The 288,358-nt window shown below is 48.5% G+C and overlaps 1 protein-coding gene, 2 long non-coding RNA genes and 4 pseudogenes across 6 annotated transcripts in view; 2 read left to right on the top strand and 5 right to left on the bottom strand.

Moving 5' to 3' along the window:
* Nucleotides 1–10,104: 10,104 nt before the first annotated feature.
* Nucleotides 10,105–11,733, top strand: LOC149345462 (uncharacterized; annotated as a pseudogene).
* A 16,841-nt stretch (nucleotides 11,734–28,574) lies between these two features.
* LOC149345461 (uncharacterized) lies at nucleotides 28,575–30,029 on the bottom strand (annotated as a pseudogene).
* Nucleotides 30,030–62,524: 32,495 nt separating this feature from the next.
* Nucleotides 62,525–204,860, bottom strand: LOC149345458 (BOS complex subunit NOMO3-like). Of its 2 annotated transcripts, XM_089546656.1 has the most exons (13): nucleotides 204,645–204,860; nucleotides 189,834–190,062; nucleotides 162,443–162,640; nucleotides 161,822–162,196; nucleotides 137,661–138,610; nucleotides 126,567–127,005; nucleotides 122,964–123,274; nucleotides 102,995–103,241; nucleotides 75,014–75,124; nucleotides 66,160–73,442; nucleotides 65,766–65,834; nucleotides 65,187–65,251; nucleotides 62,525–62,660 (listed from the first exon to the last, which is right to left on the bottom strand). In XM_089546656.1, exons 1-10 carry the CDS (start codon nucleotides 204,770–204,772, stop codon nucleotides 73,044–73,046), a joined length of 3,387 nt encoding a protein of 1,128 aa, XP_089402782.1. In that variant the 5' UTR covers nucleotides 204,773–204,860; the 3' UTR covers nucleotides 62,525–62,660; nucleotides 65,187–65,251; nucleotides 65,766–65,834; nucleotides 66,160–73,043. The 2 variants fall into 2 exon arrangements, with proteins under 2 accessions (XP_089402782.1, XP_089402783.1); XM_089546657.1 differs by lacking the exons at nucleotides 65,187–65,251; nucleotides 65,766–65,834.
* On the top strand, nucleotides 79,973–80,532 carry LOC149345460 (uncharacterized; annotated as a pseudogene).
* LOC149345459 (uncharacterized) lies at nucleotides 151,832–152,977 on the bottom strand (annotated as a pseudogene).
* A 14,931-nt stretch (nucleotides 204,861–219,791) lies between the features above and the next one.
* Nucleotides 219,792–228,694, bottom strand: LOC149345457 (uncharacterized). 3 transcript variants are annotated; one of them, XR_016283307.1, is made up of 4 exons: nucleotides 228,102–228,664; nucleotides 225,998–226,324; nucleotides 224,080–224,165; nucleotides 219,792–224,003 (listed from the first exon to the last, which is right to left on the bottom strand). It is a non-coding gene; the product is annotated as an uncharacterized LOC149345457 (long non-coding RNA). The 3 variants fall into 3 exon arrangements; XR_016283306.1 differs by lacking the exon at nucleotides 224,080–224,165 and having other exon boundaries at nucleotides 220,068–224,003; nucleotides 228,102–228,659; XR_016283305.1 differs by having other exon boundaries at nucleotides 219,792–226,324; nucleotides 228,102–228,694.
* Nucleotides 228,695–283,783: 55,089 nt separating this feature from the next.
* The window catches only part of LOC149345456 (uncharacterized), an 11,193-nt gene continuing 6,618 nt past the window's right edge, over nucleotides 283,784–288,358 (bottom strand). Inside the window, exon 3 of the long non-coding RNA XR_016282857.1 lies at nucleotides 283,784–283,844. This is a non-coding gene — a long non-coding RNA (uncharacterized LOC149345456). The remainder of the gene's footprint in view (nucleotides 283,845–288,358) is intronic.

The raw sequence follows: 288,358 nt of genomic DNA, 5'->3' as shown, positions 1-288,358 counted from the left end.
GCTGTATAAAAGGGACAGCCAACCTCGCGTCAGTGATGGCCTTCCAAACCTCTCCGACACGTTCCTTCATCAACGTCATCAGCAACATTATGCCTGGTTGTGCCCTAAGCTACACTGATTCCAGACGTAATCAAGCTAGTGGATTCAACACACGAGGCATCATGGGAGGTGAAGCGTCCTTTCAGGGCACCGACGAAGACAGCGACAATGTCCAGGCTGTATAAAAGGGACAGCCAACCGCGCGTCAGTGATGGCCTTCCAAACCTCTCCGACACGTTCCTTCATCAACGTCATCAGCAACATTATGCCTGCATGTGCCCTAAGCTACACTGATTCCACACGTAATCAAGCTAGCGGATTCAACACACGAGGCATCATGGGAGGTGAAGTGTGCTTTCAGGGCACCGACGAAGACAGCGACAATGTCCGGGCTGTGTAAAAGGGACAGCCAACCGCGCGTCAGTGATGGCCTTCCAAACCTCTCCGACACGTTCCTTCATCAACGTCATCAGCAACATTATGCCGGCATGTGCCCTAAGCTGCACTGATTCCACACGCGGATTCAACACCCGAGGCATCATGGGAGGTGAAGTGTCATTTCGGGGCACCAACGAAGACAGCGACAATGTCCGGGCTGTATAAAAGGGACAGCCAACCTCGCGTCAGTGATGGCCTTCCAAACCTCTCCGACACGTTCCATCATCAACGTCATCAGCAACATTATGCCTGGTTGTGCCCTAAGCTACACTGATTCCAGACGTAATCAAGCTAGTGGATTCAACACACGAGGCATCATGGGAGGTGAAGCGTCCTTTCAGGGCACCGACGAAGACAGCGACAATGTCCAGGCTGTATAAAAGGGACAGCCAACCGCGCGTCAGTGATGGCCTTCCAAACCTCTCCGACACGTTCCTTCATCAACGTCATCAGCAACATTATGCCTGCATGTGCCCTAAGCTACACTGATTCCACACGTAATCAAGCTAGCGGATTCAACACACGAGGCATCATGGGAGGTGAAGTGTGCTTTCAGGGCACCGACGAAGACAGCGACAATGTCCGGGCTGTGTAAAAGGGACAGCCAACCGCGCGTCAGTGATGGCCTTCCAAACCTCTCCGACACGTTCCTTCATCAACGTCATCAGCAACATTATGCCGGCTTGTGCCCTAAGCTGCACTGATTCCACACGCGGATTCAACACCCGAGGCATCATGGGAGGTGAAGTGTCATTTCGGGGCACCAACGAAGAAAGCGACAATGTCCGGGCTGTATAAAAGGGACATCTTGAGGAAAAACACAGCGCACTCCTAAGACACGGACAAAGAAGGCAAGGCGATACAGCGCTGACTTCAACTGATTATTTTATTGTGGAGCAACATATATATATACGTTCGAAAAGTGGGCGGGAAGACATGAGTAACATCTGCTGTGTTTGCACGCGCCCGAAAGATAACAAACTGCAATTGAAAATAACATGAGGGCAAGGGTGACCCTTGGAGGCAACAAGAAATGAAAACTAGACAAGATAAAGAGACAAGTGAACGGGCGATTAAACGAATCACGATTAAAAGGATGACACTTAAAAGGATGACGCAAGCAGGCAGTACAAGAGACAAAAAACACTAGGAAATGACAAGTGAACAAAAGTGAGCCTTTATCCTGATGGGATAAAGGCCCTTCTAGGAGGTTTTCAACCGTCCCTTCATCATGGAACAAGAATCGTGAAGATACTTCGGTCCGAGTGGCAGCGACAAGCACGGTTTTACCGCGAAGCGCTGTACCTGCACCTTCACCGCCTTGACAGCTCTCCAAGAACGAAGATGAAGTGGCGTGAGCTCTCTGCACTTGCTGACAGAACTGCAGAAGCCCTATGGCAGTACGAGCTTTGCTGTCTACGTGCCATCACACCGAAACAACCCTCCGGCGTCAACACCAAGGTGCATACGCTCGGGAATGTGGTGCTGCCGGACAAAGTGACTCGCGTTCTGAGCCTAGGCCCGAAATACGCCGTCGAGCCCAAGAAGTCGCCTCCAGAACTACTTAGCATGGTGAGGCAAGTGGCAAATCGTGCTCCAGACTGAATTTTCTAGCTGCCTTCTGAAGGCGTCCAGGTTTTGTCGCGCTACAGTTTCCAGGACAAAACTGGACCCGTCAATTACGTTTCTAAGACGACATCAACTTTCACTTTTAGTTGCAGATAAGGAGGATGGTTTTCTTGTCCTATCCAAAGATCTGTTTGCTAAGAAAGCTGCTGAAGTTCTAACATCTGTGTTCATGCGGCGTGATAAGGTTTCCCTTTCTAGGGTGAAATCAAAGGCTAAGCAGGTTTGCAAGCGCCTAAATCTTGACAGACTAGTTGCAAACATAGATGCTGCAGATAAGAAGAGCCTAGACGTATTTTTCTCAGCAGACACACAAAGTTGACTGCCCACTGAGGGTAATCGTTACTGAAAAGGGAACGTGGCAGAAATCCCTGGGGTCATTTCTTCAAATTAAGCTCAAGGTTTTGACAATCAATGATCCTTTCTTTTTGAAGGATTCGAGGCAAGTTTTTGAATTTCTGAAAGCGGGCAGTGGCGCTCTCATGCCTTTTTCGGTTCACATTAAGGACCTCTACTACTCACTTCCACATGACAAGCTTCTTTTGTGCGTTGAAAGTTGTATTGACTCATTCGGATCCGTCACTTTTCAGAATTCTTGTGGCATGTCTGTGGGCGGCTTCTTAGAATTGTTGACCGTTTATCTTAGCTCCACTTTCATTACCTGGGGTGAATGTAACTTTATTCAAAAGAGCGGAGTATGCATCGGCTCATGCATTGATCCAATCTTAGGCGATATCTACCTCGCCCACCATGACCGACTGATAAAGGAGCAGCTCTGTTCGTCAGCAGCCGTGAAGGTTTTCAGGTTCGTGGACGGTTACCTAATCCTTTTGGCCAGTAATGAACGTACTTTTCTTAGCTCAGTTTCAGAAGTGCTCCAAGTGTTTGAACGGTACCTCTCGCCCCTCGTTTTGACCCATGAGGTACCCGTGAATGGGTCTTTACGCTTTCTGGACTTGAGACTATCGACGGCACAAAATCACCTGTGTTGGTTGTATGAGCCAAGAGGGGGCAAGTCCTTGTTGCCTTACAGTTCAGCTCACTCCAAGATCGTTAAGAGGGGCATTGTGAACCTCTGTTTCAAAAATGCCTTAATGAAGTCCCGTGTCCACTCGATGGACCATAGTCTGAAAGAGCAGAATCGGAGGCTGAAAAAAGCTGGCTACCCCGAGCACCTGCTGATCTCAGTAGCCGGCTCCCTCTTGAAGAAACTCAAAGGAAGCCAAGTGAGTGCTGCCCCAGACCACCAACACAAAGTCGCTGTGGTGCCGTACCAGCATGGTCTTTCTCACAGGCTCAAAAGACTTGGACAAAAAGCAGGTGTCCGAGTAGTGTTCTCGGCGCCCGACAAGCTATCCAAGCTTTGTCGCAGAGTAAATGCCCCGGCTGTGAGAGAGCCAGCCTGCCTTGTTAGGCACCGTGCACCCTTCGTTCTTTGCGAGGTTGGTGTAGTTTACAAGATAGCCTTGAGCTGCGGCAAGGCCTACGTGGGGCAAACCGGACGTTGCCTCAATGAGCGTCTTATGGAGCACTCAAATAATGTTTCTAACACCGTCAAGAAAAACCTGGGTGTTCACTGTTTAAAGTGTCCCTTCGGTTCCTGCGAGCCTTTCCTTCATGACTGCTCGGTCATCGCGAGAAACGCGCATCAATCCACACGCGAAATTATAGAAGCCGCCCACATTCTAAAGCTAGGTGAAGATTGTGTTAGCACACCCTCGATAGCGCTAACGAAACGTGAGTTAGATTATTTGAGCCAGGCATAGAGCAATTTTAATGTGTAGGATTCAGAAATTCGTCTTTTAGCCTTTTTTACCTTTTGGACGAGCTTGTTTTCTGTCTTCTGCTTTTAACGTCCCTTTTGGTTCTTTTATTGGTTTTAAAAATTTTTTAATGGTCTTTTTGGCCTTTTAGTGCATTTTGTTCACTTGTCATCTCCTAGTGTTTTTTGTCTCTTGTACTACCTGCTTGCGTCATCCTTTTAAGTGTCATCCTTTTAAGCGTGATTCGTTTAATCGCCCCTTCACTTGTCTCTTTATCTTGTCTAGTTTTCATTTCTTGTTGCCTGCAAGGGTCACCCTTGCCCTCATGTTATTTTCAATTGCAGTTTGTTATCTTTCGGTCGCGTGCAAACACAGCAGATGTTACTCATGTCTTTCCGCCCACTTTTCGAACGTATATATATGTTGCTCCACAATAAAATAATCAGTTGAAGTCAGCGCTGTATCGTCTTGCCTTCTTTGTCCGTGTCTTAGGAGTGCGCTGTGTTTTTCCTCAAGATGAACTACCAACTAGCCCGCTCTTCCACCCTTGTAAAAGGGACAGCCAACCGCGCGTCAGCGGTGGCCTTCCAAACCTCTCCGACACGTTCCTTCATCAACTTCATCAGCAACATTATGCCGGCATGTGCCCTAAGCTACACTGATTCCACACGTAATCAAGCTAGCGGATACAACACACGAGACATCATGGGAGGTGAAGCGTCCTTTCAGGGCACCGACGAAGACAGTGACAATGTCCGGGCTGTGTAAAAGGGACAGCCAACCGCGCGTCAGTGATGGCCTTCCAAACCTCTCCGACACGTTCCTTCATCAACGTCATCAGCAACATTATGCCTGCATGTACCCTAAGCTACACTGATTCCACATGTAGTCAAGCTAGCGGATTCAACCCACGAGGCATCATGGGAGGTGAAGTGTGCTTTCAGGGCACCGACGAAGACTGCGACAATGTCCGGGCTGTGTAAAAGGGACAGCCAACCGCGCGTCAGTGATGGCCTTCCAAACCTCTCCGACACGTTCCTTCATCAACGTCATCAGCAACATTATGCCGGCATGTGCCCTAAGCTACACTGATTCCACATGTAATCAAGCTAGCGGATTCAACACACGAGGCATCATGGGAGGTGAAGTGTGCTTTCAGGGCACCGACGAAGACAGCGACAATGTCCGGGCTGTGTAAAAGGGACAGCCAACCGCGCGTCAGTGATGGCCTTCCAAACCTCTCCGACACGTTCCTTCATCAACGTCATCAGCAACATTATGCCGGCATGTGCCCTAAGCTACACTGATTCCACACGTAATCAAGCTAGCGGATTCAACACACGAGGCATCACGGGAGGTGAAGCGTCCTTTCAGGGCACCGATGAAGACAGCGACAATGTCCGGGCTGTGTAAAATGGACAGCCAACCGCGCGTCAGTGATGGCCTTCCAAACCTCTCCGACACGTTCCTTCATCAACGTCATCAGCAACATTATGCCGGCATGTGCCCTAAGCTACACTGATTCCACACGTAATCAAGCTAGCGGATTCAACACACGAGGCATCATGGGAGGTGAAGTGTGCTTTCAGGGCACCGACGAAGACAGCGACAATGTCCGGGCTGTGTAAAAGGGACAGCCAACCGCGCGTCAGTGATGGCCTTCCAAACCTCTCCGACACGTTCCTTCATCAACGTCATCAGCAACATTATGCCGGCATGTGCCCTAAGCTACACTGATTCCACACGTAATCAAGCTAGCGGATTCAACACACGAGGCATCATGGGAGGTGAAGCGTCTTTTCAGGGCACCGACGAAGACAGCGAAGACAGCCACAGAGTGGGCGTGGGACAGCAGCGATGATGGTGCTAAAGCCCTTCTACTTGCTTGCGCAGTTGCTCGTGATCGACTGCAACTTCCCTGCTTTTTGCCTGGATTTGCCTGGAGGAGAACCCTCGCTGCCAAATGCTGCCCGTTTCCACGGATTCTTCTCAGCCGGTCATTGTCCTGCCACTTTGAACTTCGCGCCGTTGGACCATGAAAGCGCGCTGCCACCGCGCTGCGACAAGCAAGACGCACCGCCACCGTCATCAACCAGCGTGCCGTGTATAAACAGTCAACCGATGCATCTCGCTTCTGCGAGCGCGGCTTCAGCCGCTTCTCTGTTTATTCAGCAGCGTCCGCTCCGGCGGACGCAGTTGTTGCTGCGACGCGCGTCTTTTCTTTCCTTTTTTTTATTTCCTCTGATATTTTAACTCTCCTCTATCTGCACGTGGCAGCGGTGGTAGCTTGGCTCGAGTCAGTAGGCAGGCCCGTGCAATTTCCTTTTCATCCTTCTCTCAGTCACAACAACAACATCCGCTCGTCAGTGGGCGTGGGACAGCAGCGATGATGGTGCTAAAGCCCTTCTACTTGCTTGCGCAGTTGCTCGTGATCGACGGCAACTTCCCTGCTTTTTGCCTGGATTTGCCTGCAGGAGAACCCTCGCTGCCAAAAGCTGCCCGTTTCCACGGATTCTTCTCAGCCGGTCAGGGGTTTTGCGACGCAATCGAGGAGAGCGGACGCGTGTCACATGCGCTCCGCAGTTTTTGGGCAATTTGGCCCGGTCAACTCAACGGAACTGCCAAATATTTGGTGGGAGATGACGCAGGAAGAGAAGCGGACCACGAGGACACCTTTTTCGAACCGGTGGGCCAAATATTTCAGGATTTATCCGGCATCGAAGATTTCCCACGTGGACGAGAGAGCTAGGCCTAACGCTAGGCATAGCGACTAGGCTTCATGGGCGGCAAGCTCCGCGGACTCCCCAACCTCGGCGGACGACGGAGGCAGCGGAACGATGGCCCAGACTCAAGACACCCATGCCATACATGAATTTTTGGCAAACCGAACGTTAGAAACCCAAGAAAGAATGGAAGAGGACCAACGAGACGTCACCGGAGGGGGAACCCACGCACAGCGCCCGATGGTGAACACCCAAACCCCGGGATGCAGCACCCTGACGACAGCAACAGCACAGGAGAGTCGTAGGAACGACTCGGTGATGGACTGGAAAGTAGCCTTGTCACGGCGGTAGGAGAAGACACTACGCAAGAGCCAGAAAGCGACTGCAGGCCACGTGGCGGGGGATGTGAGCCCCTCAAGCGGAGGGAAGAACACAGGCAGCAAGCAAAACACAACCAAACAAGGAGAGGCGGAGAGAGCACCGAGGAGGAGGCTCCCTCCCCTACCGAAGGAAGATTTAAAGGTGATCCTGAGGCCGAAGGGACTAGCAGTGAGAGAGCTGCAAACAGATCAAGTGGCGCGAGCTGTGGTAGCAGCCACCGGACACGGATGCAAGGCGGAAGACCTTATCATCCGACTGCGCAACGGTTCAAACATCATAATTGTTAGCACGGACAAGGAAGAGGCAGCTCGACAAATCAGAAGCGTAGCGCAACTTAACTTCGGAGGAAAAAGCTATCAAGTCACAGCACACGTGGCGGCGTCAGAGGGAACGCTACGAGGGGTCATCCACGGGGTAGACCCGGGAACCCCAGCCGAAGAGCTAGAAGCAAACCTGGGGACAAGAACGCAGGGAATGAAGATTTTGGCGGTAAGAATGCTGGGGAGATCCAGCACGGCAGTCATCACCTTCGACGGCCCAATCCTTCCCATGCAAGTCCTGCTCTACGGAGGGGAGATGTGGTGCCATCCGTACAGACCAACAACTGCTACCAGCAAGGGCATAGAGCGGACGTGTGCCCAAACCCGGAGAGCAAGGCGTGCAGACAATGCGGCCAAGCAAACCCGGAGACGCAACACCAATGCGAGCCAAAATGCCTAGTGTGCAAGGGATCCCCACATGACGGGCGCAAGACACAGCGACTGAAATCGATCGGAGAGCTACGAGCCTGGGGTCCGCAGCAGCGCGGCCGCAGCCAAGGCGCACGACGACGCTGGTTCCGGAACGAGGACCAGGAGCTGACTACCGAAGCGAGTCCAGGGGACGCAGCCGCAGCCAGGACCGGAGCCGGGGACGGAGCGAGACGAGCCAAACCACGGCCAGCCAACAGCAGACGCAGCAAAAGAAAAGCAGCGGAGTCAAGGTGAGCTGGGGAGGCGGCTCTTTCCCAAAATACTTTTTGCTCCGCACGAGGGGAACAATACAACAGATACACAAGCAGAAATCGAAAGTGGAAAACAATAACATAAGGAAGGAGCAAACGCGGAGAGAAAACAGACAGCTAAGAAAACAAATTAGCGATCTAATTGCAGAACTACAGGAGATACGGAGGACGGGATTCTCGCCGGTGAGAACACCGACACCCCCGCAACAAATAATAGAGAACCCCCAACACATGGAGGAGATAAACACAACAGGGGATGACTTAAAAACCCACATGCTACAAATGCGGCAACAAATACAGCAACAAATGCAGAAGTTAAACCAGAAAATAGCCCTGCAAGATCAGAGCTTCCGCAACTACGTCAAAAATCGAACACAGAACGGTAAACGACGCCAGGGACCGCCTATACAACGAGCGCAGGTTCGGCACACAAACCCAAGGGAACAATAGTAGCTGCAACACAGCAACATGGCAGGAGGACAACAACTAGAGATTTGGCAATGGAACTGTAGGGGCTACAGGCGTAAGCAGGGGCTCTTGCAGCAATTCATTAGCACTAGGGGAACCCCACCAGACTTAATATTATTACAAGAAACAAATTGTATCCCGACCCTAAGAGGCTACAAATGCCACGAAAACGGGAAAACAGCGACACTCATTAGCGACAGGATAACGACAATAAATCACGGGGAAATAGCAGATACGCAGTTGGAACACGTGATAACCGAGATAATTCCCAAAAGGAAAAGGAAAGCAAAAAGCACCATCGTAATAAACATATACAGCCCATCCAAAACAAGGGGTGACTTTATTAAGCTTTTCGCGGAGGCAAAAAAGCTTGCAGGGCAGAATACCCTGATTATAGCGGGAGACTTTAACGCGAAAAGCCCACAATGGGGCAGCAAAAGAGAAGACATAAAAGGGCGAACATATGCGCAGCAGCAGAAAACACAGGCTGCGAGCTACTCACGGATGAGAGCCAGCCCACAAGGCAAGGCAATAGCGTAAGCGTAGACACGTGTCCCGACCTAACCTTCGTCAGAGGAACAAAACAAGCAGAATGGGAAAACACGCAAGAAAACCTAGGCAGCGACCACTATATAATCAGAGTGGCCATAGAAGCTGAAAGCATCAGGAGGAAAATCGGCAAAGCAAAATTCACAGACTGGGATGCCTTCCGTACCCACTGCAGAAGAATTAAAGGCGACATCACATCTTTAGAAGAATGGAGTCAGCAACTCAAACAAATTAGAGACATACACACCAAAGAAGTGATCCGCACGGAACAGGCACCAGAGGTAGACAGAAGACTCCTCGGCCTATGGGAGGCAAGAAGAAGCCTAACCAAACGCTGGAAAAAACAGAAGCTGAACAGGAAACTGAAAAAGAAAATAGCAGAAATCACCGAGCGAGCGGAAGAATATGCAACACAACTGGCTAGACAAGGGTGGCAGCAGTTTAGTACAACACTGAACGACACCATAGGGACAGCCAGGACGTGGTAAATCCCGAGAAAACTCATGGACCCATCAAAGAGCAAAGCGGAAAGCAGCAAGTCGATACAAAGACGAATTCATCAATACGAGGGGACAGAGGAACAGCTAATCCAGGCAGTAAAAGAGAAATGCTACGGAAAGGAACACGTGGAGGCCTACCGGCGAGAATACCAAGGGAAAGAAAAACCTGTAGATGGACAGACCGATAACGAAGGAAGAGGTCATCGAAGCCATAAGGGCAACAACAAATAACACGGCGGCGGGGGCGGACAAGATCCCGAACGCGTTGATAAGAAACCTCAGCGACGAAGCGATAGAGCAGCTTACGAAATATCTGAACAAACACTGGGAAGAAGGGACGGTTCCGGAAGAATAGAAGCATGCGGAGGTCGTCATGATACCCAAACCAGGCAAGAAACTGCAGGTAGAAAATCTCAGACCAATCTCGCTAACATCGTGCCTAGGCAAGCTGTTCGAGAGGATAATCACCAAAAGAATACAAAGACACCTAGAAGACGGAGGATGGTACCCCAGCACCATGTTCAGCTTCCTATCGACACAAGACGTGTTACTACAACTGAAGGAAGAAGTCCTAGAAACAATGCCAAGCAAAGGGGAAAACGTAGTCTTGGCTGTCGACATCAAAGGGGCTTTCGACAACGTATCCCACGCGGCAATCATGGAAGGCATCAACACCACCGACTGCGGAGAGAAAACGCACAACTACGTGAGAAGCTTCCTCACGAACAGAACGGCAACGGTGGGCTTGGGAGACCTGCGAAGCGAAGTCTTCCAAACACCATGCAAATGAACCCCGCAAGGCTCGGTGATATCACCAGTGCTCTTCAATATAGCAATGATCATCCTAGCCAGAGAACTTAGCCAAATACAAGGGATTAGACACGCAATGTATGCGGACGACATAACCATATGGACCAACGACGGCTCGCTGGGAAGTAAGCAGGAGGCGCTACAAGCGGCAGCCACCTGCATCGAAGAATACACGAAGAAAAGGGGACTAAAATGCTCTACGGAGAAGTCCGAACTCCTCAGAGTAGGAAGGCACTCCACGGAAGCCAGCCTCGAGGTGAAACTGGAAAGGCAGAATATACCGGAACGAAGAATGATAAGAATACTCGGCATGTGGCTACAAAGCAGCAGGAAATGCAGCCACACACTCAGCCTGCTAAGCAAAGCGGCGGAGCAAGTAGGCCGAATGATAAGCAGAGTAGCCAGCAAAAGACACGGCATAAAGGAGGAAGACACAATCAGACTGGTGAACAGCCTGATAGCCAGCCGGGTGACATACTCACTACCATACCACGCAACAACCAAAGCCGAAAGGGAGCAAGCAGAAACAATCCTCCGCAAAGCATACAAGACAGCACTACATCTACCAAGGAACACGCCCAACGAGAAACTAATGCAGTCGGGGCTCAGCAACACATTCGAGGAGCTGAGTGAATGCCAAGTTAAAGCGCAAGTCCGAAGACTCAGCGACACAAAAACCGGAAGAGCACTTCTGACGAGGTTGGGTCCGGAGACGGAGAACCACCAGAGTAACAGGGCAGACATACCAGATACATTAAGAAGTAACATAAGCATACAACCCATACCCCGCAACATGGACCCAAATCTCCATGCCAGTAGAAGGAAAGCTAGGGCAGAGCACTACGAGAAAACGATAGGACATCGAGACAGCACGGTATATACCGATGCCTCCCCGTACTACGGCGAACATAGAAACAGGATGGCGGCAGTAGTCGTCAACCACCAGGGAGAACACATAACGAGCCTAACAGCCAGGGCATCAAACGTAACAGAGGCGGAGGAGATAGCGATAGCCCTAGCAGTGAAGGAAGGGGATAGGAGGGGAAGATCTCTGAATATCCTAACAGACTCACAGGAAGCGTGCCGAAACTACACAAAGGGTAGGATAGGCAAAACGGCGCTCAGGATCCTCAACGAGGGTACCCCCTCGTTGAGGAGAGAAAAGCACAATATAATTTGGATACCGGGCCACGCGGGGGTCTGGGGCAACGAAAGGGCGGACGAACTAGCTCGAGGATTTACCATTCGAGCAGGGGAGTCACAAGACCCGGAGGAGCTCTGGACCGACCGAGGGGCTGGGTATTCTGAAACACTAAGTCTATACAGGGGTCTGAGATACAAATATCCCCCACCACACAAAGAGCTAAGCAAGGAAGAAGCCGCAAAATGGCGGAAATTACAAACAGGCTCCTTCCCAAATTTATACATACTAAGCAAGATGTTGGTCAAGTTTGAGTGAATGCCAATGAGTAATTACTGCCTTATTATAAGCAAGATGTTCCAAACGTAATACCGCGTCACATGCCCTTGGTGCGAAGCGAGGCCAACACTATACCACATAACATGGGAATGCAATAGAAACATATCGTTTCACAAACAAGACACACCAAGTGCGGAGCAATGGGAGAGCCGGCTCACCAGCTGCGAGCTAGAGGCCCAAAGGGCACTCATAGCATACGCAAGCGAGGTGGCCAGACTCAGTGGAGCCCCGGACTAGGGGCCCACCCAAGGCTAAGGAGGCGACCTCAAGACCTGAAGACGACCTCCACTGCAAGCGAAACTTAAGAAATCAAAAATTCAGCGGGCACTTTGACTCTCTAAAGTGCGTAGAGGCGAAAGCGTTTTCCGCACCACTTTCAGTGCTTCTGTGGCACTGGTGGCGTCACATGTAATTGAGTACTAATTACTAAGTGATGACAAATCACTAATTAATGGTTAATTACTGTTTAATGCCTGAATACTAATTAACTGCTAATTAAGCTTAAGCTTAAGCTTCGCCTTTAGGAGTGGAACGCGACAGCGTGTTGTAGCGCTGCCAGGGAGTCCACGGAACGCCACCACCCGTTCGGCGCGATGCCTTGCCATTTCAACGCAACGGTTTTTGAGGAAAGGAAATGGCGCAGTAAATCTCTGTCATTTCGGTGGACACCTGAACCGCACCGTAGAGGAACGGAGGAAGTGGGAGTGAAAGAAGAAAGACGAAGATGGCCCGTAATGAAGAAAATGAAAATTGTATTTGAGGAAAGAAAATTACGAAGTAACTGTCTCACATATCTCGGTGGACACCCGTCAAAATTCAGGGGGGGGGGGGTGTACTTTTTTGACCTAAAGTGTGGTCACTGATGTGTGGTGAAGATGTTAAGCTTCGCCTCTAAGAGTGGAACGCGAAAGCGTCTTGCAACGCTGCCAGGGAGAACGCCATCGCCCATTCGGTTCTACGCCTCGCTCGTCGGTAAATTGGATTTTGAGGAAAGGAAATGTATTTCTCTATCATATCTCGGTGGACACCTAAACCTCGCCGGAAGGGAAGGGAGGAGGATGGCAGTGAGCGAAGACACCGTATTCACTAGACGTGCCTTTGTTCATTCCAAACCATCGAGGTGGCATGGTGGAGTGGATAGCATGCTCGTCTCGCACTCCGAAGACCGGAGTTCGATTCCCGAGCTCGACCAATTTCTTACTAGGTTTTATTTATTTATATGGCCTGACTAGAGAAGTTAATTAGGATAATTGGATAATTAAGCAATTAACTAAGCTCAGTCCCACTTGCTTGGAGCATCACTATATGGTCCCTTCAATTGGTTGCATGGTTACTAGCCAAATTACAATTGGCCCCGTTTGAATTTGGCGCACTGTGACGTCACGACCGTTTCGACCAACTGAAAAGCGTGACATTCTCTGTCGACAACTGCTGCTTACAACGATGAGACATTAAAGGCTTTCGCCTTAATAAAGTTTCTACTCACTCACTCAGCCGGTCATTGTCCTACCACTTTGAACTTCGCGCCGTTGGACCATGAAAGCGCGCTGCCACCGCGCTGCGACAAGCAAGACGCACCGCCACCGTCATCAACCAGCGTGCCGTGTATAAATAGTCAACCGCTGCATCTGTTCTCGCCAGGAAAAGTGAGTGGGAGTATCTGTTCTCGCTTCGGCGAGCGCGGCTTCGGTCGCTTCTTTTTTGAGCAGCGTCCGCTCCGGCGGACGCGGTTGTTGCTGCGACGCGCGTCTTTTCTTTCCTTTTTGTCTTTCCTCTGATCTTTGACTCTCCTCTATCTGCACGTGGCAGCGGTGGTGGCTTGGCTCGAGCCAGTAGCAGGCCCGTGCAATTTCCTCTTCATCCTTCTCTCAGTCACAACAACAACAACAACATTCTCGCCAGGCGGCTTCGGCCGCGAGGAGTATCTGTTCTCGCTTCGGCGAGCGCGGCTTCGGCCGCTTCTTTTTGAGCAGCGTCCGCTCCGGCGGACGCAGTTGTTGCTGCGACGCGCGTCTTTTCTTTCCTTTTTCTCTTTCCTTTGATCTTTTAACTCTCCTCTATCTGCACGTGGCAGCGGTGGTGGCTTGGCTCGAGCCAGTAGCAGGCCCGTGCAATTTCCTCTTCATCCTTCTCTCAGTCACAACAACAACATCTGTTCTCGCTTCGGCGAGCGCGGCTTCGGCTGCTTATCTGTTTTTTGAGCCGCGTCCGCTCCAGCGGACGCAGTTGTTGCTGCGACGCGCGTCTTTTCTTTCCTTTTTCTCTTTCCTCTGATCTCTTTACTCTCCTCTGTCTGCACGATGGCAGCGGTGGTGGCTCGGGTGGAGCCAGTAGCAGGCCCGTGCAATTTCCTTTTCATCCTTCCCTCAGTCACAACAACTCGTCAGGGGTTGTTGTGACTGAGAGAAGGATGAAAAGGAAATTGCACGGACCTGCTACTGGCTCTAGCCAAGCCACCACCGCTGCCAACGTGCAGATAGAGGAGAGGTAAGAGATCAGAGGAAAGAGAAAAAGGCAGGAAAAGACGCGCGTCGCAGCAACAACTGCGTCCGCCGGAGCGGACGCTGCTGAAAAAATCAGATAAGCGGCCGAAGCCGCGCTCGCCGAAGCGAGGTCAGAAGTGAGCAGACGCGCTTTTGTATGCTCTTTCAATCGCCCGCGCTTCGCCTGTCCGAACCATCTCGCCGCAGCAGCGACCCTCCTCGCCCATCTAGGGGAGGGCGCGCTCCTTAACAACATTCCTATCATGGAGGAAGGAAAAAGAGAGGCGAGGCCCTTTCCACACAACACCATGGGAGAAAAGTGTGGAGGAAATCACGTGGTTTTTTCGCGATCGGGAGGCCATCTAGTCCGGGCAGTTTAGCAACGGCGTCGTAGTTGCTGCTTTTGAAACCGGGTGGTAGCAGACGGTCGCGGCGTAGCATTTGCGGTGCGGCGTAGGCGTACTTTTCTCAACTGCTCGAGTTTGTTTTTGATCGTGCTCACAGGCTGACGTTGGCGCCGTTCACTCATATCTCAGGTGGAATTCGCAAAACTCTCGTTGTTGCGTGCATTGATTTCAACGTGCTCGGCGACCACGCGATCGCACGGGCATTTCGTCTACTGCGTCACTGCTCGGAGCCGTCGGGAGACTACCGCTGGAGCACTCATAGAGAAACATACTTACGTAAGTATGTTTCTCTATGGAGCACTCGCGCTGTTCTTTCACCAGTGATTCAATACGGCGTGCGCTAGAGAGGTCGTCGGCGTATTGTGCGGACGTTTCACGTCCTGTGCGTGCAGTGTGCGTGTACCATTCGCGCTCCCGTTTCCATCGGCAGTGAATCCTCGTTGCTATTAGGCGTGTTCTTGCAACGCTCCAGTGAGCGTCACTGGTGTTAGTTTAACTGTCATTTTCGTTTTTCGCAATTGCGCTTGTGTGAGCGGCGGGGGCCATGACATGGGCGGAGGGCGATATTTTAAAGGAAGCGTGCAGCTGCGCTCACTTTGCAGAAACTTTATTACCCGCCCGTTTCAAGCGTGTAACGTTTGAAGCGTCTAGCGAGCTCTAGCTTCTGGGACGTACCGGGCTCAAGTGTATTCTTTCATATCGTGGCCAAGTCTGTGTTTCTGGTCGCGCGCTATGCTTAGACCGGTTTATCTGATGTCATAGTCAAGAAGTGCGAAAAAGGCGAAGCTCTAACTGAATTAAGAGGCCTTTTCTCACGTGTTTATTGTGCCCATGTCCTGTGATTGTGTTTTTTGGGGTAAAAATACTTAGTGAAATGAGGACCCACATGTGCGCTGAATTTCATTGATGTCTGTGGTTACGTTGAAGAAAAATAATTTGATGCATTTGATCATTACGTACAATAGATCAACATTCATTTTATGTGTTGTCATCACGAGTAAAGTGTGCTACTACGCAGTTGCATTAGAAGCTAGTATTTCATCAAGTAGCGAAAAGCGGTGCGTACAGCTGCAGCTCTGCACATTAAACATGAAACACGGCATTGAAATGATGCACAACACCGTGAAACTTATACTGCAGCCACTGGGTACTCCTAAACTTCTAGAAGTCTGAAAAGCTACGGTAATATATATTATGCACAATACTAGATCTGTGGATATGTGAAACATGCTATGTTGCCATGCTACAAAGGATGGATTTATGGAGAGGGGCAGTCACATTTTAAACATTTATTTCTTGGACTTTTTTCATTGAGAAAAAGATGTTCAGAATGGTTATCCTGTGTAAAATTTCAGATAAACCCTCCCCTGCTGTCTACTATATGCACTTTGGCCCTCTCTGTTTCTGTCACCTGCGTGAGTGGCTCTTGGAGTTGTGAATCAAGTCATTGCTGGCACGGCCACCAATACAACACGTTATGATATTACATTTTGCGTTCAGGGTCAAGAACTCAAACTTTTTAGTATACTTGCCCATCCTCACTGCTGTATACGAGAAAGCATTCCTTGCATCACCAGCCGCACGAAAACATGCTATGAAGATAAGTATAGTGTTTATGGCCAAAAACAAAGTACTGCAGAATTTTCCTACCCTCACTGCTGCAGCACAAGGCAACGTTGACATAGCCAGCTTCCCAAACGTATGCAATGGAAGCAGATGGCAACATTCAGCAGCAAGAGCTGCATTAAAAGGCAGGTTGAACACTAAGGTGGGGTGTGACCATGCATGGCAGCATTGTTCACGACTCAGTCGAAAGCAGACAAGTGCACACTCATTCAGCATAAAACTGAGAGGTTTGTGCTATCCTCCAGAGAGCGCGATTAAAGTGCGGCCAGTAGCGGCACACTTTTATGCGAGCATAGCATGCAAACAACCCAATATCAATAACCTTGCTCAGGGAACTCATGCATGAACCTCTAAACTCATTCTAGCAAAGAAGGATTTTTTTTACAACCTCATGAGCACATTTGACAGCTGTCCACTCAAAAATCATTATGCTCTCAAATAAAAAGTGTTGCAGAGTACCATTCAAATAAAAGTCTCGTGCAAGCAAGCTGTACATGAAAGGCTTCCAGGCTAGCCATATACTAAAACATTTCAGGAAGCTTAAGTTTAAAGGGAGTATTTACACTGCATTAAGGTGGATTAGTTTGTTCGGAAGCTTCATGAAATACACTGTGAGATCCAAGACACAGCATTAAAAAGAGAAAGAAAAAGAAAGGAAGAAGAAAAAAGAAAGTGCTTTCAGGCAATCGGTATGGGGAATCTCTTAATTTTAGAGCGTTCCCCAAAGCTCTTATAAAATTTGACAAAATATTTTTGCAGAAATGACTCAAAAAACCTGAGCTACTGGTGACTATTGCATGCCATACTCAGTAAAGAATGCAGGGGCTCGTTCGGTTGAATGCGAAATTTACCGTTGGTTTTATGTGCGACTATTGTTGCGTATACCTTTATGCACTCGCTGTAGTTTCTACCGGCATCTTGCTTACACCTGCGATTAATTCGATCCCGACTTTACGTATTCATTGATCACACGCGCCCTTAGGTTATTCTAAACTCAAGGTAGACACGTGCGCCGAAGCAGATGAGTAAAATTCTTTCACAATACAGCCACTGCCAGTGGCGTAGGCAGAAGTATTTTTCGGGGAGTGTTATACGTCGCTGGTGAAAAGAAAGAGACCCTGCGCTTAAACAATACCTTAGAGATTTTTCTTCTTTAATAAAGGCGAAGGGTTAGTTTTGTTCACTGCAATATCTATATAAAGATACGTATGCACACAGGATCCCGAGAACTTCATTCATAAAAAACATTTATTTTCTCACAAAAAACAACTCGTACGGAAAAACGTGGCTATTTACAATATTTTCTCATCATATACAACAACACAAAAGCTTCTGCTCTACAACAAAGTCATCAACTGCAAACAAATGGCATTTGTCAAAACTTCTACCCCGTACATGCAAACCTGCGGGGGCCTGTGCCCATGCGGTAGCACGCTCCTTCGTTGGCTTTGAAACGCGCGCGCAATCGGCGCAGCGGCGAAACGTCAGCATAACGTCAGCCCGGACAAGATGGCGCCGAGCTTGTTTCCGGCTTCACAAAACGTCACGTGACGGCCTCTCCTCTAATTTTCCTTCCTCCATGGTTCCTAGACAGTTTCAGTTTCGCAGCTCCGCTCGGAAGGTGGCTAAAGTGGCGGTCACGGGAACTAGTGGCGCTGCAGTCGAGCTTTTCTACATCGTCTGCTGTCGCGGGAGTTTCGCTCGCTGCAGCTACGACTGGCTAGACAGATTTTCAAGCTGGTTTTTCGTGTGATAGTGCTGTTAGTGTTGTTAAAACGTGTTTGTGGTGAAATATGTGCACTTGGTGACTTCAAGCGAGAGGTACACATGCCATCCTGCTTTGCGCCCGGCTGCACAAGTGGCAACAGAAACGATGCCACCGGTCATCATTTTTTCCAACCGCCTCGCGATGCAAGCGAATTTAAAAGGTGGGAGCAGATGTTGCATGGCAAGGACAGACGGCTCTCTCACACGTCTAAGATATGTGAGCGTCATTTTGAGCATGACGATATTATCAAGGAGTACAAGCACGTTGTGAATAGGCAAGAGGTCCGAATTCCCCGCGGGAACTGGGCGCTAGTGCGCGGTGCCGTCCCTCGACTCTTTCCCGGCCTGCCAGACCGATTCTCAAAGCCAAAAATTGTGAAATTCAGACGGAAGTCACCAAAAACCCGTGCTGTCATGCAGACTGATAAGTGTGAAGATTCTTGCAGCGACAGTACGTCCTCTTCAGGCGATCCTTGCGTAGAGGCAGTCAGCCCGAATGAGCTGATGCCTCTTTCCCGCTCAGCGGAAACCAGTACTACGTCGACTGCACTGACGATTGGTGACCTGGTGACTGCGACTCTACCATATATTGAGTGGCAACATGATTCTATAGAGGACGAAATAACTGGGAAGGTGTGTGCAGTTCTCTACTGCAGAAAGCTATAGCGGCAAGCCGTCTAGTCATTCCCAAGGCGTGGAAGATGGTAGCTGCTTCGTGAACGGCTACAACAAGCTGCACAAGCAGCTTTTAAAAACTGTAGCTTCTGTCACTGACCTTGAGAACATTCTGCTGGAAACAGATGGCTTAAATATCTGTGCAGGAGTAAATACAAACCTTCATGAAAAGCCGACGAAGTCGGAAGCTGTTCATCACAAACACTGTTATGTTTTTTTTCGAAACAGCTAGTCTGTGCGCGTTGCTTGCGTTTTCGAAGACAGTTTCGAGCGAGGAAGAAAACGTCAGCACCTAAGAAGGGCCAGAAGCTGCAGAACTTGAAGAGGAAAGCTTTTCGAACAACTGCCGCGCGGGAGAAAAAACAGAGCGATGTTGTGGCACTGAAAGCAGCGCTCTCAAAGCTTACAGATCAAGGAATTGAAACAACACTGGTTGATCTCCCACCTTTGCAGCGCCTGCGTTCATGACATCCTTAAAGCAGCTGAAATCGATCATACAGTTCAGCTAGAGTTCAGCATAAGCTCTTTTTCGAGTGAAAGTGATGACTTGGGCGAGCATGGATACGAAAGAGCTGGACCAGAAGAAATGGTTGTTTATTATTTAGCGGGATATGTGCATAAGAAGATAGCTAAGGCAGTGCATTGTAAGGATTGCCAGGTCACGCTGACGACTGCTCCTGGACACGCCAGCCCAAGTGATGTTGTTCAGAGGCACTTGACTGACCTGAGGTCGTTCAAGCCAGCTGGATGCCTTCGCGAGCCGTCGCTAAGGCTGTACGCAGTCATAAATTAAATATGAGAGAGAGAGCATTGTTCACAAAGCCCTTGAGAAACGCATTGTATTTGGCGACCTGTCCTGGGTGGTACTAGACAAGCATGAAGAGTCCTCTGTGCCTGCAGTCGGTTGTCATGCTCACTGCCAGGAAGTCTTAGTGTTCCCGGAGACTGTGATAGGGCCCGATTGATTAGATTGGGCGATACTGATAAAGCGAGCCTGTTACTTAAGCCGCCATGTTTTATTCTTCTCATAGTGACCAACAGAGTGCTAACATTCGGTTAGATGCCGATTACAAACACTACAGAAGCCACTCCTAAAGTGATCAAGTTTTACGTCATCATGAGGATGCACTTTTTTCCAGGAAAATGAACTCTGAAATGCTGGTAACTGCTCAAGTGCAGTCAGCGAGAAAGAGAGCAAAACTGCTTTAAGCACCCTTAATGGAACGCTTTTTACAAAGCAAGACGTTTTTTTTCTCTTTCCATGGAAGCGTTTGACATTTAAAATAATTTTCTCCTCAAGAGATCGATAAATTGTTTTTAAAGATGGCGCAGTTTAACGAACGATGTGCCGTAAAAGAGCTGTACAATGAAACATTTAAACAAGTTTGTCTTACCTTATTCAGATCACGTTCAATTATTCGAACCTAATGAACACAAGAAACGGTAGATTATTTCGTTGCACAGGTTGGTGTGAAGTGCTATAACCGCCAGAGAGAACATAATATATACAATGACACACACGAGAAGGTTGGGACTATAGACACCTAAAAGGCGAAGCGCGCCGATCGTGCGTGCCTCCTTCAGATACTGTTCGCCCCAACCCCATAGGTTGTACCCTTCTGCCCTCCAAGCGGAACAGCTTTTCGACACGTACCAACAGCAGTTATGCCATATTCTTGTTTGGTCACGCCGGAAAAAAATAATTAACCTGCAGGTATGGGCGCGGCGCCAACCGTCTCTACGAGGGTGTAGCAGACGACGCGCGAGATGCGTAGAAAAGCGCGACTGCAGCGCCGTTAGTTCCAGCGACGTCCACTATAGGCACGCCATCAAGCGGCGAGTATAGGGAGCTGCGAAACTGAAACTGTCTAAGAACGTTGCTCCTTAAGGCTCCCAAAGCATCGCCGGGTGGCGCTGCTGCGCCTGATGGGCAGCGCCATCTATGGGAGAAAAGTAAAAACTGGGGCGCTGCTCGCTGCTCGCGCTGCTTTCACCACGCTTCTTTGCACGCGCGCTTTCTTGCACGCGCGCTTTCTTGCACGTGCGCGCGCCAGCGCTGTCGCGATGTGTCGCCTGCATGAGCCACAATACGATCGTTCAGACTGACGCGCAGTACTGCAATGCAAACTTAATTAAAGGAGGGAAACTGATTAGTCGCGTCTACTGTGTGGAGCAGACGATCGACGATGAGGAGGCCCATTTGACTGTACAATGCGTTTCTCGAGTGAGTATTAACGTCGTACTGTATGACATGTAACTAGAGGTAAGTCCCCTGTATAATTATGTGCTCGAAATATGCGAAGTACTATCAGCTCTGCGAAATAAAGCGAGACACTTGTTGATCGTAGTTGTCAGTTGTTGCATGCGATGCGCAGGGCGATCCACTTACGTGCGAGTCGAAAGGACATGCGTCCAGGCAACAGTTCGTCAACATTCTACTCCACCTTGGGGGAACCCCCTAAACATTTGACCACCATTGTTCACACTTGCAAGTGCGACCTGCGGGTCGCCTTCTCGCTTGAAACGAAAACTCTCCGGAATAACATTGCTTGCGCGCTTTCGAGAATTTCGTCTGCTTTGACCGCGTCTCCTGCACTCGCGCTCGGTGCGATTCGCAATGCACTACGGCGACCAGGAGGATGTCGTGACGATATTGATGTGCACCGCAGTCGTATAAGCGTCATGATGACAGCGACAGCGGCGCTCTTCTCAGGGCCGGCCTGCCGCCGCCGTCAGAAAAATACGCTAATATTGTTTGTTCGCGTTCATACCAAACCCTGGAGTAGAGCAACGTCAAAAATGAATCATTTTTGAGGATCGTTGGCCAATACCGAGCTGCTGGTAGAAGTGATAACTGCGATACAAGCATATTTCTTTTCCAAAGCCGCTTTGCTGATGCCCAGTGCTGCTCGCTTGTTGTCACCTGGCTCCGCAGTTAAAGGCATCACGGAAATCGATCACGTCTTTTTTTTTGTTATGTGACGGTGAACATAGTAAAACGGTGACGCGAGTAGCACCTTTATTACAGCGCTGGCCAGTTCCGAAGTGCCCTCAGCTGCAGCATCGATGCGAAATAGTTAGGCTTAGCGACGACTACGGCAGCGAGGGAGCAGCGCAGCTCGTCGCCCGGCGTGGCCGCGGGCGACGTCGTTGCCGAAAGCTCGATTGTCCGTGGACGGTGTCATTGCCAAAAGCTCGACTGTCCCGCCGATTAGTTCAGCGGCTTGCGACTCGCAGTCGCAAGGCTGGACAATCGAGCAGCGAGCGACTTGCCTGCGCGTCGTCTGCCACTTTTTTCGTGGATGGTAGGGACAGACTCACTGGCTCTCCGAAGAGCGCGGCCGCATACTCGCGTGTTCGCGGTAAGAGTGGATCACCGTGTATATACGCTTTGGTTTTTACATTACGGCCTTCGTACTACCTCCTTTTTGCTTCGCCGAGACCGCGTCTGTCAGCGCGAAGATTGCGCCTCGCGCGACTCTCCCGTCGCGCGTGCACACAAAGCTAGCAGGGCGTCTGCTACGGCGCCGCCCCGAGTTTCCGCTGCTCGCCGCTGCGGCGCTGGCGTCGCGCTCCCAAACTTGAGCTTGGGTTCCCTATTCCCTGCGCTCCCTGTGCTGCTCGCGGAAGTCCCGCCCTCCCGGAAAATTTCTCCTCGCGGCTGCTCGACAGTCGCCCCCCAGCCTCCAGAGAAGCTGGTCGCGCCGGCGGCCGGGCTCTCGCCCGCTGCCCGCAACGTGCTCGCGCTGCCAAGGACGCCACGCGCGGCACCCCCCGTCGCAGCTCCAGTGTGGGTGTCGACCCCAAGACCTTCCTGCGGCACCTGGAGAACAGCGCTAACTTCCTGCTTGCTGCGCATCGCCAGAAGCAGCGGCTATTGGTAGCGGCCTCCTCCCTCAAGGTGCCCAAGGGGCCCAGGCCCCGCAGCCCCTCCCCACCAACCAAGGAGGCTGCCTTTTCACCAGCGGTCACCCGCCAGCGCTCGAGGGCAGCCGACTTCCTGAAGGATGCCAGGCCTGCTGCCCAGCCACCCCACAAGAAAGGCAAGGGAGGAAAGGGTGCCCGCCCCCCTCCACTAAAGGGGACAGTGGCACCCAGCCACACACCATCCCCGGAGCCCGCACAGCAAGCTATGAAGGCTCAGGAGGAGCCCACCACTGCCCTGCCCCCCCCCTCCCCTCCTCGTCGGGGCTCTTGGTAGAGCCTCCTGCAACAGCCTCCTCCTCCCAGGCCTCCAACCCGCCAGCAGTCATGAAGGAGGTTCCTGTCAACGTGGGGCAAGACACCACCTGCCCGCCAGTGGGGGATTCCCCACCAACGCCTTCCCTGGCCACCACCCTCACAGGGCAACAAGACCCCCACCCTGCCACTCACCAGGGAGACCAAGAGGGGCCGTGGAGTCTACAGCAGACAAAGAAAAAACGCCGTGGACCACGCCGCCTGCAGCTACAGCCCGAGCATCGTGCTAACATCACGGGCACGGTGCTCTTCCGGCCCCGGGCATCCAAGGGTGCCTTTGCGGGCCAATGCCGCTTCGCCATAGCACAGGAGGCATGTGCGCACTCTGGGGTCGTCTCAGTGCGTGTAAATGAGCGACGCAACATTGTCGCCGTGGACGCGGGCTCCACAGAGTGCCTGGCCGAGCTCCTTCAAAAGTCCTCCGTGGCAGGCATCGAGGTCCGGGCCCGCAGGGCGGCAGACAAAAACACGTCCTTCGGCTTCGTCCATGGGGTGCCTGCGGACATACCAGACGAGGAGCTGCCCTGGAGGCCCCAACACCCATCCTGGCAGTCCACCGGGGACAGGGCACGACCCTCCACATCCGGTTTGACGCTCCGGTCCCGCCTCCCCACGTGGCCCTCTACAAGTTGCGGTTACCTGTCCGCCCCGCACGACCACGGCCCATCCAGTGTGGCCGATGCGGCCGCCTGGACCACGTGACGGCCAGCTGCCGGGAGACGCCAAGATGCAGGTGGTGTGGCAAACCACACTCCACGGATCGATGCAGCGCTACGGAGCCCCGCTGCACCAACTGTGGTGGCCAACACCCTGCCAACTACCCCTCCTGTCCCCGCTGGCAGGAGGAAAGGCAGGTCGCCGTGGCCGTGGCGGCCTCTCGAGAGCCTGTCTCACGGAGGGCTATTCGAGCACAGATCCGGGCCGATCCAGAACAACGGACCTATGCCCAGGCCCTCACCTCCAGGCCACCAGGGGCGGCCCCTTCCATTCCCGCCCCAGCAGAGCCCGCTGCCTGCCCATCCCCTCCTCCCCAGAGCAGTCCATCCGCACTGAGCAGCCAACTGGAGGAGCTCACTAAGACCCTGGCAGCCACTCTCCAGGCACTCACGAGGCTGCTCCCGGCAGTCCCCCTGCAACCACCCAGCTTGGCTCAGGGGCCGCAGCAACCGCAGAACCACCATGACCAGGATGACCCCCAGGCCACGGGTCCTCCAATGGAACTGCCGAGCGCTCCGCCCCCGCCTCGCTGAGCTCAATGACCGTCTCCTGCTGGAGGAGTATGATGTCCTGGCGCTCCAGGAGGTCTACCTGCCAAGGGACAAGCTCCATCTACCAGGCTTCATGGGCTATGGCAGCAAAACATCCTGCCTACCTGCACGGCTGACCCATGCCTGGTGGAGGACCACCCCCCGGGACTAAAGTCACTGGAACTGTGTGACTTTACTCGGGACCATCCCGGGCAGCCATCTTCGTCCGCCGGACCTTGGCCCAGGCAGATATTCTGGTGAGTGATGCGGTAGTGGCCCCCATGGAGCTCGTCTGTGTGAGGGTGAGGCTGGGTCGAGTTGACACAGCTGTGGCAAGTGTATATGTGCGTCCCAAGACCCCTTGGGATGCCGAATCCTTGCCGCAGCTGGTCGGTCTCTTTGGCGGCGACTGCTTGCTCTGCGGGGACTTCAACGCGGCACACCCGCGGTGGGGATCCCGCAGGGCGGACCGCCGCGGCCGTGACCTAGTTGCGGCTCTCCGTGGCACAGGGCTCCATGTTCTGAACACTGGGGTCCCCACGTTTGTCCGTAGAGGGGTCGTCCGAACGTGCATAGATCTCTCAATTGGGTCTACGCGCTGTGTTTATGGATGGCATCCCTCTCCGGACACGTGGGGTTCGGACCACTACCCCATCACTCTGGCGCCAAAGCCGGGGAAGAGAGTGGACGGACGGCAAGTTCAGGGACCTCCTCCGCAACTTCCAAGAGCAGGACGACATCCTGGCGCACGTGGCGCGTTGTGCTGAGGCAGCCACCATCTGCTGCGAGGTGCCGCCCAACCAGCCTGTCCCAGACCTTCACCTCCTCCAGCTGAGGGCTCAACGTCGGCAGGCGGAGCGCAGGGCCCTCCGTACGGACAGGCCCGAGCACTGGACGGCACACAACCGCCTGGGTGCGACCTGCCGTCGGACCCACAACCGGCGCCGCAGAGAATCCTGCGAGGGGATATGCGCCTCCTTGGTGGCTGCGAGGGGCAGTGCCAGAGCCTGGCGCCTCTTCCGGGCACTCCTGGAGCCTGTGGTACAACGCGCGCCCTACCTGGCCATCGCAGTGGCAGGGGGGCTCACCTACCAGTGGCTGGCTGACAAGCTGGCAGAGGCCCTCCTCCCACGGGAGCCCCCTCCATCCGGGCTCTACCCCAGGCGGACCAGGGACCAGGGTGCAGGTGGACGCCAGGCAGCGGACATCGAGGCACTCTGCTCCACCCCTCTCACGAGGGCGGAGTTCGCCACCGCTCTGCAGCACACGAAGCGCCGCAGTGCCCCTGGTCCTGACGGCATCACGTACCAGATGCTGCGGAATCTGGACGATGCCATGCAGGCCAGACTCCTCCAGACCTTCAACGAGGTCTGGACAACGGGATGCCTACCGGAGGCCTGGCGCATGGCACTTGTGGTCCCGGTGCTCAAGGCCGGTAAGCCGCCAACGGACCTGAAATCCTACCGGCCTGTCTCCCTGACCTCAGCCCCGGGGAAGCTCCTGGAGTCCGTGGCCTTGGCAAGGCTGGAGTAGATCGCCGGGGCCACGGGCTACCTGCCCGAGCAGCAGTCGGGGTTCCGAAGACATCGCTGCACGGCAGATGCCATTGCCGACGTCACCTCCAGCCTCGAGGAGGCACGTCACTCCCGCCAGGTGGTCTGCCTTGCACTCCTGGAGGTGCAGGGCGCGTTCGACAACGTCACGCACGAGGCAATCCTCGAGGCTGTCGACTGCCTTGGTGTGTCCGGCAACCTCCGGGAGTACGTCCGAGGATTCTTCAGCAACCGCTCCAGCTGCATCCGGGTGGGAGGAGCCACCAGCGCACCCCAGCCGCTCACGAGAGGAGTTCCCCAGGGCATCGTGCTGAGCCCCATGCTCTTCAACCTGGTGATGGCGGAGCTTCCCCGCTGCCTTCCGGAGGGTCTGCGCCTCCCTGTCCGCATCGCCATCTACGCGGACGACCTTGCAGGGAAGACAGCCCTGAGCACTGCGGGACGGGAGCTACCGTGGCGGCACTCCTGCCGATACCTGGGCCTGCTCATTGACCGCCACCTCACGTGGCAGCCTGCGGTCAAGGCATTCACGAGGCAGGCATCCCGGGTCCGTGGCGCCATCCGGAGGCTCCTGGCGGGCGGGAGAGGCATCACCCCACGCATGGGCCTTCAGTTCCACCAGGCCATGGCAGGGGCGCAATTCCTTTACGCCCTCCCCCTCATCCAGCTCACCACCAGGCAGCAGCTGACCATCGAACGCTGCCAGAGGGCCGCCATCCGCCTGTGCCTTGGCCTCCCACGGGGTTCCCAGGTCCCTGCAACGCTGACAGAGGCCGGGGTATGGCCCATGGAGCTTCAGGCTCAGAGGGCAGCACTCCGCCACGTGGGGCGGCTCCACTTTGCCCCAGACGGACGTCCCCTCCTGGAACGCCTCCTCAGCTGCCCCCACTCACGCATGGGGAAGACCGCCATTGCCTTTGAACAACTGGTGGGGGGGGGGGGGCAGCCAGAGCACCTACCTACCCCTCCACGGCCTGACCAGGGACATCAGTTCCGGGTCCTCCTGCCAGCACGAGGGGCCAGGCCAACACCACCTAGACTCTTTTTAAGGCCTCTCCACGTTTGCGTGACGTCACCGCACTGCGACGGCCCAGTAGATTCGGCTTCCGCGCTCGCACGCATTTCGCGCTTTTCAGAGTGCTGATTATGTCTCTCGAAAAGAAAATTACTTTTTTTTAAATCGTGTTTTGCTTGCCCGCAACCTAACGGTACGTTTTTTTGTTCTTGTTTATTTCAAAGTATAAGCAGTTACATTTTGGCAGACTGATTTCATATCAAAGCGCGCCTTTCGCATGTGTGAAGATACGTTCGTAATATTTTTTTTTATTTATAATGAACAATGCAGAGGACTTTCAGAAGTCGTACTTTATTTTCAGATGAGAAACACGATCAGTAGCAGTAGGAGGTAAGGAAACTGTTGCAGCACTGAATCATAAAATGCAATAAGTGAAGATAACAGCAGAAAAGCTGTAAACAGAAAGCAAACACAAGAAAAGATGGAGAATATACATTAATACAACGCAAAAACTGGTTCAGAAAGTTAATAAAAACTAACAAACACAGTCACAAGCACACACGGTAGTCAATTCTTCAATGTCTTCAATTTTCTTTCTTTTTCTTTTGCTACCTTTTCAACTAAAAGTTGATCATTTTTTCTTTTGCAAAGGTTATTTAGAAGCGTGTTTGCAGCTGCACTTAGGACATAGTGCATTACCAACTGCGGAGTGTGCCCATTCTCACACACATCAAAGTCAATGCCGTCGTTTATCACATCATGTGTGAGTGCCAAGAGAGCCTCTTTTTGATTTGGTAGTGCAAGAAATTGTGTCGCATGCTGTTCGCTTCTCAGTTTGTCAAGAACTATCTCAGCAGTAAGAACAGCATTTACTATGGCAGGCTGTGGAAACTTGAGACCACCACGAGTCATGGCCTGGACTAATTCCCCACCTTCTACTTCAATGTCATCTTCTAGCATTAAATTTTCTTTGCAAGCCATGCATGACAGCTTTTTGAACGCAGCGTGGGCACAATAGCCAGCAACGTAAGTGGTTGCTGGGAGATTTGGCGCCTTCTTCGCATAATCGTTGTCCGTTACCTCAATGTCAAACACTTCAAGTATTGCATCGTTTACTGCCACCACATCTGTTGCAGCCTCAAACTCCGGGAACTCTAGAATGTTCTGCAGACGAAGCTTTCGCTCCGACTCGTAGACTTGTCTTATAGAAATGTGGTATTGCGCACCGGAGAGTTGGCGGTACTTGCCGAACCTCTCTTCCAAACAATCAGTCTGAAACTTTCCTAAAAGTACATACTTAAAGTTCATTTCCTCTAGGCAATACCTGGTTACCTTTACTAAGGTGTCTGTCGTGAGTCGGAGCGCACTGTGAGTCTCTCTCGTAAGTATGCCTGCGTCAAATTTGAGAGACTGCCACAGATCTAGCCACTCTACTATACTTAACAGAAACTGGACCTGTGGACTTGACACTGATGTAATCGGTGACTGCAGCTCATCACGAAGTCGAATTCCCTTGTTGCATGTCTTTACATTTACAATGTTCCACCACTTTGTTATTGTTTCAAGGAACTCTGCAGTGCCAGACACATGATCGAGATCAAGTCTGGGCCCACATGCTCGCAGAGCTGCTGCCGTAGACGGGCTGAAAATCCTTAGTGCGAGCTTGACATTCTGTCGCTCCATATTCGATGGGTTCAGAGATTTAGATGAAAGCGTTGGTGCTGATTTAATCAGCTGACCCTGTTCTTTAGAGTGAAGTTCTCGAAGTGTTTTAAATGAAGCTGTAAGTATAGGTGGGTTTATGCTAGGTCCTGTGGGGCTAGGAAAGAACATGCATGTTCCAGCATTTCGCTGATTAATCCAGTTATTCCTGACGCATTTTATTAAGTGTACAGGGTCAATCAGAAAAAACAGAGGACGTTTGGAGTCTGCAGGGTGTGGATACACACTCTTAAGTTTGCAGGGGGCCCCAAAAAGTGATATTGTTTTCCGGTTGATTGAGTTATTGTCAGTTATGACTGCGATTATACGCAACCCAACATGCTCTAGCTGAGTAATGATGCTATGCAGAATAGTGTGAAGCTGCTGTGCGTTCATGCGCTCTACTGGCAGTATGTGCACAACATTCTTCTGACGCGAAAGCAACCTTTGCATCATAAAAACATGGGCTGTTTTTGCTGCATTAGGGCTATTGGAAGCTGCACCAACAACTGCTCCTCCCTTATAATCAAAATAAGGCTGCAGGTGGATTTCGTCCATCATGAGTACTACAATTTTTTCATGCTCCTTCATTGCTGCGACAAGCTTCTTTGCATAAGATAGGAAAGAAGTGCTTTGCTGCTCAGCTGCCGGGCTTACGTTGTAGGAGTTACATATACGACGTATTGTAGACTGATGGGGTAGTCTAAGGTTTCCGGAACTACGAAGGAACCTATAAGCATGCGGAGAAACTGTAAATAAAATGCTTGAGAATACCAGCAACTCTGCAGAATACCGGGATGACCTGCTATGCTTGACAAGAAGAAGAGAAACTTGCTCTTTAAAAAAACGAACTGCATTGAGTTGTTCAACATCTGCCACTTCACAATTTGAGGCATCTTCAAGCAGGGAAAGTGACAACTTAAGCAAACCATCAATTTTTTCTTCATGCTTAGACAACAACTTTCCGTGAAACGACTCTACAGCATCCAGCAGATCTGTCAAGCCACGGATATCATGTACTTTGTGAGGGATAGTATCTGTGCCATCAATCGTAGTCAGCTGCACATTTCGGTAATGAACTTTCACCATGAGGTCCTCTAAGACCGTGACTGACGACAAAACACAAGGGACGTCATCAACAGCAAGATTGAGAAAAACGACGCAGGCAGGTCGAGAAATAACATTCCAAAATTCAGAAAGCTTGATTTGAGGAAGGCACTCCAGTAGAACTTGGAAAGTGTCAATCTTGTTCTTTGCTTCTTCCTCCTCGTGTGTCTGCAGTGACATGGCGATGGCATCTCGTAAAGAAGCTTCTTCAAGACGCATCCTCTTTTCAGCGGGTGCTTCTCGGGACGTAGTGGCGGGCGCGGAAAGGTACGCTGGACAGTTCGGGAATACACTGGGAATGGCGTCGGAGCTGAGACGAGCGATCTTCAGTTTTGCCTCGACGACATTGCCCGTTTTTGAGTCCACGTACTTAGTAGTAGTCCGAATGTCTGACTCTTTAAAGTGCCGCTCGCAGACCTGCAAAGCCCAGCGCAGATAAGGTCAGCATATTTAAGATGATTAATTCCATGGGTGCAATAGCAATTAGCGCAGTGAAATATTTCATCTTTAGAATATTTCCAACTCGCCTAGCCACTAGGCCATGTTGTAGCGCATTATGTACACACAGCTACGTCGCGGAATAAATATCACGATTTTTTGACTTACCACTGAGCGCTTTCCGGGTTCGAAATCAGCACGTGGAATGGCTTTCAACCATCGCCTCCTTCTGTCAGCATCAGCTGGGAAAGTGAAGACGCGCACAGGCTTTTCTCCATCGTAATTCCCGCGGCAGCCGGGAACACAACAGTGTCCTGGCATTTTAACAAATGGCCCAGGAACTGTCACACGCACACACCACTTTCACAGACGTTTCCCAGGATTGCACTTCGAGTATTCACAGCTGGCAAGGAAGCTTCAGCAAACGACAAAGAAAGAAATAACAGCGGAGGAACAGCATGTAACACACGTGCAGCACATGTTCAAGCACGACGGTAATGATGTTTACAGCAATCGCGATGTCTCCTTTCAAATGATTGCTTTCAAGAATTTACAAGAAAAACTGCATAAAGTAAGCTTTTAAAAATTAGACAGTTTCTAGAAATGCGAACGAAGATTTTTACATCGAACGAAATATTTTTCATGTCTTCTAACAGTCAAATTCTTTATCTTCAATTTTTTATACGCAAATACGCCTCGGAGTACTCTGCTCTTGAACGGTTTGAAACAGCGCGGGAGGAGAACGGCGGCAGCGGCCGCCAGGAGGTGCTGCCGCAGCGGTCAGTCGTGGCTGCTCCCGCCGTCGTAGTGCGGTGACGTCACGCGTCGGAGGAGGAATCGTGGAGAGGCCTTAAAAAAAGTCTAGGTGGTGTTGGCCAGGCCCAAGCGCCAGACACCTGCGGTCGGCCTCCGTCAGGAGGCAGCGGAAACCATGGAGGAGGACCTGGCTGGCTGCACGCAGTTGTTCACGGACGGCTCCGTCCTGAAGGGGGCCTGCCCATCTTGTGGGGACGCCTTCGTCCCCTGCGTTCACTTTCCCGCACTGCACCCCACTGTTGTTAGCTGCCCCCGAAAAGCACTACCTTTAGTTTGGTTACTCTAGCTAACAGGGGAGGGCGCTCGCGTCGCAGCGACAGCAGCGCCACGGATGGCGTGTTTGGTCGCTCGCGCGCAGGGGAAGGCTAGCTCTCTTCTCTCTGGGATCGGGAAGCGAGCAGACGTTTCGCTCGCAGCTTCGCTCTTCGTCGACGGGCGCCTCTCGGTCGGAACTTACTCCCGCCGAGCCCGTCCCGCTCGACCTCGGAGTTCCCTTTGCCCTACCGTGGGCGGACGTTCGCTCGTAGCCGTGCTGGTGAGTCGGACATCCTAGATTCCTCAGTGTATTTTGTTGCTAGCTGGCGTTATTGTTGCTATAGCAATAAATGCCTTGTTTGTGTCAGCCAGTGTGTCGTTCCTTTGTTCCCGTAGAGCACGGCCCGCCGTGGTCGGCGTGCGCTCAGTAGCGTACGCGACCACGGGGTGGGGTCAGCGCGGTTTTGAACTGAGTCAGCCGCGCTTAAACGGGGAATACGTATTTATCCCCCCCATTTAAACCCCACATCTGGCGCCCAACGTGGGGCCTGCTCTTGGAACATTGGACGACAGTCTGTTCGGTTCGAGGAACGCTCTTTGTCCGGACTTGACAAGTGCTAGGCCTAGAGTGAATTTTGATCGCTAGGACCTGCGGCATGCTTTCTTGAGTGCGAGGTGTATTGCGCTGCAGCATGTTTGAACTTTTCGACATGCTCAGCATGTTTTTTTTTGTGAAGTTTTCTTCCTGGAGTTTCTTCAAGAACCACTTGGTCCGCATCGAGGGAGCGCGAGGCCTAGCGCCCGCGGAGTTGCCGAGCCCGAAGCGAGTGAGTACGGAAGCCGCGTGGGTGGCCCGAGTTTTCTGTATATATTTTCTCGCTGTCTCTTTTTCGACTCTGGGAGTCGCGGCTCTGGGAGCCGGGTGGCCTGGAGCCACGGGTGCCGTTACGAGCTCGCTGGTATTGCAGCTCGGCACCGGGCGTTCCGACACCGTCCGATACGGTGGGCGCCGATCACTCAGCAGCTGCTTCTTGCAGTGAGCGGGGAGGACCACCCCACAACGCTGATGTCTCCTCGCGGCTGCGCGCACGAAACCCGTTTCGGGTCTTTCTTTTGTTGGGGGTCGTCGACCTTCACTGTGGCAGTGAGGCCTAAGGCTATTCATAGCTGCCTGCACCTTGTCAAAAGTGACACGGTCGACCACCGGACCGTGGTGTTGAGAGGGGGCGCACATTGCTGGCCGCCCGTTTTTTTTGAAACCTCGCATGAACCGAGCATTCTCGTTCAACTCAAGAAAGGGCTTTGTTCACTCGAACTTTGCGTTGCACAGCCGCCCGACACGTTTTGCTAGCGAGTTGAGCATTGAGCCACCAGGCCTTTGTGTACGCCGTTTCCCCTCCCGTGACCTACGTTAAAGGCATGCGGAGTGTGTTTTGGCAATCTTTCAGATCCAGCGGAGCCACTGCGGCTTGCTGTCCTGTGCACATCGTCTCGCTGCCGCCTGCTGCGACGGAGCGGCCTGTATCCTGTTCGCCGCATCCATCCGGGGCAGCTGTGGCGAGACCAGACAGCAGCCACCTCTGGCTGCTGTTGCCCTGGCGACTACTGCGGAATCTTGGACTGCAGTGGTCAACCGGCCCTCCTCTTCGCGGGCCTGCGGGCGCATAGTCCGCGGGCCATGCGAGTCGTCCCAGCGGAGACCTTCACGCCGCCTTCGGAATACCGCGGAAGACTGCGTGCACTCTGTCGGCGTGACCTCCGCTGCACGACCTGCCTCAAGTGCATGAAGACCAGGAGACTCCTCCATAGCATGTAACTTGCAGGCGCGTGGGTCTATTTAAGGTTGGGGGGATGTGGGGACGCCTTCGTCCCCTGCGTTCACTTTCCCGCACTGCACCCCACTGTTGTTAGCTGCCCCCGAAAAGCACTCCCTTTAGTTTGGTTACTCTAGCTAACAGGGGAGGGCGCTCGCGTCGCAGCGACAGCAGCGCCACGGATGGCGTGTTTGGTCGCTCGCGCGCAGGGGAAGGCTAGCTCTCTTCTCTCTGGGATCGGGAAGCGAGCAGACGTTTCGCTCGCAGCTTCGCTCTTCGTCGACGGGCGCCTCTCGGTCGGAACTTACTCCCGCCGAGCCCATCCCGCTCGACCTCGGAGTTCCCTTTGCCCTACAGTGGGCGGACGTTCGCTCGTAGCCGTGCTGGTGAGTCGGACATCCTAGATTCCTCAGTGTATTTTGTTGCTAGCTGGCGTTATTGTTGCTATAGCAATAAATGCCTTGTTTGTGTCAGCCAGTGTGTCGTTCCTTTGTTCCCGCAGAGCACGGCCCGCCGTGGTCGGCGTGCGCTCAGTAGCGTACGCGACCACGGGGTGGGGTCAGCGCGGTTTTGAACTGAGTCAGCCGCGCTTAAGCGGGGAGAACGGATTTATCTCCCCAATTTTAAACCCCACAATCTGCAGCGGCTGCCTGCATCTCCCCTGCCCTGGGCGAGACAAGGCAGGCGAGACTCCCCTTCGTGGCCAGCTCCACCACAGCCGAGCTGGCAGCCCTGCACCCGGCGGCGGACATCCTGGATGCACGGCCTGCTGTACAGTCTGTGGCCATCTTGTCCGACTCCAGGGTGGCCCTCCAGCTCCTGCAGGAGCCCCGGTGCCGACTCCCCATCGTCTGCAAGCTGGCGGCGCGGCTTAACACCATCTGCTCCCGCGGCTGCTCCATCTCCCTGGCCTAGGTCCCCAGCCATGTAGGAGTTCAGGGCAACGAGGCTGCCGATGCCCTGGCCAAGACAGCCCACGAGGTCTCCACGCCCTGGTGCACCTCAGTCGTCCCCCTGGACGCTGCCCGCTCCATCACGGAGCGGCTACTCCTCCTGGAACACCCCGACACCAGGGTTGCCCAAGGGACACCCCCCCCCCGCTCCTGCCGGACAAGGGGCTTGCAAGACGGGAGAGGTCCCTCCTGCTCCGTGTGGGCTGCGCCTGGACCGGGGCAAGGCTCTTCCGCAAGGGCCTGGCTACCTGTGCAGACTGCCCCCGCTGTGGTCACCTGGAGGAGACAATAGAACACCTCATGTGCGGTTGTCCTGCCCTGGCCGCACAACAGGCTATGCTCTCAGCTGGCTACCGGGCACTGGGTCTCCCGGCTGACACGGCAAGTGCCCTGCTCTTCCCGTCCGGACCCAACACCAGCAAGGCCCTTCGGTCCCTCCTTGCCTTCCTGGAGGACACGGGCTTGGACAGCTATTGCTAGTCCTCGGCCGCTGATGACAGCGATGGCGCCTCTAAAGACGCTCCTCTTTCCCTCCCCTTTACTTCCTTCTTATCCCCTCTACCTATCCTCCTCCACGCCGGCAGTGGTGGTGGCGATAACTCGCCAGTCACAGGCCCGTGCTAGTTTCCTCTCCTCTTCCTTCATGCACTTACTACTACTACTACTCGACAGTGGGCGTGGGACAGCAGCGATGATGGTGCTAAAGCCCTTCTACTTGCTTGCGCAGGTCAGTTGCCCACTTTCACTATATTCTAAGAGTTTACTGCTTGTCCCATGCCCACACACTTTGGGGTGGACCGTTGCCGATTGTATTCATGTTGTGAAGTTGCTTTTGTTGTCAGGTGATGTAGAGTCGAACCCTGGTCCTAACAAGCAAGGCCTGGGTAATGAGGATATATTAGTTACAATTAATGACCTCAAAAAATCTATGGAATCGCGCCTTGGGGAAGTAATGGCATCTTTGAGCGAGGTAAAGGCCAGACAAAAACAGCTAGAGGCCAGTCAAAAACAGCTAGAGGCCAGTCAAAAACAGCTAGAGGCCGGTCAAAAACAGCTAGAGGCTAGTCAAAAGCAGCTTGAAGACACGGTGTCAGACGCATTACATCGACTGGCAGCTCTCGAAGCAAAGGGAAGCGATTCTACAGCTCTTCTGGATGGGGCTGACGTGAAACACTTCGTAACTAAAGCTGTTCTTGATGAAAGCTATCTTCTGCGGACACGCCTTGATGAATTTGAAGATCAGTCTCGAAGAGATAATCTTATATTTTATGGTGTCGATGATGCAGCAGATGAAACATGGGCGGAATCTGAGCAGAAGATACGGAGACGCCTTCTGAGCTCATTTTCCCTGGAACTAACCGATGAAGGCATTGCAATAGCACCACTAATTCCTTTGACGTGTGGCAAAGTATATGTGGGACAAACGGGACAGTGTTCTCATTCCCCTTGCCCACAAGCTACAAACCATCCCTCACCTTCGGCATACACTCTATGCCGATGATATCACGCTATGGACCACCCATGGCAGTGATGGAGACATAGAGAACACCCTACAGTCCGCGGCTATCCTCACCCAAACGCATGCGCGGAGTATCGGACTCTCCTGCTCACCGGAGAAGTCGGAGCTCCTCATAATCCGCCCCACAACACGAAACTGTCCCACAGCCCCCATCACCGTGACACTGGAAAACCGGCCCATCCCGGAGGTAAACACTCTCCGGGTACTTGGCCTCCACATCCAGAACAATGGGAAAAACACACTCACCATACGGAAACTCAAGCAGACAACTGTGTCGATATCACACCTAATCCGCCGCGTTTCTGCACACCACCGGGCCATGAAGGAGCATGACCTATGTCGTCTCATTCATGCCTTCGTCCTCAGCCGCTTTATCTTCACGCTCCCCTACCTGAAACTCCAGGCTAGGGAAATCTCCACCCTGGATGCCATGATTCGAACAGCATTTAAGACAGCATTACACCTACCCCAAAATACCTCAACCGAAAAACTCTTTCAACTAGGCCTGCACAATACGATAGGGGAGCTTATTGAGGCCCACCGACAGACACAATACATACGTCTCGCGAGAACCACCACCGGGAGACACATCCTACACACCCTCGGTATACGCCTACCAGCTACCGATCCCACACAGCTCCAGGTACCCCGCCTCATTCACCGCGATTTATTTATTAAACCTCCCCCCAAAAACATGCATCCCACCTACCACGAACCCCGCCGCAGAGCTCGCGCACGGGCACTCCACAAATACTATGGCACGGAACCGTATGCCGTTTGGGTGGATGCCGCATGCACGGGCGAGGACGCGGTTGTCGCCATCACGAACCCCTCCCTCCAACCCATTGCCACACTTCACATAACCCCTACTGCCACTTCGGAGGAGGCCGAAGAGGCCGCCATTGCCCTGGCCATCACCCGCACGGAGGCGCGATATATACTGTCAGATTCCAAAACTGCCATACTAAATTTTGCTCGCGGGAGAGTTCACGTCCCTGCATTTCGCATACTGGACTCCCTCGCCGCGCACCCGCCCCGCCATGTGGAGCTGATATGGGTGCCTGCCCACTCCAGGAATCCCGGAAACGAGGCCGCCAACGCTTTAGCCCGAGCTTCTCTCAACCGGGCACCGGCGGCCTCCGACCTGGGGTTCTCGCGGGAGCGCATGCACTCATTCAGTGAAATGACGCAGGCCTACAAAGCCGAGCGTCGGCTCTACCCCCCACCTCATCCTTCCCTCGACAATTACCATCAGACACTTTGGAGGCGGCTCCAAACACGCACTTTGCCCTCCCCTTATATACGCTCGCGATATCACCCAGTCCACACGAACCCTTCCTGTACCCTCTGCCACCACCCCAAAGCCACCCTCGACCATATTCTTTTCCTCTGCCCGGCGGATCCTCCCCCGCGGGGCCTGGAGCACCTTACCTCATGGGAGGCTCGGGAGACCCTACTGCGCTCCGAGGACCCGGCCAAGCAAGCCATCGCCACCGGCCGGGCTGCCAGCGTCATGAGCCTCCGGGACATGAACGTTTGAGTGCAGTGGGGCCGTGCGGGGGCCCAAGGACCGACGTGTCCAAAACTCCCTTGTTATAAATAAAGTTTTCATCATCATCATCATCATCAATGAGCGTGCTCAACAGCACAATGTGACCCTAAAAAGCAAGACGGGAAGCAACCTAGCTTTACATTGTAGCAGATGTAAAGATTGTTGTCCGAAATTTCACGAGACCAGGTTTCTAGCCAGGGCAAAAGAAAAAATTGAAAGAGAAGTAGTTGAGGCTTTTTATATACATCAAAGAAAAGACAACTGCGTTAGCACGCCTTCTGTTCTCCTCACCAGAAACGAACTAGCTTTTTTGGACGGTTTTGTTTAGATGCCCTTTGCAAAGTCCGCTTGCTTACTTCAATCGCTTTTATGATTGTTGATATCTTAGCGTTGGTTCTTATCCTTATTCATAATCTGTCAACCTGTGCTGTCATTCACACTCGCATGTGTTATCGACCCTGCTTTTTGTAAGAGCGACCTCCCTATGACTTGTTGTACTGTTATCACTCGTCCACCGCCGCATTTGTTTATTAGTTCACGCACCCTCATGCAGCTCAGCGGCTATAAAAGAGCGCCTGGTTTCCTTTTCTGTTATTAAAGTTGGAAGTTGCGCCTCTTTCCTATTCCGTGTTTCCTTCCTGTTTCGTCCTTTTTTGGCGTACGACATTCTTTCAAGACGATGTACCAACTCACCCGTCAAAAAGTTCTACTAAGGCATTGCAAAGGGCACATCGCCTTGGAGCTTTCGTTCAAAAGAAATGCCGACCGATCGTCGTGAAGTTCGCGTCGTTCAAAGTTAAAGATAGCATTTGGGCTCAGAGAACAAAACTGAAGAATACAGGCGTGTCTATACAGGAGGACTTTTGCAGTGCACCTAGGCTTTCGCGGAAAAAGCTCATGGACTATGGTAAAGCAAGTGGCCATAAATACAACCTGCGTTACAACAGGCTGTACGTAAACGAAAGATGCTACGTATATTCTGCCGACACGGATGCCGTAGCGCCTAGCGGGCGTGCCTCTGAAAATGACGCAACAGCCCCGCATGCATCTCCTCCGCCTGCATCAGATACGCCTGCATCAACTTCTACCTCAGGTTCGCCATAGGAAAACGCAGCCGTGCAGGCATTACCGATTCCAGATTACTCGATTCTTTTAACTAACATTAGCAGCATTTTAAATAAACGAGACTCATTGTCAGCTCTAGCCGACATGTGTTTTGCCGATGTGATTGTCCTGACCGAAACGTGGCTGTCTGAAAAAGTTGATTCTCGGGAACTGTTCACTTGTGAAAAAAATTATAAGATTTATAGATTTGATCGCTGCGAGCGTGTTGGTGGTGGTGTTTTGATTGCCGTATCAGATGAAATTGCTTCCTATAGCGTTCCCGTGAATTCTTCACTGTAATTTCTCTGCACTTGCTTACGTTTGAACCACAAGGACGTTTTATTCTGTGTATGCTATCGACCACCTAGCTCACAGCCTTGCTTCTGCGATGACCTACATGACGCCATTAATTCGGTCCTTTCTAAGTTTCCGAGGTCTCCTCTTTATATTTTCGGTGATTTCAACCTCCCCGCAATTTCATGGAACAGCCCCTCTTTTCATCTCTTACGTCCTTTCTCAGAATGTTCTGCATTCATTGAATTGTGTTCCACGTTCAACCTTGATCAAATCGTTAAAGAACCAACCCGTGTTACTCAGACATCTGCCAACATACTTGATCTTGTGCTAACCACTTCTCCTGAAACTATATCTTCAATCAGCTTTCTTCCGGGCTTAAGTGACCATAGTGCAATCCACCTAACTATGCCTTCACGCTCGGCTCGCTCTCCAAAAAGATACAAGCTACTTAGGAACTACAACAAGGCGGACTTCCAAGCTATTAATGCAGAGCTCGAGCGCTTTTCCGACACCTTCTTCCCGCAGTTCTGGAGTCGTTCCACTCAAGAAAACTGGCACATATTTAAAACGAAGGTGAACGATCTCATAAATGAATATATTCCCACTCGACGCGTTTCCTGCTCCAAACAAGCACCTTGGTTCAGCGTATCGCTAAAGCGCCTCCTAAATAAAAAAAGCGCATTTTCCGGCAGCTGAAAAAATCAATAACTGCTGATAAGTGGCGCCTATATCGTGCTGTCGCGTCACAGTACAAGCAGGCGCTGCAGAGCGCTAAGCATGTTTTTATCATGACACACTGCCTCATTTGCTCGTTTCCAACCCACAAAAATTTTGCAACGTCGTTAATATGCGCAAAACAAAAGAGGTCCGACTTCGCTCCATAAATAATATCCCGGTTCTCCCTCACAAGTGCTGCATTGCTTTGAACAATACATTTTTCTTATCCTTTAGTAATTCTGTTGTGTCCACCTTCCCCGATATTACGGTTTCAGAATCTGTTCAGATGGAGCCTATAACTATCAATGATGAAGGTGTTGCCAGGCTTATTCAGAAAGGAAAGCTTGCTTCAGCTGCAGGGGTCGACGGTATTAGTTATAAGTTCTTGAAGAGTACGTGTTTATATTCATCCATGATGTTGTCCGAAATTTTTACGCAGTCTATCGGCAGCGCATCACTGCCTGACGACTGGAGGATCGCCAAGGTGGTTCCAGTCCACAAGTCTGGTGACGTTCATAATCCTAATAACTACAGGCCTATTTCCTTAACATCTATTCCATGCAAACTCCTTGAACATATTATCTATTCACACCTTGTTGACTATCTGGAAGCTAATTCGTTTTTTTACATATTCACAGCATGGTTTTCGTAAGCATCATTCATGTGAAACTCAATTAATTGCATTCACTAATGACTTGATTTTCGCTCTGGACCACTCTTCTCTCATTGATTGTATATATATCGACTTTGCAAAGGCTTTTGACACCGTGTCACATCAACTGTTACTTTACAAGTTAAGTAAATTAAATATTGATAATGGTATATTAAAGTGGATTGAGTGTTTTTTAAGTAATCGAAGTCAGTATTGTAACGTGCGTTGGTCTTGCGTGGCCTTGCGTTGGCCTTGCGTGCGTTGTAATTGCGTGGCCTTGTGTCTCTTCGCTCTTGTGATTAAAGCAACAAGTACGTTACAGTCTGGTGGAGTGTGCCGGGTACCCGTGATCCATGCAAGAGACCCCTCCAGGCAGCCGTCGCGCCAGCCCTGTACCGCTTGACACCCCGGTACATCGCTTCAGTCGGAGTATCCAGGGACTGCCTTCGGAGTAGGACTATAGTAGAGAGCGGCGCCATGGAGACAGCCGCTCCTCCTCCTCTGCAAACTGCTGCTGCCGCGCCATCCCAGTACACATTGCAGACTCCGCGGATTCCCAAGACGTTCCGTGGGGAACTTTTTGAGGATGTGGAGGACTGGCTCCTTCATTTTGAGCGCGTAGCTTCGTTTAACCAATGGGACGCGACGCAGCCAAACTCCGGAACGTTTACTTCAGCCTCGAGGATGGTGCTCGCATCTGGTTTGAAAACCGAGAGGACGTTTTAATTTCGTGGCATGAGTTCCGTCCTCGGGTGCTGGAGGCCTACACAAGCGTGGATCGTCGTGAACGAGCTGAGCGTGCACTACAATCTCGCATCCAGCTGCCGAACGAAAGTGTCCAGATGTACGTCGAGGACATGACGCGCCTCTTCAGAAGAGCTGACCCGGCCATGCCGGAAGAAAAGAAACTCCGGCATTTGATGCGTGGCGTCAAAGAGCAGCTTTTCGCAGGCCTCGTGCGCAGCCCACCATCGACCGTTGCTGCATTCCTTACAGAGGCCACAACGATGGAAAAGGTGCTGCAACAACGTTCTGCGACCTACGACCGGCCCGTGCATGCTGTTGCTCTCACCGCATCGCTTGCCACCCTGACGATCTGCGCGAACTGATTCGCACCATCGTGCGTGAAGAGGTCCTGAAATTTTCCAGCCCTTCGCAGCCAGCGCTCGGTTCGATTTCTGCTCTTGTTCGCGAGGAGGTGCAACAGGCGTTCAGGGCTCCTGCTGTCGAAACACCTCCTCTACCAGGAGACTGCCACCGCCCCACCTTCCTGAAATTGGGAGGCGCCCGTTTGCGGTTTCGCCACCACCGTTTCCGGTAACGCCTCCTGAGCCGCGGTCCTCAGTGCCACCAGTGCAGTATTTCGACGATCGCCGAGCGCCCCTGCGGAAGGCCGATATCTGGCGCACACCTGATAACCGGCCACTCTGCTTCACTGCGGAGAACCAGGACATCTCTACCGTCATTACTCTTATCGCCGCCTCGGTCTGCAGGGCTTTCGAGCCGATTCGCCCAGACCCCGGTTTGGCCAACGGCCCCCTGCCATTGAAGACTTCCTAGCGGAACAGCGAATTTCAGCCCGCGCGCCGCATCAGCCGCGCTCATCGTCGCCGAGGCGCCCTTCCCCGAACCCCCACTGCTCCTAGCGAGCAGCGCAGGGTCGCTCGCCCAGCCCTCGCCGGGAAAACTGAGACCAGCGACCTTCGGGGGCGAGGTCAATGGGAGTCGCTGCGCTGAAGACCTCCCGTCGCCGCCGCTACGCTCCTACCGTGAACAGATGGCACCGACATCCGACCTAGACAGCCCCGTTTCTTTGGACATACCTGTTCTTCTCGACGGTCACAGAGTCAGTGCATTAGTGGACACCGGGGCCGACTATTCAGTTATGAGTGATAAATTGGCGACTCTTCTGAAAAAAGTGCTTACTCCATGTTCTGTGGTGCATCTTCGTACAGCCGGTGGTCATCTCGTTACCCCAAAGGGCATTTGCACGGCTCGCGTTCAGATTCACGGATCAACGTTCGTCATCAGTTGTGTAGTTCTGTGCAATTGCTCCCGCGATCTCATTATCGGCATTGACTTTCTGCGGGAGTATGGTGCTGCTATCGACCTCCGCCAACGAATCATCACCTTTTCGACCAGTCAAGCCATCAGGCCTCGCCGACTCTTGCCACCGCAGTGCCGCCCTTCGTGTTTCTGCTGACAGTGTCACGTTGCCGCCACGGAGCAGTGTTTTGGTTGAAGTCACCTGCAACGACTTCCATGACGCAGAAGCAGTCGCCGAGGCTAACTGTTCACTCCTGCTTACTCAAGGCATCTGTGCCGCTCGCAGTCTACTGACGCTTCGTCGTGGCCGGTCTACGGCCCTGGTCACAAATTTTTCTAATGAATACCGACACCTTTTTGCAGGAACTGCTACTGCTTCTGCCGAACCTGTTATCGATACTCCTGTTTGTTTTGCGTCCGCGGCAGCCGGCACTGACGAGCCCTCCCTTGAAAACGTCGACATAAACTGCCACCTGCCTCGGGAACAACGACTGGCTTTGGAGCAGCTGCTGCAGGAATACAAGCCGTGCTTCGCTTCTTCCTCGAAGGTTCGTCAAACACCCATCACGCAGCACCGCATCATCACCTATGACGACGCTCGCCCTATACGACAGCAGCCTTACCGTGTTTCTGCTAAAGCATTTCCTGAAACCCAGGTTCAGGAAATGCTTGATGATGGCGCTGTTCAACCTTCCCAAAGCCCGTGGTCTTCGCCTGTCGTCCTCGTGAGGAAGAAGGACGGCACTCTCCGGTTTTGTGTCGACTATCGCAAACTGAACAGTGTGACCAAAAAGGACGTCTACCCGTTGCCGCGCATTGACGATTCGCTGGATAGATTACGGCGCGCTAAGTACTTCTCATCTATTGACTTGAAGAGCGGCTATTGGCAAATTGAAGTCGATGAACGGGACGGCGAAAAAACCGCTTTTGTGACTCCAGATGGCCTCTATGAATTCAAAGTGCTTCCTTTCGGTTTTTGCTCCGCCCCGGCTATATTTCAAAGGATGATGGACATCGTCCTCACAGGCCTCAAGCGGCAAAGCTGTCTTGTCTACTTGGACGACGTCGTCGTTTTTTCGGAAACGTTTGATCAACATCTCCAGCGCCTGCGGGCTGTCCTCGACGCTCTCCGCTCGACAGACCTTACCCTGAAGCCCCAGAAGTGTCATTTCGGTTACGTAGAGTTCAAGTTCCTGGGTCACATTGGGAGCGCTGAGGGAGTGCGGCCGGACCCCGAAAAACATGCCGCCGTCGCGCGCTTTCTCGTTCCAACCGTCAAGAAAGCTGTCCAGCGCTTCCTGGGTCTCTGTGCGTACTATCGGCGCTTTATTGCGGACTTTTCCACGATTGCCGAGCCGTTGACGCGTCTCACCAGGAATACCACCTCCTTTGTCTGGACCACTGAGCAACAGACCACTTTCTCTACGCTCCGCCAGCGCCTTCAAAGTTTCAAACACATCCCGTTCTTGCGCACTTCGACGAAGATGCCGATACCGAGGTCCTCACCGACGCCAGTAACATCGGTCTTGGCGCTGTCCTTGTTCAACACCAAGAGGGCCTTGAGAGGGTTCCCACGAAACACAAAAAGTGCTTGTAGAAATCTATAAGTCATCTACACCAAGATGTTTTGACATCTTATAGAAGCATAGCCAAGATTTTATATAGCCGTCCTTAAGTCTTGAAGACCTCCTGTAGCCTAGGCTAATGCAACGCTATCTGTCGGCTACAAGAGGTTTTTGTTGACATCTTGTAGACTTCTAGCTGATACCTTGTTTAGCTGTAAAGAAGTGTTTTAGCTCTTCTGTAGCTGTGGTATCCGATGCTAGTAGTTGGCTAATAGAGGTCTTACCTAGCTGTATATAGATGTATTTTAGGTGTTTTGTATCGGGGCTAATGTAATGCTGTTCAATGAAAGGCACCTTACGAAGAGCCCGTCCTTGACGCCTCACAAGCAATAAGAACTAAAGAAAGTACAAACATCTTCCATGCTTGGGAGACAAAAAGTGCATTGAGGGTGTGCGAAAACTTGTTGCTTTGCTGTCTCTTGCCCCTCTTGTCTGACATTTGGCTTGTCTGCATACTAAAAGTATATTTTCTTCAGCAGAAGTCTAGGTACCAGGTAATTAATTCATGGATTATGCAGCAGTTTCTTTTGCAAGAAAGTTTTGCATATCAAGAGTGCAAAAGAAACTGCTGCATCATTTCATGTATTGATTGCCTGGTAGCTAGACTTCTGCTAAATGCAGACACTCCTTTAATCTGTAGACAAGTGGCCAAATGCGAGGGAAGGACAAGAGAGCACAGCAACAAGTTTTCTCATACACCCTCAATACACATTTTTTCTCCCAAGCGTGCAAGAGATCTGTACCTTCTCTTAAACTGAGCTCTTATTGCTCGTGAAACATCAAGATGAGCTCTTCGTAAAGCACCTATAACTTTGGCTGCTGCGTAAATATAAGTAAATTGTGCAAATCTTAGTCTTGCAATGCTTACTGCAAGATGAAAGCTTTGGGCAGGCAAACTGTAAATTAAATTCATTCATAGCAGAACTACAAGTAAAATTCAGACTAAAGAAAAAAAAGAGCCAATGTAGTTGGTTGTGAATGCAGGATCTGTCCTGAGCGCAAAAAAAAGAGCAAGAAATGGCTTCAATCCAAGAATCAAACATTTTATTGCCTCAGTAATACATACCTGTTTCTTAGGATTAAAAAAAATTTACACGTTGAATCAAAACACATGACAAATACCTCAAGAGAACAAAAAGTGCCACATGGCAGGAACAGTTGACAGCTGTCTGCCATATACATGGTAGGCACCAGGCTGTCTCCCATGATGACTCCAACACAGATGTTTGCAGTCGCACTCCACAGCGGGCATCAAAAGGCCATGGTTACTGGGTGAACAGAAAAATTAATGTCAATTTTCAGCACTCAATATTTTTTTCTCACTTAAGTGCACGTAAGCAGACGAAAAATACACAAGACAGCCAGCAACTAATAACTGTATATCATTCACAAGGGTAGAAACTTGGGCGAGTCGGTAACGGTGATCCATGGTATGAGAGGTAGCGCAAAATGGGACAGAGAAAGACGCACACAACACAGGCGCTAACTTCCGACTGACAGAGACCAAGCGACCAAGACGAACGTAAACCGTGAGGGCAAACAGGTGCATGAGCCCGGAAAAAAATGAAAATCAGGTGAACGAGGAACTACGGACACGTACACCTCAGCGATTGTTTAAGAAGGCCAGTTCTCTTTTGGACAGGGAGATAGATGATTTGCTGACACATTTATCTTCCAAAGCAGCGATACATGCTACTTCAAATAATTTCATATGTTCACTAATTCCGGCGTCTGGCCACGATCGAGCACTTATCCAAAAATGGCACAGAACCCCACTCCTTACAGTGCAAAACCAGATTACTGCCAGTAAAAGTTTTCAAGTTGTTTTTGTGTTCACGAAGCCTCTCATTCAAGCAACCACCAGATTGACCAACATACCGCTTGCCACAAGAGAGTGGGATGTCATAAACAATGCCTTCAGTACATTACACAAATTTTTTCCTGTGATTAATGGTGCCCTGCAGCTTTTGCGGATGTTTACCAGCGGGCAAAGTTTTTTTGGATAGCGCATTTAGTTTTTCAGGGGCTGAAAAAAGCACGCGAACATTCGCTTTCGTCCCAATTTTCTTGAGATTGTGGGACAGGCAATGAATGTAGGGAATGATTGCAATCCTGCCTTTCTTTCTTTCTGAAGGCACAGACGGCAGTTGATCTTCATGGCGCTTCTTCAGTATGCCTTCAGGGACAAAAACACAGATATCAGCTGGGTAGCCTGCTTCACTGAACCTTGCGAGTTGTTCGTGAAAGCTCTGGCTGATGAGGTGGGGGCATGACTATTCCAGTTCATTTTTCAAACATAAATTAATATTAAGGGAGTAATTACTCATTGACGTCCACCCGAGCGCAGCCACACGGCTACAAAGGAAAGCTACACAGCTTTCTCAGAAACTTCATAGTTAAAGAAAAATTCGTCCTGGTCCGGGGTAAGCAGACCCCTAAGCATTTAGTCAATAAATTAATAATGCCTCATTTTACGAGTTTACAATGTTCAGAAGTGTAAGGGTGTGCAGGCTGAAGGTAGGTTATTTCAGTTGTTACTGAAATAACCTATCTTCAGCCTGCACTCCCCTACACTGCTGCACATTCTAAACTCGTAAAACGTCATTATTTTGTTTCAAAAATGCCCTGCAAAAGTCATGCCCCCACCTCATCAGCCAGAGCTGCCACGAACAACTCTCAAGGTTCAATGAAGCAGGCTACCTAGCAGATATCTGTGTTTTTGTCCTTGAAGACGTATTGAAGAAGCACCAGGAAGATCAACTACTATCTGTACCTTCAGAAAGAAAGAAAGGCAGAATTGTTGTCATTCCCTACATTCATTGCCAGACCTAAAATCTCAAGAAAATTGGGACAAAGCGAATGTTTTTCAGCCCCTAAAAAAATAGGCCTGCTATCCAAAAAAACTTTGCCCGCCGATAAACGTCCCCAAAAGCTGTAGTGCACCATTAATCACAGGAAAAAAATCGTGAAATGGACTGAAGGCATTGTTTGACATCCCACTCTCCTGTGGCAAGCGGTATGTTGGTCAATCTGGTCGTTGCTTGAATGAGAGGCTTCGTGAACACAAAATCAACTTGAAAACTTTTGATGGCAGTAATCTGGTTTTGCACTGTAAGGAGTGTGGTTGTGTCCAATTTTCGGATAAGGGCTCGATCGTGGCCAGACACTGGGATAAATTAACACGTGAAATTCTCTCTGTCCCTTGTCCCATTTTGCACTACTTCTCATACCATGAAACGCTGTATACTGTGTTCCATTTATGATTCTTATGCGTGCTGCTGTAAGTAGAGTGAAAGAATAAAATAACTGAAATTTTGCTTTAGTTTTGAAACTTGGATGAGATCAGTCGAAATGCCCTCGCTTTATAAACCAGTTATTTCTGACAGGCTTACATATTTGACTTCTCTTAGTTGAGCCATTATAATGACACTGCTATTTTCCCGTCAGTATTCCAGTTATTACTGTCTAAAAAACTCGAACAATGTAAAGTTAAGTTTTCAGTGTTCATAATCTGCTGGCATGCATACCTGTGCTCATGCAGGAATTCACTCAGACAGGTCCACATAGGCACAGTTTTCAATCTGGCCCGGGGGGGGGGAGGCAATTACCACCTTCTCTCTTTTCCATTCCTTCCTTGAAATTAACTAAAGCCCTTGCTCATTTGGCAAACTGTAGCAGGTCTAACAAAACCAAAAGGTCAGGTCAAGCAAACAACAGAATTCGTGAAATAAATTTTTGCTAACTGCCGGCACCTGTACAAGAAAGCATGAAGTGAAGGGGGAAAACACTGTCAGCTGTGAAAAGTGCTTACCGAAACTTCAGAAGCTGAGCAGGCCAGGAGGTTCTCTGGAAACCACTGTTGAACAACTTCTACCTAAAAAGAAATGTACAGGGTGAATTCATCGGCAACACCAGCTGTGCACACTGCAATGGCTTACGAAAAAATTCAAGGAGGCCTGCCTGCCAAGGGGCTACTTCCTTACATTGTCAAACAGCCAGCACACTTGCAGAGCAGTACCACCGAGTAGGTTACCTCAGTGTCGTAGCTATCAATCACAGTGAAGCAAACGCTTGACAGGTCCAACAAGTCTATGCAGTAATGTATCTGGATTTTCACTGTTCCCTAAACTCCATTATTTTTTCTCTAAGTTCGCAACCAACTGCAGACCTAAGGCAATATACAACAATTCCATAATCTTTAGCAACAAGGCATATACAAGTGCAAACAGCAAATGAAATAGCTCAGGGTAGCCCTGCTCAAATAAACAGAAATCAGGTAATCATATAGTTAACTGACAAAGTATTATTCCATATTTTCATGAAAACCTGGAACAAAACAAGCCATCGACAATATAGTATGCATGCAGTCACTGAATTTCATGAAACTAGGGGTGTGCGAATATCAAATTTTTCGAATACGAATCGAATACGAATACTTAGTTCCGAATATCGAATCGAATATCGAATAATAAAGTACAGACGCATTTAATCACTACAAAACATTTATTTGGGAACCCAATAACATCGCAGTTCAACTATTGATGATTAAATCAACACAAAAGGTGTGTGTGGCTGCACAAAAAGTATCAAAGTCTCGAACATTATTCTTAGAAGAGTGGAAATATCAGAGAAGATGGCTAGTACACAGCATTGATTAAGGCTAGCTTGCCATCAGCACATAAGCGCGTTGCTGGGATGACGTAAAAGGTTGTCGTGAAGGAAAACCAGCTGCACCACATGGTCAGACAGAAGTAGTTCCCTTCTAACTGAAACGACTCCTCCAGCCACAGAAAATGCCCTCTCACTTGGCACTGACCTGGCACGTATTGCGAGGTACTTCGTGCAGAGCTCTGACTATACCAGCTTCGCAGTATAGCCACAAAAAAGCTCACCAGCACAGTCAGCTGCGGCATGGCCCTTGGAAGAAGAAAGAATTTTCCTTCCGTGTAGGCGCCGCCATGTTGGTATATATCTGTCGATAGTGCTTGCGGACCGAAATGCACGCCGGTGCTAACAATGAATATTCGGCTAGATACGAATATTCGCGTCGGGTCGAATATTCGAAACTACACGAATACTTGGATTTCGAATCGAATTCGAATACTAAAAATATAGTATTCGAAATATATTCGAAAATTTCGAATATTCGCACACCCCTACATGAAACCAATACAATTTCCGCCACATGATTACTTGTAAATTGCAGGTTTAACGCCCAGAAGCGATAAATGGGCAACGAGGGTCGCCGTAGTGGAGGGCTCCAGATTAATTTGGGGTTCTCTAACGTGCGCTTACTTAAGATAGCACACAGGCGACTTTGTACTTTGACTTTAACGGCGTGCTGCCGCCGCGGTCGGCGTCAGATAGCTCGCGAACGGCAAACGAACGCACAGCCACACAGCACCACGACGGGTTTCATGATCACTTCATGATAATGGGCACTGCACATTCTATTCCGCCATTATAATCATAACCAACGCCTTCTTAACCCGAGTGTCACTGGTAGTAATCAAATTAAGTCGAATACGAACATTCGCAAGGACAGAACAGAGTGGTTTGCAACAATAAAATTCCTACCGGGATGCAATCGAGCACACTTCAATGTGTACAAAAAAATTCGCGCCTTTCCTACCCGTGTTTAAACAAAGGGTGGTCGCTTTGAAGCTGTCGCAAATGATGACACTTGATTTTTCTATGGTTCCAATTTATGGACGACTTTCGTAAGAAAGCAGCTCATAGAGGAGATGATGCAAGAGCAACATGGCGGTACCCACTGAACGAGAACTCAAACGCTTGGAAACGCCCTGTTTTCGAACATCGAACGTTACACTTTGGTATGAAAACACTGGCTGAGAGAGCTTTGCGATTTTCAAACCAAAGGAGGGACGCAAGACTGTCTACGAACGCTGGGACGCACAGCCGACGATTGAATGAGGCGCATTGGCAACTTAGCCGCTGCAGGGGTGACGCTTTCAACACACGAGAGAAATGGAAGATGACTTACTTTTGCTGAAAACGAGGTGCACCTTTCAGCGCAGTCCTGGTAGTAAACGACATCGCGGGAAAACTGCAAACAGCAGTGTGAAGCGCCCACAAGCACGAGACAAAGGAGGCAGAAAAACGGTGCGAGCGTCCACTTCGCGCGCGTAGCAAGGAACCGCTAGCGACCGCAACGCCAAATGGCCAGACGAAGTACTACCGTCCTACATTCCAAAAATACAAAAAAAAAACAAAGCAACACATAAAAATAATTACAAATTGCATCTCATACTTTTATACGACGCTAAGCATTTACAACTTGCAAAAAGGTTTATTTTTGCTTGAAACAATTCAATTTACGTAGACTGTAGACTGTATCGCGAGCGAGCGGAGCGCTACCAAGCAGCCAGCTGAGGCGTTCAGGACGCGAAGGCAGGCGAAGGCGCGCGCCGCTCTCGAGACCGGCCGTGGCGAGGGAAGAATGCGCGCGAGCCGCGAGTACCGCGAGCAGACTGCTCCAACATGGCGAAGACAGCATGGAAGAAATGGAAGAAAGCGGCGATAGCGGCGATGGCGCGACGGCAACATTCCTTGTTCGTGGCCAGCCGAGGCCGAACGAAGAGGCGTTCGCAACAGGAAACAAATTTCACGTAACTTTCACGTAACTTTCACGTAATTCACGTAACTTTAGTGCACCTTTACAAGTGGTGGGCTAGTTGTACTCGATGTGGACCGTGATAAACGTGATTTCGGGCTGCATATGGCAAAATGCGCTGTCAGAGTTTGAGCACAAAGCGCGGACTTTGCACCGGTGCGCTTGCTCTTAAAAAGGTGCAAATATCTGTGTAGGGCACTGAAACCTAACAGTTTATGTGCCACACTTGCATGTTTCATTCATGGTTTGGAATAAAACGTGAAGCTTAAAAACGCTTGCCATGATCTATATCATGTTTAATCAATGGTGGCAGCTTTCTGCCAATCCCCTGAACTTATTGGCCCGTCTTCGTAACATAGTCTTAAGTTAGACGTTTCAGAAAACGTGGACGTCTTAAACGGACGTCTTAAAGAAGTTTCCAAAAGACATCTTGCCGTCGACGTATATCAGACGTTTCATTCTAGCGCAAGACATGTTAAGCCATTTCGAGATGTTTCAGGACGTTTCTAAGACGTTCTGTGTTTCGTGGGTTATCGCCTATGCTAGCCGTACTCTCTCCCGCGCCTAGAGCAATTACTCCACGTCTGAAAAAGAATGTCTTGCGGTCGTGTGGGCCACCATGAAGTTTCGTCCTTATCTATACGGCCGCCCATTCAAAGTCGTAACCGATCAATCACCACTGTCTATGCTGGCTGGCAAATTTGCGAGACCCATCTGGACGCCTGGCACACTGGAGCTTACGGCTCCAGGAATTTGAAATCACCATTGTCTACAAGTCCGACCGCAGACACGAAGACGCCGACACACTGTCGCGTGCACCACTTGATCCTGGCGACGCAGCGCCCGATGACGACAGCGGCTTCCTTGGTACGCTCACCGCCCGGCAGAGGGCGGACTCGGAACTTCGCCCTCTCATTGACGCCCTTGAAGGTAGCGATACGGCTATACCTCGCCACTTCTCTCGACGTCTTGGCTCCTGTTTGCGGCAACGCCTCTTGTACAAGAAGAACTCGAGAGGCAACGATAGACCTTACCTTCTGGTCATTCCAGCCGATCTCCGAGCTGACGTTCTTTTCGCCTGCCACGATGAGCCCACATCTGGCCACTTGGGCTTTTCACGTACGCTCGCCAGAGTGCGTGTACTACTGGCCTGGACTTCCTGCTGATGTCAAACGCTACGTTAAAAGCTGCCGAGAATGCCAGCGCCGGAAAACGCCACCACTTAAGCCGGCGGGTTTTCTCAAGCCCGTTACAGCCCCTCGCGCTCCGTTCGACCAGATCGGCATGGACCTCCTCGGCCCTTTGTCGCAGGCCGGCAATAAGTGGATCATAGTTGCTACCGACTATTTGACTCGCTACGCCGAGACCAAGGCGATCCCTCGTGGCACAGCTTCCGAAGTCGCGGAGTTTTTATGCACAGCATCGTCTTGCGACACGGCGCCCCATCGCACGTCGTTACAGACAGAGGGACGGCGTTTACAGCGCAGCTAATCGACCACATCTTTCGGCTGATCTGCACAACGCACCGCAAGACCACGGCCTACAACCCGCAGACCGAACGATTGAACAGGATCCTTTCGGACATGTTGTCCATGTACGTAGATGTCCAACACAAAACTTGGGATGAGGTCCTGCCGAATGTCACCTTCGCCTATAACACCGCCCTGCAGGAAACTACGCGCTTTACACCGTTCCGCCTTGTGTACGGACGTGAAGTTCAGAGCATGCTTGATGCCATGCTCCCGTGCCCAGAGGATGATCAACTTGACCCAGACGCTGAACAATTTGCCCAACGTGCTGAAGAAGCCCGTCAGCTGGCCCGCGTGCACATCGGGCAACAGCAGAGCACCGATGCGTGCCGTTACAACCTTCGCCACCGACAGGTTGACTACAAACTCGGCGACCAAGTCTGGGTATGGACTCCTGTCCGTCGCCAAGGCTTGTGCGAGAAACTGCTCTGCCGCTATTTTGGCCCTTACAGAGTGATCCGGCGTGTGAGTGACGTAAACTATGAAGTGGTTCCGGACGGTGTTGCGCAACCCCGACGCCGACAGCCCAGCTCTCACATTGTGCACATTGTACGGCTTAAACCGTACTATACTCGGTGATGCAGACGTGTTTATGTCTTGGAGCGCTTCAGTTGCGGAACTTTGCTCGTTTTTTGTTTATTTTTTTTGTTACGTCGACAGAGCTCTTCTTTTTCATAAGGGGGGAATAATGCCGCCTAGCATTCCCAGTAAAAAAAACACCATTGGAACCAATTGGACATTCCAGTTGAAACTAAATGGACATTCCCAGTGCTTCCAATTGCATTTCCCAATTGGAACCAATTGGTTCCAGTTGTGTTTTTAGCCCCCGACCAATTGGATCCAACTGGACTAGGCAACTGGACCCATTAGGCCAGGCAGTTATTTGACTCAGAAAATATTCACAAAATATGTTACGTTCATTGAGAAAGGTAGCTAAATGTTTGAATAATATGCTCTAGGATCATGGATGAATATTTCTACAACTTAAAACAATGTAATGTGCAAAAGGAAAACTGATTTATGAGGACTGCGGGGAGACACTCTGCCTAGTGCCAATCAACATTTTTCTACGGAATTGAAATTAGCATGCTTTTATAGAAATCAAAGCCAACAGACACACATACTTCACACACAAGTAACACTGCACATTCAGGCATTATATAGTAGCATACATTAGCTCAATATGTACATCCAGAGAACACACTTCTGCTCCAACTTATATGCCCCACTTATGAGGCACTCATGCTGGGGCCGGTGGCGCTTGCCCACTGAGCGCAGATATTTAATTTAATTTCAGCTCCAGTGGTGGTGCAAGTGATGAGTACAATTTATTAGGCTAAGCTGCTGATAGCTCTTATTGTAAGTACCATATTAGTTCTACCTTTTTCGTCAAACATGCAAACATTCATTGGATAAATTGGGTGCAGTTCGGCGGACCAATTGGATGCAATGGGTAAGACCAATTGGGCTCACCAATTGGAAACCCAAATGGTCCAATTGGATAGTCCATTTGGACCACCCAATTGGACACCATTCCAATTGGAACCAATTGGAAACTGAACTCGTCCAATTGGAACCAATTGGAACCCATTGGATATCCAATTGGTTCCAATAGTTTTTTTGACTGGGTTGCCAGGTGGCGCATAGCTGCTGACGACGACGAAGTAGGGCTCGCGCCGTGTGGAATCTGTCGCTTTCGCTGCCCCAGCTTGCGTGGCCTTGTGTCTCTTCGCTCTTGTGATTAAAGCCCCCTTCGTCAACAAGTACGTTACAGTATGTAAATGCTAACGATCATGACTCCCCCACTTCCCCCGTAACCTCTGGCGTTCTAGGACCTCTTCTTTTCCTTATCTATATTAATGATCTTCCTTCCTCAGTTACTTCCAAAGTAAGACTTTTCGCTGATGACTATGTTTTATACAGAGAAGTTACTAACCAAGATGATGCATGCGCTCTTCAAAATGATCTGAACATAATTGGAACTTGGTGTAATAACTGGCTTATGAAACTAAACGTTAACAAATGTAAATTAATGAGAACTACGCGCACGACTATTCACAACATTCCGTGCTCATACTCTCTCGACGACACCCCACTGACCCAAGTTAACAAGCAACCTTGTTAACAAGTTAACAAACAACCTTGGAGTTCAAATAACAGATGATCTGTCCTGGAAGGCTCACATTGAATATATTACTGACGAGGCCAACCGCATAATAATAATAATAATAATAATAATAAATACTTTATTCACACCGAAGAAACAATACAAGACGCGGACGCGCCAAAGCCTCAATTGGGCTTGTAGGGCGCCGTCCGGCAGCAGCAACAACCTGTGTTACCAAATCAATTCTTTGTTTTGTGTACATTAAAACATATGCACTAGAGCTATTCAAGCTCGGCAATAGCATCACGTAACTGTCTGCGAGTGTTCAAGTTGAAAACATTATCAGGCATCTCATTGAATATACATGGGATATAATATGACCTCATAGACATACCAAAATGAGTTCGCACTGCAGGGACAATATATCGAGAAACTTTTCTTAATGGGATTGGTTTAACGTTGTGGAACCGAAATTGAGAGTTCCAGAAATATCTGAGTACAGTGACTTGTTTGAACACAATGTCAAAGGAAGGCAGACCTGAAGAAAGGAATACACTTTGCTGTTTATGGGGTATTGAATAGATGACACTCTTAGCCATATTCTTGAGAATACGGTTTATCCTATTTTCCCATGTTGCAGAACAGTTGAAGAAACAGCACATGCCATATCTCAGCAGAGAATACCCCAAAGACTGTGCAATTAAACGTCTTATGGCAAATGGCAGGTAGGCCCTTAGAGCATAGAGCAAGCATGCGACGCCTCTGAGCTTCTTACTGAGGTGTGCCATGTGCGTGTTCCAGGATAAATCACTGTCAAAGTAAATGCCAAGGTATTTCACGGACGGAACACATGTAATGGGGTAGCAAGAACATACAGTGCAACTGGAGCTGTGCAAAAAAACCGCAGCGTTTTTCGGGATTGGCTTGTGTGCATTTCTAAAGCACACTAGATGAGTTTTTTGGGGGTTTATATCAATCAGGTTACATTGAAACCAATCATATAGATTAGTAGCGTCCTGTTGAAGTTGACGGAGTGCGCAAGAAAAATCTGTATTAGATGAGATGAGGAGGGTGTCATCTGCATATTGATAAATCTGTGATGAAGTTATAATGCTGGGGAGGTCATTAACATAGAGATTAAATAAGAGGGGTGATAAGATGGATCCCTGGGGAACACCACTATATAAGTCTATAATTCTGCTTTGCACAGGTCCAAGTTCCACCATTTGAGATCGCTGAGACACATAATTTCTTAGTAACATTTGAAAAGGACCACGAAAACCATAGCAAAACAACTTTTCACAGAGAATATCATGGTGAACAGTATTAAATGCCTTCCTGACATCAAGAAAGAGACCAAATGCCACTTTATTTTGATCAAAACTAGAATGAACGGAATCAGACATCTTTTCTAATAACGTTTGGGTACCAGAACCAGCAACAAATCCGTATTGATGTGGGCTAAGCACGTTATGCCTCAGCAAAAATGCTGACATTGTACATAAGACGTGTTTTTCTAAAATTTGTGATATACACGACACGATAGATATTGGGCGATAATTCGAGATATCATTTCTTTTGCCACCCTTGTAAAGTGGTATAACACGCGCTTGTTTAAGAGAGCAAGGTAAGAAGCCACTTTCAATCATATCATTTAGCATAAAAAGAAGGACACACTTCAAGCTTTGGAAGTTTCTGGAAAGGTCGCTGATAAATATTCCATCAATTCCAGCCGATTTGTTATGCCGTAGACTGGAGATTATGCTGAAAAGATCTGGCTCTGTTATGTGTGGAAGAAATGCTGAGTCAATCACAGAAGAAGGAAGTAACGGCGAACGTGATGTGGCACGGGCAATGCGCTGTTCTTTAGAAAAAAAGTTATTAAAATCATTTGCCAAAGAGGATGTCAAGTGACCAAAACTATGCTCTATTGCGTCCTTGACCGGTCTACGCTGACGCCCACGCAGTTCGTTCACGATAGCCCAAGTTTTGGCCACGTCATGGTGGCAATTGCGAAACTGGCTAGCATAGTAACGCCTTTTAGAGGACCGAAGAAGAGCGGTTACTTTGTTCCTAGCAGCACGAAATTCATTTCGTAAATTTGCATTTTTTGGTGAAGCGCGACATTTTGACCACAGCGCTTCTTTGCATCTAATGGCTGCGAGAATGTGAGCTGTAAGCCAGAAGCAATTATTATTTCGTTTTTTGACAATGATACTTTTTTTGCAGGATTCTTTTAAATTTTTAAGAACCAAAACAAAGTTATCGTAGGCGGTATGTTTGTTATTTCGTGATATAAATGAGTTCCAGTCGAAGGATGACACCTTACTGTCAAATAGTTTTCGATCTAGTATAGTCATAACACACCTGCTATCATTAGGTTTCTGTGCAGAATCGACCTTAGCAAAGTGGCATAGTGTAAAGTAATGATCCGCTAATTTCTTTCGAATGACAGCTGCCATAACATAAAACAAGTCCGACGCGCATACGTTAACGTGGTCTATGCAAGTTTTACACAAGGTGTGTTGCTGGGCGAGTTGGTTGGGACTCATCTTGAGAAAAAACAGCGCTTGCAGACAAAGGACCAGAACAAGAAGGACACACAACTGCGCTGACTAACAACTTTTATTTCTGAAGGGGGCCGATCCGCGCCTTTTATAAAGGCGCCCCCCTTCCGAAATAAAAGGTGTTAGTCAGCGCAGTTGTGTGTCCTTCTTGTTCTGGTCCTTTGTCTGCAAGCGCTGTTTTTTCTCAAAAAGTTTTACACAAACTGTTGTTTACGATCTCTTCTCTAGTAGGATCTGAAAGTAGTGTTTCTATACCATGATCCGCAAGGGCATTTAGGTAGCTTTGTGCAAATGCTCTCTCAGGCTTTAACAGATCAATATTCAAGTCACCCATTATGCATAGGTTACCTTGGCTAAACCTTTGCTTACAAACGTCATGCAATGCTGTGATAAAATTAGCCACGTTTCCAGACGGTGGTCGGTATATAATAAGGAGATGACTGGAAATGTTGCTGTACGAAATTTGAAATCCCATTGCCTCTGCAGCGTTGATGGAGATGTTGATATTGGAAACCGATAATGAATGCTCGGCTTCATCCGTCGTAACTTTTCCCTTGCCCCTATTCCTGTGAAACTACTGATCTACAAAACACTCGTCCATTCAAAAATTGAGTACGCTGCTCCAGTGTGGGACCCATGCACTAACTCTCTCATTGGGTTGCTTGAATCCTTCCAAAATCGCTCTGCCAAATGTCAAATTACTCCCGCCATGCCAGTGTTTCAGAAATGAAAAGAACGCTTAATCTTCCGGATCTTGCCATACGGCGCCGCATTTCGCGCCTCTGCACATTTCATAAAATATATTACGGCAACGAAACCTTAAAGCAGTCCCTGTTTACTCCTCCGGTGCACATATCGTCCCGCTGAGATCATCACCTAAAGGTGCACATTCCACAGTGTAGGACTGTCCAATATCTTAATTCCTTCGTCCCCAGAACAGCCTCGGACTGGAATCACCTGCCCTCCACCGTCGTCGTCATCAAGGATACTGTTAATGCTTATGAATTGTAACTGTTTATTTGTTTCTTTGTATTTATTTTTTTGCCTACTCCTCTCTGTAACGCCTGACCGGCCTTGAGAGTAATAAAATGAAAAATGAAATGAAATGAAAATGTCCGGGCTGTGCAAAAGGGACAGCCAACCGCGCGTCAGTGATGGCCTTCCAAACCCGATCCGACACGTTCCTTCATCAACGTCATCAGCAACATTATGCCGGCATGTGCCCTAAGCTGCACTGATTCCACACGTAATCAAGCTAGCGGATTCAACACCCGAGGCATCATGGGGGGTGAAGCGTCCTTTCGGGGCACCGACGAAGACAGCGACAATGTCCGGGCTGTGTAAAAGGGACAGCCAACCGCGCGTCAGTGATAGCATTCCAAACCCGATCCGACACGTTCCTTCATCAACGTCATCAGCAACATTATGCCTGCATGTGCCCTAAGCTGCACTGATTCCACACGTAATCAAGCTAGTGGATTCAACACCCGAGGCATCATGGGAGGTGAAGCGTCCCTTCGGGGCACCGACGAAGACAGCGACAATGTCCGGGCTGTATAAAAGGGAGAGCCAACCGCGCGGCCACTTCAATGGACTTGGTGGCACCAGCCGAGGCGCAATACTGAAACAAGTTAAAAATAAAGAGGCACCGACCAAAAAGGTGTAGTCAAAATGACAGACGTTTCGGCTTCCACACGGAAGCCTTGTTCACTGAAGGAAAAAATTTCCAACATAGAGCTTAAGTACGCTGCACTAATCGCCGCAGGCATCTAGCGTACGCGGGCGGCAGATTACCGATGTTACGAGTCAGCGTGTGATCTGTTGTCTGTATAAACAAGGACTCCAGATATTGGCATGACGTCCAGTTTTTCTCACGACCGATAACTGCGGCCTCTTTCCAAACGATACTGTGCTTCGCGCTTTCGGCATGGTCAGCAAGTGCGTTGGAAGCCACCTTCTTGTTTCTGACGTCATTCTTGTGATCTTTCAGCCGTCTCTCGAAGTTTCCGCTTTCCCCTATGTAGGAATAATCGCAGTCTGAGCAGGGGATTTTATAAATTACGCCGGGAAATCTTTCCTTCTTCATCTTGTCTTTTACGGCCACCACCTTATGACGAAGCTTACACGCAGGAACGTGGGCTATATGCACATCATATGTGCGAAAAGTGCGAGCCAATGACTCACTCACGCCTGGCACGTAAGGGATGGCAGCTCGTGCACGGCAAGCAATGCGAGCGGGCTGAGATGGCCTGGCTGTTTGGCGTATAACAGCATCCACAAAGTGGTTTGGGTAGCCACATTCGTTGAGCTCGTGGCGTACTTGGCATAGGTCAGAGGCTTTATCCTGAGGCTCCGAGCTTATTTTTTCCGCGCGTCGGACGAGGGTAGAAACGACGGATCGCTTGTGGAAAGTAGGGTGGACGGAGTTAAAAGGAAGATACCGGCCTGTGTGCGTGTCTTTTCTGTGCACCTTGAATGACATTCGGTCATTGCATCGCTGAATCATAACATCCAGAAAAGGAAGACGTCCAGAAATCTCCTCCTCGACCGTGAACTGAATGGAATCTTCCATGCTGTTCAAATGGTTCGTGAAAGCAGCGAAGGCATCCTTTTTGATTATGAAAAAGCAGTCGTCAACGTAACGAAAAAAGACCTTCGGGCGTGGCTGGAACGAAGCCAGAGCTCGGCCTTCCAATGCTTCCATTGTAAGGTTTGCTGTTGTGACCGAGATTGATGCTCCCATGGCAGTGCCGTGAACTTGTTTGTAGACAGTACCCCGAAAGACAAAGTATGTGTTTTCGAGGCAGAACGTACTGCAGCAGCCTCAACAGGTCCGGTAGCTCGATAGGTGTTCTGGCACTCAGCCCGTCGTCGTTCTGAAGAACTGATCGGCACACATCCAAAGCCAGATGCACGGGAACGCTCGTGAACAGTGATATGAGGTCAAACGACACCATGACCTCGTCGCTGTCGATCGTGACCTCACGTACCTTTTCAATAAAATCGAAAGAGTTCCGTACGGAAATCGGACCGTTGCCGACGAGTGGCGAAAAAACCTTGTGCAAGGAGCCTGAAAGCCGGTACAAGGGAGAGCGGGTAAAATCCACTATTGGCCCAATTGGAACGTTCTGCTTGTAGATCTTAGGGAGACCATACAATGCAGGTGCCGACCCGTTGTGACAAAGGAGTCTGAAGTACAAGGACTTGTGCTGAGGTGGAACAAACCGAAAGACGTCAGCCAAAAGCCTTTGTAGCTCTCGCTCTACCTTAAGTGTGGGGTCCCGATTGAGCCGCACGTACGTGCCTTCATCCTTCAGAAGCGTCGTCACTTTTTCTACGTACGTAGTCGCAGTTGTTAAGGATGACAGTGGCGTTGCCCTTGTCAGCAGGGAGGATTACAATATCCGCGTTGCTCCGGAGGCTCTTGACTGCATCACGCTGCTCAGGAAGGAGTGGGGTGGGAAGCCGACGTGGCAGCTTGGCGAGTATGCTGATCGCACGGGTGCGAGCCTCCTCTCCGCGACTGTTTTCCACAAGAGCTACAGCCTGTTCAACAGCACAAATGATTTTTCTTGTGTCAGGTGCCGCTCTCGTGTTGAAGTTCAAACCGAGCTCCAGCACGGCGAGCTCTGCTCGGGTAGGCCTATACGAAGACAGATTGTGGACGGTGGAAGTAGGTCTGTTGGTCGCACTCCTTTTATCGCACCCGAGCAGAGCTCGCCGTGCTGGAGCTCGGTTTGAACTTCAACACGAGAGCGGCACCTGACAAGAAAAATCATTTGTGCTGTTGAACAGTAGGTCTTGTGGAAAACAGTCGCCGAGAGGAGGCTCGCACCCGTGCGATCAGCATACTCGCCAAGCTGCCACGTCGGCTTCCCATCCCGCTCCTTCCTGAGGAGCGTGATGCAGTCAAGAGCCTCCGGAGCAACGCGGATATTGTAATCCTTCCTGCTGACAAGGGCAACGCCACTGTCATCCTTAACAACTGCGACTACGTACGTAGAAAAAGTGACGACGCTTCTGAAGGATGAAGGCACGTAGTACGTGCGGCTCAAGCAGGACCCCACACTTAAGGTAGAGCGAGAGCTACAGAGGCTTTTGGCTCATGATGTAAAAAATAGCGCACAGGGAACACAAGGGACCGAAAGTAAACGACGCAGACGCAGGCTTTTGGCTGACGTCTTTCGGTTTGTTCCACTTCAGCACAAGTCCTTGTACTTCAGACTGCTTTGTCACAACGGGTCTGCACCTGCATTGTATGGTCTCCCAAAGATCCACAAGCTGAACGTTCCAATTCGGCCAATAGTGGATTTTACCCGCTTTCCGTTGTACCGGCTTTCAGGCTACTTGCACAAGGTTTTTTCGCCACTCGTCGGCAACGGTCCGATTTCCGTACGGAACTCTTTCGATTTTATTGAAAAGGTACGTGAGGTCACGGTCGACAGCGACGAGGTCATGGTGTCGTTTGACGTCATATCACTGTTCACGAGCGTTCCCGTGCATCTGGCTTTGGATGTGTGCCGATCAGTTCTTCAGAACGACGACGGGCTGAGTGCCAGAACACCTATCGAGCTACCGGACCTGTTGAGGCTGCTGCAGTACCCCAAGCAATCACCGATATCCTTCGGACGGCCGACAGAGGTCTGTTTCGGATGTTCTGTACGTCCGCTGAACATCCGCAAACAGCCGGTAGACGTCCGTCGGCCGTCCGAAAGGTGGCCAAAGGTATACGATTCGCCCGCCGACGGACGTCCAGTTGAGTACGTCCATAGGCAGATCTTTCTCGAATATTCGCATATATGGTGCATGTGCGAACCACTGCGAACTACACGTGCTTCCTATGGTCCGCCTTTAGCGCGTTGTCACTCTTTATATAGGCACAGTGAACCTAGCTATGCCTTAAAAATTAACAAGATGCGAAAATACTCCGTCCCGCAACTTTGAAGAGGAGTGGGAATTAGCCGCGCGAGTTGAAGGCTCCCGCAGCTGTGTGATGTAGGCTCCCGAAAGTGTGAGAACAGCACACACTTGTTGAAGCCATCGCCTCGCGCTTACTGCTCCCACTGTCCTGTGAACGAATGTTATATGAGCATGCTGCATTGTCCTAGAAGCAAGTTCCAAGAAGTGTACTGGATACATACCTTCGTAGGCAATCACATGTGCACTAAGCCTTCTTTAAACCAAGGTCGACGCAGTACGGGATTCCGGTGTTCCAGAAGACCTTCAGGCGCTCCTCGTATCTTTCGAATTGCCTAAGTTACATACTACTTTCGTCCACAGACCGAACAAAGCCACACATTATAATAACAGAGCTATAAAGCTCTGCGCGACAACACTACGCGACATAACAACAGCGCTACGGAGCCGTACTGATGGATTGGATTGGACTGACCGCGAACTGACATCTATGATGATGGTGATAGCAGAATGCACGGGATTTTGATTCTTACGAATGGTTTCAATGGCAAGTTTAGCTGTCTCACAACTCCACTAATTTGGAGAAGTTTTACAAATATAAAACTAGTCATTGAGTTCTTGCAAAATTCTGCAACACCCCCTTCTCCTCTTAGATATTTAGCTCGTTGGCGGCTCTTGCACTGCAGGTAGGAGTGGAATCGCACCAATTTACAAACATCTTCGCGTCAAACTCTCCAACAGATGCAAATAAAACAGTATACATACACGAAAGACGCGAATTTTCTGTGAAATAAAAAACGTCCATACTCATGGCCTGGGAAAATACTCGCCCTTACATCCTTCGGACGTACACCTCGTCTCTCATGCGGATATACAAAAGTGGACACTGTCCGTACGTCCGACGGATGTACGAATACGGATATCCGAAATCGGATTGTGTTCGTACGTCCGATCTCGGCAAAGGACGTTCGGATCTAGCTCGTACGTCCGACGGATATCTGTGGTTGCTTGGGCCCAATCAACCAGTGTACATTCAGTGGACGTCCGAGGTATGTCCTTTACTGGATATACGGATATCCGTGGGAGATCCGCCGACGTCCAACGGCTCTCGCACGGACCTCCGACGGAGGTACAAATATAATTATTTAGACTGCCGACAGATATCCATCTCGGATATCCGCCGGCGGATCTTTTGAGGATATTTGCAGGTAATGCATTCTTCACCATTATGAGGCAAGCCAGAACTACAACCACCAATCAGTGCACCTCCCAGGGCCACTGGGCTTATTAAAAGCCCGCAGAGTGTCTGAAATCGGACATACACCTTGCTGTATGTAATCTGCATGAATCTGTAAAGCAATCGACCAAAATGGCAAAGCATATCAGTCGGGATGATTTTATTATGACATAAATGCCGTCTTCAGTCTTCATGAGGAATTCATCAAGCCGGCCATACACAGCAGCAGGAAGGATACTGTACAGACCATGATGAACTTGTAGACAAGCCGGGGACGTATTCTGCAGAAAACAGTAAACATTAAGTTCAGAATATGTCATTAAAGCAAGCGAATTTGACAGACACCATTCAGTTGTATGCAGTAAGTCCACCGTGCCAAGTAAATTAGTCATCTGCCGCTCCGAAAGCATGTTTACATCTTGAACAACTAGTAAGTTGTAAGCAACAGAGGTGAGAATATTTCTCGCAATACAAAATATTTTGCTTTTCCAAAAAAACTGCAAAAACAAATGCCCGACTGCAAAGCTTTGTACCAGTTCATGAAAAATGCGTGTACATTGCAAGCTTGAAGGAATTGGTGAGCGCTATAAAAACACGGAAAAGGGATAAACACGCAGGACAACTGTTTAATCTCAGAAGAAACATGACTAAATACACACATTTGACTTCATATCATACACAGAAGAGGGAGGAACACACGCGCTGACAAGAATGAAGGAAAAACAGGTAAAAACTATGCGAGCTTACAACAGCCGAAGATTACTATTCTTGAGGTAGGTTAATTCTGTTCCCCCTAACATCACTGAAGGGGAGCTGACGCATTGCTTATCTGGAGCAACGTGCATTGCAAAATTTTCGATAATTTCTCGTTCCCGTCAGTTTCTAGCCCTACCTATTACTTTGGTGTTTTTTAGCAAGGGTATGCATTTACAGTGTGCGAAATGAGGTGCCAGATTACCGGACTTTGCAAGTTGTTCACTTGATCTTTCGTGTTCCCGGAGCCTCTTGTTAAGGCACCTTCCCGTTTGCCCTGCGTAAGTTTGTTGGCAGCTGAGGGGAATGCTGTAAATGACGTTTTCGTCACACTTTACATAGGTGTTTTCGTGTTTGGTGTTGCACCCAGGTTTCTTTTTGTGGTCTTCATTCTCGTTGACCTTTTTACACATTCCAATGAGCTTATTGGGAGCTGAAGAAACCACCTGGACTCCGTACTTGTTAGCTGTCCTCCTTATTCTGTGGGAGATATTGTGAACATACGGCATCACGGCAGGGCGTCCCTCGTAGCTCGTTTTCTTAGTTTTGTGGGACCCAGTAACTTCTCTTAGTAAGCTTTCAGCAGTACAGCAAAGTAACTGCTACGGGTAACCGCTCTCCTTCAATCGGGAGACCTGTTGGTCTACGCTGTGAATTATCAGTCATTCCAGAATTGTAAAGCGAGCTGTAGCTACGTCTTGCCTGAAACCAGCTATAAGAAAATCTTGCCCCCACTCGATAATTCAGAGCGTAGACCAAGAGGTCTCCCAATTGAAAGAGAGCGGTTATCCGGAGCAGTTACTTTGCGGCATTGCTGAAAGCTTACTAAGAGAAATTACTGGGTCCCACAAAACTAAGAAAATGAGCTACGAGGGACGCCCTGCCGTGATGCCGTAGGTTCACAATATCTCCCACAGAATAAGGACAGCTAACAAGTACGGAGTCCAGGTGGTTTCTTCAGCTCCCAATAAGCTCATTGGAATGTGTAAAAAGGTCAACGAGAATGAAGACCACAAAAAGAAACCTGGGTGCAACACCAAACACGAAAACACCTATGTAAAGTGTGACGAAAACGTCATTTACAGCATTCCCCTCAGCTGCCAACAAACTTACGCAGGGCAAACGGGAAGATGCCTTAACAAGAGGCTCCGGGAACACGAAAGATCAAGTGAACAACTTGCAAAGTCCGGGAATCTGGCACCTCATTTCGCACACTGTAAATGCATACCTTTGCTAAAAAACACCAAAGTAATAGGTAGGGCTAGAAACAGACGGGAACAAGAAATTATCGAAGCTTTTGCAATGCACATTGCTCCAGATAAGCAATGCGTCAGCTCCCCTTCAGTGATGTTAGGGGAACAGAATTAACCTCCCTCAAGAACAGTAATCTTTGGCTGTTGTAAGCGCGCGTAGTTTTTACCTGTTTTTCCTTCATTCTTGTCGTCAAATGTGTGTATATAGTCATGTTTCTTCTGAGATTAAACAGTAGTTAGAAAGCGCTTCGTCCTGTGCGTTTGTCCCTTTTCAGTGTTTCTATAGCGCTCACCAATTCCTTCAAGTATGTATTTCCAACTCGCCCCAGTAGTAGCTCTTTTGTCTTTTACATTGCAAGACACCACAGCTACTCCCACAGGCAGTCACTTCCACACTGATGGTCAAAAAAATTCAAGTGCAAGAGTAGGGATCCTTACCACATCGTTGCAAGCTAGCTAATGACTTAGGTTGGGCACAAGGTACACTCATAGAGAAAAGTTTGCTGGATGTCGATTTTCCGAAAATATTTATTTTTGCATTGCCTCGCCAGGCAGTCAGCTGAAATTTGTTCAATACGATCGAGTATCCATGTCCCCTCCTGATTCTAGGCTTTTGATTAAATTGCTCTGGCTAACAGCACAGAGAAAATGTTTCACAAAGAACTCTCATACCACAAATTTTTATCCATTATTGTACAAGTACACTGCAGTATAGCTAGATACCGTTCGCTGCACAGAGCAAACAGAAGGAAAGTATCCATTATGTGACAGGGTGAAACTTGCACTGTAGTTCAAACTTACCTGAAGGTTGCTGCTGTAAGCTGCAGGTACTATATAGCTGCTAGCTTAGGTCAGTCACATCCACACTGTATGGACAAGAAAATAAAGTATGAGAGAGCACCTTATACTGCACGTTGTCAACGATGCAGCAAAACACAATCTCTGTCGAAACTACAATGCCCACAGGGTTCACTGATGAATCACGCATCAGGGCACTGACAGCATATTTGATGATCCACAGCTGCACAGGAGTAAGGAAGAGAGGTCTGGTCACAATCCAGGAACATGTGGCTCTAGGCGTGTCATATATGGTCCTGCTATCTGGCTCAGCATTGAGCCCTGTGGGCATAACATGTTTGGCAAAGTTATACCAAAGCACTGCAAGAGCTCGTTGCACTCAGTGATTGGGAAGTAAGTGAAAAATGTGACTGAAGCTCGCAAATTTAACACAACAGTTAAGCTTTCCTAAACAATGCTACTGCACAGTGCAAAGTACTGTGTAGTGAGTGGATGGTTGGAGACTTCCATTTGGCAAGCCTAATAAATAAATTAATAAGCTGTGGAAGTATGCGCAACTTTTATATGACATTTTCAACCTACCTGTGCTTTCCACGGCTTGGCATAATTAATGTAGGCACCAATACACTCGGTAGCCGGGCCACATCCACACTGCAAAGGCAACAGAAAAGTAAGAAAAACTAAGTCGCGAAGCACTGAAAAACTAACACCGTCCTGGCACTATGCTTTTCGTGCATTCTGTTTTATCGTAATTATGAACCTACGCGCAATTGCCTTAAGATTCACACCATGCAACTACACACCGTCTCCACCTTTTTTCACAAACACGAGAAACACGTTTGCGGCAGCTAATGCATAGTGCTTGCAACTTCCACTCCGTGGCAAACAAGTAGCGCAATAGAGTACAACTGCGTTAATGCGGTTTAGTCATCCCACAGCAACACCCTGAAAGTAATTTTCGAGCACAGTTACTTACCTCGCAAGTGTTAACACCATGGCCGCTTCTTTCATCCAAAGCAACAAAGCATGTCTCGGCAAGGGGTCAGGCGACACCGGAGCTTTTTCACGAGAGCCTCAGAATCAAACGAACGTCTTTTCGAGCGCGTAGATGACACAACACATTTGTAGCACAGCCAAGCAACCACAGAGCGAACAAACCGCACATTGCAGCAAAAGTAAAGGTCGAAAGGAGCCCCACGCGACGAAAACCAACGAGACCATCGCGCCACAAATATTGGCTTGGCTGATAGATTGGATTGGGTTGACTTTTAGGCTTACCGCTCTGCCGCGGCCCCTGGTAGGAGTTTATTAGGGTTTGTTTTCATGGAAGGCAGCATGCATGGCTACTAGCCTCGGTTACCTCGAAGGAGTGCTGCAGGATAAAAGGGCGTTAATTATGAGCACTGGCGACAGAAAGCCAAGCGATTCGTTTAATTCTGGTTCTTTAACATCAACACCATAGTTGAGTGATCTTAATCAATCTGAATATTAAACTAGTTGGTGGTAGAAATGTGATTGTGTGAATTTTGGCATTGGCAAAATAGAATTTGTTTTAAAATGTTCGTCTGAGGGAAAACAAATTATATATGTCATGTAAGCTCACATCCCAAGAGGGATGTTTACGGATACTCCTCGGACATCCGCCGGCGGATGTCCGCCAGCCATCCAAAAACGAACGTCCCTCGTACATACACAGAATCTCCGATGCGTATATCCGAATATGGACATACGTAGGCATGCCCTATGGACATCCCAGCCTGGCACTGGAGATTCGGACCTTACTCGGATATACCACGGATATCCGTGGTTGACTGGGTGCTGACAGGAGGGTCACTGCCTGCCTTTTGAGCTGCTTTTGACCAGCCTCGGTGCACTGTGGCATAAACAGCACCAGTAGTAACCATAACCAGCTTGCAGTTTGCAATGGGTCCCAGCGAACTGCCGATGCGTGGCCACAGTTGAACTGGGTTATGGAGTAATTCCCAATTGGGACCAACTAGCAGTGGGTCCCAACTGGGCAGCTGGGACCCATTGTCAGCTGGTCCCAGCTGGGAATTATTCCATAGCACAGTTTAACTGGTCCCAGCTGGAACCAGCTAGGACCAGTTGTAATTTTTTCATCAGAAACAAGAAGGTGGCTTCCAACGCACTTGCTGACCATGCCGAAAGCGCGAAGCACAGTATCGCTTGGGAAGAGGCCGCAGTTATCGGCCGTGAGAAAAACTGGACGTCATGCCAATATCTAGAGTCCTTGTTTATACAGACAACAGATCACACGCTGACTCGTAACATCGGTAATCTGCCGCCCGCGTACGCTAGATGCCTGCGGCGATTAGTGCAGCGTACTTAAGCTCTATGTTGGAAATTTTTTCCTTCAGTGAACAAGGCTTCCGTGTGGAAGCCGAAACGTCTGCCATTTTGACTACACCTTTTTGGTCGGTGCCTCTTTGTTTTTAACATGTATTCACCTGACCAGACGAGATTTCGTCAAACCTTGGATTACATAATGCTGAAACAAATGCTCGTCTTTATACAGGTTGGTGATAAATGGTCTTTTATAAATGCTTAAAAACTAGCTCTCCTGGGCTAGTGGTGCTGCCGAGTCCCGAGTGACTTTGCCGCTGTTGCTGTGATTTATTGTGTACGGTGCGTTTGCCATTAGAATTGAGTGGAGATGTCAAAGAAAATCCAGGGCCTAAGATTGACGATGTTCTGAAGGTGGTCACTCAAATTCAGGCCTCCCAAGCTTACGCGATGTGGAAACGAGGTTGACAGCTATCGAAGGAGCACTCGCATTACTTAAAGCTTACCAGGAGAAGGTAGATAATTGCGAAGTAGCAATTACTGCTGTACAGGAAGAAATGTTGCACATGACCCGAAAGCTGGATGATCTGGAAAATCGGAGCCATAGAAATAACCTTGTTATCTTTGGTGTAAAGGAAGACGATGAAAATGGCACATCTTTGGCGGGACATGTCACGAAGGAAATTTTTAAGGACAAGCTTGGGGTAGAGGTAAATTCACTCGAACGCATTCATCGCATTGGAAAAAAGGCCTCAGACAGAGAACGACCTGTAATACTCTGCTTGTATTATTTCTCTGAAAAAGCTGCCATCCTTCATAACTGTTCCAAATTGGAACCTGATACCATATCTACTTCTGAAGACTTTTCGCCAGCAGTTCAAGAAGTGAGGAAAAAATTGTGGCAGTCATTGAAGGTTGAGTGAGGAACAGGTCAAAAGGTGAGCCTCCGGTTTGATGAACTTAAAATTGCTGTACACATATGTGGAATGAAGGCTCTTCTTACGCGCGCACCCGACGCTGGCGGTGGGAACAGCACTGACCGGAAATCACCAGTTCCCTGGCCTTATTATGCCTTAACGCATGCAACACTGTAAAGAAATTGGAAGAAATTCTGCTCCTATATTCTCCTGACATCGTCGTCATTACAGAAACCTGGCTTCTTCCCCATATTCATGACTCTGAAGTAGTTCCAACGTCTTATAGCCTTTTTTAACAAAACTTCAGTTTGGGCTAGATGGTGCATAGCTTATTTGAAATGAATTTAAGCGCACAAGAACATGCACACAAGATGAGGAAACACACAGGACAGGCGCTAACTTCATCAGATTTATTCGCAGGTAAGAGAAATATATACATAAAAGGAGACATGCGCAGTAAAGAAACACACCATCAGTTCAAGATACCTGTACTCTCCCTGCAAAATATTAACAGACGTATCACTCACACAGTCATGCCCCCTCTTCCGGGCGTGAAAGGCCGTCGTATCACCACCTCTGCCAAGTATCTCCTTCAGCCGTGGCTCGCACGCTCTGCAGTTCGCACAATGGTCTGCCAAATGTGTCCCTCCACCCCTTAACGCCCGCAAATGTTCCCCATAACAATACGATGCACATGCTATTGCTTTCAACGCCCATTTCCAATCTGTATTCATACGTTCTCCTTGTCCAGGTGACTGAGTGATGGCTGACGTAGTTATAACTGAGCCCGGTATACTGAACCTGCTCTTGACACGAAAAAAAAACTTCTGGTCCCGATGATATCTCCAACGCGTTTCTAAACCGATATGCTGCGCAACTAGCTCCATTCTTACACAAAATTTTTACCACCTCGCTTCAAACAGCTGCATTAACTTCCGACTGGCTCATTGCAAAAGTAATTCCGGTTCACAAAGGTGGCAATAGACTGCACATAGACACCTACCAGCCAATCTCTCTTAGCAGTTGCTGCTGCAATTAAAGGAACGCATCATTAACAGATCATCAGTTACTTAGAAAGCAATAACTTCATCTCCCTTAGACAGCATGGCTTCAGAAAGGGTCTTTCCATGGTGACACAGCTCTTGGAAATTTCCCATGACTTAGCGGAGATAATCAATTGTGGACTTGAAGGAGACGCAATATTCGTAGATTTTTCCAAAGCATTTGATTGTGTGCCTCATCCTCAATTGGTTCAAAACTTAAACTTATTGGCATTGAGTCTCGCACAGTTGCATGGATATCATCTAATCCTTCACTGCACTCCCAATATGCAACAGTAAGCAATGCTAACTCGGAGAGTCTTGACGTGTCTTCTGGTGTGCCACAGGGGTCTGTGTTGGGTTCATTCCTTTTTCTGGTGTGTAGTAGTACATCAATGACATCCCATCATGTGTTGAACCTAATGTAACAGTAAGAGACTGTGTTGTCTACACAACTCCCTGGACGACCGAATTAGACTCATTAAACAACATTGCAAATTAGTGTAAAAAATGGGGAATGTCAGCAAAAGAACATCCATCAGCTTTACCCACAAAAAGATACTGGACACATTCACTAATAATATAAAGGGCACAGCTATAACAAGATCACGTACTGCAAAATACTTGGGTGCGACATTCTTGAGCACGCTCAACTGGGAGACCCACATTGCAAAGATGTGTGCAAAGGCTTCAAGGCAGCTCAATTTTTTGCATCGGAAACTGGCTACAGCATCATCTGCTGTCAAGCTAAAAGCATATAAAACTCTCGTTCAGCCGATACCAGACAGAATACAATGCATTGCACTCCGCTTCATACTTGCCGTACGACAGCGTCACAGCTCTATGCAAGCATCCCGACTCTCGTATCAGGAAGTTTCTTCTTCTTCACTATCGCATAGACATAGATAAAACAAAGTACATCAAGCAGCCCTTCCAGCATTCAGAATGAACTGCAAGGCGTGTTGCAATTCAAGAGTGGAACAGTCTGCCAGAGGATGTGTTGTGCATGTTGATTGCACAGAACTGTTTGGAAACAAAATTGGCCAACTTTTCTGTGGACAGATCTGCCCATGAATGCACAGTGCTCTGTGGCTAAGAACTTCGTACGCGTCAAGCCTAGTGCCACTAGGATCAAAAGCAAGGCTTCAGCGCTGTGCAAAGATCTAGATTTGTGTAAGCTTGCAAGCTCGGTTATCAACTGCAAAAAGAAAGCGCTGTCAGTTTTCTTCACGGCAAAAACACACAAGGACTCTGTGCCGTTTAGGACTATTGTAAGCGAGAAGGGTTCTTGGCAGATGTTAATTAGCCAGTTTCTGCAAAAACATCTTGGTGCTTTACAGATTGTTGACCCTTTTTCGACAAAAAACTCCGGTGAATTAGTAGGTTTCTTGGATTCCACTGCTAATCTTGGCTACGCCTTTTCCATTGATGTGGGATGTGAAGATTTATTTTACTCAGTGCCTCATAATGAATTGTTCGCGGCTGTCAAAGAATGCATTGAGTGTTCTGGTGAAATAGGGTTCCAAAACTCAGCTGGGGTTTCTGTAGATAGCTTCATGTCCCTGTTGGAATTTTATTTGCAAGTCACCTTTATCTCTTTTAAAGACAGTTTTTACATTCAAAGACAAGGCATTTGTATTGGATCCTGTGTCGCCCCGATCCTCTGCGAAATATTTTTAGCTGCTATTGACCGTTCCTTGAATGTAGAGCTTACTAACCACGGTGTTCTTAAGTGTTTTAGATATGTTGACGATTTTTTAATTGTTTTTTCAAAACAAAAAACGCTGACCTACACTGATTCAGTTAGCAGTGTTTTAACTCTTTTTGGACAACATGGCAAAGGCTTGGTTTTCACGCACGAACTCCCAACCAACGGTTCATTGCAGTTTTTAGACATAAAAATGCAGGTTGGCTCGCATCATGTCTGTTGGAAATATGCTCCTCGAGCACAGAAAGCACTACTTCCATTTGATTCTGCACATTCAAAGATTGTGAAAAGAGCAATTGCAAACTCGTGCCTAGAATCAGCCTTAACCAAATCATGCGAGCATGAAATGCATTCCAGCTTCCATAATCAGATCACCAGGCTGCTTTCAGCCGGATTCCCCTGCTCGCTCATCACAGCGGTAGCCGAGAACCTTCTCCAGAAGACAAAGAAAGGCAAGCATAGATGTGACCTTGAGCGCTTGCGGAGTGCGAAGCCGACTGTGCTTCCTTACATGCACAAAGTCGCCCACAATTTAAAAAAAGTGGCAAACAGGCATGGTGTTCCGGTGGTTTTTTCCGCTCCAAAAAAGCTTGCTGGGTTATGCCCCAGGATCGCCGAGGAAGGAGCCCCACGGAGCGCATGTACAATAAAACATGCAGAACAATATGTCAAATGTGCCACGGGCGTGGTGTATCAAATCCCGCTCAAGTGTGGACGCGTGTATGTCGGCCAAACTGGACGCTGCATAAATGAGCGCGCAGGGGAGCATGCTCTTTCTGTAAGAAAAAGAGACGGGGCGAACTTGCCTGCCCATTGCATTTCATGCTCTGGTTGTGAGCCGATGCTCAATTACATCAAGATTCTGGGCAAGAGCAAAAGCAAAATAGCCCGCGAACTTTTAGAAGCTTTCCACATCAGGGAAAAAGGCGGAGATTGTATTAGCGATACCTCGGTCACCTTATATGATAGGGAAAGGAATTTTATCCGTAGCTTTCGCTGACCTATGCAGGCCTGACTTGATATCCCCTTCCCCCCTGTCCTTTCTTTCCCTCTCGCTATTCTGTTTTGCACGTGTGTATGCTGCATATATATTCTGTTGCGAAAGCAATAAATCTAGTTGATAGTTTGCGCTCTTTCTGTCTTCTGCCTCTTCCTGTGTACGTTTGTTCGTGTGCGCAACGCCATCCCAAGAATGCTCTGTGGCAGAGCTGCTTTTAGTGGCTTTACTTTAGCTGTTAACCAGGATGTCCACACTGTTTGCAATGGCTCGTCCTTGCCTGCATTATCAACTTTGCTGCATTTTGTGCTTTTTTGCTTGGTTTTTCTTTCTTGCTCCACAATTGTCAAATTGTGCTATGCTTTTCACTGTTTCTTGGACCATTGTGTTTTTTTTGTTTGTCTGGTGACTCACTCCTGTATTATGAGCCTGTAGAGGCTTACAGTATTTCTAAATAAATAATTTTCACTACAACTGCACATTTGATGGGCTGTTGAAGTTTACACGCAAACTGATTTAATCCAGGGTTTGATCGAATCCCGTCTGGTCAGGTAGTGGCATAGTAGAATGTAAACTTGGGTCACTGACCACGTCACGTCGAAAAGGGGGTTAGTTGACGTTTCGGAACTGCTATGGGTTCCTTGTTCACGCTGAATCTTCATTCCTTGTGCACACGGAACCCGTAGCGGTTGTGAAACGTCAACTAACCCCCTTTTTGATGAGGTCAGTGACCCAAGTTGACATTCTACTATGTAAACTAATGGGATCTGGCATTGGACATTTTTGTCACGGCTACATTTGCTGTTTTGTACGATCCATCCTCTGTGTGATACCTGAGGACCCATTTTGTTACTAGAGTGCCTCGGACATGGCCCCTGAGGCCCTTTATTGCTCTCAGGTGCGGCGGGCCTTGGCCCTCCTGCGGGCTGCCTCTGCCCCCCCTCCCCCTGCCCTGAGGAGGGTGCGCAGGGTGGTGGCGGCCTCGGTGGCCAGCCCCAGCAGGCGGGACGCGTGGTACCCCCCCAGCAGCAGGGCCGTGGCCAGGGGCAGGGCCCACAGGGAGGGCCGGGCCTCCTGGTCGGCCGGCGCCTGCAGCAGGGGGGGCCCCGCGTGGCGCACAGTCACGTGCCGGTGCGTGGCATTGGCCCGGAAGCAGCAGCTGCCCCCCCCGTCCAGCTGCAGGCAGTAGGCACGGCCGTCGCGCGTCATCGCAGGCAGCACAAAGAAGCCCCCAGGACCGGGGGAGACCGTGTGCAGCACCTGCTCGGGGGCCTCCTCGGACACCAGGCGAACCTGGGGGAAGGAAGGAGGGACCACAGTGGGCACGACAGAGCAGCCACTGAGCAGCAAAGAAACCTTCTTTCTTTCTCACCACTGAGAGGCAGATGACATTTCTCACACAGCACAGCTCCATCTGCCAAGCTGCGTTAGGGAGAAACAAGAGTACGTACGTACTTATCCTGCCTCTGTGGTTCAAATTTATACACTTCTGCGGCGGTTTAATTTCGATGGAGGCGAAATTCCGGAGGCCCATGTGCTGTGTAATGTCAGTGCACGTTAAAGAAGCCCAGGTGGTCGAAACTTCCGGAGCCCTCCACTGCAGCGTCTCTCATAGCCTGTGTCACTGTGGGACATTCAGCCCCATGAACCAAACCAACAGGAATGTACGCAAAGCATCAGAGGTGCGTGCAATTTAAAAAAAAAAGGTGGTCATAAAGCAGCAATCTCTTCCCGTTATTCGATGTGAGGAGGGGGCTTTCCTGGACTTGCCAGTGTCATAAAAATGAGCAACTTGTCTTTGAATACCTTCCTCCACTCATCCCAATTTTTGCTCTTAGCAGTCCCGCCAGGAATCGCACAGCTCTGTTCCTGGCCCATTCCGGCTGATGATGAAAGTGTCTCTTTCAGAGAAAGGCCATCAATGCAGGCCACTGGGCCCACCACCAGGGTGAATGAACGAGACTCCTCTCGCCATGGGGGAGCATACGGTGCCAGGAAAAATTTCTGCGAGTCAGGACTGTTTATTTCTCCCTGATAGCGAGCTACTGTTTTGCACATTTTGATGACATGTGGTCACAGGAAAAGTGGTCGCATTATTGCCATGGTGGTTTCCCTCAGTGCCAGAGGGATGCAACAGAGCTCCAATCTTGATTCGAAAGATGGAATTGTTTAAATCGGTAATGCATGCTGCTGTGTGTGCATGAAGCATTTCAGAGGCAAGATTCTGTCTGCCACTAAACTCCTCGGAGGGCTACTGAAGCGGTTTTAGAATTTGATGAGGTTAAGGTTGCCGAATATGTAAAACGTGCACGTAAAGCCTGCGAAATCATTTTGCTCTAGCATTTAAAATAGTGGCGTAATCGCCGAATAAAGTCACCGTCGGCGTTCAGGCTTCTCTGAAGTGCACAGCGACGGGCAGAGGCCCTGATAATGACGTCGCGTATGACGGCCCTATGTTTCCAGCGAGGAAACGGTTTTTCCATGGAAGAAAACCGATGCCATCGAAGGTGAAGCTCACGATGCATTGTTTGGTGCCACCTGATGACACACAGCAGCATGCAGGCGTAAGCAGCGGACATCTGAAATTTCGGCAACAATGACGTCACTGCCGAGTTTCCCCACACTCCTCCAACATAGTGCGAAGGAGCCTAAACATCGTCGCGGTTTTTATTCAATGATTATGACATCATTTTAAACGCTAGTGCAAAAATACTTTTCATGCTTCATCTAGAAGCTTGATAGATTCGAATTCTTGAATAACCTCGAATTCTCAAAAAACCATTTCAGCTTCCCTTTAATAAGCAGGAACTGGCTAGAACACACCCTACCTAACTACCAGCACTGACTGCCTTCCCCACACCCACCTTGAGGCCAGGCAGGTGCTGGGCCTCCGTGATCACCTGGCCCATGACGTCCAACTGGTTGAAGTGGCGGAACACAATGACACGCACATCGGTCAGGTCAGAGTCGGTCACCTGCAACCACCAGGGAGCACTGTTTTCACACCAGCACCACTCTGCCGCAATGTGTTGGCAGGTACTCACATAATGCTGTGGCGACTCCTGTATCAACACGGGTTTACCTGGCTAATCCGTATTCCTCTCAACCTGCTGCTGATGCATGACAGCGAATACCTACCATTTCAAACCTGACGCTTATCATTGACGCAGCATGTCGTCAAAAGTATAAAGCGGACTCGCACATACTGAAGTGGATCGCAATATACTTGGGTACACTGATAACTCGACATAAAAAAATGGCAATAGAAATGCTAACCTGTTACCTGTAAGCACATTCAGTGATGTGCCACAGTGGACCGCCGGGTCAGTCTTTGCATTGAAGCTGCACTGGACGGTGCTTTGGACAGCCTATCATAAGATGTCTAATCCAGTACACTATAAACAGGACAGTATTTCCTGTTGTCCTTAAGGGCATGGTGCGACAGTGTTGATGGGTCATTCCTACTGGCGCAGTGCTTAAGCCCTGGCAGGTGGCTGTTTCAGACACAGCCACCAGGTTGCTCTTCCCAATCATTAATTTAGCTGCCGCATGCCATGGTGGGCAGTTTACTCACAATCTGGTAGGAGCGGAGCAATATATCAATGCCGCTTGATATACTACGAGCCAAGCCCACTTATAACAATATTCAAGTGCCATGGAAATACCATTGTTACAGTCAGATCCCGTTACAACGAACACCACATTAACGAACATTTCAGATTAACCAACTTTTAAGAAATCCCACGCCGACTGCTTATAGTTTCAAATGTAAAAATATTTCACTACTATGAACTTCAGAATAACGAACATTTCAGAATAACGATCGTTATTTAATTTCCATGTCATCTTAACAACACCTCAGTACTATGAACTCATATCCCAAAATGCGAGGATTCTTAGATTTCAGTGTATCTGTCACGGCAGCCGGAGCTCCAAGCTAGCAGACGACGCAGCGCGAAGAGCAGGCGCCTTGCAACTTGCTTCCCGCAAAAACCTGAGATGGCGCGGGAGCAGAAACATGCGGGCGGAGACTTTTTTTTTTCCTTCTCCGTTGCGGTATGCATCACGTTTTTCTTGCTTGTTTTTTCAGTTGTTCGCGTGCTGTCACCCGTGTCAGGCCTGTCCATCTTGTTTTTCTTCTGGTTTTTATTGTGTTCGAAGTGCGTGCCGGCGATCGCGTTGCCATGAGCTCAACAACTCCAACCACACGGAAGAAGCGAAAGCAGTTTTCTTTGAGTGAGAAAGTAGGCATTCTTCGCGAGATAGAAGACGGGAAGAAGCAATCCGTCGTGGCTAAAGAACGTGGAGTGGCGCGGTCGACGATCGCCACGATTCTAAGATAAAGAGAAAATCTTTAGGCACCAGCAAGAATCTCAGCTTACCCCATCAAGGAAGCGACTGCGGCTTGGCGATTTCCAGAATATTGACGCAGCAGTGCTGACTTGGTTTAAAGACGTGAGAGCACAGAATGTGCCCGTGTCAGGCCCAATGCTGCAGGAGAAGGCGCGGCAGTTCGCTGCAATTCTTGAGGTTACCGGCTTCGAAGCGTCTTCGGGCTGGCTCCACCGTTTTCGCCAACGAAACGGCGTAACCTGGCAGTCTGTGTCTGGCGAGGAGAAGGCAGCAGATGAAGCAGCAGCAGCCACGTGGAGGGAGGAAAGCTTCCACGAAATGGTCAAGTCTTATGCAGCAGCTAATGTTTTTAATGCAGACGAGACTGCCTGCTTTTATCAGCTGCTCCCGGACAAGACAATGCATTTTAAAGGAGAACAGTGCAGAGGCGGCAAAAAGTCGAAGCTTCGCGTCACCATGCCGTATTGCTGCAATGCAGATGGCACTGAAAAGTTGAAGCCTCTGGTGATCGGGAGGTTTTCAAAGCCGCGCTGCATGAAAAATGCAGTGTCGCTGCCGTGCCATTATAGGGCGAATCAGCGTGCCTGGATGACCCGCGAGCTCTTTTCCGAGTGGCTGCTGACGGTAAACGAGAAGATGAGGAAGGAGGGGAGGCACATTTTGATGATTGTCGACAATTGCTCGGCGCACATTGTCAACATACGGCTCACGAATGTGCGTCTCGAGTATCTGCCGCCGAACTGCACGTCAGTACTTCAGCCACTGGACCAACGAATAATAAGGAGCATGAAGTCGCACTTCCGGAAGCGCCTTGTTCAGCGGCTGCTCATCAACCTGCGCCTGCAGCGCTCGACAGCCATCAACGTCCTATAGGCTGCGGAAATGCTGACAGGTGCATGGTGGAGCGTCACGTCCACCACCATCCAAAACTGCTGGAAGAAGGCCGGCCTGACGTTCACAGATGGCCAACCACAAACCGATGAACCGGCAGCGGAGGACAGTTCGAGCGAGCTTTGGAGCGAGGTGGCCGAGCAGCTAGCCGTTGATCCTTCAGTCACATTTGACGACTATGTCCAGTGTGACGAGGCGACGTGGACCTCAGCGGAGCTTACCACTGGTGACATACTGCAGAGCGTCCAGGGCACGGCGACTCAAGATGAGGAATGCAGCGACGACATGGACGATGACGTTACGGCAGCACCCGAAGACCGCGACGAGTCCGTGTCGGCCACAGATGCGTTGGACTGCTTGCGAAAACTCCGCATATTTATAGCCAAAAGCGGCACAGCGACCGAAGGCGTGCATAAGAATGCGGACGGTCTGGAATCGTTCGTTCTGCAGAGTCTCTGCTGCACCCGTCAGAAGACGATCACGGACTATTTCAAATAAATGTGCCTTGTCCGACGATCACGTGTGCATTGTGTGAGAAACGAGTTCAAGGAGGTACCGTTTCAAAGGTAGGACGTTAGCGTTACTGTAATGCTATTGTTATGGCTAATTTTTGGGCTTTCACTATAACGACCTTTCAGAATAACGAACGTTTTTCCGCGGTCCCCTGAAGTTCGTTGTAACGGGGTTTGACTGTATAACCAATAATTGTTATAACACGGTTGTGTATGAAAAAAAGTAAAGATGACAAACTTGAGAGCATTTATTGACAGTAAATACTCGGAGGGCTTTGATTCTTCTAATGCCTGTAAAAGCTCATTAATTCGAACCTCAGGGGACCGGAAAAATGTTCACCGGTGGCCAAAGCACCGCCATCACTGCACCGGCGGGAGCTTCACACGCCACAGGAATCAAGCCAGCCTTCCAGAAGTGATTCTTGCGGGAAATTCAAGAAGCATGCAGAACCAAGGGCGCGGCGACGGCTGAGAAGAAAAAAAACCACGCTGGCTGCACGTGCACGCACTGACTGGGAGTACGCATGGCACACGTAGCCAATGCAGCGACGCAGCAGCTCCCCTGACGCAATGGCTCCTGCCCCTGGGACACGTGAAATTTGTGAAGCAGGGACCGTGGGGGAGTTAGTGAAGAACAGGGGAAAATGGGGCAATGTACACACTGCTGGTGCCAGCCTTAGCTCACAGTGTAAAAACAAAGAAAAACGTGTCTGCACATTTTTTTCTGCGAGCGGCACACCTCTCAGAAACGTTAATACAGTGAAAGCTCGTTAATTCACAACTCGTTAATTCGAAATTTTGGATAATTCGAAATAGTTGTCGTGGTCCGGTCATCAGTGCATACAAGTCTGTGCGCTTAACAGCTCGTTAATTCATTCGAAAATTGGCGCCGCCACCGATAATTCGAACTGTGCGCCGCCAAGCGTCGCTGTTGGAAACCATCGTTGGAAGCTTTCACGGCAGAACGATAGATGGCACAACCATCGGGACGCCGCTACTGTGCTGGAACAAGTACCAGCCAGTCTTTTGTGCAGCAGCTCCTTCGAGAAACGGTGTAGTTGCAACTCTTCAGCCCTCGTTTTGCACGCTGCTTGCAGTGAGTTTGTGTCCGCGAGATGTGTTTGCGTGGGAAGTACTGCGCCAAGACGGTGAAGGAGAAAGTTGCGATTTTACGTGAAGTGGACGAATGGAAGGCCAGCAAAGTGGAAATCGCGAAGAAGCACGTGATTCCGCCAAGCACGTTGTCGACGTACGTCCGGAATCGAAAGGCTATCGAGGATGCCTACGAAGCCGAAGATTTTGCCACCAGCAGGAAAAGGCTCCAATTAGCCAAGTGTCCAGAAATTGAGACTGCTGTGGGCGAAAGAAATGAGAAGCGCGGATGTACCACTGAGCGGCCCAATTATTATGGCGAAGGCGGCCGATTTCGCCCTGCGCATGAATGTGCACGATTTTGTCGCCTCCGAAGGGTGGTTTCACCGCTTTAGGGACAGGCATAATCTTGTCTTCCGGGTGTTGTCCGGAGAAGCAAGAGAAGTGGACGCGGAAACGTGTGCGAAGCGGTGCCCTGCAGCAGTGAGCTTAGAGAGCTACTCGGCACAAGATATATTTAATGCTGATGAGACGGCTTTATTTTATAAGCTTCAGCCTGACAGAACTATAACATTTAAAGGGGACAGTTGAGCTGGCGGCAAGCGCAGCAAAGAGCGTATTACTGTTTTGGTCGCCGCCACTATGACCGGGACGGAGAAGGTCCCACTTTTTATAATCGGGAAGGCACATAAGCCTCGATGTTTGAAGAACATCCGAACACTGCCGACTGAATACGCCGCCAACAGCAAGGCGTGGATGATGGGCGATTTGTTCAAGAAATGGCTGCACAGGTTCGACCGGAGGATGGAGCTAGCCAAACGACAAGTTCTCCTCATCGTGGACAACTGCTCGGCACATAAAGTCGATGCCGAGCTGAAAGCCACCAGACTAGTCCTTCTGCCCGCCAGCACGACTGCGGCCTTACAGCCGATGGACCAGGCCGTCATTGGAAACATTGAATGTTTCTACAGGCGCCACATGCTCGAGTGCACAGAGAGCGACAAGAGCAGCACCATCACACTGCTCACAGCAATGTGCGTGCATGGGGGGAGCAGGTCCACAATTGCAAACTGCTTCCACCACTGTGGCTTTGCTGCCAAAGATATGCAAGACAGTGGCGATGACGGAAGTCCTCTGCCTGCGGCTGTGCGTGCTGTACTTGAGGAAGTCAGTTTTGCCGATTACGTCGAGGTAGACAGCGGTGCAGCGGTGTCCAAAGTGATGATGACATTGTCGCTGAAGTTGTTGGGGAGCAGTCTGTCCCAGAAGAGGCAGAAGACGTTATGGGAGCGCTGAATGTCGCGCGCCTCTCCTTCAGCTTTCAAGAGGGGGAAGAAGACTCCCTGCGTAGCATTCGCGCGCTGGAAGACCAAGCGACTGCTGTGGCTCTCAGAGAAAAGAAGCAGAAGAAGATGACAGATTTTTTTGGTAAATAAATGTTTTCCATGCCCTCCGGGCTTCAATCGCGTCCAGTTTTGCTCACTTTCATTAGTTCGAATTCTGGTTAATTCGAACTGGCCTGGTGGCCCCGTGGAATTCGAATTAACGAGCTTTTACTGCAATGGACTGCTCCGCCAAGGCTCCCTACCATGCTCCCTACTTTCTTCTCTGAATGGGCGTTTTGCTCAGGGGAACGCACCCCTCATTTCTGTCATTGCAACACTCAAGCATCCTCGGCGCGCCCCATGGCAGCGTTTCTGAGTGTGTGGTCACGGGTTCTTTTACTTTCGTAGCCTCGCTGTGCTGGCTCAGTCTGTTGGTTGGCCCCACACGCGCGCGCTTTTGTGTTGTAAGCATGGTTTTGCTGGTGTGGTTGTAGCATTTCCATGTTTTTTTTTTCTATTATGGTTGACATTCAGTTACCAGATTTAATTGTTATAACCAATATTGTGCCTTGACAGCATTCCTATAAGCAGTTTATTCTGCCATAGAACACATAGTAAAGCTGATGGTGTTGAGACTGACCATTGTTTTTTTTTATTTATTTATTTTATTTATAGATACTGCGATCTTGTACAGATCATAGCAGGGTGGGACAAAACAAATACAAGCATATCAACACACACAAATTCATAACATTTACAGGCACTTTTCAAACAGAAGTAAAGAATTTTGATTAACAGTCTCGCTATTAAGTTTGTTCCAATCAGTAATTGTCCTCGGAAAAAAAGAATATTTAAAGCAGCTATTTCGCGCGTTCAAAGGGGTTACTGTTAGTGCATGCCTTTGTCTGGTGTTATAACCTGAGGAGTAAGAAAAATAATTAGAGGTATCAACTCTATAATGTCCTTTTATAAGCTGAAAAAAAAACTTTAATCGACAAACACGATTGCGCTCAGCGACGGGGGGTAACCCACTTCGCCTCACGAGCTCACTTACAGATGCACGGCCATATGAGTTAAAAACAAATCTAGCTACTTTATGCTGTATTCGCTCTAATTTCTGAATGTTTGTTAACGTGAAAGGGTCCCAAATGATTACGGCATATTCTAGTAATGGATGGATGAGGGAATTGTACGCCAATAGACGAACACTAGGTGGGGATGACTTTAGGGAGCGCCTCCGCATTGAGTTGGTTTTTGAGGAAAGGAAATGACGCAGTAATTGTAAGGGAGGAGGAGTGAAAGAAGAAAGAGCAGTGGAGGGCTTTAAATAATTTCGACCACCTGGGGTTCTTTAACGTGCACTGACCTCGCACAGTACACGGGCGCCTCCTGCGCTTCACCTCCATCGAAACGCGGCCGCTGCGGTCGGTTTCGAACCCGGGTACTCCGGCTCGGTAGACGAGCGCCTTACCACTGAGCCACCGCGGCGGGTGCATTGAGTTTGCTACTACAGCGTCAATGTGTTTTGACCACGAAAGGCTGTAATCCATAGGCCCAAATATTTATACTCTGTCACTTATCGAATGCTTTGCGGAAATCCATGAATATTGCGTCTGTTTGTTTTCCCTGGTTAATCGACTGAGCAAAGTCATGCACAGTTTCAACTAACTGTGTACTTGTGGAAAACCCACGCCTGAAACCATGCTGAAAATCGGTAAGTACTTTGTGCTGTTCCAAGAAACCTAATATATGTTTATGAATTATATGTTCTAAAATTTTACATGATGTGGAAGTTAGAGATATGGGTCGGTAATTCTCGATGTGTGCTTTTTTTCCGGTTTTGTGCAGAGGTTTAATCGCGGCTGTCCTCCAGTCATCCGGTAAAGATCCGTCATGTAAAGATCTTGAATATTACTGTCAAGTACTTTGCGCACCACTCCCCATAGCGCTTCAAAAAAGTGTTTGGTATGTTATCGGGACCTGCTGATTTTTTGACATCAAGGTTCAAAAGCAAGTTACAAACACCAGTCTCTGAAATCACAACATCAGATATGGCAGGGAGTGCTGCAGAAAAGTTGGGCAGGCATCCATTACCCTCTGTGAATACTGACTGAAAAAATTTGTTGAACGCAGAACAAACAACAGCCTCATCACGCACACATTTGCCGTCTACTATGAATTCGTTCGTGGAAGAAGATTTGGGCGTGATTTGGCGCCAGAATCTCTCGGGAGACGTTTTAATGAACGAGGGCGTTCCGTAATATTTTTCTTTGTCGCAAATTATTTTCTGCTTAAGTTCCTGTGAAATTGCTTCCACAATTGGTTTTAATGATGAATTCCTGCTTGATTTCTTTTTTAACCTTTTAAGCCTTCGCTGCAAGAGTAACGTCTCCCGAGAAATCCAAGGATTTAATATCCTTGGATTTCTCCAATATATTGTCATATCCAATATATTGGATATAACATAACATATGAATAGCTCTATGCGTTGTTTTCCATTTTGGTGCCTGAATGTATTTATACGCGCAGCGTGCCAAATAAATGTCAGTTGCTAGTTCAGCGCTGTGTCGTCCCTTTCCTCCGCTCTCTTCTTTGGCCTTGGGCTTTGCGCTGTTTCAGTCACATCACATGTACAACCAACTCGCCCATCGGCTCGTGCTTTCAGTTCAGGAGGCTGGGGAATTCCCACCGGCAGCCGCTGGAGGGGCCGCGTAAGTGGAGGACTGACATTTCAGCGTGCAGAATGAGACAAGGGCAGAGGGATTCAAATTTTCACTGCAAACTACTCAGCTTCCACAAACCACATCAAAAAAACTTCTGCTGCACGATATTTGTGATGCTGCGTCCTTTAGCATCCTAGGCATATTGCATCTTTCTTGACACCCCCTTTCACAGCCCCTTTAACGTTACACCATTCATTTTTCTTTCCATAGCTCGCTGTGTTGTCCTTAACTTAAGCTGGACCCTCTTTGTTAGCCTCCACGTTTTTGCCCCATAGGTGAGTACTGGTAAGACACAGCTGTTGTATACTTTTTTTTTCTCTTGAGGGATATTGAGAACCTGCCATATGTGATCCACCCCATTCTTATTATTCTAGTTATTTCCCTCTCATTATCGGGATCAGCTGTCACTACCTGCCCTAAGTAGACATATTCTCTTACTACTTCCAGCACCTCGCCACCAATTGCTAACTGCTGTTCCCTTGCTAGGCTGTTGAACATTACTTTGGTTTTCTGCGTGCTAATTTTTAGCCCCACCGTTCTGCTCTGCCTGTCTAACTCATTGATCATGCTTTGCAGTTCATGTCCTGAGTGGCTTAGCGAGGCAATGTTACTTAAGTATTCTCCATTAACTCTTGTCCCCAACTGTTCCCATTTCAGGCCCCGGAATACCTCCTGTAAACAGATGGTGAATAGCATTGGAAAAAATCATGTCTCCCTACCTGACACCTTTCCTTATTGGAATTTTATTGCTGACTTTATGGAGGACTATGGTAGCTGTGCATTCGTCATAAATATCGTCCAATATTTTCACATAACACTCTTCTACACCCTGATTCTGCAATGCCTGCATGACAGCTGAGGTTTCCCCTGAGTCAAATGCTTTCTCGTAATCAATGAAGGCTATATATAGGGGTTGTTTATATTCTGCGCATTTCTATATCACCTGATTGATAGTGTGAATATGCTCTATTGTCGAGTACCCTTTACAAAAGCCTGCCTGATCATTTGGTTGATTGAACTGTAAGGTTGTCCTGATACTATTTCCGATTACCTTAATAAATGAGTACCTTGAAGGCAATGGACAATAAGCTGATCGGCTGCAATTCTTCAAGTCCTTGACATCCCCTTTTTTATGAATTGAGATAATGTTAGCTCGAGGTCACAAGGCATTGCCTGTACAGGGTGGCTAGCTTTTCTTGCACAATCTCTCCTCTCTGTCCTTCAACAAATCTGCTGTTGTCTGATCCTCACCAGCTGCTTTCCCCCTCCTTTGCATAGCTCCCATGGCTTTCTGTACTTCCTCCTTCGTTACTGGAGGGATGTCCCATTGCTGCGCTCGACTGCCTCTCTCAGTAACGTTCTGATTACATTCGTTACTGTATAGATTTGCGTAAAACTCTTCGGCTACTTTAACTATCTTATCCATATTGCTAATGATATTGCCCTCTTTGTCTCCTAGAGCATACATCTGGTTTTTACCTAAGCCTAGTCTTGTCTTCACTGTTTCTAGGTTACCTCCGTCCCTTAGAGCATGCTCGATTTTTTTCCATGTTCAACTTCCTTAAGTCGGCTACCTTGCGCTTATTTCTGAACTTTGATAGCTCTGCTAGTTCTATTCTGTCTGTGGAGTTAGATGTTCTCATGCTTTGGAGCTTCTTAATCAAATCTTTAGTCTCCTGAGATAGCTTGCCAGTATCCTGTCGAACCCTCCTACTGCCTACGTCTATGGCACACTCTGTAACGATAGCTATGAGATGATCATTCATTGTTTCAACATTACGGTCGTCTTTTTCAGTTAAAGCGGAAAATCTGTTCTGCAGCAAAATCCTGCATTCCTCTACTTTCCCCTTTAATGCTAACTTGTTAATAGCCTTCTGTTTCACTAGTTTCCTCTGTTCCCTCTTCAAATATAAGCTAATACGAGACCTTACTATTCCGTGGTTGTTACAAGTCATCTTTTCGAGGACCTCTACATCCCCTACGAGAGTAGGGTGAGTGTATAGTATGAAGTCTATTTCATTTTCTAGTGTCACCATTGGGGCTCTTCCACGTCCACTTCCTGTTCTTTTATTTCCAGAAAGAGGTATTCATGATCCATAAATTATTTCTCTCTGCGAACTCTACTGAAAACTCTCCCCTGCTATTCCTAGAACCTATGCCACAGTCGCCTACCGACTGGTCTTTCAGCCTGCTTTTTGCCTACCTTCGCATTGAAGTCGCCCATCAGCACAATGTACTGTGACTTTACTTTGGTCATTGCTGACTCCACGTCCTCATAGAAGCTTTCTACGATCTGGTCTTCATAGTTAGATGCCTGCACCACCTTCAGCTTGTACCGCTTATTAGGGCTAATTACGATAGCTGCCACCCTCTCGTTAATACTGTAAAACTCCTCTATGTTGCCAGCTATACCCTGATCCCACACCTGGTTCTCGTCTGTCTGCTAATCCACGATAGCACAGTGTGTGCCCGCCCTTTAGTACGCCTCATCTGTCCTCCTAACCTCACTAAGGCCTGTGACATCCCATGTAATAGCTGCTAGTTCCTCCAACAGCACTGCTAGGCTAGCCTCACTGGATCAGGTTCTATCACCATCACCATCAGCCTGGCTAGGCCCACTGCAGGGCAAAGGCCTCTCCCATGTCTCCCCAGTTAACCCTGTCCTTTGCCAGTTGTGGCCTCCCTATCCATGCAAACTTCTCAATCTCATCTGCCCACTTAACTTTCTGCCGCCCCCTGCTATGTTTGCCTTCCCTTGGAATCCACTCCGTTACTCTAAAGGACCAGCGGTTATCTTGTCTTGGGGCAAGTTATCATAAAGTGAGCTAACATCGGTGAGGCGGTAACAAGGGTTGGAACTGGGCTTGATCAACAAGCCCAGAGAGGGCGAAATAGGCACTGAAGGCCTTTTGTCGCGCAGATCGAACCCACGGTGCTGCAGATCCAGAGCTGTCGAGGTCGACACCTGGCACACATATTGATGAGGCTGTAGTGAGGAGTTGGCTTTTCAAGGACAGCTGTATAGATCTTAGAAAAAGGTGGCGTCTACCCCATCAGTTTGCGATCGACATCAAGTCTGTCTTTTCAACTGACGACACCAGGCCAATCTTGGTCTTGGACCCTGAGTGGTCTTGTCCAGAGCTGTCTGAAGTCCTACTTCTTGGCGGCTGAAGTACTTATGCACTGACCAGACCGCTGCATCGTCCGCATACATCAAGTAAAAGATATCCGGAATGGTGACCAGCTGCCATGCCCAAGGGAGAAGAGGCCAGCATTGAGGTACATCCTCTTTACAGTGAAGTGGCCAACACGTTCTTTACCGATGTGTATGGTGATGGAGCGGTCTTCCAAGAACGAGCTCAAAAAGTTGTGCACTCCGGGTGGGAGATGAAGCCAACATAGAATGGCCTATATTGTCGAGTGGCGGTGAACGTCCATGGCTAGAAGTGTGCGGATTCTGTGAGATCTGCCTCCTAGTCTTGAAAGGTGGTCTAACCCGTCCTCAATGCCCAAGTGAGGGTGAAAGCCAGTCTGAGCCGGGTGATATCGATACCATTCCAGCTACCACGAGCCGTGCAGCTAGCATCCGTGCTAGTAGCTTACATAGTGTGGACGTAATTCAAGAACTTGGGCGAGTTGGTGACTGTGCAAAACGGGACAAGGGACCGAGAAAGACGTGGACGTAAGGGCTATGGGGCGAAGGTTTCTTAACTTGCTAGGATGCTTTAGGGATTGGCACCACCTCAGTAGGCCTCAAGTAACTAATTTATTGCCGGGCCTTGGATATTTTTGAAAACCTCATATTTCAGTCCATCTGGCCCAAGGGCAGTTTCGTTTGGTCAATGGCTGCAAGAGCCACTTGTGCCTGCCATCAAGGATGCAAGAGTGTATACGGGTGGGGTTAGCCAGAAATACCGTTCTGACTACCCTCTGTCCCAAAGCAGGACATGAGGAACTTGCGGGGTCTTGTCGATTTCCACGAGATGAAAGGTGCGCCAGATCAGTGTGACAATGAGCCAGGAGACCAGTCTTGCTGTTGGCCAGAGTCTTGGAGCTGTGTGACGAAGATGGGCCTCGGATGATCGCCAGTTACACCTGATGGTGGTCGAATAATGTCCAACTCAACTGAGTGGCACTCTGAAGCACTGTACATGCAGTCGTCTTGAAAAAGTCTGTGAATCTAGATCTAAACCGATGGGCAGTGAAGAGGAAGAACCCCACTGGTGCCTGGGGAATTGAGAAGGTCTGCTCCATTAACTGTGTCCATTTCCTTGCATGCTAGAGTCCGATGCAGGGCATTAAAATCACTGCCAGTCAAAATAAGATGTCCCGGGTATGTGCAACGAAGGTCCACCCTAGCTGTAGCGACGCATGTAGCACGCCAGTGGGGGAAGGCACACAACTTGTTGCCACTTGTTAGGCACAAGTGTAACTTCAGTCTGGGGGTGGCTGCATACACGGTGGCCTTTCCAGGTAGGCAGTACTGCAATGGCTGTCTGGGATAATTGGGCCGACAGAGAGGGGGGCACTTGTCTCTCAGGAAGTTTACACTCGATGATGGCTTCCTTGTCCAGGAAGCCTTGGTAGCTCCATTCAGTGTTGAATTCACAGTTGGGTGAGCAGCTGCTGCAGTGGTTGTGCAACAAGGTGGTGCAGCCCTGCGGAAGTGGCTTTGTACACGGGTCACAGGAGATGGGTGAGCAGAGTGGCCACTGGATGATTGGGGAGAGATGGTGCAGAACCATTCATCCAATTCGGCTCATTTTCGGGGTGGTTTAGCAGGACGTCCCGCTTCAATGCTTAAAGGTGCACTGAAGAGGAATTTGAACTTGTCTTTCTGCAGCGGGAACTCGATCTACACGTTCCGAGCTTTCTTAGGAACCTCGATTTATTGCCCTGTGTGGCCAATTTCCCTAATTAAATCGAATTTATTTATTTATTTATTTATTTCATAATACTGCAGGCCACTGCTTGGCCCAAGCAGGAGTGAACTTACATTGTTACATAAAAAAAGAATAAAATTATTCAACATTAGCAGCACACGGATACCAAAAGAATAAAACTAAAAGAATAAACTTATACAATGTTAGCAGCGCACGGAAACCAAAAGAATAAAACCAAAAGAATAAACTTATACAATATTAGCAGCACACGGATACAAAACATACATATAATCAGCATTAGCAGGTAAGTAGACGATTTAACGCATTAGAAAAATTTTGCAAGGAAAAAACAGATTCCGGTAACGAATTCCAATCTTGCACTGTTGTAGGGAAAAAACTGTATTTAAAACTGTTAGTTTTGGCGAAAAGGGGAGTAAGTGAATGCTCATGAACGTTCCAAGTCCTTCTCACTAGAGGACGCTTAATGCACTCCGGAAGGTTGTTTATTTTTACCTGTTAAACTATTAAACAAGAATACCAATCTATTAATCTTTCGGCGGATTTCTAGTGTAGGAATGTTATTAGACATCATTAACTGCGAGGGAGAGTCTTCCCTTTTGTATTTTCCGTATATAAACCTAACCACTTTCCTGTTGACTTTTTCAAGGACCATTATGTCCTTTTTTGTGCATGGGTCCCACACGACTGAAGCATGCTGCCACGTATCATTGTAGTGTTTGTTCGTTCACGCTCTAGGCTGCAGGAAAGGGCTGTTATCATTTTTGTTCGTGACGCGAGAAGCGACCAGTCTAATCTCGATTGATCGCAGCCATGAAAGGCTGCATCTAGGTTTTTCCAGATTACTGTAGATGATCTTGTCCTGCTATCTGGAAGTTTCCTTGCCGGCTTTAAATTGAGCGATGCCGCGAGCGGAGGACATTCGTAGTTCGACGATTGACGAGCACGCTTGTTGCTTACGCCGCCGCCGAGTGATTCAGTTATTTTGCGGGCGCAAGTCAGCCCAAATAAAGAGCTTCGTTTGCAAGTATCTCTGGTGTCTTCCTGACCGCTGGACTGCCATCACTACAACGTGACAATATTCAAGTAAAGACCGCACACAAGTTTCGTAAGCAAATTTTTTCATGTGTGGTCGGGCAGTTTTTAGCTTTCTTCGCAAAACCCATAGCTTTCGCAATGTGGCTGTAGAAATATTAGTAATGTGTGACGACCATTTTAACTTACTGTCGAGTGTTACACCTAAATATTTATATTTCTCAACTTCCAAAATCCTATTACCGCGAATAAGGTAAGGCAGCAAACTAGGAGACTGTTTTCTAGTGATATGTAAGACAACAGTTTTCTCACTATTAAGTTCCATAGCCCATTTAAGACACCATTCTTCAATGGCAAAAACTGCTTTTTGTACAGAGCTGTGGTCATGTTCGGATGAAATTTGTTTATACACAACACAGTCGTCTGCGAATAACTTAACAGAAACATCTTCACGTACAACCGCAACTAAATCATTGACATATATTAAAAACAACAATGGCCCGAGCACACTTCCCTGGGGAACTCCTGAATGAACACTAACAACAATTGAAGCGGTCTTATTAATTTCCACATATTGTTTTCTGTCTGTAAGGTAGGCTTGAATCCACTGAATGATAAAAAAAGGCACACCCATACATTCCATCTTATAGAGAAGTTTGCCATGTGGCACCTTATCAAAGGCCTTGCTGAAATCAAAAAAAAAAAAGATTAACACGGCTTTCTTTTTGAATTCTCCCGCGTACGGTGGGCGGTGTCGACCAACTCGTGGAGCGCCATTCACCCAGTCCCGTGGAGGCTTGCTGCTCTGCCATCGGCGGAGTAATACGCAGTAGACCATAGTAGCAAATAGTCCGCGCGTATTTTTATTTCTGCGGGCTTATTTTGCGGCTATATTATCTGCGAATGAAACTATTTATTCATGGAAACCTAAAAAACAAAATAAAGCAAAAGCAAAGCCTCCACGGAGCTGGCTGAAAGGCACTTCACGCGTTGGTCGACTCTGCCCACTGTTCGCGGAGAATTAAAAATATAAAGGTGGGAGCCGGACGTTAATTCGATTTAATTAGGGAAATCGGCCACAGAAGGCCATCAGTCGCAGTTTCTAAGAATGCTTGGAACGTGCAGATCGACTTCCCGCGGCAAAAAGACAAGTTCAGAATCCTCGTCAGTGCACCTTTAGGGCCTTTATCAGGTGGTGTCATCCTTGCAGTTCGATGTAGGCCATTGGACGACTTCGGTGTCAGGCGAGCGCCCTCAGAGGAGCCCTTTCTCTGTGCTTCAGCCCCTTCTCTGCGCTTCAGCCCCTGGACATAGCTGGGAACCTGCCCAGTGGTGTCTGCAGGCCTCACATTCGGGCCTCCCCAATGCGACACCAGAAGCTCTCGTGTCCCAGCCAGAAGCAGCGACAGCAGCCAACCACTGAAGAGGCGGTGAATGAGATGCTAGTCCTGCTGTGCGACATCCCACGATCATGTGCTTGTGTGTTGAACAACCAAATGAAGAAACCTGGGTCTGGTTCCACACGGCACAACACCCAAGGCCTGAACCACAAAAACTTGCATGTTGCAGAGGCAGGTAGGGTCTCAGCTGACATCAGGTGACACATATTCATGCTGTTGGTGGGGCGGTGAATTGCTAAGCCTTGAAATCTATTCGTTCCAAGGCCAAGGGTCAGCTGAAGAAGACTGTGTGATAAAGGTGACACATCGAAGCATTCACATGGCTTAACCATCACCTTGCCCGCCGTGGTGGCTCAGTGGTTACGGTGCTCGGCTGCTGACCCGAAAGACGCGGGTTCGATCCCGGCCGCGGCGGCTGAATTTCGATGAGGGCGGAATTCTAGAGGCCCGTGTACTGTGCGATGTCAGTGCACGTTAAAGAACCCTAGGTGGTGGAAATTATCCGGAGCCCTGCACTACGGCGTCCCTCATAGCCTGAGTCGCTTTGGGACTTTAAACCCCAATAAACCAAACCAAACCTAACCACCACCTTGCATAGAAGCAATAACTGGCCCCTCTTCTGAGTGGTTCCTTGGAAGGATACTTCACACTGCCCAGTCATTTTTGATCAGAGATGTACTGTCAAACCTACTTAAAACAATACCGATTCTAACAATTAGTCGGATATAACAGTGGTCAGTCGTGGCACCATCAGCTTTACCATGTGTTATGTGGTAAAATAGCAATGCTCTCATAGCACATTATCAGTTATAAAAAATAAATCTGGAGTGTCAACCATTAAAGAAACAATAACATGGAAATGCTAAACCACACTTACAACATAGAAGTGTCGCGCGAAAGAACCCTTGACACAGACGCAGGCCGGAGACACGACGGATAAGTTTCCCATGCAGAGAAGGTAGGGAGGGAGGGAGCAGTCCATTACCGAGAACCGCGTTTTTCTCTATTCTTGCATTCTGCACTACGGCTGGCTCCTTGCTGAGCCTCTTGTCTGCAAGCTCACTTCCTGTAAGAACGGCTTGATGACATGGAGGCACTCCCGCCGGTGCAGGGATAATGGCTTTGTACAAGGGACGGAAATGCTTTCGGAGGACCACCCATAACCAAGTGGTGTGTGTGCACTGTTTCTGGATGTCAGCAAGGCTTCTGACAGTGTGTGCCACAGTGTGGCATTGTGCAAACTGTCCAGGTTCGGCTTCCGTGGAGGGTCTCTTTCGCTTTTGGAAAATTCTTCACTCCAGAGAACGCAATATGTCTTGATTGGGTGGGCAAAGAGAGCTTCTTTGTTGGCGTTCCTCAACATTCCATAATTATTACCCTGTTATTTAACGTCTTTTAAAACTTTGTGTCTGTAGGCCATCAGTAGGCTGACGATACTGTCCTCGTATCCCAGTCGCCGAACTACTAGCAGCCGAGTGCCATAACCACTGAGCCACTGCGGTGGGAATAAAGTATGATTATTATTATTATTGCGGTGTGTCGAGTTGAAGAATTCTTGCATGCAGTCATGACAAATGAAGACCTCACCGACGAGGCGATCATGGCAGCTGTCACTGGCGTGGACGACGACAACAACAAACAGGAACCCCTGCAAGTTGAGGTATAAAAGTAAAAGCTCACAATCCGACGTATGTTAATTTGGGAATTCGGGTCCATGTTGCCCCTCGCTCCCCGGATCCACCCTTCTCTCTCTCGTGGCCTATCGCGGAGGGGAGGCTATGTGTCATCACGTGGGCCACCCACACGGGAGACAGAAGAGAGTTGAGAGCGAGACGCCGGACACGACGCCACGGCGGCCCAGGTGACCCCAACGGTTCTCCTGTGCCTGCTTGCGAGGGAGGCCGTCCGAATTTGGAACATTCCAATAGAAGGGGCTGCCTGCGGGCTATTCCTTGGTGGTGTTGCTCTTTGCAGCCACAGCTGTGGTCGAGCTAGCAGAGTGCTTGTGGCCCTGAGTACAGGGTCCAAACCGCACTAGAAACCCCACATTTTGGCGCCCAACATGGGGCCCCCTGGAGTTCCAGGTGGGGTGCTAGTTCACGAAGAACATGACCAGCCTGTGCTACAGCTGCTGGACCTAATGATGTTGGCCGATGCATGCGGCGAAGCTCAGGAGATCTCGAGCGTCGTTTCCCTGGCCACATCTAAACTGACCGTGGATGCAGTTGTGCAAGGTCTGTTGGGTGCAATACATGAAGCCGCAGGCGCGGCTGGCGTCCGAAATATTGCGCCGGGAGTCCCTGGTGAATACTCCGAGTTGGAGCAGCCAGATGGGTGTGGCTACAGGAGTTCCGTTCTGCTGAATGTGTCCCCAAGCGCTCCTGCAGATGCGGATCGCACAACTGGTTACGCGACGGGAACTCCCGGCCAGCAAGGAAAGTCCAAGCCAGGTGGCAATGGCTTCCAAATGTTCCGCTACATCACAGGCACGTCCGCAGATGCAGTTCACCAACCGAGTTTCCACCCAGGAGATCCTGGACTGCTCGTTGAGCCATTGCCAGTTGGCACCGGTTACTCACTCCTTTCAACTCCTGCGCACGCATTCAGGCCAGGTGGTCTAACTGCGTCAATGCCCGCAGATGCGGCAAGCGCTCGCCGCCAATTGGCAGAGGGTGCTCCGGGAGGTCCCGAGCACCACTACAAGCCACCGCCACTTGGTGAAGGCTACCCTTTCTCCGCCTTAGACAAAAGCCGGCCAGTTAGCCCCACTCTATCAGCACCTGCAGACGTGGCACACGCACCCAGTGCTGAAGGGCACGCAGTGTGATACACGGCGGAGCGAGAGAGCACCGTAAACATCCTCGCAAACGCAACAGATGTTGCAATTGGCGCGCTCGCCCAGCCCTCGGATTGCTACAGCGACAAGCAAAGCGCAAATGACTTTCTGCTGGCCCTGGGACAAGCTAGCGAGTGACCTGAGCGAGATTCTGAGACGAGTTCTCCCCGTTGCACTTGTTGATCAAGTTGCCCGGTGGTACCAGTTGGTTGGCCACACAGTGGGCAACATGACTGATTTTCGACACTTGTTCAGGGAGGAGTTCCCTCCATACGATTACAAGCTGCACATGCAACGAGAGCTCGAGCTGCGGACACAGGCCCTGGATGAATCGCTTGTCGAGTTCGTACGAGCGATGCAAGAGCTGCATGAATATGCAGACCCAGGAGCTCCGAGTCCAGAGCGAGTGGAATGTGTCATCCGACAGAGCCATCTGACATTTTCCCTCTATTTGAAGGGCTGCAGATGCAGCGATTTGAACGAACTTGCCACTGAAGCGCGCCGAGTCCAGGCTCAAACTTCAGCGGCCCGTAAATAACGGCCCCCACCGCCGGCTCAGGAGTGCCTAGAGCCCAGGTGTGCCTGGAGCGGCGTTGCAGAGGTAAGATCATTCCCATGGCAGGTCAGTTCACGAGCGAGCGGATGCCGTTCAAAATATCGGATCATGCTCTGGATCCCTACAGGTACGGGCTGTGGAGTGCTGATACACCACCCCCCGGAGATCTACGGGGTGCCGCCACAAAAGCCCGCATCTGCTCAGATGGCCGAGATGCCTCTGAGACCCCCCCAAGCGTCGCATCGAGAAGCATGGAGATCTGTGCGCTGCTTTAATCGTGGCCAGAGTGCTCACATAGCCAGAAACTGCCCCTCGGGATCGGGAAACAAGGCAGGCCGCCAGTAACAGCACCGGCGGAGGCTACCAATGCTCGGAAGCCCATCCCCATCAAGTCCGCATCCAAAGTTGGTGAACCAACTAACATGCCTGCTCTGTTTATGGACCTTGCAGTTGCGGGGAGAACCTTGAAGGCGTTGCTGGACACGGGGGCAAGCATCTCGCTAATAGGAGACGAGGTCGTTTCCCAGCTCCGGTGGAGGTCTGTTCGGTTGCGACAGCGAAGGACGCCACTCCAGCTAGCTAGCAGAGAGGTGCAGTCCTGTGGTGACATTTGCCTCGCAGTGCGCTGGGATCAGCGTGTATGCAGAATGCGCTTCACTCACCTGCCTGGTCTCAAAGTGCCAGTTATTTTAGGCCGAGAGTTCTTGGTGAAGACTGGACTGGTTGAAGACATCGCCCGTGGCGGTTATCGGGAGAGCCAGTGCGCCCCACTCAGGCCCTTTGTCGACCTGCAACGAGATCGTCTTCAGAGCGCACGGCCGACCCTCCCACGAGTGCCGCCCACACCGCCAACTGCCGGGATCGGCAACAGTGGCCCACCTCTATGCTCCCTCTCCAAGGTCGGAGCAGAGAAAGCATGCTGAACCGACAGATGTCGGCGAACTAAGAGATTGTGGGTTTCCCCCATCAAATGCCGAGATCGGCAGCGGCGGCCTGCCAGCACGGTTATCCTCCGGGGTTGGAGGAGAGAATGCACACATTACTGGCAGATGCTGGTGTACTGACACAGCTCGAATGTGACCGCCTCATCTTTGTTGGATGACTGACTAGATATTCACAGACCATCCAGGATGCACTAGTTTGGTGCTGCACCGCATAGACTCGGGTGATGTGCTGCCCTGGAACCCAAGGTCCGTCAGTGTTGCCAGACAGCAAGCTAGCGACGAGGCGCTCCAGGAGTTGCTCGTCTCATATGCCACTCTTCCAGTGGTTCTTGTGCCGAAGACAGATCGCAGCACGTGGTGCTCGTGCGTTGACTATCACAATGCGGTCACAAAGAAAGATGCGCACCCCTTCCAAAGAATAGACGAGATCGTCTCAAATCTCAGAGTTCTTCTCGATTCTTGATGCGAGCAAGGGGTACCTGCAGGTTGAAATGGGACCAGGTGATGAGTGGAAAACGGCCTTCACATGTCACAGCGGTCTGTTTCACTTGACGAGAATGCCTTTCGGTTTGTCCAGAGCTCCGAGCCCATTCCAAAGGCTGATGGACCGTGTACTCGGAGACGCCAGATGGCATCATGCTCAGGTGAGCTTGCTTGGCTATCGAGTAGAACGGGGACCGGAGTCTCCTGGTCCAGAAAAGCTTTGGGCGATCCTGGAGTTTCCTGCGCCTAAAGATCGTTATCTGGGCATGGTGGGATACTATCGTCATTTCATTCCCAATTGTGTGCGACTGCAAGCGCCCTTGGCAGGGTCGCTAGGAAAGTCTTCTCCATGGGGAGAGGAGCAGGAAAAGAGACAACATCACCGAGGCGGCAGCTCTGAAGCTGCCCGACCTGAACAGCCCATTCGTTATCCAGACCTGTGATATCGGAGTGGGAGCAGTATTCCTTCAGATGGGGGAGGGGGGATCAACTGCGACCTGTGGCATTTGCGAGCTGCGCACTGACACCGGCAGAACGCGACAGAAAAGGAATGCCTGGCCTACGCACTCCGAAGGTTTGAGATGTACGTAGAGGGAACAAAGTTCACAGTCGAGACCGACCACATGGCCTTAAACTGGCTGAAACGCCTCCGTGAGCCCAGCTTGCGCGGTGGGCCCTGACACTGCAACACTCCCAGTTAGAAGTGCGTTATCGCAAAGGTACTACAAATGTAGTCGCAGATGCACAGTCACGCCCAACCAGCGGGCCAGGACGAGGAGGAGGGGGCAGAGTGTCCCCCTCTGCGGAAGGAGCTCGCTGCGGGGAGTGCCCCGTCTTCGGAGCCCCGAGAGCACGTGCACCTCGTTGGATCAGGGATCCCCCTCGAGGTTGCGTTCAGCAGAGAAGAGCTTCTCAAGGCTCGGCGGGAAGGCTCATTTTGTAAGGAGCTTCTTCTCAACTCTTCTCAACTTCTTCGATTTCTTCTCAACTCTTGATACAGCAGGACAAATTGATGCCATTTTTCTGGATTTTGAAAAAGTGTTCGACCGAGTATTCCACTGTAAACTTTTACTTAAACTTAAGCACATCTTACAAAATCAACAAATTCTACAATGGCTTGATTCATACTTATCCCACCGGCAGCAGTACGTGCAGATCTCTGGTTCAAGTTCGTCGATCACTCCAGTGCTTTCAGGCGTGCCGCAGGGCTCTGTCCTCGGGCCACTTCTTTTTATTATATATTTAAATGACCTCAAGTCCGATTCTCCTGTCCAGGCTCATTTTTTTGCAGACGACTGCGTAATTTACCACACAATTCTCTCCGAAAGCGATCAGATAATTATAGATAACTATTTAGGTGCTGTTAATAATTGGTGTAACAACTGGAAAATGCCGTTAAATGTTAGCAAGTGCAAACAAATGACCATAACCAGGAAAAAAGTTCCACTGCTGTTCTCTTACAAAATTAACAGCGTCCCTCTTGAACGGGTAGATGAATTCAAGTACCTTGGCGTAACGATCAGTTCGAATCTAAGCTGGAGCCCGCACATTAATAATATAACCTCAGTGGCATCTAAAAGACTATGGCTAATAAGATACCAGCTAAAACATGCTTCCACTAAAACAAAGCTTGTGGCGTATACTTCCCTAGTGCGTCCACTACTCGAATATGCTGACGTAGTATGGGACGTAGTACCCGCATACGAAAACGGATGCCAAAAGCTTAGAGCGTGTCCAAAGAAGAGCGCTACGCTTCATTTTCAACGCCTATGGAAGACATGCACCGATATCTGATCTTCTTAGCCGTTCCGGTTTGCCCACCTTGGAATCTTGTCGCAAAATGCATCGCTTGAAAATGTTATTCGACATCGTCAACAATCACACTAGAATAGACTTTCACACTTATATGCAATATAACAGAACACGACAAACTCGGCACAAACACGATAAATCAATTGTAGTTCCCAAATGCAGAACCACTGCATACAAGCTGTCGTTCTTTCCAAGAACGATAGCTGATTGGAATGCATTACCTCGTGAGGTGGTCACCTTATCGTCAGCCAAAACATTTTTATCTGCAATCAACCCCAACCGGTCAAGTTAGGGTATTTGGTTCGACTCTGGAGTGTTGCCCTTGTCGTGTGTTGTTTTGTATTTTAATGTAAAGTGTTTGTCACTCGTCTGTTATTTGTGTTGTTCGGCAGAAATTTTGTTGCCTACCTGCAGGCCTTTTTTTTTTTGTTGTTTGCTGTTGACAAAGCACTGTGTAATTGTATCCCCACTCCTGCCTTGGCCACCAAAAGGTGGCTGGCAGTATTGAATAAATAAAAATAAATAAAAACAGTCTTAGTGAAGAGACGGGCCCTCCGACGAGTCAGGCCAAACTGCGCTGTGAAGCCACTCGTAGTGTGATTGGCGCTAACTCTAGTGTCACTGGTATTGTGGCGAGTGAACTTCCTGCTGGACCATGATGGAACGTGCCAGGCAAAGAAGCCTCGGATGCGTGTTTCAAATCCATTATTCCACGCAAACTGTGGCGGCACTATCACGATGCAGACGGGAGCACTCCAAAGACATGTCAGAAGCTTTGTCAGTTCGCTGCCTGGCCGGGAATAAAGGTTGATGTGTGTAGGTACGTACAAACGTCTGCCAAGAGAGAGAGGTGGAACGGCACCTGGTTTACTCCAACCCAGCACACTTGGACACCATCTCCTTCGCTCTGCGCACCCGAGCAGCTGGCTTTTCTCATGTTTGGCAGGGAGCTGAACATGCCTACGAACACAATTCTGATCAGAGGGTGTGCGCAGAGTCACAGCAGACGTCGATGACTACGCAAGATGTCGACGACTACAATTGCGCAAGCGTTTGGCAAATGCCATGAAGGAGGCGAACAGCAGCCGCGAGAAGGCCAGGGCGAGTCAAAAGCAAAGCGGAAAGTTGGCCAAGTTGGATAACGTTCATGATGTAAAAATAGCGCTTGTGTGCGTCGTTTACTTTCCATCCCTTGTGTTCCCTGTGCGCTATTTTTACATCATGAATGAGTCAAAAGGCCACTTATGAGCACATGCACAGAGACGTGGACTTTTCGACGGGAGACCTCGTTCTCAAGTGCAACTCAGCGACGCAACCTCAGGTTTCTCGGCCAGTCTAGCGCCCAAACAGGTGGGACCCTTGCTGCCCGCTAAGGAGCTTTCGCGGCTCAACTACCGGCTGAAAGACCCGAGATCGGGCCGAATCAGCGGACCCATTCACGTGGGAGAGCTGAAACAGTACTTCCAGAGGGAGGTCGCTGTGGAAGCAGAAACGGCGAACGAAGCCCAAAGAGATCTCTACAGGCACCGCTACGATACCCGAAGCCAGCGAGCTCATTGGGGGAACGGGAGAATGCCAAACGCACGCACACAGCGGCGTCGGTTGTCAAAACAGCTCGAGACCGAGCAAGCAACGAAGGAATGCCAGACGCGCGAGTTCGCGCACGGTAGACCTAATGCAAGGAGGCCCTTGCCCCGACGTCACAATATTCGAACTGGGCGAGATCGCCGAATGTGACCCATGCCGGCCATGGAAATGCCTGGTGTGGGCGTTCTCCTGCCCACCCTGCCTGTGTGGATACATAAGCCGGTGTACTTCCTGTACACTGCAAAAACCAAACGGCACGAGCAGTATGCAGCCATGCGATTGCTCGCGTGATTCCGGCGCCGATAGCCCTCGCGCGTTGCTACTCTGGAGTGGGGACGGTGGAGAGCACGCATTCCTGGGGCAGACTGAGAGAGAGAACACGCACGACGCAACAGCGTGCGCTCTCCTCTCCCTACCCCACTCGTAGCGGCGGCTGCAGTCAGCGTGATAGTGGAACATTTTGCCACGTTTATGACTTCCAGTAACAGGGTTTTCTGTGAACATTTTCAAGCTGATTTAATCTACATTTTTTTCTGGTTTTGGTTTCCGTGTTGCCCTGTCTTTTTGGGTCTTCTTGCAAAAACTGCATGCAACAAAAACCTGGATGTAACAAAAAATCCCGGACTTTTTTCAAGTAGGTTGTATCCAGGTTTACGTGTAAATGCTCTCAACTTAATGTAATGCGCAGAATATAACCAACCCCCATATATAGCCTTCATTGATTACGAGAAAGCATTTGACTCAGTGGAAACCTCAGCTGTCATGCAGGCATTGCGGAATCAGGGTGTAGAAGAGTGTTATGTGAAAATATTGGAAGATATTTATAACGACTGCACAGCTACTATAGTTCTCCATAAAGTCAGCAATAAAATTCCAACAAGGAAAGGTGTCAGGCAGGGAGACACGATCTCACCTATGTTATTTACTGCCTGCTTACAGGAGGTGTTCCGGGGACTGGAATGGGAACAGTTGGGGATAAGAGTTAATGGAGAATACCTGAGTGATTTGCGATTCGCTGATGACATTGCCTTGCTAAGCCACTCAGGACAAGAACTGCAAAGCATGATCAATCAGTTAGACAGGCAGAGCAGAACGGTGGGGCTAAGAATTAACATGCAGAAAACCAAAGTAATGTTCAACAGCCTAGCAGAGTGAACAGCAGTTCGCAATTTGTAGCGAGGTGCTGGAAGTAGTAAGAGAATATGTCTACTTAGGGCAGGTAGTGACCGCAGATCCGGATCATGAGAGGGAAATAACTAGAAGAATAAGAATGGGGTGGAGCGCATATGGCAGGTTCTCTCTGATCATGAATGGTAGCTTACCAATATCCCTGAAGAGAAAATTATACAACAGCTGTATCCTACCGGTACTCACCTATGGGGCAGAAACGTGGAGGCTAACAAAGAGGGTTCAGCTTAACTCTTTCGCTACCGCGCCTTAGGCCATCGTTCGCATATGATCGATTCAAATCGCCCGCACAAAAAAGCTCATTTTGGAGCGTCGTGGACGTGCTCCGCCATCTAGTTAGCGACCTCAACAACTGCTCTTTCGATTGCAGCCTTTGTTTCAGTGTTTTGACATGAGGGGGCGCCGTGAAAAATAAAACTTTGAACGGCCGCGGCAGCGTCAGCCGGAGAAAATGGCGTCCGCATCGCCGCGCGCTCCTCAAAAGCGAAAGCTGACACCGAGCTCGTCGGCCGGTTGCAGTTTCGTTTTTTGCGACAAATGCAGTGGTTATTAGTCGGGCAACAATGTACAAACGTGGGATTTCGGTTTCGACAGCAAGACTTCGCCTCGGGAGCCTGGAACGTCAGCGCGTACTTGCATGTAAGTTCTGTTTTCGTTTGCTGTGTGTTTTCTGCGGTGCATATGGTTTGTAATTGATGACAGTGGTTTATTTTTGTGCTTCAGGGTCTTGACAATGTTTAGCGAAGACAGTTTGCCAAATTCTCAAGGTCGCGTCGCGTTTTTCAACCAAGACGACAGCTAGGTGTCCATATCGGCACATCGCTGCGGAGCGGCGCTTGGAGATTCGCTCGACTTCTCGACTTTTTTTTGATGCTCTTCACGGCGGAAATGATGACGACTTTGTGCGGAAACACTAATAAGTATGCATGGATGAAGAGTTTCAGCAAATTCGGCGTGACGGCTCATGAGAAGACGTGAATATACATTGGAATTGTTGACCTGGCACGACTGTATCTCTACTGAAATACCAGAATCTATTCTGGCCCTCTGCCATCAAAAAATTTCTCAAAATTGGTTTTTTGCTTGTTTTGTTCTTTTTTTTGCACGTAACGGACCCGGATGATTCAGTGGCGGCAGCTTCTCTTGGCAACACTTGGAAAGTGTCCTGGCTTTTGAACCACATCGATAAAACTTATTTCATCGATCCTGATGTCTTAGAGCTTGCCTAAAATGCCAAATTTTATCAGCTGGCTTTCAGGGAGCAGCTCATTCAAGAAATATGATGAGGGAAAAGAAGTCCACGCCCCCAATCCTCCCATAGAATCCATTCAACACCAACCGAAAAGATTGAAAAAAAGAAGAAACTGCAAGCTCGGCTATCAGAGAACAAGGGAGGAACAAAGATAAAACCTTATGTGAAGCACTTGTCAGTCTACCTCTGCTTCACATCTTCACCCCTGATTGCTCTCCACAGTTGCACCACAGTCATGACCCCTGACTTGACAAGCCATGGAAAGTGCAGTAAATTTTTCTCATAGCTGAAACTGTGAATAATGACAGCTATAAGCATGTGAAACAGTTTGTATATTCCAGTTTTCCTCTAATCAAGTTTGGGCTTAGTGCAGCCGGTAATTTTTGTTTTTGCTATATACTTTTTTTTTGTGTTTTTAGCAAATTTCACAAATAAATGTTCATTTACTTTTGTACACACAACTCTTCTGTTTGTTTCATTCAGAAGCGTAACTAATAAGCTACAAATTCATGCATTGCAATATGTGCTGAGTGTATTAGTTCTTGGGAAAAAAATTTTTCTTTCAGTACACTCCAAATCGTGCATTTTTCCGCGGTAGCAAAAGAGTTAAGTTAAGAAAAACGCAGCGAGCTATGGAAAGAAAAATGATAGGTGTAACGTTAAGAGATCGGAAGAGGGCGGAGTGGGTGAGGGAACAAACGCGGGTTAATGACATCTTAGTTGAAATCAAGAGGAAGAAATGGGCTTGGGCAGGGCATGTAATGCGAAGGCAAGATAACCGCTGGTCCTTAAGGGTAACGGAGTGGATTCCAAGAGAAAGCAAACGTAGCAGGGTACGGCAGAAAGTTAGGTGGGCGGGTGAGATTAAAAAGTTTGCGGGGATGCAGTGGCGGCAACTGGCTAAAGGACAGGGTTAACTGGGGAGACATGGGAGAGGCCTTTGCCCTGCAGTGGGTGTAGTCAGGCTGATGATGATGATGATGCTCTGAACTTTGTCATCTTTCCGTTTTGTCGGCATAACCCGGTTACAACTCTGGTATTTCGATGGCATTCCAATATTCTTATAAGTGTGTGTGAATGTAGTGCCTGGAAGAAGACATTCCATTTTGGCTCTGCAGCTGCAGAGCCCATAGCGAAGGTCGCCGACAATGAGTCTGCGATCAGATGGTGGCTAACACTGTAGCAAGGCTGAGATGTGGGCGAGTTGGTATGCATTCATACTGGTGAACAGTGCAAAAAAGGCGGGACAACGACAAGACAAGCGCTGACTATCAACTGGGTTTATTGAAGGACGGAAGGGTATATATACGAAAACATAACACAAAGAAGTAAGATGAAAGTGTGAAAGGGCCGTGAAAATCAAAACCTATGTCACATGTGAACTGATGTATGCTAATTCCTTGTTGCTAAGTGCCACGGACGGACTGCTGATGCATTCGTCACCTTGCCTGTGGATGTGATGCGCTTCCATTATTTCGCGCGTGAGCTTATCTCTATGGCGGAACAGAACTTGGGTTTTCTTGTGCTCAGGTGCGCACTTGCACTTTTTGCAGCGGAACTTTCATCTTACTCCTTTGTGTTATGTTTTCCTATATGTACCCTTCCGTCCTTGAATAAACAAGGTTGATAGTCAGCGCTTGTCTTGTCGTTGTCCCGCCTTTTTTGCGCTGTTCACCAGTATTAACACTGTAGCAATGGCAGACAACCAAAGTGGTCAAAACTGACGGTGCAGAGGCTGTACGTCATTTTCTTCCCATTTTTTTTTTTAATGTAATTTTAAATACAGTAGTTTTTACAAAAAAAAAAAATATCTACGGGAACCCCCCCCAAAAATGTTTATTTTCCATACTGTAAGGAAACAGTAAATACAAAACTTCACTGAAACATCCTAAGCAGCATTATGAATTTTCATGTGCTTCACTGCTGCGCCAACGGGGAGAAGAGTGTGGGCTCACGTGCAGCTGCAGGCGGGGTGGCTCGGCCCTCTCCACGTGGCTGGAGGGGGGGTCCTTGAGCTGCAGCTGGTAGGTGCAGTTGGGCAGCAGGCCCCGCAGCCGGAAGGCCCCCTGGCTGTCGCTCAGGGCCTCCTCCTGGTGGCCCCCGCAGGGGCCCTCGCCCAGGGCCTCCAGGGACACGGCCGGCTCCGCCTCACCCGTCACCGAGCTCACCCAGCCCAGGCAGCTGAAGGCCACCCGCTCAGCCCTGCACAGCAGTCCCCACCTCCCATCACCCTGCTATCCCTTCTCAATCTCATCCACCCACCTAACTGCTATCTGCTTTGACTTCCCTTGAAATCCACTCCGTTACCCTTAATAAGGACCTCCGCATTGCATGCCCAAGCCCATTTCGACCAGGGTGTCACTGACTACGTTTGTTCCCATCATTCTTCTTTCCATTTTTTCTACTTAAAACAGTGCGCAGGGACAGGAAAAAGTCGAAAAACACACAGCACTGACTGACAACTGAGGAATTTACTGCTTTGCTTGCAATAAATGCAGAAAGTATCGTCTAAAAATACAAAGAAAGCCATGGAATCATCATTTTGTCACTTCTGTGATAACCCATTTCTTTTTTCGTCAACGTTAGTGATGGTGTGCTTACGCAGGAGGAACGATTCTTCTGAACGATGAACGCTTCGTATATCTCACGCATGAGCTTTCGGGGGTATCTTCTCAGAATCTTGCAGCGTCGAAAGTGTGGAATGCATTCGCAGTCCGACACGTGTCCCGCTAGCTTGCTGCCATATCCTTTTTCGATGTTGCCGACGTGTTCCATGAGACGTATGTTGGCGCAGCGTCCTGACTGCCCAACATATGACGCCCCGCATGACAAGGGGATCTTATAAACTACAATGCCTAATCATTCACCACTGCTCTGACCACTTTGACATCAATGTTGTCGGTAACGCACTACAAGTAACGGCGTTACCGCGTTACTTTTTTCGATAACTTAGTAATGTACTCATTACCATTTCAGAACTGTAACGGGTAACACACTTCCGTTAACATTTTTCGGTAACGTGAGGTGTCATGTTACTAGTGACTTTTTACTTCAATTGTCTTTCTCCACTTAGGAGAGCAGAAAGTTGGGCAAGTTGGTTGATATGCATACTGAAAAAATTGCGCAGAAAAAACGAGGACGAAGCAAAGACAAGACCAGGACGAGCGCTAACTCACAACTGAAGATTTATTCCGAAACACATGCACATATAAACAGGAAAAAAAAACAAAACTAATCATACCAATCTGACATCAAGAACATCACATGTCACCCCCCTGCGTACCCGAGTGATTTGGCCAAAAAACAGAACTCCCTATCAGAGAAGCGGACGGAAGTCTGGCTGACGCATGTATCTCCGCTGATACGCATATGAAATGCTTCCATGAGTTCCCGCACAAGTTGGTCTCTATGCCTAAACAGAAATGTTGTTTTATCAAAGAGCGGTTTACACTGCCGCTTCTTATCACCGGCATTACAAGTGCGGCAATGTTTTGGGAGGTTGTCAAGGGAATCTCCCCTGAGTAATCTTCAGTGTTCACCTAATCTTTCGTTGAGACATCGCCCTGTTTGGCCGATGTACACCGAACCACAAGATAGCGGCAGCTTGTGTATAAGCTGCCGCTATTTTCTATAAATCTTCAGTTGTGAGTTAGCGCTCGTCCTGGTCTTGTCTTTGCTTCGTCCTCGTTTTTTCTGCGCAATTTTTTCAGTATGTCTTCCTCCACCTCTTTTTCAGAAAAAAAAAAAAACGCTGAAAATGATGTTGCAAATAAAGAAATCTACAGGTGCTCTCGACAACCCTTGTTGCGGCTCCATACGTGCCAGAAAACACCTGCCCTTGAAGACACACTCAACTAAAACAAAAAAGCACGAACACGCATTCACACACGTCTTCACCCCCAAACCACTCACACACACACACACAACTCTCTCAAGAGTGGATGCATGCCGAGCCATCAATGGACCATTTGCAGAAATCTGTAAGTCAGTTTCTCTGTAAGCTTGTTTTCCAACCAAAAGTTTTCGTTCCCAGGCGGCACTCTCGCATTCTTTGCGGAAGCAGTTCCCTCTTCCGAGTAAACTCAGGAATGGTTTGGTTTGGTTTGGTTTATGGGGGTTTTACGTCCCAAAGCGACTAAGGCTATGAGAGACGCCGTAGTGGAGGGCTCCGGAAATTTCGACCACCTGGGGTTCTTTAACGTGCACTGACATCGCACAGTACACGGGCCTCTAGAATTTCTCCTCCAAAGAAATTCCAGCCGCCGCGGCCGGGATCGAACCCGCGTCTTTTGGGTTAGCAGCCGAGCACCATAACCACTCAGCCACCGCGGCGGCCTAAACTCAGGAATGCCGCCAGTTTACTTCAAGACGGCCCCAAGAGAGCCGTCGAAAGAGTGCAATGGTACAGCACAGAAAAAGGAATTGCAGTCAACCGGCTGTAGCACTGAAGCAGAGGAGAAAGAAGGAAATGGGCCTTTGTTCCCGTGCCGGCACTAGTGAGCTACCTGATACTAAACTTTCTAAAAATTTTCTGCTCAACAACACTGTCGCTTCAACTTTCTCCCTTCATAGTCACAGCCCCCTGTTCTCCCCTAGCCAGAACAAGGAAGAACCCACTCCCCACAGCACTGTGCCTCCCTCCTTTTTCTGCCTAGACTCTGTTGCACGCAGAGTGCGACCATCCGGAGTTTTCATTCGCTTGAAGTCTGGGTTTGAGATCTTTTGGTTGGGAAACAAGCCTTGCAGAGAAGATGAGTTACAGGTTTCCGCAAATGGTCCATTCTGGGAAAAACTGCCCAGAATTTCTTGAGAAACACTGACGCCAGGTCAAAGCTTGATGAAAGCCGCAGAATCCACCATGCACCACCCACGGTTTTCTTAGAAGTGGATTGCTGTGCCTTGTCGGTGTTCCTCACCCAAGAAAAACATTCGTCCATTCCCTCGCTTCTGGTGGCGCTGAGCTGCGGACATGAAGGAAAATGCTTTCAAGAGCCCGCTTGCTTTGACCTGTAGTCAGGTTCCCGAAATGGGAAACACCAGGCACATGCGAGGAGTGTTGCGAGCTACGGGCTGTGGACTCGGTGAAGATCTGGGTCTTTATTTAGAGATTTCGACCCATAAGAACAAAGGGGGTTCACTTGCCACATAGCACTAAAAAGACACGGACACAAGGGAGACACACAGGACGGGTTCCGTTGACAGTCGAGTTTTCCAACGCCGTAGTGACGTGACCAAGCTGCGGGTTCCAGGAAGGAAGCGTCCTTGGTGGCCGAATCCAGACCATCCCAAGTTCCGACGTGAGAGGAGTGGCGCTTCGCAACCCTCAAGTCCAAGAGGGGTGTGTCTCCGGTTGAACATGAGCTCCGCGTTGGCAGCACAAGCAGTTTCCCGAGCCCATGGGCCCACAGTGTCTTGCAACGCAACAGGAGGGAAACAGGTGTGGAGGCTATGTCGTCTGCCCATCAACTTGGAAGGCTCTGCACCCTTCGCACTGAGTAAATTTTTTATTCCAGAGAATTGCAAAGATGAAAACTTCACTTTCAAGTGCCTCCTTTGTTTGCCAAAACTGAAGCTGTTGAGCTCCGGACTCCAACTTGCAAAAACATGTGACTTGACTTTGGAATCCATCTTTTTAGTTTTATTTAGTTCCCGGTGTTGAGTGTGATGCATTTTTGGCGGTATTGGCAAAGTAGCAACGCCCCACCCCCTCTACTGGTATTTCAGCCTATCTAATGACTGCTTATTATTTTTTAAAATAGAAACTGCACAGGCAGAGCCTCCTAGAGTTTGAGATGCTGGCAAAAAAAAAAAAAAGGAGACGCTGCGAAGAACATTTGAGTCCAGAACAAAATGCGCCCTAGGGGAAACTGGACACTTGATCCCCTCAGCTGGTCGAAGAGTCGGTCACCAGTGGAGCCATCCAAGAAGAAACATGCCCCCGACACAGAGCTGTTGCTCATGACTCGTCTCCATGCGCACCTCGAAACCCTCCTTTTCCTGTGGCTGCCACTCACTTTCACAGGCGAGTCTTTTAGCTCGTTTAGAAGCAAGTGCGCAGAATGGCAAGTTGTGGTGCTAGTTGGTTGGTGCTCATTTCATCGTGGAAATAATACTCAGCGTGAAAGGTTAAAGAGTACAAGGAAGACGTGCATCGTGTCCGTTTTTAACCCTTTGCGCTCAGAATCCCTTCCACGATGAAGAAATGGTGCATTAGTTGTCCCTCAGCCCAAAGCAAGGCCACCTTCTACATCGTGTATTTTAGCTGCCTAGTTTAAATATATGGTTTCCAGCTGGAGTGAACTTTAGACCGAAAGGAAGGAACACTTGAAGAGGTGTTCAGTGAATTCCATCTCCACGGAAAGGTCACCAGGGTGGTCACGGACAGTGGGTCTTTAAGGTAAGGACAGCTTTTTGCACCCCTCTGTGAATAATTACTGTCCGCTCTTCATCGACAGCATGAAGGAAGGCTAACACCATGAACCTAATTGCAAGTGTTGATGCAGCAAGGGCGGATTCTGTTGACGCTAGGATAAAACAGAGTGTATTCAGCAAGTGCCTCTGGAATAAGCAAGCGCATGCAGCTGCCCCGATTAAGACCCACTGCAGGATTGACTTGCCGCACACGGCTGTTACATGATGGAATTCAACAGTTAGGGCTGTGGACACTATCAATTCCTTGCTAGAAAAGGGGCAGAACTTGGAATTTATTTTCTCCAGAAACCTCACGAGCCCAAGTTCATAGCAGAATACTGCAAGGTCTCGCGGCTGCTGGTTCCACATCCGGTTTTCACTACTTCCGATGTCATCATCAAAAAGTACGAGAAAATCTCCGGACTGCACTTTTTGGATGGAATCTTTTAACATAGGCTCATTAAGAAAAAATGGGCTAGTACATATTGCCACACTGCTGTTCTGCCGGTGCCGTACGCTTCCGCTGCTGGCCTACTCGGCCGTTCAGCCCCCTCTGAGTCGAAGAGCTGCGTATCATGCAAACATGATTCGCATATTCATATGTTTTCACATTTCTCCCGGTTGCTTTTCCGTTTGCAAGAAACCTATCTCGTGCAGTCAGGGAATATCACTTAACTTCATCTGGTGAAGGATATCGCGAGATACAGGGGGTGCCATTTACAAATTTGATAAATTTCCAGCAACTTTCTTGATGAAAGCAACTTTGCTAATGCAGATTGTTATGAATCGGAACGATCTGTGGCTACCTTGGTACCGAGGTTCAAGTTGTTGTGGATGAAGCACAGCAAAATGCAGTCCTCGAGACCGTCCACAGTGAGCTGTCGAGATTTTCTCGGCATCCAGACAGACTTCTTCGGGAACTCCTCGGCATCGTCGTCAAGTGAGGAACTGCCTTTTTTGGGTGCCGCATAACTGTGCACTGAGTGGGCTGGAGGAAAACTTTCCACGCGTTCACCAGCTCTTCCTGAAAGTGAATCCATCCAGTGCGTCCGTCGAGCACCTAGGTGCCGACATATTCACTAAGCTGGCTAAGGACAGCTTTGCAAGGCAGCTGTTGCTCAAATTCAACAGCAACAAGTTGTAACTATTAGAAAGTTGTTGTTGTTTATTAACATTGTTTTCTCTTAGAAGCTTTCAAAATCAAGCAGTTAGGAACTGAATGCGTCAGCGACAGCTCTGTTAGGTTCACGGCAAAAGAGTACCCCTTCATGAATGGGACATAGGTTGCCACATGCTTTCTTCGCTCACTTAATCAGTTTTGTGTTTGCTGTTTTGATAGCATTGGTGGTGCTCTCGCGCATGTGCGCCCTGTTCTGATGTTGGCGAAGTAAAGAATTTTCAGTTGTGTTTCCAGTGTCGTCCTGTGTACTCCTCCTCCTTGTGAATGCGTCCTTTTCGCTCGTTTTCTACACACCATGCACCAACTGGCCCAACAAGCTACGCTTCTTCAATACGCCATTTAAGCATTTCTTTATTGCTATGCAATTTCCTCATAATTTCGTAAGCAAAAGAACATTGGAATTACTGTAAATTTGTTCAGTTCTGCTATGTTTTCTTTGTGAAGTTGGAATTATGTGAAATATGAACTTTACAAAATATATTGAGTTCGTACAGCAAAGACGCACGATTAAAATTGATGGCCATGGAGTAACAGCAAAGTAACGTGCGATTCTTTTTTTTGGGTACCGGTAACGCGTTACCTTTGTTTGTACGTAACGCAGGGTGGTAATGCCTTCTTTTTTTTAGCGTAACGAGTAACGTATTTAGTTAATTTTTTTCGGCAACACCTACAACACTGCTTGACATCTAAATAAGCCAAAACGAGGTTGAATATGCCTGCTGCCTCGGACGACACTCCGAGGTCTGGGTGTCCGATTATCCTTCACAACTAGAGTCAGTTCTTTCCAAAGGTCCAAAAGATACAGGATAGGTGAAGGCTTTTCGCGCCACGTTTAGAATTGTTGGAAGCACCTTGCAGCTTTTGCAAAAGCAAAGCCTGTGTCTTTTTTTCCTGAGGTTTTTATTAAAACACTGCATATCAGCCAAAAAACGTTACATTTTTCATGAAGCTTCTTAAACCGTTAGAGGCATAATCGCCTTAATCGTGTTATCTCCAACATACTCCTTGTTCCAACATTTCCCTATCTTTACGAACATTCGCAGCGTCTAGCCGAAACGTGATATCGTGTCAAACCTTATATCTGAAGCAGAGCGAGAAGTTGGGCATGTTGGTACTGATTAATCTCGATTGAAGGACAGCGCAGAAGAAGACGAAGGGCTCGTCGTGTGTTCCTTCAAGTGTTTTTCTGCGCTGTCCTAGAATCGAGATTACGGGGTTTTAATTTGGGGAGATAAAAAAATGCGCCTCTCCCGTAACCGAGAGTAGAGTAAGCATGAAATGTTTACGGGCCTAACACAGGCTCCATTGCTCGGCTTAAGCAGCTGTGACGGCGGTGCCATTGAAATCCAGGACGATGCAGAAGCGTACGCGGGCACGACGAGACGCAGGCCTGACAAGAATGTACAGGGTGGTCCACTCTAAGTGCGAACACAGCTCCGCGAGCGCCAGCGGATCCGCTGCGTTCGCGCATCGAAGCAAAGCCGCGCAGGCGCACAGGGGCCCGGGGCAGGAGCTTCCGTGTCATCTGCTACAGCGCTGCGCGCACCTCAAGAGAGGTGCAAGCGAGGTGCGCGCCAGCGCAGTAGCAGACGACACGAAGCTCCTCCCCCGGGCCCCTGTGCGCCTGCGCGGCTTTGCTTCGATGCGCGAAGCCCCTAAGAGATCACGTATGACAACGAAGTGTATCGTGGCATTTATGTGCTTATCGCACGCGCTATTAGAAATAGGAAATTATAATTCCGTGCATTATCAAATACACAGCTCGAGTGATATCTTGATGAACATTGAGAAGACACTGGCAGCAGTTATTTTTTGTGACTCGTTTGGAGAGCAACCGGCGCTTGTATGCCAGTCCCGTAGGAGGGCTTAGAGAGTCTCGTTTAAACTCGTTAAATCTCGTACGGTGCCCGGATGTTCTCGTTTCAGAGCCCAGATGAGTGGGATTCAGTGCCCGGATGACGGCTCTCGGTCTCGGCGTGACGTCACCACACTGCCAACAACGGGAGCTAAAAGCATTTCATGCTTAATACGTTTTCCCCGTTTAATCGCGGTAGACACAGTTCAAAACAGCAAGACCCCACCCTGTGGTTGCGTACGCTACCGAGCGCACGCCGACCACGGCGGGCCTTGCTCCCAGGGAACAAAGGAACTCTGGCTGACCCAAACAAGGCATGTATTGCTACAACAACAATAAAGCCGGCTGGCAACAAAATGCGCTGAGGAATCGAGGACGTCCGGCTCACCAGCACGGTTACGAGCAAACGTTCGCCCACGCTAGGGCAAGGGAAAAACTCCGAGGCTTCGCCATTCGCCCCGCCAACGAAGAACATCAGCTTCCCAGGTCCCAAGCAGAAGAGGGCCATCTCCCCCGTGCACACGCACAGCAAACACGGCATCTGTGGCGCTGCGACACCAGTGCCCTCCCTCATTAGTTAAACTAACACAGCTGAGGAGGGTGCATTGCAGGGAAGCTAACCACAGAAGATGAGTAAAGCCCCACAAGATCATCATCATTTATTTACCCTTACATTACATAAGGGGAGGGGGGGGGGGGGGGGGGGGTCAAACAGTAATCCCAAGTCACAAAAATTAAAGTTGGGAGCATAAATTTAGACACATGTAGATACAGCTGTCAATACTTCAAAAGAAAAACAAGCGAGTAAGTAGGCAAACAAAAGAAAAAGAAAAGATATAAGATGATATAAGATAAACCTTATATCATCGTCAGACAGCAATCTACTTGTACTAACCGAAACATGGTTGAACAACTATTTTGTTTGGATTGCCAAACTTTTGTCTTTTCTGCGCCGATCGTAGAGACGCTCACGGAGGGGGAGTTCTAATTGCCTTCAAAGGGCAAATATCACGTTCTGTCATCAATGTCGCGGCGTACTAAGAAACTTTACGGCTCATGTGCCGTGCTTCACCACTGACACTCTTGACTGATGCGTGTTATAGGCCCCTGGCTTTCCTGGTAAGCTTCACATCAACTGGTTTCCCTAAAGCACACATCCTAGTTTTTTAGGATTTCAAATACCCCCCCCCCCCCCCCCCACAATCGACTGAGAGTAGTGAAAGTAATCAGCCGCAGCCCACAGCCACGAAGAGCCGTGGGAATTCGCTGATGTTTGTCTTAATTTTAATTTGACCCAACTGAGCTGGAACGTGTTGCAGGAGAAGCAGCTGGACTGACCACTCATACAGACAGCGACCATAAAGTAATTGCAATAAACGTTTTTGTTGCTAATAAGCGCTTGTCGAGTGTTTCCTTTCGTCTCCGTCTTGTCGCGCTTTGGAACCCATCATAAAGTAATTCATGCCACTTTCGGCTTCACACCTGCATTAAACAAAACTTCCCGGAAAGCTACTAGGCTACACGACAAAGGAAACTATGAAGCAAAGAAATAACTAACTTATTCTCAAACGTCCTTTCATACCAGGAATGCAAATGAAAACTCGACACTTTTCAAACATAATATAGCTGAAGTAACCAGTAAATATATCACAACATGCAGCTTTAGGAAGACAAATCAGAAGGCCCCGTTCACAAAAGCACTAAAAAGGCTTGAAAATAAGAAAAACACACATTTTGTGCGGCTGAGCGACAAGGCAGCCCAAATGTGCGGCAAAAATAGAACGATGCAGAACATGCATACTTTCTGCGATTGTAAACGCTAAGCACGCCTTCTATGAAGTACGGTAAAACGGCGAGTTGAGCGAGTTGGTACATCTTGAGGAAAACAGTGCAGGAACAGGGACAAGAGAAAAGACGACGACGGGACAGGCGCTGACTAGCAACTGAAGGTTTATTGCACGAAACACAAAATATATACTCCACAAACAACCAGGAGCATGCCAACACTGATAAGATGTCACAATTATTCATAATGTTCAAACGGTATCTCACAGTCATGAACGAGGACGGATGGGATGCTTACGGATGTGTCGCGGTTGTTCTGCATATGAAATGCTTCGCTAATTTCCCTAGTTAGTCTATCTTTGTGATTGTACAAGACCTTTGTGTCGCTAAAAAGTGGCGGCACACATGGTTGAGCAGCAGGCGCGCAGGTGTTACTACCACATTCTTTGTAGTGCAAGGCTAGGTTCGAGGAAGGGGCTCCTTTCAAAGAGGTGTTGTGTTCACGCAGGCATCTTCCCGTCTGGCCTATACAGTTCTTGCCACACGTGAAGGGACTCCCTTGGTAGGTCTATGAAGTAGACCTACCAAAAATGATAGTCGACAATCTTAAGAAGTTTTGGAAAGTGATAAACCGAAAATGCGCGCTGTCACCCTCACTAACAATGCTGGTGTTACAATCACTGACATCGAGTGCGCAAATGCATCTAACGGTGCTTTTTCATCTGTTTTCACTGATGAATCCGAAGTGCCCCGTTCTCCATCACCACTTGTTATTACTACAGCCATGCCCCGCAGGGTTCTGTCCTTGGTCCTTCGTTATTCCTCATTTACATTAATGACTTATCCTGTCATATCCGCTTCTTTGCTGATGAACGCGTTATTTATTGTTCAGTCACTCACCCTTCTGAACAAGAATCACTACAGGCAGGCCTAAATGATATGCAAAACTGGTGTCTGAAGTGGCTGATGACGCTCAACCCTAACAAATTTAAGTACATGTCTTTTCACCGCCGTCGAAATCCTTCTATCTTCCAGTACACAATTTCTTACTCCCCTGTTGACCTAGTCCAGTCATACAAATACTTAGGTACCACTGTTTCTAATGATTTATCCTGGCGTTTGCATGTGACTAATCCAACATCATCAGCCACTGAAACACTTGGCTGCTTAAAACGTCACCTGGGGGGGGGGGGGGGGGATGCCCCTCAACACGCGAGAATGCAGGCATACACTAAACTGGAATAATACGCGTCGGCCATAAGGAACCAAGCATATTGAACCAGTGCCCTCGAAGCTGTACAAAACAGAGTTTCCTTCGCTCTTCATACTGTTGCATACCGTCACTAGAATTACAGTCAGGTTTGTGCAATCTTTCTGCCCAGCCTTCTTGTCTTGTTCCACAAGTGTTTGTATTCACCGCTCAGACCCTACATCCCCCACCACACAGATCGCATCGGTCACCCTCTTCAGGTTCTGTGGACGCACCAAAGTCATTTCTTTTTTTGCCGAGTAGCGACTGACTGGAACGGCCTTCCCCACCTTATCGGTGACACAACACCATCGTTTATGACTGCACCATCTGATTCCCACCCCTTGTGTAGCACCCCACGAGGGGTCCTTAAAGGAAGTGAAGTGTTGTGATGTGGTCATGCAAAATTCTTAACTCTTTCGCAACCGCGCCATAGGCCATCGTTCGCATATGATCGATTCAAATCGCTCGCGCAAAAATGTTTATTCTGGAGCGTCGCGGACGTGCTCCACCATCTAGTTAGTGAGCTCAACAACTGCTCTTTCAATTGCAGCCTTGGTTTCAGTGTTTTGACATGAGGGGGCGCCGTGAAAAATAAAACTTCGAACGGCGGCAGCAGCGTCAGCCGGAGAAAATGGCATCCGCATCGCCGAGTGCTCCTCGAAAGCGAAAGCTGACATCGAGCACGTCGGCCGGTTTCTGTTTCGTTTTTTGCGACGAAAGCAGCGCTTATTAGTCAGGCAACAATGTACAAACGTCGGATTTCGGTTTCGACAGCGAGACTTCGCCTCGGGCGCCTGGAACGTCAGCGCGTACTTGCATGTAAGCACTGTTTTCGTTCGCTGTGTGTTTTCTGCGGCGCATACGGTTTGTAATTGATGACAGTAGTCTATTTTCGTGCTTCAGGGTCTTCACAACGTATGGCGAAGACTGTTTGCCAAATGCTCAAGGTCGCGTCGCGTTTTTCAACCAAGACGACAGCTAGGTGTCCATATCGGCACATCGCAGCTGAGCAGCGCTCGGAGGTTCACTCGACCTCCAGACTTTTTTTTGATGCTCTTCACGGCGGAAATGATGAAGACCGTGTGCGGAAACACTTTAATAAATATGCATGGATGAAGATTTTGAGCAAGCAAACACACGCTCGGTGTGACGGCTCATGGGAAGACGTGAATCTGTTGGAGATGCTGATGTTCATTGGAATCATCATATACATTGGAATTGTTGACCTGCCACGACTATATCTCTACTGAAATACCAGAATAATCTATTCTGGCCCTCTACCATCCAAAATCATTTCTCAAAATTGGTTTTTCGCTTTTTTGTTTGTTTTTTTGCACGTTATGGACCCGGATGATTCATTGGCGGCAGCATCTATTGGCAAGACTTGGAAAGTGTCCTGGCTTTTGAACCACATCGACAAAACTTATTTATTTGATCCTGATGTCTTAGAGCTTGCCTAAAATGCCAAATTTTATCAGCTGGCTTTCAGGGAGCAGCTCATTCAAGAAATCTTCGGGTATGATGAGGGAAAAGAAGTCCACGCCCCCAATCCTCCCATAGAATCCATTCAACACCAACCGAAAAGATTGAAAAAAAGAAGAAACTGCAAGCTCGGCTATCAGAGAACAAGGGAGGAACAAAGATAAAACCTTATGTGAAGCACCTGTCAGTCTACCCCTGCTTCACATCTTCATCGCCGATTGCTCTTCACAGTGGCACCACAATCATGACCCCTGACTTGACAGACCATGGAAAGTGCAGTAATTTTTTCTCATAGCTGAAATTGTGAATAATGACAGCCATAAACATGCACAACAGTTTGTATATTCCAGTTTTTCTCTAATCAAGTACTGGCTTAGTGCAGCCGGTAATTTTTGTGTTTGCTATACACTTTTTTTGTGTTTTTAGCAAATTTCACAAATAAATGTTAATTTACTTTTGCACCCACAACTCTCCTGTTCGTTTCATTTAGAAGTGTAATTCATAAGCTACAATTTCATGCATTGCAATATCTACCGGGTGTGTTAGTTCTTGTGAAAAAAATTTTTCTTTCAGTACACTCCAAGTCGTCCATTTTTCCGTGGTAGTGAAAGAGTTAATCTCATCCTCTCACCTAACCTTCTGTTGCCCCCTGCTACGTTTGCCTTCTCTTGGAATCCACTCCGTTACCCTTAAGGACCAGCCTTCGCATTGCATGCCCTGCCCCAGCCCACTTCTTCCTCTTGATTTCAACCAGGATGTCATTAACGCTCGTTTGTTCCCTCACCCACTCTGGCCGCTTCCGATCTCTTAACGTTACACCCATCATTTTTCTTTCCATAGCTTGCTGTGTCGTCCTTAATTTACAGGGAGATGTGGGTGTTAAAGTGAACATTTTTAATAATAAAGATATTGTAATGAAATTGTGCATGTGTTCCTTCTCCCTGTTTTCAAAAATATAATTTGTTTCAGTATATCTCAATTAGTTTCCATATTATAGGGAAATAACAAGACTATTAATTACATTCTTACGGATCGTTAAGGCACTTTCTTTCTAAATTTTTTTGGTTTGGATTGCACTCAGGCAGTAGCCACATAACTCCCATCTGGAGCTATGTTGCTGAAGTACATCATCATAAAAAAATGTTAAAATTTGTCCAAGCACCATGATTATGTAGTATACCGCATAAACACATGCAAGGGCCGCACCCTGTTTTCCTGAAAGAAATATTAAAGAAAAAAAAAATCTTTCACTGCACACAACAACCCACGAAATGCCATGGCCTCCGTGATGAGCTTCAGCAGTGAGCGCCTTATCGCGGAGGCCACACACACGTGCAGGAGCTTCCAGAGCCGCCCACGGACAGGCTCATCATTATCGCTAACTTCTTCTTCTGCCACCAGCACCAGCTTTCTGTGGCAGCCTGTTAGTTGTGTGTGCTGTCGCCGAGCGTTGCAATTTCAGCACGATGGCAAGCACCTTGGTAGCTGCTGCAGGACTGGGAGTTTGCTCTCGGCCGAGGCCAGTGTGCGGTGGGCAGGAAATTCGATGGGTGCAACCAAAAGGATGCATCGAGGAACACAGGCTGCAAAAAGCGCATTTTCTGAGGCAAGCCTAAACTGGAAGAAGAGCTGCTCTGCTGGAAGTGATGGAAGTGCGGAACAACGGCTACCCGTTGCCCAGGACCAAGCCTCTGCGGACGCGACTTGATATCTAAACTCAGCAACGCAGGGTCCCCAGTCCTCAACATCGGGGCAAAGCGAAGCACGGGGCGCCCCTCGAGAAGAACTGTGCATCAACCGTGGACGATGTGATCTCGGAGCACAGAACTGGGCCTGATTGACGGATCACCAGTGCATCTTCAACTGAAAGAAGGAGCCACACCCGTTCTCTTACATTTGCTAGGCGCGACAAGGTATCCAAAGAGATTGTCCCCTGTAACACACGCAGAGTGGGCTACACCAACTGTGCCAGCACTAAAAAAGGATGGCACCGTTCGAATCTGCGCAGATTTCAAAGTAACCCTAAACCCTGCATGTGAGCTGGAGCAATACCCGCTACCTGTCATTGATGACATTTTTGCATCTTTGAATTCAGCACGCTCGACCTGCGTGACGCCAATAATCAGATCCCTCTCGATGACCAGTCCAAGAAATTGTGCGTCATCAATATGCACCGGGGGTTGTTCTGCCACAACCGATTGCCTTTCGGTATAGCTTCCGTGCCTGCAAGTTTTCAACGGAAAATCGACACTGTTTTGCAAGGCATATCAGGTGTCCAGGCTTACCTCGACGATATACTGATAATGGAAAAACATGGTGGCACAGACACATTAAGGCTGGTGCCCCAGCGTTTCCAGGAGCACGGGGTTAAGCTCAGACTAGACAAATGTAAATTTCGCCAGGCGTCTGTTTCCTACTCAGGCCATCGAATTGACCGCGAAGGTTTACATCCGACAGAGCAGCATATCGAAGCAATCATGCAAGCTCCTTGTCCGCAAAAAGTTGCAGGAGCTGCGTGCATTTTTGGGCATGATTACATTTTACGCAAAGTTCATGCCTAATTTATCATCCGTCCTTGCACCCTTGTACAAGCTGCCAGAGAAGAACACTCGGTGGATTTGGGGAACCGAGCAGGAGGCAGCATTTACGCAAGCCAAGCAAGGCCTTCGTGAGGCAGGGGTACTTGTCCATTTCAATTCGGCTGCGGACCTGAAGCTGGACGCGTCGCAACATGGGATTGGCGCCGTGCTATTCCACACTTACGGCAAGGTGAACACGCCTATAGGTTTCCGTTCGCGAACCTTAACAAAGGCTGAAAGGAATTACTCTCAACTCGAACGCGAAGCCCTTGCCCTTGTTTTTGGCGTAACAAAGTTCAGAGATTTTCTCGTAGGCCAAGAGTTCACACTTGTTACCGACCACCAGGCTCTACTGGGACTGCTGAGGGCAGATCGACCGACCCCATCCCTGGCAGCCGCTCACATACAACGTTGGTCTCTGTTCCTTGGAGGTTTCCGTTACAAGCTCCAGTACTCGCCGGGTAAGCAGCTTCTACATGCTGACGCCCTGAGTAGACTGCCACTCCCTACCACAGAGTTGCAACCGGACGATCCCCCTGATTACATTCTTGCTCTAGAAGGATTCGAGGACGGAACAGTGTCAGTTGATGAACTGAAGCAATCAACTGCTACTGACCCGCAACTGAAAAGGGTTGCGCAGTTGACAAGGCAAGGCTGGCCGTCGACCGCAAGAGGTATAGATGATGAGAGTATTGTTCCATTTTTCGATAAAAGACAAGGTCTGTCTTTGGCCCACGGGCTGGTGTATTGGGTTCACCGCGTAATAGTGCCGAAGGAAGCACGACGTCGTGTTTTGCACCTACTGCACGAAACACACCGTCAGCTATGAGAGCAGTTGCCAGATCATCATTTTGGTGGCCAGGATTGGAACGCGACATAGAACGACTAGCAGCAACTTGTCAGAATTGTGTCCAAAACTTGCTCATGCCAGCCGCAGCACCGCCAGAGAGCTGGCCGACTGCTCAAGAGCCGTGGTCCAGGATACATGTCGATTTCGCAAGGCCATTTGCGGGAAGCATGATTCTCGTTGTAGTGGATGCGCACAGCAAGTGGATTGAGGCAGTTCCTATGAAGCAAGCTGCTGCTACAGCTACAGTGAATTGCTTGCGCGAGATATTCAGCAGGTTTGGCATTCCAAGGACTGTGGTCTCTGACAACGGAACTCTATTCACTAGTGATGAATTCGTTACCTTCATGAAAAAGAATAACATAACGCATCTTCGAACGGCTGTGTATCACCCACAGTCGGCTGAAAGAGCAGTCAGAACGATAAAAATGGCCTCAAGAAGATGGGGGGCGGAAGTTTAGATAACCACATTTCCAGATTGCTTTTTAATTACAGAAGGACACCTAACAGCTCGGGCAAGTCTCCTTCAGAGGCGCTTCTTGGCCTCTGGTCTCGTCTGGACACGTTTCCCTCCCATCGTTCAGTCTCGGAGCCGTATGAATGGTCACCCCCTCTACCTGGAGCTGCATGCAACTTCGGCGTAGGAGAAAAATGGCTCCCTGGAACAGTCATGTCTACAGGAGGGTCACGAATGGTCACCGTACAGACCGGTCAGGCGTCACGTCGACCAAATGCGTGTTCGACACACAACTCCCCCACATGCGCAGGATCATAACCCAGCGGAAGACAACGCTGTGCGAGCGGAGACGCCATCGCCGTTCTCGCAAGACAAAGGAGTGGAGCGCGCGGTCCCTCGAGCAGATACCCCACCTCCAGAGGCTCCATCACCAGCGGATTCACCAGCAGCGCAAGAAGAAAAAGGTTCTCGGCGCAGCCACCATGCACGCCGCCGCCACTGCGATGTTCCACGCGCCAAAAGAAGCCAGCAGAGTGGCTTTTTTTATTAAGGGAAGAGAAATGTTGTGAACGCTCTGCCTTCACTACGGCGAACGCTCTGCCTTCACTACGGCGAACGCTGTGCCTTCACTACGGCGAACGCTGTGCCTTCACTACGGCGAACGCTCTGCCTTCACTACGGCGAACGCTCTGCCTTCACTACGGCGAACGCTCTGCCTTCACTACAGCAAATGCCAAGCGCACGCTCCTCACGCTTTCCCTCGTCCCTTAATAATAATAATAATAAACACCTTTATTTTCAGAGAACAGAATACAATCTTTAAGACAAGTCTGCCCAAGCCATAAAGGCTTGTAGGGCAGTACTCGGCAATCGATGAAAGACAGATATATTAAACAATAGGTGTTACAAAGCAAACAAACAATGATAAACCGCAATACCTAAGGCAAACAAGAACAAAGAAGCAGTTTAGGTTACCGACATATGTGTTTTTAAGAAGTTCTTTAATAGAGACAACGAAGAAACTGAAAAGATTGAATCAGGCAGAGAATTAAACATTTTTGGTATGTAATAATTACGAGTGAAGTGGCCATAGTGAGTGTAGCAGCGAGGTACCGTGAAACGGGGATGATGTCGAAAAGGACGAACAGGAATGAAAGGCACCAAAAATGTACTCTCCCAAAAGTGAGCACGAATGACTACATGATGGAAGAGGGCATCAAAAGAGGGCAGCTGTAAAAGCGAAAACAAATTGCAATCAGGTGAAGCATTTGTGTTGTATGCCACGGATCGAAGGATGTTCTTTAATATCGCATTTAATTTCATTCGCCAAGTCTTTGAGCAATGATAATAAACAGTGACTCCATATCTGAGAATCCCATAAATGAGAGCATGTGCAATAAGCTTGCGAGTCTGAAAAGGTAATAAATAACGAACATTGTATAGTACACATGATAAACCACGAAGCTTGTTGCATACTAGGGTAAGATGACTGTTCCAAGACATATCACTGTCAAAAAGTATACCAAGGTACTTGACACTATTTGAAAAATTAATTGGAATGCAAGAGCAATTAAGACAAAGCGAAGAATGTAAAAACAATGGTTCAACAAAAGAAAGCTTTTTATGAGGATTACGAAAACAAATGAGTTAAGTTTTCTGTTGATTAATTGCAATAGAATTATTTAAGAACCAGTTCATAACATGCACCACATCTGTTCTAAGAGCATCCATGGCCAGAGGCAACGAAGTATTTGTTGACAACAATAACGTGTCATCGGCGTATTGAAAGATGTAACATTTTGCGACAGCATTCGATAAATCATTTACAAATAAATTGAAAAGCAAAGGCGATAAAACAGAGCCCTGTGGAACACCTGCCGACAAAAATGATTCAGAACTTCGATGCCCGCTTATTTCAACAACTTGAGCCCGATTAGAAAAATATTCTTTCAGCAAATCTTTAAAAGGACCCCTAAAGCCCATGACATCAAGTTTTTCTAGCAGTAGGTCATGCCGAACACAATCAAAAGCTTTGCTAGCGTCCAAAAACAGACCACATGCGAATTTGTTATTATCAAAGCATGAGTAAATGATATCAGTAAAGGTTTCTAATAACAGAACAGTTCCTTTACCTTCAATAAAACCAAACTGTGCCTCTGATAAGATATTATTCGTGAAAACAAAACTGTTCATAACTTGGAATAGGTGCTTTTCAAGAATCTGCGCAATCGCAGGTAGAATTGAAATAGGCCTGTAATTTTCAATAGCTTTTAAAGAGCCACTTTTATGTAGCGGTTTAACTATGGCAACTTTTAAATTGTGTGGAATGAAGCATTTAGTGATAAAACCATTCAACATAAAAAGAAGTACCGACTGCAGTTTCGTGAAGTTCCGTTGGAGGTCACTCATCCTGATATTGTCAATACCTGCGGCTTTCTTCGAATTGAAGCTAAAGATTATGCTGTGAAGGTCCTGGGGTGTAATAGAGGGGAGAAAAGCTGAAGAAGCTGTGCAATATAAAGACCGAGGAACCTCATAGTGGGATAATGGAAACTTCCTGGAAACCTGAGAGAAAAATGCATTAAACTCAGAGGCAGCAGAGGGAAGGTCTTTGAAGGATTTGGCAAATGCATCGCTAATGGATTGTTTAGGGTTTCGTCCAAAAAGGCAATTGATAGTTGACCAAGTTTTACGCGAAGAGTGTTGGTTATTATGGAAAGCTGAATTGAAGTAGTTACGTTTCGAGGCTCGAATCATGGCAGTAACTTTGTTTCTAAATAACCTGAAATTATCTTTGAGGCGTGTGTTGTTGGGAGAACGCTTGCAACGTGTCCAAAGGGCGTCTTTTTCTGCAATGGCCTTTAGAATGTCCCTTGTTAACCAAGGAAGGTTAGGGTTACGTTTTTTAATCACTTTGACCTTTTGACCCTTACCCTCACCGGTCACCTATATAAGCTGGCTGATCGGGATGAATAAAAGCTCTTTCTATCCCCAGCGTCCGTTTGTGTTCCATGGAAGCACAGCACATGCAATGCTCGTACTAGCTTTGTAAAAACCGGTAAGATAGAGCTGTTGTATACTTTTCTCTTGAGAGATATAGGGATAATGAGCACTGTTTGTACATCACAATCATCAAGATTGCTGTACACACCGTGGCCATAAAGAAATCCCGTCAGCGATAAACTAGATTTGTGTGAGTGCATTTCCCATACTTCTGAATACCAACATTTTTTTTTTATGGTATGAATATTTTTCACAACCCTGTGAGATTTGTACCATTGAGATTCTGCTCTAGCAGTCAGCCCTACTAGAAAAGTGCTTGTCTATGTGATAAAATTACCACACTAGTGCATGTACTCATGAGCGCTGCTCAGAGACACTACGATGTTAAACTGCTTGTTCAGCACAGCAGAAAAAGAAAAAACTTTGAAACATTTGTTTGAATATTTCAAAGATCAATAGCATGGTCGAAAGGTAATACGATGGCAAATATCCATCACAAACTATTCAAGATAGTAAATATTTGCAGACTACCGTGGAAGTAAAAAGTGTGCATCACTATCGCCTCTGAAAATATTGGTCTCGCATCAGCCCAGGAGCAAATATAGAGCCCAACAAAGCTGGCTTGTGCTAATAGAACAGCCTCGCTGTGCCCACTGTTGTGCCAGCTGTGGCCACGCTATGTCCTAATCTCACCTCTCTTGCTCCTTATTCTCCCACCAGTACAAAAAGTTGTCCCAATATGTAAGGTCACATGCACAGGCACTGCAACTGAGAAGGACCTAATCAGGTAATGCACATCAAGGAACACACAGCAAAATGATGGCCAGAGTTTTTCAGTGACCATCTTCCCATGCAAGCCGCAAAAGTAAGCAAAAATTGTAATTTGTCGCAGCATGAATTAGCTATCTAGTGCAGTTAAGTCCCCCCACTTGCATCATTGGTTCCTGAGACGGCCATGAGCTTGCACGCCAGAAAACAACCACCTAAAATACTTGAAAAGAAAAAAGCATCCCACATGCATCACCTCAGGAACTGCCATCATTGTGATGGCCCCTGGGGGGGGCAGCACTCACGTGATGGCCAGCTCCAGGGTGGCCCCCTCTCCGATGGAGAGCATCTGGGAGGCGGGCAGGAAGCGGTACTCCTTCATCATGGGCCGCAGGAAGTAGTTGCCGGGGCTCAGGTCGGGGAAGCGGACGCGGCCGTCCCCCTGGGTGCGGCTGTGGTTGCGGTAGTCGGCGGCCCCGCTCAGGGACACCAGGACGCCCGCCAGGGGCTGCTGGCCGGCTGCCGACACCACGGACACCCGCACCTCGGCATACTTGAACGCCTCAAAGTGGCCCAGCTTGCCCAGCGGACGCAGCACGTAGCCTGCCTTGCTGGCCTGCACAGGAGAGCAACAGTGTTCTACTGTTTTGAGGAGCATTCAGAATGTATCAAATAGGCTCTATTATGCACCCGCTACCCCAGGTGAATGTAAAAAATTTTGTGGCATTAGCAACACTACGCCAAGTTTTCGCCTCGTCACGTAGCTGGTAGGCATGAATGGCCTTGAACAGCGTAGCAACAGTTTCAGCAGAGCTCCACCAGGTGGTGTCGTTGGCGCCACACCACTGCCGCACGCGTAGGCGCTCGCTCCCGCCAAATGCATGCTCTCCGCTGAGAAGGTGGCGCTTCGCGGGGGGTATATTCACCTCGGTGGAATCTTGTCGTTATGGAGAGCACTAAAGAGAAGCGACAGGACCCAGCTAGAAAGAGACAACGCACTCAAGAGACAGCAGAACGTGGTGCATGACTCACAGCTAGCGTCACAGCTGACGCAACTGACCAGGCTTAGCCACAGCTACACCACACCAAATTTTTTAAGGCAAGACAGCACCCTAGACATGAATGTAGTTGGGTCATACAGCTTAATCCACAATATATTTCGTTGACTGCTTTCCTTTCTTGCAAAAAATGTCAATTTCTGAACTGAAGGTGAAAGCTTTTTTGGGTCCACTGAATTACTACGGCAAGTTCATGCACACTGACTTCACAGGCCCCATCGAGGGACGCATGCTGTTAGTGGATGCCGAGACCAAGTGGCCATACCGATGAAAAGCACGACGTCCGAGTCCACCGCGGAAGCGCCATAATTGGCAGGTTCGGACTGCCTCACACACTGGTTTCAGATAATGGGCCACAATTTGTCTCTGCAGTGTTGGCAAACTTTGTAAAATTGAACAGCATCAACCATGTGACCACTGCGCCCTACCACCCGCAGTCGAATGGCCTGGCGGAACGCGCAGTGCGCACAATCAAGGAAGGCCTTCGAAAAGCTCAGGGGACGTCACCCACCTGAGTCGTTTTGTATTTCGAAGGACGCCTACTAAGGGTGGAAAACCTCCATCCGAGCTGCTGCTGGGTTACCGGCTCTGCACCCGACCAGACCTTCCGAGTGAAGCAGGTGGTGTGAAACTCGGGCGTCTACCACGCCGTTCTTTGCAAGAGAGCTGGTGTGGCTCCGAAGTTTTCACCGCCGGTCCAGGTGGTTGCCTGGAGCCCACAAGGATGGCGACTGTGTCTTCACCGAGCGGCGTCATCATGCGGATCAAGTGAGACCCAAGGGCGGCGAAGCTGCTAGCTTGCGCCACAGCACCCCTACTCAAACCTCGCCAGGCAACACTGTGGAGTTGCCTCCCAATGAGCCTCTACCAGGCAAAGGCCTGAACGACGACTCAATTTGTAAAAGGGGATGATGTCATCAACCACCACAGGCCGTGACATCCGTGACGTCATCTCAAGCGATAGCATCTACCTATTGCCCGTGGTGTCATCCTGAGAGGATATATAAACCACGCTCGTCAAGAGAGTCAATCGGAGCACAACATCGTGCAACAGGTGGCTTGCTATGACAGCAGGCTGCATTGACCTGAAACACCCACATAAAGGCAGTGTGGCAGAACAAAATACAGAAAAAAATTCAAAAAGGAAAAAACAAAACATGGGGGCAAGTTCAAAGAAAGCGTAAAAAAGAAATTAATTCCTGATGCATCAAGCGCTCCTAGCGGTGTGACGTCACAGCTGCAACAGCAGGGCTCCAACTTGTGCCGTCGCGAGGCGAGGCTGCGCTTGGTAGCTGGTGGCTAATTCCTGGGCCCGCCGCGCGCGGCGCTCCTAGCGGTGTGACGTCAGAGCTGCAAGAGCAGGGCTCCAACTTGTGCCGTCGCGAGGCGAGGCCGCGCGTGGTAGCTGCTGCCTAACTCCTGCACCCAACGCGCTCAGCGCGCCTAGTAGTGTGACGTCACAGCTGCACGAGCAGGGCTCCAACTTGTGCCGTCGCAAGGCGAGGCCGCGCTTGGTAGCTGCTGCCTAACTCCTGCGCCCGCCGCGCGGCGCTCCTAGCGGTGTGACGTCACAGCTGCAAGAGCAGGGCTCCAACTTGTGCCGTCGCGAGGCGAGGCCGCGCGTGGTAGCTGCTGCCTAACTCCTGCACCCAACGCGCTCAGCGCGCCTAGTAGTGTGACGTCACAGCTGCAAGAGCAGGGCTCCAACTTGTGCTGTCGCGAGGCGAGGCCGCGCTTGGTAGCTGCTGCCTAACTCCTGCACCCAACGCGCTCAGCGCGCCTAGTAGTGTGACGTCACAGCTGCAAGAGCAGGGCTCCAACTTGTGCTGTCGCGAGGCGAGGCCGCGCGTGGTAGCTGCTGCCTAACTCCTGCACCCAACGCGCTCAGCGCGCCTAGTAGTGTGACGTCACAGCTGCAAGAGCAGGGCTCCAACTTGTGCCGTCGCGAGGCGAGGCCGCGCGTGGTAGCTGCTGCCTAACTCCTGCACCCAACGCGCTCAGCGCGCCTAGTAGTGTGACGTCACAGCTGCAAGAGCAGGGCTCCAACTTGTGCTGTCGCGAGGCGAGGCCGCGCTTGGTAGCTGCTGCCTCTCTCCTGCGCCCGCCGTGCGCGGCGCGCCTAGTAGTGTGACGTCACAGCTGCAAGAGCAGGGCTCCAACTTGTGCCGTCGCGAGGCGAGGCCGCGCGTGGTAGCTGCTGCCTAACTCCTGCACCCAACGCGCTCAGCGCGCCTAGTAGTGTGACGTCACAGCTGCAAGAGCAGGGCTCCAACTTGTGCCGTCGCAAGGCGAGGCCGCGCTTGGTAGCTGCTGCCTAACTCCTGCGCCCGCCGCGCGGCGCTCCTAGCGGTGTGACGTCACAGCTGCAAGAGGAGGGCTCCAACTTGTGCCGTCGCGAGGCAACTCACTTGATGGTGTGGTCATGAAATCAGCTATTTGTGCCTGATGTTCGCTCAATAGGGTCAGCGTTACCAGGTGCTCATAGGTTGCTACTGCTACCAATGCTTGTTCATTGGTACCAGCAGCAACTTTTAGCTTCCTACAACAAGTAAATATTTTTATAACTTTACAAAGCAATGAAATTTGCTGAAATTTGTGTGCTCGTGAAAACTTGATTGCATCGAAACTCCAGCGCAAAACTACTTCATTAAATGGAGCGAACAAATACATGCGTTTGAATAGAAGGAAAAAACTGAAATGAAAAAAGTTTGTTGGGCCGCAGACTTGGTTATATTGAGGTACAACTGTATCCAGACATTAGGTAAAGATGGTCAGAGCAGTCAAGTAGCAACGAACTGCCTGCCCCTCGTTCCTTTCCTCCAATAGCCAAGTCAGAAGAGACTGCCCCACCTGGACATCGTACTTGGACTCCGAGTCGAGCGGCCCCACCAGGAATCGGCCGGTGGCGTCCGAGTGGGTGGTCACCTGCGGCTGGCGGCCCGCCCGGTCGCGCACCACCACCTGCACGCCCCCCAGGGGAGGGCTCACCCGGCCGTCCACAAAGAGGCCGATGCGCCCCTCGAAGTGGGGCCCCCCTTCCTCGACACAGTCGTCGCCCCCCACGAGGGGCAGCACGGGGGGGCTGAAGAGCAGCCGCCCCGACCGGGGCACCAGCTCGGCTGCGGCCCCCGGGGCCAGCATAAGGCGGAAGCGGTAGAGGAACCGGTCGCCCCCATGCTTGACGGCCACCGAGGGCTGGATGGCGGCAGGCTCTCCTCCGGAGATGGTGGCCATCACCACCAGATCGGTGACGTTCTCATCGGCAATCACGACACCGCCCACCGAGTGCCTGCGACAGTGCCATGCCACACAGGGGCCCAGTGAGCAATGAAACACGCACAAATCCCACCACAGTGCAAGAACGCCACCCAGACAGCTTCACTGTGGTGCAAGGGTGAAACATTAGTTGGTAGGAAGTTTGTGTGCACAGCGTAGAACAATGGGGATGATGCATGCTCCGATGCTAGCAGTGTGTGAACAGCACTTTTTGAGACCACATCAACTAAACAGCAAACTGAATATGAATCTAATAGTTTTACTAACATTCATTTCTCATGCAAATATGTGTACAATGTATGAAATAGCCAAGTGCTAGTAGCAACACTGTGGTGCAATGCTATTTATTAGCTTACAGAGTTCCACCCATAGCTGTCACAATGAGAAAGACACCAAGTATGTATGGGGAAATCATCTTTTGCCATATCTCAGCAGACAAGATATGCCACGACCTGCGCATCCAGGCAGGCTATGAACCATGAGTAAGAACGTTCCCACAAAAACAGAGTGAGTCACCAACCGACAGCGTGCTCTGCATGGGCCATTTACAAGAAAGCTACAATGCACCTTATTCAAAATTCGTGCCAATTATTTCGAAAACTATTCACAAATTTGAGAAAATATTCAATAAGTTTCGAATAATTACGGACACATATTTTTTTATTTGTTCAGCGAATCAAATCGGAGGATATCCGATTCGCTATTGGAAAATTTCAAATATTCACACATCCCTATTCAAAGCACTTTGTGCAACATTATGCTGATTTGTGAATGCGACTTTCTAAGCAGCACACACACTTCGCACCAAACAGCAATTTTAAAAATTCTCTCCTGATCAATGCTACGGAGTTAAACATCAACACAGTGAAAATGAAAAAATTGCAATCTTTCTCATGAAGTTTCCACGAGAAGAGTCAAAAGGGCAACCAGAAATGAAACCAAACTGAGCAATAAGTGTAGGCAAAAACATCCAACAAACGTTCACAGTAACCCCTGACTCGGAATCTATACAGTATCTCCCTGTCGAGAGTATGTGCGAGCATGAAATAGGAAATCCATAGCACACTCTGATGGCTTCCTTCCAAAGCTTCCATAGTGGCACATGCTCCTTCGATGGTCAGTGATGGTGCTGCCAAAAATCATGCCCTGGCATTCATCAGAACACACAGGACTCTTCTCTTGCAGGTGTGTTACCCCTCGCTAGGGCAGACCCAAACAGAACCTTCCAAGGATCATCCCAACAAAGACAGTGCACACTTGCGCTCATGCCAAGCTGCTTCCTTTAGCAAGTGCCCCGCCGTTCAGACATATCTCGGCACCATGATAGGTGGCCCAATCACACTCACAGCCACTCTCATGTCCACTCATACCCCACTCTATCACACTTGCACTCGTGTCCACTCACGCTCACAACCCCTTGGTTGCACTAACAACCATTCACTCACGCTTACAACCGCCCACTCACTCACCCTCATTTCCGCTCACTCTCATTCACGTTCACTCACTCTTTCCTTGTTTGCTGACAACGCACTGCCCCCGTGGCTCCCCTAGCCATAGCCTGAGCAGCAGGGATGGGGTGGTGAGCTTTGGCAGTTTCAATGCTCGACATGCACATTCCTCCATGCACTGAATGCTACGCATGTGTGCTGCCGCGCTGGCTGCTGAGACGAGGAGAGCCCGCTCTGCGTCCGCTGAGATGCTTAGACAAGTGTTTAGACAAGTGTCCTTAGACGTGCGCAGGGTTCCCCATGGGAGTGGCGCCCCTTATGCCCCTGCCAACATCCTGTCACTTAGGCTATATGGTCAAAATGGAGCACAAAGATTTATGTCAATACAATGGAATTCCAAAATATACAAAATATTATCGAGCACTAGATTTCACTCTCGGGTGCAACATCCTCGGCACAGGAATAGATGGTAGAAAGAGGGCAGGCTTCTTGACACTCACGTGGTGAACGAGGGAGGAGGGGAAAGACAAAAGCATTTGTTAGGCGAGTTGGTGTTTTTGATGATCCATAACTACAGCGCAAACGACAGGACAGAGATGAAGAAGGGACACCACACAGCGCTGACTCACAACTCAAGTTTTATTGGATGCCAGCAGGTATAAATACCTCATAAAGAAAGCAGTCCACACTTACATGTGTGACTGACATGCTAGTATACCAGTCACGTGCCACCAAGCAAATCACTTGCGCGAGAATACAATATAATCAGTCAGCATGCACTTGTCAATATTTGCAATCAAGGTATCGTCTTTCTTTTTCTGACAACGCGACAGATGAAGCACTGATGCATTCTTCCGAGAGCCTACCTATTAAGTGAGCTTCAATGATCTCCCGGTTCTTTCCTAACACTGCACTTTCCTGATAGTTTGGCGCACAGACGTAGGTGTCATCGTCATCTTCATTGCCTTTGCAGTGCCGGCAATGTTTCGCCACGTGGCCAGAGATAGCGACACGGCCTGAATGGGGGTCCGAATGAGTAAACCCAGCGCTTGCTTGACACTTCAGCGGATGATCCCTTCGAGCTTGGTCTTCTCCACTGCCTTGAGATTAAGGAAGGGAGCTACGCAAGCGATCCTGCTTATTACGAAGGCTTGTACTAATCTGATTAGATTAGTTTCATTCATGCCATATCTCCAAACTCGTAAAAACAAGGTGTGTTGCTGGGCGAGTTGGTTGGGGTACATGTTGAGAAAAAACAGCGCTTGCAGACAAAGGACCAGAACGAGAAGAACAAGAACAAATCTCGTCAGCGAAGTTGTGTGTCCTTCTCGTTCTGGTCCTTTGTCTGCAAGCGCTGTTTTTTCTCAAGTCGTAAAAACAGCCATCGTCAATATGCGATTTCAGAACTCCCAGAAAAAATCATGCACGCACAGGATGTGTGAAGGTTTTAAGGAGCAGACCAAAAGGCTGACTGATGCTGGGTACTCCGCCGATGTCCAGGTGTCTGCTTCTAAGAAAACTGAATGAAGATCAATGTCAATAGCCCCCGATACTCGGTGAAAGGAATCGCTTTATTGTACTGCCATATCTGAATCTGAAAAGAATTGGACAGCGGGCAAACGCAACTGCCGTATTTTTGGCACCAAAGAAACTTGCCTCGTTGTGCAAGATTGGGAAAACCAGCAACAACAGAACACGTGGATGCACGACTAGTCATCAGAGGCTGCACGTGTCATGCATTGAAGCTGTCGTGTATATCATGCGGGGCCATTACATCGGCCAGACGGGAAGATGCCTCAATCAGCGATTGATGGAACACGCACGCGGCGTCAAGAACGGGAAAGAGAGATCACTTGTTGACCACATTCGTTCATGCAAATCTAAAACGTGCAAACCGTTTTTTGAATAAACTACTGTGCTAGCAAAAAGTAGCGACATGGCCACGCGATTAATAATTGAAGCTGAAAGAATAAATGCTCTGGGAGAGACATGTGTAAGCACTCCCTCTATCTTTTTATGTGATAAAGAACTCTAATTTCTGAGGCAACATTACTGCTAGCACTAGTGATACTCCTTGGTGTATATGTTGCACATGTGAAATAAAATTAATTGGAAGTTAGCGCTCGTGTTGTTTGTGTCTTCTTGTGTCCTGTCCTACTCTGTGCTATATTGTCTCGCTATGATCATGCCCCAACAAGCCCAAAAAGTCATGCGTGTGCCTTTAGTAGCAATGTCCCATGTCATTTGTTTTGTGCTGCTTTCAAATACTAACTGTTGTGTTACCAGATGGTGTAACACAACAGTTAGTATTTGCCTCATGCGCCTCTGTCCTGTCTTTTTAGAGCACGACATTTTTTCAAAACGATGTACCAACTAACCCGCCAAAGAGTTGTACTAAAGAAAGCAAAAGCTATGGAGGCTTACTACCGAGTTGATGGCGCTGGTGTGCAGCTTGGTGTGTCAAGTGCGTTCATTCAACAGACGTCCCTCTGGTGGTTTTCGTGTTCTATTGTTATGAAACGTTTGCATGGACAAGCACTGAATTTCATGCCATGAAACACTAGCTGTGCACAGCCAGGACCAAAGGAGACACTTTAGCTCCACCTTAAGAGAATGACGTGCAAACATTTAATTCCCACTGTCAGTCCCCTACAAATTAAACGGAGCGAGGTCAACTGTGTTTATTCTACTCCACACGTGGCCCCAGCGCGAGCACATGTCACCAGCAGCCGAGGCAGCGCAGCACTGCTGATGGTGCCGCTTCCCCCGTGGGGAGGAAGGATGCGGCATTCTTGCTCTTGGCTTGAGATCTCGCCCTGAAAGAGATGTAGGCAGGCTTCGTGCGGGCAACGATTTCTTCTGATGGACAGCTTCAGAGTTTTCTCACCCCGCTGCAGGGCGAGGTAAGGGCCTGTGGGGCCAGAGGCGGTGCAGCCACATTTATCTGGACACGAAGGTGGTTTTTGCCAGGCTTGTGCTCTTCTTCATCGCGCGAGCGAAGGCTTGATGATGACGCACAAAGACATGTGTGGACATGGCGAGGTCTCTGCTCAAGTCTGTGGGGACGGGCTGCAGGCGTAGTTGTCCAACGTAGGCCGACGTCCTCGGTGCGGGCCGAAGAACTCGCCTGGAAAACGGACGGTAATCCCGCACTGGAGATCTTCTTTAAAGGCTGCTTGAAGGGAAGGGAATCGGGCCAAGAGGTCTGCGTGCAACAAGGGCAGCCTTCAGCTGTTGATGCAGGCGTTCAACCATGCCTTTCGAGGAGCAGAGATGTCAGGGCGCGATACAAGGCGCACTCAAACTGGCGGCCACGCTCCGTCAACACTGCAGTGGGGCAGCCAAAATGGGACATCCATCCCCGGACAAAAGTGGACGCCACTGTGCACGCCATGATATCGGGCAGCGGTCAACACACGTAAGGAGACCTCGTGAGGGAGGAAGAGGGCCAACGATGTCGATGTGGTCACAGTCTGGGGGCCGGAAAGGGTGGTCAGGCGTGTGGCAGCGCTCTTCTTTGTCCCTGTCCTGTGTGCGGTGGAAATTTCCCAACATGCTTTACCAACTCGCTCGTCTTACTTGTTTTTGCACGCTGACATTGCAAGCACTCATGAGCCCAGCGACGCACACCTTGGTTGACATCTGGATAGACGAACCTAAAGGTCACGCCGGGTTGGCTTGCAGCTGTTTGAAGACTTGGCGGAATGTGGTGGGTACAAACGGAGAATCACTGAAAACATCGCACATGATGGTGTCTGAGCAGAACGGCAGAGGCACTAGCAACAAGGTCAGAGAGCTAGGGTTGTCTGCAAGCTCCACCGGGATCTGATGGTAGGCCTTCACCAGGTCAATCTTGGGAAACATGCTCATGCCATGCAGGTCAGCCGCGAAGCCATGAATATGAGGATATCGATCTGGGACAGTGCGGGCATTGAGGGCATGATAGTCACCGCTGGGATGCCAATCACTGGGGTCACATTTCGGCCCCATATGCAGCGCCAACTGCTGGACGATGGCTGAATGGTGCCCAATTGCAGCACAGAGTCCCATTCGAGGCGGGCAATGACGACGAGGTCGCCAGCAAGGTGGCACAACACTGGTGGGCCCATAGTGACTATGCGGTGCGTGACGGATAGGAAGCTATCTGTTGCTGGGCCGCGTGATGGCAGGAAAATCAGCCTGAATAGCAGACAACGGCAGCTGTGGGGTGGCTTGGAGGATGGGGGTGGGCGAGGATGCCGTTCACCGACAAATGAGTCGTGTGGTCCACCTGTCGATGAGATCGAAGGTCGACAGCCAGGCCAAAAGTGGCGATAAAGTCCGCTCCAAGGATTGCAAACCGCACGGCCGCGATAATGAAAGTTCATCGGAATGTGCAGCGTAAGCCCAAATCGAGGGTGACTGAGCGCTGTCTGTAGGTAGCTATCTGGGAGGTGTTGACCGCCTGCGCTCCTTGCACAGCACGTTGCCGATCGAGGCAGGCACGATGCTAACCTGTGCACCAGTGTCCACGAGGAAGTAGCTTTCCTGTCGGTGGCGTATCGCAGGATGTAGAACCAGAGTCACCGGCCGCCATCAGTGACTTGCCGGCGTGTTTCCCAACCAGAGGCAAGGCTGCCAGCACTGGCAGGCAGTGACGCCGAACTTGCCGTGGTACCAGCAGAACCCGTTACGGGCTGAGCTCGATGGTGCAACTGCTGGTGAGAGGAAGGCTGGTAGCGACGAGGAATCGGCGCTCGCAGTGCGGCAACGGTGCTCGCGAGGTGGTAAATTTTAGCCTCGAGGCTTGACTGCCGGTCGACGAGAGTAGGCGATGCGGCGGAAGGAATTGCAGTCAGAGTACTCCGAGACACGATCGGCCAACTTTGCGAGCTTATCCAAGCTCACATCACCTGCTGCAGCCAGGACGACCACGAGGCAGGCGCTGAAACAGCTCGTGGGCTGTTGGTGTCCTGTGGGCGGTTGCTGCGCAGCTGTCACATGTGATGGAGGAGCTGGGATGGCTGATGGTCCTCAGTGCTGAGCAACTGCTGCAGGCGTAGCCTCGAAGTGGTCATACGGGGCTCGGGCGTCTTCAAAACACTTGCCTATTACCTCAGGGGAGAGAGTGCGCACAACGTGGAGATACTTCAAGCGCTGCGAAGGGATGTGCCGAAGCTTGAACACCGCCTCCACTTGCGCGAACCATACAGCAGGATTCCGAGGACAAAGTGATGGCAGCTGAACGTGGACGCTGCCGATGTCCTCCACAGCCGGTGTATGAGCCAGGACCTGGGGCCTGGGCGCCGCAACTGTGGTGGCTTAATCTGCATCCATCACGCCCAGGTTCACCAAACTGTAGAAGGACAGAGACTTAGTCCCCTACAAACTGACCAGAGTGCGACGTGCACGAAGCGCACAGGCCGGGAACCAGGTATCAACTGCGTTTATTCTACTACGCATGGGGCCAGCACGAGCACATGTGACGAGCCGAGGCGGTGCACCCCCGCTGATGGTGCCGCTACACCCACATATGCGGTCATCATTCTTTGCCCCCACTGGGAGTCTTCCTTCCTGCAGTGCAGCAGCAGGTGGCACACTCACCGGTGGGGCTCATTTTTGCACACTTGGGGGCTAATGAGGTGCTGAATTTGTTTGAATTAATTTCATTGCCACCTGCCCTTTTGCGCCAATTGGCAGCAATGGTGTAGAGGTAGAGCATCCGCCTCGCGTGCAAGAGGACCGGGGCTCGAATCCCGGTGCCACCGGATTAAAAAAAAAAAAAAAACTCCACGTGTTGATGGAATTGCATAACCAGGCTTGGAGTGTGGCCTGATATCGGTGACCAGAACCGACAACGCACTTCCTCACCAGAGCAGGATTTGGCCACCCTGGTGTAGTACTTGGCCACAACCTTCTATGAACAAACCAATTAACCCTCGGCCCTCAGTCCCCAGCGGCTGCGGAGCAACTGACCAAGGCGGCGGTCAGACCTGTGACGCAGCGGAGGGTGCTAAGAATCTCTGGCTCCGGACAGGCCGCCATTGGAAACTGAACCTGGCAACGTTTAAGTGAGGCTAGCTTAGCAGTGCTATTGGAGGAATTAGCCGGTATTAAATGGGATGTCATAGGGCTTAGTGAGGTTAGGAGGACAGATGAGGCGCATACAGTACTAAAGGGCGGGCATTTACTGTGCTATCGTGGATTAGCAGATAGGCGAGAACTAGGTGTGGGATTCCTCATTAATCAGGATATAGCTGGCAACATCGAGGAGTTTTACACTATTAACGAGAGAGTGGCAGCTATCGTAATCAGGCTTAATAAGAGGTACAAGCTGGAGGTGGTGCAGGCCTACACGCCTACATCAAGCCATGATGACCAGATAGTTGAAAGCTTCTATGAGGATGTGGAATCGGCAATGACCAAAGTAAAATCACACTACACTGTACTGATGGGCGACTTTAATGCAAAGGGAGGTTAAAAGCAGGCTGGAGACAAGGCGGTAGGTGACTATGGCATAGGTTCTAGGAACAGTAGGGGAGAGTTATTAGTAGAGTTCGCAGATAGAAATAATTCACGGATTATGAATACCTTCTTCCGAAAACGAGCAAACAGGAAGTGGACGTGGAAGAGCCCCAATGGTGAGACTAAAAATGAAATAGACTTCATACTGTGTGCACACCCTGGCATCGTAGAGGATGTGGAGGTCCTCGGTAAGGTCCGTTGTAGCGACCACAGAATGGTAAGGTCTCGTGTTAGCTTAGATTTGAAGAGGGAACGGAGGAAACTGGTGAAGCGAAAGGCTATTAACGAGTTAGCATAAAGAGGGAAGGTAGAGGAATTCAGAATGTCGCTGCAAAACCAATTTTCCGCTTTAACTGAAGAAGACGACCGTAGTGTTGAAACAATGAATGATAATCTTATAGCTATCGTTACAGAGTGCGCCGCAGAAGTAGGTGGTAGGATGGTTCGAGAGGATACCAGCAAGCTATCTCAGGAGACTAAAGATCTGATTAAGAAACGCCAAAGCATGAGCACGTCTAACTCCACAGACAGGATAGAACTAGCAGAGCTATTGAAGTTAATAAATAAGCGCAAGGTATAATAAATAAGCCGACATAAGAAAGTTTAACATGGAGAAAATCGAGCATGCTCTAAGGAACGGAGGTAGCCTAAAATCAGTGAGGAGAAAACTGGGCATAGGTAAAAACCAGATGTATGCGCTAAAAGACAAATAGGGCAATGTCATCAGCAATATCGATGAGATAGTTGAATTAGCCGAAGAGTTCTACACAAATCTATACAGTAGCGAATGTAATCATCAAGTTACTGAGGGAGGAAGTCGAGCACAGCAATGGGACATCCCGCCAGCAACGAAGGAGGAAGTAAAGAAAGCCGTAGGAGCAATGCAAAGAGGGAAAGCAGCTGGTGAGGATCAGGTAACAGCAGATTTGTTGAAGGACGGAGGAGAGATTGTGCTACAAAAACTAGCCACCCTGTATACGCAATGCCTTGTGACCTCGACAGTACCATAAGCTTGGAAGAACGCTAACATTATCTTAATTCATAAGAAAGGAGACGTCAAGGACTTGAAGAATTACAGACCAATCAGCTTATTGTCCGTTGCCTACAAGGTATTTACTAAGGTAATTGCTAATAGAATCAGGACAACCTTGGACTTTAGTCAACCAAATGATCAGGCAGGCTTTCGTAAAGGATACTCGACAATAGACCACATTCACACTATCAATCAGGTGATAGAGAAATGCGCAGAATATAAACAACCCCTATATATAGCCTTCATTGATTACGAGAAAGCATTTGACTCAGGGGAAACCTCAGCTGTCATGCAGGCATTGCAGAATCAGGGTGTAGAAGAGTGTTATGTGAAAATATTGGAAGATATTTATAACGACTGCACAGCTACCATAGTCCTCCATAAAGTCAGCAATAAAATTCCAATACGGAAAGGTGTCAGGCAGGGAGACACGATCTCGCCAATGCTTTTCACTGCCTGCTTACAGGAGGTATTCCGGGGACTGGAATGGGAACAGTTGGGGATAAGAGTTAATGGAGAATACCTGAGTAATTTGCGATTCGCTGATGACATTGCCTTGCTAAGCCACTCAGGACAAGAACTGCAAAGCATGATCAATCAGTTAGACAGGCAGAGCAGAACGGTGGGGCTAATAATTAACATGCAGAAAACCAAAGTAATGTTCAACAGCTTAGCAAGGGAACAGCAGTTCGCAATTGGTAGCGAGGTGCTGAAGTAGTAAGAGAATATGTCTACTTAGGGCAGGTAGTGACCACAGATCCGGATCATGAGAGGGAAATAACTAGAAGAATAAGAATGGGGTGGAGCGCATATGGCAGGTTCTCTCAGCTTACCAATATCCCTGAAGAGAAAAGTATATAACAGCTGTATCCTACCGGTACTAACCTATGGGGCAGAAACGTGGAGGCTAAAAAAGAGGGTTCAGCTTAAGTTAAGAACAACGCAGCGAGCTATGGAAAGAAAAATGATAGGTGTAACGTTAAGAGATCGGAAGAGGGCGGAGTGGGTGAGGGAACAAACGTGGGTTAATGACATCTTAGTTGAAATCAAGAGGAAGAAATGGGCTTGGGCAGGGCATGTAATGCGAAGGCAAGATAACCGCTGGTCCTTGAGGGTAACGGAGTGGATTCCAAGAGAAAGCAAACGTAGCAGGGGACGGCAGAAAGTTTAAGTGGGCGGATGAGATTAAGAAGTTTGCGGGGATAGTGGCGGCAACTGACAAAGGACAGGGTTAATTGGAGAGACATGGGAGAGGCCTTTGCCCTGCAGTGGGTGTAGTCAGGCTGATGATGATGATGATGATGCATGGATGCTACTGGTGTCGCATTACCACATAACAATGGACTGATCACTCGTGATTAATGGATTCTATTTCTGAGCTACTGGGGCTGCCGAGGATTCATTGAATGTGGTTTAGGCACTCTACTTTTGTTTCTTGCGTCATCATCATCACCATCAGCCTGACTACGCCCACTGCAGGGCCTCTCCCATGTCTCTCCAGTCAACCCTGTACTAAAGAATGCTGTGGAAGTTTCCGCACCAGCTTAACAACAACTTCCACGTGTTAACTTTGAGTGAAAAATGCACTGCTAAAATAGTTAGCCTGGCACACAAAGGAGGCCGTCCTGCACAGCTACAGATTCTGAGGCCGAATCCCTGTGTGTGGCTAGTCCAAGGACCTACCTGGCCACCGAGAGGACGACGGTGTCCGGCCGAGAGGTGTCAAAGCGCAGCTCCTCCTCCCGGAACTCGTGGCACCCCACTGGTCGGAGGGTGTACACCCCCGGGCGGGGCAGGCAGTGCTGGGATGAGCCCGCAGGGACATCCAGCTGCAGGGAGGTGCCGTCTGTGTGCACCGCCTCCAGGTGTGTCGCGTGGCTCGACACGATGCTGGCTCTGAAGCCCACCTGCCGCAGCGTCACGCTCGAGACGGCTGTGTCCACGGTGTGGGCCAGGCCCCCCTCATGCTCCCAGCACCAGCCGGGGCAGTCGGCCCACAGCCAGTACTGGCCGACGGCCAAGCCGGCAAAGCGGAAGCTGCCGTCGGGCTGCACTTCGGCCGTCTCCTCGGGCGAGCTGCCGGTGCGCAGAGACACCTGCAGGCCCGGGCTGCACTCCCCGAGGCAACTCACCCGGCCCCGGATCTCCGCCCTGAACCGGGTGAAGGCCGGCGGCTGCCCCCCCCCAGGGACGTCCAGCGTCAGCTCGCTGGGGACGAAGCGCAGCCCCTGCTCCTCCTTGCTCACGAAGGGCCGCAGCACGTAGCGGCCGGCCCCGAGGGACACACAGAACTGGCCGGAGGAATCGGAGACGATCGCCAAGGGCGCCTGGGCCCCTTCGATGACGATTCTCCGCGCAGCGCCCTCTATGGTGCCGCACACCTCAAACTGGGACACCACCACGGCAGGTAGCTCGGGAGTGTTGGGCGACACGCGCACGGGGAAGGGGTCGAAAGTCATGCTGGGGGCCCTGACCTGCAGGACGTACTGTCCAGCCTTCATGTTCTCCAAGTGGAAGGCCCCTGTGTCATCGGTGGTCGCCACCTTGCTGCCGTCCAGGAAGACTTCGGCCTGAGGCACCCCGGGTCCCTCTTCAGAGACCCGCACCCAGCCACTCACGCTGAAGCCCCGTACCTGTTGGGAAATTACAGACTCCAGTTGCTGCACCTTACAGTGATTTGGATACCAGTGAGCGATACAAACTCACAAGCAAAACAGGTGAATTAGTATTTGCATGAATCAACCCAATACAGAGGTACTTCAAAGCCCAACTCAACACTTGCACCAATACATTCACCTGCCACACATTGTGATTGGGAAAACCCCCTTGATAGGTGCAAATTTAACGCTGCGATGAACAGTAAAAAATGCCCCAACTTAATAGCTGCAGCTCGAACCAAGTCAATGAATCAACACCACGACATCAAGAGACATTCGTTCATTTTAATAAAGCTCACATTAATCTGGAGCACATGCTCCGGGAAACTCAACATATGTGGTTTCCATGATGCTTTTCATGATACACCGTATTTAGTCGCGCATAATTTGTGCACCCCCAACCCGGATTTTTGAAAAAGGACTTTTTGCACACCCTGCTGTGCCCAGCATGCACACGCAAGAGAGGCTCGGGGAGATCGGCGCAGCTGCGAAAAGTGAGACGGGGTAAACGGGTCCCTCTCACCCAAGTGGTCGCCCACACAGCCGTCTGCTGTTAGGTTTGCCAGCCAGACTGCATGCAAAGGCGTCGTTTTATCTCCTTTGCATTCGCATCCTTGCGCAATTATAGCTTTCAGCTGCGCACACCTACATAATGTGGGGGAGGTAAGCGAGGAGATATTGCAACCTCTGCAACGTTTCTTAGGATAATTTGCACACCCCCTTTCTGAAGCCTCCATTCAAAGAAGCAAGTATGCAAATTACGCAAATAAATATGGTAACCGACACATGGGATTCTGCCACCACCAAGTAATATTGATATTCATCATTTTCCGAAAAAAGTGCACAATGTTCTTTTTTCCAATTTCCAACAGAGACAAAAGTAAGTTCATATTTTTAGACTACCGAACAAGTCAAGACATATTTTCTCTGCAGCTCCCAGCATTTGAGGAGCATTTTCATAAAATTTCCATGCTATCATTTCAAGAGTTGCATGGAACCAGAGAGAAGGCCAAGTTTTCTGCCCCTCACATTGGCTGCATCGCTGCAGCGACATTTTGCCAATTCTCCCCCCCATAAGCTTCACCTCACTTTTTCCTGTCTGTGTGGTCCAATTGTGTGCATATCGAGAGACAATTTCGCTGTTTAGAGGCCCGGTATTATTTTATCTACTAGTTTTGCTGGCAGGGTCCACCCAGGTCCACCAACTACTGGACAAATCCAAGAACTGTAGAATGGTCAAAGTGCAACACTGTCCAAGTTTTCGCAGCTTAGCACAGACGTGATTGATGTGAAAGCTCGGCCTCTCTTTTCAAAAACTAATCTAGGCAAGATCGACACAACTGAAACAGCCCTAACTAATGTTGAAGATCAGCAACGACAAGATCATTAAGTTTTGGCAAGCATCATTAAGAAAATGAACAACTTGAAAAATCATGAAAGGTGTAACAGTTTCGTTTTTGTTGACATAACGGATTCTGACCCCAATGAAGGTTTGGTTTAAAGGTGTTTAACGTCCCAAAGTGACTCGGGTTATGTGGGACGCCGTAGTGAAAATTTCGACCCCCTGGGGTTCGTTCTTTATTTATTTATTTATTTATTTAGGACATACTGCAGGTCCAGTGAAGGGCCCTGGCAGGAGGGGCACAATAAACACAATACAAAAAAGCACAAAACAAAAAGTACAAGGCAAGTAAAAAAAAAAATCAATGAACGGCCTGTTCAATGGCATCAATGTCAACTGTTGATGATGGTGGCAACTGATTCCACTTGTTAATGGTGCGGGGAAAAAAAGAGAATTTGAATATGTTAGTTCTGGCAAAGTAAGGTTTTAACGATTCAGTGTGCCTGTTTCTGGCTGACCTGGACGTTATCGGTTGGAGATACAAATCGGGGGCCATTGACAGTTTGTTAGTTTTCAATAGAAAGAGAAATCTTAACCTTAGTATTCTACGCCGAGTTTCAAGGGACTGTATGTTATGTTGAAGCAACAGAGCAGATGGTGAGTCAGTGGTGCGATATTTAGAAAATATAAACCGAACTGCTTTGCGCTGAATTCTTTCAAGGGCATTAATGCTAGTCTTTGTGTGAGGATCCCAAACAGTGCATGCATACTCAAGTTTTGGTCTAATCACGGTGTAATATGCCAATTGCTTAACGTAAGGGGGAGCTTGTTTTAACTTGTGCCTAAGAAAACAGAGATTGCGAAACGAAGAAGAGCATACGGTTTCAATATGTTTATTCCAACTAAGGTTATTCGTTAGTGTTACTCCTAGGTACTTGTATTCTTTGACTTCTGAAAGGTGCCGAGTGGGAAGATTATATGAAAAGGAATGACTGTTTCTTTTATTAGTGATCCGCATAAATACTGTCTTGTCAGCGTTTAGTTCCATCCCCCATTTAACGCACCATTCACTAACATTCTGTAGGTGCAATAACATCTAACAGTACACAGGACGGCAGCCCAGTCTCAGGAGTTTATCACAAATCAGTGCATTATGAAGGCTGTCATTGCCTCCTGAATAGGCTGGGTCAAGGAGGTTATATAAACACTGCTGGAGCGGAGGGGGCGGCCGCCAAGTGAAGCCGCCATCTTGCGGGGGGCAGAAAGCCCGCCAGTCGCCGCAGCGCGCGCCGAGTGTGTACACGGAAGTGAAGTGGTGCTGCTTCACTGGCACGGCATGTAACACGGCCAGAACAAACAGCAAACCAAGCGAAGGCTACAGAAAAGAAATGAGACAGCCCTAGAAATTATTAAAGCAATCAAAGAAAGGAAGCTTCTATCCGATGAAGGAGCTGAAGTGTTTAGAGCAGCGTTCTCAGATGACATCCAGCAGCTGCTGGGGAGGGCAGGAGCTGCAAAGGGAGGGAAATTCCCTCCAGCATTGCACACCTTCGCTCTTACACTACATTTTTATTCACCAGCAGCCTATGAATACGTTCGCTCAAAGTTCAATGATGCTCTACCATCACAACGCACAATCCACGAGTGGTATCGATCCCTTGATGGACGTCCAGGTTTCACTGCTGAAGCATTTGCTTTTCTGGAGAATCTTGTGCAAACACGATCAGAAGTACTGTGCACTCATTGTGGATGACATGGCGCTACGAAAGCTTGTTGAGCTGGTCGGCGACAGGGTGGTCGGCTATGTCGATTTTGGCACAGGTTTGGAAGATGACAGCCTTCCTGAGGCAAGGAACGTTTGTGTCTACGTGCTCGTCGGAGTCAACATGCGGCTTAAAATTCCTGTAGGGTATTTCCTGATTGACTCTCACACGGGCTCAGAGAGAGCTGAACTCACAAAGCAGTGTATCGAAAAATTAGCTTCTGTAGGAGTCGAGATCATCTCACTGATGGTGCACCGTCTAATTTTCGCGTGGCTGCAAGTTTGGGGGCTGAGCTTCGCCTTGGAGGTAAAAACTTTTGCACATGCTTTGAAAAACCAATTGATTCCTAAAAAAAAAGTGCATATCATGTTAGATGCATGTCATATGATCAAGCTGATAAGAAACTCATTAGCGACTGTAAGCCGTCTTGTTGATGTTGACGGGCAATTTGTGAAGTGGTCTTACATACAAGCGCTAGATGCCTCGCAGTGTGAGGAAGGTCTGAGACTTGGAAATAAGCTAACAAAAATGCACATAGAGTAGGCAAAACAAAAAATGAAGGTCCGGCTGGCAGTCCAAGCACTGAGTTCTTTGGTAGCTGACGCTCTCCATTTTTGTGAGCAGGTATCGAAGCTCCCACAGTTCAGAGGCACTGCTGCCACGGCCAGATTTGTGAGGCTGTTCGACCATTTTGAATTCAAGGAATCCCTTGGCGAACACAAAATGAATCCTGCTGGAGGACATTTTTTTCTGATGCTCGAGCGTATATAAGCGCTCTCAAGGAGCCAGCCAAACGGCCCGTTCTGGAAGGTGTCAAGAAAACAGGATTTCTGGGCTTTCTAATATGCATGCAAAGCACCGAGGAGATTTTTGATGAGCTTATTCACAGGGGCCCTTTGAAGACTCACAAGATGAGCCAAGATCATGCGGAGACATAAGAGGGCGAGGTGGATTCAATAATAATCCAACAGCAGCTCAGTTTATGGCTGCCTACAAGCGTCTGCTCGTGCAGACGGAGGTGAATCTGGAAACTGTTCACAAGACGTGGTTTCTGTCTTGGGCGCATCTGTTATTGCTTCTGAGGAGAGCGCAACTACGGCTGTCACCACGACGCGAAGGTGTTCCACACTGCAAGCTGAGGACCACGACTACACGCCCAGAAAGGCTTAGTTCTACTGTACCCTACGTTGCAGGATTTGTCGCTCGAAAAATTGCTGCAAAAAGTACCTGTGATCAGTGTGTTACAGCTGTTTACGCTGAAGAACAACTGGCGTTGGTCAAACAAAAAACCCGAGGTGGACTTGTATCACATTCAAAAGATGTGATTTCGCTGTGTGAAATGGCAGAGAAGGGACTCCGTCCGTTGCAAGCACACTATGAAAGCATTCAGCAGTTCATCTGAAAACAAAGCACCTAGTGCTGGAGGTGTTGAGCACGTCGCCAGAGAAAAATTGGTTTTCTCAGTTGAGTCAGCACCTCGTGGACTGCGACGCATTAGACAATCATGTCTACAAGCTATGCAAAGGGGCTGTACATTAAAATCAGGATCCGTCACATAACACCAGAGAGAGGAACAGGTGCATCACAAAGCTCCGTCCTCTCAACACTGATCACATTTAAGAACCAGTGAAGATGCAGGGTGTAGAATCAGTCACGGCATTAAAACCAACTAGTGCCACTCTTTGTATTTGAAAGAAAAAAAAATGTCGGTACTGAGGACTGAAGATGTGTCACTTAGAACATTTGGATGTGTTTGTAGCACTTCATAAATTCTACTTGCTTTTTTTAGCTGTTTGACAGTGTGTTGTACCTGTTTGCTATGTTTAGCCATAAGTCAGTCTTCTTCAGTGAACAAACACTATATGTGTGCCAAAATAGAAACTATTTCGTATTTGTTGTTCATGTTGCTGGCAATTTTGTCTAATCCCGTTGTGTAACCTACCAGAATGATGTTGGTCATTCGACCCTTTGCTGTTCCTTCACGCGTTAACTGGGCACAAATTCTATGGACATAATTGCATTGGTTGTTTGCATGCTTATCAAGTTGGCTGTGTCAGTGTGACAGTCAGGTTTCTTGCTTACTCTAAAAAGTACTGGATGCTACGCTCTTTCGTGTTCTCAAAATACCGCATTTACTAGTTACAAAGTTTTTCATGCACTGCTATTTTGCATGCTATGTTTTCACCTTTGAATTGATTTTTGTTCTGACATCTTCCATGACTGATTAATTTCTGCATTTAAAGAGATTGCATTTAAGAAGATGAATAAACGATAACTGCTACACGCGTTTTGTCCTACTTTACTTTTCTACTTTGCGACAGCTGCATATTGGTGCCGATAAAATGAAAAAAAAAAAACTCCCCAATACTCGGATATCTGAGCTTTAGAAAAGCCCAGGTGTTTAAAATCGATCCTGTGATCACCGATACGGCTCGCCTCATAGTCTAGAGAGTTGCATTAGAGCTTGAAAACCCGTTACACAATTCAAAACCGCTGTGAATGTCGGCGAACAGCGCTGCGAAGCGCTTGGCAGGCTGCTTCTTGCCCCCAAGATGGCCGCCGTCGGCTTCACCCGAACCCATTGGCCAGTATAGGCGTCCTCCACTCTGTGAAGGCAAACATCCGCCTGGGTGCCTCCCTTTTTCTGCCAGGCTGTGCTGGCACTCAGGCTTCAGGGGTCGAGCCTCCCACACTGTCCGTGACAAGCGAAAGAAATTGTGGGCCAAACAAAATAGCTTGAGACCAGTTCTGAAAACGTTTTCGATGGGGCAGTGAAGCAGGCACTGTACAGGAGCAATGACTGGTAAGGTTGTGACATGCCCTGTCAGCCATTCATCAATCAAAGTATAAAAATAAAGTTGATGATTTCAATTTATTTCAAGTTCTACCAACTTGGCTTGGTATATCTCAAAGCACTGAATGGCATGTACCATTGCGTGCTTCCATTGAGACTGCTGCACACGTGGCCGAGCGGCATTTATTGTTACCCATAATAGCATCCAAACGGAATTTGCAAAACTGAACCTGCCACATGGGAAAGCACCGGCCCTTGGATCATTTTATGGGCCTCCTTCAGCAGAGCCACTACTTTGTTTATACAATTTTCTTGGAGCTATTACCATTGGAGCACAAATATCAGTAACATTATCTCTGCAGCTAACAAAACCTTAGATTTTCTGAAACGTAATGTGAGAAACGCCCCAGAACATGTAAAATTACTAGCTTATAAATCACCTGTTAGGCCAAAACTCGAATACGCGTCACCCATTTGGAGTCTGCACTAAGCATATCTCGCCGACGCATTAGGATCAGTTAAAAATTGCGCTGTTAGGCTTATTCATGCATTGTCATCTCTCACAGCAATCTGGATTAGCACCACTTTCATGTCGACGTCGCACTGCCAGCCTTTCACTGCACAAGTTCTTTTTTCGTCCCTTAATCAAGCACCGTACACCACGCATATCCCATCAAGCCAGCCAAGTTGCACGCCCGGACCACCACCTTCACGGCCTCACAAGTGCAATGTTGGATGGAATGGTATGTGTTCGTTATAAAAAACTGTAAAATACGCCTTCCTAAGTCGTTCTAGTTTTCTCAATGAAAATAAAACATGACTTATTGTTAGCATAATTCCCATTGTGGCTTGTCTTCTCTTGTTAGTAGGAAATTGCGTGTGCCCTGTACAAAGACGACAGATGACCACTTCTTTGAAACGCTCCTGGTGGGTGCAGGACTGCCACTCACACAAAACTGGTTTTACGAAGTGCAGTTTGCTACTTGCTTCGAGGTTCAATGAGGACTGCCATATTTACTACTCTGATTTGCTTGTCACGAGCTTGACCAGTGCACAAGTCTGCTCTCTCATTTCCTTTTATTCCGACATGACTCGGGACCCAGCAGAGTTTAATGTTCTGTCCTTGACCTGTGGCTTAGTACAACACGTTGCGGGGCTAGTTGGTTATGCATTTTCTTTCGTTAAAATTTAAGCAGCGCTAACTTTTAGGACGAATACACAGAGGACATGACAGAGGACATGCACTGACTGCAACCATGTTTATTGAACACGTTTTTCGTAGAACATACAAGAAAAGACGACCGTGAGCGCATGCACATCTGCGTCAGACCACAAAAAGAAAAGGCCAAGACGACAAAGATGACAGCAAAGGTAGATTAATGTGGGCGCACGCACGCATTTCGTCCCTTATTTTTAAGCAGTCTAAATTCGCTGGCATGCAGGGAGACAGAAGTGGTGCTGACACACATGTCGCCTTTTGCCTTGATGAAAAATGCTTCGGATAATTCCCGAGCTAATCTGTCTTTGCTCCTGCTTAGAATTTTGATTTTGTCAAGCCGTGGCTCACAGTTCTCATCGTGTTGGTCCTTGCAAGAACGGCAATGGGCGGGTAGATTCAGGCATGAGTCTGATGCGTTTCCCAAACTTTGTTCATGTTCCCTGGCATGTTCGTTAACACAACGCCCTGTCTGGCCAGCGTACACTTTGCCACAAGAAAGGGGGATCTCATAGACCACACCCGTGGCCCACCGGACAAAGGGCTTAGCGTGTTTTGTTCCACAGCCGGATGTTGCAGGGCCACTGCTGCTGACTTTGGGGCCAGTTTACAAGGCGCAGAGAACACCATCGGGACGCCGTACTTGTTGCCCACCCTTTTTAGGTTACCTGGTGGATGTATGGCATAACCACTGGTTTGGCGTTCCCGGGTCTCTCTTTTCTGCGTGTCTTTTTCTGCCTTCCCTTGAATTTCTGTAGGAGTGCCTCGGTCACAGCTGTCAACACGTGATCAGGGAGCCCTGCTTTTCGCAGTCTTTCTACTTCGCCCCGAAAGCTCTCTTGCATCCTGTGAGGGCATGACTTAGCAAGTGCGGATTCCAGAGAAAGGGTCGCAATAGCCCCCTCAACAGTTTCTGACTATGCCGAATCAAAAGGCAAAAAATCTTTCTTGGCTCTAGGGCGGTAGCACCAGCATACACACTTTTCTCCGAGCATGATGTCCAGGCCCAAAAACTGGAGGCAGTTAAGCACAGGTAACTCGTAGGTAAAAGAGAGCCCTTTTCCATGTTGTACAAATTGTTCTAAAATATTCATCGCAAATTCCTCATACCGGCCTTGGTCACTTTTCTTTAAAATTACTAAAAAATCGTCTACATATCTAAAAATCTTCAGGACATTGCCTTCGTCAGTTAGTGAAGCCAAAGCGTTGTCGAATGATGCAAGAAAAATGTTACTCAAAACTGGAGCGACTCATGATCCGATGCAAATGCCCTGGCGCTGTAGATAGCGCCGGTTGTCAAACTCGATAAAAGTAGCGCTGATATAAAATTCTAAAAGTGACATGAAGTTATCTACACTTAAGCCAGCTGTATTCTGGAATGCGATAGTACCGTTTGCTTCAATGCATTGTCTGACAGCAATAAACAGGTCATTATGTGGTATAGAATAAAAAAGATCTTCAACATCTATGGTAAAGGCATATCCAATCTCCCCTCCTTTCAACATACTGGCAACTTCCAATGAATTCTTGGTGGCAAAGGGATCACAAAGAACCAGATTATTTAAGTGCCTAAGCATGAACCTACTAATATGTTGCTGCCAGGTCCCTTTCTCGCTAACAATCGTCCTGAAGGGTGCATCGGGTTTGTGAGTTTTCACCGCAAAGAACACGGACAAAGTATTCACTCGAGAGTCCACAATAGCTCTTGCAAGGCTCTGGAGTTCCATGGATTTACATAGGCCAACTGCATAGGCTAACTGCCTAAAAGTTAGCGCTGCTTAAATTTTTAACGAAAAAAAAAAGACCTGTGGCTATTACTATGTTATGCATGATGTGATCAAGTAAAGGAGTGACTGCATTTCTAGAGTAGAGAGCAGTAAGTAAACTTGGGGAGTCTGTGTAAATAATACTGTTTGTGAGCTTCTCATTTACTATTTGTTGAGTGGCTACAGAGACAGCGTAACATTCGGCAGTGAAGATTGATGCACATTCCAGAAATATTCCTAAACGGACATCTGCAGGGACAGATGAAACTCCGATCAAGCTGATTAACGAACTTGATCCAAGAAGAGAGAAAAAGCACTGGAGACAGGCATAATAAATAAGCAAATTCCACACAGCTGCTGACACAGCAAAATGAATTTCATTTGTACTAATGAAGGGAAAGGATGCACATAAAATCCTTCCTGTTGCGTTCCCGTGGCGTGAGAAAGAAAAAGAGAGCCAGGCGACCACTCCGCTCCAGGACCAAACACAAAGTGATTTATTCCCAAACCCCCTAGCTGCGCTTCAGCTTAGAGGGCGCCACTGTTAAGTTCATAGGTGGCGACCCCAACATCTCCCCCCACTCAGTCACAAGTTCAAGCGGTCCGGTGGCACTACACGGCGGCCGCTACGGGTAAACACAACACCATCACCAGGATGTGCAGGTCCCGCTGTAACAGGAGGCGGATCGGGTGCTGCTGGCTCTTGAGTTAGGGGGTGAGGCTGGAGAAGTGCTGGATCTGCTGCCCTCAGCACAAAGGGAACAAGGTGTCGACGATTCCGCTGCAGAATCGTTCCTCGCTCCGTTTCGACGACGAAGGACCTCGGACGCTGTGCCTTGCTCAAAACTGTAGCACGCACCTGGTCAGGTCGAACCCAGACCTGCTCACCAGACTGAAGTGATGGCAGATCCCTGACGCGATGATGTCGGTCGAAGTCCTTTGCAGTCCTTTTCTCATAAGAATCATCTCTGAGGCCTACCTCCTCCCTTTTGGGCCAGTGTGGACGAAGCTTTTCATCCGGCTTTGGGACTCGAGTTCTCAGTTGCCTTCCCATTAGGAGCTGAGCCGGGCTGAAGCCACTCACACCTGGTGTATCCCTATAGCTGAGAAAGGCCAAGTAAGGATCTTTTGCCTTACGGAAGGTATCTTTCACAGTCCGGATCATTCGCTCTGCCTCTCCGTTAGACTGTGGGTAATGGGGGCTACTGGTGATGTGGTCAAAACCATAAGATGCGGCGAATACGATAAATTCACGTGAAGAAAATGGCGGACTGTTGTCTGACTTAACCTGTTGCGGTATCCCATGACGGGCGAACAGGCTTTTGAGCGCCTCAATGACCACCGGAGCTGCTGTACTTTTCAGTGTCACCACCTCTGGGAATGCAGCTCAGGAGAGCAAGCTGCCGGGCTAGTTGGTGAAGCATGCTAAATAGAATTCAGCGAAAAAAAAAACAGACAAGGGACGAAGAGAGACACACTGAGACGTTCACGAGCGCTCGTGAACGTCTCAGTGTGTTTCTTTTCGTCCCTTGTCTGTTTTTTTGCGCTAAATTCTTTTTAACACCTCTGGGAACCGGGAGTAGTAGTCCACTACCATCAAGAAGGTTCGAGAATTGTGGTGAAAGAGGTCCATGCCCAGAACTTCCCAGGGACGGCCAGGGAGATTTGTAGGAAGGAGTGGTTCCGCTGAATTCACTCGAGTAAGGGCGCACCTTTCACAGCTGGTCACGAGGGAGGTTATCTCCGCTGTTATGCCAGGCCACCACACAGATCCACGAGCGAGGGCCTTGGTGCGGCCGATGCCCTGATGTCCTTCATGCAGAAGCGTCAAGACTGCTGGCCTCATTGCTGCAGGGATCAAGAGGCCTTTGAGGAGAAGACCATCACAGACAGAAAGTTCATCCTTCACTGATTCATACTTTGAGACGTGAAGAGGTATCTTCGACTTCTTTGGCCAGCCGTGCTGGCAGAAAGAGATGAGCGTGGAGCATTCACCATCACAACTTTGGGCATACCTGATATCCTGCATGTTCAGAGGAAGCACATCTGCAGCAGAAGCCACGACTTCGGTAGCAAAAAGTTCAACTGTGTCTACTGGATGCACTTTGGGAGGGATGCGAGACAATGCATCCGCTGTAGCCAACAGTTTTCCGGGCACGTACATGATCTGAAACTGGTAAGGCATTGTCTTAAGCCTGAGTCTTTGCACCCTCGGAGGAAGCACGTCAAGTTCCATTTTGCCAAACAATGACACGAGAGGAAGGTGATCAGTTTCTACGGTAAAGGTGATGCCCCTGATGAACTCGTCGAACTTCTGGATGGCCCACGCTGTAGCCAAGGCCTCTTTTCCTGTTTGACTGTACCTTTGTTCTGTAGTCGTCATTGCCCTTGAGGCAAAGGCTACTGGCCTCCGCTCACCAGTCGGTTGTGCTTGTAGCAGGACTGCTCCGAGTCCAAAAGAGCTGGCGTCGGCAGAGACTGTTGTGGCGTACGATGGGTGGTACTTGGCCAGGCAGCGTTCGGACGTCAGAAGTTCCTTGACATTTTTGAATGCAGCTTCCTGTTCATGCTGCCAAGTCCAACTAGCATTCTTATTGAGAAGGGTGCGTATCGGAGCAGTGATTTCCGAAATATGAGGCAAGAACCTGGCATGATGATTTACCATCCCGAGTAAACGTCTGATACCTGCAACGTCTGTGGGAGGTGGCATTGCATACACTGCATCGATCTTGCCTGGGTCTGGCTTGATGCCTTGTGCTGAGACGACGACACCTAGGAAGGAGACCTCGGAGACCCCAAAACAAGACTTGTCTTTGTTCAAGGTGACGCCCGCAGTTGCAAGACGAGTCAACACTTGCTCAAGTCTTGCATCGTGTTCCTGCTTGGTACGTCCAAAAACAAGAATATCGTCAATCATGTTGACAACACTCTCTTGACCTTCAAGGATTCTGGCCATTTGCTTCTGAAAATACTCCGGGGCGGAAGTGATGCCGAAGGGCAGTCGGCAAAAACAATAGCGACCGAAAGGTGTGATGAAAGTTGTCAATTCTTGCGAGTCTGCAGACAACTTGACTTGGTGGAAGCGTGCAGTTGCATCGAGCTTCGAAAAAACGGCTGCGTCACCGATGAGCCCAAGAACTTGTTCAACAGTAGGCAAAATGTGTCTTTCCCTGAGAACCACTTTGTTTAGTCGAGTCAGATCCACACACAAACGATACTTTCCATCCTTTTTTGGTACTACCACCAGTCCGGCGCAGCACGGAGTTGGTTTATCAATACGGTGAATGACGCCGTCGCTTTCGAGTTTTTCAAGTTCTTGGTGAACAACTTCACGCAGCGGGATTGGTATCCGTCGAGGTGCACTGAGTGAGAACGGTGAGTCAAATGTTGCTGAGTACCTGCTTGCAGAATGTAGTCTGAGAAAGATCAAGGACACCGATGCGGGTCTGGCCGAAAGAAAAAGAACAGTGTGCATCCCGTATGTGCACAAAGTTTCGCACAATCTAAAAAAGATAGTGAGCAAAGGAGGCATTAGACTGGTTTTTTCAGCCAGGAATAAACTTAGCGGATTGTGCAAGCGTGTTAATGAGGATGGAAGCAAAAAAGGCTGCCAGAAGAAGCATAAGCGGAAGTTCGTTCAGTGTCGTGTTGGTGTCGTTTACAAGATCCCGACCTCTTGCGGCAGTTTCTACATCGGTGAGACGGGACGATGCATCAACGATAGACTGTGTGAACATGCAAAAGATATAGAGAACAAGTCTCGCAGAAACCACCTTGCTGTGCACTGTGCTGAGTGTGAATATTGCGAAGCGCACCTCAGTCGGACCACTACCATCGCCCGTTATAAAGATGAGACCACAAGGCTCATTTCGGAGGCTTGCCATATCAGAAAGCTCGGTAACACCTGTATCAGCAGCCCATCCATAAATCTACTCTCAAAGGAACTTGCGTATCTTAATCAGTGACGTGCCTTTTTTTAGTCAAGTTGTGTGGTTGTGCGGTATCTTTCTCTCATGCTTATTTTGTGTTTTACTCGTGCCATTTCATATATATGCTGCCTTGCCTGTAGCAATAAACCATTTGGTTGTTAGTCAGCGCTGGTGTTTTGTCCTTCTCTTGTGTCTCGTCTTTGATTGCGCTGTTTTTCCAATTCGTAAAAGTGAGAACGGCACAGCATCTTGTTTCAAGCGAATGGTGTACTCATCTCTGAGCGTGCCGAGGCCACGGAACAGTTCTGCATGAAGCGCTGGCTGAGGAGTGTTGACAGTACCCAAAAATTTCACAACTTGAAGAGCTTGGATGGCTGGTAGACCCAGTTAAAGTACTGAAAGTGCCTCAATGACGTAAATATGCTGGGAACTGGTCTTCCCTTGCCAAGATAGCTGTGCCAAATACGAACCCCGTACACGCAGAGGTTGGCCACCGGGCCCTGTCAAAATAGCGTCTACCTTGGCGAGCTCCGCCGGGACTCCGGGGAAGTCACTTGGAACTGCGGAAACCTCGGCACCCGAGTCTACTTTGAACTGAGTTGTGTAGTTGTCGACTGTGATATCCACATACTTGGCTTTAGCTGGCGTCTCGAGAGCATGCATTTGGATAGCATTGAGTTTGGCCTGCCTCGACTTCCTGGAGCGGCAAACTTCAGCAAAATGACCTTTCTTACCGCAGCTGTTGCAGATAGAGCTCTTTGCCGGGCACTCCGAGCATGCATGATATGCCCGGCCGCAGAAGAAACAGACCGGAATGTCACGATAGCGTTCCGACTTCGCGTCCATTGAGCGTGCTCTGTCGTCGACCGGCCGTCGCGAAAACTTCTGAGTCGCAGCATCAATATTGACCATGCTTTGCGAGGTGGCCTGTGCGAGTGAACGTTCCTTGTCCGCGTCCTCGGACTGACGAGCTTGCGTCCAAGCTTCTTTTAGAGTTAGCTTCAGGGAGCAGCAAAGCTTATCGGAGAGACGCGTGTCGAGCCATCCAACAACAAACCTGTCCCGGACCAAGCGTTCTTCTACCGCCGGTGACGGGTAGTTGCAACGCTTGACTAACTTGAACAGTTCGGCGTAAAATGCGTCGACACTCTCACCAGGTTGTTGAACGTGCTTGTGAAAGCGAGACGCCTCATAGAGCTCACTACAGGGATGCACGAAGTGCTCCGTGAAGCGTTTGACAACTGCGTCGTAGGAGGCTAACTCGGCAGCGTCGAGTGAAAAGGTGTCTAGCAGCAAGCGAGCTTCCGGGCCCATACAGTACAGAAGCGTACGTACTTGCACGTCTTGCGGAGCTTCCCGCAGTCCGGAGACAGCGGCATAGTCCTTGAAGCGAGACTTTCATGAAGACCAACTTGCAGGGTTGCAGAAGTCGAATGCGTCTGGCGGCTGCAGAGTGAGGCCTAGCCACTGGGCCTGCTGGGCACTTTCCGGGAGCACCTGTTCGCCGTTGGCGGTCATTGAGAGCTGCTTTTAAGACTAGTTTTTCACGCTGCTGTCACTTCTGACACCATGTTGCGTGGGCGTTCCTGTGCTGACGTGCCGGGAGGCTGTGAGAAAGAAAAAGAGAGCCAGGCGACCACTCCGCTCCAGGACCAAACACAAAGTGATTTATTACAAACCCCCTAGCTGCGCTTCAGCTTAGAGGGCACCACTATTAAGTTCAGAGGTGGCGACCCCAACACTTCGAACTGATTACGATAATATCAGTTGTATACAGGCTGGCAATGCAGGTGGTGAAATTAAAAATGCAGTCAAGGGTAGAAGGATCCTCGGAGAACTTCAGAATGGGTTCAGAAGGGGTAGGCACTTACACGATAGTACAACAGGAAAGTTGCGGTGCGGAGCAGCAAACGGTGCAGAAGGGGGAAGGGGATGCATTCGGAGGCTTCCACTCGAGTCTTCCCATGGGTTGCCCTCGATCTTCGCGAGTGTCACTTTTCATGCAAACTGACTGTTCTTGCTTCGCGCAGAGAGTGCATTCGTTTGCAGCCTGACCTGCGGCCGTGTCACACTGTTTGGTATCGTGACGTGAGAGGATTCGGACAGGATGAAAGCACGGCTATGAATCAGATACAGTCTAATATTATCGCTTGTAGACGGAACATGAGGAGCGGCAATTTCTGGGATATTGATAGTCAGCTTCTCGCAGAAAAGTTTTTTTTTTTTTGAAGTTTTCAGATATTTTGGACTGTTCAATTATCTGAACCATTTTCCGGGTCCTGCTGAATCCGAAAAATCGGTCACCGACTGTAGTCATCTGTGCTCGGGGTTTGGTAAGCTTACGGTACTCGGTCATGGTTACATTCAAGATAGCTGTCATTCTTTATGCCGCAGAAATAGAACTGTGTGCCTGGCTGCCAGTTGGACCTCTCGGTGGCAGCAACAGCAAGGTTCAGATGTTGCGGCTGGAAGTGCGGTCAGGATGTCAGAATGCAGCAGCGATGATGACGGCAGTGCCAGTGTATCAGTACCGGGATTTAACGCGCTTGGGCTGCCAGAAAGTTCGCCCCTGACAAGAAGGCGCATCATGGGCTGGCATCCACTGAAACCAGCCCACAGCCAATCACGGTGGCAAGGTAGCCACGGATCACGGAGGGCAGATGCTCTCCCTAGCTTTGAGTTCTCACTGCTGCGCACACGTGCGGCAGAGACAGATTGCTTGGGATCGAAAACCTCAGGTTATTGGGAGCTGTCACAGTCTGCAGAACAAACAGCTCACATACATCGGAGATGACAACGCAGGCCTTCTTCGGTGCACCGTGTGCTGTCCTCAAAAGCATGCAATGAGCAATCACAATCTAACGCCTTTCAGTCGGCACCACATCAGGGGGAAAAACTGCCCACGCATTGCTCATAAAATGACACGCCGTGTTCTCGGATTATTGGGTATTTGTTTACTACGCAGCAAGTATGACTGGTATGACCCTGCATTATGACTGACTCTGCTGGTCGTAGCGATTTCTACGTTCGCAAACTGTTTCCTGTGGGCTGTAATCAGAAAACTATCAGGATGCGTTCCGTTCAAATAAAGTCTGTCGGCTTTTTCTGCGGGCAAGGAATGCACGCATTATCTCGACAAAAGCGCATGTCAGCTGGTTGAACGTTCATCTAGAGCAAGCAGGTGTACTGTACAAATTTAGCCAAAGCAGTGGCCTTACGGTAGAGCATCGGCCTCACATTCGGGAGGTTCTGAGTTTGATCCCCAGTGCCAAGCAACTACAGTGGAACCTCGATTATACGTCCCCCGGTCATGCGACGACCCGCATTTTACGACGAATTTGTGCGGTCCCGGCAAGACCCCCATAGAGACAATGCATTAAAAACCTCAGTTATACGACGCAAATTTCAGAAGGACCCCGCTTCGTACGACGGCTGGCTCGTACCGTCCGTCAAAAAAGGTCGTCAGCAAACGCAGGCCGGGATGTACCGTATTTTCGCGATTCTAAGCACCCCCCGAATCTAAGCACCCCCCCCCCCCCCCTATTTTCGGAAAAAAATTTCCGAAAAAAAAAACTTTGCATGCGAATCTAAGCACCCCCTTTTTTGCGCGGAAGAGAGCCTTGCCGAGGCCGCCAAGTGCACTTGCTCTCTTTTTCGTCGAGCCTGTGCAGTCGGAGTCCCGAGGAGGCGCGGCCTGCGCGTTGTTGTTGTTGCGACTGAGAGAAGGATGAAAAGGAAATTGCACGGGCCCCTGCCTACTGGCTCCAGCCGAGCCACCACCGCTGCCAAGTGCAGATAGAGGAGAGTTAAAAGATCAGAGGAAAGATAAAGAGAAAAGATAAGACGCGCTTCGCAGGACGCTGCTGAAAAAACAGATAAGCGGGCGAGGCCGCGCGCGCTCCCCGAAGCGAGGACAGCGGCGTCCACGGCGCTTTTTGTGTTGCTGCTTTCCGACACTGGCGGCACAGAACTGTCTGCAGCTATTTTTCTTTTGAATGTTTCCTAAATAAAATGTTTTTTCTCGTGCCCGTTTCATCGAGATTTCGCCGCGAAAAGAGAGGCCGGGGGGGGGGGATTCTTTGATTTTCGATTATACGACACCCGGATTATACGACGGTTTCGCGTGGTCCCCTGAACGTCGTATAATCGAGGTTCCACTGTACACCATTGTACTCAGTTGTAGTCCTTTCTTTTCTGATGCCTAAATCGTATAAAATATAAATTAGGCCTGTGAATATTTTTCAGGTTGTTCAAGCAAATTCTTTCTCTTGCACCCATAAAAATCTCCAGAGAAATACACCATTTAGGGCCTATGAAAATCATCAGGGACTTCCTCTGGACCTCCCTTGGATACAGAAAACGCAGCCACAAAGATACGTGAGGGATGTCCGCGGGAGTTTCTCCGCACTTCCTGGGAATATCCGCATGTCCTTTCAAGATTTCGCAGGGACATCCCTTGGATGTCAGCGTTGTCACTGGGTAATTCTTGCAGAATGAAAATGGACCCGTTTATAACGTGCGGGGAAAAAACTAATTTTTGAAAGCCAGAGTAGCCGACGCGCCTGATTTTTTTTTTGTTTCTGCACATCTGCATATGTCTGTATCTCGTTAGGCTTCACTAAAAACAGCTCCCAAAGACAGTTTCCTAGCCAGTCACTATGTTTTAAACAGTTTCCTCTTTAAATAGTGCAAGGCCGCCGCTCATTTCCAGCTGCAACCACTTTGCAGGGCGGAAGTGGCTGTCCATTATAAACGACAGCCCTCCCAAGCGCAGTGCAGGTGGGGAGTTGGACCCCCCCCCCCCCCCCCCTTATGTGGGCGTTGTTATCGTTGGAAAAGTGCCCGCCGATGGCCCACAGCTGCCTTGCAAGGTCGCCGCTCATTTCTGGGTGCAACGCTTTGCAAGACCCCTGCACCCGCAGGAGCTTTCCATTAAGGCCCCTCCAGCGCAGATGGGGAGTTGGTCTTTGGACGCACTGCTATCTCCACGGGGCCCCCCCACGCCATCGTCGGAAAGGCACCCAAGGTGGCACAGCTGACGCGGGGCCTAGCTGAGGCATCTTTGAAGGACGATGATTAGGCGTGCCGGTTCAGCCAATTACGGTGTCTCTTTCACATCCTGGCCCAATGTGTGGGGAAAAGAGGAACCGTACCTTAGCTGGTTTGCCAAGCCAGCAAAGAGTGCCCAGGAGAAGACGATTACAGCGTTTTTTTTTGGCAATGCGGGGAACAAGATCCATTCCTCACTGTTATCCGCCTGCTCATCTGATCACCCTTGTCCGAGCGTTCCGCCGCTTGTGCTGTACCGGCTTCTCTCCCATCTATTGCTTGCACATGACACGCCCTGATGATGGGTGGTACGCATCTGTGCTGAGAACTTGGCTTGCAGCGCAAATGGAGAGGGGGGCGACGGTGTGCTTGGGACGGGTCAGAAGGAGAGCCCCGACCGAAGAGAGAGTGGTGTTGTATTTTGTTTGTGCTCTTAGCGAGACCCTGGGTTTGAGGCTGAGCCCAAACCACGGAGAATTGATGCTTGGGGCAGACCACTGAAAATGACCGCCCCATTTCTTTGTTTGTTAAGGGCATAAAAACCGAGGCGAACGGATGGAGACCAGCCTGAGCGGGGGCTCCATGCTTAGCATGTGCTACTTAGGCTCTAAGCTGCTTGGTCAATGCGCAAAGGAGCGCAAATTTGTTTTCCCCTTTGTAAATTCATTTCTGCTGTTCCCAGTTTCTCTCTCTGTACATGTATGCTGTAAATATATGCTCTTCTATCCTCATCATCTAGAAACACACCTCCTGGTCTTCTTCCACACCGAATTCACCAGAGGAAGGGTTTGGAAGCCTTCCTTGAAGTAACAGAAGATCATAAATTCAACTAATAGCACAAATAAAACTCCATGATAAATCGGAACTCGTGTGCAGAGGTGTGTGAATAGATTCGATGAGGTGCACGGCAGCCTGCGACGGTTTTGTTGACAACTCGGACTCCCCAATTGTGGTGTGAGGTGGCTTTCATCTTTATTGCTTGCTTTGCTGACAGGACGGAAATTAGTTGTGCATTAATTTCAGTGTGAAGCTATCATGACGATGGAAACAAGTGAAAACATTTTATGTGCCTAGCTTGAAAGCGCTCTTCGGATTCTTCTTCATTGCAGAGCACGTTAGGCCTAGCAGCCCCGAGCAAATGGCACACAATGATCTGCTGTAGCCGTTGCAAGAAGCCCAGCACCGCGGTAACGTTTTAGAAAGCATTACTAGGATAGGTCGTGTCCGCAAAATGAGGGGCTGTAATTGAAAGAGGATGATGTGAAGATGCTGCACAAAAAAAAGTTTAGAAATCGGATGAATAGTTAGAGCCAAAAATGTTAAAAAAGTGGGCAGGGCCAGAGCAAAAGTGGCGCTAAATTTGATAATGCCGGAAGTGTTGGACCACGCAACCAGAGGTGCGGGCGGAGCCAACGATACTAAGATATATTTGTTACTCTATTGGCCATTATCTGCAAAAAAACCATTTCTATCTTGAATAGTATTCATGCTACAAAACAATAACTGAAAATTCTATAGTTGTACATCGGAGCGCGGCCGCCTGTGCTTCAGGCTGGTTTCCATCATCACCGATGTAAAACAATGATCTTCAGCGTCTTGCAACATTTTCAGGCTCGTTGTTGCACAGGTCGTCGATTAAATCACTCGCAGACGGAACAGAGTCCTGAGATTTGCTATGTTTTAGTGCGCATGGCGTGCATGTGGAGGCTGCCAAGCCACTTTGATGGTACCGCATCTTCGGAGCGCATCCAAAAAAGGCCGTTTTATAGGAGCAAAAAAAACTATATCGGAAACAAAACTTGAGTTCTCCGGCTACAAGCCAGATGCGCATCGTGCCTGTAAGCAACGCGGAAGGCTCCGAAGTCGAGCGGCGAAGGCGTCATCTGCCGGCAACATGGCGGGCAATGAGTGCAGCTCCAAGTCTTCACTTCTTCGCAGCGCGTTAGAAAGTGCCCCATTGTGGGACAAAAGAAAACTACATCGGAAACAAAACTTTGGTTCACTGGCTACAAGCTGCATCTGCAGCGTGGTGATTAGCAACGCAGAAGGTTCTGAAATCATCGTTAGCGGGCTAACGATGCTCAATGGGTGCAGTAGAGAAAGAATTAAAGAAACAAATTAAGAACAAAAAAGCAACTCGAAATGAGGAACTCCCATTCATTGCCATCGCATTACTCCAATGCGGGTTAGTGCAGTGATGTCAAATCTTTTTTCCCTGTCTCGTGCACCAGGGCACGGACTCAGTGGCAGTGTTTGTGCTACATGCCCCAAACCGCCTTCGAATAGTCCCGCATTTCTGGCACATCGTGCAAAGCATAGAGGTGCACGTGATCCCTAATTAACGCTCAGTGATGTGAGCGCATAGTCTGCACTGAAATGCCTTCAGGATATGCGGTCTCAGTATGGAGTCTCGCAGTAAGAAAGCAGGGGCACTTTTATAATGCATACGGAAAGAATTTTAGCTTTTATCGCAAATGTAGCAGGTGCGTGTACAGAGGTGTCGATTGTCAGATTTATGCAGCACCAAGAAAATCGTGCCACGGCGCCGATTTCGAAACGGCGAACGACAAAAGATAAGAGATTTTTGAAAAAATAAATCCTGTTTATGAACTATCCTATCCAATCTGTCAATATTCTGGCCTGAATTCATGACAAAGAAGATTCCAGGCATGCGTCTGTCGCTGCCTGGCAACCGCCACAGCTGGTGTGCTCGCTGCGCCCTCTGTGTAACGTCACAACACGGGCCTCATTCTCCGGCAACTAGGCTTGTCGCGGTTGCCGCGCAGCCACCGCTCTTACAGGCATGCATCTGTCGTTGCCTGGCAACCGCCACAGCTGGCGTGCTCGCTGCGCCCTCTGTGTAACGTCACAACACGGGCCTCAATTCTCCAGCAACTCGGCTCGTCGCGGTTGCCGCGCGGCCACCACTCTTATAGGCATGCGTCTGTTGTTGCCTGGCAACCACCACAGCTGGCGTGCTCGCTGCGCCCTCTGTGTAACGTCACAACACGGGCCTCGATTCTCCGGCAACTCGGCTCGTCGCGGTTGCCGTGCGGCCACCACTCTTACAGGCATGCGTCTGTTGTTGCCTGGCAACCACCACAGCTGGCGTGCTCGCTGCGCCCTTTGTGTAACGTCACAACATGGGCCTCAATTCTCCGGCAACTCGGCTCGTCGCGGTTGCCGCGCGGCCACCACTCTTACAGGCATGCGTCTGTTGTTGCCTGGCAACCACCACAGCTGGCGTGCTCGCTGTGCCCTCTGTGCAACGTCACAACACGGGCCTCGATTCTCTGGCAACTCGGCTCGTCGCGGTTGCTGCGCGGCCACCACTCTTACAGGCATGCGTCTGTTGTTGCCTGGCAACCGCCACAGCTGGCGTGCTCGCTGCGCCCTCTGTGTAACCTCACAACACGGACCTCGATTCTCCGGCAACTAGGCTTGTCGCGGTTGCCGCGCGGCCACCACCCTTACAGGCATGCGTCTGTTTGCCTGGCAACCGCCACAGCTGGCATGCTCGCTGCGCCCTCTGTGTAACGTCACAACACGGGCCTCGGCTCGTCGCGGTTGCCGTGCGGCCACCACTCTTACAGGCATGCGTCTGTTGTTGCCTGGCAACCGCCACAGCTGGCGTGCTCGCTGCGCCCTCTGTGTAACGTCACAACACGGGCCTCAATTCACCGGCAACTCGGCTCGTCGCGGTTGCCGCGCAGCCACCGCTCTTACAGGCATGCATCTGTCGTTGCCTGGCAACCGCCACAGCTGGCGTGCTCGCTGCGCCCTCTGTGTAGCGTCACAACACGGGCCTCAACACGGGCCTCGGCTCGTCGCGGTTGCCGTGCGGCCACCACTCTTACAGGCATGCGTCTGTTGTTGCCTGGCAACCACCACAGCTGGAGTGCTCGCTGCGCCCTCTGTGTAACGTCACAACACGGGCCTCAGTTCACCGGCAACTCGGCTCGTCGCGGTTGCCGCGCAGCCACCGCTCTTACAGGCATGCATCTGTCGTTGCCTGGCAACCGCCACAGCTGGCGTGCTCGCTGCGCCCTCTGTGTAACCTCACAACACGGAGCTCGATTCTCCGGCAACTAGGCTTGTCGCAGTTGCCGCGCAGCCACCGCTCTTACAGGTATGCATCTGTCGTTGCCTGGCACCCGCCACAGCTGGCGTGCTCGCTGCACCCTCTGTGTAACATCACAACACGGGCCTCAATTCACCGGCAACTCGGCTCGTCGCGGTTGCCGTGCGGCCACCACTCTTACAGGCTTGCGTCTGTTGTTGCCTGGCAACCACCACAGCTGGCATGCTCGCTGCGCCCTCTGTGTAACCCCACAACACGGACCTCGATTCTCCGGCAACTATGCTTGTCGCGGTTGCCGTGCGGCCACCACTCTTACAGGCATGCGTCTGTTGTTGCCTGGCAACCGCCACAGCTGGCATGCTCGCTGCGCCCTCTGTGTAACGTCACAACACGGGCCTCAATCCTCCGGCACTTCAGCACGTCGCGGTTGCCATGCGGCCACCACCCTTACAGGGATGCGTCTGTTTGCCTGGCAACCGCCACAGCTGGCGTGCTCGCTGCGCCCTCTGTGTAACGTCACAACACGGGCCTCAATTCTCCGGCAACTAGGCTTGTCGCGGTTGCCGCGCAGCCACCGCTCTTACAGGCATGCATCTGTCGTTGCCTGGCAACCGCCACAGCTGGCGTGCTCGCTGCGCCCTCTGTGTAACGTCACAACACGGGCCTCAATTCTCCGGCAACTAGGCTCGTCGCGGTTGCCGCGCGGCCACCGCTTTTACAGGCATGCGTCTGTCGTTGCCTGGCAACCACCACAGCTGGTGCTGCGCACCAGCGGCCTCTCGGCTCGCCGCGGGCCGTTGGGCGCCCAGTGCGCCCTGTGTATGATGTCACATGCCGTGCTGTGCAGCTGTGATAACCGGGAGTATAGAAGAGGTGAGCTCGCGTCGCCGCAGCCATAGTTGTGGGTGCAGTATGGATGGTGAGAAGATGGCCAGCCTGAAGGAGGGCAGGGATTGCCATAGAAATGAAGTGAAGAGGATATAGCGTGCTGGAGAGACTCAAGAGGAGCGTGCCGAATGGTTGGCCAAACGCCGTGAAAGCGATGCCGCTAGACGGGGTCGATGCCGCTGCCGGGGGTCTGTAGCTATCACTACTCGACTAGGTTTAACCAGAGCTAAACCACAGCCAATTTTTTTTTTTTTTCCTGATTCCAAGTGATGGATTGTCACGGAATCATTTTATCGTACACTTAAGCCAACAAATGTGCCACTAGCAGTAACAGGCAAGTTTGCAGCGCACGGACTCACCTGGAAGCGGTCAGGGAAGCGGTGGCCCCCATGCAGGATGGAGAAGAGGGCCTGCCGTGGCGTGATGTCAAATGCGATACGCTCGGCCTGGTAGAAAGGCAGCAGCTGGTAGGAGCCCGGTGGCACAGTCGGGAACACAAACTGTCCATCCTCACCCGAAGTGGTGGCACACAGGAAGCGCAGCCCCACGGGAAGCTTGAAGCCCCGCGGTGCCTCCAGGTCGCAGCCCCTTTGTGGTGGCAATGCCCCGGCATCGGCTGAGGCAAGCACAAAGTGCACACCCCGGACGGGGTCGCCCTCGCCAAACACCTCGCCACGCACGTCGTACCCTGCGACCACCAGGTCCTTGGCAGGGCTGCCGTTATCATCCGTCACCTGCACAGACATTTAGTGCACAAGAGAAGCTCCGATGCTGTAACCACATAATAAGACATCACTAAGCATGCAAATACACTGAAGTCATCTGCATTGTTTCCAGGCACAGGTGTGATCAGTTTTGCCAGGGTGGCACCAATGTGCAAGCCAGGAGACACACAGCCAACCTGCTATGGTCAAGGGAAGCTTGACCCTCTGAAAGCCCAAGCATGGACTCCTCCAGGAGGGGGGGGGGGGGGCACGCACCGTGACGGAGGTGCTCGAGCGGCCCAGGGTCCAGAGTGGATGCGAGGCCACCAGCGTGTAGCGTCCGGGCAGGATGCGTGCAAATGCGTAGCCACCCCCAGGGCCGCTGTGCGTTGTCTGCAGGGTGTGGCCCTGGGCATCCTGCAGCTGCACCTGCACCCCGGCAGGGCCCCCCTCCGCCCAGCCACGGCTCAGCACCTGCGCACCGTCACCGCTGGTCTCAAGAGCTGGCACACACAACATATTGCTCATTAAAAGGGAATCATGGTGCTGTACTGACAAGTTTGCAGTTCCAGAACAGAAGGACACACTGATGAAAACGGCAGTCACAGATAACGGCCCAGCTGAGTAGTGGCAATCAGAATACCAAATGGTTTGGTAATTTCAGGTTCTGGCATGATGCATGCTTCGGAGGTTACAGGAGGTTTGCTCTCGCAGCCGTCTGTACAGGAAAGCGACCACTGGTGCAAGCGAGCTGGGTAAACAGCACACGGTTTATTTTTTTCTTACCAGAAGAAATTTACAGATGAACTAGCCAAATTTTTTTTACACCACTGACTCGCCTTTTGCAGCTGGCCACGTGAATCTTCCCAAGCCTGCCCTACGCACAGCTGCGTTCATGCTGGTGTGCTTGCACAGTAGGGAGTGCAAAATATGCGAGTAAAAGTTTTTATAGATCTGGGCAATAAACTAGGGGTAGGCACAAATTATGCGAGTTGCCCGCAGAGCTGTTGCAAACCCACCAAGTCATCTACTCGAGTGCCCTAGGCCAAATTATTTTCAGCAGAGGAGAATGAAGACCTCTCATTGCAGTCTTTTTTTGCCGTGCCATGCATAAGTAAATAACGCATTCCAGGCTCAAAGAAAGGAAAAGCAGCAGTGCGATAATGCAAAGGAGAAGAAAAAGCAGCCTCACAATGGGAAGCCAATTTTCTTCATTTTTTAATATCATTTTGTTTCAACACATTTAAAAGCTTTGTTCTGTCACTGTGGAGACTTGACCAAGTACGTGACAAGGAGGGAGTCTAGAAAAGGACCAATGGTGGTAAGCAAAGCAGAAGAGCGATCCACCACCCTTGAGCCAAGCTTCAGCTGATTAAAACGACATTCCTCCTTCCCTAAAGAAAACACTGCCACCCAGTCTGGTGCTCCCACCATCGCTCTCCAGGCTGGCAACGAGTGTGCCGCCTCTCCCTCCCAGTGGCAGAATAACAGCAGTGCTACCATGACACATCACCAAGACTGAGGCATTTTTCACAGGCAGCCTAACTCTCATTTTTTGATACAACTTTTTCTGTGGACACCAATAAGAACGACAAAACAATTTACACGATTGCAAATTGGCTCGAAAGTAAATGAAAATGTATTAGTCACCGGATTACCCGCCTGTCATTCTAACCTCGTCGCCCTGTGAAATCCCGCACTTCGCAAAACCACTACACTGTGTGGAACAGGTGAAAATTTTGCAGCCGCCGAGACTGCGACACCCATTCCAAAGTGTCCACCTTGTGGCCCAGTACGCAGACGTTCATTTCTCCAGCATAAAAAATGACAGCCACATTGCATGTGATGAGTGCTGGACACTCGCCAGCCCCACAGATGACGAAGGTGTGCACGAGCGGCTCTTCCATCAGCTACTCTCCCCAGAAACGCTGCCGTTCCAAGTGGTGGTGGTGCTTGGAACCTTCCATCAACACTCCCATGAAGTTTAAAAGTACAAAAAAAAAGTTAAGTGTCCTTCCGACCAAGCACGCAGAATAGCCAAATTCTACTGGGTACGGCTGTAGAGCAAACATAAAACCCCAGTCATGCTGCAGCATCCCTGATATCTCGCTTGTCTAGCCTTTATTTATAATGCATGCTTTGGTTTCAATTGCAAGTCGACCCCCCAACTCCAGATTTTCAAGTAAAAAAAAAGATAGCTTGACTTACAATTGTGTAAATACGGTAATTTACCTTGTTTGCAGAAATATAATACAAAGGGGAGTTTGAAACCTCAGGAAAATATGAAAAGAAACATTCAGATTGTAACAAAACACGAAGGAGGATACACTGCACGTCAATTTTTCACCACTGGAAGTGTCCTTGGTCAGGAATAGCCAGTCCTGAGTGGCGGCAAGTGTGCTTGAAGACTGCTCGAGAACCGAAACTTGCACAGTTTATAAGCAAGGCAAACAGAGTGATTACTTTGATGCCCTGCCACTGGAATGGAAGTGACCCCAGCACTCTCTTCCATTGCTTGCAAATCATCTCTGTCGATAGAGAAGAATCATTCATTCATGATGAAGATCTAACAAATGCTATTCCTTAAGTGAAGATAACAGGAAAGACCTATAACAGCTACCTTCAATTTCAGAAGAGGAACCATGCAGGGCAAAAAACAAACTTGTATTCATGCAGTTTATGCTTCCTGGGAAATTTCACGGATTCATTATTCTGTATCCACGGAATTTAAACTTTCCACCCCAGACAGTTAGGGGTCTTAGGTATCACTATAGTTGCGAATAATAACTCTTAGAAAAATATTGTGTTGTGTTGAGTTTTATGTCACATAGGCAACTAAGGCCACCATGCACCAACTCAAGGTACAGAAAAATTTTTTGCTGAATTTTATAGAAATATTAAAATCATCGGTGGTGTAGATGGTATGTACTAGATAGGGAAGAAATTTTATAACTGGCTAATAGTGGAAGCCTCAGCAGCCATCCTTGGCTGGAGGGCAAGGATGTTGAGCCTCAACCTCCGCCTCAGAAGCTGGCTGCTTTGCTTATTAAAAAGCTAAACACACAAGACCTGTCATCTTCACTTGAGAGCAACATTGGTGTAAAAGAATTTGTTCATTATAAAACTGTTTTTCGACTTTCGTGCATGAGTATGAAATATGATTAACTGTTTGTTCGTCTCCATATTTTCCACAAACAGGTTTGTCTTCTTTTGTCAATATAAAGTTGTGTGTAACATGTGTGTGGCTTATACTGTTACGGGACGGCGGGCCCGCGCAGAGAGAGGCACAGAGAGACGCAGGAGACCCGGCCGCGGCGGTTCTCTTTCGTTCTCTGCTAGCGCCGCGCGCTCTTGGCTAGCGTTGGTCTTTCCACCGGGGGGGAGGGAGAGGGGGAACGCCCCTAGCGCGTGCTTCGCTTTGCCGAACTCGTCCCGATGAGCCCGGGCTGAGGTTCTTCGCAGGAGGCATCGTCACGTTGTGATGACACCAAACGGTCCCGGTAGATCCCGGGGCTGCTTGTAGGCGATGGGGTGGCTTCGATGTGCCCAGTCGGGACGGGCACACCGCGGAACTTGGGATTGCGTTCACGGCACAGCGCTCCACTTATGGGGCGGCATTCCGATAGGGAGGCCTGGTGCTGGTACGGGAGGGCAGCACTAGAGAGGACGTGGGAGCCAAGTCGGGATCACGGTGGGTGCCGGAGACATAGCGCTTCATGTTGGAGACATGTTCGGGAGAAATGTGGTGCACACCACGTGGTCGAAGCTCAGGGAGGTCTTCTAGGCGGTACGTAACGGGGCCGAGCCGTGCAACGACACGGTAAGGGCCGCGGTATCGGGGCAAGAACTTCGCGGCACGGCCAGTCGCGCGGATGGTGCGGCGAACTAGGACCAAGTCACCGGACCGGAAGGAGGGAAGTGGTGGTGCTGCAGAATTGGCCACTTGCGCACGTGCATGGGCCGTGAGAAGGTTGCGCTGAGCGTCGAGGCGGGCGGAACGAAGTCGTTGGGCGCAGTCAGTCGGTGACGCAGTAGGATGGCGAAGGCCCAACTGCGCGTCGAGAGGGATGGAGGGCGTTCTGCCATAGACGACTGAGAACGGCGTGACATGCGTTGTTTCTTGAGCCGCAGTGTTGAGTGCAAAAGCTGCAGTAGAAACAAAACGATCCCAGTTTGTGTGGGACGGAGCGACGTAGGAGGCGAGTATATCCGTAAGGGCGCGGTTGACACGCTCCACGAGGCCATTGCACTGGGGATGATTGACGGATGTAGTGGAATGTGCAATGCCGAAGGAGCGGAGGGCACGCTCAAATTCTTGGGACATAAAGCAGCTCCCGCGGTCCGTGATGAGGCGTTGTGGCATACAATGCCGAAGAACAAGATGTTCAGAAGAATGGCCTGAGGGGCGAGTTGGTGCATGATGAAATGAACGGCGGCGCAACAAGGACACTAACAAGAGAGGGGACACCACATGTGCGCATGTGGTGTCCCCTCTCTTGTTAGTGTCCTTGTTGCGCCGCCGTTCATTTCATCATTGAACAAGATGTTGTTCCACAAACAAGACGGCATGAGCGGACGACGTGTCGGGAACGGGCAGTGCTTCGACCCACTTGGAGAAGTAGTCGACCGTAACCAGAATATACCGGTTGCCGGCGCGTGTCTTCGGGAACGGGCCCGAATGATCCAGTCCAACCAGTTCGAAAGGTGAACTCGGCGGCGAAAACGCCTGCGGGGGTGGCTTGGTTACTCGTGTGGATGACTTCCTGAACTGGCACGTCTGGCAGGACGCCACGTGTTCCTTGACGTCTCTGGACATATTAGGCCACCAAAAGCGCTCCGACACTCGTGCGTAGGTTTTGCTGCGACCAAGGTGACCGTAAACGGCTGCCGTAAACGGCAGAGAAATAATTCCTTAAACTGTTCCTAGTGTACACAGGACTTGAATTCCTCAAAAACTGGCCTCACCAGGAGCAGTTTGTTCATCACTTGGTTGTTCCAAGCTGACTGCCATTTTTCCTTAATTTAAGACGTACTACGAGCTTGGGCAACGCACAAATTTGCTCTTTTGTTGCCTTTTATTCTGACCTGACTCGGTACTCAGAAAAGTTCTTGTATATATCTTGTATACAATGTCACCAAGCAGCGGAGTGCATGCATGTCTAGAGAGGAGGGCTGCAAGAACACTTTGCGAGTGTGTGCATATATAAATACTGTCTGCAAGGAGATGGTGTGACATTCGGCAGTGAAGATGGGTGCCTTACTATTTCAATCAGATTCCCCTGTACCACTGAGCCGTCTGCATAAACAGCTGTCCTTGAGTGCAAGGAATTCTTGTGTCCCGTGTTGTTGTGGAAATGGCACAATGCCGGACCACGGAGGTGGTCCCTGTGCAACAACACTGTGTGCCAGGCGCACCTCTTCACATCACAGCAGAGAGAGAGTGGCACTCTGTGGCTATATAGGGTGACAGGGAGATGCTTCTGCAGCGACCGGATATTTACTAATGTACGAGCATGGCTCTTCTGTCTACATACAGGCTGCTTATGGGCCACATCCTGTTTGGACCAATGGAAAAACGCAAACCTAAACTATGCACTGGATCCAGTCGTTTGAGGTACGACGTTCTCACTCATCCATAATCTAAGGCAGAGCGTACTACAGAGCGGGAGATTTGCAAAAAACAAGTCGTATCAGAACCCCAGTGCTCTCAGGAGAGTACTTTTAAGTATGTTCAAAGATCGGGAGGCTTTCTGTTTAAGACCATTAATATAATAATAATAATAATAATAATAATAATAATAATAATAATAATAATAATAATAATAATAATAATAATAATAATAATCTTTATTCAGCATAATCTGAACATACAAAAAAAAAACGGAAGCGCCGAAGCCACAAGTGGGCTTGTGCGGCGACAACCGGCAGCCGCGGCAATCTTCGCGCTACATCGGAGCTCCATCAGAGGCAAGAGAAAATTAAAAGACGTAAATATGAAGAACACAAAAATTTTGGCACAGAAAGAATGAAAAAGCACTGATAAGATTTTAGTACATGTTAAAGATTCTCTAACGCTTGAACAGCAACACACAGTTTTTTGCGGGTAGTTAAAGAAAATAAATCATCCGGTAATTCGTTAAAGATAGCTGGCACGTAATATTTTCTAGTTGCTTTGCCGTAGTGAGTGCGCACTCTCGGTTTATGATAGCGAGGAACATGTCTCAACGGTACCGGTTTCGTATTTATGTGTCTGTATGCGCTATTCCAGAAATATTTCAGTACTACAATTTGTTTAAAAAGATTGTCAAAAGAAGGCAAACCGGCTGAGGGTAAAGACACTGTTGGGCAGATTTTCCTGCGGCAAGTAGAGAACGCTTGTAGCAATGTTTTTCAAAATCCTATTAACACGACATTTCCATGTGAAAGAGCAGTTAAAGAAACAACACATACCGTATCTTAGGACACTATACCCCAGAGCCTGGGCGACTAATTTTCTCACAGAAAATGGCATCATAGTTCGCAAATTAAACAACAAGCATGCAACACTTCTGAGTTTCTTACAAATGTGAGCCATCTGAGTATTCCATGCCAAATCACTGTCTCTGTATATACCAAGATACTTAACCGACGGGATGCTAATTATAGATTGACAAGAACACAAAGAGCAGTATGAGGTGTGTAAATATATGGAACCTGCACTTGCTACATCTTTATGCGGATTACGAAAACAGACAAGTCTGGATTTGGTGCTATTTAACTGTATTAAATTTGAGGCAAACCAATCACTAACTTTAATAGTGTCCTCCTGAAGGTTAGCCAGGGCATATGAAAAATCAGGGTTTCTTGAGGCTAGTAAAGTGGCATCGGCGTAAAGGAATATGGTGGATGATTTCACATGGTCACATATGTCATTCACATATAAGTTAAACAACAAAGGAGATTAAATGAACCCTTGCGGGACACCACACAGCACTTTTACAGCGTCACTGCAGATAGGCCCAAACATGACTGCTTGAGAACGATTGTGAAGATAGTTTTCAATTAAAGACAAAAAAGGACCCCTAAATCCATACGAGTACAATTTAGAACACAAAATTTGATGATTTACCGTGTTGAAAGCTTTTTTTACGTCCAAAAAAAGTGCAAATGCCACCTCATTGTTCTCCAGGCTTTGATGCAGCAAATCGGAGAGATTTTCCAATAGCACCTGTGTTCCTGACCCGCTGACAAAACCGTACTGATTCCCACTCATTAGGTCATGTTTAGTAATAAAAGCATTCATCACAGAAAGTACATGTTTTTCCAATATCTGGCATACGCAGGAAAGAATAGATATAGGCCGGTAGTTTGCAATATCATTCTTCTTCCCACTTTTGTACAGAGGAACAACGCGCGCGCTCTTCAGTGATTCTGGCCATGTACCACTCTTAATTATGCCGTTAAGCAGCAAAACATATTTCAGAGCTGTAATGTTTCTTATAAGATCACCTATGAAAATGTTGTCAAGTCCGGCAGATTTGTTACGTTTCAGACTAGACAAAATGCTGAAAAGATCAGATTCTGTCATAAGAGGAAGGAAAGCCGATGGCGATACGCTTTTTGTCATTTTCGCTGAGTTTGGACTGCGACCCATTGCTCAGAGGGAAAAACGTTATTAAACTCATTCGCCAAAATATGCGACAACACCGAAATTGTGCTCCACTGATTCCTGAATGGAAAAGCGTTGGTTACCACGTAACTGCTTAATCAGAGACCAGTGTTCCTGACATCGCTACGAGTGCTGCGAAACTGCTGTGCAAAGAACTTTCTCTTTGACAAGCGAATAAGTGCAGTGGCCTTGTTTCTGATGCAACAATATTCCGCTCGAAGTTTGTCATTTTTTGGTGCCCTGCGGCATCGAGACCAGATAGCTTCTTTTTCTTTGATAGCAGACAGGATTTCAGCAGTCAACCACTGACAGCCAATTTTACGTTTCTTCACAACCAAAGTTTTTTTACACACTTCCTTTATTTCGCCTAATACTTTGACGAAACTGTCGTACACGGTGTCACTAGTGTTATGATGAATAAATGAATCCCAATCATATCCAGTAACATGATTATCCAACTTTTTTTGGTCTAAAATGGTCATGACACACCTGGTAGAGTCGGTGTGTAGCGTAGAGACTGTTTTCGTAAGGCGACACGCAATGTAATAGTGATCTGCAAGTTTCTGTCTGATCACGGCTCCGGATACTGAGATGTCCGACGCACCGACGTTAGCATGGTCAATGCAAGTAGTTGTGATGCGATTGTCAAGAAATTCTTCTCTGGTAGGATCGGCGACCTGTGATTCAATGCCAAATTCCGCGAGCATAGTTAAAGGTGCACTGAAGAGGATTCTGAACTTTTCTTTTTGCCGCGGGAACTCGATCTACACGTTCCTAGCATTCTTAGAAACTGCAACTTATTGCCCTGTATGGCCGATTTCCCTAATTAAATCGAATTAACGTCCGGCTCCCGCCCTTTTTTTTTGAATTCTGCCTCGTACGATGGGCGGAGTCGACCAACGCGTGAAGTTCCTTTCAGCCAGCTCCGTGGAGGCTTTGCTTTCGCTTTATTTTGTTTTTTAGGTTTCCATGAATAAATAGTTTCATTCGCAGATAATATAGCCGCAAAATAAGCCCGCAGAAATAAATATACGCGCGGCCTATTTGCTACTACGGACTACTACGTATTACTCCGCCGATGGCAGAGCGGCAAGTCGCCACGGGACTGGGTGAAAGGCCCTCCACGCGTTGGTCGACTCCACCCACCGTACGAGGCAGAATTAAAAAAAAAAAAGGGCGGGAGCCGACCGTTAATTGATTTCATTTGGGAAATCGGCCATACAGGGCAATAAGTCGCAGTTTCTAAGAATGCTAGGAACGTGTAGATCGAGTTCCCGCGGCAAAAAGACAAGTTCAGATTCCTCTTCAGTGCACCTTTAAGTAATTTTCAGTGCCATAGCGATCGCCCTTCATCAAATCGATATTAATATCCCCTATCATCCTAATATGATAGGGGATAGGCTCCTAATATGAGGTAGGAAAGTTAGTTTTTTTGTCAAAAGTAATGCCTAGAAATTTTGTTTCATTTTTTACAGGTACTAGTTTGAATTTGTTGAGGTGTAAGGTAGGGCCAGACTGTAGGCCTCATTTTAATGAGAACAGCACACCCACTGCTTTCTGTGTAGAGAACTGTAATCTCTTTTTGTCTGCCCATGTCTCTAGTTTATTGTCAACTGTATTTGTCGCTCACATGCAGGTCATGGAAGACAGTTGGGCTAGTTGGTGTGAATTCGTTAGTGACTGCGACATTGCAACTAGCGTGGAAAGCACAAGGACAGCGACAAAAGGAACCGACGGGACAGCACGCTAGACTTCAACTGACGTTTTAATGCACACATAACAGATTTTTACACTTCTATTCAGCGCATGCTCAGGAGACTGTACCCCCGCCCCCTTCTCCTTATCACGAAGCAGGTTGTCATAACAAAGAGTAAACATGCTTTCCACGCTAGTTGCTTGTGCTTTCCACGCTAGTTGCAATGTCGCAGTCACTAACGAATTCACATGCAGGATTGTCGACACAGACTGAATATATTAAGGACTTTGGAATTATTTCGTCAATGCACGTCATCTTTAATGGAGTTCATCCCGAACCTCGAAGCTGTGTCGTATGCTTTCTCCACACCAAAGAAGACGGCAAGACAGTGCTGTCTGTGTACAAAAGCTTTTCTGACTGTGGTCAGCTGTTGAGCACACATTGGTGGGTTCGTGGGATTCAAGGACAAACGTTAGTCTTATTAACCTCCAAAAGATTTGGAGAGACAGCTTGTAAGGGCTACTAGGGGAAGTTTGTGGTTTTCCAAGTTTCAGGAATGGCACTATCACGGCTGTTTTCCATCCTTTGGGCATTCTTCCTTCTGTGAATATTTTGTTACAGAAATTAAGGAGTGCCTCTACGGCAGCTTCGGAAAGATGGGCAAGCATTTCATAGAGTACCTGGTCATGTCCTGGAGCAGTTTTTTTGCCAGCGGACAGTACAGTATCGATTTCTTGGAGAGTAATTAAAGTGTTGTATTGTTGGTTTGCACCTCCACTTGTTGGAAGTCTTTGTTTTTGTATTTCAAAAATGACTGTGTGGCTAACTGAAAACTGCAACGGAGTGTTCCCCTAACACCTGTTCTCCTATGCTTGCTTGTGTGCCAGGTGTTCTCAAACAAAAAACTGAATGGTGAGGAGCTGCCATTTAATTTTCGAACCTGCTCCTGCACTTTTTTAGATGTTATCTGACTGTTTATAGATGAGACATAGCTCTGCCCTGATGCTTTCTCAGCGCTGCAAATGGACGTACCGAGCTTCAGCTCTGGCTCTTTTAAAATTTACAACGTTCTCCTGTGTCGGGTACCCCACGCTTTGTTTTCTCATTTTTTTGCTTCCTTTCAGTCTTGCGTCAATCATACTTTGTGGTTTGTTGCACCATTCCAGAAGACTGACAAGCTATGTGAGCGGCAGATAGAATGCAATTTGTGAAATTTTTACTTATCTCTTCACTGTTAAGGTTATATAAAGCTATTTTTTTTAAACTGGCTTCTGTTGTGAAAAGTTCCCAGTCTGCTAAATGAAGCTTCCAACGTCGTGGTTTTTGTTGGGATGATTTCGGGTGGAGATGATCGCTGTCGTACGGGTCGTCAATGACATCCCATTTAACATCGCTAAATGAGCTCATTTTTCCCGTGCTCGGAGAGCAGTATGTGTTTTTGCCAGTATTTACGTTATTACTTGCAATAAAACCTTCTAAAATACGACATCTGTGTGTGCACTTCCCCAGAAACTGAACTACCAAGTATGGTAGCTGTTCTAGAAGGGTTTCTAAATCATGAAGTGCTAGGTGTGCCTCAAGATATAAGGTACATATTGTGATTGTTTTAAAATGAATGAGTGTGACTGCCGCAGCTTAATATGTGGTGTTGAGTTTGACTTTGCGAGTTGCAGCACCAGTCTGGGTGACAACACCTCCAGAAAGTTTACTCGCTTGCTCTCGGTCACAACGAAAGACATTATACTTGTTCAAAATATTTTTTGTTTGGGACCTAAGCTGGTCTCGCGTAGGCACAAAGCCACCAGGAACAGTGTATTTAAGAGCTCTTTCATGCCACTGTAGTTGTTTATTAGTCCTGGGCAGTTCCCTGCATGAGGAACGCCATGCTGGATGATTTCTGGGAGTACAGTCAAACCTGAAAATAACGAACTCGGATGGAGTGAATTATTCCTTATAACAAACACTTGATATCATTATCCATGTAAAACGCATTTTTTATAACGAACTACACATTGGATATAGCGAACTCTCAATGTGCGTTATCACCCGCCAACGTGCCTTAGTGCCCACGCCTCTGGGCAGCCATTGCCAGGCTGCCCGCAGGTTTCTTTTTCTGCTGGGAATCCTGGCTTCCCGCCGTTGCCTTTGCGCGGATGTGTCTGGCTTCCCGCGCTGCTTTTCCTCTTTCCCTTGCTCCCGCCTCGGGCGGTGGAGAGGCAGCTAGGTGACTAATCACTGTCATTTGGCCACAGCTCCGCCCCGGCTCCCTAACGGCCTTTGCCATTGGTGCCTTTTGGCGGGATTTCGGGACCCGCTTGGGCGGCCGCACGCCAAGCGACTGTCCGCACGCCAAGCGACTGTCCGAACGGGGCCCAGAGAGAGAGATGCCTCCGAGACAGTGTAAGGTGCATACGCTACTGTTTGTCCGGGCTGGCCTTTGCCGTTCGGACCAGTGCATACTCGAGCTCGCCAGCACGGGTCCTCCGACCTGCAGCGGCTCGAGCCTGTCCAGCGGGGTCCGGCGACCTCCGACAGGCGTACCTTGCGTTCATTGCCCACTCTCTCTTGCAAACGGCCCAACGGTCAACACGAGAGAGAGAGATCACAGCACTGCCGCGGGGACATTCTCCTGCAGCGGCGTGCTAGTGGCGCGCATTGCTCTAGTCGCTTTGTGCGCGCAGCGGAGCCTTGCTCCTCGCGTGCCCCCGGGACGGGGCGACTATTGAGTGTTTGTGTATCTGCTGAAGGACGACGTGAATAAACGTCTCCTTTGTGAACTTGGAGGCCTATTTTTTTTTGCGGCGAATTGCTCTCCTCCCAGCGCAGGTTGAGTGCGCCGCAGCGGTGCCCCAGGGTGTGTGTGGTGACGGCTGATCGGGGCCCTTGGCTCGCGCGAAGCACGAACCCGCAGTGGTTGGTGGCCTGTGTCCACTCAGAAACCCAAAACTGGCGCCCAACGTGCTAAGTCATTGGCGCTTACGCCTTTGATGGCACATTAGCCGAGCAGGTCGCCTTGCCAATCACGCTTGCGCACCATGTCTACTCCCAGCGGGGCACTCGGCAGCTACATGTCGGCTCCCTACGGAGTTGTAGCGTCGTTTGATCCACTGGCTGCTGTTCCTTCGAATAGCTAGACACTGTGGTTGGCCGCGGCCCCCATTGGTGTTTACGGCGACATAACCCAAAATGTACACTAATATCCGCAGTGTTATACCGAAACGTGATGAAATTTGCAGCCTCATTTCTTCTTCTTCGAGTGACTTAGTACTACTTACAGAAACTTGGCTAAATCCATCAATAACTGATCTCGAAATATTGCCTTCACTCCCTCACTTTGATATCTTTCGCAAAGATAGATCCGGCAATGCGCGCGGTGGCGGTGTTCTAATCGCCGCTAACTGATCGCTGCGCTGCACGCTCGTTAATATCTCGACCCCTTTAGAAATATGTTGAAATGCTACCTTTCCGCGCTTCCTAATTGGTGTTTGCTATCGACCCCCAACTAACGACGACTCTTTCTTACCTTTATTTTACGAATCATTGCAAGCTATGTATCATAACACCCCCGTCGTTCTTTTTGGTGACTTCAATTATCCCTCGATAAACTGGACTAACCCTGCTTCCACCTTGTCAAAGTGCAACAACGAATGTGAATTCATGAACACGTGCCTGACTTTCGGTCTATCACAGCTGGTCACAGAACCTACACGCATTACAGACTACTCCTCTAACATCCTGTACCTCATTTTAACAACCCACGCCGATATTTTTTCTTCGCTTATCTTTCTCCCGTCCCCGAGCGATCACGCTGTAATCTGTGCCTCTTTCCAGTGCAGTTCACTCAGAAGCAAAAAAAAAACAAGAAAAAACTGACTCTTTATGGTAAAGGTGATTATGCAGGTATGAATACAGAGTTGGCATCTTTTTGTGACACCTTCGCGGCCAGTTATAAAGAGCGTCCTGTTGATACTAACTGGCAACTTTTTAAAACCGAAATGCTCCGTCTAATCGCAAAGTACATCCCCACTATCACAATAACAGAGCATGCACAGTCGCCATGGTTCAATTCTGTACTAAACCGGTTCAATAACAAGAAAAAAAGGCTCTTTCGCATTGCAAAGCATTCTAACAACGACGCTGCATGGGATAAGTATTTTCGCGCCGCCAGCGAGTACAAAAAATCTTTATATACCGCCAAACACAACTTTTTCAACAACACTCTGCCCTCTATGCCGCGTAACAACCCAAAACAGTTCTGGAAAACAATCAATCCTTCAGTTTCAACCAGTATTTCTTTGTTCCATAACGACGGCTGCAATGTTCCTGAACATGAAGTTGCTGGTGTACTAAACAATGCATTTTGCGCTGTCTTCACCAATGAGACACTTGTGCACCTCCCTTCACCCCCGAATTATGCTCATCCTCAAATGTATTCCATAACCTTCGACCCGTTCGGTATCTCTAATGTAATCGACAAACTAAAAAATTCATCCGCCGTGGGAACAGATGGCATTAATGCCAAAGTGCTTAAAAATACTAAAGAGGTCAGTAGTTTTGTTTTGTCACTCATATTTCAGCAATCGCTAACTAGTGGTGCCATTCCTGCTGACTGGAGGATTGGGAAGGTCGTTCCTGTCTTCAAAAAAGGTAACCGTTCATGCCCCACCAACTACCGACCAATATCTATCACAAGCGTTTGTTCAAAAATCATGGAGCATATTATTTATTCTCAGGTTGCATCTTTCCTTTCATCGGTCAACTTTTTCCACCCCAATCAGCATGGCTTCCGTCAAGGCCACTCTTGTGAATCACAGCTTGCTCTTTTCCTTCATGACATTCACACCAACCTTGACCTTAATACACCCACTGACGCATTTTTTTTAGATTTCGAGAAAGCATTCGACAAAGTATCGCATCGTCACCTGCTACTCAAGCTGTCATGCCTTAATTTAGACTCTTGTGTGCTCACCTGGATCAGCAGTTTTCTAACCAATCGTCTCCAGTTTGTTGTCGCCAACTCCCATTCATCCGCTCTCTCCCATGTCCGGTCGGGTGTTCCTCAAGGTACTGTTTTAGGCTCCCTTCTTTTCCTAATTTATATTAATGACCTGCCAAATAACATGTCATCGAACATACGCCTGTTTGCGGACGATTGTGTGATTTACCGCTCCATAAATAACCAATCAGATGTTCCCGTCCTACAGAACGACCTCGTTAAAGTGCAAGAGTGGTGCGATACTTGGCTCATGAAACTAAATGTCAATAAAACCTTTTTAGTCTCTTTTCACCGACGACGTAACTACTCACCTCCCAACTACCTCCTTTACGGTTGTCCCATAACTCAAACCGACAATATTAAGTACCTAGGTGTCCATATCTACAGTGACCTATCCTGGCACAGTCATGTTACTAATATAGCTAACTCAGCCAATCGCGTCCTTGGCTACTTACGGCGTAATTTTTCCTTAGCACCCCCTTCCGTCAAACTAATTGCCTACATATCACTTGTCCGACCTAAACTAGAGTACGCCAGTTCTATATTCGATCCTCACCAAACCAACCTGTCGAATTTACTGGAATCTATTCAAAATCGCGCTTCGCGATTTATTCTTTCAAAGTACTCATATCGCGCTAGTGTAACTGGACTAAAATCTCGACTTGAACTTCGTACCCTAGCATCCCGTCGTCAACTAGCTCGCCTTTCTCTTTATCATACATTTTTTCACAGCTTGCCACCGAACAACGCACTCATCCGGCCAGCCCATCGTTTATCCCGTCACAACCATCCCAGAGCAGTCTACCCCCAGCGTGCCCATACCACAACGTTCCAAAAATCATTTTTCCTCCGTACTGCCCTGGACTGGAACGACCTTCCCGGCCGTATCGCTTCCCTTGATGATCTTCAACAATTCAAGACTGCCATCGAAAATCATTTTCTTTTGTCATAACTGCCGTACTCCCCGCCCACCCCTCATGTAATACCCCTTAAATGGGGCCTTTGAGGACTTAATAAATGAAATAAAAATGAAATGAAATGTCGACCACGTGGCTCCCATTGGAGCTGTCTCGGGAGCACCCTGCGGTGCATCCGCTGGTCGCATGCCTCAGCTGTGCAAGCTTTCCGCCCAGTGCGAATGCAGTTCGTGTCACGCTGCCGCAACCGGCAGTTTCGAACAGCAGCAGCCGTGCCCCGCAAGCAGTCAATTCTACTCTGGGAACGGTTCCCTGTGGAAACCGCGCCGCTCATCGAACTAGGAGCCTTGCCTCCCTCGTTCGTGCAGCCCACCCAAGCCTCCACTGAGGCCGGGGCTCCATTGAGCCAGATGCGGAGAAACTTCGAGCCATACTCGAATTTCCCACGCCCAAGGACGTACGCGGCCTCCGCCGTTGTCTGGGAATGGCCAACTCTAATCGTCCTGTGCCCGCGTGCAGGCACCCTTGACCAAGCTCTTGGGAAAGACTGCAGCCTGGAGATGGGGGCCCAAGCAAGAGCGATCCTTTCGCTTCCTGTCTAGTGCCATTGCCGAGACAGCACAGCTCAGGCTACCCAACCTGACCAGACAGTTCGTAGTACAGACTGACACGAGCGATCTGGGTTTAGGAGCAGTTCTGCTACAGGAATTCGATGGCGTGCTGCAACCGCTGGCCTTTGCCAGCCGCTCCTTGCTGCCCTCGGAGAGGAATTACTCCGTGACCGAGAAGGAGTGCCTCGCCATCGTGTTGGCACTGCGCAAATTCGACGTCTACCTTGATGGAACGCAATTCGTGGTGCAGACAGACCACAGTGCGCTCAGTTGGCTGATGCGGCTCTGCGAGCCTGCGGGTTGGCTGGCGCGCTCGGCTCTCCTGATACAGCATTACGACTTTTCGGTGCAGTATCGAAAGGGGAGCACGAACGTGGTAGCTGACGCGCTATCCCGTGCCCCACTCGCCAGCGGCGCCTTGACGCCTGTAGGCGGAGGGGGCGAAACAGCGGACGAGCCGCCGGGCGGCAAGGAGGGGGAGCCCGCAAACGGGTTAACCCATTCCGCTAACCAGGCAAGCAGTGCCTTGCCTGGTTAGCAAGCGGAAGAGAGGCAAAGCTCCTCGTGAGTGCCTCAAAGGTGCCGACGCGAACGGAAATTTGGCTGCAAACCAGAGTGGGGACGAGACCAGGCTCCCCTCTGGGATGACTGGAATCGTTTTCAGCCGTAAAGAGCTACTGAAAGCCCAGCAAAATGACCCCTTTTGTCGTGAGGTGAGCGACGGTCTCGGGGAGACGGAGCGCCGTGACGCTACTGGTATTGTAGCGGGCGCAGGGGGGCAGAAGCCAGCGTGTGTCACGGCGAACCCCGGGGATTCATATTTGCTGGACCATGACGGGCTCATGCTGAAGTACATAGCCACCAATGATGAGTCCATTGATCCGTTCAAGGTGGTTATCCCCAGAAGTCTGAGAGGCACACTGTTACGATTCTCTCATGACGAAACACTGGCTGGTCATCTGAGTGGCTCCAAAGTTTTCGCAAAACTGAGTCCATCGGTGACGTGGCCCGGCATGAAGCGTGACATTTTCCGCTATTGCCGTTCCTGCCATGTCTGTCAAGCGGTGAAGTCACAGGGTCGCAAGCCGCCATGATGAAACCAATTGACAGTGTGCATCCGTGGCAGATGGCCACCTGCGATTTGATGGGGCCTTTCCCCAGGAGCAAGCAGGGGTTCATTTACCTGATGGTAGTCGCTGACCATTTTTCCAAAATGGGTTGAGTTGTACCCCCTTCGGAAAGTGTCAGCACGAGTGGTCCGGGATAAACTCCAGGAAGTGTTCTGTCGGTTCGGCTTTCCGGAAAGACTGATCATGGACAATGCGTCCTATTTCACCGCTCGGGTGTTCAGTAACACGTGCCGTTCCCTCGAAATCGAGCACTACACCACTTCACCCTACCACCCCCAGTCCAACCTGACCGAGCGAATCAACCGAACGCTCAAGCCAATGCTTGCGGCCTTTGCAGAGTGTCAAAAGGATTGGGCAGACCATTTGAGCGAGTTTGCGTTCGCCATCCGAACAGCTGAGAATCGCTCAACTGGTTTCTCTCCCGCCTTCCTCAATTTCGGGAGGGAGCTGTCGAATCCGATGTCAAACATCGTGCAGAGCCAGCTCGGGGATGAGCAGATGCGGGCAGACTACTCTGCTTATGCGTCGACGCTTCGGGACCGGCTTGGTCGGGCTCTCAACAGAGCAAGGCAGAGTTTGGTGGCAGCCAGAGCCCAACAGAAGGCTCAGTATGCCCTCAAGCACCGCCGCCTGACTTTTCAGGTGGGTGATCTTGTCCTGAAGCGCAACCACGTTCTCAGCGATGCGAGCAAGGGGTTCTCAGCCTCGCTCGCTCCTAAGTGGCTTGGTCTGTACCGAGTGGTCAGACTCTGGTCGCCACTCAAGTACCTGCTGGAGGATCCCCTTACGGGGAAAACCAGCTGTGGCCACATCGCAGACCTGAAGGCCTACGCGTCACGGTCTGACGAGCTTGCGCCGGTACCCAATGGTATCAAAGGCAAGCGCAAAGGCCCAACTGGTGCTGCGGAACGCAAGCGTACGAAGCACCGGTACAATCTGAGGCGACGGTCACCGGAGTGATTGATGCCGGACGGCAGACTTTTCCGCAACCGAAGGCACGCAGCCTCAGCTAGCTGGCGAGCTTTCTCGTCAGGCCCTACCCAGGTGAAGCACGGTGTTATTTTTTTTGTTTTTGCAGCATGCTCAGTTCCAGCCTTGTGTGTTTATCTATTTATTTATTTGTTTGTGTTAGTCAGCTTTTAGCCCTTTCATTTCCTGTTTGTTGCGTTCTGTTTTCATTCCAACGTTCCGAGGTGTACATAGTCAATATGAGTTTGTGTTGGCGTTCAGTTTTTTTACCAGACTTATACATAGGTAAACTTCAGCCCGCTCGTGCTTGCTCTTATCTTCTAGAAGCAATAGATGGGTGTTGTTTGTACTGCGCGCCTTTTCTCATTTCCGGCCCGACTGTGGGTGGTTGGCTTGTTAAGGGGTGTGAGTTTTGTGCGGGCCGTATGGAGGGGAAGTTGGCGGGGCGTTTGGGGCGATGGGGGAGCGGAAACTGCACCCTTTGACCCTCGCCGCGGCTCCTCTGGACACTTCTGATGAGCGGATCGTTGTCGCCGACCGCGCACGTGCCGGTGTGTGTGTGTTTGTGGCTGTGTGCACGTGTAACCATGAGCCGAGGCGATGCCTGTGAGTTGTGCCGTTGTGTGCTTCTGCGTGAGCGCAGCGATGAGAAGGACCCGTCGCTGTTGACAAGTTTACACATCAGGACGGCGCCGAATGTCCGCGCCCGTTTCAGCCGGCGTGAAAGGGGTGCACTAACTGTCTTGTGCCCGAGCGTGACGTCGTGACCGAGGGCGCGAGGTTAGTGCTCTGCCGCGGCCCCGTCGTCATCAACGGAACGAAGAACACCATCAGCGTCGGCCCTACCAACCCGTTCAACTTGAAGCCTGCGAGCAGTGAGTCGCCGACAGGCCCACTGGGCCGCACCATCGAACTTTGAGGCTGGCATCCACCTGTCACATAGCTGTATAGTTGTATTCACATCTCCTTGTGTACCATGTATATAATCTGCATGCTGTTTAGTGTTCTTGAAACGTACGCCACTGTTAGTTAGTTTGCCTTATTTTCCTTCGTTTGTGTGTGTGTGTTTTTAGTTCGTTATGGCTAAAACTGAAGTGTAGCTAGTTTTTTAGTGTATTGATTTCTTTATTTTGCCGCGTGCTTTGCCGATGGCTAGGAGGGCATTTAAGGAGAGGGGGATGTGGGAATCCTGGCTTCCAGCCGTTGCCTTTGAGCGGCTGTGTCCGGCATCCCACGTTGTTTCTCCTCTTTTCCTTGCTCCCGCCTCAGGCGGTGGAGAGGCGGCTCAGTGACTAATCACTGTCATTTGGCCACAGCTCCGCCCCGGCTCTCCAACGGCCTTTGGAGCCGTTGGTGCCTTTTGGCGGGATTTCGGGACCCGCTTGGGCGGCCGTGCACCGCGCGACCGTCCGAACGGGGCCCAGAGAGAGAGATGCCTCCGAGACAGCGTAAGGTGCGTACACTACTGTTTGTCCGAGCTGGCCTTTGCCGTTCGGACCAGTGCATACTCGAGCTCGCCAGCACGGGTCCTCCGACCTGCAGCGGCCCGAGCCTGTCCAGCGGGGTCCAGCGATCTCCGGCAGGCGTACCTAGCGTTCATTGCCCACTCTCTCTCGCAAACGGCCCAACGGTCGACACGAGAGAGAGAGAGAGATCACAGCACTGCCGCGGGGACATTCTCCTGCAGCGGCATGCTAGTGGCGCGCATTGCTCTAGTCGCTTCGTGCGCGCAGCGGACCCTTGCTCCTCGCGTGCCCCCGGGACGGGGCGACTATTGAGTGTTTGTGTATCTGCTGAAGGACGACGTGAATAAACATCTCCTTTGTGAACTTGGAGGCCTATTTCTTTGCGGCGAATTGCTCTCCTCCCAGCGCAGGTTGAGTGCGCCGCAGCGGTGCCCCAGGGTGTGTGTTGTGACGGCTGATCGGGGCCCTTGGCTCGCGCGAAGCCCGAACCCGTGGTTGTTGGTGGCCTGTGTCCACTAAGAAACCCACATCCTACTGATGAGCTCTCCAGGTTAAGGCCTTCCAATGCCTATATTACTAAGTTTCAAATATAGCCCCTTTCAGAGCAACATTTGTCGCCATTCCGAAGGTTTCTGTTCCTACTGATGAGCTCTCCAAGTTAAAGCCTTCCAATGCCTATATTACTAAGTTTCAAATATAGCCCCTTTCAGAGAAACTTTTGTCGCCATTCTGAAGGTTTCTGTTCCTACTGATGAGCTCTCCAGGTTAAGGCCTTCCAATGCCTATATTACTAAGTTTCAAACACAGCCCCTTTCAGTGTAACTTTTGTCGCCATTCCGAAGGTTTCTGTTCCTACTAATGAGCTCTCCAGGTTAAGGCCTTCCAATGCCTATATTCCTAAGTTTCAAATATAGCCCCTTTCAGTGCAACTTTTGTCGCCATTCCGAAGGTCTCTGTTCCTACTGATGAGCTCTCCAGGTTAAGGCCTTCCAATGCCTATATTACTAAGTTTCAAATATAGCCCCTTTTAGAGCAACTTTTGTCGCCATTCCGAAAGTTTCTGTTCCTACTGATGAGCTCTCCAGGTTAAGGCCTTCCAATGCCTATATTACTAATTTTCAAATATAGCCCCTTTCATAGCAACTTTTGTCTCCATTCTGAAGGTTTCTGTTCCTACTGATGAGCTCTCCAGGTTAAGGCCTTCCAATGCCTATATTACTAAGTTTCAAATATAGCCCCTTTTAGAGCAACTTTTGTCGCCATTCCGAAAGTTTCTGTTCCTACTGATGAGCTCTCCAGGTTAAGGCCTTCCAATGCCTATATTACTAATTTTCAAATATAGCCCCTTTCATAGCAACTTTTGTCTCCATTCTGAAGGTTTCTGTTCCTACTGATGAGCTCTCCAGGTTAAGGCCTTCCAATGCCTATATTACTAAGTTTCAAATATAGCCCCTTTTAGAGCAACTTTTGTCGCCATTCCGAAAGTTTCTGTTCCTACTGATGAGCTCTCCAGGTTAAGGCCTTCCAATGCCTATATTACTAATTTTCAAATATAGCCCCTTTCAGTGCAACTTTTGTCGCCATTCCAAAGGTTTCTGTTCCTACTGATGAGCTCTCCAGGTTAAGGCCTTCCAATGCCTATATTACTAATTTTCAAATATAGCCCCTTTCATAGCAACTTTTGTCTCCATTCTGAACGGTTTGGTTCCTACTGATGAGCTCTCCAGGTTAAGGCCTTCCAATGCCTATATTACTAAGTTTCAAATATAGCCCCTTTCATAGCAACTTTTGTCGCCATTCCAAAGGTTTCTGTTCCTACTGATGAGTTCTCCAGGTTAAGGCCTTCCAATGCCTATATTACTAAGTTTCAAATATAGCCCCTTTCAGTGCAACTTTTGTCGCCATTCCAAAGGTTTCTGTTCCTACTGATGAGTTCTCTAGGTTAAGGCCTTCCAATGCCTATATTACTAAGTTTCAAATATAGCCCCTTTCAGTGCAACTTTTGTCGCCATTCTGAAGGTTTCTGTTCCTACTGATGAGCTCTCCAGGTTAAGGCCTTCCAATGCCTATATTACTAAGTATCAAATATAGCCCCTTTCAGAGCAACTTTTGTCGCCATTCCGAAGGTTTCTGTTCCTACTGATGAGTTCTCCAGGTTAAGGCCTTCCAATGCCTATACAGTCGAAACCCGCGATAGCGAAATCTCGAGAATATGAAATTCTCGTCGCAACGAAATATTTCCGAATTCCCAGCAAATGCCCATAGGGGCAATGTATTTCGTACCTCTCGGTAACGAAACATTTTTGTACCGCAATCCCACGATAACATTTGCTGCAACGTCGGTCTGCGTACTGTCTCCCATATTATGAATAACAGCGTCAGAAAAGCACTCAAATTGAGCAAACTGCCACAGCGTGCTTGCGTGGCTGTAGCGAGAGTGTTGGCGCCTGGCAACCTTGCAGCCGGAACGACTTTAGAAACTTTAGCCACCTTGAGCCGGTGCAAGCCACCATACCGGCGCAGCGCTTGTCCTCTGTGATCGGTTCCGCGTGGTTGTTTATCTCGGAGGCTATGTTCAGAGAAGGCAGCCTCGCAGCGACACCATCAGGGGGCGACACTAGATCATCTGCGCTGCACTTTTAGGCCTGCGAGCGGTGCACATGTGTTCGTTGTGTGCGGTAGCGGTGTGTATGAGCAGCAGTCGGCACGTTTGCGTTTGAGATGTCTTCTCCAGCCAAAAAACGAAGAATTTTGTCTCTGCAAGAGAAGGCTGCCATCAGAAAAAGGCAGGAAAAAAATGGATATCGCCGACGAGTACGGGATTGCATGCAGATCGCTGTCGACAATTTTGAAAAGCAAGGCAGCCATTCTCGGTGCGCTTGAGAATGGTGCTCGAGCACAGCATAAAACAGTGACGGCTACGGCGTTCCCGGACGTTGACAAGGCGGTGTTTGCCTGGTTCTGTGAACAGCGCGCAAACAAAGTGCCTCTGTCTGGCAAAGTGCTGCAACAGAAGGCTCTGGACTTTGCCTGCATGCATGGACTTTGCATGACCAATTCAGAGCAAGCGCTGGCTGGCTGAGCCGCTTTAAAGCCCGTCACGATATTGTGGCCAAGGTGATTTCGGGCGAAGCAGCAGGAGTGGACCCGGTGGCAACATCGTTGTGGCAGCTGACTGCCGAAGAAATCCTGGGGCAGTACGAACCCTTAGACGTGTATAATGCAGACGAAACGGGTCTATTCTATCAGATGCTGCCTTCGAAGACCTTGGACCTGAAAGGTCAGAAATGCCACGGAGGGCAGCACAGCAAGCAGTGCGTAACAGTATGTGACAAACGGCCGCTTCTTGTCATTGGCCGGAGCAAGAAGCCCCGCTGCTTCAAGGGGAACCGTACGCTGCCTGTCCAGTACACCTCGAACGGGAAGTCATGGATGACCCGTTCCAGCTGGCCTTCGATGCGGACATGAGAAAGGCAGGCAGGTCGATGAGTCTTTTTCTAGACAACTGTACCGCCCATCATGTTGATGTGGAGCTCACAAACGTGCGCTTGTTTTTTTTTTCCGCCCGGGTGCACTTCTGTTGTGCAGCTGCTCGACCAAGGCGTCATACGAAGTGTGAAGTGCGCCTACAAAGAGAGGCTAATTCAGCGTCTCATTCTTGACCTCCATCACAAGTGCCCCACTGACGTGGACTTGTTCATGGCTCTTGAGATGCTAGCCACTGCATGGCTTGCGACGCCTCCGACTGTGATTGAGCACTGTTTTTTCGCCCCCACCCAGCAGACATCATGCGTGGACGAGTCGCCAAATGAAAACGTGCTTGAAGAGACACTTCACGATGACTGTGCTGCCAGTGAAGTGCCGCAGTCGCTGGCCAACGCATGGGGTGCACTTTGTGCCGTCGACAACTATGTTTTCCAGATGGCCTCAGTGTCGATAATTTCGTTCGCGCTGATGACGACGTAGTTGTCCATGAAGAAATGACCGATGAGGCTATCATCAGCAGCGTGTGCGAAACTGATGACACCGAGGACCAAGGTCCACAACATGGAGAGACGGTAAACCCGAACCCGAGGAATGTGTTGGACGCCTTTGACACGATCCGGTCGTTCTTAGACGCACACAATGACGACGTGGCAATGGATCACTTCTTGCAGTGTGAGAATAGAACCATGAAGTTGCTGCAAGGCAAGGCTCGGCAAACTAAGCTGACTGACTTTTGGCAATAAATTTTCTTTTTGCGGGCTGTTTTCATCTTTTCTGTCTCATTTTCGCGGCAACGAAATTCTCGCGAAAGCGAATTTTTCTGCTGTCCCCGGCAATTTCGTTATTGCGGGTTTCGACTGTATTACTAAGTTTCAAATATAGCCCCTTTCAGTGCAACTTTTGTCGCCATTCTGAAGGTTTCGGTTCCTACTGATGAGCTCTCGAGGTTAGTGCCTTTCAATGCCTATATTACCAAGTTTCAAATATAGCCCCTTTCAGGCTCACAAAGCAAGAACGACCTACAACCAAACATTGCTGTCTTTAGGGTCTTCCAAAGGAGTCGTCCTTTGAATAGCAACTAGCTCTCGTCGACACTTACATCATGCATATACAACATGTGGCATTTGTTCAGCAGCTGCTGATACAGTGGTCAGATTTTTCGGAGATGAGGTTCAAGTTCTGAATGGTCACATTGTCAGCACTGTGCAACATTCTCATAATGAGTGCCAAAGAGAGGAGTCTCAATCAGCGGCTTTCGTGACCAGTACATCTTTGCATCTAGTTTCTGTCGAATGCCTTAGAGCCACAAAAGAGAAACACGCAATTCTTCTCGTGTAACTGGAGACAATTTTCGGAAGCGACAGTTCAGCTTACTGCACAGCTGAGAGGCTTCCCAACAATAACATCAAGCAGTTCATCATCATCAAAGTAAGCCTCAAAGAGCTCCAGTGGTTGGGAAGGATTGAGCTTCAGTCCTGGAGAAGCCTTGAATTCAAATCAGGATACTGTCCAGGTATATCCGGGAGCTGGCCATCGCTGCTCGAGACTCACTGTCGGTAAGAGCACCTTCTTCACTTGGAGAATAAAACGACAGCTTCATCACTATCATCCGACACAGATGACACCATGTTTGTTAGAAAGCACACGAAATGCAGGCATGCAAACTGCTGGGCTAGTTGGCTCATACTGCATAGAAAGGGAACCAGCGAAAACAGACGCAAGGCAAGAACAAAGAAGGCACACACCACAACGCTGGACTTACAACTGATTTATTGCGATGAAGAATTGCTCATTTTAAAAGAATTTCCTGCCTGCGCACACACTTCGCGCACCACATGGTGAAATGTCGGTCGGGGGAAATCTAAACGTGAGCTATTGCAGGCATTCATGATCAGATAGAATAAGCAGAAATGCGTCAGTGAGCCGTCCGTGATTATCACCGAAAAGGAGTGCAAGTTTTTGTCATTATAGTAGCCATGTCACCATGTGGTGCGCGAAGTGTATTGTCTGTAGGGTGTGTGCGCAGGCAGGAAATTGTTTTAAAATGAGCAATTCTTCATCGCAATAAATCAGTTGTAAGTCCAGCGTTGTGGTGTGTGCCTTCTTTGTTCTTGTCTTGCGTCTGTTTTCGCTGGTTCCTTTTCTATGCGAAATGCAGGCCTTCCGCCATCTAGTCTGCCCAATCAAGGAAAGGGCAAATGATATGCTGTAAAGCATCGTTTAATGAGCTGGGATTGCCTAACGCAACTTGAAACACCCATGTCGACCTCAGGTCGTCCCAAGTGCGGATCGTTCAGCTGAGGTCGTCATAAGCGGGGTTAATGACCTTTCCCATCTCATCTGTGATCTCCATGACGTTCTCATCCTGCGTTTTCGGTACACCTTTCACTTCCACACTGCGCATGTTGTAGAATTCTCACTTCATGTTCTCTCACTTGCACGTGCAAAGCATCTCGTTCCTTCTCCAGTTTTTCCACGGATTCTCCAATTCAGCGTGGCCCACTGATGTTTTCATTAGCTATCATTTATGAATCTTGGGCCGATGTCCTCTCCCTGTCAAGGCTTTCGTGTAGTTCACGGAACTAGCTTAAGCTCTCGCTTCAGTTCTTCAAAAGGAGGAAAATAAACATGCAGTCGAAAAGACCCTATAACAACACAGCAAGAGCAAGCGAAGGACTGTGCAGCAGCAATCATATAGCAAGCTAATATCCTGCGTCATATCACATCCGAGAGGTATCCATGGTGCATCAGGCAACGGCAGGACATTTGGACGGTCCTGGCGCTGAAAAATTATGCAACCACATAGTTTGCCTTTTCAGTTTCACTCTAGAAGCCAGCTGAATCAGCTTAGTGCAGTTTTGGACTGGTACATCACTGGTCTTTCCCGTCTAAAAGCATTTCGCCACTCCACGTTTCCCTTACCTGTGCTCGCGTGATTTCTTTAATTTGGACAAAATTGCACCAACTATGTGCTCATTTAGTGCGTATGGAAAACCTATTTCCCCCTCCTGTCTCGACGACCATCATCAGCCGAGGGACAACTGGGCGAGGGGCGGCCTCGTGGGAGAACAGCAAGACCCCCTTCAAGATCCAGCCAACGCTCTCATCACCCAGGTGCATGAGAGCTGGACTTGTGGTTCCGGGCAACGAAGAGAGCGTGCTATCACTTGGCAGGAAGACCCATCTTGGAGCATGCAAACGTTTGCGGCCGATAACACCCAAGTCAGGCCCCTTCTACTTTCAAGGAATGTCTCAATGTTTTGCAGACAGCTATGAGGGACGCCATAGTGAAGGGCTCTAAAAATTTCCACCACCTGAGGTTCTTAAATGTGCAGTGTCATCGCACAACACATGGGCATCTAGAATTTTGCCTCTATCGAATTCGACCGTTGTGGACGAACCAGTATCTTTCAGGTCAGCAGCACAGCGCCATAACCACTGCTCTGTACTATTTGCAAATGTAATAAATAGCATATGCCTTGTTGTTGTCTCTCCCTTTGTTCCAATCGAGCATGAACCCCACCGCAGTTAGGCACCACCATTGCACCAAGACACCTGCCCTCGGTGGTCAGAGGCGCAGCACCGACATGCCGACTAAGGACCGTTTCGCATGCTGCAACTGGAACGAAAATAGTCGGCCTAGTCGGTGACACCGCAGTGCGATTTTCGCACAGTGCTTTCACATGCAACGCGTACCCAGCGAATTCAGTCGGAGGGACACGCAAGGTTGCTCGATGTTCGCATAGGCAACTCATGATTAAACGCGACAGAAACGCTGCACGGAATGCGTAGATGATGTTATGACCAGCGTGTTTTTAGATGCAAGGCAATATTTCGTATCTTTTGATTAGAATAAACAGTTTTGCTTACGCCGCAGGAACAGCTCCCACGTGACCCCACGGCGAGACAGCGCGTGACGTGACGTCATGTGCGAGCTGTTGCCGTGGCCGGTCTCGACACGCGTGCGCTCTCGCTCGTGCGCCCGGAGACCGGCCGTGGCCGCAGCAACAGCTCCCACGTCACGTCACGTGCCGTCTTGGCGCTGCCCATTGGTCAGTCGCAGAGCGAACACACCGACGCTGCGACTGAATTCCAACCGGACGGAACTTGGTCGCAGGCCATCTGCGGCTAGACCGACGGCCCTCCCCAGTTGCAGACTGACAGAATTCGCAGAGTCGCAGGCGAGAATCGCATGCATGTGAAACGGTCCTAACATAGCATTGGCAGCGCTTAAACGCTTTCCTGTATCGGGCGATAAAGATGCTATAAGCAGAATCAGCAAACTTGAAGCCCTCCAGGGTAATCGAGAGGTTGGCAGCAAAACCATTGCCTTATCCTGCTATAGTAACCTTGTGCTTGAAGGCAGTGTCATGGACAGCCCTTACTTTGTCAGTCTGACCAGCCGGATTCCAACAAAGTGTGTGTCCCACGGACCTCGCTGTGGTCGCGGCAAAACAAAAGTCCCAGACAGCTAATCATCTGGTGCTGCATAGCTTCTCCATGGCTGCCACAGACCTCCCATGAGCCGTCTTCAAAGAGGCTTCAGCAGGGAGAAAGAGTTTGCTGACCAGCCACTGCATTGCACGGGGGGACTAATTGCGTGGCTAGAAGCCTTCTTCCTCATGTGGCAAAACCAACTCATCTCTGGACGCAACCCCCTTTAATCTCCATGAGCCAACTTGAATGAGTGTGGAAATGCTGGAGATGTGGAGGAGGACTGCGTGCGTGCACACGTGCAAAGTGCTCACCTTCCCCAGGATGGAGAACCCCTGGAAGGCAAAGTCAATGTCCTGTGCGGTGCTGCAGGGGTCGGTGACTCCGTCTACGTGCAGGTCCACTGCGGTCGGCTCGAACACCCAGCCGGCCGGGGGCTCCACGCGCAGGGTGTAGTCCCCCCGGTCGTACAGAGGGATCAGGTAGTAGCCATTGTTGGGGGCCCCCTCCGTCTGGTACTTGTGGCTGCCCTGGCGCGTCAGCCTGGGGGGAGAGAGACAAGAAAGCATCTTCAAGCTGATGGGGAAGCCATTCTGATATCGCTTGTGGAAAGGAAGAAAACTGGACATCGTGGCACTACTATTGTCAAGTTGTGTTTGCCACGTGTTGGACAAGAAGTATTATATTCCATGTAAGAGCAAAAAACACACTCCGCATGCCTTTAACGTAGGCCACGGGAGGGGAAACGGCGTCCGCAAGGGCCTCGGGGCTCAATGCTCAACTCGCTAGCAAAACGTGTCAGGCGGCTGTGCAATGCAAAGTTCGAGTGAACAAAGCTCGTTCATGAGTTGGACGAGACTGCTCGCTTTGTGCGAGGTTACAAAACGAGTGGGCAACAAAGTGCGCCCCCTCTCAACACCACGGTCCGGTGGTCGTGAAACTCTGAAAAGCCTTAGGCCTCACTACCATTATGACAACAAACCTCAACAAAGAAAGACTCAAAACAAGTTCCGTGCGCGCAGCCGCGACGAGACATCAGCTTTGTGGGGTGGTCCTACCCCACTCACTGCACTAAGCAGCTTCTGAGCGGTCGGCACCCACCGTATTGGACGGTGTTGGGGGGGCGCCCGGTGCCGAGCTGCAATACCAGCGGCACTCGTAGCAGCACCCGTGGGCCCAGGCCACCTGGCTCTCGGAACGACTCCCAGAGTCGAAACAGAGACAGTGGAGAAAATATGTACAGAAAACTCGGACCACCCACGCGGCTACCGCACTCACTCGCCTCGGGCGTGGCAACACCGCGGGCACTAGGCCTCGCGCTCCCTAGATGCGGACCAAGTGGTTCTCGCGCTGAACAATCTCCTGAGAAAACTTGATGAAAAATGTGCTCAGCATGTCAAAAGGTTCAAACATGCTGCAGCACAATACACATCGCACTCAAGGAAGCATGCCGCAGAGCCTGGCGATCAAAATTCACGCTAGGCCTAGCACTTGCCAAGTCCAGACAAAGAGCGTTCCTCAATTCAAACACCAATGTTCCGTCCAATGTTCCAAGAACAGGCCCCACGTTGGGCTGCCAGATGTGGGGCTTTAAATGGGAGATATAAGTACGTTTTCCCCGTTTAACCGCGGCTGAAACACAGTTCAAAACTGCGGGACCCCACCCCGTGGTCACATACGCTACCGAGCGCACACCGACCACGGCGGGCCTTGCTCCCAGGGAACAAAGGAACTCTGGCTGACCCAAACAGGCATTTATTGCTACAAAAACAGTAACGCCAGCTAGCAACAAAATAAGTTGAGGAATCGAGGATGTCCAACTCACTAACAAGGTTATGAGCAAATGTTCGCCCACGCCAGGGCAAAAGGGAAACTACAAGGCCAGACGGGACAAGCTGGCGGGAGCATCTTGGTCACATCGTAAGCAAGGATGGAGTTCGCCCAGACCCTCAGAAGACGGCTGCGATCGCAGAGTTTCCGCAGCCTAATGACAAGAACGCTATCCGCAGATTTCTTGGATTGAGCGCTTATTACCGGCGATTCATCAAGAACTTTTCGCGCATCACTGAACTTTTGACCCAAGTTACCAAGGCTGACGTACCCTTTAAATAGGAAATGCCGCAAGTGGAAGCTTTCAAAGAGCTGAAGCGCCACTTCCAGTCCCCTCCACTGCTCGGGCAGTTTGATGAAAACGCCGATACTGAAATTCATATCGATGCAAGCAGTGTGGGATTAGGAGCGGTCCTCGTTCAGAAAAATAGTAGATAGGAGAGAGTTATCGCGTATGCTAGCCATTCACTGTTGAAAGCCGAAGCCAACTATTCGACAAATGAGAAAGAATGTCTCGCCATTATTTGGGCCATGTCAAACTTTCGCCCCTACCTGTACGGACGACCATTCAAGGCTGTGAGCGATCACCATGCTGTGTGCTGGCAAGCCAATTTGAAAGATCCCTCCGGCCGCCTTGCTCGCTGGAGCCTGCATCTTCAAGAATTCGACATAACTGTAGTCTGCAAATCTCGCCGCAAGCATTCCGACGCAGACTGCTTGTTGCGAGGCCCCGTAGACGCAGCACCGGAAGAGGAGGACGACGGCGCTTTCTTAGGACTGGTAAGCGCCAGCAGTTTCGCACAGCCGCAGCGCTCAGAGTTGCAAAGCCTAGTTGATTATCTGAAAGGCAAGACCGCATCACCTCCTCGAGGGTTCATGCGGCAACTGTCGTCCTTCGTCGTTCACAATAATGTCCTCCTGAAGAAGAACTTCGTGCCCAACAGGACAGTGCATCTTCTTGCTGTGCGCAAAAATCTCAGGCAAGAAATTATGCAGGCATGCCATGGTGAGCCGATAGCAGGGCATCTCAGGATTGCTCGCACGTTGCACCGCATCTAGGAGAAGTACTATTGGCGACGGCTAGCTGCCGACGTTTCCCATTACATGAAAACATGCCGTAAGTGTCAGCGATGCAAAACGCCTCCGATTAGACCAGCCGGACTCCTGAACTCCTGAACTAATAGGGATGGACCTCCTCGGCCCCTTTCCGACTTCATGATCAGGTAACAAGTGGATCATTGTGGCCATCGACTACATGACCCGCTACGCCGAAGCGAAAGCGTTGCCTAGTGGTACCGCAACTGAAGTCACAAAACTTTTCGTCGAACAAATTCTCCTGCGACACGGCGCCCCCCAAGTGCTCATCACAAACAGAGGAACGGCGTTTACAGCGGAGCTGACGCAAGCCATTTAAACTACAGTCAGACAAGCCATCGGAGGACAACTGCCTAGCATCCGCAAACCAACGGTCTCACAGAGCATCTGAACAAAACCATCACAGACATGCTCTCTATGTACATTGACGCTGAACATAAGACGTGGGACACCACTCTGCCCTACATGATCTTGGCCAGGAGACAACCCCATTCCAGCTTGTATACGGCAGGAAGCCCACGACAACACTCGACGCAATGCTCCCGCACGTTTCCGACGAAGACAACCTCGACGTCGCCGCCTACCTTTATCGCGCTGAGGAAGCCCGAAGACTTGCGCGGCTTCGCATTAAAGACCAGCAGCAGACCGACGCCCGACGTTACAATCTGTGCCAACGAGACATGAATGCCAATTCGCCACCGTGGATTGAGTGAAAAGTTGCTGCGACACTACTTTGGACTGTACAGGGTTCTCCGTTGCATCGGTGACCTCGACTATGAAGTCATCCCCAACGGCACGACAGCATCTCAGCGACGATGCATGCGACCGGAAGTCGTACATGTCGTACGCCTTAAACCATATTATGAACGTTAAAGGACTTGAAGTTTGCATTCTCCATGTTTATTTTCATATTTGAAGCATCGATGCTTCTTTCGGAGGGGGATAATGCCACGTATCCGTTTGTTCGCGCTCAAGGCCGCAGGAAAGGGGTGTTCAGTAAAGCACAAAGCGTTCTTGTCCTGTCCGTTCTCCCTGTGTTTAGAGTTTTTCTGTGCGCCGTTTTTAGATGGAAAGGGGTGTTATCATTCCTGTTCGTGACGCGAGAAGCGACTGGACTAATCTCGATTGATCGCAGCCATCTAGAGCTGCGTCTACGTTTTTCCAGATTACTGTAGATGATCTTCACTGTTATCTCGAAGTTTCCTTGCCGTCCTTAAATTCAGCGATACAGCGAGCAGCCGGCATTCGTAGTTCGATGACTGACGAGTATGTTTTGTTGCTTACGCCGCTGCCGTGCTGTTTAGTTCTTTTGTGGGCTCAAGTCAGCCCAAATAAAGAGCTTCGTTTGCAAGTCTTGTTGCTGTCTTCCTGATCGCTGGACTGCCGTCACTACAACGTGACAATATGGTCGGGTTGCTTGTTAGTGTGTCAGGTGTTGTTGAAAGAGGAATTGTGAATGCTGAGAAGCTAACATCTAATTTTCAAACCTGCTCCCACATTTTTTCTATGTTATTTGACATTTTACAGATGAAGTATAACTGTCACGAGGCTTTCATTGGCACTGCAATAAATGTACCGAGGTTTTGCTCTTGCCTTTTTAAAATGTACAAGGTTCTCATGTGTGGGGTAACTGCAAAATTTATCCCACACTTTATTTGATTCTTGAATAAACAGCGCGAACGAAGACGAGCACAAAAGACAAGAAAATGGACGACACAGTGCTGACTAACAACTGAGGGTTTATTGCTGATCACACAAGTATAAATACATAGATGTCGGCAGAGAGGGAAAGGTATACAAAGTGCAAAAAAAAAAAAAAAACATAAATGTGAGAACAGCAACAGAAGTGCGCTAGAAATCAGCGGACATTATCAGCCCCCAGGAGTGACAGCTCTTTTTCCAGTAGTGTTAGCGAAGGAGTGCTTACACATGCATTTCCCTGCTTGAATATGTTGTAGGCCTCGATAATTTCCCTCGCAGTTTTTTCCCGATTTTTGGCAATGACCTTGGTTTCATGATATAGCGGTACGCACTGTTTTTTATCTGTCTTTGCCCATTCACAATCCCGGCAATGAATGCCGAGGTGACCGGAAACTACTTTTGACACTTTATAGCTGTGTTTCGCTCAGCCTTTTATTGATACATCGTCCCGTCAGTCCAACGTACTGCCCTCCACAGGGCAGAGGGATGTTATAAACAACCCCCTTATCACAAGGGACGAAGCGTGACTCGTGCTTAGTTGTACACTTCGCCAATTTTCCTTTGATCTCATTAACAGATCGGCACAAACCAGCCAGACGATCAGGCGCGGAAAACACAACATCGACACCTGCTTTTTTCCCCACTTTTTTCAGGGAGTGTGAAATTCCATGTAGATATGGAATCACAGCGACACGTTTGCGGTTGTTGTCCGATTCCTGGCCGTCTCGTGTAGCTGGTTCTGACAGTAGCTGGTGTTTTCCGCGCCTGATCGTCTGGCTGGTTTGTGCCGATCTGTTAATGAGATCAAAGGAAAATTGGCGAAGTGCACAACTAAGCACCAGTCACGCTTCGTCCCTTGTGATAAGGGGGTTGTTTATAACATCCCTCTGCCCTGTGGAGGGCAGTACGTTGGACAGACGGGACGATGTATCAATAAAAGGCTGAGCGAACACAGCTATAAAGTGTCAAAAGTAGTTTCCGGTCACCTCGGCATTCATTGCCGGGATTGTGAATGGGCAAAGACACATAAAAAACAGTGCGTACCGCTATATCATGAAACCAAGGTCATTGCCAAAAATCGGGAAAAAACTGCGAGGGAAATTATCGAGGCCTACAACATATTCAAGCAGGGAAATGCATGTGTAAGCACTCCTTCGCTAACACTACTGGAAAAAGAGCTGTCACTCCTGGGGGCTGATAATCTCCGCTGATTTCTAGCGCGCTTCTGTTGCTGTTCTCACATTTATGGTTTTTTTTTTTTTTTGCACTTTGTATACCTTTCCCTCTCTGCCGATATCTATGTATTTATACTTGTGTGATCAGCAATAAACCCTCAGTTGTTAGTCAGCGCTGTGTCGTCCATTTTCTTGTCTTTTGTGCTCGTCTTCGTTCACGCTGTTTATTCAAGATGCTTAACCAACTAGCCCGCCAAAACGTGTTAACGCAATTTATTTGATTGTTTTTTTCTTGTAGTGTTTTGTCCACCACACTTAGTGGTTTCATCTCACCACTCCTGAATACCGAGGAATATGTATGTGTGCGGCGGTTATGGTACAATTCATGAACTTTTCCTTTATCTGATCAATGCTGAGATTTTCTGAAACTATATTTTCCAAATTGCTCCAAATAGTTGCCAGTCGGCTAAATGCAGCTTCCAATGTCGCAGCTTTGTTCGAATGACTTCTGGTGGAGATGTTAAACTGATTAGTACAATATGGTGATTGCTGCCGCATGAGTTGTCGATGACATACCAACTAAAATCGTTACAGACAGACAAACTAAAAGACAAATCTAAAGAGCTCATTTTCCCTAATGTTGGGGAGCAGTATGTGGCCTTTTACGTGTGTAAAAGACATACGTTATTTGTGAGGATAAAATGTTGGATTATTTGGTGCCCTTTCGCTTTCCCAGAGTAAGCATTAAAACCCCCAAATAGATATGGCCTGCTAATGCAAAATGTGGAGGAAGATATACAAAACGTATTGTTTTATCTCAAGTTTTGTTCTGAGCTTGATTTCCTGAGCAGAAACGCCTCCCACGAGTCGATTTGAATGCTCGCGATCGCGCCTAGAAGTTTTATAATGTTTCAGGATAGTCACCAAGATTAGTTTCCTGAAGCCACAAAATGTGTCATGTCACTGCAGTTCCTCAGCAGTGCTCTACAACTAGAAAGAGTCATGTTTTTGGGTGGGCATGAAAAGAGGGCCCCCTTCCCTTCTCCCCTCGGGAGATGGCCTCCCTGCTTTGGCGGCAGAGTTGGATTTTGCTGACAAAATGAAATGTTTTCTCTGGAGAGCAGTCACAGTTTGCACAGCGCAGGGCTGCTGCGACATTTCGCACAAGGTTTGCTGCGGCCGCAGCAATTCTGTGAGCCGTGGGAAAGCTTCTGACCACTGACACACCAGCAGGGATAGGGTATGTAGTGCCTGATGTTACCTTCAAGGTAACCAACTTCGATAGTTTCAGGCAAGGTGCTGGTGTTAAATGTGAGGACCATGTGTTCAGTATCTATTTCTTTGTTATCCTTGCGCATTTTGATTCTGTGAACGTCAATTACATTCCAGTCAGTGAGCCTTTGAAGCATTTCAGCTTCTGTTAGATGGATGGAATGTAATGCGTCATTTCCCCTTGAAAAGTCTTTGTCAGCAAGCACTAACTGCTATAAATATTCCTACTTCCCTGGAACCATTACAGAATGACAGAACGAAACAACCTTGCTGATCATGCAGTTACACTGAATTCGTTGTCACTCACTGAGTCACAGCTAGAGTAGTTGGTGCTTTGGAGAATGATAACTTACTTAGTATTTTGAACTAGCTCACTCATTTGCTTGAACGTTTCTATTATGAGCTTGTGTAGGATGACACCTCTGTGACATAATTTTTCTAATGTTTATATACTACTGTAGTATAGTGTAGTAATTTTGTTGTTGTTGACGTCTTGCCTTTCTTTTCTCTTATCTTCCTTTCATGTTACTGTGCAATTATATGTATAACCCACCTCTTATGGTCTTATATTTAAGACCGCAGTATCTATATATTAATAACTAGTCAATTTCAGAGATAACGCTTTGGACTGCGTTAAAAGATCGGTGGGTTTTCACGGAGACCCAGCTGTCCCCTGCAGATGCAATGTTTCAGAGTTTCGAGCAGTGGATGCTGCCGTGCAGTTCAAGCAGTAAGCCACCGCAGGCCATTTTTATTACCCAGTAGCCAGGCTCCAAGGTATCTGTTATGCATTTGGACACAATAAATGGAGCTGGCTTGATTTTCTTCGATTTCACTCTGGATTACGTGGAACTTTGAAAATCTTGGTTTCTTTTTCGGGAAAAAGTGTGCTCCATTGTTCAAACACTTTTTGGAGGGCAATCATGTCTGGAGAGGAGGGGAGCCATGCAATGTATGTGTTATTCGGTCACAGTGCTAGCCACCCACCACTAGGAACAGGAACTTGCACACCCTAACTGTAACCCAATGCAACGCAGTTGGCTTATAGTTGGGGTGTACAGCTGGCGTGGGCAGGGCTTGCTTGCAAGTTCCTGTCTCGTTCCCTGGTACGGCTCCATGGTGGGTGGCTGTGACCGAATAACATACATTTCATGGCTCCGCTCCTCTCCATGGTGCCGTACAAGGATGGAACAGGAACTTGCAGCTGTACATTATAATCCAATATGATGGAACTCAGGGTAGTTGGCCACACAAGGTTAACCCTAGCTGCCAGGAAAAAAAGGAAAAACCAAGAAGTGAGCAGGAGACAGGAGAGTGGTAAGAAAGGAAATAGGAAAGCGACAGATGGAGGGAGGACAGGAAAAGGCGACAGCAGATTTCTCCCGGTCGGGTCAGGCCGTCTACGAGATCTGGGGTCAAAGTGGTCTCCGCCGAGGGGCCTTGCCGCCCCCCCGGACACGGCTGAGCCACACACGGGGCTGCTCGCACTGCTCCCTGCGGCGGATGCTCGTGGAGTTGCAACTCACCAACGTCTGCATGAAGCAGATACCCCCCTGCGGGACAGAGGTCAGTTTACGTGACACGGTCGAGACAAGTAAGGCTTTCCGAGAGGCTAGAGATAACAGCACGGCACATGCTGTCCTTTCTAGAGCGCTGGCATACACATTCCCGTGTTTAAATACTTTACGACTTTAAAAGCAATATCGGACCCGCCCGGCAACGGCGGCTGTTATACATATGCAGCGCGCCGTTCGAGCTCTCTAGACAAGTACAGGTGCCACAAAAGTAATACGGAGCACGCGAGCGGTGGCCGAAATGAAAAAAAACTGCATGCCAGCGCGCTCTATCAGCAGATGCGCGGCAAAGAGCGAAAGGGCGTCGGCCCATCCGGATGATCCATCTCGACAACTTGATGCTCGCGTTATCGCCTCAGCAAGAGAAACTGCGCTGCTACCATCCCTGCCCGCCAGGGGCGCTTTCAATACCTCATGGTGTGTTGTTCGTCCGGGCCGTGCAGAAATGTTTGCCATCGGCACCGTGCGCTTTATGCTTCGTCAGGAACTGCATTGTCTTTGTCTGTGGTGCAGACGAAGTCTGTGCTACACATGACGGCGAGTTTGTGCGCTGACGAGTATAAGCACTCAAGCAACGTTTTGGCAAATGCGGTGACAACTTTTCTTCGCTCTAGGGAACGCATGACGAACAAAAAAACAAAAACAATAGCATGCATGGGCTGTCTTTGATAAAAAATAAGTGCTCAACGGCATAGCAAGTGGGCTAATAATTCAAGACCATTTTCTTCTACACAAATTCACTTTCTTACACTGGACAACCTTCGAGAGCAACCCGGATACGTCGACTCATTATAGGAGTCCCTTCCTCGACGCATGTTCGATGTTATTAACGTGAGCTTCACCAGTCATTAAACTTTGAGTTTGCATGAAAAGTGCCTTTGGAAGTTGTTTTTTTTTTAATCGCCTCCACCCTTTTGTCCTTTGCATGTTTGCAAAATATAGCCGATAGGGGGCGAGTAAATGAGAGACAAGCTCGTTTTTCGTTTTCTTTTTTTCCTCCATTGTAAGAAAGCAAATTTGTGCCAAGGGAACTGATCCTTAATTAGTTCAGTTGCTATACTGTTGAGCCTGTTACAGTTTCGTTTTCATGTTTGTGTTGTGGCGCCACCCGGTGCCGACGGTTTAGAACTTGCGAGGCAGCAAGGCAATAAAAAGGACACAGCTCTAGGAGCAGTTGTTCGTTGCGCAGTGGAGCGCGTGCATCATCGTCCGTTTCTTTGAGCCTAGCCGTTGACGGCGACCGCCGAGCCGGTCCGCCTCTCGGCATTGCTCGGTCCACCAACTCGTTACAAGTGGCGACGAGGAGAAAAATTCAAGTTCAAGTTCGTCTTCCCTATGCCCCTTCTGCGCACGTGAGTTCTTCGTTGTTCTGACGAGTTCAACGCGCAAGATTTCTGTCATGCCAATGTTCGGCAACCTCGAAGCGTTCGACGGAGGAGGAGGAGATGCGTGGCCTTGCTACGTTGATCGCCTTAAAGCTTTTTTCATCGCGAATGACATCGCAGAAGCAAAACAGAAGTCAGTCTTCTTTAGTTGTTGTGGACAGAAAACGTATGCTCTCTTGCGGGATCTCGTGAAGCCCGCCCAACCGCAAGACAAAACCTTGCAAGAAATTCTTTCTGTTCTTGGTGACCATTACTGCCCCAAGCCATCTGCTGTCGCGCAGCGTTTCAGGTTCAACACGCGTGTTCGCGCGGAGGGCGAGTCAGTCAGTAACTTTGTGGCGTTGCTCAAAAGCCTCTCTGAACATTGCAACTTCGGAACTGAGCTTAGCAACATGTTGAGGGACCGCATCGTGTGCGGCATCAACGACACAGCCGTGCAGACGAGGCTGCTCGAGAAAGCAGACCTTACGTATGAAGACGCTGTACAAACTGCACTTGCCATGGAAGCTGCGAAGAAAGATGCCGGCGAGATAGCGAGCTCAAGCCGAAGCGCGCTTTCCACTTATCAAGTCGCGGCATCAAAGGGGCGTGTCACATGCTACCGCTGTGGGGATGAACACCTCGCGTCCGTGTGCAAGCACATCAGTAGTTCGTGCAATTACTGCAGGAAGCAGGGACACATTGCTCGAGTGTGCAACTCGAAGAAAAAGCACGCTTCGTCACGGAAGGGAAAATTCACAAAGCCAAATGCGTCCGTGCCTCCGGCTCGCAAAACTTCGTGTGGAACTCATCCAGTCTGTTGACAACGACGTTTCTGCCGACGTGTTTGACATGTGGCCAGTCGACACCGTCGCGCCGTCACCATCCTTCACCGTAACAGTCAGCGTTTGCGGTAAACCGCTCTGTATGGAGCCGGACACCGGTGCGAGCGTTTCTGTCATGGAAAAAAATCGTCTTCAGGAGCTGCTACCGTCAGTACCTGTCATGCCGTCTGATGTACTCCTGCGAAGCTACTCGGGTGAGCTCACACAAGTTCAAGGTAGAGCGGATGTCACAGTGCAGTTTCGTCACAGAAAAGCAGTGCTACCTTTATTCCTGACTGGGGAACGTTCACCTACACTTCTGGGCCGGAACTGGATTCGAGCACTGGGCATTGAGATTGCTCGCGTGGAAGCAGACGTTCATGCTGTTTCTGATGTTGAGGACCTTCTTCAAACGTTTCCCGAGGTGTTTGAACAGAGCCTGGGAACTTTCAAGGGTCCAGAAGCCACAATCCATGTTCCACAAGATGCTGTACCAAAGTTTTTCAAGCCACGGCCACTGCCCTTTGCCCTGAAGGATGGGGTGTCACAAGAGCTTCAGCGCCTACAGAGGGAAGGCATCCTGGAGCCAGTCACTTCTTCAGCTTGGGCTGCACCAATTGTTCCAGTGGCCAAGAAGGATGGACGTGTCAGGATTTGCGGAGATTTCAAGATTACCATTAATCCAGTAGCTGTGATGGAAAAGTATCCAATTCCAAGAATTGAGGACCTGTGGGCCATGCTGTCAGGAGGTGAGAAGTTCACGAAGCTGGATTTGAGGGACGCCTACCAGCAAATAGTTCTTGACAAAGAATCTAGAAAGTATGTCACAATCTCCACACACATGGGATTATTCCAGTATACACGTCTTCCTTTTGGCGTGTCATCAGCACCAGCCTTGTTCCAAAGGGAGATGGAGAACCTTTTCCGAGGGCTGCCACATGTTGCAGTATATTTCGATGACATCCTTGACACTGGCTCGAATGACTCGGAGCATTTTCGCAACCTCAGTGCTGTCCTATCTAGACTTCGTAATGTTGGACTTAAGTTGAAGTTCGACAAGTGTCATTTTTTCGTTCGACAAGTTGAATACCTCGGGCACATCATAAGCAAACAAGGCCTGTCTCCAAGTTTGAGCAAGGTATCTGCCATCCTTCATGCACCTGCACCCCGGGGCGTCAAGGAGCTTCAAAGTTTTTTGGGACTTGTGAACTTCTACAGGCGTTTTCTACCAAACCTTTCCGGACGCCTCCGCCCTTTGCATTTACTTCTCATGAACGAGAAGAAATGGGTGTGGGGAAAAGAGCAAGAAAATGCATTCAATGTAGTGAAGCAGTTAATAACATCCGCCCCAGTCCTAGTACATTTCGACCCAGGGAAGCCACTGTGTCTCAGCTGCGATGCCTCACCGTATGGGATCGGCGCAGTTTTGGCACACAGAGAATCTGATGGTCGAGAACTGCCCATTGCTTTTGCCTCCAGATGTTTGTCTCGTGCAGAGCAAAACTACAGTCAACTCGACAAAGAGGCATTAGCCTTTGTATTTGGTGTGGAAAAGTTCCACCAGTACTTGTGGGGCAATCCTTTCACTGCTTATACGGATCACAAGCCTCTACTAGGATTACTGAATGATGACAAACCCATACCAGTGCAAGCATCACCACGACTAGTCAGATGGGCATTGAAACTTTCTGCATACAAGTACAAGCTTGTGTACAAGCCTGGTCTGGACTTAGGTCATGCGGATGCTCTCAGTAGGTTGCCGTTGCCTGCAAACAACGTGGATCTACCTGCACCTGCTGAAATGTTCATGCTTGAACAAGCATACCCAGGACTGTTGTCACCTGCCATTGTGGCACAAGCTACAAAAAAGGATCCATTCCTGAGCCATGTAGCTCTTGCTGTCCTACGAGGGGAAAAACTTCCAGCAGGACCAGAAGGAAATCCATTCACAGCAAGGAGCAGCGAACTCAGCCTCCACGAAGGTTGCTTGCTGTGGGGTTCCCGAGTTGTTATCCCAAAATCTTTGCAAGCCAAAATCCTAATGATACTTCATGCAGGGCATCCTGGCATTGAGAAAAGCAAGACAATTGCCAGAAGCCACATCTGGTGGCCGGGAATTGATGGAGACATCACCAAGAGTGTAAAGAGCTGTGAAACCTGCCAAGCTTACCTGCGTGCACCGCAACGCATCCAGCACACGCCATGGCCGTTTCCACAGAGGCCCTGGTCAAGACTTCACGTTGACTTCGGGGGCCCATTCATGGGTCATACATTCCTGGTCATTGTTGACGCCTATTCAAAGTGGGTCGAAGTTTTTCCAGTGACGTCAACATCAGCGGATGCTGTTATCAATGCTTTGCGCACAACATTTGCGCAGCATGGACTGCCGGATCTCATAGTTTCCGACAATGGGCCTGCCTTTGCAAGTGAACAGTACTTGGAATTCTTGGCACGTAATGGAATACGTCGCATGCTTGTGCCTCCCTACCATCCAGTTTCGAATGGTGCGGCAGAGCGCGTCGTACAGACTGTCAAGAACAAGATCAAGAAGAGTGGATCTGGATCTTTCCAAACCCAGATTTCGCGGTTCTTATTTCATTACAGAACCACGCCACATGAAGTCACAGGCAGAGCACCGTGTGAAATGCTCATGGGAAGGATGTTCAAGACACCTTTGGATGTTCTTCGCCCAAATCTACACACTTCAGTGCTGCTGAGACAGTTGAAGCAGAAACTACAGGCCGATAAAGGGTGTCGTTCTTCTCCATTGCCGAATGTGGGAGACAACGTACTCACAAAGAACTTTCGTCGAGGACCACCGTGGGTACCCGCACGTGTCACGAGCACTACAGGTCAGTCAGCAGCTACAGTCTGTCTCAGTGACGGTACTCTCTGGCATAGGCACGGCGACCACCTACGTCCTCAAGTCGAAGAAATCGTTGAGCCTACCACTGAACTATGGAGGCCTGAACCTACTGGAACACGGGGCGTTTCCAGCCACCCATCAACTGAGTGTGACACCAGCTTGGCTGTTTCTGTGGACTCTGACCTCACCGTGAGTGCTACTAGTGGCACAGAAGAGACAACTGTGAACGTGACTGGTGGTACAGAAGAGACTGCTATGAACTCTCCCAAGTCAGCGTGCAGCATGCCTCAGTTGCGAAGAAGCACGAGAAGCCGCAAGCCAGTGCAGCGCTACTCTCCATAATGTTCTTCTCTTCTTGAACAAACTAATGGGGGAGGACTGTTACAGTTTCGTTTTCATGTTTGTGTTGTGGCGCCACCCGGTGCCGACGGTTTAGAACTTGCGAGGCAGCAAGGCAATAAAAAGGACACAGCTCTAGGAGCAGTTGTTCGTTGCGCAGTGGAGCGCGTGCATCATCGTCCGTTTCTTCGAGCCTAGCCGTTGACGGCGACCGCCGAGCCGGTCCGCCTCTCGGCATTGCTCGGTCCACCAACTCGTTACAGAACCCCAATCTTTATAATGAAAACAACAAAGGCAACACATAAATGTTAATCTTTTCTTCATGCACTTCCTTGAACCAAGCAAAAGTTGATCACACTTGCCAAACGGACGCACGAAGCATCTATAGCTCGCGCACAAACTCGACGAACACATCATGAGCTTGTTCATCACGATAAAAGCAGCGCGAACTTCACGACGAACGCAGAAAAGGAAGACGATCAGGGTATGACGTTCCATGGTTATATCAGCGTCTGTGTCTCGTCTTCTCTTTTTGTGTCCTTCGTGAAGTTTTCTCAGTTTCCACTGTCACAAACTCCCTGCGAAGCGAAGACCGAACCACAGCGGTCTCGCAGGCTGAAAATGGCGGCATTCCTGAAAAAATAAAAAGTGCAGTCTGCCGAACGCCACTTTCTACACGGCGCGGACAAACAACAAACGCTTGTATGATGTATTGAAAGTGCCCCTGGCGAGCACTGATGGTAGCAGCGCAACTTCGCTCGTGGCGGCGATAACGCGAGCATCAAGTTATCGAGATTGGTCATCCGGATGTGCCGACGCCCCTTCGCTCTTTGCCGCGCATCTGCTGATAGAGCGCGCTGGCATGCAGTTTTTTCCATTTCGGCCACCGCTCGCGTGCTCCGTATTACTTTTGGGGCACCTGTACATGTGGTCAACTCCTACATCTTCATTTTCACGACAGCCGAAAGCAGGCCCTCCGGGGTCTGCTCCTTTCTTGTTGACTATCAACGCGCTTAACTTTCCTCCCTTAGGGCCCAATGGTTAAAGGCGAAAGAACACCGGCTCACGGAGCCGGTCCTACTCACAGCTTAACCTCGACCCGTGAGTAGTTGATGGGCACCCCGGCTCGGATGAAGCCGCCGCAACCCATGACGTCCTCCGCCCAGGCGAAACTCAGCACGGCCGCCGCCGTGACACCATAGAGAACGAACATTCGCACGCCGTGGTCAAATGTATTAGATACACATGTATTACAAGGTGTATTATGCACTGGCCACTTCCTCCAAGACTGGCCACATGTATACGGCCACGATGGATGGATGATAATAGTTTTACCCTTTGTCACCTTCGTATTAGGCGGTAGCTTGCCCTACCTAGCCTATGATTTCCCCTTGTTAATTTTTTCTCCTAATCATTTTTAAAATGTATATATTCAATATGTTTCCCTTCCCAAATGCACATCAATACCAAGTGCTCTATAATCCCCGTTTGTAGGGAAGCGCACCTAAAGTTTGCCCCACTGCAGCAGCGCCGCCTCTCCCCTGGCGGTCATTTCTGACTCTGCAAGTGGGCTTCAACCAAGGAGGTTTGGCTCCAATATAGAGTTAATAGGGCCATTTCTTTAACCTACACCAGCTACACCAGTGTAGCAAACGTCCAATACCTCCAATGAAGCTTTGCTACACTGGTGTAGCTGGTGTAGGTTAAAGAAATGACCCTAATATCATGGAGGAAAAAAAAGTTTTTCCTCCCTCCATGATTAATATAACCAACTCCAAGGTCAATTGAAATAGGTCGCGAAACCGGAGCCTGAATGCGGTCCAGAACCAATTGCTAGCGACATCATATTAGTGGTGGAACCATGGATATAGGCGTAAGGCTAAATGGAGGAAGACGATCCTCGTGTCACGTGACTTTTAATGACGTCATTCTAAAATGGCGTTTGTTTAGGTACATTTCTGGGTACTTTTTGTTGCAAAATCAGGTAAAAATGGCGTCGCAAAATTTTGAAACGTCCCTAGCCATAGTTTTTAGGTCGCTGGCGTCTCCACGGTTGCCACGGTGACCATCGTTGTCATCGCCAACGCCACGGTGGTTTGTTGACATGGCTGCGATGGCTGTTTACCGCGCGGTGCATTGACGTGTGGAGTAAGTGCTGCCGTGAAAGTCATCAAGGGTTGGTGCAATGGCGAGTAATATTGACCGCGCTAACGTCCGGACTTGTACCCCAGTGCCCTAGTGTTGTCTTTATTATGCAAGTTTGCAGTGCGACCTGTTCCAGCCGTGGTATGATATCGGAAGCCCCTAGAGACGTTTAGCAAGGCGGTGCTTGACTGAATTTAAGGTCACTTCAGTTCTCTTCGGCACCTTTCGGTATTGTATCTCGTGTTTGAACATTGCCTCCTCTAGAAGGAGGCAATGGTTTGAAGCATTGGATGAGTGTCGAAAATTGTTTCCTTGTGTTGCGCGTAACTGATTCTGACCTCTACGTACTGATAGGATGAGCTCGTATGCATAAAAATGGTGGGTACTGCGAGCCATTTGGCAGTTGCGGTACATATATGCTATGTTCCTGGAGTCCTGCATGTGTGCCCACCGGCGACAAGCTATGCTAAAAAAAAAAATAAAATGCGGAAGGAAGGCGGAATGGACGTATACACGCTAGCCTTTGAAAGGACAACACATCTTCCGTCATAATGTTTGATATGCCTTCAGTGTCTACCCACCAACTAGCCAAGCTGTAATGGATTACTTCGCGTTGACACCCATGTTGCGCAAAGCACACGGTAGGCCACAGCTGCTTTGTACGACGCCGTAGCGTTGCCCACGGAGAGACTGAATTCACGCAACTCGACGCATCGTGCCACATGAACTGTACGCCGCTTTCTTCGCTGATAGGCGTTTAGCAAATGGCGTAGTATGGTCACACCACCGAACCTTTGAATATCTAGAAAGCTGCTTTTCTTTTATCTATTTGGTGAAGTGTTTATATTCATTAAGTAGAACGTGTGGTTCTTGGTGTATTTCTTGTAACGTTCAGCATTGGAATAAAGCCAGACAAGGCCGAAACTTGTTTTGCTTGCTCTGTCATTTCTGTAATGGTTTGTGATGAAGTGGGAGGCTTGACTTAGGCTTTCAGCATCTGCGTAGCCAGAGTGGCCCTTGGGTTTGTTTGGGAACGATGTTGGGTTATTGCAGGGTAAGTAAAACACAACACAGAGAGAAACGTAAACACTCCGGATGATCAGTTTCTTGCACTTTCTGTGTGTTACATTTTCTTAGCTTCAATTTCTAGACGCCGTGAATGCATTCCAAATTTCACAGCTGTTTTTTCTGCTGCAGCAGTTAGTAAAAACACAGACTGATAGGCAAGTTGGTATGACATAATAAGGCAAAAACAGCAGACCTGCATAAGGAAGATGCTGCGTGTTGTCTCATCTTCCTTCATCCTTGTGCAGGGTGCACTGTTTTAGCCTTATTAGTAAAAGTATGTTGTACAGGGACGTTGGATGCCATGCATGCCGTAATGCGCTGCATTAACATTTGTAGCTAGAAGGGTTTCTTTTGATATTAGCATTGTATAAGTGAATATAATTTGTGCGCATACATGAATAGCATGCTGGCTTGGCCTTATGTAGGCCACTGCATCATTACGAAGTGTATGAGGTGTCACATTAATTGCGCGCCTGCTTTTACTGCACGTTGCCAGTTTTGAGGGGAAAATCTGTTTTGTGTGGAGTCAGCAGTGACTAGGCAAACGACCTTTAAATGCAAATAAGCTTGCTCCATAGATGGCAGCTCTGTGGGGCAATGGACACACACACAAAAAAAGAGTAGCCATGACCTTTCAATATAAAGTTAAGAACCAGCATAAACCAAACATCAACACGCCATGCATGTGACATGCTTCTCTGCATACAGTGAAGAGCTTAAAAATGCATGAAATGTAAACATGGCTTGTCTGCTTATATTTGGTTGTTCCTTTTAGAGGGAAGCATTTTGACAAATTTTTCTCTGGTTTATGGCAAACGTCTAAAGGAGTGTGGGATTTCAGTAAGGAAACATTTACAGTTGGCCACATAAGTTTGAAGTATTCAAATTAGAAGGTCTGAAAAAGCTCTGTGCCTTTACTTTCTAGCTGCATTCTAATTTTCATTCTTCGCTTGCCATGCTGCTGAATGGGTGGGTCTGCTGGTTCCTGAATTACTGTTTTTGTATATGTGCACAGTCAGAACATATGTATATCACGAGTATGAGGCAACATATTTAAAAGCACAATGTGAAAAGAGCTTGTGGATACATTTTTGAAGGTTGGCAGCTCAGTTCGCTGATATGTTTAGGTGCTTTTTATATTGTCAAGGCCCAGTAGGTATTAAAGGAGTAGAGACAACAAAATTTTAGTTGTTTCTTTCGGTTAGAATGATGCGCAGTACTTTAGAAAGACTAGACAGCTGCATGGATTGCGACAAGAGGCAATATATTTATAATTGCATTTTTTCTCTCGCACTGCTTTAGCTTAAACAACCGAATGACGACTGTGATGTCAGGGATGTGTTCAGGTCATGTGAGGCATACAAAGACAGCAGTATTGTTGCAGCTTTGTTCACTGTTATTTGCATCAACTCGTACACAAACCTGTCTAAGAGTTGGAGTCACATAAAGTGAACAGGCAGCGATTATATCTCTTTTTGCATGCCTCATGTGACCTGAACATGTATCTGACTTCAGAGCAGTCATTCGGCTGTTAAAAACCGAAACAAGATGACACGAGAAAAAAAAATTAAATTGTAAATTATTTAGCTGACAAAGTTAAAATCCACATGGTGGCTTGTGTATAGCATTGCCTAGTGCATCAGCGTAAAGAGAAATGTGCATCCAAAAATTTGGTTTCTCTACTCCATTAAAGATGTAGCCCATGACATGTTTGTGGCAGACCTTTGAGTTCATCATTCTTTTATGAGTTGTGAAACTGGCTCACTAGAGTGTAGCATATCAGGAGTCAGAGTGTTACTGGAGTACTCTGACCTCATGGTGATTAAAATAGAAGAAAACTAGTTGAGTCCACAAAGAATGAGGTGCTCCTTTCAGAAGCAGAGCTGCTGTGAAGAATGTTCTATGAAAAGACAACCATCAGCTCTTTGCTACATTTCAGGTTATTATTTTCTTGAAGACCTAGTAATGGGTATTACAGAAATGATAAGAGGTATGTTACAGAAATAATTGGTACCTGCATATTAGCACGACAAGGGGTGACTAATAGAATTTTTGTAGGGGTCTATAGAATTTTGCCTCCATCGAAATGCGACCGCCACAGCCGGGATCGAACCCACGTCTTTCAGGTCAGCAGCCAAGCACCATAACCTCTGAGGCACCGCGGCGGCCAGTGATTTTCTATTACTGGCCCTCGGTACGGTGGGTTCACGGTTTTGCGGTAGAAATGTTATTGGTGTATGCCTGTTGTGCATATATTTGCTGAATATTTTTGTTCAAATTAGTGCAAAATTTGTGAGTTCTTTTTTCTCTTAGAATCCACAATTCATACTGTGGCAGCTGTTACACTTGTATGACACCTTGATAAAACTAGCCAAAAATTATCAGGTCGGCCTGTGGTGGAACCGCGACGGAGACTATGTGAAGTGGACTATGGACAATCACTTCACCAGCAGCCTATGCGAGTACCTCGCCGAAACTGGTCTCCACTCCTTCTTCTAACTTTCTGTAACCTACATTCCACTCCCCCTTTTCTCAACTTATGCCTCACGGCAGACTACTCGAATAAAAAAAAAAAGTGTGTAGCAAACCAAGAAGGGCATGGGACAATTATAGTAATTTAGATGGAGTGGGGAAGTTGTCTATCGTTAATTTTTAGATTGCAGATATAGTAAAAGTAGACGATACCTAGGCAACATGTAAGACATAAAGCAGAGACCTGGACTTTTGGTTGCTTATAATGTGGTGGTGGTGGTGGTGGTGAAAACTTTTTAATAAACAACAGGAGAGTTTGCAGACCAAAAATGGCCCTTTACATAGGTGGAGTCCTTAGTCCGGGACCCCGCTGGACGAGGCCGCTACTCGCGCCCGTTGGACTAGAGCCCTTTGAGACTCCAGCCCCGAGCAGTTGAGCAGGGCTGCCTCCCATGCCTCTCGGGAAGGGGAAGGATTGGGGGGAAGGGAAGGATTCTTTTGACAGGCCCAAACCATGTGGAAGGTATCGGAAACTTCCCCACAGTGAGGGCAGCGCCCATCAATTTTGGGGTCGAAATGTTGCACTATTGCAGGACACAACAGAGTGTTGGTCTGCAAGCGCCTCAGAGTTCGCTCATCAGCTTTACTCAGGCCCTTAGCAGGGACCGGGAAAAGACGATGGCGTTCGCAATAGTCATCCAGAATTTCTCTGAACCGCAGAAGCGGTTGCACAATCTCCGAGCCGGAAGAGCCTGGGTGAGGTGCCCGGTAGGTAAGCGCTCGGGCGGCCGCGTCCGCAGCCTCATTACCTCTAACGCCCTGATGGCCTGGAGTCCAAACTATGCGTTTGGGCGAAGGGTCCGATTCCCTCACTGCGCGCTTTAATATACTCCAGGCTAAAGGTGAAATCTCGCCAGCCAGGTAGTGTTGACAGGCTCGACGCGAATCTGTCACGATTACCTTCGAATTCAAGTCCGAGGCGGCAAGCGCAATGGCTACTCCTCAGCCTGTGCTGAATTTCGAGCCCGAAAGGAGAGCCCGTTAACGCATTGATCCTGGTGAACTACTGCGGCCGTGTAGAATCCATTGGGCGACGGCCCTGCCACGTCAACGTAGTATACACCCTGTTTGGATCCGTGTTGGTGTTCGAGGGCCCGAGCGCGCGCCTCTCGTCTGCCTTCGTGTGTATGTGTGTCCATGTTGCGCGGGAGTGGAGGGACCCAGAGCTTGTGACGCCATAGCTCCGGAATCCGACACGTCTCCTCTGGAGTGCACTCGTGTTGGATGTGCAAGCGGTCTAGCAGGCGGCGCCCGGATGCCGTCTGCGAGAGTCGCGTATATTGGTTCACGAGGTGGGCCTCTCGTAACTCCTGGTAGGAGTTGATCACCCCCAACGCCGACAACTTAGCATTGGAGGTGGCCACTGGGAGGCCCAGTGCTCGCTTTGTAGCCTTTCTAACGATGGTGTCGATTCTTATTTCTTGTTGTTGCGTAGTGCGAAGGTAGGGAGCGGAGTAGAGGATCCTGCTGGTCACGAAGGCATGGGCGAGCCGAAGCGCGTCCCTGCCTCGCAACCCGCCGCGCTTGTTAGAAACGCGATGGATCATGCGTCCGACCTGTTCGCCTACGCGCTTGAGTTTGGCAATAGTGGATTCCGGGCTGAGCCTGTTATGGATGAACAGACCTAGTATGCGCGGAGCTCCCCGACCTCTTTGATAGGGCCTCCCGTCAGAGAGATTTGCAAACTCGTGTTGTCCTTAGGATCGGATCTGATGTGCAGAAGTTCTGATTTTGCGGGAGCACATTGGAGACCACAGCCGATAGCGTAGCTATCGGTTATGGTGGCGGCCCGCTGAAGGCGGTCCTCCATTTCCCCAAGGCTCCCTTCGGTAGTCCAAATTGTTATGTCGTCCGCGTATAGTGCGTGATGAATGCCTTCCACCCGGGCCAATTGGTGGGGAAGCTGCATCATGGCAATGTTGAAAAGAAGCGGCGACAAGACCGCCCCTTGGGGTGTACCCCGTGTACCCATCGTGTATGGTCCGTATTCGTCATCCTCAATCTTGAGGAAGGCCTGACGCTTCGAGAGAAAGTCTCTTACATATGTGAATGCCTTGCGCCCACAATCAATGGTACTCAAGTTAGCCAAGATGCTGCTATGACGAACGTTGTCAAAGGCCCCCTTAAGATCAAGGGCAAGGATGGCCTTGTCGTTGTGGCGCATGGCAGTGGGTCGTATTATGTAGCGGTGTAACTGGAGGAGGACGTCCTGCGCAGACATATGCGGTCGGAACCCGAACATAGTGTCTGCAAAGAGGCCCTTGGTCTCTATGTGTGGAGAGAGGCGATCCCTAACCATCGTCTCCATAAGCTTGCCCACACAAGAGGTCAGTGAGATGGGCCTCAGGTTGTCGGTATTCACTGGCTTGCCTGGCTTAGGGATGAAAGTGACCAAGGAGGTCTTCCATTCGGGAGGGAGTGGACGCCCGTCCCAAATCTGGTTAATGTACCCTAGCAGGTGGAGGTAGGCCGAATCTGGGAGGTTGGCCAACAGATTGACTGTTATGCGATCCCGACCCGGAGCCGTACCTCGCCGCATTTTAGCTAAAGCCGCCTTAAGGTCGTGTAACTCAAAAGGGGCATCAATGTCGGGATTCGGCTTTCCCGCGTACTCGTACTCGGGCCCAACTGGGTCCTCTATACGGCAGAGATATCTGTCGCACAGGGTGTCCGCGAGTTGAGCCGTCGTACCTTGGTACCCGTGCAAAGCCCGCCGGAGCTGTCTTTGCATCTCCCCTCTCGTTTGAGCGGGGTCGATGAGACTGCGAAAGAAGCGCCATGTTCCTCTCGAGCTCATCTGACGCGCTGCCGAATTACACTTCTCTATCCAGTTTGAATCGGTGAGCTGGGCAGCATACGCCGCAGCCTGCTCCGTGAGGTCGACAATGCGAGCCTTAAGTTTGCGATTCAGCTTTTGCTTCTTCCACCGTTTGGTAAGACTCCGGCGAGCCTCCCACAAGTGCAGGAGGTGATTGTCCACTGCAGGGATCTCTTCAGTGGTCTGAAGTGTCGTGACATGTTGTCTTTGTATTGTGTCTAATTGCTTTGCCCACTCCGCATATCCGCCGGAAAAGAGCACGGGAGGTATCTCTTTTGTTCGAAACTTATGCCAATCGGTCAATTTAGTGTGGCCCCACTTTTTGCGAGCCGCCTTCGCCAGAAGAGTAACCCGGAGAAGGCAGTGATCGCTACCAAGAGTCTCTCCCAGGTTCTCCCAGGCAGCATCTCTGGTGTTCGTAACGAGAGTCAGGTCAGGGCATGTGTCTCGCGTAACCGAGTTGCCCACACGTGTGGGACAACACGGATCCGTGAGGAGTGTAAGACGAAGTGTGGAGATGAGCTCCGCCAGCTTGCGTCCTCTGGCCTTCTCAAAGTGGTAGCCCCAATGTAGGCTTGGAGCATTGAAGTCCCCAACGATCACTAGAGGTTCCTTGTCAGCCGATTTGAGCGCGCGGTAGAAGATTTCATTGAAGGTCACGCGCGGCTTATGCGGGGGGCAGTAAATGTTAAGGACATGTATTGATGGGTCGCGGCGCTTGAGCGGCAGGACCTTGACCATACTATATTCCTGTTCAGTCTCCAGTTCGAGGTCTACTGGGACTGCGGTGTACGCTTTGTTCACCAGGATGCACGTTGTAGGACCGCCTTGAAACGAGCTATACCCTGTGAATTTAGCATCTGCGCCGGGTTCCTGAAGAGCTAGGAGCGCCGGTTCGGTACCGAGAGACTGCAGATAGAGCTGGAGGTGTGACCGTTTCTTCCAGCTCCGTAGACCCCTGCAGTTGCACTGTATGATCTCGAATTGCTCCGAATTGTTGTTGGCTTTCCGCTGGGGTCGGCTAGCCACCGTGAACGTGATTATTTAATTTTGGGGGCCAGGTTCCACCCCCGAAGGTGATGGGGCCTCAGGCAGAGGCACCAGCACGTCCGGAGAGAGAGCGGCCGGAATGTTTTCTAGTGAGCCTGTGGCCTAGCGAAGGACCACCTTCCGCCTGCGGAGGTCTGGTCGCGGAGACCGCGAGCGGGAGCGGCTTTGACTGAGTTGAGCTGCAATTTGGTCCTGAACGACAGAGAGAGCTGTCTCAGTAACCTGTGCCGCTATAGCAGGCATGATTTTTGCCAATTCGGCCTGAAGAAGTTGCTGAATGGAGCCCCGGACCGCTTCCATGATTTTACCTGGCAGAGCATCAATTTCGCTCTCCAGGTTGTACAGGCGGCTCTCCACCATTGGCAGCCTACCAACCACTGTGCTGGCCGACTGCTGCGACACGCTTGTCAGCCCAGATGCGACCGAGGCACTCTCATCTCGGTCCTCCGGCTCGGCTAGTTCTATAGGCTCGGAAGGACCAGCTTGAGGTTCTTTACGTCCCTCTAACTTAGCCTCCAGCTCCTGAATTTTCCGCGCTAAGAATTCTGTTTGGCGCCTAAGTTCAACATTTTGCCTCTGTAGGGCGGCTTCTGTTGGAGAGAGAGAAGGGGAGAGAGGCCCGGAGGCAGCCCTAGCCCAATCGCTCACCTTGTTTTGGGCGGTCGCTAGAGGCGGGAAATCCCCAGCGCTGAAGTTCGGCGACCTCGCCTGGGTCCCGGACTTCACAGCCGTCTTGACATGCCCGGACTTGCCCGGCGCAGAAGTGGACTTGCTGTCCTTGGCATTGGTGGGCGGAGCTTGCTTCTGAGTCGTCTTCCGCTTGCTTTGACTTTGTGATGGTCCTGGCTTGATCGGTTTCCGGTACTTGCCGACGCAGCCGGCAGCACCGGTGAAGTGGGCACCCGCGCACAGCAGACATCGGGGGGTGCACTCATGTTGTGCTATGCCGTCGGGTGTGGTGGCCACCTGAGAGCCGCAGAGGCCGCAGCGTCCCGACTGCGGCCGCGGGCAGATGTCAGCCCGGTGCCCCACCGTGCCGCATAGATGACAGGCGGGGATCGTCTTTTTGTACAGCCTCACGGGGATGCCCTGGTCGCTGTAGAAGATTTGGCGGGGTGCCTTCTTCCCTTGAAAGGTGACCACTGCGATGGCGGTGCCGCCCAGCTTGCGCACAGATAGGATTTCTCCGTGTCTCCACTCCAGCTTCTGCTTGAGGGAGGCCGACGTTTCGCCGGGGTGAACGTTGATCACTCCCTTGCAGACCTCGCCAGAAGCCTTGGCGTGCCCGCGAAACAGAAGCTGGCGGTCGCCGACCGTAAGCGTGACATCGCCGAGGAGCTTCTCAGCGGCTGGCACAGAGTTCAGCCCACACACTAGCACATTTTGGTCCCACACGGGCCACACAGAGAGTTGCACCTCTCCACAGTCCCGTATGATGCTGCGCACGGCAACTCCGGCTTCACCTGGAGCGAAGGTGGCCTTCAGATCCAGCGTCTTGCGTGGCTTGAGCACCACGATGAGTTCGTCGCGTCCAATGCGTGGCGTCTGCTGCGGCCGCCACCGGGGTTTGCATGTTGCGGCCTTCAAGGCCGCGCCACCGACACTCCCTGGCGAAGCGTTCGGGGACCGAACTGCCGCCTGGTGCTGGGCGGCGGCTCCATTTGCTTTGAAAGCGTTCGTCTTCTGCCGGCGTCTCCAGATTTTGACCATATCTGCCAAATAGTCATCTTCCGATGTTGGAAGGTCCTCGGGTTGAGCGGTCTCCATGCGTACGACTTGCATGGCCACCGGATCATAGCCGGTAACCGTATTGGGAGCCGCCATCGCCGGGGAATCCCCAGCCGGGGCTGGCGAACGCCGGCGGACGCCCCGCCGCCGTTAGGCTTAGCGCCGCGGCGGTGGGCGAAATCTTCAAAATCTCAGAATTTTGTCAGAAATGGGCCCACCTTGATGAAAGTGGTGCCCACTTGTGCCGCTGATCTTCGCGGAGACGATGGTGCCAAGATTCGTGGGGTCCGAGTTGACAGACCGCAATAAGGAGCGATCAGAAGCGGAGCCGATGTGCGCACGTCTTCTCCCTACGCGCGCCCTCAGCGTCCCCTCCCTAACCGCGGCTCCCCGTCTCCCAGGCCTGCGTGCCGGGTCAGCGTTCTAGGTGGCATTCTATAATGTGGTTAGCCGTTGCCCCGCCGCAATAGCTGAGTGGTTAGGGTGCCCGCTGCTGTTCCCAAGGACGGGTTCGATCCCAGTTGCGGCAGCTGCCTATCAGTGGAGGCGAAATGCTAGGCGCCTGTGTACTGAGTGACATCAGTGCTCGATAAAGAGCCCCATGTGGTCAAAATTAATCCGTAGCGCTGCACTATGGCGTTCCTCATAACCCATGTTGCCTTCAGACGTTAAACCCCATATTCTATACCATACCATAACTTTGACGTGTTCTGTGTGCTTTACCATTTAAGCTGCAGTAATTGCTGAGCACTTGTTGAGTTTTCATGAGTATTTTTATGTGCAAATGCACAATGTGTGACGGGGTGCATATCGACAATTACGTACGCATGGCACTCATGCTAAGACTGGCGTGCATGTGAATATTCGTGTCCATCGTGTAAATAAACGGAAGTTGCATAAATAGTGAACTAAATGTAGTGTCAAAATGTCTGTGAAGAAAAAATTCTCATGTTTGCATGTGCTGTTGAGTCATTTTGATTGTAATGGCAAGCGTGGTTACGTTCAAGATTGCAGCAATATCTCGGCACATTATGATTTTGAATGGTAAAATTTTGTCTGTCTTGCATCCGTTGCAGTTTCAAGTAAGGTGGACGCACACAGTTTCAGCATTGCTGCCAACATGATTTGTGTGAATGGCTTTATTGTACACTGTTGGGAGTAAGGCTTCTAGTCCATCCGAAGTGCTCTGATGAAAAATACCTTTTATAATGGTACTTGTGGTTTCATGTCATTAAAACTACACTCAAATAATAAATAATGTGAGTTTGAGCTGCATAAGTGAAAGTTATTTTTTTTTTTATTTTTTTATTTCAATACCCTAAAGGCCCAATGCGGGCATTACATAGGGGGCGATTCATCAAAGAAAACAACAGATATAAAACACAGAATACAAACGGCTGAAAACAGAAGTAAACAAGTTAAGAAGGCAGGTACAAGTTAATAAGAGGAACAAAAAAAAAAAAATTTGGTTCGGTTCAATCCGCTACAGTGATAGAAGACCGTTCTGCTTTGAAACAGCAAATTGACATGCATTCAATTAATAAGCTTGGGATGAGCAACAAGAGAGAAAGCGTACATATTGTTGACGATGCAATGTTGACCCTTAAGTGCCCCTGTTACGTTTTCAGTTTTGTTGCCTTAATTTTCTTATGGTCGCACTGAGCTACCCGATTTAGAAAACTGCCAAAAAATAGTCGCACGTCCTAGCTTTAGTCAAAACCAAGGAGAAGAAAACATGCATATTTATATTTTCGTTTTATTTTTATGAATCAATTTTGTTGGCGTTTCCTTTGAATGAGTGTGTTGATTTTCGTCAACTGCATAAATGACTTTCTTATTTATGTTGCAATTTTTAACGTTTAATGCTTTTTTTTTTCTAGTTTATTGCTGGTTTCGGCTATTTATATTTACTTTTCTTTGAGGGAACGCGCGATGATGATGCTAGCGCTCTTACAGCGCCCCCTACAGTCAGTTAGCAAATAAGAAAAAAAAAACAACATGGCGGTTGTTTACGTACGTTCGAATCGCGGTCGGCGGCTGTTGCGAGTGAAGTATTCGTCGGTGTCTCGTCTTTGTGGCGTGTGTAGTTCTTTAAATTTGCCCCTTTTTTGTTTGTGACCAGTAGACCGCCTATGGAATGCGTGTTTACCTCCCATGCGTCCCTAAAGGTGAGTGAGCAGGACGCAAGCCCGCGCCGTCCAGTACTGGCGTCCCTGATCTGGGTGTTTCCAGCTCATTCTGGAAAATATCTGTGCATATAACTCTTGTTATAATCATCACGATGCAGTGCGTGGGCTGTGATATGTCGCCACATTGACTTTCTCGTGATGCAAGGGTTGGAGAACATTGCAGCATGTCGTTTCCAGCCCGCCTTCGATCCTTCAAGACTGATCTGGACACCGAATAGTGACAGTACCAGTTGACGACTGTTGTGGGTGCGAGGTGGCGTAGATCTGCTAGATCACAGAGAGAAGCAATTGTCGGCAGAATAATCGCAAGACTAACCCACCTGTGGCTCGCAACCACCTCAGTGGACTGAAAAATGCTCGGGACAGAGCGAAGCAATAAAGCTGCACGGTGCGAACGCTATAGATACGTTGCTTACGTCTCATGTAGTACCTATCTGAATTAAATGTTCTGGAATGCACTGGCAGTGTGTACTTCTGCTCTTGGGGCCGAGTCGTCCTTCATGGCGCAGAAAGAGTGCTCTGAACGCATGTGCATACGCTGGGCGGCGCACCTTAAAAATAAAATTGTTTCCATGTTCACTGCATGTTTTCAAAGGCACATGAGTTCTAAGGTAATCCTCTGAGTTCTCGTTCTGCTGGTATAGTCATATTTGGTCTTTGCAATCAATGACTCTGTGCCCACATACTGTCAAAAAGCAAGATTTGTCAGATCTTTCTCAGCCAGAGATGATGTGCTGGCATGCATAAATTGATATATAGCATCGTAATAGTGTGACACTGAACACTTTATTAAGATTTAATAGCAAGTAATTTCGATGTTTGTGTAAGCCAGTGTATTTGCCTTCATTGAAAAAGATATTCAAGAAAGTGTTTTGGTGTTCGTATGAGGCGGGACAGAACTTGTCTATACAAAGTATGTGATAGCCAAGTGCTCAGGGCCAAATGTCACCTATCACTGCCTCTCGCTGGGGCAGGTGGCTCTCTGGAATTCTTTACTTCAGCATACTGCAAAACTAAAATATGTGAAGAGCTGTGCTCAAATTTCGCTTTACCGACTGTAGTTATTGGCTGTTGATTTTTTTTTTTGCACGTGGTTCACTGCTGATACAATAACACACATGGCTCAGTCTGTGCATTGTACTGCGTGCTACTTACTGCATGCAATGCTTCAAAAGCAAGGGTTCGGGCAAGTTGTTTGTTCTAGTTAAGGTTGGTCGCCGAACAGAAAGGGACGACACGGGAACCAGACACACAGCACCGACTGTCGAGATTTCTGTCAGTGCTGTGTGTCCGGTTCTCATGTTCATGCTGTCTTTATTTCTTTGCAATGTGACCAACCTTAGCTTCAAAAGCAGTCTTCGCACTATGTATAGGGAGGGTGCACAGAGAGGGCCTGGTAATAAGCGTGTTCATTTTGTGCTCGTGTCTGTGTACAGCACCTGGTGCTTGCTAACTGCTCGCTATACTGCACATTTCAATTTAGGTGCCAAATATACTTCCTTGTGATGCAGTGTGTGCACACCAGGGAATGATCTCGCATTTTGCATGGTACAGCGAGTACTCTTTTCCTTAACATGTAACAAACTGTAGCTGTCTTTCAAAAATATCATTTTAGTGCATCAGCATCAGAACCCCCCATGTTGGAATAATCCGTCGGTCTGAAGCCTCAGGTGACAGAGTGGAGGGAGTGAAATCCACCTTCACGAAATTGCAGGGAAGAGGGAAGAAGAGAGGGCGGGAGGAGGCGGTTGGCAAGCGGTTGCAAATCTGAGTCGAAGGGTGGAGTGGATGTGTCACTGATGGATGGGATTTCATCGGGTGAGTGGAGTGGGGGTGTCACGTAGTGATTGATGGTACCCATTCGTACAGTCTGACCCTGTCAGCGGCTGCTCGGTCCGGCAGGAACATAATGCTAACTTTGGCTTATGGGGTTTAACGTCCCAAAGCGACTCGGGCTATGAGGGGCGCCACAGTGGAGGGATCCAGTAATTTCGACCAACAGTGGCCCTTAACGTGCTCCGACATCGCACAGCATGCGGGCCTGTTGTGTGTCACCATCGGAATACAACTGCCGCAGGCGGGGTCATACCAGCGTCTAATGGAATTTGTTTAATTTTGTCGTTACACTCACAGTAAGATTAGTCCTTCCCAAGTACAAGTTGTATTTAATGTCAGAGTCCAAGGAAGGGCAGCTTTCCAAAGCCACAGCTGGGCTTGTACAGCGTAATTAAGCAGCATTAACATCCTTTAGAATCAATTAACGTGTTTGTACTATGATTACACAATGGACACAGTATTTATCAAGGCAAACAATGGCAGCGTATATATGCCTGCAAATGTTTAAATCAAGAATAGTATCTGCTAGCTTATTAAAAATATATCATTTATAAAATGACCGTCCAACTTCTCAGAAGTACCAAATCTGTGGAGAAATACAAATTGAAGATTGCCAATATGCCTAGGAAAATACATTTTGACTGTCAAAAAAGGATTAGGAGCACTTTATTATTAACTACGCGAGGATTGTGGAAAGATGGGTCGGGTCACACCCAATAGTGCAAAACATGAACCCTTGGAAAAGATGCGAAGTTGTGGCGCCTATGCACTCATATGCTGTGCATAATGGGCTGCCTTGCATTACCATAACCTGTCCAGGTAGACTGCCACAAGTCAATAAAAATCTCCGATATATACAACCACAGTTTTCAGTTAGGTAGACATTTTATTTGTGACATTCTTAATCTAGCTGGCAGGCTATCACCAGCCCGAGGTGAATGTGACGTGCAGGATGAAACGGGTGCCATATGTGGATACTGGAGTAAATGTGATGTGATGAGCCTTGGGAGCATTCCTCTTCACATGGCGCCAGGCAGTCTTGCGGCCACATAATACAGCTGACAGTGCTTCATTCTGTAACCTGTAATACTGCAGTTACTTGCATCATGGATGCAGTTTCTTGTGGGAAAAAATTAGAATGGTAAGTTTGGTGCATTTATTACATGGTGTAAAACATGGTGTGGTCAGTTGAACTTTCCCCAGATTTTGATGATTGATGTAGGGAAAGCATTTATTATGCAAATGCATCCATTATTTAAGTAAATATGGTGTACAAAAACCTGGAATGGAAACAGAAATCAGCATCTGCAGGATTGAAACAAATTCCTAACAACTTTGGCGCAGCACCATACCCATGACTGCCAAGCCACATTTTAGCCCCTAGCCTTTCACTCTACACTGTCCTTAATCTGTTCATTCCCAATGGGCCAGACATGAGGCCGTATGGCACTCGGGTATCCGTATCTGCCTATATGGACATGCCACGTTGTCTACTACACAGCTTTTTAAACACTTGTAGCAACAGTGTCAGTTTTCTCAGAAGCATGAAACTTTGTTATGATTAGTTTTATGACACACCCAGCACATTAAAGGGGCTGCGAAACACAGCCTGGGGGAATACCGGCTATACTTCAGGTGGGTTCTTTATGTCACACAGATGCTGACTTAAAAAGAATTACAGGAATCGATGCACAGGAACGGGAGTTATTCAATGAAGAAATTTCAAAATACAAGCAAACAAAACGCTGCCCTCAACTCGATTTTGGCGGGGCTTCCCACTCCTATTTCGCTCTCCCAATGACGGCACCTGGCGCAACCAATCAAAACAGCCAGCCAGAGCACGTCGCGGAAGTTTGTAGTCCATGGTTGCCTGCTCTCTGTGAGACTGGCAGCGTTGTTTCCATGCCAGAGCGCCCCTGGTGGTGTATTTTTATTTTACTTGCTTTGCAGGGCTTTTATCTAAGACAAACAAATTGTTTTTGTTGATCTAATATAAAACGCAGACAGGTAACAAAATGTGTCTCTATTTATTCACACAATTTGCAGTATATTTACTGTTTGTCCGGTCATCAAGCTCGCGCCAGGTGATGTCATATCCGCTGCTAGAAACCCGCCACTGTGTGGCGACACCATCAGAGCCATGAAGTTGTTTTTGGGAGGACATTAAAATATTAAAAAACGGAATGTACGCGGTATTACCGATGCTAATAGCACCATTATAACTCACTGTATGCAATCAACAGGCAAAACAATTAACTAAGATTGTGTTTCTGGGCCCCTTTAACAGGCATTCTAGCCAAATTATAATTTCGTTGCAGTTGGGCTTTGAAGCATTTTTCATAAATGACATTAACTGGGCACTATATGTTTCATCTAAGCTGCCTTCTCAACAAATCGGGGCATGTTAGAATTTCTAGGCAACAAAGTTGGCACAGTGTTCCCATCACACAACAGAAGGCTCATTGCTTGGAAGGCTGGTGGAGAGACACTGTAAGAGCCAAGCAAGTTCATTTATGAAGTGCTTTATCATATCAGGGAAGGCTATTCACGGCTGTTTCTACCATGGCAATATAAGTTCGTGTCACAAATTGCACCAGCAATGTTCTGAAAAATGAGTAATACTGTTTTTCTGTTGCAGCAGTATTCTCTTTGCAAAATAAGATGAATAGTAGTTTTGCGCTGCAGCTTTCAGTGTGCAAGATGACAGCTACGGCTTAGCCTTTTGTCAAGAATACTTTTTCAACTGTTCTAAAAGGCAAGGTGTGTTACTGGGCGAGTTGGTTGGGGTACATCTTGAGAAAAACAGCACTTGCAGACAAAGGAAACGAGAAGGACACACAACTGCGCTGTTTTTTTTTTGTGTGTCCTTGTTCTGGTCCTTTGTCTGCAAGCGCTGTTTTTCTCAAGATGTCCTAAAAGGGCGGTGCACTGTGACAGCACGACGCAACAAAGAGGAATGCAGCATGGAGCGACACTTCATACTAATATTATTGAAGAGCGCATGCCTCTATGAGTGCATCACATGCAGATAAAATGAAATCAAGCAGGGATGACGAAGAAATAAAATTATAGTGAATGCAAGGCAGGTATGAACAAGAAAATGAGTGCACTAATTTCCCGAAGATGAAAAATGTTTGCCAATTGTCAGAAGTTCTCTGTTGAGCAGTGCCAGAGAGGGCGTACTTACACAAGCAGATTCTGAGTAGGGAATGAGGGGCCTGAAATATCTCAATTTCTTAATTGTCGGGTTTAACATTCGGGAGCGGCACATGGGCTATGAGGGACACCATAATGGAGGTCTCTGGATTAATTTACACCACCTGGGGCCCTTTAATGCACGCTGACTTTGCACAGCACATGGCCATCTTTGTATTTTGCCTCCACTGAAATGTGGCCGCCATGGCCGGATCAAACCCACAGCCTTCGTGTAAGCAGTCTAAGAACGCCAGAGCCAGTGAGGCGCTGTGGCGGGATGAGTTCTCCATTCCTAGGAGGAAAGTTTTGGGAAAAAGGAATGACTAGAAAAGAAATACCAGAGGCCTGTAGTGTACCGTCAATGGTGCTGCTTGATATGGGATATGATGGCGCACCTTTCTCATGACCATGTGGGCTTCAAGAAAATTAGCAAATGACACTCCTCTTCCCTGCTGTGTCTTGAGCTTGCTATGCTAAAGCACTTTGTCAGAATAGCCTGCCAACTAGCTCATAACATAATCCTAATCCCTCACCTGAAATCTGCCATCTTCAGCTGGCAGGGCCTACAAATGCCAGCACAGTCAAATGCTACTTTCTGGCTGCTCTGCATCTGACACAAGTGTAGCTCCATTATAGCAACAGCATGCATGTGCTTGTACATGTGCACATGCGTTGCATGGTCAACACGTACTTGTGTACATGTTGTGGCAAGCCTCGCACTGCTCACAATGAAGCTCACAGCCACTGCACGATTTGCTCGTTCTTTCCACTGTGTGCTTGAAGTTCACCAAACTTTGCGACTTTACATGCCACTGGCCATCTCCCACTCTCTCAGTACTGGACTTAGAAAGCTCAATCCCCACTTTATGCTTCCTAAATAGGGCAGATTTGCGGTGGTCTGCTCCTCCTTTGATTGTAAAGTTTTTCGGATGTGAAATTGAAGAGTACTTTGATTAATGTATCCAATCACCCATTTACCTTGCCACCAAAGTGAGAGTACTTCAGTGCCTTGACTCCAAGTGATTATTTGTTGTTAATCCAATGTACTGCCGATAGCAGTAAGCCCACTGACATGCCCTCTTTGCGTATGTTTTCTCAAAATTTCTGACAAAGCCAAAGGCAATTAAGCTGATGCTCTTTGGAGTGGATACCAAGAAGTGCAGGGAGCAACTGTTGAGACTCAGTCTCATCTGTCCACTTCATCAGAGTGTGCAGCATGTCCCTTGTTGTACTCCTGCAGTCCTTGTTTGTGACTGTATTCAGGTGCGTGCTCCAGTTGTGTAGCACCTGCCAGCTGCAAAGCAGTCGACTCTTCAAGGGACCCATCACCAGCTCCCATGCACTGCCATAAACAGGGGCATCATCAGACATAAATGCCTGACATGGTATTGTGTTTTTTTCTTTGATGGCCTCGAAAAACCTCACCACAGTGCCCGTGTTCACCCTTTTTGAAATCAAGTAGGCACACGGGATACCAAAGGCATCTTGAGAAATTGTGAGCAGGGTTGTCAGTTGGAGTTAGTACTTATTTATGCCATGGGTGGAGTCAGTGCACAGTTTCGCTGCCCCCAATTCATAAAGGAGCTCTCGTTGTGGGAACGTCATTAATGCTAGCTCAAAGTCACCATCATGACTGTTGGGGTCACCCTTCTTCCTGTAATACAACAGTGGTGACTCATTTTTTGCCCTCATTTCTTCGACCCATAATTCAACACTCTTAAAATCGTCTGGATCTCTCTGCTCTGTTTTTCCAATCCTAAACTTATCTGCAATGTTACGGAGGTCCTTAGTGGTCACAAGTTGCATCCGTGGGCTTGATCCACTTGTAGCTGCTCGGATGTTGTGCACAATGGTTTTTTCTGGCACTCCTTCTGCTAACCAGCCTGAAAATGGTACAGAAAAAAACTGTTAACATCTCTGGTTCATCTGCCTACAGCCATGTAATAAAGTGACAAATACTTCTGGTCGGATTCCTTCGTCTTCCACTTTGTTCCTTTTCACAGGTGACACACAGTTCATCTTACTTTCATTTCACTTTTGTGGCACTGCAAAGCACACAACAAAATGGTTGTTTCAAAGCCAGATGGACTTTATTTTTATGAGCTTGAGTGTTTAAACTTGCATACTGCAATGCAAAACAGGGAAGTTATATACAGCGTGTTATAAATGCGGAATATAACAGCACTGAAAATGTGGACAAGAAAATAATAAGGACATGTGCTTCTCATCCTGTCCCATTTCATTCTGCATATTCAAAAAATGCACCGATTCGCCTGACAGCAACCTTTAAAGGAGTAGAGACACCAAATTTTTGAACGCGAACTTTGTTTCTTTGGACTTGTGCACAAGACAATAGTGTGCACGAGTCACAATGTAGAATTCACTTACGCCAGGTGAATAATTTCTAAGTGAATATTTTTCTCATGCTGTTTCAGTTTCAACACCTGAATGACTGCTGCTAAGTCAGAGACAATTGGAGGGCATGCCAGTCATACATAAACTGAAATATAAATGCTGCTTGTTCATTTTTTTTTTTGCGATTTCAACTCTTGTGCAGGCTTGTGTTTTATGTTAGTGGTTTTTGAGGAAAGGAAATGGTGCAGTAACTGCCTCAACCATGCCATGAAGGAAAGAAGGAGTGAAAGAAGAAAGAGAGAAAGGTGCTGTAGTGGAGGGCTCCGTAATAATTTCGACCGCCTGGGGATCTTTGGGCACTGACACTGCGCAGCACGTGGGCACCTCTTGCCTCCATCGAAACTCAGCTGCCGCAGCCGGGTTCTAACCCGGGTGCTCCAGCTTAGTAGCTGAACACTCAAACCACAGCCGTTCCTGCGAGCGTTACTGATGAAGTGCCAAAACAGCCAAATAATTCTAATTAATGAAAGTTCACTGCAGACGATCTGTCTTATGAGAAAAAACATGGCCCTTATACAACCATTAGACTGGTGGCGTTGCTTTGATCAGCAACAAAATGCCTACGCTTTTGACAGGCAGCCAAAAAAAAGAGGCTAGCATCGAGTGCAACTGTCAGTCATTCAAGACACATTTCATAGAGCTCAAGCCGACTTCTTACGGATGAAGTTCAACGTCAGCCGATTGAGCGACAGACCTAGGATAGTCAATGAAACCAGCAGAAAAACAAAAGAACAGACATTGGAGTAGTTCAGTGCTAGACGACATTCCTAATTATGTTCAGTTCGAAAGACTGGACCCCTTCCACAAAGCATCTCTAAACTAAACGGCATGAAGTTCGTACAGACTGTGCTGTGCATGCAATGTGCCGTGGATCAATTGTTTTTCACCCTTCGATGCGACCAAGTAGGCTCAAGTGAATTGCACTACAGTCAGATACAACTCGAGAACGAAGTGGCAGATGGCCCTTAAAGAAGACCCCCTCAGTCAATGGCGTCAGCTGATTTTCATCAGTTAACCCAATTAAAGCCATAACTAATCCCCTTTCATCTGCCACCCTCCTGCAGTGCTACCCCCTAGGATTAACCATGACATCATGAGAATCGGTCGACGCCATTGGATGGCAGGCTTCCTTTGAGGGGCATTGGCCACTGGGTTCTTAAGCTGTGCCCTACTATAACTTCTTCCGCCCCCTCGTTTTGTGGGACATGCCTTCTCCCACTTTACAATAGGCATTTTCGTGTTGTCCCACCTCTTTCGTGCCATAGATGCATCGCAGAAGAATAAAAATCATTGAAATGATCACTCGAGTTAATGAGCAATATCTTCCCCCTAAAATACATTTCTATTGCACTTTCGTCTCCCATTTATGAAAGGTTGGTGGAGTGTAGCTTCTAAACGTTTTCACATTCCGGTACAGTCAACACAGCATGCACAAATGCTTTGTACAAGAGGAGTGGCTAACCTGCAAGCCCTCTGGCATCATCCTGGGACAGCCTTTGGTGGCAGGCCTCATTGAAGTGTCCGTAGTGTTTCTTTTGAAACACTACATATACCTTGCCCTCTTTCTCCATGACCTCTAGAGTAGCAAAGCAGTGTTTGCTGATTTTGCAGCTTCCTTGCCCCTTTTCCTGCCTTTGGCGCTGTTCTATAGGAAGCTCTTCGTATGAGCCGGAATGGTGGCAGTGCAGGTAGCGTTTAAAAACCCTTGGTGCACATTCCTTCTTTCCTGTAGAAGCTATAAAACGGCAGCAAGTTTTGCTTTCTTCTCCGTCTTTCCAGGCGCGAAATCCTGAAACAGAAAGATTGTAAACATAACTAAGCACTCCACATAGTATTAGTTAATTATTAGTGTGAAAGCACAATTCCGAACGGTAAACCCCGAGCAAGATCCTGCGATGTGTATGTGGGTTTGTGCCAAGAGCATAGCAACGGCGACATAGCAACCACAGCCTCACAGCAGCATTGCAACATAGTTATGACACGATGCCAACATATGATGTTAAGTCCATGACCTCTCATGACTAAAAAGAAATTTTTAAAAATTGAGGCGTGAACAAAGGTGGGCTCCATTTTGATAAAAACGTGTACACAATGATAGCACATGAATAACGGCATAAGGCATCCTTAGAAAGCCAACAGTAAAGTAACAAGACAAGGCAATGTTCATGAAATTCTGCTTTTGCACGTTTATAAAATTTCGGCAAAACTTCTCTGTCAATTTTTTGTGTATCACACTACTTTCATTTTTTGAAAAGCAAGGCCAAATTAAAGTTTGTACTTTTTACATACACTAATGAAAAATGCATGTGCTATGGAGTGGGCACATATGCAGTACTCTCGCACTACTACTGGCGCTCTGCCTCTGCCAAGTGCGCATGACAATCACAGATTTAGCTTCAAATTTTTAGCCTTTTGCCTGCAGTGCAAAACTGCATTTCCCAGCTTTTTTATTGTTAAAAATTTATCAGTCATTCGCTTACTGTTTTTTCCTGCTATAGCGCATGGGGAACAATTTTTGGAGAAAATTATTAAGTTCAGGTTAAGTTATTACACGGACTGTTACATGGAAGTATTTCAATTTTACTACACCCTGCAAAAACTCATTCCTGCACAGCAACCTTTTACATGGCCCTGTCCTTTGACCACAAATTCAGGTCAGCGCTGTTGACTTCTAAAGGCAGAACAATGCTGGGCATTCTTCCTACACACTTCTGCATGTTGCGATTGCCATGGCTTCAGCGCTGCTAAGCCAGTGCATGCCGCGACAATGTTGTGTGTCCTGTCGAGACATTGCAGATGCCTGCAACAAAGCATAAGCAAGGCCTGTAGCAGCGAGTCTGCTGCAAGGACCAGTTTTCCTGCAGTGGCCACTTTAAATATGAAAGAGAGTGCACTGCTTGTCACTTTGCTTATGGAGGAGCTAGGACACCAAAAAAAAATTCTGCAGACACACATAAGACTGCTTACCAGCGAGAATGCCAAAGCATTAAAGTGCACAGTCATGCTATGTTGCAGAATGACGAGTCATGAGTGCAAGGCATGACTACGCAACTTTGTACAAACTCTGCACACCTTATGTTACTAGTAAAGTGCTGAGTCATGCTACACTTCAGAATGATTAGGAGTCAAAGCTATGACTACCTAAACTTTGTACAAACTATACACCTTACATTACAAATAAGTGCAAAATGACTATGACAAGTCATGGCTTTCAAAGGTTATAGTACGTTACGTTTCACATTTCACTCGAATGCCCGCAAAGGCTACCTCTGCAGATCTGTCGCACTAGACCAAGCCCATTGAAATCTTCATGGTTCCTTTAAAAAACGTGCATGTCATCGCTAAGTTTTTGTGCACAAAACCACGTGCAAGTTTCCCCAGGTGAGTGTAAGCCCGTAAATAAAAAAAAAAGAACGCGCTCTGTGTTTACAAACTTAAAATGCGCGCACTCGAAAAGTCAATAAACTGCAACTTTTCAATCGGTAATCTAAGCGCGCGACTGCATCCCGCTTTGGCCCTTTATTGCTTTAATCACAGCGTGCGTGCATGCAGACTTCGTTTCTTACCTTTATTAGAGTCGAAGACTAGATTCTCCACCTCTTCCTCGAAGTCGTGGTGCCGTCGCAGGTCACGAAGGGCGACAAAATGCTTCAGACGTAAGTCGCACAAGAACGGCCGTGCCTTACTACATGCTGTTGTGACTGGGAGAAGGATGCATGGGCCTGCCTACTGGCTGGAGCCGAGCCACCACCGCTGCCGCGTGCAGATAGAGAGATCAGAGGAAAGAGAAAAAGAAAAGACGCGTCGCAGCAACAACCGCGTCCTTCCCCATGAATATCCTTGATGGGTGTTTTTAAATTACTAGTATTGAAGAACGCCTTGTCGCAAACCGCTGAAGCAACGCCATCGCACGTGTCCGTCTCCATGCTCAAGGCAAAAAAATAAAAAAAACAAGCGAGCAAGAAATGCACCTTGGGATACCTTGGGATATTGAGCAAGGATTTTCAAGAAGAGTTGAGATTTTCCCTGTCGGTTGAAGCGCAGTGTTCCCCAAAAGTCCCCACAGAGTGACGTAGAGTAGAGCAGTGACGTCTATTCTCGGTTGGCCAATCGCAACGAGGATCACCTTCCTCTGAATACGCCCTCCGTGGATATAGTGTCTAGAATATAGACCAGAATCCAGAGCCGCTCCTGGGCGCGGCCATTTTGCACCGACTGGTGCGCCGCGGTGCGGGCGTTTCTTTGGGGACTGCGGGGCTGCGGCACATGGAGGAAAAAAAACTAAGGAGGGAGCGTCCGGCGACAACCTTGAAGCCTAGTCTAAACAAGTAAAGATATAGCAAAAAAAAAGAGAGTGTGTCCCCCCGTGACCGCACCACGTGATAGCGTGCGGTAAAGTCTAGCCCCGCTGAGCGCGCGCATCATGGAGGTAAAAAAACTAGGAGGGAGTGCGCTCAGCCTCTGCAAGCCATCCTCCTCTGACGCCGCTGCCGAGGGCCCTTTTGCGCACTGACTCATGGGAAATAGGCCCTCCTCCACAGTTACCAGACTGCCAGCCAGCGGTGCTTTTTAGTGAACGTCCGTGCTCCGAAGTAGCGCAGCGCAGCGCTTTGGCGGAATGCGTACCGAGCTCGAGGTTGTCTGAAGGCTCCGCGTCTCTGTTGATTACACTCTTGAGTTTTTGGGTGCACTGTAGAAAACTGCGGGTAAACTTTTCATCAAAGGGTGCGGCCGCGACCTCGTCACTGTTCAACTGTGGTTCATAAAGAGAATGGAGAGGAATTCCTTTCGTCGTTATACACACATACGGAGCGTTTATTTCAGCGCATGCTATGAGCGGAGAACTCGAGAGTAGGCGAAGAAACGAGCCTCTAAAAAAGGGCGCAGCGGCTTCCAGAGCGCTCACGGCGGACGGACGTGTTGAACGAGCGCTCCGGCGCGCTGCGCAAGATTCTATTTCTCGGGCAGGCGGACTTCGGCCCGCCCATGGGCCCTCCGTTCTCCGCTATTCTCAAGGCACAAGTCGTGCCGAATACGCGCGCGCACATAGGCGGTTCCGACGTGAAATTCAGCAGTGAAGTATTTCTCTCTCTCTCGCTGTCGAGAGAGAGTGCCGGCGGCTTTACGTCTGCCCCTGCGCGGGGTCTCCCGGCCACTGCGCACAATCACTTACAAAAAGAAGTAAACTGTATGTATACATAGCCGCGCGCTCGTAGCGTCCTGTCTCGGACTAATCGCGCGCGCGGCATACTGCACTAGCGGCCGGGGTGGGGCGACCGGCCGCGTATACCGTCGGAGGTAGCACCCACGGAGCGTTCGTGTCACGCGTGCACTACCTGGCGAAGAGCGAGCGGGAAGTCAAGCCCGCCTGTTCGTTGAACGCACAGAGGCTCACCACTGTTTTGTCACGCGTGTATAGAGGCTAGAATATCACGGGTGCGCGCAGTGCCGCGCGGCCACAGGAGCGCTTCGAGACTGTCCGGGATGATTCCCAGCGCCCTGCAGGCCGCGAGAATCTCGCGACGCGGCACAGCAGAAGCGGCACAGCGAAGGAGCATTTGCTCCAAGTGTCTCCACTGCGCCGCAGTCAGCGCACGCGTCGCTCGGGGATGGTGGCCGCTGCGGCGAGCGAGCAGTTTGCGCTCACCACGGAGCCGTCAGTGAACGCAAGCAGATGGTCGCGTAGTTGCTCGTACAGCGAGAGAGCGAAACCGAAACCGAAATCCATCTAAGAGCTACCACTGCCTTGTCACGTGAGGGCCTATTTCCCATGATGCTTTCCATTATATTTTTTATGACTAGGCTTCAAGATTGTGACGTCATGGTCCCTCCTAGTTTTTCTTCCTCCATGGCGCGCATGCGCCGATTAGCGCGGCAGACTAACTGTAGATCAACTTCCTTGCTGTAGACGCCCGCGCCGCGGGTCGCGCATACGCGCGCACTAAAACATACCAGAACCAAAACATAAAGGACTGCCTCGGAGAGCGAAAAACTGAGGGAGAAAACGACTTCAAAACAACTCGGCTTGCGAACGCTGGCCGCGTGACGTCACGCTCCCTCCTCAGTTTTTTTTCCTCCATGCTGCGGCAGCTCCGCGGCCGCGCCTGCATATAGCCGCGCTTCGGGCGCTAAAAAAACATTGCCGAGCATACTTCTGCAGCGTGGCTGTGTTGCAGGAAGTATTCACGTTATCAAAGGGAGCACATTGATGCGTTTTAATGACATTTAGTTTGACATTCACGTGAACTGTGCTCACGCTTAGAACGCGCTCGTGCTTATATCGCTACCGTCTTGTTGCTCCACTCCAAAAAAAACTTTTTGTTCAATATCAAGTATTAGGTGTGCGGCTAGCATGCAGTTCCAATTCCCATGCACTCTTAATCCTTCGGTCATAAAGTACCACCCACAAATAGGGCTTTCTTGTCGCATGCGTGGTGCGCCAGTTTATCAACAAATTACCGCTGTGAGCTTAACTGAGTCGCAGCGCCAACAGAAAACAAACATTGTCATGGTTTATGCAACCTGGTGCATAAAAACGTACTTTTGCTCAAATTATCAAACCTTGAATAGATATTTGCAGCGAATCCAGCTTTCAAGAATTCTGAGGTCCGAAGTCGCGTTCATTTTACTCCGTAGCTCTCGCCGCGTGTGACAGCGTTGCGTAGGCGTTTGGCTAAGTGTGAATGATTGTATTAAAATCCCGCATATTATCCTATGATTAAGGTGGATAGCAAAAGTAGAAAGACACTACGGTAAACCCTTTACCCCCCCCCTCCCCCTCTTGATCCCTGTGACATGCGTGCGGAAAGAGCAACTGAAATCGGTAGCGGTCGTGCTTACAATCCTGTGCATGAAATATGTTTAATGGGAACTAGAGCAAGATCAGCGCAAGGAGGTAATCGAAAACACGCGCTTCGTCGGGACAACCTTCAGTCTGCAGCTCGCCTATCCAGTTACTACACCACTGAATAAAATCAATAAATACACATTCCTGTGCCTAAAATTATCATAGATGATAGAGCACGTAAAAGACGGCAACAAACGACACGCCAGCGCATAAATCTGCTTAGAAGTGCCGGTTTCCAGTACGTACGCTGCCTGGCCGACTACTACGCGGGAAAAATCCCTGCTGTTTGCAATACTATTCCAGAATTTCCCTGAGCAGCGCCGCCGCACCAGCGGCTCGGTGGAGCAGCGTCGCCGCTGCGGTGCCAGCATTTAGAATCCTGAGCCAGCAGAATATCATCATTGAAAAACGTAGCGTGAAAAACGAGACACAGAAAAGGTGAAGACAGGACACGAGCACAAATCATCAATATCATCATGGTGGGCACAAACAACGAGACAGACGCGCACTGCCTCGCCGCACTTACTCACATCCAAATGAACGGAAAAAAACTCGGAGATGTCACGTTAACGACTAACTGCGCGTAAGATAACCGCAGTACTGTCTAGTAGAGGGAAAATGTGAGTAGTGACGCACAGCACACACCCTCATACGTTATGATGAAGCACTACAACGACAGAAGCGAACACGTAAACATGCATTCTACGCTCGGCGCCGGCGCGACCCGCAGTCCACCGGGCCGCGCGCGCCGATAGATGGCGACTGGTGTCGAGAGTAGGGGCGCGCCAGCAGCCTGCGTGTGAGGGTAAAAGAATCTGGTCTTGCTCCTACTCTCGACACCAGTCGCCATCTGTCGGCGCGCGCGGCCCGAGGGACTGCGGGTCGCGCCGGCGCCGCGCATAGAACGCATGTTTCCGTGTTCGCTTCTGCCGTTGTTGTGCTTCATCAGCTAACGTATGAGGGTGTGTGCTGTGCGTCACTACTCACATTTTCCCTCTTCCAGACAGTACTGCGGTTATCTTGCGCGCAGTTACTCGTTAACGTGACATCCGAGGGTAGTCGACCAGGTAGTGTACGGACTGGAAACCGGCACTTCTAAGCAGATTTCTGCGCTGTCGTGTCGTTTGTCGTCGCCTTTTACGTGCGATATCATCTATGATAATTTTATGCATCAGAATGTAGATCTACTGATTTGACTCAGTGGAGTATAGTAATCTGGATAGGCGAGCTGCAGACTGAAGGTTGTCCCGACGGAGCGCGTGTTTTCGATCACCAGTACGTGTTCGGCATCCTTGCGCTGAGCTTGCTCTTGTTCCCATTAAACACATTTCATGACACGATTGTAAGCACGACCGCTACCGATTTCAGCTGCTTTTTCCGCACGCATATCATAGGGATCTGGGGGGTAAAGGTTTATCTATAGTATCTTTCTGCTGTTGGTATCTACACTAGTTTGGTTTAGTTTATTAAGGTTTTACGTCCCAAAGCGACTCAGGCTATGAGGGACGCCGTAGTGAAGGGCTCCGGAAATTTCGACCACCTGGGGTTCTTTAACGTGCACTGACGTCGCACAGTACACGGGCCTCTAGAATTTCGCCTCCATCGAAATTCGGCCGCCGCGGCCGTGATCGAGCCCGCATCTTTTGGGCCAGAGCCGAGAGCCGTAACCACTGAGCCACCGCAGCGGTGCGGTATCTACCTTATTCATAGGAAAATACTATGCGCGATTTCATTACATTTTCTACACTTAGCCAAACGGCTACGCAACACTCTCACACGCGGCGAGAGCTCCTGAATAAAATAACGCGACTTCGAACCTCAGAATTAGTGAAAGCTGGATTAACTGCTCATATCTATTCAAGCTTTGATAAATAAGGCGAAAGTACGTTTTTATGCACCAGGTTGCATAAACCATGACAAAATTTGTTTTCTGTTGGCACTGCGACTCAGTTGAGCTCACAGGGGTAATTTGTTGATAACTGGCGCGGCGACAAGAAGGCCCTGTTTGTGGAGGGGGGCTTTATGGCCGGCCGGCAGGAAGGAATGAGAGTGCATGGGAATTGGAACTGCATGCTAGCCGCACATCTAATGCTTGATATTGAACAAAAATTTTCTTTGCGGTGGAGCACCAAGACGGAATTCGATATAAGCACGAGCGCGTTCTAAGCGCCGGCACAATTAATCTGAATGTCAAACTAAATGTCATTAAAATACGTCAATGTTATCGCTTTGATAACGTAAATACTTCCTGCAACACAGCCACGCAGCGGAAGTATGCTCGACAATGTTTTTTTTAGCGCCCGAAGCGCGGCTATATGCAGGCGCGGCCGCGGAACTGCCGCAGCCCCGCAGTCCCCAAAGAAACGCCCGCACCGCGGCGCGCCAGTCGGCGCAAAATGGCCGCGCCCAGGAGAGGCTCAAAATTCTGGTAAAGTGAGCTAGAATTAGTGTGCTGAGCGCGGGCGGCGCGGTGGCACCCGAGGTGATGCCTGCGGCGGCGGCCGCATAGCGGCGCTGTGGTGCGAGAGGGTGACCGCGCGCGTCGCGCCGCTGAGGGTTGGACAGGGATAACCAAACCAAACGCTAACCAAATGTAAGCACACGCGAGCGTAAGCGGTTGATATAATTCAAACTAAAAAAAAAACACGTTTCACAAAACACACAATTCGGTTTAATAGAATGAATGCAGCATGTTTAATCAAAGGGGAAGTGCGAGAGGGGGTAATGCTTTTTGGCGAACAAAAAGTACGAAAAAGCGCGTATTCAATTGTAGTGACAACAGATAGACACTGTCACAGATAGCCAGCAACAGATAGACACTGTGTAGGCTTCGCCTACACAAATTAACTCTGAGTGTGATAGAGTAGCACATTTTATATTTGCCACAGCGGCAGGATATCAAACTTACAGCTCTTAAGGCGAAAGCCTTTAATGCCTCATACTGTCGTTAGCAGACGCGTCGGCAGGAGTGTCGACAGACGCGTCGGCAGCCGTGTCGACAGACGCGTCGGCAGATTCGTTCGCCTTTCGGCGTCACTGCTTAAAAGGCTCAAGGTTCCAGCATGAATAAATGCGCATCTAGTGAATGCATGGGCTTCATAAATAAAATAAAAGGAGTAAAGTCAAGAAAAGGAAAATAAAAAATAAAAATAAGAAAGTAAACAAAAATAAATATAAACAACAATAAAATTAAGAAAAGGAGCAAAAATATAGAAAGAAAATATGAAAACTACAAAAGTAAATAAAAACAAACAGTGGCCAGGAAACGCTTTCGCGTTGCAGCACTTTAGAGAGCCAAAGTTCCCCCTGAATTTTTTGATTATATTAGTACGGAAACAGATAAAACACTACGCTATCCATTGCAGCCTATAATTTATATAAATTTTAAAAGTTCCAAGTAAAGAGAACTTGTTACGATTACGGCTGAACATGTCCATGCTTTTGGTCTTTTCGCTTAAAGCCTCAAAAACCGTCGTGTTCATACCAAAGCCACCCTTAAATCGTTGCAGATATTTTTGCAAGCATTTACGCCCAGGCAAAATCTTAATGCTCTGCTTCCGAATGTGCTTGTAGAGCCTTGGGCTCCGCATCCTCATTAGCAAACATTCCACAATCCAGGCATCTTCATAAGGCATATGCCTCTCAGAGACTTTCGTCTTGCGGCCAGGAAACAAGCTCTCACAGCTAACTGCTGCTTCTTCGGGAGTGACTGTATTTTTGTCTCGAGTCCTTCTTCGCTCAGTGCATTTTTTTGCTCCTTCATCTGAGTCACATGCGGCTGAGCATTGGCCACGCTTTTCTTTGTCTTTCTCAAAGCACGAGAAAAATTTTTGATTTTTTTTTGTCACTGCAAGGACCTGTCGTCCTTTTTTTATTTTTTTATTTTTATTTGATACCTCAAAGGCCCCTGGTATGGGGCATTACATGTTCTGCCAGAGCTTCCGTAAATATTTGCAGTGCAAGCATGACTCTCCTTTTCCATCGGTGGTCAGCAAGCATTTTTCTGCAAAGTACATACTTCTGTATGAAGTGTGCTTGCCTGCAACAGGAATCATGTCACATCCATTACAGAGGCCACGCAGAGCCATTTCTTTGATTAATGTCTCTGCCTCATGGCGGGCTGTAAGCACGCGCTTTTCCTTTTCTCTTCCTTGGAAGTCAATTGTGGCAATTACAGAACCGTGCTCACGCAAAAGCTTTCCAAAAGTCACCATTCTTTCGATGAATAGTTTCGAGAAGTCACCAGCTTCGGTCTCGCAACAGGCATAAGTTAAAGCGCCATTCGGCGCAGCAGGCAACTTAATCCATGTCATCGGAATCAGAATTCCATCGAACGGGTGCCGAACATCACTTGCGCACGGACACTGCACCCAGACAACACAAGTACATCCTCAGGACGTCCTGAGGATTAATTTTTGAGGACATTGCGTTGTCCTGAGGACATCCTCTTCTAATCCTCAAAAGGTCCTCATTTAGTCCTGTTGTCCGGCCTCAGTATGTCCTCAGGACATCCTCAGATTTCCTCTGGAGGACTTTCTCAGTCTGTTTTCAGGACATCAGACGATGATGTAGCCCAGGGAATGTGGGTCACTGTTTTCTTAATTATTGTAGCCAGTGTGCACAGGGGTTGTGAAACTGCTTTCTCGTGCTTCTTTTGTCTTGTATTTTAGCAAACAAATTTTACAAAAGTTTCGCATACTCAACAAGTAACTGATTCGTTCACCATATTTGTTGGCAGTTACAGGTTATTCTACATGCAATATTTTCCTACAGTAATGACTATATAACTCTCACAGGGGCGCTATGCCGGAAGGCCCGAGTTTGGCGCTCGCCCGAGTTTCATCCGAGTTTGCGATGACGGCAGTCAGTGAACGAAGATAGCGCGGAACGTGCGCAGGCAGCGGACAATAAAATGTAGAGATAAAGCCACGTAAAGGGGATACAAGCGCACCCTGCCCGCCTGTTTCACACTTCAAACACAATGCACTGCGCAATACCAGGCCGCAGCGCTACCTGAAGTTATCAGCGCCATATCAGCAATCGTGAAATCATGACTTCTCTGCTATCTATCTGCACACTCACCGCTAGCTGTTTGACACGCCTTTTCGGGCGCGCCAAAGGCGTGCCTTCTCTTTCAGGCTCTATCTATCTCTCCATTTCCGAAGACGAACAGTGCGCACTTGGTGCACTCTTGTATCAACCCTTTCTCTTCTCTCGAATACGATAAAAGGCAACAGATATTCTTATCAATATTTTGTTCATTTCCAAATGTATTTTAAAATCTGAACCCAATGAAGCGTTGCTGAAACGCATAGCTTTAGCAAATTAACAAAGATTTGACATATTCTGCCGCTAGTGGCGATAGTGAGGCCATTGCTTGCAACGTGGCTTGCATACGAACTAGAGCGGCAGCCCACCGTGCCGAAAACGAGAGCTCCTGCGCTGACACGCCGCCAGTAGCGCTGCCTTCGACTGGAAAGACTGGGCAACTACTACACGCTGAATCTGTCTTATTTTTCGGCCATTGCGATAATATATTTTATTGTGTCGTATATCAAAATATAACAGTCATGCATCTTCTGGCTTGCATAAAACACAAAGGCAAAAAACTGAACTGCAGTGCACCCCCGCGTCACTGCTGCTCTCTGCAGTGACCTCAGGTGGAGTTCTCCGCTGCTATGGCCGCTGCCGCATCCCGCTTTGGCCAACCATTGCTTTTAGTACGCTCTTGGCGAATCTCAGCGGTAGAAATTGGCCGTGCGAGCGTCTGTAATGCGGTGTGAGTAAAAAATTGCTGTTTGGCTGTATTCAATGATTCATTACGTATGCCTGTTGTGTGTGGCGCCTCTTTAGTGCACTGCGGATGCGAAGAGCTTTCTACCCAGCGACACAACTCATCCTATGTCATCAGACGCTGACTATAAGCTGTGAAGGTGGTGGCGTGCGTATCTGCGTAGTATTGTTTACGTCGCGCACTTCAAGGTTTTGCGGACTGGTTTTGTCATTAACGTCGGTCGACATTGTATACCGCATGCAGTGACATCGCAATAATATCGTTCGGGCAGATGAGGGATCCTGTTTGTAATAATGGAATCGGACTTATAACAGAGAAAGGTGTTACGGTTGTGAAGTACGCAGTGCTTGAGTGCTGGAAATTACAAACTCTTTATCGCAGTGGGTCTGGAGCAGCGACCGTTTGTCGATCCCGGATGTGTTTGACACATTGATGCTGAGCTTTATCACCGATGAAAGGACGGCCAAGCCAAACACCTGTGATGCGATGTTGTTGGAGTAGGATGTGCTCCAAGCACCGTTTCGTCGTCGTGCTCCGTGTTTGGCGCCTTGCAAGCAGGTGTGACGCGCCGTCAGCGTTGTGCTGTGTCTTACGTGGTTGCAACAGGCTATAGTGTTCTGCAATCTTGGTATGCGAGCGCAGAAATCGGTGGCTGTCGCCACGTTGCGCGTCCTTCGCAGAGGTGTTAAACCTGAAAAGCGCATAAAAACAACGGACAACAGAAAGAGACAGACACACCGTTGTTTTTGTTGTCCGTTGTCCGTTGTTTTTATGCGCTTTTCAGGTTTAACATGTCTAACCAACTCGCCCAAACGCAGCCATTATCGCAGAGGTGCTTAGATTAATCAGCGATGACGTCCGTTTTGCCTGTCATATTTCGGTGGTTAACATTGTCGATGTCTGTCAGCAATCAGCACAGCCGCGCAGCATACCTGTAGCCGGCAGGGATGTTGGAAGTGGCCCACCCATAGAGCGTACGCCTTTAATTTATGTACGGCACGCCGGGGGCGTGACCAATGGTTTTGATTGACAGGTGAACTCGGAGCTAAACTCGTGAACGGTGAAGTGCCCCGAATTCATCTCGGGACTGTCATGGCGGCAGCGGCAGCAGCCTGGGTCATCGCTTCCTCTGACGGCAAATGTCAGTACGGCCGGCTGGACCCGTTTACTGCCATGGCCGACGACGAATTCCAGCGACATTTTCGCCTGTCCAAAACATCGGTACGATGGTTGTGTAAAGAGTTAGGCGACGACCCACGCCTGCGTAGAGTGCGTACCGGGCCTCATTCGCTTTCGGTCGAAGAGCAAGTCCTCTGCGCCCTCCGGCTCTTCGCGACCGGGAGCTTCCAGGGGAGCGTCGGCGCAGACCGTTTTATTGGACGCCACCAAAGCATTGTGAGCCGCTGTGTGACGGATGTCTCCGACGCGCTTATCGACGCGGCTGTGCAGAAGCGGTGGCTCGCTTTCCCCACGACTGCGGCCGAGCGTGCGTATGTTAAGGAGCGTTTCCTTCTGCGCGGCGGCATCACAGACGTGATGGGATGCGTCGATGGTACCTACATTGGCGTAAAGGCCCCTTTGAAGTCCAGCCCTGACATGGTGAAGGCCAACTATTTCACGAGGAAGGCACACTATGCATTGAACACAATGGTTGTAAGAGTGCTCTGTTTTTGCTTTCATGCATGTCATGGTTAATGGAATGTTCTCCCATTTATTAGTGACAGTGGTCCGTGTGCTGTGCAGTATGAGTGGATTTTAAGGAACCCCATATGGTCGAAGTTATTGGCAGCCCTTCACCACGGCATGCCTCATCGCTTGAGTTACTTTGGGGGCATTAAACCTCAAAAACCGCTTCCGTTTATTAGTAACTGAGCAGTTTTACACACAGTATAGATAATTTTTTTGGTTTACCTCATGTTTGCGCATGTAATAAGTGCACAGATTTTTCCAGTTATTTCATGCATGCATTTTAATGGGTTCATAAACGGTAGCATTTGTGTCACTTGGCAGATTGCATTCTTATGCAATATTCATAGTCGCAATAAATGTTTCACTTTGGCTGAAGTGGAAAAGCTCCTGCCGGAAGCACTGGCATCTGTAAGCCAGGAAAGCTGGCAAAACTGTTGTGTTCATGTGGAGCAAGTTGAGGCTGAAGCATGGCAACGCGATATGATTGTTGACGCTGAAATTGAACCGGTTGTCTTCAGCATTTCTGACTCGTGAAACTCCTCCTTTGATGAGTCGAGCACTGATTCCAGTGATGAAGATTTGATTGGCTTCGAGGAACTTCGAATTAATGTGTAATACACATGCTACCGAGTAAAGAGAGAGAACTCATCGGCTTGCTGTGATCACCTTTGTGTGTGTGTGGGCGGAAATGTGAAATATGTGTGCATGTGGGTGTGATTATGTTGATCAGTCTACTGAGGAAATTGTAACATTTCCATCAAAAATTTTAACATTTCCATCAAATCATTGCATCATTGCAATTCATTGCATCAAATTGTATCGGGCAGTAACTTGTAGTGTAGGTGGTGAGGTGGTCTTGTTAATAGTGTCTGTATAGAAGTAGAATTTGTAAGGGAGTGCAAATAGTACTTTTTCCAATTAGAATACGTATACTGGTACACGTCGTCAATGAGTGCAGTTTTTGGAAGATTAATTGCAGAAAAATAGTGGAGCTTAATCAAGCGTTGTGTCAATTATTCAAAAAGTATCTGAAAATTTGCGAGAAAATTGGATTCATTTAAAATAATTTTGAACATATACTGTTTGATTCGTTCGAGTAACTGAACAGAAATTTATTCAATTATGCTGTCCAAAAAGTTGGAACATTCACAAACCCCTAGGCATTGTCCTTATTTTGTGTGTGAGGGTTGGGAATGGTATGTATGGGTGTCTAATCTTCATGTCCTTGAAAGGATCTTGGTTTTGTGTTGTCTTGCATTACTGTCAATCTGGTCGTTTTGACATGTTATGCAGCGCCAGTATTGAGGTAGCCAGTACTGTATGCTTTGTCCTTAATTTTTCGGAGGTGTGAATGATTTCAAGCTGGCTCTTGCTCAGTTGAGTGTGAATTTGTTTCGAGTTATGTCTTTGTTAGTACATTGGTCAGGTTTTCGTTTTATCAAATAGTGTTGTTCGATGGCTCCACATTTTTTTTTTCAAGTTTGGAGCACTTGACTGATTGTGTGTTGGTGTACATCCACTGCACGTGTCCTTTAATTTGTATGCACTGTGATCCATGTCACTGGCTGTTTCCAGAATAAACCATTTCTCGCAAACACTGCGGGGTCAGCATTCCTTATTGTCCTGTCTTATTTATTGTTTGCTCTATCGAAATATTTTTTCATAGCGTTGTACAACTTTTTCTGCATTCTTACTTTACGCCCCCACAGCTTGGAACTCTTTTTACCTGGCTGCATGAAAATCCTGCCTGAGCAGCTTCTGCTCTTCTGGGAGAGCAGGGAAATCGAACCAAGCTGACTCTTGAGGCAGTACTATTTTCTGTCACTGTGTGAATCAACACTATGTTCAAAATTTAACACTTAACATGGGAAAACAGGCCATATCGAGGTGGTGTGTGAAAAAATAATTTGACCAGTCAGTTTAAATATACTGCTCTTTTGCCGCATATAATAGCCAAGTTATAGAGCTCTCTTCAATGACAAAGGAAAATGCGCTTTGCTTAAGAACGAAAGATATCTTAACAAAAACAAAAGAATGGCAGTTATGCACAAGAATGTGACACATATTCAGAGAAAATAGGCGATTCAGAAGTCTAGAACATGTTTTCTGCGCTCCTGCATGATAAACCAGCGTTCTAAATTAACAGACATCTTGTTTCTGAACTTTGTGATCAGTAAAAAATAATTGTTCTCGCCAAGTCCTTTGGGCTACTCTACAGCAAACAGCCAAAGTCGGTCCCAGCCTCTTTTGGCGAAGACTGGATCAGCCGCTAACCGGTTGCACAGAACAATTCATAACAAGCCAGGTACTTTAAGAGAGGCCCAGAAAAAAGTGGGCTCCTCGGCAACGGCGAAATCGAAAGTTGCAGACGGCCATTTGTTAATCGGGCCACTGCAGAGCACCCACCACTGTGCTAATTAATTAAAACCAGACGAATGAATGTCATCTTTCGCACAAACCTCTCGCTTGCATCTAAAAAGTATAGCCACAATGCAGCAGAATCGGGAAGAAAACCGCCACTGGTGACCAAAAGCCGGTGCGAGCTTATTGACAACGAATTTCGGACATTAACGCGGTATGCATCAAATGAACAGATGCATTTCAGAACACGGCATAATATTCAATCTATTCTGAACCAAACGAATTTTCTCATTCAAGTCACGCGAAATTCAACTTGCGATGAAAAAAAGAAATCTGCGAAAAAAATAGTTTCACCATGCGGGATTTGAACCCACGCACTCCCATTCATTGCCTGTCGACTCTTTTTTTTTTTTTGCCTGTCGACTCTCCGGAGCGACGCGTTAGACCACACGCCCACAGAACAGCGCGGAGTGTTACACCTCTCTTTATTTTTTCTTTGCGGACGGGACCATAGCGTTGCTAGCATTCCCTCGCGGTACAAAGCAAAATTTAATAATGCATGAATCACTCTAAAGCGCTTTAAATCCAAATCTTGCACACAATAAAATGCTTATAAAGGTGTACTAAGTGCATTATAAAATTCAACAAACCTCGTTTATCTAATTGCACACACAATACACTTGGTGGAGCGACACACAAATGAAAAATGCACCGGCGGTTGGCTCACATGACCCGTTCTTCGTAGACCGCCCAAGAAGCCCATGAGGTGGCGCCGATGTGATGATAAAGCACGGAATATATCCAGATAACCCAATGAAGTTGGAGGCGTGACGAGGGTGGGATTTTGTCTTGCTACCATTAGTTCACTCATCTGAGGGCGTCGCCAGAGCTCGGGAAGATTCCGAGTTTCAGCAAACTCGGGCCTTCCAGCATAGCGCCCCAGGAGTTGAACTCTGTCGCCTCAGTGGAATAGCCAATCCAACAAATTGACCAAAAATTTGCACACTCCAACCCCATCAGAAGCATGCAGTACATGTGACCAGGTTTGCAAACCAAAATAACTTACGATATCTCCTGAAGGCCCACAATATTTTTAGTCAGAATGGTTTCCTACATTACATCTCTGTTGTACACAAGTATCTTTTAATAAACCTGAAGTTTTTACGAAATGAAAGCCGAGTGCGAGAGGTAAAGCTGGTTTCATCTCAGTTCAATGCCACAATATTGTCCCGAGATAGGACGTTTGTAGGACATTTGAGAAATTTTCGTCCTGGAGTCGTTCCGCGAAGTACAAACTGAGGACATCCTCATGAGGACATTTTGCCGTGATGCACTCAAAAAGTACTCAGAATGTCCTGTTCGGGATGAGGACGTTTTGACCATTTGAGGACGTCCTCAGGACGTTTGGTGTTGTCTGGGCAGTATCGCTTCGCTATCACACACCGGTCCTGTAGCAATGTCTGTCTGCTCGGAATCGGAACGCTTCTGGAGTTTCTCTGATGCGCCTCCACGAGCGACGCAATGAGAGTAAACCGCGTATCATATCACCGTCGACTGCAGAGCAGAACTCGGGATCCACCAGCTCGACATTTCGCTTCCGTTGTTTAGGTGCCGGACCTTAGTCGCAAATGTTTCGCACCTTCCTTTTCACCGTCTTTTTAGGTACAAGATGAGGTGGATAATTTTCGAATACTGTAGGAACAGCATCGGCGCTTCAGGCGTGGCTTCATTCGGGCGAGTTCGTGAACGCTGTTCACCGTAATCTTAAAAGATCTTTCGATGCATTCGTTCTCGAAATGTTTTTTGCACACGACAGCCTTCGGTGTCAGCCTTCTGTCTGTCCTCTTGATCTCATTTGTCCAATCAGCAAGCCCTGCTGGGTCCGCCGGTGCAGTGAACAAAGACGCCTTTTCTTCGTTAGACCGATAACCGCTTCGACACAACGGAACAAAACACGTCCTCTCTTTGCATTGCCGCTTAGCCTTTAACATTTCAGGATGTTTTTGCTCACGTTTAGCGTGTTCCAGCTTCACAATCCAAAAGATGATGCCTGGCAAACATTGATTTCACACGAGCAATCGCGCGAGGCTGCGGTATCGGCGCGACAGCAGACGACGGGAGTTCGGCGGCTTTCGCGCACCCTCCCGACCGGCAGCGCCCCTTGCGGCCCCTCCGCGCAGGCATCGCGGCGGCGGCCTCGCCCTCCCGTACGAAACGCGCGCGCTGCGCACACTAGCCAGTATATTCTAGGCACTCTACCATGGAGGAAGGAAAAAGAGAGGAGAGGCCGTCACGTGACATTTTGTGAAGCCGGAAATCAGCTCGGCGCCATCTTGTCCGGGCTGACGTCATCGCGTAAGTCCCGCCCTCGATTACAGCGCGCGCGTTTCAAAGCCAACGAAGGAGCGTGCTACCGCATGGGCACAGATCCCCGCGCTGGTGGCGCTTGGCTGCTTGCCGGCCGGTTTAGGGCGCCCTATGCCGGTGTTCGTCAGCGGAAAAGTTAATAAAGCGGAAATACCCGTGTGAGACAGGCGGCTACTTTCAGTTACTGCTTCGTACTGCGTCGCCTCCGCGCCGTCTCCAACTGCTCGGCCCTGGTCACAATTAGTAGCAGCCGAGAAAAATACTTATCTCAGCTCTTGCAAGCGCGGGAATTGACCTTCGCTTTCAATTACTGCGGTGGCCCCCCCTCTGGCTACGCCCGTCCCTGGGACTCTGAAGTTGAAGGCTGCATTCGATGAAACTAATAAATATACTTGCTTGTTTAGCTCAGCGCTCGAAATTAGCCGCGAGCCTGTTACTTTCTTGGCCATTTTTCATTGCCGCTGACAGCTGTCAGTGAAGTTTTGTGTACATCTGTCTCATATAGCTAGTGTTGCTTCTGGCGTTTCATTCTTCGTGCTCATGGTACATGTGCTCTGACAGGTGACCTTTTCACATGTGTATGTGTGTGCATATATGAGTTACGACTTTTTTTTCTGATTAACCTGCCCCAGTTGTACATCGGCATCATCGGTGAGCCCCAGTTGTAGTCGCCAGGGGCGTAGCCAGGGAGGTGTTTCGGTGTCAGAACATTCCCCTAAAATTTTCTGAGCTCCCCCCCCCCACACACACATTGCACTCCTTTGAATTCTAGGCACAGTTCACCCCATTATTAACAGACCTTTTTAAGTCAGTTTACTTTTTCATCCTTTGCATTCTCCTCAAATGAATGTATCGCGAAAATAAAAAGTGCTTTTTTTAAAAGGACCTGCAGCCGAGCGCAGGTTTGCATATATGGGGTTGAAGTTTTGACAAATGTCATTTGTTTGCAGTTGATGACTTTGTTATAGAGCAGAAGCTTTTGTGTTGTTGTATATGATGTGAATTGTAAATAGCCACGTTTTTTCGTGCGAGTTGTTTTTTGTGAGAAAATAAATGTTTTTTACAAATGAAGTTCTCGGCATCCTGTGTGCATTCGTATCTTTATGTAGATATTGCAGCGAACAAAACTAACCCTTCGCCTTTATTAAAGAAAAAAAATCTCTAAGGTATTGTTTAAGCGCAGGGTCTCTTTTCATTTTTACCGGCGGCGTATAACAGGGGCGTGCAAGCATGCAAAGCGAGCGCAGCGGCTTCCTTTAAAATATCGCCCTCCACCCATGTCATGGCCCCCGCTGCTCACACAAGCGCAATCGCGAAAAACGAAAATAGTTACACTAACACCAGTGACGATCACTAGAGCGTTGCAAGAGCACGCCTAATAGCAACGAGGTTTCACTGCCGATGGAAACGGGAGCGCGAATGGCACACGCACACTGCACGCACAGGACGAGAAACGTCCGCGCAATACGCCGACGACCTCTCTAGCGCACGGCGTATTGAATCACTGGTGAACGAACAGCGCGAGTGCTCCTCAGTAAGCAGCGGTGGTCTCCCGACGGCTCCGAGCAGTGACGCAGTTGACGAAATGCCCGTGCGATCGTGGTCGAGCGCGTTGAAATCAATGCACGCAACAACGAGAGTTTTGCAGCGAATTCCGCCTGAGATATGAGTGAACGGCGCCAACGTAAGCTTGTGAGCACGATCAAAAACAAACTCGAGCAGTTGAGAAAAGTACGCCGCACCACAACTGCTACGCCGCGGTCGTCTGCTACCGCCCGGCTTGCAAGCAGCAAATACGACGCCGTTGCTAAGCTGCCCGGACTAGGTCCTCCCGATCGCGAAAAAAACCACGTGATTTCCTCCACATTTTTCTCCCATGGTGTTGTGTGGAAAGGGCCTCTCCTCTCTTTTTCCTTCGTCCATGGGTGGAACCCATCCTTCCTCCATGGGTGGAACCACTGATCTCCACTAGGTGGCTGGATGCCGCATTCCCGCTTTCCGAGACGAGCGCCAGTGAAGCCACCGGAAGTTGGACCGCTCGTCCCGGAAGTCCGGTGTCTGCTGTGTATTTCAATGCAAAAAGTCTTGTCTTTCGCCCTTTCGTTCTCCGTTTTTTGCGTTGTTTTCGTGTGATGTCTGCTGTTTTATGAAAGGAACAAGCAAGCTGAACGCGAGAAATGTGAGCATTGTGTGCAGAACCCTGTAATTTCTGCGAAAGCGAAGAAAACAGGCATGCAGGTCTCACCCTGCCTCGGCAAAGGGGTACGTGCATTAAACACTATGTTCTTGCCTGGTTCTTGTATTCCGAGCGTAAAGGAGAAGTAGTGGAATGACGATGAGGCTAGGTCACCTTAAAACCGAATTTTCGTGCAGTAAAGAAAAGGCAAGCGCGAGAGGAACGACTGACAAGAAAGGCGAATGGTGCAGTGCGCGTGAGAAGCGCTGTTAGAAGTCAACTGCACCAAGCACCACGAATTAAAGACCATTCAGGCTTAACTTGCTACAACACGAAACAGTACATGACACGCTCCGTCGAAAAAGCAGTACCATACCTTTTGGAGGCGCTAATGTGAACCAACCGAACACCGCCGACACCTCACAAGATAGTAGCCTAGCCCTCGCTCCGGTTCGGTCTAAACTTAATTCGGTAAAATGGTCGCTGCAAAGTAAGCTGCCTGGTGAATGTTTCAACCTATTCTTTCTTATATTTATCCCCCATTGATAGCATAACTTGGGCTTGAACGTGGGAACAAGCATCGCAGTAAAGAGCAGAGTTGGCGAAGCTAGGCAAACGAGACGACACCGAGCCGAGTAGACGAGGCTCCATACTTGCTGCGTGTAGCGACGTCCTGTCGTCTGCTAGTGTCGCCCCATTGAAATGCAATGGGCCCTTATTTTTGAAACGTCCTTCCCGAAGACTTCGCTGGTCTCCTCGCTCAGTTCGCGGCGCAAAATGTGGGCATTGTCATGGAAAAAGACGAGAACGGCGAAAAGACGAAATGCTAAGTGGGAAAACAAGACTGGAACTGAAAAACCGTGCTGAGGTCCGATTTCATGCACTGCCAAAGGCTGACTTCCGGGACAAGGCCGCTTACTTCCGGTGGCTTCACTTTCGGGCGCCCATAGAGTTTCTTACTATTACCTAGAGGGAAAGCTGGCGGCGCTGCACTTCAGCCACCATGGACGCCCAAAGCATCATGGGGCGGTGAGCTACTTGCTGCGGCACAGTCGTAGTTTTTCGGGAACACGGAGTGTCATTACTAAGATGTTTCATTCCAAAAACGCTGTCCGTGTGTGCGCAGACGACTTTCGCGCGAACGCAGTGTGCAAAAGCCATAGTAGTGAAAACACGACGACACACGACGCCAATAAAAGGTTTCACTTTTCCGAAATGCCATTAAAAAACCTCTTATAGTATCTAAGCAACAACAACTTTTTTGAAAACATATTTACTTTTAAAAGTGCGCCTGTTAAGTACGAAATATTAGTTTTTATAGTGTTCATTACTAGGCCAATAGGAGAGCGAGTCGTCTCTTATTTTGGGCAAACTTTGCACTTAAATGCTTTTCTGCTCGTTTGTTGCAATCATTAGACAAGATTTTCAATGTTAGGACGTTTGTAGTTATCAAACAGCCTTATTTTTTTATTATTTTTTGGCCAAAAGTTTCAGTTCCGCAACAAGTAGCTCACCGCCCCATGATGCTTTGAGCGCCCATGGTGGCTGAAGTGGTTCCGAGGGGTCGCCATGCAAACTCCCATAGACGGGCCGCCAGCTTTCCCTCTAGGTAATAGTAAGAAACTCTATGCGGGCGCCCGATGCGGCATCCAGCTCCCCTAGTGGAGATCAGTGGGTGGAACTAAAGCGCCAAAATGAAATGAGTGGACAAACACGACAAGAAAAGGAAAATAATTAGGACATATTATGTGTTTCAAAAGCATTCGAAAACAATTGCAGTGATTCCTTTTAAAATGTTTTAGTTGTGTGCATTTTGTTAGAAAGTATAGCGCTTGCGTTGTAAAAATTTTTATGACAGCGTTCGCTCAGAGCAGCGGCAATGGCAGCGGAACGATGCCAAGGTTGACGGTGCTCTGATAGCATGACGTGTATTTCATGCAGATCGGGAGATTTAGGCAAGGATCGATGAAATAAGTTTTATCGATGTGGTTCAAGAGCCAGGACACTTTCCAAGTCTTGCCAATAGAAGCTGCCACCACTGAATCATCCGGGTCCTTTACATGAAAAAAAACAAACAAAAAAAGCAAAAAACCAATTTTGAGCAATGATTTTTGATGGTAGAGGGCCAGAATAGATTATTCTGGTATTTCAGTAGAGATACAGTCGTGGCAGGTCAACAATTCCAATGTATACGATGATTCCAATGAACATCAGAATATCGAACAGATTCATGTCTTCCCATGAGCCGTCACGCCGAATTTGCTGAAAATCTACATCCATGCATACTTATTAGTGTTTCCTCACACGTTCTTCATCATTTCCGCCGTGAAGAGCATCAAAAAAAAAAGTCAAGAAGTCGAGCGAATCTCCGAAGGCTGCTCCGCAGCGATGTGCCGATATGGACACCTAGCTGTCGTCTTGGTTGAAAAACGCTACGCGACCTTGAGAATTTGGCAAACTGTCTTCACCATACGTTGTCAAGACCCTGAAGCACAAAAATAAACCACTGTCGTCAATTACAAACCGTATGCACCGCAGAAAACACACAGCGAACGAAAACAGAACTTACATGCAAGTACGCGCTGACATTCCAGGCTCCCGAGGCGAAGTCTCGCTGTCGAAACCGAAATCCGACGTTTGTACATTGTTGCTCGACTAATAACCGCTGCTTTAGTCACAAAAAACGAAACCGAAACCGGCCGACGTCCTCGGTATCAGCTTTCGCTTTCGAGGAGCGCGTGGCGACGCGGACGCCATTTTCTCCGGCTGACGCTACTGCGGACATTCAGTTTTATTTTTCACGGCGCCCCCTCATGTCAAAACACTGAAACCAAGGCTGCAATCGAAAAAGCAAATATTTAGCTCGCTAACTAGATGGCGTAGCACGTCCACGACGCTCCAAAATAAGCTTTTTTGCGCGGGCGATTTGAATCGATCATATGCAAACGATGGCCTATGGCGCGGTAGCGAAAGAGTTAAGCACGAATACGTGCATTTCACGCGTTTCTGGAGATATTACGTTTTTGAGTGTACAGTCACCAACACTGGTAAAACGAAGTGTTCGAATCTAGCTTGTTTTGCTCAAAAACGACGTGGCACGTCGAGTTAAGCACGAATACGTGCAATTCACGCAGATCGGGAGTAGATTTCGAGTGTACATTCACAAACACTGGTAAAACGAAGTGTCCGAATCTAGCTTTTTTTGCTCTAAAACGACGTGGCACGTCGAGTTAAGCACGAATACGTGCATTTCACGCAGATCGGGAGATATTACGTTTTTGAGTGTACATTCACGAACACTGGTAAAACGAAGTGAACGAATCTAGCTTGTTTTGCTCTAAAACGACGTGGCACGTCGAGTTAAGTACGAATACGTGCATTTCATGCAGATCGGGAGATATTATGTTTTTGAGTGTACATTCACGAACACCGGTAAAACGAAGTGTTAAGATCTAGCTTGTTTAGCTCTAAAACGACGTGGCACGTCGAGTTAAGCACGAATACGTGCATTTCACGCAGTTCTGGAGGTATTACGTTTTTGAGTGTACATTCACGAACACTGGTAAAACGAAGTGTTCAGATCTAGCTTGTTTAGCTCTAAAACGACGTGGCACGTCGAGTTAAGCACCAATACGTGCATTTCACGCGTTTCTGGAGATATTACGTTTTTGAGTGTACATTCACCAACACTGGTAAAACGAAGTGTTGGAATCTAGCTTGTTTTGCTCAAAAACGACGTGGCACGTCGAGATAAACACGAATACGTGCAATTCACGCAGATCGGGAGATATTACGTTTTTGAGCGTGCATTCACGAACACATGGTAAAACGAAGTGTTCGAATCTAGCTTGTTTTACTCTAAAACGACGTGCCACGTTAAGTTAAGCACGAATCCGTGCATTTCACGCAGATCGTGAGATATTACGTTTTTGAGTGTACATTCACGAACATTGGTAAAACAAAGTGTTCGAATATAGCTTGTTTTGCTCTAAAACGACGTGGCACGTCGAGTTAAGCACGAATACGTGCATTTCACGCAGATCGGGAGATATTACGTTTTTGAATGTACATTCACGAACACTGGTTAAACAGTGTTCGAATCTAGGTTTTTTTGCTCTAAAACGACGTGGCACGACGAGTTAAGCATGAATACGTGCATTTCACGCAGTTCTGGAGATATTACGTTTTTGAGTGTACATTCACGAACACTGGTAAAACGAAGTGTTCAGATCTAGCTTGTTTTGCTCTAAAACGACGTGGCATGTCGAGTTAAGCACGAATACGTGCATTTCACGCAGTTCTGGAGATATTACGTTTTTGAGTGCACACTCACGAACACTGGTAAAACGAAGTGTTCGAATCTAGCTTGTTTTGCTCTAAAACGACGTGGCACGCCGAGTTAAGCATGAATACGTGCATTTCACGCAGTTCTGGAGATATCACGTTTTTGAGCGTGCATTCACGAACACTGGTAAAACGAAGTGTTCGAATCTAGCTTGTTTTGCTCTAAAACGACGTGGCACGTCGAGTGCCATATGCGCTCCACCCCATTCTTATTCTTCTAGTTATTTCCCTCTCATGATCCGGATCAGCGGTCACTACCTGCCCTAAGTATACACATTCTCTTACTACTTCCAGCACCTCGCTACCAATTGTGAACTGCTGTTCCCTTGCTAGACTGTTGAGCATAGCTTTTGTTTTCTGCATGTTCATTTCTAGCCCCACAATTCTGCTCTGCCTGTCTAACTCATTCATCATGCTTTGCAGTTCATATCCTGAGTGGCTCAGCCAGGCAATGCCATCAGGGAATCTCAAATTACTTAGGTATTCTCCATTAACTCTTATCCCCAACTGTTCCCATTTCAGGCTTCGGAATACCTCGTGTAAACAGGCGGTGAATAGCATTGGTGAAATCGTGTCTCCCTGCCTGACACCTTGCCTTATTGGAATTTTATTGCTGACCTTATGGAGAACTATGGTAGCTGTGCAGTCGTTATAAATATCTTCCAATATTTTCACATAACACTCTTCTACACCCTGATTCCACAATGCCTGCATGACAGCTGTGGTTCCACCGAGTCAATTGCTGTCTGGTAGTCAATGAAGGCTATATATTGGGGTTGGTTGTATTCTGCCTGTTTCTCTATCACCTGATTGATTGCATGAATGTGGTCTCTTGTTGAGTATCCTTTATGAAAGCCTGCCTGATCATTTGATTGATTGAATTCGAAGGTTGTCCTGAGTCTATTAGTGATTACCTTAGTAAATACCTTGTAGACAATGGATAGTAAGCTGATCGGTCTGTAAATCTTCAAGTCCTTGACATCTTCTTTCTTATGAATTAAAATAATGTTCGCATTCTTTCAAGCTCCTGATACGCTCGTGGTCACGAGGCAAGCGTATGCAGGGTGGCTAGTTTCTCTAGCATAATCTCTCCTCCATCCTTCAACAAATCTGCTGTTACCTGATCCTCACCAGCTGCTTTACCCCTTTGCATTGCTCCTGACGCTTTCTTTACTTCCTCCCTCGTTACTGGCGGGATGTCCCATTGCTGTGCTCTACTGCCTCTCTGTGTAACGTTCTGATTACATTCACTACTGTAGAGATTTGTGTAGAACTCTTCGGCTACTTTAACTGTCTTATCCATATTGCTTATGACATTGCCCTCTTTGTCTTTTAGCGCATACATCTGGTTTTTACCAGTGATTAGTTTTCTCTTCACTGATTTTAGGCTACCTCCATGCTTTAGAGCATGCTAGGTTTTCTCCATGTTAAACTTTGTTATGTTGGCTACCTTGCACTTATAAGTAACTTCGATAGCTCTCCTAGTCCTATTCTATCTCTGAAGTTAGACGTCCTCATGCTTTGGCGTTTCTTCATCAGATCTTTCGTCTCCTGAGATAGGCAGGTATCCTCGAATGATCCGACCACCTACTTCTGCAGCACGCTGCAATGAATTTAAATATGTATTTAAAGATAACAGTTAAGGTGGGAGATTGAGCTTTGAGATTTGCACTTCAACTCGGGAGTTATGCCGCTGCTACACAGAATACTTGATCGCCGTAGAGATATTTCATCATCTCGCACCAAACTGCTGTGGCGCCACTGTCACAGTTGATAATTTTGCTGGGAAGCTGTTGTAGCACTCACGCAGTTTTGAAAAGGTGGTATTCATTGTTTTTGTGCTATCGGCAACAGTGATAATACGCTTGCTGCAGTGTTTTGTGGCCAGCCTTCTTTTTTTCAGTGAAATAAGTTGTACATTTCATGTTGAGTATTCTTTCAGCGATTAAATTGCTTTGATTTTATTCCTTAGTGTAAGTTGCGAGTGCTCCATGTCTGAGTGCAAATTTCTACCACTGAAAAGCCTTCAAAATCTTGATAGATGTCCACACTGTTCTAGGGACTCTGTGGCTATTGGAAATGCCCATTTAGCTGCATTCAAGTGCCACTGAGCTGATAGCCATTTGAAAGCCTTCAAAATGCCTGTGTGACACGGTTATTAGATTTTGTGCAGGCTTGATGCTGAGCAGCCTGCAACCTGAAACTTTTCGAAATCATCATTAGTTCATTAATGGAAGAACTACTTGTGCCCTTTTCTGGAATTTCCAGAAAACAGATGAACTGAATTTTTTTGCATATACTGCTACCTTTTTGCAGGTGCTGCATAGTGAGAACCTGTATCAAGACGCCAACCTGCTGGATTCGGAGAAACTGAAGAAATTGTTTAGCCACTGTGTGGCACCCATCATGAGGGATGTGGCATTAATAAAGCCAGTTAAGGTGACCTTATCTATGTCCTTTTGCAAGCATGCTACACACATGAGAGCCATCCCACGAAGCACCGTTTCTGCAAAGCTTGTTATCTCACAACATGCATGCTGAATCAGGCAGTGACAGACAGATGAGGAGGCCTTAAGGTAGGGCATTGGCGTAACGTGTTGGGCAGTGATGTAGGAGCCTTGCAGCCATGCAAGGTATTTTCGCTATCATGATGGTAACTCCATTTGACACTGTCTAGTGCTCTGTGAGCCAGACTCGGCTCTTGAACATTCTGGGACTCGCCCTTGGCTCTCGGACATTCTGGAAGCCTCACCCGGCTTGCGCATATTACGCGAGGATGTCTCCTCCTGTACGAGCCTTACGCGGCTTGCGCACTTTATGTGAGAGATGTCTCGCGTTTGCGAGCTTGCTCGGCTTGCGCAAATTATGTGAAATATGTCTCGCGTTCTGCGACCTCGCTCAATCGTCGCATTTTGCGTGGCAATAAACACGCAAAGATAGGCACGCAGAATTCACGCTCAATATTTTCAATAGGGAGGGCCTAAAAAGTTAGTTTGTGCAGCATAGTAAAAATATAAAAATTTAAGACAAAATTTTAGAAGTGACCTATGGTAAAAGCTCTAAATGGGGTCGGTAACCTCAGCAGCCATCCTTGGCTGGGCAAGGATCTTGAGGTTCCCACCCGATGGGATAGGGACCTCAGCCGTCTTCTCAGGAATGAGAAAGTGGCTGAGGTGTTTCAAAAACAAGTGAGGCAAGGTGAGGTGTGTCAATAAATTGTAAAGCACGGGGTTAAATGCATGTTTCTAGAATTTATGTGTTACAGTTGTAACCTATAGTTTGTTTAGAATATTTGCTTCTTGTAAAAACTTAAATGTGCAGGACAAGTCGACAAGTGCATTCTCTCCCAAAACCAGTGATGGATGAAAAGGGATTTGTTCATTCTAAAACCGTGTGAAATGTTTCTTCCTCAGTGTTTCGAGCTTTCGACATGAGTATAGCAAATGGTTTACGGTGAGGTCGTCTCCGCATGCGTCACATATAGGTTTGTCTTGTTTTGTTAGTATGAAGTTGTGTGTGAAGTGTGTGTGTCCTATGCGAAGACGGCATAAAATGACTTCCTTAATGCGTTCCTGGTGAGTACATGTTTTCCATTCGCCCAACACAGGCTTAACCAAGTGGAGTTTATTATTTATTGTATTATTCCATGTTGCCTGCCATTTATCCCTTAGTTTAGAATGTAGTAATTTCATGTAATCTTTAAAAGGTACTTCAAAAGGGTGGAAATTTGGGCTGGTTGGTGCATGATCTGAGGATAAAAAACAGCGCAAACGGGGACGAAGCAGAGAGAGGGACACGACGCTGACTAACAACCAAGTTTTATTGCACGTTCACAGGTTAAATACCACTCGTTCGTGCAAAAAAGGAAAAAGAAGAAAAAAAAAAGAAAGAGGGAAGGCTTGATAGACGAAAAACCACGTGGCATGAGATTATGCATTCATACATAGATAGTCAATTTCGCTGTCGCGAAGTGAAATGGAAGGGATGCTGACGCACTCTTCACCATTTTGCCGAATGTTGATGGCTTCTTCAATTTCTCTCGTCCGTTGGTCTGGGTAGGTAGATATGATTGTGGTGTTGCCAAGTTGGGGAGCACATTCATGCTCTCGGCAATGTCTTGCCAGTTCACTGCTGATGGCGCCTTTCAAAGATCTTTTATGCTCTTGCAGCCTTTCGTTTAAACAGCGGCCTGTTTGGCCGATGTAGGTGTGCCCGCATGACAGTGGTATCTGACAGACGACGATTTTAATGCATTTCATGTGCATGTTCTTGTGCTTCTTTTGGCACTGCTTCCTTCCAGTTCGTTCACTATTTACCTTGGCACACATGCTCCTTAACTTGTTAGGTGCTGACATCAGCACTTTTACGCCAACGTTTTCGCCTACCGTCTTGAGGTTGTGGGAAAAGCCATGAATGTATGGAATTACTGCATACGGCTTCCTTTCTTGTGATGTGGCCTTGATCTTTTTCCTGCCTCTAAGCTCTTGCAGTACTCCTTCTGCGACACTGGACAGTAGCTGCGTCGGGTAACCTGCTGCTTCCAGCCGACAAATTTGGGCGTCGAAACTAGCTTGTACTTCATGGTGGCAAGATCTTGTCAATGCGGCTTTCATCGCTGCTTTCACTATTCCCCGTTTGATGATTTTGGAGTGGGCTGAGGTGTAAGGAAGCAGTCCCTTTTTGCTTCGTGGTCCGTACCGCCAACAAACATGACTGTCTAAAAAGGTTAGCGTCAAGTCAAGGAATCGCAGAACGTTGTTTTCTGGGAGTTCGCTCGTTATTTCTAGTCCTTTTAGTTCTTCTTTGAAAACGTCAGTGATTTGGCCAACGTGCTGTTGCTGTCGTGCTGTCTCGTCCTCTTTATAAAGAATTAGATAGTCATCTACATAACGGAACACCTTGATGATGCTTGTCACTTGAATAGAAGTCATAAGACTTCTGTCAATACGCGCCAGAAACAAATCACTCAGAATGGGGGCGAGTGAAGACCCGATGCATATCCCCTCCCGCTGAATGTAAAAACTACCCTTATGACTGATGATGGTGGACTGTAAGTAGCTCGTTAATAATTCCATAAAATTTCCTTTCGACAGGCCGCAAGAGTTCTGAAATTTCACCACGCCGTGTCGGTCAATGCATTCTTCGACTTCTCTGCACACCAAATTCTGCGGGAGCGAGTAGTACGTCTTTTACATCTATCGATAAGCCACTCACGTTGCGCTGACATGGCTTTTCACACAACCTCAAGAAGGTAGGCGAAAACGTTGGCGTAAAAGTGCTGATGTCAGCACCTAACAAGTTAAGGAGCATGTGTGCCAAGGTAAATAGTGAGCGAACGGGAAGGAAGCAGTGCCAAAAGAAGCACAAGAACATACACGTGAAATGCATTAAAAACGTCGTCTATCAGATACCACTGTGATGCGGGCACACCTACATCGGCCAAACAGGCCGCTGTTTAAATGAAAGGCTGCAAGAGCATAAAAGATCTTTGAAAGGCGCCATCAGTAGTGAACTGTCAAGACATTGCCGAGAGCATGAATGTGCTCCCCAACTTGGCAACACCACAATCATATCTACCTACCCAGACCAACGGACGAGAGAAATTGAAGAAGCCATCAACATTCGGCAAAATGGTGAAGAGTGCGTCAGCATCCCTTCCAGTTCACTTCGCGACAGCGAAATTGACTATCTATGTATGAATGCATAATCTCATGCCACGTGGTTTTTCGTCTATCAAGCCTTCCCTCTTTCTCTTTTTTTTTCTTCTTTTTCCTTTTTTGCACGAACGAGTGGTATTTAACCTGTGAACGTGCAATAAAACTTGGTTGTTAGTCAGCGTCGTGTCCCTCTCTCTGCTTCGTCCCCGTTTGCGCTGTTTTTTATCCTCAGATTTAAAAGGTAAATTTACTTTCTCGATTTCTTTGTTCCGGGCTTGAGCTGCGCATACGTCTGCCCTTTCATTCCCTTTTACACCGACGTGACTAGGGACCCAGCAGATTTTGACGTTTAGTCCGTGGGTAGTGGCTGTTATTATGTTGTGTATGATGTCGCCGAGTAGTCGCGTGACTGCATTTCTGATGTGAAGCGCTGTGAGTACACTGAGCGAGTCTGTGAAAATAACGCTGTTGCTTATGTTCTCGTTTACTATTCTCTCTACCGCAACCCAGATGGCATAACATTCAGCGGTGAAGATGGATGCATACTGCAGAAGTCTTATTATTTTTTCCCATCTTCCTTGTACTACGGCACTTCCAACACAATCGGCTGTTTTTGAACCGTCAGTATAAAAAGTTTCAAAGCCACTGTACCTTTCCTCGAGTGTGAGGAATTCTTTGATGATGTGTTGTGAGGGAGTTTGTGTTTTTCGGAACTGTGTAAGCGTGAGATCGCAGTCGGTGTGAAAATTATTCCATGGGGCAAGTGGGTCCCGTCTTTGAGCCATGTTAGGTAATGTGGCAGCTATGCCAAGATTCTGGCATATCTCTTCGAACCTTAAAATCAGAGGCCTGGTAGCTTGTGGTTTGTTCCTGAATATTATTCTAGAGGGGCACTTTGTTACGATGGAATAACAGATGTGTTTTTGCAAGGATCTCACTTTGAAAACATGTACATGTAAGGGCGTTTCTTCTGACTTCTCGCGGGGGTTCATTTGTCTCGACGTAGAGACTGGTTATGGGCGATGTTCTGTAAGCGCCGCATGAAAGGCGAAGGCATGAGTTATGCGTGGGGTCTAGTCTCTTCAGGTATGATGGCCGTGCTAATCCGTACACTACGCATCCGTAGTCTAAGATGGAACGTGTCAAGGAGCAATAGATGTGTAGGAGGCATGCTCTATCAGACCCCCAGTGTTTTCGAGACAGTACTTTCAATATGTTCAGTGATTTAGTGGCTTTCTTTTTTAGGTTATTTATGTGGGGTAGGAACGTAAGTTTTCTGTCAAATGTTACGCCCAAAAATTTATGCTCCTTTTTCAAAGGCAGTACTGTTTCATTTAAGTGGAGTGTGGTGTCGGCCTGTAAGCCTCTCTTGAGTGAAAAAAGAACGGCGACTGTTTTTTGAGGGAAAACTTGAAACCATTTCTTTCAGCCCAAATTGCCAGTTTGTTTAACGTCAGCTGTATTTGTCGTTCACATGTTGAGAGGTTCGTGGAGGTGTACGCTATTTGGAGATCATCAACATATGTAGAATACATAATAGACTTTGGCATTATTTTCACGAGAGAATTCATTTTCACAATAAAGAGAGTTGCACTCAGAATACACCCCTGGGGCACTCCATTTTCTTGACTAAAATTTTTCGAGAGTGTTGAGCCAAAGCGGACCTGGAATGAACGGTCAGAGAGGAAATCCTTTATGCAGTTTAGCATCCTGCCGCAGATGCCTAGATCTGCAAGGTCACGAAGAATACGGAACCTGCACGTGGTGTCATAAGGTTTTTCCATGTCGAAAAAAACTGCCAGGCAGTGTTGTCCGTGAATAAACGCCTCTCGTACTGTATTTTCAAGGCGGACTAGATGATCGGTCGTTGAGCATGCTTTCCTAAAACCGCATTGATGTATATCAAGCAGTGTACGGGATTCAAGGACGAACATTAACCGGATATGAAGAACACTTTCAAAAGTTTTGACAAGACAACTTGTGAGCGCTATGGGTCTATAACTACCGGGGGAACTTGGTGGCTTTCCAGGTTTAAGGAAAGGTACAATTACTGCTTTCTTCCATTCCTCAGGTAGCTTCCCGGACACCCATATTTTATTAAAATCTTTAAAAGTGCTTCTACGGCAGGTTCTGAAAGATGGGATATAACATCTCATAATGGACTTTATCAGGCCCGGGTGCTGTTTGCTTTCCGGTGCAGGGTACTCTATTGATTTCTTCAAAGGTTATTAAACTGTTGTATGTCTCGTTCAACCTGCTATTCGTGGGAAGTCTTTGTTTTTCAGCAGTGTTTTTGTATTTTAGAAATGAGTCGGTATAGTGGAGGGAACTAGAAACTTGAGAGAAGTGCTCTCCCAAAATGTCTGCCTGTTCTTTGATGTTTGTTTGTCTGTCGGGGTCTGTCAGAAAAGGGATTGTGAAAGCGGAGAAGCACCCATTTAATCTACGCACTTGTTCCCACATTTTTTTCGACGTAATTGAGCTCTTTATTGATGACAAAACTTTTGCCATGATTCTTTTTCAGCTATGCGGCAGCTATTCAGCTAATGCGGGCATTAGCTTTCGCTTTTTTAAAATTTATAAAGTTTTCCTGCGTTGGGTATCGTCGGAAATTCCCCCAGGCTTTATTTTGTTTCTTTGTTACTTCTCTACATGTTTGTGTGTACCAGTGTTTATGGCCTGGTCATACTGTTCCCGAAGTCTGAGGAATGGCTAACTGTGCGGCAGCAATAATACATGAGGTAAATATTTCGTTGAGTTCGTCTATACTAGAATACTCTGTGGATATTTTATCGAGGCTGGCCTCAGCTCGGGAAAGTTCCCAGTCGGCTAAATGAAGCTTCCAGCGGCGTGGTTTTGTCAGGGTTTCTGATGGTGGTGATGACATGTTAATGATAACTGGTAGGTGGTCGCTTCCATACGGATTGTCTAAAACATCCCAGTTAAAATCATTAAAAATAGAGGGCGAACTAAAAGACAGGTATAAACAGCTCATTTTTCTAGTGCTGGGACTGCAATACGTTTGTTTCCCTGTATTTAGTAAGCAGACATTGTTGCATAGAATAAAATCTTCTAAAATACGGCCTCTAGTATCTGTTTGTTCGCTGCCCCAATAAGAGGAATGCGCATTAAAATCACCGACTACCAGATACGGCTCTGGTAGCTGTTGTAAAAGTGTTTCTAAGTCATGCAGTGTTACTGATAGATGTGGCTGTAGATATACCGAGCATATGGTGATGGTTTTAAAATGGAGGACGGTGACTGCAACAGCTTCATACTTGGTTTTTATCTTGATTTCACGGGTTGCAACTCCACTCTGCACAATAATAGCAACACCTCCTGAGAGCCTATCAGCTTGCTCTCGGTCGCACCGAAAGATTTGATACTTCTTTAGGATATTCTGGTGTTTGGGACCTAAGTTTGTCTCCTGTAGGCATAAAGCCATAGGGGAAAATGTGTTTAGAAGTTCTTTTATATCAGAATAGTTATTTAATGCTCCACGACAGTTTCAATGTATAAGGAACGCCATGCTGGATGATTTTTGGGAGTGTCGTATAGAAGTTACAGTAGAGGATTTGGGGGTGCCATTACTGGGCTCTTGTCTTTTCTTTTTCGCTCAAGCGAGCTGAGCCGCCGCTGAAGCGGGGGCGAGTTTGGCGTTGTGTCCATCGCCTCGCTAGAGGCTCTGGAGGTCCGCGGAGAACCCACGGGTCTTAGGAATAAAAAACAGCGCAAACGGGGATGAAGCAGAGAGAGGGACACGACGCTGTAACAACCAAGTTTTATTGCACCCTTTTGAAACCCACGGGTGTGCGGTTTGTAGGCCTCTCCCGACTGGGGGAAGCCTTGCGGGCTGCCGACCCGGAGGCCGGCGGGCCCTTCTTCGAAAGTGGCAGAGCAGCTTTCGCTGCGTCTGCCCGGGGCGCGGATGGCCCTGCCCCAGGCTCACTGCGTGTGGCCTGGGCAGGGGCCGAAGCCTGGTGTGATGCCCCGCCCCGTCGCACCACATCGGCGAAATTTGTTCTTCCTGTGAAGGGGAATGTGCCTTGTGTTTGACTGAATCGTTGACGTGCTTCTTTTAAAGTTATATTTTCTTTTGTTTTGATGGTTATTATTTCCTTTTCTTTTTTCCAGGTCGGACACGACCTCGAGTACGCGGGGTGATCCCCTTCACAGTTAGCGCACTGCGGTGCTGCATTGCAATTTTCAGGCTCATGATCGTGTGATGAACATTTGGCACAGGTTTTGCAGCCGCGACAACTCTGAGAGCCATGACCGAATTTCTGACATTTGAAGCATCGGCGAGGATTTCGGACAAAGGGTCGTACTGTTATTTTCAAATATCCTACTTCTATGGATTCTGGGAGCTGGCTAGAGGCAAAAGTGAGGACTATATGCTTCGTGGGTATTTCTTTATTATCTTTACGGATGTTTATTCTTCGGACTTCAGTGACGTTTTGTTCTTTAAGGCCCTCCAGCATTTCTTCCTCGGTGAGATTCAAGAAATCATATTCTGAAATGACACCTTTGACTGTGTTCAGTGACCGATGAGCAGTAACAGAGAGAGCAATGTTTGCAAAGTTTGTTACATCTGGAAGTTTTGAATACTGTGTTTGGTCACGGATCTGGAGGAGGATGTCGCCGCTGGCTAGTTTTGTTACCTTGTAGCCAAGGCCCAAGGCTTCAGTCAGAGATTTAGAGACTATGAAAGGGGAGATTTTCCTGGCTGGTATTTCCGCTTCTTCGCTATGTATCACATGATACTTCGGGAACGTTTCCTGTTTTTTGTTTATGAACTGAGCAGTTGCTTCGGTCCGCCCTCTTTTATGAGGGCGATCATTTTGTGGGGTAGGGGGAGCCATAGAATGTATGTGTTTTTCAGCCGTGGTGCCAGCCACCCACCATGGAGCCCTACGATGGGACGGGACAGGAACTTGGAAAACAAGCCCTGCCCACGCCAGCTGCACACCTCAACTATAACCTAATATGACTAAACTCAGGGTAGTTGGTCACACACGGTTAACCCTCGCCGCCAGGAAAAAGAGGAAAAAACGAAGAAGAGAGGAGGATACAGGAAAGTTGTATGAAAGGAAATAGGAAAGTGAAAGATAGAGGGGAGGACAGGAAAAGGCGACTGCCGATTTCCCCCGGTCGGGTCAGGCCGGCGGTGCCGTCTACAGGAAGCTGGGGCCAAAGTGGTGTGTTTCCTCCGCCGAGGGGCCTTAAGGGTCTGTAAGGAGATAGTGCCACCCAGCGGCGTTCGTGAGGAGAAGAAGACAAAGCACGAGGAGCGCGTGCGGAGGGGTACGCCGGGACAGGTCGAAGAGGATTACGTGGCAGAGAAGAGAAGAGCGCGGTGGGCGACGGACGTGGACGAGTTCTGCTGGCTCCCCGAGTTCCGGGCTTGGGCCTTAGCCGCAGACGTCCGGGCCACCAGACCTGGACATCCATCGTCGAGAGCCTCAACCACCAGGCCCAGGCGCCACTCTTCTCCGTCCATCCGTCAGCTGCTCCACACAGGCTGCCTCTGGCGCCTACGTGACCTTTCCGGGATACCAGACCTGGGAACCGTGCCGGGAGCCCACGGACGCTGACGCTGCGGTAGCGTTGAAGGCCAACGGAGAAACGCCGGCAACAGTGCATCGACACTGGAACGCCAAGAGACTCCTTGACTACCCGACACCCAGCCAGTCCTCCCCGCTCGTTGCTCGAATGAGAGACAAGTAGTGTGACTTTCCTCTTTGACTTTCTTTTTCCTGTATTTTTCGTAAGCGCTTTGTTCTGTTCCCCCGTGTGTTTTTCCCGTGCGTTGTTGCCTTGCTCTCTTGTTCCTTCCCTTTTTTCACTCTCATAATGAAATTGGTATCCTTTCCTATAAAAGCCGCCTCGTTTATTGTTTGTACTTTAGTATTTGTGTAAAATAAGACCTGCAATCCCACAGATCCTCACAAATTTGGCGTCCACGACAGGACGAGGTCGGTCTTTATTTCTTTGCCTGGTGTGTTAATTTAGGCACAGTATGAGCGCGTCAGATTTGGTTGCTTTAGGCGAGCGCATGGGCTTGTGCGGCGCGGAGTTACGAGCGTGGGTGGAGGACGAGCTTCGTAAGGCACGGGAAGAGAGAGCCGCTGAGCGTGAAGCTGCGAAGCAGAAATTGGAGTTAGAGCTAGGCACGGAATTTAGAGACGGAGCGTGAAGCTGCGAAGCAGAAATTGGAATTAGAGGCACGGAATTTAGAGACGGAGAAACAGAAATTGGAGTTAGAGGCGCGGAACTTGCAGCTACAAATAAGGCTTATGGAGGGTGGCGCAAATCCTCCAAGTCACCGTGGAGAGCGTAGCGTCGCTCCGGCCAGCTCCATTAACCCGCACGCACTCATACCACAGTTCAATGAAGCGCGGGATGACCTCAATGCCTACTTAAAGAGGTTTGAGCATGTGGCCACGGGGCAGGGCTGGCCAAAAGAAAAGTGGGCAACGGCGTTGAGCTTGTGCCTTGGCGGCGAAGCACTTAGGGTCTTCGGTCGGCTCTCGCCTGAGGATTCCGTGGACTATGACAAAGCGAAGCTTGCCTTGCTTCAGAGGTTTAGGTTTACTGCGGAAGGGTACCGGGAAAAGTTTCGCCAGAGCAAGCCCCAGGATGGTGAAACGGCCTCGCAATATGCTGCCAGGTTGTTTAGTTTCTTTGACCGTTGGGTCGAGATGCGGGGAGAAGGCCGCACTTTTGAGGTGGTTCGCGAGATGGTCGTGAGCGATTAATTTCTGAACAACTGTCATTCTCGTTTAGCCCTTTTCTTACGTGAGCGGGAGGGCAAGACAGTTTCCAAGCTGGCGGAGGCTGCCGATCATTTTCTCGAAGCACAGCGGCAAAATAACTTGTTGCTCTTTAAAGAGGAGGGTGAGTACACGATAGTTAAAGCCAAGGACGAGGTTTCACGTTCACAATCCCGCCTTCGATGTTTTCTTTGCGAAAAGACTGGTCACAAGGCGTCGGATTGTCGGACAAAGCCGAAGCAATTGTATTGCACCTGGTGCCGCGAGGTAGGACATGATGCCCAGTCATGCAAAGCTAAGAGACCAGGAGATCGTGAGGAGTCCGCCTGTGGCATGACACCTCGATATTCCCATCCCGATGACCCTGCAGAGGTAACGCGCGTAGAAGGCCAGTTGGGGGAGATGGTCTGTCCTTCCAACCCGGTGGAAACTGCTATGCCCGTGGGGCACGGTGAGGTGTTCGGCCAGCCTGGTTCGGTATTACGGGATACGGGCAGCACCGGCATTGTTGTGCGTGAGTCCCTTGTACCGGCAGCGGCACTTACAGGGAAACATGCTACATTATTCTTGGCCAATGGGACCCGTGTAGAAGTTCCGGAAGCGGAGGTGGTGATTTCCTCACCGTACTTTTCGGGTAAGGCCATCGCGCGGTGCTTGTCTACACCCCTGTACGACATCATAATAGGCAATGTCCCTGGCGCTAAACCTCCATTCTCGGTCGACCCGCCAGTTCTAACTGATCAGGCAGTTTCCCTTGCCATGACGAGTTCGGTCGATGTTCTTTCCCTTACGGTGACAGCAAAGGTTTCAGAGAGTAGTAAAAGCCCCACTCTGAACACACTCCACTTGTCACGGCCGGAGTTTCGCCTCAAACAGGAAGAAGACCCGACCTTAGAGGTGTGTCGCAGGAAGTTGGGGCAAATATTTCGTGGCAAGGGACAGACCGCCCACTCTTTTGACACAGATGACGGTGTTCTTTTCCGAACATACCAAGTGTGTCCTGGCCGAGTCGTTGAGCAAGCGGTGGTACCGAAGGGCTTACGCACGCAAGTTCTTAAGTTGGCGCATAAGAGTGCATTATCCGGCCATCAAGGAATACGGAAAACAATAGCAAGGGTGCTCAGTGAGTTTTACTGGCCCGGTGTACTGGCTGACATTAAGAGTTATGTCAGATCGTGTGATATGTGTCAACGGACTGTGTCGAAGGCCAGGGAGAACAGAGTGAGTAACATCTTAGGACGGGAACATGTAAAATCATGGTGGAGACCGAGGTCGGTTTGGAGAAAACGGTTTCACAAAAGAAAACGGAAGTACTAGCTGAAAGAGTTCTCGCAACGGTGAAGTGGTTTGATGATACCGAAGAATGGAGCCCACACCTGTTCTTGTTGGAATTGTTTTTGTTTGTTCAGGTTTGTTTTTGAGTCTCCGCTACCTACTTTTTATGGCTTCCGTGTTTCTTCGCCCTCTATGGACGCTTTACGTTGACTTTCCATGTGCTCTCTGTGCTGTGTGTGCGAATGTCTGTGGACGCTTCGAGCATTGACGACCATCGTATTATGTGTGGCGTGTAATGTGCGCGCTGTGGTGCGGTGTTCTGTGTTGCGATCGTCGAACGCGTCTGGTGTCGCTCTCCTGAAGTTGAGTTCTTTCCCTTGGAAAAAACTTCCGAAGAGGGGGCCTTCTGTAAGGAGATAGCACCACCCAGCGGCGTTCGTGAGGAGAAGAAGACAAAGCACGAGGAGCGCGTGCGGAGGGGTACGCCGGGACAGGTCGAAGAGGATTACGTGGCAGAGAAGAGAAGAGCGCGGCGGGCGACGGACGTGGACGAGTTCTGCTGGCTCCCCGAGTTCCGGGCTGGGGCCTTAGCCGCAGACGTCCGGGCCACCAGACCTGGACATCCATCGTCGAGAGCCTCAACCACCAGGCCCAGGCGCCACTCTTCTCCGTCCATCCGTCAGCTGCTCCACACAGGCCGCCTCTGGCGCCTACGTGACCTTTCCGGGATACCAGACCTGGGAACCGTGCCGGGAGCCCACGGACGCTGACGCTGCAGTAGCGTTGAAGGCCAACGGAGAAACGCCGGCAACAGTGCATCGACACTGGAACGCCAAGATACTCCTTGACTGCCCGACACCCAGCCAGTCCTCCCCGCTCGTTGCTCGAATGAGAGACAAGTAGCGTGACTTTCCTCTTTGACTTTCTTTTTCCTGTATTTTTCGTAAGCACTTTGTTCTGTTCCCCCGTGTGTTTTTCCCGTGCGTTGTTGCCTTGCTCTCTTGTTCCTTTCCTTTTTTCACTCTCATAATGAAATTGGTATCCTTTCCTCTAAAAGCCGCCTCGTTTATTGTTTGTACTTTTGTATTTGTGTAAAATAAGACCTGCAATCCCACAGATCCTCAGAGAGTCCAAACGCTCGGCATCGGCTCAACCACCAGGATGCCCTTTTCCCCGGACACGGCGATGCCACGCACGGCTAAGCGCGGATGCTCGGGTCCGTGGTGACGCATGTTCACCATCATCCCCCTGCGGGGATGTCCCTGCGGATGCTCGGGTTAACCCCGTGGTGTCGCCACTCACCAACGTCTGCATGCTGCAGACGCCCCCCTGCGGGGAGGGTGATGGTAGCCTCGTGGTTTTCGAACCACATCTTGGCGGCGTCTTCAAGTGAAAAATAAATGTTCCGCAACTTTCGCTCCTCGTCCCACGCATTAAACGCAGCGACCCGGTCGTAGTTGGTCAACCAGTCCTCAACATCCTCAAATTTGTCGCCATGGAACGGCGTGGGCATACGCGGAGCATGAAAGAACAGCGGCTGGGCACTTATTGGAAGGTGAACGGTCTGGCTTGCCTCTGTAGTCGTCATGGTTCGCGGTAAGGAAAGAAGGGGACCACATCGGGAGCTAAGCCTCTCAAGCGGCGGCTGGCCTTGTGCACAGGTGTGTCCACGGTGTGTAGCGGGGCTTCGGAGGCACCGAAAAGCTCTTCGGACATGGGATGTACCCAGCACCTCCACCAAAATGTCACAGAAGCAGGTAGGCAGGTTTGTATTTGCAACAACGTCCAAGCGCCGGCGGAAACTAGCGAGCGAGCTCACGGGCGAAAAAGAGCGCGCGCCAGCCTCCTGAGCGCGACTACTAGGCGGCGCCAGTAATGCGTTGCGGCAATATAGACAGTGCCTGTGCCTTCGTAGTCAAAGTCCACCGGAGACAAACTGATCTTTTTCACTGCGTGTAGTATTCTGCTACGCACGGAGCGAGATGTGAGCGATCACGATCACGTTTGGACTTTTCTTGTCCTTTCCGGGTACGCTATGAATCACATCAATATCAGAGCTGGATATTGGAACACCGCGTGTTTCACCAAACTGTATTAAGGCGCCAGGAAGTTTTTCGTCAGTCCTGAGGGGTAGTCCTTTGATTTCGATGTTCTGTTGTCTTGAATATTCCTTTAACTCTACACTCAGTTTTTGCAATCTCTAGGGCTGCTCTAAGATCGTTGTTTTCTGTTTTCAGTGTCTGTTGTTCCCGCTTCATGTCTTCTACGGTGGACTTGAATTCTTCAAATTTATCATTTATCAACGACAGCGACTGTTTGATGTCTTGCAGTTCTGTCACAACGTTAGCTTTGTGGTCGTCAAACTTGGTGGAAAGTTCTGAGAGCATCTTTGCTACTTCTTTAATAGTTGATGGCTGTTTATCACCCATCTCAAGGCAAAAAAAAAAAATCACCGCAGGGCAGCTCAGGAACGCGCGTACCATCATAGAAAACAATGTAAAGAATTTCTAATGAAGAACGACGGTCTATTAATTTAAAAAAAAACTAAATATTTTCTCTTAATCTCCAGCATATTTGGTTTTGTGTTAGGGTTGTATGATTATTTTGTATGTCTGTGCATGCGGAGTGAAATTGGTCAATTGGACCAAAAACGCGTTCATATTTTTTTTTTGCTGTATATGTTTTCAAACGTTGGCCTGTACGTGGGTGCTATTGTACGCGTCTTGGTTTTGTCTGTGCGATGTAACACATATCTGCAAACAATATGTATTTACCGTGAGTATAAAACCTTCCCGCTGCCTATCAAACAGGGGCGAGGGCCTCGTCAAGTTGCTTGTTGCAGCTTTTTGCTCTTGTCCCAGCATTCCTTTGTTATACGCGGAAGAATGCTGAATAAAGATTTGATTTTGATTTGGATACAAACAGCGAAATACATACACGGGCGCCCATGTGTGTCTTTCACTGTTCCTGTCCCTTTTCTTGTGCCTTGCGCTGTATATTCACCTTGCACACATTACGCACATCACAACCGCTCCAAACTTCCTGTTCTACTCATCCTCCTCGGATAATCCGAGTGCACGCTTAAATAGTTTCATTATTTCTTCGTGCTGAGCAGCCCATCAATTCTTAGCTGTACTTTGTATTCTTTTTTTCTTCATACCGCACCCTTCTCTGCTCTTCACGAGCAGCCTTCTGTTGTCCTTTTCTGTTTTGCAGCCACTCCATTTCTTCAAAAAAATCTTAATCTCCTGTGCTTGTGCAGTTCTGCCGGTTCCTCGGCCCCCGGAAGAACCTGGACAGGCATGAGGCGTGATGGGCTGCCAGTCCTCGAACGCACTGGCAGGATAACTGGAATGGCCAGCAGTGTCGCTTTCGGCTGACTGCGTTGCTGTACTGTAGGGGGGTGCTTATCTTGTAGGGGTGTGCGAATATCAAATTTTTCGAATACGAATCGAATACGAATACTTAGTTCCGAATATCGAATCGAATATCGAATAATCAAGGACAGACGCATTTAATCACAACAAAACATTTATTTGGGCACCCCAGAACATCACAGTTCAACTATCGATGATTAAATGAACACTAAAGGTGTGTGTGGCTGCACAAAAAATATCAATGTCTCGAACATTATTCTTAGAAGAGTGGAAATATCAGAGAAGATGGCTAGTACACAGCATTGATTAAGGCTAGCTTGCCATCAGCACAAAAGCGCGCTGCTGGGATGACGTAAAAGGTTGTCGTGAAGGAAAACCAGCTGCACCACATGGTCAGGCAGAAGTAGTTCCCTTCTAGCTGAAACGACTCCTCCAGCCACAGAAAATGCTCTCTCACTTTGCACTGACCTAGCACGTATTGCACAGCTCTGACTATACCAGCTTCGCAGGTATAGCCACAAAGAAGCTCACCAGCGCAGTCAGCCACGGCATGGCCCTTGGAGGAAGAAAGATTTTTCCTTCCGTGTAGGCGCCGCCATGTTGTTATGTATCTGTCGATAGGGCTTTGCGGACCGAAATGAACGCCGGTGCTCACAATGAATATTCGGCTAGATACCAATATTCGCCTCGGGTCGAATATTCGAAACAACACGAATACTTGGATTTCGAATCGAATTCGAATACTAAAAATATAATATTCGAAATATATTCGAAAATTTCGAATATTCGCACACTCCTATTATCTTGCCTTCTTCGATATTACACCATAGCTGTCGCGCGCAGCTCTGCTGGCTGTAAGCTGTCATTGAGCGAGCGTATTTTTTCTATTTCCTCTTCCAAAGGCACAGGCGTTGCGTTGTTGCTCGACCTGTTGTTCTGCGCTGTTGCGCTTCTCTTCCTCTTCATTACAGTCTTGTAGCGAGTTATGCATTGCTCGGCTGCCCTCTCCGAGAGTTTCCTTTCGATTCACCGCAATTTTTAAAAACATTTCTTTGTTGTTCCTAAACTTCTTCAGTGGCAGCATTAGTGGAAAATACTGTTCGTAATAGTCAAGCAATAGCTTCGTTTCCCCTGCCGTCCAAACACAGCCATGGCCTGCAAACATGAACAACAAATGAGTATAGTTTGTGCGTGGTATATTGCAGTTCCTCCGTAATGTCAGCAATAAAAGTTCAATGAGGAAGGGCGTCAGGCAGGGAGACACGATCTCACCAATGCTATTCACGGCCTGTCTAGGAGATATTTCGAGACCTGGATTGGGGAATAGTTGGGGATAACAATTAATGGAGCATACCTAAGTAATCTGCAACTCGCTAATCACATTGCCAAGTCAATCAGGAGATGAACTGCAAAGCATGCTTAATGAGTTAGACACGCAGAGCAGAAAGCCAAAGTAATGTTCAAGTCTCGCAAGGGTGCATCAGTTTACTATTGGTAGCCAGGCGCTGCAAGGGGTAAGGCAATAAGTCTCCTTAGGGCAGGCAATGACTGCTGATCCAGATCATGCGAGGGAAATAACTAGGAGAATACGAATGGGGTGCAGCGCATATGACAGGTTCTCTCTGATAACTAATGGCAGTTTACCAATATCTCTCAAGAGAACTCCAGCGGCGACTTCACTTTTGCAACTGATCAGTGTTTACATCTGTGACAGCCAGCGCAGAGACCGTACAATTAGAAAAGTGAACACATAACTTGCGTTTCCGGCACTCCCGAGGTCAGTTCTCGAACCGTTGAGCTCGCATCCATAGAAAAGTGGCTGGCGCGATCCATGATTCCGGACAATGCGTCCAGGAGCGCAAAAACGTGCGACGCACGTGGAACAGGCAGGTTAAAAAGAAACCGCGCATGCAGTGCTGGGATCATCTGGATCCGGTCTCGTCTAGCGCCCTCTCCAGGGCTTTCCTTGCACTAAGTGCTCCCGAGGGAGCACTCGCATTCCAATCGCAAAATGGGAGGTGGCAAAGCTACGCGCTCCGTATGTGATCCGACAGAGCGCTCCCGATCTGCCATTGAAATTCAACAACAAGCATCTCCAGAAGAGCATTTCGTTCTCTCTGACGGGGGTCGCGCAGCTCTTCTGGCTGCCTTTGAGCAGCAAGAAGTTCCTGGTGCAATCTCTCTCTCTTTCTTTCCGCATTAGCTATTCGCAGCGCCAGGGAAGGCAGCGTGTCGTGGCTTGTGCTACGACGCCTTCCTCGAGCAGGAGGGGATTGTGCGGTGTGCATCTGCATCGTCTTCCGCGTCGTCCTCCAGCACTCCCTCGCGCTCTGTACTGAGCCCACGAAGGGCCTGTACGCTAGCGAAAGCAGATGAACAACATTCTCATGTTTGCGAGACGGCAGTGTCGCACACTGTAGAGCTGCCACTATATCAAGTGCTTTTGCTAAAATGCCATTTGTGCGAGAGAAAAAAATAAGCCGCCTAAAGTTTGGTAGCGTTTGAGTAGACTTTCAACCCCGTCACATTCAAGCGCGTCTGGAGTCTGAATAACGCTCGCTACGAACCCGAATATATTCAGGGTGCGGCTCCAAGTGGAAAAATTAAGGCCAATGCATGGGTAGCCATGTGTCAAAACGTACTCAGTCCACTCCACTGAACTGAAGGCAGCCTCATTCCTGTCAAGTTCTGCGAAATCCTCGACTATATATACCGATGCCGTACCTCTCGAATGGTCAGTTCCTTAAGGAAAACTTGTCAAAACCTTTGCCCAGTCCACCATGCAAGAATAGTGATGAGTTGGGTGGGAGTATTGGTGCGTACCAGCTTCAGCGAGGTAGGGTGCAGACTTAGCTGATTAACGAATCTGTCTGATGCCGAATGAAGTGCCCTATGTCGAGCGAAGCCTTGCACACTGCGTCCTGCAAAGACTTTAAAAGCAGCTGAAGAAGTATGTTACGACATTCGAGCTGATACGAGCCGTGTCGAAGCTGTTTGCGCGTCCCGAAAATGCATTCGGTCATTAACGTCCATGGAGGTATGGACGCTCTTGACCGACTCCGGCTTCACGTTTTTTTTTCTTTCGAAACGTAATGCCTCGTTCCACGACGTGTTATTGTTTTAGTTGCCTCGGGATCCATGAAAAATTCTTGGCTTAGTAGTGTGCGCTGCCACTACCTTTCGGGAACTAGGCGTTTCTAGCAGGGTGTCGAACCGGAACCGAACCTGAACCCGAAACCGGAACCGAACCCGAATTTTCACCCGGAACCGGAGCCGAACCGAACCCATATTTTTTTCGCCATCTTGGAACTGAACCCGAACCGGAACGATTCAAAGGAACCGTTCCGAACCGGTTCGGAGCTCGGTTCAGCCCCGCTTTTTTTTGCAACCCGGCACACTTCTTTTTTTTTCATACAAAATGAGATAGCCTAGCGCGTAGGTTTATCCATCCCAAGCTGTCTGTGCTGGAAAGTGGGAGAATGGCACCCAGTAGATGAGACGACAAAATTGAATGAAGTATGGCGTGTGGAAAGAAACCTAATCGACTCTTCTGTAATGTACTAGCGCCAATTCTAAAGCACTGTAAGTCAGGTTTATGTGAAATCTTGAGTTATTACTTCTCCTTTTCATGTTTGCGTATGATTTTAATCGAATTGTTAGCACTGATCTAAGTCAATAAAGGACTATAGACACCAAATTTTTCCTTGCGCATTTTCTTCTTTCAAACGATGATTTCGACATTGGTATACATGGAGCACCTCGTGATATTTGCCTACAGCCAATACATAATTTGTATTGGAATTTCTTCGTGACGTTGTTTTAGTTTCATCATCAGAACGATGGCTGTTACCTATAGTTGTATTTAGGTTACATGAGGCACGAAATAAACCGGCAATGTAACTGCTAGTAAGTTGTTTGTTGTAATTATGGCCTTTGACGCAGTCTGGATTATGTGCAGTAGTGAGTCAAAACGAAGTATCAGCGTCTATATCACAGTTTTTGCAGGCCTCAGGTGACAGTTCAACTACAAGTCACAGCATTTGTAGGTTGATGAAACCGAAACAGCATGGAGAATAAATTCTTTTCTAAATTATTCAGCGGCTGTAGGCGAATACCGTATGGTGATCCACGTATCCCAATATCTAAGCCATCGTTTGAAAGAAGAAAGCACGCAATAAAATTTGTGTGCACAGTCCTTTAAGCACCGATTGAGAATCCCTTCCCTTTATTTGTGTCATTTACCACAAATATATGAAACATTAGCCCAACGACCAAACAACGCTGTGGCAGTGGTTTTGGGCAAAAGGAAATGGCGCAGTAACAGTGTCAAGGGAAGGGGGGAGGTGGGAGTGAAAGAAGAAAGGAAGGAAGAGGTGCAGTTGGGGAGGGCTTCGAAATATTTGGACTTCAACATGCACTGACACCACACAGCACATGGGTGCCTTTTGCGTTTCCCTCCAACGAAACGCCACCGGGTTCGAACCCGGGTACACCTAATAAGTAGCCGAGCGTCAAAGACACTGAGCCACCGCAGTGGGTAGAGCAAAATTTACTTTTACAAGCGTTCGTTGTAACTTGTCACCGACAGCAGGTACTAAATAAAACCCTTCACGATGGGTCAGTGGTGCAAAAAAGAAAAAAAAAATTCCGCGGTGGCTGTGGAGCTCGGCTGCTGATCCAAGGTTGCGTCGCATCCGAATCACGTGCACAATCACATGACCACGTCTGGTGAAGCGGTAGTCGGAGCAGCGGTGAGCCACGTGGTCTTACGTCACAGCCACACCTCCGGCGCTCCAATCTGCTGAAGGTCAAAACGCAGTACTCGATGACCTTGGCGAAATATGACGTGATAGAGCTCTCGCTCCAAAACTCTGGCTGGTTATGTTAATCTGGAGTCCACCACTACAGCGTCCATCGTATAGAGGCCGTGTATACTCGACACGTCAAAAACAAGGTATTATTACTGTTATTACGAAATAAAGGATGGACAGATTGATGCAGCTTTTTTTTTAGAATCCGAGTATTCTTTTTTGCACGTGATGGAAAAAAGCAAGGAAAGGCAGACTCTTGGCAGTGGTGAAGCTACTTATAAGAAAAAAATTAAATACTGATTACACAAAGGGGCAATGCCGAAATGCATGCGTTCGCTTGCATGTAATAGTGATTAGGCCCAGAAAGATGCTACTGCAATGCGATGCAACTGCGATGAAATGATTCCGTTACGCCGAACTGTTCTGCTATAAAAACATGATGCCAGTCGCTAGCAGGCCGCTTCATCACACTGTTCTCGGACTGCTTGATATTGGATTCTCTGTCTGGCGGCTTATATCTACTTTTCGCTGTCATACTTCCGTTTCTTGGTGTCTGAGACGAGAAGCTTATGCTTGTTGGCGTTTTTTCGTAGAACGCTTGGGCAATGGCATACGTTGAGCATTCACAACAATCCGCCTCGGCTACATCGGGTGCAGGCGAGTGATGGGGGGTGGTGTGAGGGGTGAAGGTTTACCAGTGAGTGCCCGGATGTGCGCTTGCAGGGGTGTGGTGTGCATCAAGGGTGGAGGCTGCACACACACACACACACACACACACACACACACACACACACACACACACACACACACACACACACACACACACACACACACACACACACACACACACACACACACACACACACACACACACACACACACACACACACACACACACACACACACACGCACACACGCACACACGCACACACGCACACACGCACACACGCACACACGCAGACACGCACGCACGCACACACACACACACACACACACACACACACACACACACACGCACACACATACACACACACACAGTGCGGTTATTTTTGGGAAGGGAGGCTAAACTGCTAACGCAGTAAAAAGGTCAACTAAACGAGTATGCACACTCCGAGTTGGATTCGTATCAGTGGCGGCGGAACAGGAAACCTCCGTTTGGAGATGCGTTAGGTTACTCCGCCATCTCCGAGGCCTCTTTTTATCGTTGTTGCATGAAATATTAGGAACCTCTATGACATTCCTCGTGCCTTGCTTGATCTCGTCGAATTCAGAGATCTCAGCATATGTCCTTACGCCACCATGGCTCCCTTATTCCGCCCGCTCATCGAAATTTCGGAATGAGTCAGGAGATTGAGCTTGAGCAGCATATTCCTTCAGCGGTAAAGAGCACTATTCTCTGAACAGCAACCTCGTTGAACGCGGGGGATCTGCGTGTTGATCCATCATGCGGGTGTTCCACACGCTAAGCTGTCCTACGAACACGAAGAGTTCGCACGAAATTCCGGAGTCTTTCGTCGCAGACAGAAATGTTATTGTGAAGTGCATGATCTCAATGTCCATTTTAAGAGACTGCAGAAGTATGCCCCAAAAAACGCAGCACCACGACAAAAATAAACAATTATTTTGTTTCTCAGTGATTTCTCGTTGCACTCACGGGTAGCAATTCACTGACCACGGCACAAACGCCTCCTTAGCGCAAAGGTACGTCCTGACACGTAAGATCCACGTTTGAAGCGTAAAAAATGTTTTTGCGGCCGATTGAAACTACAGTAAAGCCCATTTATAACGAACCTGACGGTCACGCGGATTCCGTTCGTTATATCTGATGTTCGTAGTAAGTGTACTCTTCGTATAATAGCCAAAAATACTGAGGCCACTAAAAGTGGCGTTTATTTCTTATAAAACTGCTTAATGCGCGCCTACTTGTGCAAAGCAGATCCTGCAGCGGCTCTTTCCAGGCTATCTAGGGTGGTCAGTTAATCCTCGTGGAGACCATTGCTGCCAACTATCAAATTTAGCGACGGGTGTATAACTAATCGTGGTTGAAGTGTCCACAGCAGCTGGTGGCAGGTCGGCCACATAAAAAAGATTCCTGAGAGTACGGCAGGGCTTGTACTTGGTGTTCGTCTTCGTCACAGCCCGCGCTTCTGCAATTTTGTGGTCTACAGGAGCGTAGTTATATATATCTAAGGAAACATCTGGCCAGCCATGGATGAACGAAGCGTTGTCACACATCTACATTCGTCCGGTCACGTGTGTTTTCGAGCTGCTTCTGTCGTTCCTGTGTCCATGCAGCGTCGAGAGTAGCGCAGCGCTCGTGGCACAGAATGCATCAGTTGCACTGGCCGCTGTATGACGCTACCTGCACGTGGAAGCAGCGCAAAAGATGGAGCCGTCTGGGCAGGCTATGCATACCACGTTACCAGCCCGTAGCTAGCACGCATGGCTAGCAAGGCTTTAAAAATTCTCAAATCGCTGCTGTTACTTGATCCACGACTATGGTCAGTAGCTTCGATTTCGACGATGCCCCTTTCTCACACGCACCGCGCTTCTTCCACTTGAGAGGCTTTGCCCAGCCGACGAACATGCAGGCAGTGATTGCCCTCATTTGCCGTCGACGCGGGCTTGGCCTGCGGTTACTTACTGTTTGAATAGGGAGATATATAGCATATCATTACCGCGTTTACGTTACTGTGTACAGTGTTCCCAGACGCCGGATTTTCCGGTTAGCGCTGCGCACTGCAGTGCCGCCTTTTATCGCATTTTTGGGTCGACATGTTCATTCCGGAGCGGTGTCGTGAAGGTTGAGAGGCGTTCTCTCACTCCACGCTTACTGGAAGCACGACCTCTTCAACTTCGAGGATAGTTTACCGCGCCTCCTCGTTCGCTATAACCGAGTGGTGCGGCAAAAGTTTTTAGTTGTATCTGCGACGAATTGTCTTTGCCCTTATGCATATTTTCTCGGTAACACCGCACCCGTTCGTAATAAGCGAGCGTTCGTTATATCTTCGGCCGTTGGGCTGGACTACATCAGCTGAATTCGTATCAAGAAAGGTTAGGTAAGGCTGCAGATATACTTGTAGAGGAATTAATGACCGATCACAAAATTTGTCCTCTGCCTTTTGGAGAGGTCGTACAGGTGTCCCAAGGAAAAGCGGAGAGGGAGAAAACCGAATGGATCAGCACAAAGTTCTCTCACGACCTTGTCCAGAAAAGACATACGAGCACTGAGCCGCCTATTAAGCACAGCTCCCAGAAAGGGTTTGTTTGTAGTTTAGAAGATAAATGCCCTGAAGCAAGTTGGTGAAAAAATGGTGCACAAGACATTCACCAGACTCTACCAGGCGCAAAAAATTCTGTAGAGGCACAGGCTCCCTTCGATAGCCCCCAGGAAAAATTACAAAAATTCTACGCAGTGCAAGTACACCTTCTTCCTAGCAGAATGCTGCACTTGCAAGAATGTTGAAACGCAACATCCCAACGAAGATGTTACCAATTTGTGTCTGTGCAGAAACGAAGCGCCTCAACCTAACCTATCCAAGCGTGTTTTTTTTTTCATCGTACTCTTTCTGTCAGAATAAAATAGGTCGACGTCATCATAACAATTCATAGTCGTAATTTCCAACTGTACTAGTAAGAATACACGATTAGCTGTCTTTTTCAAGATACTGAGCTGCAGGGGCTCTAGATATATAACGCGAGTCACGAAGGCTATTTCGAAGAGGAGATTTCAATAAAATATGTTTTGGTATGCTCAGTGTGTTAGGGAGAGCTAGTGCTCCCACGAGGCTCTCGTTCGGAGGGGAGGTTCTCACATATTCCCGTATCATGTAGGAAAGGGCGGGGGGGGGGGGGGGGAGGAATGACTGGCAAGTCGGTTTCGGGACGACGAAAAGGTGTCTGTATATAGGAGCCGATGCATGGCAGCTCCGTATCTCAATAGTGCGCGGGAACGCAAAGGCCGGGTGCGGCGGTCATTTCGGCGCCCGCGTAAGTGCACTGCGTACGAAAAATTCCCAACTGACTCGAGCTTCAAAGAGATCAATTTCTCGCACGACGGGGTCCCCGAAATTGCTCAAGCTGGAGAGTTTTGTAGATGCAAAATCCACCGGCTTTTCTCCTCCTATATCATCAGATGGATTATAGCATACACATAGCCGTACATTATATTGCGAGTTTATTTAATTTTACGGCTCTTGCCTTAAATTCGTCTTTTTGCCGCGGACAATAAATAAAGTGGGTAAAGTGAGAAAATCTCTAATTGAACAAAGGTTTGCATTTTTTATTTTATATATCGATGCAACAAAAAAAAGTAAACACCATAACAAGGTTGATTAAAACTCATCTACGTTCTAATTTTTTTTTGCCCTGAACCCGTTTGAACCGGTTCGAACCGGTTCAGTACGGTCCGAACCGGTTCGAACCGGAACGGAATGTCGCTCTGGAACCGAACCCGGAACTGAACCCGAAAGGTGTGAACCCGAACCTGAACCGAACCCGAAAAAATTCCGGTTCGACACCCTGTTTCTAGCGAGCTGGTTGAAATTTGTAGTTGAGTCGTCAGCGTCAGCGTAGAAGTCCCGCAAACAACTGAACACGCCTGGCGCCTGGCGCCGGCGCCTGGCGTGGAAAGTCAGCGTCAGCGTAGAAGTCGCGCAAACAACTGAACACGCCGGCGCCTGGCAGGAATGGCCCCTTCAGATGCGAAGGCTAACGACGCGGGAAGCTAGGGATGCTTCAAACAGTAGAATACTTCCCCTTTAAAGCGCGGTTTTCATCGGTGTCCCCGCACCTTCACATAGCGCTGCGGCAGCCCGGTGGAACGCAGCAACTCATAGGGAGCGCGATAATAGCTAGGACACCCTTGGGCCACACCGGATCCACTCCATTCTTGGACAGAACTTCTTTCATTTTTTTTTTCATTTATTGTACCCCTCAGGGCCAGACGCATTACAGAGGGGGAGTGGCAAAACACAAGAATAAGGTTAGAAAATACAGCAAAGAGACAAATTTAAATAACACCTGAGTATACAATGCTAGCTATATAGCTTCGCGGAACATGTCATAATTATTGATGCCGACAATACCTATGGGAAGGCGATTCCAGTCAGGCGAGGTACGCAGCAAAAATGAATGGGAAAAATATTTGGTACTAGAAGGAACTAAGCCGACTTTATGATTATGGTCCGTACGATGGGATACATAAAATGGCTGTGGAATAAGGCGATCGCTCAGTACAGGAAGATGGTACAACTTGTGAAATAAAGCGATACGAGACACTTTTCGACGAAGTGACAGCGATGGGAGAGAAAGGATAGACTTCATAGTAGTTATGCTTGCAGTGCGATTGTAATTAGTGAGGATGAAACGCGCAGTTATTCTGAACCATCTCAAGAGCAGTAATATGACTATGAGTTGAGTTGAGTTTTATGGCGCATAAGCGACTGAGGCTATCATGCGCCAAGCTCAGGGTATGAAAACTGCTTTATTCAAAACTCTAAACGAACGGCGGTGTAAATGGCCTAAAAAGTTAATTCATGCAACCTAGTAAAAATATAAGACAAAAATTTAAAAGTGACTTATGGTAAAAGCTTTAAAGAGGGTCGGCAACCTCGGCAGCCATCCTTGGCTGTGCAAGGATCTCGAGGTCCCCAACCGATGGAATAGTGACCTCAGCCGTCCTCTCACGACGGAGAAGGTGGATGAGGCGTGTCAATAAATTGTAAAGCACGGGGTAAAAATTTAGAGTTTTTCTGGTACATTGGCTTCTTTTAGAAAGTTAAAAACGCTTGACTTATCAATAAGAGCTTCTTCACCTAAAATCAATGACGGATGAAAAGGGATGTGTTGGTTGTAAAACGGGGTAAAAAACTTGTTCCTGAGTGTTTCAAGTTCTATGCATGAGATTAAGATGTGAGTTACTGTGAGTTCATCTCCGCATTTTTCACAGGTAGGTTTGTCTTGTTTTGTTAGTAGAAAGTTGTGGGTAAGGTGTGTGTGTGTCCAATACGTAAACGACATAAAATAACTTCAAAAAAGCGTTCCTGATGAGTGCATGATTTCCATTCTTCTAATATTGGTTTTATTAAGTGTAGCTTGTTATTTATCTGACTATTCCATGTGCTCTGCCATTTGTTCCTTAGTCTGCTCTGAACTAGCTTCATGCAATCATTATGTGGCATGCTTATTTTCTTTATTTCCTTGTTGTGGGCTTGAGCAGCGCATGCGTCCGCTTTCTCGTTACCATCAATTCCAACATGGCTAGGAACCCAACATAATTTTATGTTATGCCCTTGCGTTATGATCCTTGTTATTTTATGTATGACGGTACCTAGTGATGGCATGACTGCATTTCTGGACTGTAGTGCTTTCAGTACACTGAGGGAGTCTGTGTAGATAATACTGTTTTCGATGTCCTTGCTCATTATTTTCTCCGTATAACACTCCACAGCATAACACTCGGCTGTAAAAACTGATGCACACTGAGGAAGCCTTACTATTTTTTCCCAGTTCCCTTCCACTTCCAACATAACCTGTAGTTTTCGATCCGTCAGTGTAGAACTCGGTGTAGCTATCATATTTTTCCTTTAGTGTGAGGAACTCTTGTATGATGTGTTCTGGCGGAGTTTGTCTTTTGTTGAACTGTGTAAGACTTATGTCACAGACCGACGGAAAACTGTACCAAGGGGCGATTGTGTCACAACTTTCTTCTGCAACATTTGGTAGTGTTTCTGATAAGTCAAGTTCTCGGCAGATCTCCTCAAACCGCATTAGCAAAGGTCTGGTTGCTTGGGGCTTATTTGTAAATATTATTCGAGACGGGCATGTTGTGATAATTTTATAACACACGTGTTTTGTTCGAGACCTAATTCTAAGAATGTATGCACATGTAAGGGCTTTTCTTCTGTCTTCCAGTGATGGCTCATTTGCTTCAACAAGAAGGCTCATTACCGGAGACGTTCTGTATGCTCCACAAGAAAGGCGGATACCTAGATTATGAACTGGATCTAATTTTTTGACATATGAAGGCCTTGCCGAGCCGTACACTATACACCCATAATCTAGACATGAGCGCACTAGAGAACGGTAGATGTGAAGGAGGCATGCTCTGTCAGATCCCCAGCGTTTCCTTGAGAGTAATTTAAGAATATTCATTGCACGGGAGGCCTTTACTTTCAAATTGTTTATGTGCGGCAAAAATGTAAGTTTTTTTATCAAATGTTATTCCTAAAAATTTATGTTCTTGTTTTACCGGTAGTGTGGCTCCATTTAGGTTTAAGCTCGGATCGATCTGCAAGCCTCTTTTAAGCGAGAAAACAACAGCCACTGTTTTCTGTGGAGAGAACTTGAACCCATTTTTGTCTGCCCAGAATGCTAGCTTGTTTAATGTGAGTTGTACCTGCCTCTCACATGTTGACAGGCTGGAGGACGTACAAGCAATCTGAAGGTCGTCGACATACACGGAATACATAATGGAGTTGGGGATTATTTTCGCTATAGAATTCATTTTCACTACAAAAAGAGTGGTACTTAGGATATACAGCCCTGCGGTCTCTGCGAAAGAGTTGCACCCAGGCGCACCTGGAAAGACCTGTCTGATAGGAAATCCTTCAGGCAGTTGAACATCCTACCCCGGATGCCAAGATCTGCCAAGTTGCGTAGAATGCCATATCTCCATGTGGTATCATATGCCTTCTCCATGTCAAAGAAGACTGCCAGACAGTGTTGTTGATGTATGAATGCCTCTCGGACTGTGTTTTCTAAACGGACGAGAAGGTCAGTTGTCGAACATCCTTTTTTAAATCCGCACTGATGGATGTCAAGGAGTTCGCGTGATTCAAGAATGAACATGAGCCTAACGTTGAGCCCACTTTCAAATGATTTTGCTATACAACTTGTGAGAGCTATGGGGCTATAACTATTAGGAGAGGTGGGCGGCTTTCCAGGTTTTAAGAACGGTACGATAACTGCTTTTTTCCAAGCCTCCGGCATCTTTCCGGACACCCATATCTTGTTGAAAAATTGCAGAAGTGCTGCTACAGCAGCTTCGGACAGGTGGGCAAGCATTTGATAATGTACATCATCCGGGCCAGGTGCTGTCTGTTTACCGGAGGGAAGTACGTTTTGGATCTTCTGAATTGTAAATATTGAATTATATGTTTCGTTTGTACTGCCTGTCATTGGAAGTTTCTGCTTTTCAGTTGTGTTTTTGTGTTTTAGGAATGACTGTGTGTAGTGTGAAGAGCTTGAAACGTCAGAGAAATGTTGTACTAGTATGTCAGCCTGTTCATCTATACTTGTTTGTGTTCCAGGGGCTCTTAGAAAGGGTACTGTAAAGGGAGAGAATTTGCCGTCTAATTTACGCACCTGTTCCCACATCTTTTTTTGATGTTATTGAACTATTGATGGATGAAACATATCTCTGCCATAAGGCTTTCTCAGCACTGCGACGCATGTACCGAGCTTTAGCTCTCGCCTTTTTAAAATTTAGGAGGTTCTCATGTGTTGGATACCTTCGAAACTTACCCCAAGCTCTATTTTGTTGTTTTTTTGCTTCCTTGCAGTCTTTTGTCCACCACAGTTTGCGATTTTGTGACACCACTCCTGAAGACTGCGGAATAGCTAATTTGTGAACAATTCGTTTATCTGGTCAATGCTTAAATTATCTAAAAGTATATTTTCTAAGGTGGCTTTTGCTTTAAAAAGTTCCCAGTCTGCTAAATGCAGCTTCCAGCGTCGCGGCTTTGTTGGGATTATTTCTGGTGAGGAAGTTTCTGGTGAGGAAGTATTGGGAGCTGGTCACTGCCATATGGGTTGTCAATGACATCCCATTTAAAATCATTATAAACAGAAGGTGAGCTAAATGACAAATCTAAAAAGGTCATTTTCCCCAAGGTAGGGGAGCAGTAGGTGGCTTTTTCTGTATTTAAAAGACATATACATTGTTTGTGAGGATAAAATCTTCGATTATTTGGCCCTAGAGTCACAGCGCTCGCTTCCCCAAAAAGGGGAGTGAGCGTTGAAGTCCGCAACTACCAGATACGGTTTTGGAAGTTGATTGATAAGTTCTTGTAAATTGTGGACTGTTAGTGTGAGATGTGGAGGAATATATACAGAGCAGATTGTGATTGTTTTGTAGCTGACAATGCTGACTGCAACTGCCTCAAGTTTTGTTTTGAGTCTGATCTCTTGAGCAGGGACGCCGCTTTGTACGACAATCGCGACGCCTCCCGAGAGTCTATTTGCCTGCTCACGATCTCGTCTAAAAGTTTTATAATGCTTCAGGATGTTCATATGTTGTGGACCTAGATTGGTTTCCTGGAGACATAAGGTTGTTGTGTTGTGTTGAATTTATTGGCGCATAAGCAGCTAAGGCTATCATGCGCCAAGAACAAGTATGAAAAAATTGGCTTGAGCAGAGTTTGAAAACAAAGTGGATAAAAACGGTGGTGTAAAGGGCCTAAAAGTTACTTTTACTAACTAGGTGATGAAAGACAAGAATTTTAAAAATGTCTGAGAGCAGAAACTTTTAAAGGTTGGGTCGCCTCCGCAGACATCCTTGGCTCCGCAAGGATTTCGAGGCTCCCAACAGCTCAGATAAAGACCTCAGCCTCCCTCTCATGATTGAGAACGTGGCTGAGGTGTATAACTGTATGTAGTGAAGCACAGGGTGAGTAAATTAGAGTTTGTGAAGAATACTGGCTTCCCTTAAAAAGCTAAAAACATAGCGTATACTGACAAGTGCATCTTCGCCTAAAATCAATGCTGGATGAAAAGGAATCTGTTCTTTGTAAAAGGTAGTAAAATGTTTTTTCCTTATAGATTCAAGTTCCGTACATGAGAATAATATGTGGGTTACTGTTAGTTCATCTCCGCACTTTTCACAAACAGGTTTGTCTTCTTTTGTAAGTAGGAAGTTGTGTGTGAGATGTGTGTGTCCAATACGGAGACGGCATAAAATAACTTCGATGAATCGTTTTTGGTGTGAGCATGACTTCCATTCTTCTATAAATGGTTTTACTAAATGTAGCTTATTATTTCTTTCAATATTCCATTGCGACTGCCATTTATTTCTTAGCTTGCACTGTACCAACTTCATATAATCAGTAGGGGAAGTTCATTTTCTTTATTTCTTTGTTCCGAGCTTTTCCAGCACATTCATCTGCTTTCTCATTGCCAGCAATTCCAATGTGGCTGGGAACCCAGCAAAATATTATCTCTTGTCCCTGTATTGTGGCGCTTGTTATGTTGTGTATGATATCCCCAATTAGTGGTGTCACTGCATTGCTATGGTGAAGTGAGGTTAGTATGCTCAGAGAATCAGTGTAAATGATGCTGTTCTGAATGTTCTCATTTATTATTTTTTCTACAGCTACCGAGACTGCGTAACACTCGGCAGTGAAAATGGATGCACACTCAGGTAGCCGTACTATCTTTTCCCAATTTTTCTGAACGACAGCACTTCCGACGTAGTGTGCTGATTTTGATCCATCAGTATAAAATGCTTCGTATTTGCCGTATTTTTCATTTAGTGCTAAATATTCTTGTAATATCTGCTCATGCGGTGTGTGTTTCTTCCGAAATTGTGTTAATACGTTAAAACGAATACGTGAAACGCACGTATTCGTGCTTAACTCGCCGTGGCACATCGATTTAGAGCTAAACAAGCTATACTTCAGCACTCAGTTTTACCTGTGCTCGTGAATGTACACTCAAAAATGGAATATCTACAGATCTGCGTCAAATGCGCGTATTCGTGCTTAACTCGACGTGCCACATCGTTTTAGAGCAAAATAAGCTACATTTGAACACTTCGTTTCACCAGTGTTCGCGAATGTACACTGAAAAAGTAATGTCTCGCTATCTGCGTGAAACGAACGCAAGTATTCGTGCTTAACTCGCCGTGGCACATCGATTTAGAGCTAAACAAGCTATATTTGAGCACCTCGTTTTACCAGTGTTCGTGAATGCACACTCAAAAAAGTAATACCTCCCGATCTGAGCGAAATGCACGTATTCGTGCTTAACTCGACGTGCCACATCGTTTTAGAGCTAAAAAGCTAGATAGCTTGTTTAGCTCTAAAACGATGTGCCACGGCGAGTTAAGCACGAATACGTGCATTTCACGCAAATCGGGAGATATTACGTTTTTAGTGTACATTCGGTAAAACGAAGTGTACATTCGGGAAAACGAAATGCACGAATACGCGCATTTCGCGCAGATCGGTAGATATTACGTTTTTGAGTGTACACTCACCAACACTGGAAAAATGAGGTGTTCGAATCTAGCTTGTTTTGCTCTAAAACGACGTGGCACGTCGAGTTAAGCACGAATATGTGCATTTCACGCAATTCGGGAGATATTACGTTTTTGAGTGTACATTCCCTATTGGAAAAAAAGGCAATGATGTAAATATTGGAAACCAACACTGGAAACCTTGGTGGATTATGGTAATGGAAAATGCGTTGGAATGACTGGGCATGTTGGAATGCCTGGGCACGTTGGAATGCCTGGGCATGTTGGAATGACTGGGCACGTTGGAATGACTGGGCATGTTGGAATGACTGGGGCAGGTTGGAATGACTGGGCATGTTGGAATGACTGGGCATGTTGGAATGACTGGGAGATGTTGGGGCAGGGGCCATGGGGCAATGTTATGTCTGTCGCAATGAGACAGCAAATTTCAAAATAGATGAAGCTCCTACAGTCAGTTTTATTTTGTGTTCATGCTCCTCTTGCTCTTCTTTAGCCACTTGTCAATGCAGCTGAGCCCCATGAAACAGCCTTGTTGATGTACCACCGGTGCATGAGGGCTTGGGAAAACTGGGCGATGCACTCTGCAGAAAAGATTGAAATGAAAGAATTAGGATCCACAAGTTTTTATTCTTGCCAGTATTAGAGTGCTTAAAAAGTAAACTCCGTATTGTGGCCACAGCAATAAAGTGAGCCTAAATCAAGAACCACTGAAGCTATTCGCACTCAAAAAGAAAAATAATTTGAGGTTCTTATTCAATATATCATATGCTCGTCATTAAGTACCATCATCAGCAGCATAACTAGCACCACTGCAAGACAAAGGCCTCTCCTATATCCCTAAACATAAGCCTGACGTGTGCCATAATGAGCAAAATAAAAAAGCTATCGTTTTTTGTCCTCTGAAGGCTTTTAGTGCGGTATTAGTAAGAGGGACAATATAAAGGTAACATCAGAAGGGTGACTGCAGTAGCACAGCTGAGATGTCGCAGACGATACACTACGAAAAGAGGCATACAATCCACTGATACATCAGTTGCAAAAAATAAAAACAGCAGCAAAGAAAAGGTAAAACAAACCAGTGTCAATGCTCCAAGCGATATCACTTATTTCCATAATTTTGAGGGACCACATGCAATGAAAATGTGGTGAGGTAGAGTCACAAGCGAAGGCCATTCTGTTCTCGATTTAATTATTACTAACTCTATGCAGCTGAATGCTTTTTCTGGTGTTTTATCTTGTTGTGTTAGTGACCATCTTCCTGTGTTTGCTTGCATTGAGAACGCTAGTACAATAGGAAGTAAGTCCACATCAATCACATACCAAGCTATTACAGAATCATCATTGAAATCCTTTAGGGATGCGCTCATGAAAGTATATTGGAGTAAGATAGCTGAACTTCATGATGCAAATGTTGCCTATAATACGTTTGTCGATTGCTTTAAACAGATATATCACGACTGCTTTCCTCTTGTAACACGAGTGAAAAGTCGCAGAATCCGCAAGCCATGGGTAACGCCAGAGCTTCGCGGAGAAATACAAATGAAAGACAATCTGTACAGAAAATTTTTGAGCAGCCGGAAGGTTGAGGACCTTGCGGTATTTAAGAAATATAGGAACAAATTGACTATAAAACTGCGGTCTGCACGAACAGCCTATCACGTGTCACTTCTAGATGTTAAGAATGCTCGAAATGGTGTACTATGGTCGAGATTAAATACACTTCTGCAGCGGGACAGTTCACGCACTGCATTAACAAAATTAAATATTGATGGAAAGGAAGTTTCTGGCGTCGAACTGGCTAATGTATTTAATACTTTTTTAACGAGCTTGGCTACCCGTGCTATAATACGTGCTGCCGGATCTGACGCTTGCAAATATGTTCGAATTCAGAATGATGAAAAAATTTTTCTGCACCCAGTCACGGTAGACGAAGTAGTGTCGGTGATAACAAATCTTAACAATAGCAGTAGCTGTGACATTGATGATATCCAAATACAGCCAGTCAAGCATGTAGTTGACATAATTGCTCCCATACTTGCTCACATCTTTAACATCTGTTTAGAAACTGCAGTTTTTACGGAAAAAATGCAATTAGCAAAAGTTGTTCTTTACAAAAAAGGAGATCGCAACGCCCTCGCCAACTACAGACCAATCTATTTTGCCAGTGTTTACGAAAGCATTTGAGAAAATGCTGCATCTAAGAATGTCAAATTTCATCCATAAATTTAACTTGCTAACACCATTTCAGTTTGGCTTCTGCAAAAGCAAATCCACTGAACTTGCATTACTCCAACAAAAGGAATATATAATAAAGCAACTTGAAAACAAATCTATTGTCATTGGTGTATTTGTGGACTTCTCAAAGGCTTTTGACCTGGTAAATCATAAAATCTTACTAAATAAATTACACTACTATGGTATCCGAGGAAAAGCGCTCTCATTGTTAAGTTCTTATTTGTCGTTTAGACAGCAAGTGGTGTACATAAATGGTATACAGTCTGAACCGAAGCCGCTCTTCTACGGTGTCCCCCAAGGCAGTACGCTAGGGCCTCTACTCTTCAATATTTACCTAAACGATATTGTCAACATTAGCGATAATACAAAGTTTTTCATCTATGCAGACGATACGAGTGTATTTTTTTCGGGTGAAAATGTTCATGAACTTATCAAACAATGTAATGCCACAATGAAAGCTCTTGAGGTCTGGTCTGCAGTTAACCTGATGCAAATAAATGAGAGTAAGACCAAAGCTGTCATATTTAGGCCGAAAAATAAAGTTATCCCACTGCACGATAATATTATATTAAACTCGCGGGCTGTAGAAATTGTTGAGCAGTTTAAATGCCTTGGGGTCATATTTTCTGCCAGTATGTCATGGGATTATCATGTCAATTATATCTTGAAAAAAAATAGCTCAAATCACTGGTGTTATAGGCCGTCTAAAATACATACTTCCCACAAAAACTAAGATGCTGGTGTACAATTCAATATTCAACTCGCATTTAAACTATTGCCAGTTGGTGTGGGGCACTACAACATTCACTAACCTTGAACGTATTCATTTAATGCAAAAAAGATATCTCCGAAATGCATATAATTTACCGTTCCGACATCCCAGTGCAGCTTTCTTTTGTCATTCCAGAGTTATTAAAGCACATAATCTTTATAAATATCGCCTCAGTGTTACTTTTAAAACAGAAATCAAGAAGAATGTAACAAATCTTAAAAATTTTGCAGAACTAAGGAAAAAAGAATCAGTCTATCCAACAAGACGTGGCGAAGAATGGACAGTGCCAACACCTCGACTAAATCTTGGTAGGGAATGCCTTCAGTACACACTTCCATCTCTTCTAAATAGGTATATCCACATTAACCTCGATTTGTTTTCTTTTTCACGTCATGAACTACATAATTTGTTTTTGCATAACGTTGTTTAAGTTTCATTATGTATACATATTGCTGTTTCGTGTATTCTCCGGTGCTTCCTTGATGTGCTTGTTTTTTAAAATTGTATAAACTCTTGTGTTGCCTCCCTGTCAATAATTAGGATTGTAGACTCGTCAAGCTGCCCAAGGGCAGCTTTTTTCTACGATTCCTCCATCTGTAGTGCTAGATGGGAAATAAACTTTGATTTGATTTATTCTTCAATGGGAACAGGAAAAATTTCTTGATTTAGTTGTGATGGCATCCTGGTCTGAAGCGGGGCAGCAACATTTAACATTAAGTTGCGGAAAAGTATTGTAGAGTATTTGGAACACACCTAAACGAGCGATTTCCCCTTTTATGCAGTGATGTCTGGTGGTCAAATGAGATGACTGATTACACATATGCTGTACCAAGTGTCGCTGTTGGATTAAAGGGAGTTGGTGGCGTAGAATCAAACAGTTTGGTGCAAAATTGAAAGAGCTAGGGAATACTTCAGTTTGGAATCATTAAAATTTTTATGCATAAACTGCGCAGCATGGCAAGAGCACACAGATCATGACATCTCCTGATAAACCCGAGTGCCCTTGTGGTGCCAGCAGCATGTATCGTGACATGCTCCAAGTCTGTGGGGCTGCATCTGGTTAAGGTTTCTCCATACCATTAACCCTAGAGGTGGGAAAGGAGGTCAATACGTTGTGACAAAACAATGCAGACAAGACAAGGACCACGAAAGAATAAATATGATGGCATGAGTGCTGACTATCGCCAATGTGTATTGGAAACCACGTCAAAATATATACACTGTGGCCTAAAAAAACAACGAGCAAAGGGCACCTTGTGTCAACCACATTGCATGAGTGTAAAACAAAACAAAAACTGACAAAGAAGCATTTAAGAGCATGAACTCTTCCTTAGGAAGCGATAAAGAAGGTGTGCTAACACAGTGATTGCGGTTTTTTTTAAATTTCAGCGGCCTCGATTATCTCACGCACAAACTTTTCTGTGTCTGTCAGGCAAAATGCAGATCATGAATTCCGGTTCACAGCGTTTAGGATCTGGCAAACAATTGCAATTGCGACAGTGAATCATCAAAGTTCTCCCGCAAGCTTTGTTCACATCATCGTGGTGGTCTTTTAAACCTCTCAGTGACACACTTGCCTGTTTTCCCAATGTAAACATAGCCGCATTTCAAGGCGTTCGAACACACTATGTCTTCTGTGCAGTGCACGAAGAGACTCTGATGGATAATCTCGGTTGACTACAGGTACTGAAACTTCATAGGGTTAGAAAAACAATATCGACGCCAACTCGACTGCCTATTTAACCGGTGCGACCAATTGTGGATGTAGGGAAAGGTACGTACAAACTTCCTTTTGGGAGTTACAGTCTCGACGGGGGCACAAAAGGAATGTTTCAACTTCAGCTTAAAGCAATCGGCTAAAGACACTGACAAAGGTTCTGAATATCCAGTAAAGGACAAACGGCATATGAGCTGGGCAAAACTGGATGTCATGGCAATCAAACAGGATTTCATTAAGGAATTTTTGAAGCAAAGGTTAGTGACACCTCTTGACCAGCTTAGACTGAACCGAAGAAAATGGTAAAAGTAGCTTGTTTTCCCTTGGCTCGTAAGCCCAACAAGTGTAACCACCCAAGATTGAGATCCAAT

Source organism: Amblyomma mixtum, chromosome 5, assembly GCF_055824585.1.
Source record: "Amblyomma mixtum isolate Tamu chromosome 5, ASM5582458v1, whole genome shotgun sequence".
Classification (NCBI taxonomy): domain Eukaryota; kingdom Metazoa; phylum Arthropoda; class Arachnida; order Ixodida; family Ixodidae; genus Amblyomma; species Amblyomma mixtum.
This window is presented reverse-complemented; position numbering and strand designations above follow the sequence as displayed.

Bases quoted from the DNA above. Each gene is read 5' to 3' on its own strand.
- LOC149345458 (XM_089546656.1), bottom strand. From the start codon at position 204,772: ATGTTCGTTCTCTATGGTGTCACGGCGGCGGCCGTGCTGAGTTTCGCC. The intron at 190,063-204,644 runs GTGAGTAGGACC...CTCTCCCCCCAG, and splicing joins TCACGGGTCGAGGTTAAGCT to GCTGACGCGCCAGGGCAGCC. The intron at 127,006-137,660 runs GTAGGTCCTTGG...GCACTGTCGCAG, and splicing joins GTCGTCCTCTCGGTGGCCAG to GCACTCGGTGGGCGGTGTCG.